General features: G+C 47.2%; 2 protein-coding genes across 2 annotated transcripts; one reads left to right on the top strand and one right to left on the bottom strand.

Moving 5' to 3' along the window:
- Window positions 1-30858: 30858 nt before the first annotated feature.
- ADNP2 (ADNP homeobox 2) lies at window positions 30859-56908 on the top strand (the record flags this gene model as incomplete). The annotated part of the gene is made up of 4 exons (XM_079717705.1): window positions 30859-31106; window positions 39633-39753; window positions 49892-49981; window positions 53633-56908. The coding sequence occupies 4 exons, from the start codon at window positions 30859-30861 to the stop codon at window positions 56906-56908; spliced, it is 3735 nt and encodes a 1244-aa protein (XP_079573831.1).
- A 30699-nt stretch (window positions 56909-87607) lies between these two features.
- PARD6G (par-6 family cell polarity regulator gamma) lies at window positions 87608-194722 on the bottom strand. Its single transcript, XM_079717706.1, has 3 exons — window positions 194564-194722; window positions 158261-158483; window positions 87608-88509 (listed from the first exon to the last, which is right to left on the bottom strand). Exons 1-3 carry the CDS (start codon window positions 194633-194635, stop codon window positions 87689-87691), a joined length of 1116 nt encoding a protein of 371 aa, XP_079573832.1. The 5' UTR covers window positions 194636-194722; the 3' UTR covers window positions 87608-87688.
- Window positions 194723-271431: the final 76709 nt, after the last annotated feature.

Below are 271431 nucleotides of genomic sequence, written 5' to 3' on the forward strand. Positions count from 1 at the left end.
CTTCCATGCATTTTTTAATTGGGTTGTTTGTTTATTTGTTTTTTGATATTGAGCTGCATGAGCTGTTTGTGTACTTTGGAGATTAATCCCTTGTTGGTCACTTCATTTGCAAATATTTTCTCCCATACTGAGGGTTGTCTTTTCATTTTATTTATGGCTTCCTTTTTCTTTTTTTTTAAGAGCAGGTTTTTTTTGTTTTTTTTGTTTTTTTGTGATTTATTTATTTTTTTAATTAGTTTCTGCTTTATAACAAAGTGAATCAGTCATACATATACATCTGTTCCCCCATCCCTTCCCTCTTGCGTCTCCCTCCCTCCCTCCCTATCCCACCCCTCCAGGCGGTCACAAAGCACCTAGCTGATCTCCCTGTGCTATGCGGCTGCTTCCCACTAGCTATCTACCTCACGTTTGGTACTGTATATATGTCCATGCCTCTCTTTCACTTTGTCACAGCTTACCCTTCGCCCTCCCCATATCCTCAAGTCCATTCTCAAGTAGGTCTGTGTCTTTATTCCTGTTTTACCCCTAGGTTCTTCATGACATTTTTTTCCTTAAATTCCATATATATGTGTTAGCATACGGTATTTGTCTTTCTCTTTATGACTTACTTCACTCTGTATGACAGACTCTAGGTCTATCCACCTCATTACAAATAGCTCAGTTTCGTTTCTTTTTATGGCTGAGTAATATTCCATTGTATATATGTGCCACGTCTTCTTTATCCATTCATCCGATGATGGACACTTAGGTTGTTTCCATCTCCGGGCTATTGTGAATAGAGCTGCAATGAACATTTTGGTGCATGTCTCTTTTTGAATTATGGTTTTCTCAGGGTATATGCCCAGTAGTGGGATTGCTGGGTCATATGGTAGTTCTATTTGTAGTTTTTTAAGGAACCTCCATACTGTTCTCCATAGTGGCTGTGCCAATTCACATTCCCACCAGCAGTGCAAGAGGGTTCCCTTTTCTCCACATCCTCTGCAGCATTTACTATTTCTAGATTTTTTGATGATGGCCATTCTGACTGGTGTGAGGTGATATCTCATTGTAGTTTTGATTTGCATTTCTCTAATCATTAATGATGTTGAGCATTGTTTCATGTGTTTGTTGGCAATCTGTATATCTTCTTTGGAGAAATGTCTATTTAGGTCTTCTGCCCATTTTTGGATTGGGTTGTTTGTTTTTTTGTTATTGAGCTGCATGAGCTGTTTGTATATTTTGGAGATTAATCCTTTGTCTGTTGTTTCATTTGCAAATATTTTCTCCCATTCTGAGGGTTGTCTTTTGGTCTTGTTTATGGTTTCCTTTGCTGTGCAAAAGCTTTGAAGTTTCATTAGGTCCCATTTGTTTATTTTTGTTTTTATTTTCATTACTCTAGGAGATGGATCAAAAAAGATATTGCTGCAATTTATGTCAGAGAGTGTTCTGCCTATGTTTTCCTCTAAGAGTTTTATAGTATACGGCCTTACATTTAGGTCTTTAATCCATTTTGAATTTATTTTTGTGTATGGTGTTAGAGAGTGTTCTAATTTCATTCTTTTACATGTAGCTGTCCAGTTTTCCCAGCACCACTTATTGAAGAGATTGTCTTTTATCCATTGTATATTCTTGCCTCCTTTGTCATAGATTAGGTGACCACAGGTGCATGCATTTATCTCTGGACTTTCTATCCTGTTCCATTGATCTATATTTCTGTTTTTGTGCCAGTACCATACTGTCTTGATTACTGTAGCTTTGTGGTATAGTCTGAAGTCAGGGAGCCTGATTCCTCCAGCTCTGTTTTTCTTTCTCAAGATTGCTTTGGCTATTCGGGGTCTTTTGTGTTTCCATACAAATTGTAAACATGTTTCTTTCTAATTCTGTGAAAATGCCATTGGTAATTTGATAGGTATTGCATTGAATCTGTAGATTGCTTTGGGTAGTATGGTCATTTTGACAATATTGATTCTTCCAATCCAAGAACATGATATATCTCTCTGAATCTGTTTGTGTCCTCTTTGATTTCTTTCATCAGCATCTTATCGTTTTCTGAGTACAGGTCTTTTGCCTCCTTAGGTAGATTTATTCCTAGGTATTTTATTCTTTTTGATGCAATGGTGAATGGGATTGTTTCTTTAATTTCTCTTCTGATCTTTTGTTGTTAGTGTATAGAAACGCAACAGATTTCTGTGTATTAATTTTGTATACTGCAACTTTCCCAAGTTCATTGAAGAGCTCTAGTAGTTTTCTGGTGGCATCTTTAGAACTTTCTATGTATAGTATCATGTCATCTGTAAACAGTGACAGTTTTACTTCTCCTTTTCCAATTTGCATTCCTTTTATTTGTTTTTCTTCTCTGATTGCCATGGCTAGGACTTCCAAAACTATGTTGAATAAGAGTGGCGAGAGTGGAATCCTTGTCTTGTTCCTGATTTTAGAGGAAATGCTTTCAGTTTTTCACCATTGAGGTAGATGTTAGTTGAGGGTTTGTTGTATATGGTCTTTATTATTTGAGGTAGGTTCCTTCTATGCCCACTTTCTGGAGAGTTTTTATCATAAGTGGGTGTTGAATTTTGTCAAAAGCTTTTCTGCATTTATTGAGATGACCATATGGTTTTTATTCTTCAGTTTGTTAATGTGGTGTATTACATTGATTGATTTGCATATGTTGAAGAATCCTTGCATCCCTGGGATGAATCCCACTTGATCATGGTGTATGACCCTTTTAATGTGTTGTTGGATTCTGTTTGCTAGTATTTTGTTGAGGATTTTTGTGTCTATGTTCATCATAGATATTGGCCTGTAATTTTCTTTCTTTCTTTTTTTTTGTGGTATCTTTGCCTGGTTTTGGTATCAGGGTGATGGTGGCCTCATAGAATGAGCTTGGGAGTGTTCCTTCCTCTGCAATTTTTTGGAATGGTTTCAGAAGGATAGGTGTTAACTCTTCTCTAAATGTTTGATAGAATTCACCTGTGAAGCCATCTGCTTCTGGACTTCTGTTTGTTGGAAGTTTTAAAATTACAGTTTCAATTTCAGTACTTGTGATTGGTCTGTTCATATTTTCTATTTCTTCCTGGTTCAGTCTTGGAAGGTTGTACCTTTCTAAGAATTTCTCTATTTTTCTACTTCCTCTTAAAAGGAGTTTGTTCACACAGGGCCACTTCATTTTATTACCTTGCCTCCTAAAATGGTCAGACCTTTATTCTGGCTTTTGAAAGCACTAAATCAAACAAAACATGAATTGACAGCATTAAAAAGGTGTGTGTGTGTGTGTGTGTTTTAATTATGGAGCTTCTCTGAGCTTCTAAGAGAAACTCATTACAAATCTCTAAGAGAAGCCCGTGAGGGGACTTCAGGGTTGTCTCAGGTAACTCTCAGGTAGGGTGGAGACAGAAAACAGTAATGAGGACATAAACGAGATGAAGGATCCAGAGAGGAGAGCTCAGAGCAAGAAACTTTCTCAGAGTAATAAAAGCAGGGCTTGTGGAAAGGGGCTAAAAGGAAATCAGGGAATACTGTGTGGGAACTGAGGTCTTGGATGTACTGATGGGAAAGGGGCTTGATGGGCTGGGCAGGGACTTCCTGCACACAGAGTCCCAAGGACACCAGGTTGGTTATATTTTCATAAGCTGTTCTCATTTAGAGTCAAAAGCAGGTGAGCTGGGCCCCAAGCTGTAAAAGAGCCCACTTCTCTCTGTTTGACCCAAATTTTACCCTTCAGGTTTCTGAAGAACAACACAAGATGATGTCACACCTCTCCAGGCATTTTACCAAAACTTAGGGCATTGATTGGGGAAGAGTGGAGCCCCCAGCAATGGAATAGGGAACTTTGGGTGGATTCTGATGAGTATGAGAAGCTTGAACCCCCAAGTTCCTCTGTACCTCCCTCACTGATAGAGTCCAGTGTCCTTCTCCCATCCGAGGAGACCAACCTCCCCTTGTGAAGACTTTGTAATGCTCTCAGCGAGGCAGTTAGCTTTCAAGAGAATGCCGTTCTCAAGACCCACCCACCGCAGTCAGAGCCCTGTGCATGGGGGATGCATACCAATTCTGGCCTGGGAAGAGAGGTGTGCAAAAGGCTTGTGCTAGTTGTTATCAATGGATATCTGAGCATAACATTTGAAAATGGATTTTATTGATATTATACGAGGAGGAAAACAATGTTGGGTTGAACAGAATCTATTGATATGGGGTACTTAGCAGATATTCTGGACTCAGCGTTAGCCTCAGCAGCTGGGAGTTACTCTCACACTTTTCTTAGTTGGTTGACTGACAGCCAGAGTAATTGGTGGCCACATTAAATGAATTTGAGATCCATAACTTTCTTGATTTAATGTATACAAAGGAATCTCCAGGCTTAAAGAGTTAAAAAATAATGGAATGGGTATGTGAAGTAAGGCCCACTTATATATTTTCTACCTAGGTTCTGGTAAGAAGGCACTGAGACACTCTTACCAAAGCAGGGAGAAATATATTAATTAAGAGAACACTAATATAATCCACTTCTACTTGATAATGGGATGCTGCTGCACATGCACAATTTGATGCCTCTCTTGCCTCAGCCTGAGGATGGTCCTGGGGTGGGTGTCCCTTATCCAGCATCAGAGCCGAGCCTCGTTATTGCTTTCTCCTTGGGTAGCAGGAACTCTGGAGAAGGTGCTCATTTTAGGTGTGGTCATAAGGTGGTAACAGAAAAATTAGACTGTTCTGTGATACAGGAAGACTTCCCGCGCAGCAACTAAGATCCAACACATCCAAAAATAAATAAATAAAAATAAATAAATTTTTAAAAAAAGAACAGACACTCACTGTTGATTCAAAATTTAATGACCGACATGCACTTAAGAATGTGTATTCTGCTGCTGTTGAGTGGCGTTTTCTGTATATGTCTGTTAGGGTTAATTGGTTTTTAACGTTGTTCAAGTCCTCTGTTTCCTTACTGATCTCCTCTTTAGATGTTCTATCCATTATTGAAAGTAGAGAATTGAAGTCTCCAACTGTTCTGGTAGAACTGTCTCTTTTCCCCTCCAATTCTGTCAATATTTGCTTCATATGTTTTGAGACTCCACCTTTTTAGTGCATATATAACTATAACTGTTATATCTTCTTTTTTTAAAATTACTGAAGTATAGTTGATTTACAGTGTGTTAGTTTCTGCGGTACAGAAAACTGACTCAGTTATATATATATATATATATATATATATATATATATATATATATATGCACTCATATATTTGTGTATATATATATATTTTTTCATATCTTTTCCATTATGGTTTATCACAGGATATTAAATATAGTTCCCTGCTATATAGTAGGACCTTGCTGTTTATCCATCCTGTATATAATAGTTTGTATTTGCTAATCCCAAACTCCCAATCCTTCCATCCCCCCTACCCTTGGAAACCACCAGTCTGTTCTCTATGTCTGTGAGTCTGTTTCTGTTTTGTAGATATGTTCATTTGCGTCGTATTTTAGATTCCACCTGTAAGTGATATCATATGGTATTTTTCTTTCTTTCTGACTTACATCACTAAGTATGATAATCTCTAGGTCCATCCATGTTGCTGCAAATGGCATTATTTCATTCTTTTTTTAAAAACATCTTTATTGGAGTATAATTGCTTTATAATAGTGTGTTAGTTTCTGCTGTATAACAAAGTGAATCAGCTATACGTATACATATATCCCCATATCCCCTCCCTGCCCCCCCATCCTACCCCTCTAGGTGGTCACAAAGCACCGAGCTGATCTCCCTGTGCTATGCAGCTGCTTCCCATTAGCTCTCTATTTTACATTTGGTAGTGTATATATGTCCATGCCACTCTCTCACTTCGTCCCAGCTACCCTTCCCCCTCCCCGTGTCCTCAAGTCTGTTCTCTACATCTTCATCTTTATTCCTGTCCTGATACTAGGTTCTTCTGAACCATTTATTTATTTATTTTTTTAGATTCCATATATATGTGTTAGTGTACGGTATTTCTTTTTCTCTTCCTGACTTACTTCACTCTGTATGACAGACTCTAGGTCCACCCACCTCACTACAAATAACTCACTTTCATTTCTTTTTATGGTTGAGTAATATTCCATTGTATATATGTGCCACATCTTCTTTATCCATTCATCTGTCAATGGACATTTAGGTTGATTCCATGTCCTGGCTATTGTAAATAGAGCTGCAATGAACATTGTGGTACATGACCCTTTTTGGTTTTTTAATAATTTTTAAAAATTTATTTATTTGTTTCTTTCTTTATTTATTTGGCTGCATTGGGTCTTCATTGCTGTGCGTGGGCTTTCTCTAATTGCAGCGAGCGTGGGCTACTCTTCGTTGCGGTGCGCAGGCTTCTCATTTCAGTGGCTTCTCTTGTTGCAGAGCATGGGCTCTAGGTGCGTGGGCTTCAGTAGTTGTGGCACACAGGCTCAGGAGTTGTGGCTTGTGGGCTCTAGAGCACAGGCTCATTAGTTGTGGCACACGGGCTTAGTTGCTCCACGGCATGTGGGATCTTCCCAGACAAGGACTCAAACCTGTGTCTCCTGCATTGGCAGGTGGATTCTTAACCACTGTGCCACCAGGGAAGTCCCCATGACTCTTTTTGAATTATGGTTTTCTCCAGGTATATGCCCAGTAGTGGGATTGCTGGGTTGGATGGTAGTTCTATTTTTAGTTTTCTAAGGAACCTCCATACTGTTCTCTATAGTGGCTGTATCAATTTACATTCCCACTAACAGTGCATGAGGGTTCCCATTTCTCCACACCCTCTCCAGCATTTGTTGTTTGTAGATTTTTTGATGATGGCCATTCTGACCAGTGTGAGGTGATACCTCATTGTAATTTTGATTTGCATTTCTCTAATGATTAGTGACGTTGAACATCCTTTCATGTGTTTGTTGGCAATCTGTATATCTTCTTTGGAGAAATGTCTGTTTAGGTCTTCTGCCCATTTTTGGATTGGGTTGTGTGTTTTTTTGATATTGATGTGCATGAGCTGCTTGTATATTTTGGAGATTAATCCTTTGTCAGTGGTTTTGTTTGCAAATATTTTCTCCCATTCTGAGCATTGTCTTTTCGTCTTAAGGTTTCTTTTGCTGTGCAAGAGCTTTTAAGTTTCATTAGGTCCCATTTGTTTATTTTTGTTTTTATTTCCCTTTCTCTAGGAAGTGGGTCGAAAAGGATCTTGCTGTGATTTATGTCATAGAGTGTTCTGCTTATGGTTTCCTCTAAGAGTTTTATAGTGTCTGGCCTTACATTTAGGTCTTTAATCCATTTTGAGTTTATTTTTGTGTAACACGTTAGGGAATTTACTAATTTCGTTCTTTTACTTGTAGCTGTCCAGTCTTTCCAGCACCACTTATTGAAGAGGCTGTCTTTTCTCCATTGTATATTCTTACCTCCTTTACCAAAGATAAGGTGACCATATGTGTGTGGATTTATCTCTGTGCTTTCTATCCTATTCCATTGATCTGTATTTCTGTTTTTGTGCCAGTACCATACTGTCTTGATTACTGTAGCTTTGTAATATAGTCTGAAGTCAGGGAGCCTGATTCCTCCAGCCCCATTTTTCTTTCTTAAGATTGCTTTGGGTATTCGGGGTCTTTTGTGTTTCCATACAAATTGTGAAATTTTTTGTTTTAGTTCTGTGAAAAATGCCATTGGTAGTTTGATAGGGATTGCATTGAATCTGTATACTGCTCTGGGTAGTATAGTCATTTTCACAATGTTGATTCTTCCAATCCAAGAACATGGTATATCTCTCCATCTGTTTGTATCATCTTTAGTTTCTTTCATCATTGTCTTATAGTTTTCTGCATACTGGTCTTTTGTCTCCTTAGGTAGGTTTATTCCTAGGTATTTTATCTTTTTGTTGCAATGGCAAATGGGAGTGCTTCCTTAATTTCTCTTTCAGATTTTTCCTCGTTAGTGTATAGGATTGCAAGAGATTGCTGTGCATTAATTTTGAATCCTGCTACTTTACCAAATTCATTGATTAGCTCTAGTAGTTTTCTGATAGCATCTTTAGGATTCTCTGTGTATACTATCATGTCATCTGCAAACAGTGACAGTTTTACTTCTTCTTTTCTGATTTGGATTCCCTTTATTTCTTTTTCTTCTCTGATTGCTGTGGCTAAAACTTCCATAACTATATTGAATAATAGAGGTGAGAGTGGGCAACCTTGTCTTCTTCCTGATCTTAGTGGAAATGGTTTCAGTTTTTCACCATTGAGAACGATGTTGGCTGTGGGTTTGTCATATATGGCCTTAATTATGTTGAGGTAAGTTCCCTGTATGCCTACTTTATGGAGGGGTTTTGTCATAAATGGGTGTCGAATTCTGTCAAAAGCTTTTCCTGCATCTATTGAGATGATCATATGGTTTTTCTCCTTCAGTTTGTTAATATGGTTTATCACATTGATTGATTTGCATATATTGAAGATTCCTTGCATTCCTGGGATAAACTCCACCGATCATGGTGTATGATCCTTTTAATGTTCTGTTGGATTCTGTTTGCTAGTATTTTGTTGAGGATTTTTGCATCTGTGTTCATCAGTGATATTGGCCTGTAGTTTTCTTTTTTTGTGACATCTTTGTCTGGTTTTGGTATCCGGATGATGGTGGCCTTGAAGAATGAGTTTGGGAGTGTTGTTCCCCCTGCTATATTTTGGAAGAGTTTGAGAAGGATAGGTGTTAGCTCTTCTCTAAATGTTTGATAGAATTCGCCTGTGAAGCCATCTGGTCCTGGGCTTTTGTTTGTTGGAAGATTTTTAATCACCGTTTCAATTTCAGTGCTTGTGATTGGTTTGTTTATATTTTCTATTTCTTCCTGGTTAGGTTTGGGAAGGCTGTGCTTTTCTAAGAATTTGTCCGTTTCTTCCAGGTTGTCTATTTTATTGGCATATTGTTGCTTGTAGTAATCTCTCGTTATCCTTTGTATTTCTGTAGTGTCAGTTGTTACTTCTCCTTTTTTCATTTCTAATTCTATTGATTTGAGTCTTTTCCCTTTTTTCTTGATGAGTTTGGCTAATGGTTTATCAATATTGTTTATCTTCTCAAAGAACCAGCTTTTAGTTTTATTGATCTTTGCTGTTGTTTCCTTCATTTCTTTTTCATTTATTTCTGATCTGATCTTTATGATTTCTTTCCTTCTGCTAACTTTGGTGTTTTTTTGTTCTTCTTTCTCTAATTGCTTTCTTTCTCTAATTGGTTAGGTTGTTTATTTGAGATTTTTCTTGTTTCCTGAGGTAGGATTGTATTGCTATAAAGTTTCCTCTTAGAACTGCTTTTGCTGCATCCCATAGGTTTTGGGTCATTGTGTTTTTATTGTCATTTCTTTCTACGTATTTTTTGATTTGCTCTTTGATTTCTTCAGTGATCTCTTGGTTATTTAGTAGTGTATTGTTTAGCCTCCATGTGTTTGTATTTTTTTATAGTTTTTTTTCCTGTAATTGATATCTAGTGTTATAGCGTTGTGGTCGGAAAAGATACTTGATAAAATTTCAATTTTCTTAAATTTACCAAGGCTTGATTTGTGACCCAAGATATGATCTATCCTGGAGAATGTTCCATGAGCACTTGAGAAGAAAGTATACTCTGTTGTTTTTGGATGGAATGTCCTATGAATATCAATGAAGTCCATCTTGTTTAATGTGTCACTTAAAGCTTGTGTTTCCTTATTTATTTCATTTTGGATGATCTGTCCATTGGTGAAAGTGGGGTGTTAAAGTCCCCTACTATTATTGTGTTACTGTCGATTTCCCCTTTTATGGCTGTTAGCATTTGCCTTATGTATTGAGGTGCTCCTCTGTTGGGTGCATAAATATTTACAATTGTTATATCTTCTTTTTTTTTTTTGCGGTACGTGGGCCTCTCACTGTTGTGGCCTCTCCCGCTGCGGAGCACAGGCTCCGGACACGCAGGCTCAGTGGCCATGGCTCACGGGCCCATCTGCTTCGCGGCATGTGGGATCTTCCTGGACCGGGGCATGAACCCGTGTCCCCTGCATCGGCAGGCGGACTCTCAACCACTGCACCACCAGGGAAGCCCCGCTATCTTCTTCTTGGATTGATCCCTTGATCATTATGTAGTGTCCTCTTTGTCTCTTGTAATAGTCTTTATTTTAAAGTCCATTTTGTCTGACATGAGAATTGCTACTCCAGCTTTCTTTTGATTTCCATTTGCACGGAATATCTTTTTCCATCCCCTCACTTTCAGTCTGTATGTGTCCCTAGGTCTGAAATGGGTGTCTTGTAGACAGCATATATATGGGTCTTGTTTTTGTGTCCATTCAGCCAGTCTGTCTTTTGGTTGGAGCATTTAATCCATTTACATTTAAGGTAATTATCAATATGTATGTTCCTATTACCATTTTAAAAATTATTTTGGGTTTGTTATTGTAGGTCTTTTCCTTCTCTTGTCTTTCCTGCCTAGAGAAGTTCCTTTAGCATTTGTTGTAAAGCTGGTTTGGTGGTGCTGAATTCTCTTAGCTTTTGCTTGTCTGTAAAGGTTTTTAATTTCTCTGTCAAATCTGAATGAGATCCTTGCTGGGTAGAGTAATCTTTTTTTTTTTTTTTTTTTTTTTTTTTGCGGTACGCGGGCCTCACCGCCGCGGCCTCTCCCGTTGCGGAGCACAGGCTCCGGATGCGCAGGTCCAGCGGCCATGGCTCATGGGCTCAGCCGCTCCACGGCACGTGGGATCCTCCTGGACCAGGGCACGAACCCGTGTCCCCTGCATCGGCAGGCTGGCTCCCAACCACTGCGCCACCAGGGAAGCCCGGGTAGAGTAATCTTCTTTGTAGGTTTTTCCCTTTCATCACTTTAAATATGTCCTGCCACACCCTTCTTGCTTGCAGAGTTTCGCTGAAAGATCAGCTGGTAACCTTATGGGGATTCCTTTTATGTTATTTGTTGCTTTTCTCTTGTTGCTTTTAATATCTTTTCTTTGTGTTTCATTTTTGATAGTTTGATTAGTACGTATCTTGGCATGTTTCTCCTTGGATTTTTCCTGTATGGGACTCTCTGCGCTTCCTGGACTTGATTGACTATTTCCTTTCCTGTAGTAGGGAAGTTTTCAACTATAATCTCTTCAAATATTTTCTCAGCCCCTTTCTTTTTCTCTTCTTCTTCTGGGACCCCTATAATTCGAATGTTGGTGTGTTTAATGTTGTCCCAGAGGTCTCTGAGACTGTCCTCAATTCTTTTCATTCTTTTTTCTTTATTTTGCTTTGTGGTAGTTATTTCCACTATTTTGTCTTCCAGGTCACCTATCTGTTCTTCTGCCTCAGTTATTCTGGTATTGATTCCTTCTAAAGAATTTGTAATTTCATTTATTGTGTTGTTCATCATGGTTTGTTTGCTCTTTAATTCTTCTAGGTCCCTGTTAAGTGTTTCTTGTAGTTTCCCCATTCTATTTCCAAGATTTTGGATCATCTTTACTGTCATTACTCTGAATTCTTTTTCAGGCAGACTGCCTATTTTGTCTTCATTTGTTTGGTCTGGTGGGTTTTTACCTGCTCTTTCATCTGCTGTGTGTTTCTCTGTCTTCTCATTTTGCTTAACTTACTGTGTTTAGGGTCTCCTTTTTGCAGGCTGCAGGTTCGTAGTTCCCATTGTTTTTGGTGTCTGCCCCCAGTGGGCAAGGTTGGTTCAGTGGGTTATATAGGCTTCCTGGTGGAGGGGACTGGTGCCTGTGTTCTGGTGGATGAGTCTGGATCTTGTCTTTCTGGTGGGCAGGAGTGTGTCCGTTGATGTGTTTTGGGGTGTTTGTGAACTTACTATGATTTTCGGCACCCTCTGTGCTAATGAGTTGGGTTGTGTTCTTGTCTTGCTAGTTGTTTGGCATGGGGGTGTCCAGCACTGTAGCTTGCTGGTCGTTGAGTGGAGCTGGGTCTTAGTGTTGAGATGGAGATCTCTGGGAGAGCTCTTGCTGATTGATATTATGAGGAAACGGGAGGTCTCTGGTGGATCAATGTCCTGAACTCGGTTCTCCCACTTCAGAGTCTCAGGCCTGACAACTGGCCGGAGCACCAAGACCCTGTAAGCCACGGGGCTCTCGGCCCTGGTTCTTGCACGTCCCATCACTCTTCCAGCTCCTGCCTCTGTGCTTCCCTCCCTTTCGGTTTGATCTTTACTTCCCACGCCAGGTGGGGGGCGGAGGGCAGTGCAGAGAATGCCAGCAGGCAGCTGCCCCACTGCGTCCTCATCCGCACCACACGCCAGGCTTGCCAGGTCCCTCCCAGTCATGGGGCAGTGTCTGCAAAGACAGCCTGACTGCCGACAGATCCACAGACCCGGCGAGGAGGGAGGGGGTGGAGCAGGCACAGCCTACATGTCACCCACCCGCAGCAGCACCAACCTATTTCATTCTTTTTAATTGCTGAATAGTACTCCATTTTATATCTATATATATACCATATCTTCTATATCCATTCATCTGTTGATGGACATTTAGGTTGCTTCCATGTCTTGGCTATTGTAAATATTACTCTTATATCTTCTTGATGAATTGACTGTTTTATCAACGTGTAATGCCCTTCTTTCTCTCTTGTAATAATTTTTGACTTAAATCTACTGTCTCATATTAGTATAACCCACCACCCTGGCTCTTTTGGTAACTATTTGCATGGAATATCTTTTCCCATCATTTCACTTTCAGCCTATTTTTGTCTTTGCATCTAAAGTTAGTCTCCTGTAAGCAACACATAGTTCAATCATGTTTTAAAATCCATTCTGCCAATATCTGCCTTTTAATTGATGAGTTTAATCTATTTACATTTAAAGTGATTCCTTACAATGATGGATTTACTTCTGCAAATTTGCTATTTGTTTTCTATATTTATTATTATTTTTGTTCTTTAATTCCTCTGATACTGCCGCCTTTTTTTTGGACTGCTTTTGGTTCCCTTTTTTTTTCTGTATAATTTTTAGTTCTTTTCTTCATGGTTACTATGGGGTTAGAGTGAAATTCTAAATTTACATGACTCTAGACTAAATAAACACAGACTCAGCTTCAACAGCATATGTTGACTCTGCGCCGATCCAGCATCATCTCCCCTTTGTGTTGCTGTCATAACTAATTGCACCTATATATGTTGTGTACCCGCTAACATAGATGTAGAATAATTGTTTTATGCATGTGTCTCCTAAATCATATAGGAAACAAGAAGAGGAGTTATAACCCAACAACACAATAATACTAACTTTTATATTTATGTATATATTTACCTTTCCCAGAGATCTTTATTTCTTTGTGTGACTTTGTGTTACCATCTAGGTTCCTTTCATTTCACCCTGAATTTCCTTTAGAATTTCTTGTAGGGCAGGTCTACTCGTGATGAATTCTCTTAGCTTTTGTTTCTCTGAGAATTTCTTAATTTCTCCTTCTTGAAGGATAATTTTGCTGGACATAAAATTCTTAGTTGACAGGGTTTTTTTTCCTAGTAATTTAAATATATTTTCCCATTACCTACTGGCTTCAATGCTTTCTGAAGAGAAATTGACTGTTAGCCTTATTGAAGAGCACTTGTACAAGTTGCTTCTCTCTTGCTGCTTTCAGGATTTTCTCTTTGTCTTTGTCTTTTGATAGTTTGATTGTAACATGTTTCAGTGATATCTCTTAGAGCTTATCCTGCTTGGAGTTCATTGAACTTGAGTGTGTAGATTCACATTTGGGAAATTTCTGGCCATTATTTCGTCAAATATTTTCTGCTTCCTTTCTATCCTACTTCTTCTTCTGGGACTCCATAATGTGGATATTGATACACTTGATGTCTTGTTTTCTTTCTGCTCCTCAGACTGGGTTATTTCAGTTGCCCTATATTCAAGTTTGCTAATCCTTTCTTCTGCCTGCTCAAATCTGCTGCCAGATCTCTCTAGTGGATTTTTTTTTTTTTTTTTTTTTTTGCGGTACGTGGGCCTCTCACTGTTGTGGCTTCTCCCATTGTGGAGCACAGCCTCCAGACGTGCAGGCTCAGTGGCCATGGCTCACAGGCCCAGCCGCTCTGCGGCATGTGGGATCTTCCCAGACTGGGGCATGAACCCGTGTCCCCTGCATCAGCAGGTGGACTCTCAACCACTGTGCCACCAGGGAAGCCTGGATTTTTTTTTTTGATGTGGGCCATTTTTAAAGTCTTTATTGAATTTGTTACAATATTGTTTCTATTTTATATTTTTTCTTTGGCCACGAGGCATGTGGGATCTTAGCTCTCTGACCAGGGATCAAACCCACACCCCTGTGCACTGGAAGGCAAAGTCTTAACCACTGGACCACCAGGGAAGTCCCTCTAGTGAATTTTTAATTTCAGCTATTGTACTTTTCAGCTCCAGAATTTCCATTTGGTTCCTTTTTTATAATGTCTATCTCTTTATTGATATTTCCTACTGTTTATGCATTGTTTCCCTGATTGCCCTTAGTTCCTTGTGCATGGTTTCTTTCTGCTTCCTGAGCACATTTAAGACAGCTAAAGTCTTCATCTAGTAAATCCAGTGTCTTGGTTTCTTCAGAGAAGTTTACGGCCAGTTGCTTTTTTCCCCCCCTGTGAATACACCATACTTTTCTGTTGCTTTGTATGCCATGTAAATTTTTTGTTGAGAACTGGATATTTTGAACATTGCTATGTGGTAATTCTGAAAATCAGCTTCTTCCCCTTCCACAGGGATTGGTGATGTTGCTTGTCGAGGGGTTCAGTCATCTGTACAGTGACTTTTCCAAGGATAGATCATATATAAGGCATATAACTATTCTCAATAAATTTTAAAAGATTGAAATCATACAAAGTATCTCTTCTGACTACAGTAGAATGAAGCTAGATATCAGTAACACAGGAACACTGGAAAATTCACAAATATGTGGAAATTAAACAATATACTCCTAAACAACCAATGGACCAAAGAAGAAATAGCTAAGCAAATTAGAAAATAATGTGAGATGAGTGAAAACAAAACCACAACATACCAAAACTCATGGCCTGCAGTGAAAATAGTTCTCACAGAGAAGTTTATAGCTACAAATGCCTACATTATTAAAAAAAGAAAGATATCAACAGTCTAACTTATACACCTTAGGAACGAGGAAAAAGAGAGCAAGCCAAACCCAAAGCCAGCAGAAGGAAGAAAATAATGAAGATTAGAGCAGAGATAAACAGAATATAAACATGATAAAGTCAATGAAACCAAAAGTTGGTTCTTTGAAAAAATCAACAAAACTGACAAACGTTTGCTAGATCAACAAAGGAAAAAACAGAGAAGTTGCATATAACTAAAATTACAAATGAAGGGAGGTCATTATTACCTAACTTATAGAAATAAAAAGGATTAGAAGAGAATACTATAAACAACTGTATGCCAACACATTAGATAATCTGGGGGAATTTGACAAATTCTTGGAAACAGACAAATTACCAATACTGACTCAAGAAGAAACTGTTTCAACAGACCTATAACAAGTAAAGATTGAATCAATAATCAAAAATCTCCCCCCAAAAGAAAAGCTCAGGGCTTCCCTGGTGGCACAGTGGTTATGAATTCGCCTGCCAATGCAGGGGACATGGGTTCGAGCCCTGGTCTGGGATGATCCCACATGCCACAGAGCAACCAAGCCCGTGCACTACAACTACTGATCCTGTGCTATAGAGCCCATGAGCCACAACTACTGAGCCCACATGCAACAACTACTGAAGCCCGCATGCCTAGAGCCCATGCTCCGCAACAAGAGAAGCCACCGCAATAAGAAGCCCGTGCACCGCAACGAAGAGTAACCCCCACTTACCACAACTAGAGAATGCCCACGTGCAGCAATGAAGACCCAACACAGCCAAAACTAACTAACTAAATTAATTAATTAGTTAGTTAGTTAGTTAAAAAAAAAAAAGCCCAGAACCAGATGGCTTCACTGATGAATTGTACCAAAGATTTAAATAAGACTTAAACACCAATCATACTTAAACTTTTCCAAAAAACAGAAGAGGGAACACTTCTTAACACATTTTCTGAGGCTACTATTACCTTGATTCCAAAGCCAGATGAATATACTACAAGAAATGAAAATTACAGACCAATATCTCTTATGAATAGAGTGTATTAGTTTCCTAGGGCTTCCATAACAAAGTACCACAAACTAAGTAGCTTAATACAACACAAATCATTGTCTCAAAGTTTGGGAAACTAGAAATCCAAAGTCAGTGTCAGCAGGGCCATGCTCCCTCCAAAACCTGTAGAGGAATCCTTCCTTGCTCTTCCTAGCCTCTTGTGGTTTGTCAGAAATCTTTGGTGTTCTTTGGTTTGCACTGCATAACTTCAGTCTCTGTCTTCATCTTTACCTAGCATTCTCCCTCTGTGTCTCTATCTTCACATGGCTGTCTTATAAGGACATCAGGAACATTGAATTAGAGGTTCATTCAACTCTAGTATGACCTCATTTTAACTAATTTCATCTTCAGTGAGCTCATTTCCAAATAAGGTCACATTCATAGGTACCTGGGGTTAGGACTTCAACATACCTTTTTTTGAGGGCAACAGAATTCAATTCATAAAAAAATTGAGCAAATTGAGTCCAAAAGCACATTAAAGAATTATACCCCAAGACCAAGTGGGATTTATTCTAGGCATGAGAGGGTGGCTCAACATAAGAAAATCAATCAATGTAACCCACCATATTAATAGAATGAAGGAACCCCCCCCCCATATGATCACCTCAATAGATGCAGAGAAAACACAACACTCTTTCACGATAAAAATGCTCAGCAAACTAGAAATAGAAACTTCCTTAACATGATAGAGGACATTTATGAAAAATCCACAGCTACTAAAAACCAACATCCTACTCAATGGTAAAAGACTTTCCCCCAAAGATAAGAAACAAAACAAGGATACTCCCTTTCACTACCGCTATTCAACATTGTACTGTATGTCCTAACCAGAGCAGTTATGCAAGAAAAATAAATAAAAGGCATCCAAATTGGAAAGAAAAAAGTAAAACTATCTCGAATTGCAGATGATTCTACATATAGAAAATCCCAAAGAATAATAAAAAAAAGTAGAGCTAATAAATAAATTTAGCAAAGTTGCTTGTAGATTAACATACAAAGAGCAGTTGTGTTTCTCTGCATCAATAATGAACAGTCTAAAAGAAAATTAAGAAACAATCCTATTTACAATAGCATCCCTCCAAAATACCTAGGATCTGGTTTACCCAAGGAGGTAAAAGAGTTGTTTATTGAAAGCTACAAAACATTAATGAAAGAAAGTAAAGAAGACCTAAATAAGTGAGAAAATATGCCATATTCTTGAATTGGAAGACAATATTGTTAAGATGACAATACTCCAGAAGCAAACTACATATTCAATGCAACCCCTATAAAAATTCCAATGGCCTTTTTTTTTTTTTTTTTTTGCAGAAATGGAAAAACCACTACTCAAATTCATTAGAATTCAAAAGAATTGCAAGGGTTTCCAAATAACCAACAACAAATAGAAAAAGAAAAACAAATTTGGGAGACTCATACTTCTGGTTTTAAACCTGATCACAAAGCTTCAGTAATCAAAACAGTATTGGTACTAGCATAAGGATAGACACAGCTACTAATGTAATAGAAGAGTCCAGTAATAAGCCTATATATTTATGACCAATTAACAAGGGTGCTGAGACCCTTCAGTATGAGAAAGAAGAGTCTCTTCAACAAATAGTGCTGCAACAACTGGATGTACACACAGGAAATAATAGAGTTGGATTCCTACCTCACTTCATATACAAAAATTAACTCAAAATCAACAGTTAAAGTATGAAAGCTAGAACTATACAACCCTTTGTAAAAAATATATGGGTAAATCTCTTTGTCCTTGGATTTGGCAAGGCATTCTTAGGTTTGACACCAAAACATGAGCAACATAAGAAATAATAACTGGACTTCATCAAAATTAAAAACTTTTGTATATCAAAGGACATCATCAAACAAATAAAAATAAAAGTACAGAGTAGAGAAGATATTTGCAAATCATGTGTTGATAAGTTTAGTATTCATAACATGTAAAGAATTGTAACAACTCAGCAACAAAAGGCAAACAACCCAGCTTAAAAATGGGTAAAGACAGGCTTCCCTGGTGGTGCAGTGGTTAAGTATCCGCCTGCCAATGCAGGGGACACGGGTTTGAGCCCTGGTCCGTGAAGATCCCACATGCCGTGGAGCAACTAAGCCTGTGCGCCACAACTACTGAACCTGCGATCTAGAGCCTGTGAGCCACAACTACTGAGCCTGAGTGGTACAACTACTGAAGCCCGTGCGCCTAGAGCCCATGCTTCACAATAAGAGAAGCCACTGCAAGGGAAAGCCTGCGCACCATGACGAAGAGTAGCCACCACTTGCCACAACTCGAGAAAGCCTGTGCACAGCACTGGAGACCCAACACAGCCAAAAATAAATAAATAAAATAAATAAAAATTTTAAAAATGGGTCAAGAATCTTAGTAGATGTTTCTCCAAAGAAGTATATAAATGGCCAACATGTACATGAAAAGATGTTCAACATCACTGGTCATTAATGAAATGCAAATCAAAATCATAATGAGATACAACTTCACATCCATGAGGATGGTAACAACAACAAAAACAGCAGCAGCAACAATAACAGCAATGAAAAATAGCAGGCATTGGCAGCATGTGAATAAACTGGAGCTTTCCTAAATTGTTGTAAAATGGTGAAACCACTATAGAAAAAGGGTTTGGCAGTTCCTCAAAAAGTTAAACACAGAATTACCACATGATCCAGCAATTTCACTCCTGTATATATAACCAAAAGATATAAAAACATATATCCTCATAGAAACTTGCACATGAATGTTTATTACAGCATTATTCCTAATAGCCAAACATGGAAATACCTCTAACGTTCATCAGTGGATGAATGGATTAAAAAGTGTGCATATGTACAGTGGAATATTATTCAGCCATTAAAGGGAATGAATTATGATAGATGCTATACTCCAGATGAACCTCAAGAACATTATTCTAAATGTAAGTAGCCAGTTACAAAAGATCACATATTGTATGATTCCTTTTATATGAAGTGTCAAGAATAGCCAAATCCATAGACAGAAAAGTCTAGTGGTTGTCAGGGGCTGGGGGTGGGGGAGGAGGAGTGATTACTTAATGGATACGAATGTGATCCTGGGGGGGTTAAAATGTTTTTAAACAAGAAAGAGGTAGTGGCTGCATGGCACTCTGAATGCACTAAATGCCCCTGAATTGTTCACTTTAAAGTGATTCAGCGTACATTATATAAATTTCACCACAGTCAAAGAAAACATTAGTGATCCACGGATCATCCTCTGCCTTCATCGAATCATTTTCAGTCAACACTTACAAGTTCTCTTAGGGTTTTGACCCTACGTAAACACTGCCACGACATATTGCCCTGTGTTGAAGCCCGCCCCCCCAGTCTTCCTTCTCCATCTACATAATCTTGTAAAATCAGGTAATCAGGTAAATTATTGGGACTCTTTTGCCATCTTTCAATCAGTAATGGACAATTACAACGTATCTTTGATGCTACCATTCTCTAGAAATGAGGCTGATAGCACTCAGCTGACACAGATACACGTCTGCAAGCCGAGAGACAGGTCACCCGAGTGCTGGCTGGTTTCAGGCACTGTGCCCAGATACTTAAACACGACATCTCATTCCACCTTCACACAAAATCCTGGGATAAATCTGATCCCCAACTCATAAATGTGGCGGTGGCAGTGGAGTCCCGCCGCGGTCACTGCCCAGAGGGGCGTCCAAGGCCGGAGGACTGGACGCCCAGGGTGAGGCTGCCCGTCCCCGTGCGCGGCCGTAAAGGGGCCTGGACGGCCCTAGGGGTCGGGAGGAACGGACCCTTTCTCAGGCGAGCAGGTCCCGAGAGCCACCAGTCCACCATCATGACTTCACTCCCTGCGTCTTAAGGACGTTCTGGGGTTGAAGCACAGATGCCTCAGGGGAGGCCAGGTTCCCCTGACTTACGCCCCTTTGTCTGCTCACAGGTCAGGTGAGCACAAAGACCCCGAGCTTCAGCCCCGGCTCCAGGGCCTGAGAGAGGAGGTGGGACGTGGCCAGTGATGCAGCCACCTGGTCTCTCACCCTTCTTCCAGCTCAGAGAAGGCCAAGCCTGAGACACGGGGCGCCCTGCTTCAAGGAGCCGCCTGCAGCACCCCGGTCCCGGAGCCTCCTTGCAACGCATGGAGGCCTCCCTTTGACCCACTCCGAGGCTCTCCCACACCCCGCCAGCCTGTGACGGGGGCGGCTGACCCCTGGCCGCAGCAGCTCTGATACCCAGCCTCTGCTTGCTCTCATTTCCAGTCTGTCCTGCCTGTCACCGTGGACCCCTGCCTCTGACCAGCTGTGGTCCCCACAGAAACCCTTGCGGGAGGTCAGCAAGGGGGACTGGGCTCCACTCTTTTTTTTTTTTTTTTTTTTTTTGCGGTACGCGGGCCTCTCACTGTTGTGGCCTCTCCCGTTGCGGAGCACGGGCTCCGGACGCGCAGGCTCAGCGGCCATGGCTCACGGGCCCAGCCGCTCCGCTGCATGTGGGATCTTCCCGGACCGGGGCACGAACCCGTGTCCCCTGCATCGGCAGGCGGACTCCCAACCACTGCGCCACCAGGGAAGCCCCGCTAGTTTTAATTTAAGAATGCCATTGGTTCTTTCAACCTTTCCAGAATATTTGGGGGGCAAAAGTAGTGTAGTTGCTGAGTGAGGAGTAACACCTTACAGAGTTCTCTCATAATGGTTCCTGTGGACAAAGAATGCTGCCCAGCATCAAGCCATCAGCCGCTGCAGCTGCCTCCATCGGAGGGCCCTCAGGGGAGTTCAGGAGGGAGGGAAACAGGATGCTGGCCCTAGATAGTTAAGATGCATATCAGTTGAATAATTTCAATGAGCCCAGACGTTTGCATCTTCCCAGACATAGGAAAACACTAAAGTCATTCACTTGAGATATGTTTTTTTTGTGATTAGCCGTAATCTTTTGATGTTCCATTACGTGTTTTTGTTTGTTTGTTTGTTTCAGCAAAACCTGACCATGTATCCAGGTTCCTCCGTTTCCTCTTTGGAGCAGCTCCTCAGAGCTACTGAGAGGCTGTCTCCTGGGCTGTAGTCCTCAGTAAGGTCCCTGAATAAAACACAATTCACAACTTTAAGGTTGTGCTTTTTTTTTTTTTCAGTCAACATTCCTATAAAATGTATGCCTTGATTACGTGATATGAAAGTTGGGATACCCCACGTTGGAAACACAAAATCAAACAATTTTTAGCAACTGTAAGGACTAAAGCTTTTTGGGAAGGAAATGCTTCAACCCATTCTGAAAATATGCATTCAATAATTAAAACATTCGAAACCCATGGAAGCCATATAAAATCCATCTGAAGGTATTCAGAGCGCCCTTGAGGCTTTGGTTCTTGGCTGTGTCCCATTGGGATGGTTAACTTTATGTGTGAACCTGACTGGCTACAGGGTGTCCAGATGAAAGATTATTTCTGGGTGTGTCTGTGAGCGTATTAGCATTTGAAAGGTAGACTCAGGAAAGTTGATTTCCCTCTCCAGTGTGGCTGGGCACCATCCAATCCATGCGGGCCTAAATAGAACAAGAGGAGAAGGAAGGAGGAACTTGTCCCTTTTTCTGCCTGTTGAACGGGGACACCCCTGTTCTCTTGCTCCTGGGATTTACACCAACGGGCCTCAGACAGAATGACACCACTGGCTTCCCTGGGTCTGTAGCTTGCAGACAGCAGATTGTGGAACTTCTCAGCCTCCATAATTTGGTGAGCCAATTCCTCATAATAAATCTTCTTGTGACTTTTCTTATGTCCCCTTCTCTCAGATAAATAACTAATTATGACAATCTTTTTTTTTTTTTTTTTTTTTTGCGGTATGCGGGCCTCTCACCGTTGTGGCCTCTCCCGTTGCGGAGCACAGGCTCCGGACATGCAGGCTCAGCGGCCATGGCTCACGGGCCCAGCCACTCCGCGGCACGTGGGATCTTCCCGGACCGGGGCACGAACCCGTGTCCCCTGCATCGGCAGGCAGACTCCCATCCACTGCGCCACCAGGGAAGCCCTATGACAATCTATTGATCAGATTCTAGGTAATTATAAATTTGAATTTAACAACCTTCATAGAGCAATGGGCCGAACACTTGCCACGTGAAAGAGACCAAAGCATATAACCAGCTGAGGTAAGGCCTTGCGTCCCAGGCAAATTCTCTTTTACTGGGTCTCCATGTGCCCCTACTGGGTACTAGTTTTGGGGGACCAGGACCTTTGGTGCTGCTTGCCTCAGACCCACTCCTCATGAACTGTAGGAAGAGTATTCTCAGACTTCTCTATACACAGAGGCCCTAAATCTAGAAGTCACCAAGGCTGGAAATTCTAACAGACATGAGTTCTGAAATGAGGACACCTTGATTACTCAGGCACTTTTCCTGGAGGAATCAGACTCATTCTGATGCCAGCAACCAGAGCAGTGTTCCCAAATGTGGGACCATACAAAGAGAAAGGCTCTAAGAGAGTTACCATTAACTCTGGGGAAGCTATGACCACCACCCTGCCGCCTCCCCACCCCCGGAAACTGCAGACTGGCAGGGCAGAGAGAGGTGACCACAGTGCTCTGGATCTTGGGTTGGCCAGTCATGTACCACTGCTAAGACTTGCTGTGCTTGGATCAATGAACCAGGCCAAGCAGAACACACGATACGTCACCTTAAAGAAAAAGCTATTTGTCTCTTTAGGGTTAATCCTCATGGCCTACGGGACTTTTTTCTCTTGGCCTAGGTTGGGCAGTTTGTGTTCCTAGTTCAAAGCAACCTACAGGGACTACTGATGGCTCTTGTTTTTGTTGTGGGCATGACATTCTATCCAGCCTCACAGGCTTCTGTGCAGCTGCTCCCTCATCAGCTCAGATGATTGCCATGACGGTACAACAACTAAAAGAAAAAATAAATCTCATGATATGATTGATGATGGAGACAGCCAGAGAATCCTCAAGCTGTGAAGATCTGGATCCCTAACGTTCCCTGAACTGATCAGCTTCTCACAGGTGAGAGGGAGACCCAAGTGGCAAAGGGACCAAGAGACTAAATACACAAATGGACAAGGGTCAGACCATTTATGACAGTCTCTGACTCACAACCTCTGCAGCAATCAGCCCGGAATGATCAGGACTTGGTCAGTGACTGCCAGCTTCCTTATTATTATTTTTTGTTTCCACTTCCAACTTAGGACCAGCCAGAGAAAGCCAAATGTGCTCCCTAGCCCAGTCTGCTCCACAAACATAAGGGGTCCCAATTCTAATTAGCCACCTTCAGCTCCCCAGGGCACCTACCTGAAGCCTTCCCTTTTCACTCCAGAAGTTTCTCACTCATCTGCGCGTCTCTGAGTCTCTACCAAACAGAGGTGATGGTGGCTGACACGCTTGCTACAGCAAGACCCAGATAAATAGCCTCTGTTTGTTCTCATTTGGGGGATCTTCATTTATTTCCACGTGACAAACTGGACTTAGTAGACTGTGAAACTGTCTGACAAAGAAGGATGCTGACAACTGACACTGGAGTGACCTTTCCAAAGCCTGTTCTTATTTAGATCGCTGCCCCCGCCCTGCTCTAGAGCCTTTATTGGCTCCCTGACCCTGCTCTTTTTAGCGATCTTGATTGGCTTCCAGCCTCTCTCCCTTACACTGGTAACCAAATGGACCTTTTATTTTCTGGAATGTGCCTTGCTTTCTTTTCCTTCCTGGCTTTGGGGCAGGCAGTTTCTTCTACCTGGATTTCTCCCCTATTTCTCTCTTCAACTGGATACATCCTCACTACCCCTCAGGTCTGCGCACGGACATCACTTTCTCTGGCCAGCTCTCCTCCGTGCCTGCCTGTGTGAATTGCTCCTCCTATTGTTAGCATAATACACCCTTTTCCCACTGATTATTTGTTTGTGTTCACCATTAAACCGTAAGCTAAATTATAGTGGTCATATACCACACCAAGCCTAATCCCATCAACCCTCACAGTAGTTTTGCAATTCCTTATCTAGGTAACCTGAATGAACATATCTGAAACTTTTCCTCTGAAGAAATTATTTCTAGAATGATTTTCTATCAGTATGGGATCTAATGCTTTGCTGATTACATAGTACCACCAACTGACTGTACAGTTTAACTTTTCCATTATCTTGTTTGTCATAACTAACCTAGGAAGACAGTTGTCTACAAAGTGTTTTGTATTTTAACTTTATTATTATATTAAAATCATAGAATCTCAGGGTAGACGTGACTTCAAAAACAATTTCCATCTAGTACCTCCCTTTGTGTTGGTTCACTCTTTACTCTCTCTCACCCATGTTCATGGCTTTGTAACTGAGCAGGACCCTATGGGGTCTTCTCGGGACAGACCCCTCCCCCACATCCTCTGCTGTAGGTCCTCTCTGAAGTATCTGGATAATAGTATCTGATGCACGCTTCCTGAGTTGTTTTACAGATGCTAAAACCACCACCAACTGGAAGAAATTAACTACCTGATGACCTGATGACCTCCTGGAGCCTAAGGATTGAGCCTAAGGTGAACCCCTGTGACACCACCTTGGTACCCCATCATCAACCAGTCAGAGAATTGTGCACCAGCTGATCACATACCCTGCGACCCCCACTCCCTCCCTCACCCGGCCTTTAAAAATGCTTTGCTGAAACCCTTCAGGGAGTTTGGGTTTTTTGAGCACCAGCTGCCCTGGACTCCTTGTATGGTGCCTGCAATAAATGCTTTACTTTCCTTCACCGCAACCCAGTGTCAGTAGATTGGCTTTGCTGTGCGTAGGCCAGCTGACCCAAGTTTGGTTCAGTAACAGCTTCAATTATTATCTGTATTATGGTGACTTTATATTTCTAACCCAGACCTGCATTCTTAGATCCAGACCTGTATTTCCAACTATTTGATTTTAGCATCTAGAGGTCTCAACGGCCATCTTCAACACGGTCAAGACCAACTTGTGACCCCTTCATTCTCCTTCCAGTGCTTCCACTACCTGTCCTCACTGCCCTCATTCTCGACACTTCACTCACAGCCCTGCCCAAACTGTCAGGTCTGGTGCACGTCACTTCCTAAGTGCCTCTTGGAGCTATCTGCTCTTCTTCATCTCCAGGGCTACCCGCCAAATCTCGGTTCCAAATGGCCATCGTCTTCCCCCTGCACATCCCGGGCACTCTCCTCTGATTCCCACCCCTCCTTGCTTCCACACTAGAGCCAGCTGTGCTCTCCAAGAGCACATCTGATCCTGTCATCCCACGCACTGAAAACACTTCACTGGCTTCTCATTGGTCTTAAAAAAGACCAAAATGGTTTACGTATCTGGCTTCTAGCTTCCCCGCATAATGTTTTTTCTTCCTGTGACCTGACCTGTAATTCAGTCATTCTGGTTTCCTTGGTCAGCCTGTGCCACACCCGCTCCAGGCACCGGGCTCTGCAGGGCTGTTCCCACTGCCTGGAGTCATCTCCTCTCACCATCTCTCTCTGCCTTGATCCACTCATGCCTTCTTGCCCTTCTGACCTCAGGTTGCCACTGCATCAAGACTGCTCAGCCGGATCAGGTCTCTGGGCTGTAGATACCTGGAGAGCCTACCTTCTTCAGGAGCGTTTACTCAGTTGGTAATTAAACTTTCACTGTGTACTTATTTCACTAATGACAATCTCCCTCACTGTTCTCTAAGCTCTGTGAAAGCAGGGATTGAGCTTCTTTTGTTTTCTGCTCATCACTGTCTCCTTGGCGTCTAGTAGACACACAAATAAACGTAGAACCAAGGTGAGAAAGGCAAGATCACATGCCAGGGGTTCACAAAGAATATCATCTCCCCTTTCTATAGAAATTTCAGTGGTTTTGGATTAATCGTAACAATTTTATTGTAGGTGAGCACGTGGACAGTTGTCTCTGTGTGTTGCCAGATGCAGTTGCAGAGGGTGCCTACGCGGCCTGGAAATCCAGCCCACTCTGCTAGCCCAGCTCTGCCCAGAGGAAGGGACACTCCTTTCGCTTTCTTTCTTTCTTTGTCTGGAAGCTGGGTGGAGCCCTCAGGGCAGCACACACCCAAGCGCTCCCTCTGTGGGCCAGCGTGTCAGGCTCTGGGGCCAGTTTAAGATTTTTCTCTGTTCTGTGGTCACCCAGATTGCTCTTTTTATGGTGGACAATTATTTTTGCAAAAGCGGATGCTGATTATAGAAGGAACCAGATGAGAGAGTCGGAAAAGTCCAGCACATCTTTAGACCCAACTGAAGCTGAAATCAAAGCATCTGTACTCGTACTGACACCAAGTAGGTTGAGGAGAAGCAGAACAAACTTGTTTGTGCTATGACGTGCCCAGCATGTAAGTCCTCAGGTCTAACTTCTGATTTTGAATGATTTGATGACTGAGTCCCTCTGGGTCATATTGCTCATTCCTCTGTCATGGGGAGGGACAGTCCTTTCAACATCAAAGCCGTTGACTGTAGTTTTAAACATCATTTGTTACATATCCATGCATGCTGAAGTGTTTAGCGACATTAGTGACATAGTAGACCAATGTCTGCAATTTCCTTTGAATGCATCCAAAAAACAACAAAAAAAGATGGAACGAGAGATGAATAGTTGATTCACATTAGCCAAAACATGGAAACAACCTAAATGTCCATCAACAGATGAATGGATAAAGAAGATGTGGTATATATATATATATATATATATATATATATATATATATATATACATACAGTGGAATATTACTCAGCTATTAAAAAGGGTGAAATAATGCCATTTGCAGCAACATGGATGGACCTAGAGATTATCATACTAAGTGATGTCAGAAAGAGAAAAACAAATACCATATGATATCACTTATATGTGGAACCTGAAATATACCACAAATGAACCTATCTACGAAACAGAAACAGACTCACAGACATAGAGAACAAACTTGGGGTTGCCAAGGGGGAGGGGGTGGGGGAGGGAGGGACTGGGAGTTTGGGATTAACAGATGCGAACTGTTGTATATAGGATGGATAAACAACAAGGACCTCCTGTAGAGCACAGGAAACTATATTCAATACCCTGTGATAAACCATCATGGAAGAGTATATTAAAAAATAACGTCTGTATGTGTAGAACTGAGTCACTTTGCTGTACAGCAGAGATTGGCACAGCATTGTAAATCAACTATACTTCAATAAAAATATAAAAGAATTGAAAGAGATGAGTAGTTAGATAGCTGGGTGATAAAGCAAATAGAGTAAAATTGTTCATTATAAGATCCAGGTGATGATAGGCTTCCCTGGTGGCACAGTGGTTAAGAATCCGCCTGCCAATGCAGGGGACACGGGTTTGAGCCCTGGTCCAGGAAGATCCCACATGCCGTGGAGCAACTAAGCCCGTGCACCACAGCTGCTGAGCCCAAGCTCTGGAGCCCATTGAGCCACAACTAATGAGCCTGTGTGCCACAACTACTGAAGCCCGCGCGCCTAGAGCCCCTGCTCCGCAACAAGAGAAGCCACCACAATGAGAAGCCCGTGCACCGCAATGAAGAGTAACCCCTGCTCACCGGAACTAGAGAAAGCCCACGCGCAGCAACGAAGACCCAACTCAGGCAAAAAATTAATTAATTAATTAATTAAAAAAAGAAAAGAATACTGGATACTCTTAAAAATAATTGAAAAAAAAAGATCTAGGTGATGGTGTTCACTGTGCATTTATTTCAACTTTTCAGTATGTTCAAAATTTTGCATAAGATGTTGGGAGAAAATTCATTCATTTATTAAAACCTGATGATATTTATTAAAATATTTATTAATATAAATTTTATTAAAGTAACCTAGGCATCAGGGATACAGTGAAGATCAGAAGACATGGCCCCTGTTGGTACAGCACTCCCTGAGAGAGACAGACACGTTAGCAGATGATGATCAAACAGCATGGTGAGTGAAGTGATAGATACACACAGACAGCTCTGGGCACGTCAAGAAGAACCCACCACATTTTGCCATGTGTATGTGTGTGGTGGTGGTGGTCAGGGAGATCTTCCTGGAAGAGAAGCCACCAGAACTCAGCCTCGAATGGCAATGGGATAGAGATCAGGTCAGGTAGTAGGGAAGGAAGGAATTCCATGAACAAACCCTGTATAGTGTTTGTGGCAGTGGGAGATGGGCTGGACTGGTCAGCTCTGGGGAGCCTGTGTTCCAAGCTGGCCAGCTGGGCTTGCTCCTTGGTGGTGGGGGGAGGTGGAATGGCTGAAGGTAAGAAGGGAAACGGCAGGGTCAGATTCGCTTTTTGCTGCGTCTCTACCTAGCTGACTGCAGAGCATCCCTGAGACGCCAAAGCTGGAGGTCAGGTCGGTGCCTGACTGTTCAGGTGTTCCTGTCAGGAGATGCACACGTGGTAAGAGGGCTATAGGTGGGGGAACAGATTTGAGGAGCATTAGGATGTAAAATTAGAAAACTGGAGATGGGAAAGATGAAGGGTGGTAAGTATGCTGCTTACGGTTAGAGGGGCTGTTGAGGAGGGATGATGGGCTCAGCCTTGAACACCTGGGGCACCCAAGTGGAGCTGCCAAGTGGGCAGCCAGGAAACAAAGCTGAAACTTAGGGAAGAGGTGGATACACTTCATCACTGGGATCGAAATAATGAAGTTTGAATCTGCAGTTGAGACTAACAAGGGAGAGTCTGGAGAGTGATAAATGAAAGGGATGGAGTTTCCAATACCTGGAACAGTGCCTGGCACATAGGACGTGGTGATGAATATGAACAAAAGTGGGAAGAATTCTGGGACAAACATTCAAGGATGGGCTGAGAAAGGGAAGCTGGTAAAGGTGTAAGGACCGATCAGAGAGGGTGGAGAAGATTAAAGGTCATGTTTCGGAAGGAAGTGTTTCAGGACAGGGAGGAGGTTACAAATAAAAGATGAGACTAAAATCTGTTCTTGGGTGTACCAGTTGGGAGGTCACTGGTAGCCAAGGGATATCTGCAGAGTGCAGAGGGTGGGGACAAGAGAGCACAGGGTGAGGAGTGGAAGCATCTGAGGCATCGGGAGAAATGTGACACAATTGCTCCATACCGGAGCGCCGTGGTCTAGATCAAGGGTGACTGGAAGGCTTTAACTTTTCATCACACCCATAATTACTTGAAGAAAGATATCTAGGGACGTCATACCCATTTACTGCTGTGATTTATTGTCAAATTAAATCATGATTCATAAATAACTATAAACAGCAAATTCTCCTTCAATTATGGCTTGTATTCCTGTAGGAAAAAAGCAAATTGTGGCTAAGTAACATCAGCCCAGCATTCAACACAATTTTTTTAAAATAAATTTTATGTATTTTTTAATTTTTGGCTGCGTTGGGTCTTCGTTGCTGCGCGCGGGCTTTTCTCTAGTTGTGGCGAGCGGGGGCTACTCTTCTTTGCAGTGCGCGGGCTTCTCATTGCGGTGGCTTCTCTTGTTGTGGAGCACGGGTTCTAGGCGCGTGGGCTTCAGCAGTTGTGGCTCGCGGGCTCTAGAGCGCAGGCTCAGTAGTTGAGGCGCACGGGCTCAGTTGCATGTGGGATGTGGGATGTGGGATCCCGCGGCATGTGGGATCTTCCCGGACCAGGGCTCAAACCCGTGTCCCCTGCATTGGCAGGCAGATTCTCAACCACTGCGCCACCAGGGAAGCCCTCAACACAATTTTTAAATTAACTCACTAAATTTATTTAGTGCCTGTTATGTTTTTAGTCACTGGGCTAAACTGAACAGAAGTTACCAGTAGAAAGAGAGAAGCTGAAATTATGGGAGAGGGATGGCTGGACAATGAGGTGCTGGGTAGGGCAAACAAGGCCCAAGGATGAAGGCGCTGGCCATAAGCGTGAGCAGACACATCCTCTGATCAGGGTGGCTGCTGAGGAAAAAGGCGTGTACGTGGGGCCAGGAGGGGGTTCCAGGGAGACCAGGTCTGATGGTCTTGGTGTTCTGGAAGAAGGAGGAGACATGGTCTTCTGCTGAAAAGGAAGCTGAGGATTATCCCGGCAGCTTCAGTGAAGTGAGAAAGGTCTGGAATAGTTATTGACGAGCGATAAATTAAAGTAGCTGTTTGCACACACACCAGGCCTCTCGTTAAACTGCAAGTTCTCTGAGGGCGATGTGGCCCTTTTCTTCCCCCTTGGGCTCTTGACTCCACGGAGGAAGACCCAAAGGCATTTTGAAAGCCTCCTACTCCATGATTTCATTCATTTTGAAAAATAATTATTGCTTCACAATTTTTTAAAGAGTTGGGCAGAAGTGAACTTCTAGACCGTTTAAGAGATTTAACAAATGTATGCAATTAACTTTTTTCCTACACAACATGTAGAAGCTCTAACTTAAAAATCAGAATTCTCAAGAAAAGGTGTGACATTAATTTTCTTAGAAAATAATTACTAAGTCAGGAGACCCTATCCAGTCACTTCACCAAGATGTGTCAATCAAGGGCATACTTGTCAAAGTTCTGATAGTCCAAGTTCTATCCTCCAATGGCAGGGCAGGCTTCTCCTCACAGCTGGTCTCCCATTGGCTCTGAGATGTGGGCGGGGCCACCCATTCCTGCTGCTGCCACTAGCTCCACCCCACCCCATGCAAATGAAATCAAAGCTCTGGTGAACCCACGTGATTGGTCACGTGATACGACACACTCGCCCCACCCCCTCAAATGACATCATCACCCTCTCAAACTCTCACGAGAGTTTGCACAGATGCTGGTGAGAGGCTGGCAGGCCAGTCCACTGTGGCAGGAGGGGGGTGAGGGGAGGGAGCTTCAATACAGACCCCCATTCCCACTGCTGAGTCTCCAGTCCAGCTTAAGACAGGGGCCCCTAGGGGCCTGTGGGGCAGTGCCCAGGGGTCCCATGCACACTCTTCCCCCATTGGCTGGCTGCACCGGCATGCAAATGAGGGCGCGCGTCACTTCCGGAGGCCAATCGAGCGCCATTTTCTCTTTCTGGCCGAGCTGGGAGGAGGGGACGGGGTCGCGCGGGGTGGGCGCGCGCCGAGCTGGAGTCTCGCCGCGCGGGGCTGAGGCGGGCGGGCGCGGGGCCCCAGCGGGTGCGGCGAGAGCAGCGGGGGACGCAGCGCCGCTGCGGTCGCCCAGCGGTAGGTAACCCCGGCCCGCGCCGACGCCCCTGGCCCGGCCCGGCCCGGCCCGGCCAGCGAAGTCCCGGCGGCGGCCCCGCCCCATCCCGCCCACACCTCGCGGCCCGGGGCCGCCTCACGAATCCCGCGACGTTCTCCCGGCGCGGGGCTCGCCGCCAGAAGGGCGCCCGTCGTTCGTCCGAGTCACGTGGGGGCCGGGGGTGGGGAGGGGGCGGGGATGGGGGTTCGGGGGGCGGGGCGGGGGGACGGGACCGGGGTGAGGGGGACTCGGGGACTGGGCGGCGGCAGGGGAGGGCCGGGCGTGCGGAGGGCGGCGGGACGGGGACCCGGGGAGCCGCCCGGAGCGAGTGCGGACGCGGGCCGAGCGGATGCGAGCTCACCCGGCCTGCCCTGTGGCGGCTGTCTCTCAGGAGGAGAGAACAGCCGGTAGCAAAGCCCAGTTCCTTCACCCCTGCATATTGACCACATGCAGTTGTTGACATGAACGTTTTAACTTTTCATATGTCGCTTACTGCGTTGACGTACAGTCTGTGTGCAGAATTTCTCCTCTCACTTGGCTTTGGAGCGTCCAAACCTGTAGCCACCAGTTCACCCTGTACACAGTTGCAAAATGATAAGTAGTTAAATATTTAAAGTATTTTCTTTGAATTTGAATGGGAGGCTTACCTGAATGCTCTTAAAACTCGTTCTAATTGAATGGAATGGGTAATGGCAGCCTCTTGAGACCTGAAGGACTCTTCTGTGTGGTGATTTACAATGCAGATGGGCAAGTGCCGGCAGACACCGGCGGGTACCCAGGTCTCGCCAGATAGGTGGGGCGGAGAGTCAAGGTTGTGGGGAGCGTCTTGGGGAGAGGACCGCGTGAAAAGTGCGTCTTGTGGGAAGTGCGTGTTCATCTTTGGAAGTCAAGTAATGCATGCGTGACTTACTTAGAGCTGAACGAACTTTGATATTCTGGTTGGAGATGCAGCTGTGTTGAGCCAGTGGTCTTTAGGCGTGCAAGTGACAAACCTGTGTGCAGGAAGGGAACTGGTGCTGGCCTGGAGGATGGACCGGAGTGGGGCGGAGATGCTCACTTGTCCGTCTGAGCAGTGGTGAGGACGTGGGAGCTGGATTTAGGGTTAGGAATTGAAGGTCGGTGACGGGAGGTGAAGGTGGAGTTGTTACAGGATTTTTAGCTGGAGAGATCTGGGACACCTTTTTAAGTTGAACCCAGGTTTGCGATATGCTTTTGGTGAATTTGTGGTTGAAGTCCCTTTGAGGGGTCACGCCCCAGCTTTCTGCCGTGGCCGCCACTCTGGATGTCACACACCTGTTAGGGCAGTGTGTTACAAGTGGGGAGACTGACTGGAAGATGATGACTTGCTGAAGGCCACAAGTCTGAGAAGGGGTCTTCCTGTGTTTGAACCCAGACCTTTGAATCTTGCTTTCATGTATTGTATAAATACTATGTTTTTTTTTTTAATTAATTAATTAATTAATTAATGGCTGCGTTGGGTCTTCGTTGCTGCGCGCGGGCTTTCTCTAGTTGCGGCGAGCCGGGGCTTCTCTTCCTTGCGGTGCGTGGGCTTCTTTTTGCAGTGGCTTCTTTTGTTGCGGGTCACGGGCTTTAGGCGTGCGGGCTTCAGTAGTTGTGGCTCCCGGGCTTCAGTAGTTGTGGCGCACAGACGTAGTTGCTCCGCGACATGTGGGATCTTCCCGGACCAGGGCTCGAACCCGTGTCCCCTGCATTGGCAGGCGGATTCTTATCCACTGCGCCCCCTGGGAAATCCCTGAATATTTATGTGTTTTTTTTTTTGTTTTTTTGTGTTTTTTTGCGGTACGCGGGCCTCTCACTGTTGTGGCCTCTCCCATTGCGGAGCACAGGCTCTGGACGCGCAGGCTCAGCAGCCATGGCTCACGGGCCCAGCCGCTCCACAGCATGCGGGATCTTCCCGGACCGGGGCACGAACCCATGTCCCCTGCATCGGCAGGCAGACTCTCAACCACTGCGCCACCAGGGAAGCCCTATTTATGTGTTTTTAAAGTTACTTAAAAACAAAAAACAACAAACCTGTCTTCCAATAGTTGGGATATTTCATTTAGATTTTTTTGGAGTTAGATAATGGCAAACTCACAGTCTTATGTTCTAAGTGCTTTTCTTGTATTAGACTGTTCTTTCTCAAAAGCACTTCTCAGAGTAGCTGTGCAGTCCCTGTTTCACAGAAGGAACTGAGGCCCCAGGATTAAGTGACTTGTCAAAGATCACACAGCTAGTCAACTGTGGAGCTGATTTGAACTCAGGCAGCGCAGCTCCAGAATCTTTTGCTCGTGAGATGATTGTGTAGGGTTGCTTCTGAAGTGAAGTCTTTTTAGAACTTAGATTTCACAGGAACTCAAAAGAAAGTTCTGTGGCTTTAAAAAGTATTATTTATTACCTGAATGATTTTCTTTTTTGTAGTGTATTTTTTTCAATAATGGAATATTCTTAAATCATGATACTAAAAAGCAACGAAAGAAACCCTTTAAGTGCCTCTTTGGGAAGTAATATTTTCTTGTGCACATCAGCGCAATTTTTGGTAGTTCAGTGTCTACCACACACTGAAATTAAAGGTAATTTACTGTGAACAGAGGTTGATAGATTAGTGCAGCTGTATTAGCCTGCTGTTTCCTAATGGTGAAGATACAGATTTAATTGAGTACTAAGAATATATAGAGAACAGCATCAATAAAGGATCTATAGATATGGAAGCATTGAACAACTTCTCTCCTAGTTAATTAATCCACTAGGTCCTCTATGGAATCTTTCATCTCTTAGAATGGAGAAATAATGGTAAAAGTCACCTTCTGTTCCCCAGAGTGATTGGCAACAGTAGACCAAGGATTTTTTTTTTTTCGCGGTATGTGGGCCTCTCACTGTTGTGGCCTCTCCCGTTGCGGAGCACAGGCTCCGGACGCGCAGGCTCAGCGGCCATGGCTCACGGACCCAGCCGCTCCGCTGCATGTGGGATCTTCCCGGACCGGGGCACGAACCCGTGTCCCCTGCATCGGCAGGCGGACTCTCAACCACTGCGCCACCAGGGAAGCCCGACCAAGGATTTTGAAAGAATTGTTTTAAGGTTATGAAACTTCTGTGATTTACCGATGTTTTATTTTTTATCTTTACTTGGTTTCCCTAAAACAGCAAACTGCTGAAAAGGGGAAACTTTTTTTTTTTTTTTTTAAATTAAGAATGGATCTGTGTATTTGTTTTGGGAGGGGGCGGGCAACCACAATAGCAATGATGAGGGAATGGGGGCACTTACAGTTGAGAAGAAAAAGCTCCTATTCTCCAAATTCAAGAAGACAGACTTCCTTGGTCCTCCTCCCAAGCCTTGAACAAGTAACTGCAGAGCCCTCTAAAACTTGCCTAGTCACTGGAAGCCTCTCTTCAGTGCCTTCCTCCTGAGGGCCGGCCTGTCAGTAGCAGCCTTGGGAACCATGCTGTGAAAATCGGCCAATCCCTAAACTGCGTGACAGTGTACCGATCCCCGTGTTCCTTGCTTCTCAAAACTGTGAGAAGATCAGCACTTGCTACGGAAGGCCAGATTTCTTTGCAAGCAAAAAATTTAGCTTTTTTGTTTTGGATATATGTGGATGGTGGTCTTAACCTTGGACAATCCTATTTACCAGCTTTGGGGAAAGAAGGACCCCAAAGGATAGGACAGTGGGGCTTCAAGGGGGAGATAACGGCAGGTCTGGTAGAGTGAGTGGGAAGCGTGAAGAAGGCTTTTTGTTGAGGCTTTGCTCTGGCCAAGGAGGCCAGTCTGGGCTTGAAAGTGACCTTGTGCTTAATATTTAGGAATGCCACCACGAGGTTCTTGACAGCTCCTCTGTTAAATTATGCTTTTGAAGCCTAGAACTCAATTCAGTGAATTTTATTGTTAATAATTTTATTATTAGTTTTTTTTTTGGCGGTACGCGGGCCTCTCACTGTTGTGGCCTCTCCCGTTGCGGAGCACAGGCTCCGGACACGCAGGCTCAGCGGCCATGGCTCACGGGCCCAGCCGCTCCGCGGCATGCGGGATCTTCCCGGACCGGGGCACGAACCCGTGTCCCCTGCATCGGCAGGCGGACTCTCAACCACTGTGCCACCAGGGAAGCCCTAATTTTATTATTTTTAACTTTACTTCCTATGATTTTTATATCTCCCAGTTCTAAAATAATAAATGATCCTTCAAGCTCACTTTCTACTGAGCCTGAGATATACTTTTCACATAGATAACTTGTCTGAAAAGCGTGTCCATTCCAAATCAGCTTCTCAAATACTTCATGTTTCTTTATTACCCACGAAAAGGTCCTCCCGCTGTTAACCCTCCCTGCCCTACTCATCTCGTTTTATTCCAGTCCACCTTTTTGGTTTTACTTACCTTTTGCCCAGTATATTCAGACTTTTACTACCTTACCTCAGTCATTTTCTGATGCTGATCTATTCGCTTGGAATGTCTTGGACTCCAACTCACCAACCCTCCATATCCTTTGCATTTTGAACCTCAGTGATAGGCCCAGATGTGCAAAGAAAACGATTCCTGCCCTGAAGAAGTTCAGTCCAATAGGGAAAATAGGTATAGAAGTAAATAATTACAACGTAGTGAGGTGAGTGCGATGAAATAAGTATAAACTGGCCACTCTGGGAATTCCTCGGAGGGACACCAAGCTTATCCTTGAGGGAGAAGGGGTTATAAGAGGGTATAGAAGTGGAGTTGCAGACTTACAGAAATGGTTATTTAAAATCCTGGAAGATACTGCCGGTTGTCCTCTAAACATGTAGAAATTACGGTTTTTCTACTTATCCTCACTACCAGTGGATATTATCAATCTTTAAGTTACTGTTTTGATAATAGAAAATTGGCATTCATTTTTTTACCTGGCATTTCTTTAACTCGAGTTTAACTGATTTTGTTTTATAGCTTGCACATTAAAACCTTTTTTGAAATAGTTTCAGATTTATAGAAAGTTGCAAGTACAGTACAAAGAACTTCTTCCCCTGAATCATTTGAAACTAAGTTGACAAAAATGATGCCACGTTACCCCCAATATTGTCTGTTTCCTACAATAAGAACATTCTCATATATATCCAGAACACAACCATCAAAATTAGGATATCAGTTTATTACCATCTAATCCTCAGACTCCATTGAAGTTTTGTCAGTTGTTCCAATAACATCATTTATAGTAAAGAATCTAGTTAGAATTGCGCATTGTATTTAGTTATCTTTAGTCTCTCTCAATCTGGAACAGTTCTTAGTTTTTCCTTCCATGATCTTTTTCTAAGTGTATAATTAGTTGATTTTTAGTAAATTTACAGAGTTGTGCAACCAACAACACAATCTAATATTAGAACATTTTCAGCACTCTCCCCAAAAACCTATCCATGTGCAGTTACTACCTGTTCCCACCCGCAGCTGACTGCTAATCTACCTTCTATCTCTGTAGATTTGTCTTTTCTGAACATTTCATGTAAATGGAATCAGACAGTATGAGGACTTTTGCGTCTGGCTTCTTTCACTTAGCATCATGTTTTCGAGATTCATTCATGTAGCGTGCATCAGTACCTAGTTACTTCTGTTGCCAGATAGTATTCTGTGGTATGGGTATGCCATATTTTGTTCATCCATTCACCATTTGGTGGACACTTGGGTTATTTCCACATTTGGCTATTATGAATAGTGCTCCCTTGTATCATCTGGACACTTTTGAAGATTGCAGGTTAGGTATTTTGTAGTGTCTCTTAACTGAATGTCTGCCAGACTTCTGTGAATTACACTTTCCCCTTTGGTTATTAACAAGTATTTTGTGGGGAGATGCTTGGAAACCATGTAACATATCCCATTCCTCACTAAACTTTCAATTTATTAAATTGTTTATGTTACCATGGACTTAAGTTTATATTCTAGTGGGTTATATTTTGGTTACTATTTCTTAATACCAAACCACCCCAAAACTTTGTAGACTGAAATATTTTATTTAAAAATCTCAGTAATTCTTTGGGTCAGGAGTTCAGGTGGGAGCAGGGAGGATGGCTTGTTTATATTCCACAATGTCTGGGGCCTCATCTGGAAAGACTCAAAGGCTCAGGGTGACTGGACAGCTGCAGGCTGTAGAGCATCTTCACTCTTGTGTCTGCTGGTTGATGTGGAACCTCTCCATGTGGGCTAGTTGAACTTCTTACAATAAGGAGTCTAGATTCCAAGAGTAATGGTACACAGAGGGCAGGCAAAAGCATGTGGCATTTTTATGGTCTACCTTTGGAATTCACATGGCATTACTTCTGCCATACTTCAGTGGCTGAGGTTGCCACAAAGTTCTGCCCAGGTTCAAAGGGTGGGAGCATAGATGCCCCTACTTTTTGGGAGGAGTGTCAAGGACATATTTTAAGGAAAGCATGTGGGATGGGAGATACTGTTACACTATCTTTGGAAAATTCAGTGCCACAGGTTAATCTGTTATTGTCATTACTTATTTGGTACCCACATTGTCCCATATTTGGCTTGTGGGAACGTCTTCAAGCTGACTTCTTTTGAGTCCTTTTGACATGTCTCACCATTCTTTGAGCAACTTCGTTATTTTCTGGCATAAGACATTCTAGGCTCATCTTGTCTTTTATGTGCTCCAGCCCTAGAATCAGCCGTTTTTTCCAAGGAGCCCTGTTTCCTTTTAATGGAAAGTGGTATTTAGAAAGTAAGATTTGAGGGACTTCCCAGGTGGCACAGTGGTTAAGAATCTACCTGCCAATGCAGGGGACACGGGTTCGAGCCCTGGTCTGGGAAGATCCCACATGCTGTGGAGCAACTAAGCTCATGAGCCACAACTACTGAGCCTGCACTCTAGAGCCTGTGAGCCACAACAACTGAGCCCGTCTGCCACAACTACTGAGCCCATGCCCTGCAACAAGAGAAGCCACCGCAATGAGAAGCCCGCGTACCGCAATGAAGACTAGCCTCCTCTGTCCGCAACTAGAGAAAGCCTGCACGCAGCAGCAAAGACCCCATGCAGCCAAAAATAAGTAAATAAATAAATAAAATTAAAAAAAAAAAAGATTTGGGGCCAAGGAGTGCTCACTGCTACTGGGCTGTGTAACTGCTTCCAGGCTCTCTCAGTGGACAGAGCTATACAATATACACAGACACATTAACAAATGTATTTATTTTTAATCTATGTATGTGTTAAAAATTATGAGGTCACAGCTATACCTCTTATCATGGTCAAGTACCACAGGATTTATTTTAATTTTATGCTTTTTCAGGTATTTTAAAAACAGCTTTATGGAGAAGTAATTTACATACCATACACTTAACCTTTTTTAAAAAAATTATTTATTTATTTATTTGTTTGTTTGTTTGGCTCTGCCGGGTCTTAGTTGCGGCACATGGGCTCTTCATTGAGGCACGCGGGATCTTTAGTCGCGGCCTGCAGGATCTAGTTCCCTGACCAGGGATCGAACCCAGGCTCCCGGCATTGGGAGCGTGGAGTCTTAACCGCTGGACCACCAGGGAAGTCCCCAGGTCACCTATTTAAAGTGTACTTACTAAGTGGCTTTTAGTAGGTTCACAGAGCTGTGCATACATCACCACAGTCGATTTTAGAATATTGTCATTATTCCAAAAGGAAACCCTGTTCTCCTTAGCCATCACCTTCCAGTCCACCTCAGCCTTAAGCAACCAGTATTCTCCTTTCTGTCTCTATAGATTTGTCTGTTCTGGATACTTCATATACATTGAATCATATAATATGTGGTCCTTGGTGTCTGGCTCCTTTCACATAGCATAATGTTCCCTCACACAGGATCTTCGTTGAGGCACGTGGGATCTTTAGTTGAGGCACGAGGGCTTCTCTTTAGTTGTGGCTTATGGGCTCAGTAGTTGTGGCCCACGGGCTTAGTTGCTCCGCGGTTTGTGGGATCTTCCCAGACCAGGGATTGAACCTGTGTCCCCTGCATTGGCAGGTGGCTTGTTAACCACTGCGCCACCAGGGAAGTCCCCTTTGCCCATTTTTAAGTTGGGTTATTTATTTGCCTTTTAATTATTGTTACAAGAGTTCTTTATGTATTCTGGATATGTTTCTTATCAGAAATAAGATTTACAAATATTTTCTCCCATTTTGTGGATTCTCTTTTCGCTTTTTTGATGGTTTCCTTCAAAGCCAGTAGGTCTTTAATTTTGATGAAGTCCAACTTATCTATTTTTTCTTTTGTTGCTAGTGCTTTTTGGTGTCATATCTAAGAATCCATTGCCAAATCCAAGGTCATGAAGATTTATGCCTATGTTTTCTTCTGAGAGTTTTAAAATTTCACCTTGTGCATGTGCATGTATGATCCATTTTGAGTTAATTTTTGTGTATGGTATAAGAGAAGAGTCCAACTTCATTCTTTGGTATGTGGAAATCTAATTGTCCCAGAATAAAAATTACTCTGCTTTACCAGCCCTGTTTTAAAAATTTTTACGTGTGTGTGTGTGTGTGTGCGTGTATGTGTATATGCACTTATTACAGTTTTGTTTTCTTCCCTTTTAAGGAAAATTTCAAAAATGTTTCAAATTCCCGTGGAGAATCTTGACAACATCAGGAAGGTACGGAAAAAGGTGAAAAGTATTCTTGTGGATATTGGGCTTGACACCTGCAAGGAGTTGCTGAAGGTAAGAAGACATAAGTAACAGATTAAGAGAAGACAGTAATATTGGAGATACTGGGGGTGGTGAGATTTGAACTGGGAGGTTTTGGAGAATGGGTAAGATGCCTCAAGATGGAGATTGCCGACTCTTGAAATGAGGCATGGGAATAGCATTCGTTTTTATTCATGTCTTTGACTTAAAGTGGGCTACTTGAGGCTCTTCCAGTTTTTAACCTTACTTTTAGGAGGGACCGTTTATAGTCATTAGTTGCAACATATCTTTGTTCTTGATCTTTGAGGGGAACGTCTTGAATTATATAAATTATTTTAGCAGAAGAAAACTAACTCAATTTTCCAGTATTGTTAGAGTGATCGTCAAATGGGGATGCATACTTGTATGATAGGGTTGTTTGTTTTCTTCTGTTTTTTTCTGATTTGTGAATTTAATACATTCAGTCTTACAAAAGTTTAAAAATTAAGGTCACAGTCACACACTTTATTGATAAATTATGTTCTCATATAATTTTATCTTTTCTTATAACTTGAGAATGTATGGCTGGCATAAAGAAATAAAAATTGTTAAATAAAGCTTGCTTTGTAGCTTTATAGCCACTTATAATTCTATGCATGTTTAATTCATAGCTATTGAAATAGGGACCGTGTCTGCTTTGAATTTTTCAGACTTGTGAAGAATTCAATTCAAGGTGTTATTGGCCTGGGAAGAGTTCAGTTTCTAAATTTTCAAATCTCAGACTTTGAACCAGATTGACTTTTATTTATAAAAAGGTGTTCAGGTGTTCTGATGCTGAAAGACCAATACTTAACCAGGATTCTCATTAATGGTCAGAATTGATTTTTGCTCTAAAGTAAAATTTCTGAAAGAAAGACCTCAAATAGTTATCTTCAAACATTACCACCCCAGAGAGATCTTCCCCCTAAAATGCTGCCCTTTTCACTTTGTTATCTTACCTGTTCTGTTTTTCTTCAGAACTCCTGCAATACCTGATGTTATTTGTTTATCTGTATCCCTCACTTGAATGTTAGAAGGCATGGACCACATTGTTTTGTTATCCACTCTATTACCTGTACATGCTTAACATATATATATTTTTTAACAAATATTTTTCAAATGAATGAATGAAAGTAAAACCCAAGTAGAGAAGTACTTTTAATCGCAGACTGTGCCTGAAAGTTTATTTGGAAATAAAAGGTTGGGAGAGATACTGAATTGGAAGCTCTTAGACACATTGTTCAAGAACAGCCTTAAAGTGAGAGTACTGTCATTGTTTGTGCAGCTCTGTCTGTAAGTCATATTTTATGCATGAGGAAGAAAGCAGGATAATTTTTTGGAGACAGGTTTGAGAAGGTAGATAGTGGACACATTGTCCATTAATAATAGATAAGTATGCGAGTTTAATATTTGCAGAGAACATAAAAATAACAAGCTAAGAGCACAATATGTATAGACTGAGGAAATTTCAAATGATAACGTATGAGAAAGTTTTTGGAATGGTGCCTGGCACGTGGTAGATGCTCAAAAAATATACCCTGAAGGTATAGCAGTGCCTTCAGTAACAGACTGAAACTCTTTTTGGAATATTTGGGGGATAAAGGCATGGCTTTCATTTTAGTCCTGGCTAGTAGCTAATGGTGTGACCTTGGGCAAATCGGTTACTCTTTGGGCCTCAGTGTCCTCATTCTAAGGAATGTAGAGAATTAGTCAGGATACTTACCGTTGAAGGGGGTTGACAGTCTAGCAGGAGCTGAGACAAACTTGAAACAATCATAGTGAGAAACAGACAGATCACTTCTAGCTGAGGAGGCTAGAACAGCCTTTATGGAGGAGATGGGATTTGAACTGTTTTTTGTTTGTTTTTATTTGTGTATTTATTTATTTATTTTTGGTCGTGCCGTATGGCATGAGGGATATTAGTTCCCCAGCCAGGGATAGAACCCGTGCCCCCTGCAATAGAAACACAGAGTCTTAACCACTGGACCGCCAGGGAAGTCCCCGTGTTTTTAAAGATAAGATTCTCCAGTGGAATTAGAAAGAGTATTTCAGGAACATGGAATTTAGAATCACAACCCAGTTGATTAACCCCCATCAAACTAGGCCAAGTGAATTCAGTTTTTTAAAAAAGTGTTCTATTTGGAAATAATAATTCAAACTTACAGAATAGTTACAAGAATAAAAATAGTACAGGGAACACTCATTACCCTTTACCCAGACTTACCAGTTGTTAACATTTTCTCCCATTTGCTTTAATATTTGCACACTCTTGCTTGTGCTGTGTGTGTAGTATTTTTCCCTGAGCCACTTAAGTAGGTTGCTTATCTCATGACCCTTATTACCTAAATACTTAAAGTGTGTGTTTTCTAAGAATAAGATTAGTTTCTTATATTGCCACAGGATGGTTATCAACTTAGGTAAATTTAACATTGATATGACATTTTTGTCTCATCATTTATAGCATTTTTCCCCCTGTCATTGGTGGACCCAATCTAGGGTCAGGTGTTGCCTTTGCTTGTCATCTGTCTTTAGTCTCCTTTAATGTGAATTTACTTTTTAAATGGAATTTTGTTACAGAATTAGTTTTATTTTTAGGTAAAATGCCAGTAACAACTAAAATTTTTCATCCTGGAGTCCTTTGTTTTTGACATGGCGTAAAAACTGGACATTCCTCACTAACTTGCTTCCTCAGTCAGCCTAAGAATTGTTTACTCATCTGAATTTGTTCAGGACTGTTTACTTTTTCTTTCCAAGACTATAGTGACACAGAAACGTACATACTTCACAAGAGAAAAGTAAGAGATTTGAATGGCATATCAGAATTGTTAGTTAATTAACTATTGGGTTAAATTTTACTAATTCTTTTGGGGGAAAATTTTTGTTTTATTAATTTGTAGTTGGTCCTATATTTTGAAAAATTTTTGAAAATTCAAGCAATGTAGAAGTTCATTATAGAAAAATAAGAAAATATACACAAACTTAGAGGAAAAAAATAATGACTCACTTGTAAACCGTTACCCCAGAATCTCCATGGTAAACACTGTTATATCTTTCCAGATTTTTAGAAACAGGACTTGATCTAACTATATAAAATACTGTCCTAGTAGCTTTGTTCTTACTTTTCACTGAATCTCATATGAAGAACTTCTTTCCATGTCAAATGCATTTATTCTTAATCCATTGTATTATTTAGAGTCTCTTGGTCTCAAGCAACGAAAACCAGTACTGACCAAGTTAAGCAAGAGGGAATTTATCTGAAGTCTGTGGGCGCTTACAGAGAGTCAGCCCTGGGAATACCTGCCCACGTGGTTCTTTCCATTTCCTTAGCCAGCATTTCAGGTTTCATAGTGAGAAATCACTCTGCCTTCTCTGATTTCCAAGGTGTATACAACTCCACTTATCCTAAGATTTAGGCCCTCAAATTGTAGGCTGTACAGTTCTTGTCAAAAGCCTGGCTGAGAAAAGTGAATCTTAGGGGAAATAGGCTCTTCCAAGAACCTTATCTCCTTTTCTAAAAATAGATCTAAACCCTGCTACTCCTTGGAGTATCTTGAAGGGTTTTTTAAAAAGTTAACATTTGGGGGCTTCCCTGGTGGCCCAGTGGTTAAGAATCCGCCTGCCAAGGCAGGGGACATGGGTTCAAGCTCTGGTTCAGGAAGATCCCACATCCGCGGAGCAACTAAGCCTGTGCGCCACAACTCCTGAGCCTGCGCTCGAGAGCCCGTGAGCCACAACTACCAGTTCTTGTGCCACAACTACTGAAGCCCGCGTGCATAGACCCCATGCTCCACAACAAGAGAAGCCACCGCAACGAGAAGCCTGCCCACCACAACGAAGAGTAGCCCCTGCTCACTGCAACTGGAGAAAGCCCACGTGCAGCAATGAAGACCCAATGCAGCCAAAAATAAATAAATAAAATAAAAATTTAAAAAATAAATTAGATCAAGATATTTAAAAAAAAGTTAACATTTGATCAGTTAAATTAAAGGCTAGCTACATAATTTGGAGGGCACTGTGCAAAATGAAAATGCGGGGCCATGGACAGGCCCCACAGGTGCACTGTCCCAACCCACAGCAGATGGGTGACTCCCAAGAGATTGCAACTTCTGTGTCAGGATGCTTCTGTTACCTGGATCCAGGGTGGGCTCATGGCCCCAAGTTATCTGCCAAACACCTTGGTGCTGCCAGTCCAGGGCTGGGCTGGTTACCACCTTCCTCCTCCTCTCCCCGAGTCCGTGCCTGGCTCCCACCAGGGCGACTGGGGAATATGGACCTCTTGACAACTTGGTTATTGCCCCAGGTGGTGGACAAGAGTCTAGGAGTGGTTGCAGGCTGAGGGGAGTTTGGAGGGTTGTGGAGACCGAGAGCAGGGACAGAATCTGTCCTAGGACAGTGGAGGTAGGACCACACGTGAGCTGATGCTTCAGGCCCCTGACACATGCTCCATGGTCCTATTAGACTTCACTTTATAAAACAAATTCAAAGATGAAATTATTAACACTTTCAAAATGCTGACAACAGGGATTACACCCCAGCACTGGCCTGTGAGCACAGGGCTCTGTGCAACTGCATCGGTCGTTTTGAAAACTTTCCCAGTTCTTTATTTTTTTAATTTAGTTAAAAAAAATTTAGTTATTTAACCTCATGTTGAAAATATTATTTCAGTATGTAATCAGTATAAAATAAGTAATGAAACATTTTAACCTCTTTTTTCTCTTAAATCCTCCAAGTGTATTTATAGAATTTTTTTATTATGGTAAGATATATATAACATAAAATTTGCCATTTTAGCCTTTTTTTGGGGCCGCGCTGCACGGCTTGTGGGATGTTATTTCCCTGACCAGGGATCGAACCTGGGCCCTGGCAGTGAAAGCTCTTAGTCCTAACCACTGGACCACCAAGGAATTCCGCATTTTAGCTATTTTTAAGTGTACAGTTCAGTAGCATTAATTATTTTCACACTATTTTGCAACTAGATTTTCATCATCTCAAACAAACTCAGTAACCTTTAAGTAGTAACTCCCCATGCCCCACCCCAGCCTCTGATAACCTGTAATCTACTTTATGTCTCTATAGATTTGCCTATTAAAAATAATTCATGTGAGTGGAATCATGCAGTATTGGTCCTTTTGTGACTGGCTTATTTCACTAGCTTAATGTTTTCAAAGTTCATCTATGTGTGGCATGTGTCAAAATCTTAACTCCTTTTTATGGCCAAGTAATATTCCATTATGTAAGCACATACCACATTTTATCAGTTCATCTGTTGATAGACACTTGGGTTGATTCCATCTTTTGGCGGTTGTGAATAATACTGTGGTGAACTTTGGCTCACAGGTATCTGTTTGAGTCCCTGTTTTCAGTTTTAGGGTATATACCTCAGAGAATTGCTGGGTCATGTAATAATTGTTTAGCTTTTTGAGGAACCACCTAACTGTTTCCACAGTGGCTGCACCTTTTTCAGTTCCCACCAGCCATGAATGAGGGGTCCAGTTTACCCACAGCCTTGCTAACATTTGTTCTCTCAGTCTCTCCCTCTTTCTCTCCCGTCCTCGCCATTGTGGCCACTAATGATGTTGAGCATCTTTTCATGTGCTTATTGCACCTTTGTGTATCTTTGGAGATTTGTATTCAACTCTTGCCCATTTTTAAATTGGATTGTTTGTCCTTTTGTTGTTGAGTTGTAGTTTTTTATGTGTTCTGGATATTAAACCGTTATTAGATATGTTTTGTAGATATCTTCTCCCATTCTTTTTACTTTCTTGATAATATCTTGATGCACAAAAGTTTTAAATTTTGATGAGGTCCAATTTATTTTTGTGTTTGCAATGCTTTCTATGTAGTATCTAAGAATCCATTGCCAAATTCAAGTCAAGAAGATTTTCTCCTTTTTTTTCCCTAAGAGTTTTATGGTTGTAGTTCTTTTTGTTTAGGTTTTGATCCATTTTGAATTAATTTTGTATATGGTGTGATATAGGGGTCTAACTTTATTCTTTTGCATGTGGAAATCCAGTTGTCTCAGTGCCATTTATTTGACTAATTTTTCCCACATTGAATGGACTTGGCAGCCTTGTCGAAAATGATTTGGCCATAGATGAATGGATTTATTTCTGAACTCTCAATTCTAGTCCATTAATCTATGTGTCTATCCTTATGTTAGTATTACACTGTTTTGATTACCGTAGTTTTGTGATAAGTTTTGAAATTGGGAAGTGTGAGCTCTCCAACTTTTTTCTTTTTTTCTTTTTAACATCTTTATTGGAGTATAATTGCTTTACAATGGTGTGTTAGTTTCTTCTGCACTTGCCCTTAGTGTGTTTTCGATTACCTTCATTATTTTACTCAGGTTTCCCCATGTAAAACCCTAAAGGAAGTTTTTTTTCAGAACTCGTGCTAGGAGAGTATGTGGCATGTCTTGAGTGTGCTGGACCCACATCAGGGATCAGTCCTGACCATCCTTTTCATTGCTTGGTCAGCCTCATTAGGCAGGCCCATCCCTTGAATCTCATTAAAATGTACAGGAAACTAGTACTGGGTTGCTTGATTAAAAAAAAACAGAAAAACAAAAAACCACAAATGTAATCAGTGGGAAAGTGGAAGAGACATTGGATGTTCTTTCTGTGTATGATGTGTATGTTGCTTAGAGGAGAGATTTCTAATGTATGATGTGGACCCTTGAGGAATCATGAAGTTATTAGGGAGTTACTCCAATTTCTCTGGTGGCTGCAAATTCAAATGAAGCATTGTCTGAGAATTGAAAGTAATCTGTCCCATTAAATTACTGTTATATATCAAATGTTCATAGATACTGAGGTGATTAATATTATCCAAATTTATTTAAAAGTATTACTCTTCCTATCAGCTTTTGTCATCCTCTGTTTTCTCAGTTAACAGCTATCAGAGATACAAATACTGTCACATGGAGGCCAGAAACCTTTGAAGGAAGCGGTAGGGAAAAAGGGGATTAAAAAAAGAAGGTCCCTAGGTTAGAGTTTCAAAGTATCTATCAGATTTATTGAGGGAGGATGAGATAGAAGGAATTAATGTTGACTGTCTAGTAGAAATTTGGATCCATGATCATTTTCGCCTTTTTGTCGCCTTGTGGGTTATTACCTTGTAAGCCTTTTTTTCCTACCAGTCTTCTGTTGCATCCTGTCTACTCTGAGGCTCTTCCTGGAGGTACTGTTCTCCCCTCGTAGAAGCCCCAAGGGTCTGCCTTCGGTGCAAAAGCTTGACCACTCTTGCACTTGCTTCTCACTGCACTGCACCACGTTCCTTTCTGTGCTGTTCTGCTCAGAGCTGCCATTTCTCAGGCAACTCGTGCACTTAACTTCTTTGCATCAAGTTACAGATTAGATGAGAACATTTCAACCAATGTTTACAAATTTGGGGTTGCTGCATCTAAATTAGGGAAGCTTAAACAAAAAGAGTGCACTGAACCCACCCCATGTCAGTCTTCTGAGACCTATATATGTATAAACAGATTTTAAAAAATGTGTTCATCTATGTTTCTACATTTTATGTACAAACATATATTGAAATATTCTTAATCCATTTATTTCCTAATAATTGTGTTTTTTTCTTACTGCTCTTCCTGCATCTGACAATGGAAAGTGCTCTTTCCTTTAAACCCTTCTCATCGCCTGTGATAGAACATTACTGCTTCCCTCTTCCTTTTGCAGTATTTTCTTATGAAAAATTTAAGCCTACAGAAATACTGAAAGGGTTGTACTGTGAAAACCCATGTACCTACCACGTAAAGTCTACAAAATTAACATGAATATATATCTACACTCATCATTTTATCTTATTTTTTGATGCATTTCAGAGAAAGTTGCAGGCATTGATAAATTTGCTGTTTTTGTATTTGAAGTGAGACTTTCGTAGACAGCACATGATTGGATCGTGGTTTTTAACCCAATCTGACATTCTCTACCTCTTGTTTGAGTGTTTAGACCAGAGGTAGGCAAACTATGACCCATGGGCCAAATCTGGCTTGCTGCCCATTTTGTAAATAAACTTTCTTGGAATATAGCCATACTTATTAGTGTTTACATATTGTCTATGGCTGCTTTTGTGCACGATGGTGGGATTGAGTAGTTGTATCAAACAGAGACTGCATGGCTGTCAAAGCCTTAAATATTTATCGTCTGACTCTTTAAGAAACAGTTTACCAACCCCTGTTATTTAATGTGATTGTTGACATGATTGGGTTTAAATCTCCCACCTCGCTGTTTGTTTTTACCTATCTCATCTGTTCTTTGTTCTTTTTATTCTTTTTCTGCTTTCGTTTGGATGAATATTTTTATGATTCCATATTATCTCCATTTCTGGCTTATCAGCTATACTTTGTGGGTACCTTCCTCATATAATACTGCTTTATGTATAGTATAGAACCTTACAGCAGCATGCTTTCATTTCCCCTTCCAGCTTTGTGCTATTGTTGTCATATATTTTACCTCTATATATGTTACAAACCTCACAATAAAAGCAGTGTTTTATCCAATTTAAATCCTTGTAATAATTTGCACTTTTCTCTACTTCTGAATTGACTTGGTGGCAGTGTATTAGCCTAGGTATAGTCCAAGGCAGATGTGATATTAATTGTCATTCTTTGGCTTAACTAATTATTTTATATTAAAATAATCTTATTATTAAAAAAACCCCAGTAATATATACTGTGAAAGTTAGAAAGTACAGGTTATCATTTCTTTTTTTTTGTTTTTGCGGTACGCGGGCTTCTCACCGTTGTGGCCTCTCCCGCTGCAGAGCACAGGCTCCGGAGGGCAGGCCCAGCCGCCATGGCCCACGGGCCCAGCCGCTCCGCGGCACGCGGGATCCTCCCGGACCGGGGCACGAATCCGTGTCCCCTGCATCGGCAGGCGGACTCTCAACCACTGCGCCACCAGGGAAGCCCTATCATTTCTTTAGAAAATAAAAATATTAAATGCCACGTACCTACCATTCAGAGGTTTAGCTTTCTCTTTCTGTATGTGTGTAAACATATAAATATAAATGTGTGTAGTATTTAGCACAGTGAGCTCACTCACACTCTTTTATTGCATGCTTTTTTCAGTTACCTTCATCTTTCTGTGTCATTAAATGTTCATCCTGTCTAATACCCAGTCCATATTCAGATTTCTCCAGTTCCCCCCAAATATTTTTCACACTCTGTCTCTTTGAAATGGAATTCAGTCTGGACCCTGCTGCATCTGGCTTTAGGGTCTTAGAGTCACGTCCCTTTCCCTCTTGCCGTCCCTGTGGTGGTGTTAGCCACACACTTGAGCCCCTACGTCATTCCCCACCCTGACACTTCTCTGTGGTGCTCGCGCTGATGGAAGACAGTGTCTGCTCATGCAGTTTCTGTCTTTCAGAACTTACTTGTGGAAATCTCATCTGTTTATTTCTTACAAAACTGTTACTCTTTAAAAAATATATATATTGGGGCTTCCCTGGTGGCGCAGTGGTTGAGAGTCCGCCTGCCGATGCAGGGGACGCGGGTTCGTGCCCCGGTCCGGGAAGATCCCACATGCCGCGGAGCGGCTGAGCCCGTGAGCCATGGCCGCTGAGCGTGCGTGTCCGGAGCCTGTGCTCCGCAACGGGAGAGGACACAACAGTGAGAGGCCCGTGTACTGCAAAAAAAAAAAAAAAAAAAAAAAAAAAAAAAAAATATATATATATATTTATATATATTTTTGAATTTACGGAAGACTAAAGACATGGAAAAAAATCCAGCACCCTAACAAGTACGGCCAGGAAGGAAATCAACTCTGTAATAGGACGGCTTAATGAACTACAAACAAGAAAGGATGGGAAAGGAAGAAAAAAATGTGCATTGAATTTAAGACACTGTAAAAACTCGGAAGACATATTCATTTACTATTCAAGTGTAAACTCAGTAAGTACTTGTCATAAATTAAAAGGCCGCTGCTGAGGTACAAAGACTGTAATATTAACTTGGATTATTTCAGCATTTTCTCCAGGTCTCCAACTTGATGGGAACTCTGTCACAACTTGCCATGGGCTGCATTTTCATCTCACTCTTCCCAAGTAGATTTCTTAGGTGCCACGTAATCCCATCAGGTTCTAATTAAAATATTTCTTTATCTTCTGAAATTATGTAATAATCTCTCTTTTTCTCCCTTTTTAAAAGGACCTTAAAGGCTTTGATCCAGGAGAGAAGTACTTTTATAACACATCATGGGGAGATATTTCTCTCTGGGAACCTTCTGGAAAGAAAGTGGTATGTATTTTTATTTTTGATTTTCATGTTTCCTAAGAACCTGGGGGTAAGTGTCATCTTAGTTCTGAGGAACATCATATGTTTTGGGGTTGCAGATGAATGAATGGGAGGAGGAGGAGGTGTAGTGTAAATATTCAGGGAAGTAGAAAGAAAAACAAAGTTAAACGTTTTGTAATATAGGATTATTGATGCTTTGAGAGTTTTCCGCCTATCAAGTTGGTAAAGTGATGTAGTGAAACTATTATTTGTCCTTGATTATTATATGTCCCTGATGTAAGAAGGGCTTCTGATTTATATAACTATTCTCAGTAAAAAGAAATGTCATGACTTTATATGTAATGAAGGTACATCCTGGTTTCAAAAATTAAAATAAGAATATGGAGTTTGAATCGAGGAACACAGTTTATAATAATTTGAAGCCTCATCCTTAAGCAGATTCGAGCTAAAATATGTGACATACTGCTGAATTCTCCTCCTTAAAGTGTTTTCTTCTGGAAAACCCTTCCTACCCCCCAGCCGCTGGACTAGCACCTTCATCAGCGTCAAACCAGCGTGTCCCTGATACGACTTCACTGTCTCCCCTCACCGCTTCCCCCACCCCATTTGGCCAGATCGTGTTGACCTTAAGAATTCTGGCTTTAAAAACAAATTCCTGTAGCCAGTGAGTCATTTTTCTGTCAGAATTTTACTTAAAAAAATTTCCGTTGTCACCTTGTCCTCCTGAGTCCTGCTTTCTGCCTCTATTTTGTGTCTCTTTTCCTCCTTAACCCGGAACTCCCCTTTCTACCCACAGATACAGGATTCCTTGAAACTGCTTTGATTTGGTTATTCTGCTCAGAACAGCTCATGGCTATTCAAATATGCCTTGCTTTGAAGACCCTGGCTTTGTGAATATTTTCTTGGGCCTCCCTGATTTTTCTCATCCAAATTCTTAAAAGATTCTGTAACGTAACATGCAGTATAATGTATAATGATATGCTTTTCATCAAGAAACATATTTTGAATTCCTGTTACAAAGTAGGTAAAACTTTGAGTGCTTGATACAAAGAGGTGAAAGTTAGGGTTCTTTTCCTCAGGGAGTTTATCTTTTTGTTCGGGTGAATAGGGCCTGGCATAAAAAGTTAAATAACAGTATGAAAGAGTGGAGATTGAATTTGTTAAGTAGATACCATATTGAGAAAAAAACCCATAAACCACCGTTGCCTGGCCTGGTGGAGGCTGTGTTGTCTGCTCGGTTTAGTCCCTTACCCCTCTCTGTGCCGTAGGTAGCTTCTTGCTTTAATTTGTCTCTGGGTAATAGGATGTGTGAACAGAGACAGTTTCGGGCACCGTAGCAGAAAAGTGTGACCCTGCTGGATTATGTGGCTCATGCTGCACAGAAATGAGATGTGCTGGACTTTTGGGTTTGGGACGAAGATGCTCAGGTTATATCAGGTGATGGAGCCCAGCTGTTGTGGGACCTGAGGCTGAGGCCTTAGGCTGACGGGGAGACAGGGACTATCACGGGGACAGGATTTCCACCAGCACCCAGAACACCTGGCTCCACTTCTTTTCTGCTGCTCTCCTTGGTTATTTTTTCTAACTCTGTTACAGTGAACCAAGGTCTCACGCTCAAATTGTTTCTGACTGGTCACTGTCCTAGAACTTTCACATACAAGCTTTTCTCTGAACATTTTGTCAGGGATTTTGTGCTTATGGACTTACTGTTTATTTTCCATTTTAATAGGTTTGTAGTGGTATTTGCTCTGGTGTTAGTTTGCATTTCCCTAGTGACTAATGATGTTGAGCATCTTTTCGTGTGTTTGGCATCTGGATCCCTCTTTACTTTAAAGTATTTGATGCTTAAAATGTTTTGCCAGTTTTCTAAAAATTGGGTTATATGTTTTCTTATTGAGACTTGAACATGTCCACAAAAGTGATTCTGGACACAAGTCCTTTATTAGATATGTGGTTTGCAAATATTGTCTCCTAGCTTGTGGCTTGTCTTTTTATCTTTTAAACAGTGTCTTTCAAAGAGCAGATTTCTTACTTTGATGAAGTCCTGTTTATCATTGTTTTCTATTATGGATCATACTTATGGTGTCATATTTAAGAAATCTTTTCTTAACCCAAAGATCTGTTCAATACTAACAGATAGTAACAAGTTGTTAGTAAGTGCTATTGACTCTTTAACTGGGTGTAATTTTCATTAGGTATCTGGTTTTTCAGTATAGCATTTTGTGGAGTATAAGATGCACCGTTTTAAAATGAACCACTAATGAAACTAAAGAAATACTTCACACTGAAGCTGTGTTGCAGCATTGAACTGTCAGTTGTAAGGTGTTTTCAGATTTCAGAGATATTAAAATATGGGGGGAAGAGTGTGTCAGAATCAGTGAAAAATGTTTTTCTTACTTGGGGATCTGTGGTTGGCTGTTGCCCAGGTTTATTATAGATCCTCCTGGAAGTGCCAGAACCTGGGATTTCTAATTGCTGGGAAGGCAGTAGTAACATGTTGTTGAATGAGTTTGGGTGATTTCTCTGAGCAGTGACCCAAGAGGAAAATGGCATGACTAGGAGAGAAGGCGACAAAACCCACAGGAGGGGAGTATGTGTGTGTGTGTATGAGAGTGGTCACGAGAGCACAGATCTGGGAGGGAGCGGGGTGGCCTGTGGCCACTGCAATAGCTGGAAAAAGGGTTGCAGAACGGGAAGGCCTCTGCCCCAGCGTTTAACCTGTCCTCACCTTAACCTTCCTCCTTTGTGAAACTAGGGCCCGTGTTTCCTGGGGCACCAGCTCTGGGGTCCGGAGGCTGTCATACTGCTCCAGGTTGTCAGACCAGCAAGGTTTTCTGGATGCTCGAACAGACTGTGCTCCTCAGTTGGCCAGCTGCTGTACAGATGTCTGTTCTTGTGCCCCAAGCTTGTTGAATTTCCCGTATTTGCCTTACAGAGAATTACCATACTGACAGAGTTACAGTGTGGCCTGAACTTACCTCAGGATTATTCACAGTGAGTTAGGCACAGTCCCTCTTTCTTCAGAGCTTGTCGCATGGTTTATTGGCTACTTGCTTGTGCCATGCGCCGTCTGTGTGTCTCCTGCCTTCTCCAGGAATCTGGGAAATGGAAGACAGTGGTGATGGGGTTAACAGTTTGCAGGTTTGGTTATATTAGATAAATTCCAGGAGTTTTAGAATTTGGACTAAAAACGACTTTGGAAGTAAGAGAAGTGGGATGAGAAGGGGAGAAAATAACTTTTTCATGCAGAAAATTGAGTTTATTTTAATTATTGCAGTTAGGACTGCATCAGTTCAAAGTATAGGACTAAGTGATGAGATTTGTGGTTTAATGGCTGGCTTGGAAACAGGGTTCAGCTAGCTGTGATTTTGGGACCAAACTGTGTTTGTATGGCCTACATGCTGAGAATAGTTGTTACGTTTTTAGATGTTTGAGAAGGAAAGAAAATGAAAAGAATACTGTTTTGTGACATGTGAAAATTTGAATTAGGGTTCTCTAGTGTTATTTACACGTTATCCGTGGGTACTTTTCCCTTATAACACAGCACTAGATCTAGACAGTTAGAAGAAAAAGAATCATATACTTGTCAACTGTAGAAGGTGTAGCATCTGATAGTTTTATTAAACTATGCTTGACTTTCTTTTCTTTTAACAGAGATATCGAACAAAACCATACTGTTGTAGCCTCTGTAAATACTCCACAAAAGTGCTTACTTCATTCAAAAATCATTTACATCGTTACCATGAAGATGAAATTGACCAAGAGCTGGTGATCCCTTGTCCAAACTGTGTGTTTTCCTCTCAACCCAGAGTTGTGGGAAGGCACTTCAGAATGTTTCATGCACCTGCTCGGAAAGTCCAGAACTACACTGTGAATATTTTAGGTGAAACTAAACCATCTAGGAGCGATGTGATAAGTTTTACATGTTTAAAATGTAACTTTTCAAACACTCTGTACTACAGCATGAAGAAGCATGTGCTGGTAGCCCATTTTCACCACTTAATTAATTCCTACTTTGGCCTGAAAACTGAGGAGATGGGTGAGCAACCAAGAGCTGACGACCCCCGTTCTACAGAGAAGATGCCCCTATCCGACAGATATTACTGTAAAAAGTGCAATGCCAATGCCAGCAGCCAGGATGCTTTAATGTACCACATCTTGACGTCGGATATACACAGGGATTTGGAGAATAAGCTTAGGTCTGTGATCTCAGAACATATTAAGAAGACTGGACTTTTGAAGCAAATGCATATTGCTCCAAAACCAGCTGCACGTGTGGCTGTACCACCCAACAGCAGTGCTCCGGGCATCCCAGCCGCATCTCCTTGCTTCCACCTTGCCTTGCCGCAGAACAGTCAGAGCCAGACTGTGGTACAGCCAGTTCAGGGTGCACCCCCTCCGGTGACTGTGGCCTCGGGCGCTTCTGGAAGCCTCACCCACTCCCCGCCTGCTGTTGCCCAGTCTCACGTGACTCTGGTCTCCAGTCCTCTGCAGGTGGGCCAGAGCAGCCTCCCTCTGCCGCCCGCAGCGCCTCAGCCTGTCTTTCTCTCTCGTGGAGTTCCGCTGAATCAGGCAGCAAAGCCTCCCGTGCTTCCCTTGACTCAGCCAGTGCGACCTGTAAATACGTCTGTCGGAGCTGGTGTCCTCCCCATAAACCAGACCATCCGCCCGGGGCTTTTGCCCCTCAACCAGCCTGTTGGACCCATAAGCAGACCAGTTGGGCCTGGAGTTCTTTCGGTAAATAGACCTGTTGCGTCTGGTGTCCTTCCTGTCAACCCCTCTGTCACCCCTGGAGTTCTTCAGGCGGTCTCGCCAGGGGTGATTTCTGTGAGTCGGACAGTCCCGTCAGGGGTCCTTCCTGCGGGACAGATGACCCCTGCTGGGGTTATCCCTTCAGGACAGACAGCAACTTCCGGGGTTCTCCCTGCTGGCCAGGTGGTTCAGTCAGGGGTGCTCCCCGTTGGCCAGACGGCCCCGTCGGGGGTGCTCCCCACGGGGCTGACGGTCCCGCCGCGGGTGCTCCCTCCCGGCCAGACGGTCCCACTGAGGGTTCTCCCTGCAGGCCAGGTGGTCCCACCTGGGCTCCTTCCTCCCAACCAGACGGTCTCGTCAGGGGTTCTCCCTGTGAACCAGGGCATGAACTCTGGTGTTCTTCAGCTCAGCCAGCCTGTCGTGTCAGGGGTCCTCCCTGTGGGCCAGCCGGTGAGGCCGGGGGTCCTGCAGCTTAATCAGTCCGTGAGTACCAACATCCTGCCTGCACATCAGCCCATTAGACCCGGGGCTTCGCCAAACACCGCTTTCCTAACGTCAGGCTCTATTCTCAGACAGCTGATACCCACAGGGAAACAAGTGAATGGGATCCCCACATACACACTTGCCCCAGTATCTGTCACTTTGCCTGTGCCCCCTGGAAGTGTCGCCACTGTTGCCCCCCCACAGATGCCCATCCAGCTCCTGCAGTCGGGCACGGCTGCACAGATGGCCAGCTCCATGGCCAGCCTGCCCTCCCCACCAGTGGTGGTAAATGCCACTCAGAATATGTTCATTCAGCCTTCTTCGTCTGTGGCAGAGGCAAATCAGGTGCTCAGACAGGCAAAGCAGTGGAAAACCTGTCCAGTTTGCAACGAGCTCTTCCCTTCCAATGTCTACCAGGTCCACATGGAAGTGGCACATAAGCACAGCGAATCCAAATCCGCCGAAACCCTGGAGCCGGAAAAGTTGGCGGCATGTGCACCGTTTCTAAAGTGGATGAGAGAGAAAACAGTTCGGTGTTTGTCCTGTAAGTGCTTAGTCTCTGAGGAGGAGCTTATCCGCCACTTACTGGTGCACGGCCTGGGGTGCGTGTTCTGCCCGTGCACTTTCCACGATATTAAAGGCCTCTCAGAGCATAGTAGGGCTATGCACCTCGGGAAGAGGAGACTGCCCGGGGACTACAGTGACAAAGGATTTCAGCTGGATGTTGATGCCAATGGCAGCCTGCTGTTTCCCCACCTTGACTTCATCACCATCTTGCCCAGGGAGGAGCTGGGTGAACGAGAGGTCTACTTGGCCGTCCTGGCTGGGATACACTCCAAGTCGCTGGTGCCCGTGTACATCAAAGTGAGGCCGCAGACCGAGGGTGCGCCCGGGAGGCCTGGCAACCAGGCGCTGACCTGCCCCTTTTGCTTCGGCACCTTTGTGACGGCTGAGGCGTACGAGCTGCATCTGAAGGAGCGGCACCACATCATGCCAACAGTCCACACGATTTTGAAATCTCCGGCTTTCAAGTGCATCCACTGCTGTGGGGTTTACACGGGCAACATGACTCTGGCAGCCATTGCCATACATCTGCTGCGCTGCCGCAGTGCTCCAAAGGACAGCAGCTCAGGCCTGCAGGTCCAGCCTAATTTTATTGAGAACAGTGAACTGCTTTTAGTCAACGGTGAGGTGATACACGACTCCAGTTTTTCTGTAAAGAGGAAGATGCCTGATGGCCAGTTTGGGGCTGAAGAGCAGAGGGACGGCGCGGAGCGGCCTCTCGTCACGAACGCTGACACAGAGCCGTCCCCGGAGAAGGTGATGAGCGCCGTGCCTTCTAAGAGACAGAGGAACGAAGGCAGGACGGAGGCGCCCCTTGTGCATGACGACGCTCTCCAGGTTTTAGCATTAAATCCCAAAAGATACGAAGACCGTTCTTATGAAGAAAAAAAGCAGTTTCTTAGAGATTATTTCCACAAGAGACCATATCCCAGTAAAAAGGAAATAGAACTGTTATCCTCACTCTTATGGGTGTGGAAAATTGACGTGGCTTCATTTTTTGGAAAAAGAAGGTATATTTGCATGAAAGCAATAAAAAATCATAAGCCTTCTGTACTTTTAGGCTTTGATATGTCTGAACTTAAAAATGTTAAACACAGATTGAAATTTGACTATGAACCACAAAACTTGTAAAAAAATTAGGAAATCTAAAGTACTAGATAATTAGTAGTCTTTTTCAATTGAGATTTTTTAAAATGTTATTTTCTTCACTGTATGTTGAACTAATCAATTTCAGTGGTCTTTATGCTGCTCTTTAGATTTATTTCAGGTGCTCAGAAAGACTTCTATATAAAGAACTGAATAGTTCTTTCAAATTTATTGTTTCCTGCAGCTTGATTTTGTAACAGTTGTTTTTCATTTTTTCCTGTCATGTAAACGAAATCTTTTGATATTTCATGCATGCCTTGTTTTCCCAGTAGTGTCAGTATCGTATGATAAAAACTGAAATCTATATATGTTTGTTTTTCATTTAAGGAAATTTCAGCTTGTTTCAGAATACTTGATTAACTGCGAATTAAAACTGCTCTCCCTCAGCTTCACAAGTAGCAGCAGATGATACAGTAAATGTTTAGAGAAGTGAGTAGAAGCCCCTGTGACATGTCTGGTTCCTTAAGGATGCACTGCATTAACTTATGCTGATTTCTTCTTGTAAGGTATTTGCTTATTAGATTATACTTTTGATTTACGTTTTTTCAGGTTTGTCCTAATAGCTGTTTTTGACTGTAACTCAGAAAACCAAATGTTTTCATTTGTTAAAAATATACTGAACCTGAAGTCTGGTATTAAAGCTCATAAGTCAAGAGTTATTTTACAAATAAAGTAATTCTGTAGGTACAAAAATACTTCTCAGTGTAGACTTTTCCCCTCTTTTTCATACGCTGATAAGTCTTTTCTCCATTCAAAGATATGACAATAAATCTTTAGTGCCTTTAGAACAAACACTGAAAACACACACACAAGCTCTCCTCCTAACCTAACTGTTCATAAACCAGTGAAAGGGAAGGACTGTGTTGTTACTCAGGAATAAAATGTTGGCCCCTGGGTGTGGCTACTAATTGAAATTTAAACACAGGTTTTCAGGGGTCAAGGTGAAATGAGTAGACCGGAGCGAGGCTCCTGGTTGGTGTATTAAATCTCTGACGGTTTCCTAGAGGTAAATGTATTCATTTTGGGGAAATGGGCTTTCCCATAGCCTAGTTGTCCAGGTTAGTGGGTTGGGGTATTGCCAAGGAGCTCAAGTGTATTACTCTCCTTTGGACAGCTAAGCCTCCGTTTTTTCACACAATATAAAATAACTTAAAGCACCAGAAGCAGTAATGGAGACCATCCAGTTTAGACCTTAAGTCGTAGTGCTGGTGATACACAGCAGAGGCACCTGTGCAACATACTCAGAAGATAAGACAGTCTCTGGGAAATAAGATAATGTTACCGTACGGATTTTTAAAATATAATAGCTGCATGTCATTGCTATAATGTGCATTTTTGAGGCAGTCGTGAAACTGGTGTGTGATTGTTGGTGTGCTCTGTTGTAAATTCAAAGAGCTTGTTCAAGTTTTTTTTTTTTTTTTACCTATTGTTTTCAGAGTGTCTATTTTGAATTAAAACTTGTTACACCACTGCAAGTAGAATTGTTTAATTCTTTTAACTGTTAAAACATCACGGTGACTCAGGAACAATCTAAACGTGGAAGTAGATACCATATTTATTTTCTAAAAAACATTACTTGTCATTGTGAAAATAAGCACAACCCAGAAGGGCTAACTAATTACAGGGTCACAAAATAGATGTGGCTAGAGATCCTTGCCGTGTCTGGCAGTGGCTGGGAGTCGGCCTTTCTCCAGGTTGTGCTCTGTGCCGAACGGCGCAGCTTGCCGTCTGCATGGTTTGACCCTCCTTCAGTTGTGCACGTTAGGGGTTCTGTTGGCATTGGGGCCTGATCATTCTTTGCTCGGGTGACTGTCCTGCCCACTGCAGGATCGGGGCAGCATCCCTGGCCTCTACCCTCCAAGTCAGTAGCACCTCCACCCACCCCCCCGGGCTGGCAGATGTGTCCCTGCCAGGTGTCCCTGTGGGGCAGCATCAGCCCCTGAGGAGAACCACTGTGATGAAGGAATTCTGATTTCTAATTGTATTTCAGCTTTTGATGTGGAGTCTTTTTATAGTATGCTAGTTACTGGTTATTAAATAATGTTTTAGGCTTATGGATCAAAATCTGATATAAGCTGAGCTTCAAAAAGCACATGGGAGTTCTTGCAAATGTGAAAAATGAGTAAATTTATTACTGTTTTTGGCTCTGCCGTGCGGCATGCGGGATCTTAGTTCCCTGACCAGGGATTGAACCCGTGCCCCCTGCAATGGAAGCGTGGAGTCCTAACCACTGGACTGCCAGGGAAGTCCCTAAATGTATAATTTGCAAATGAAAAACTAAACTATAGATAAAGAGTGGTGGAGGCTTTTAAAACTATTCCATTAAAAGATTAGAAATTGAGAAGGAAAGGAGACAATCCTTTTTATGACCACAGTTACGAATAATTGTATACTTAAAAAATTTTTTTAATCTACATAGCATGAACTCTAAAAATATTTCATATTTGGAGACACTGCTTGGGAAAGATCCTCCGTGTTCTCCTTGCTGCAAGTAATAAATCCTCCCTTCTCCTACCCTCTTCCCCCCAGATTACATATTTGAAGTCTATTCAGTGAAAGACAAATTAGAATGTAGGATACTATTTTAGCTTCTGAATTCTGTTAACACATCTTTGTTTTGGATGTTATTTTTTAATAACTAGGAACCACATCACTTCATTTGTTACAGTGACTAATAAATGAGAGACAGTAATTCAGGAGTGCTCCAGAAAGCTTTTCATCCACCAAATAGGATAAGCACCTTCACCACCCACACCTTGGGTTAATTCTTTTGGTCACTGCTCTCCCACGCGTCCCTCAGCATGCTGCTTCCAGAATGAAACTGCCAGCAAATCTCAGTCTGTCGGATTGCCTTAGCAACTCAGCTGAGGAACAAGTCGGCTTTGATTTCACCTTGTCCTAAGGCCCATGAATGTTTTCTTTAGAAAGCTGCAGGCGAGTGAGGTAGGAAGGGCTGAGTGTGGACCCTACGGCTCTCGAGGACAGTAGGCCTCGGAGTCTGACCGTGCAAGAAGCTGCGGGACTCCGACACAGCTGCAGGAGTGCCTGCCTTCAGTTTCTGTGATGTGGGCCACAGGGCTGGCATGAGGGCAGGCAGACAGCAGAGATGGCTGTGTCGAGGACAGTGCTGGGTGCGAGGGCAGTGTTGGTACCACAGTGGCTTGAAGACTACATGGTATAGGTGGTGTCCGCCCACTCTAGCCCCTTCACCCTCATCAGTGAGATCAAACAAAACATAGCCAATCAGTGAAGAAGCCAGGCCGGTCCTGAAAAACCAACGGGGGCCAGAAGACCCTCATCCACATACCACCAGATAACCACAAAAAACTAGCCTTCTGTGTCACTACACTGGACTGGTACTCCCGGGCCAAGGGGCTCTTCCAGGAATCCCTGGTCCGGGTGGTTCTCAGGAAAGGGCTGTTGATCATATGAGACTTGTCAGTTGGCCTCCCTGGTGCTGTGGACACATCATCCTCTCCCTCAAGCTCAGGCCAGTTCAGTCTCCCTTGCAGAAGCCATGTGGTTCTGGTTCTTCATTCAGTTTTGAAATAAGACCTCTGGAAATCCTACGCTGTGCTGTAGTTGGGCAGCAGCTGGGCCAGGCCTGCAGTAGACGGTTGCTCTTCTGCCCCCGAGTTCCCAGGGGTGTGTGGCCAGGGAGGGCAGTCGCCCACCTCCTGTTACCCTTTTCCAACAGCTCTTCACATATGGTTATGTGCAGCTGTCTAAGAGTTCCCTAAAGAAAGCAACAACCCTGACCAATTAAGAAAAGAAAAAACGGCGCCCAAACACTAACCTAGTTTTTACATTGTTTTTAAACAGACCTTCCTAGTAGATAATAAACATTTATCAACAGTTTACTATTGCTAGGAAATGGGCCGAGTATTTTAAGGACAATGATAATGATCTACTTAGTGCTTACTCAGGCTGTGCACAGCTGACATGCATTTTAACTCTCAACAATCCTACAAGGTAAATGGTAGTACCTCGTTTTGCCTAAAAGGAAACTGAGGCATGGAGAGGTTAAGTAAGTTGCCCAAGGCAGGGAGCTAGTTAGGTGAAAGGAGCTATAGGGCGATACCTGAGGGCCGAGCGTCACGCTCTTAGCTGGGATGATACATTCCTCTGTCCACGTATTTCCCCACTTAAGCCTCATAATACTCTTAGGATGTAGGTTTTATTTTATCTGCATTTTAAAGATGAAGAAAGGGATCCAAGGTAGAGTGACCAGCTGTACCAGTTTACTCAGGACTGAGGGATTTCTCTGAACTTTCAGTACCAAAACTGGGAGCATCCAGGCAGGTGGGGATAAGTTGGTCACCCTACTCAGAGGTCAGTTCACCCCCCACGGTGACATGTCCCTTAACTGATGCAGTACTGGCTGTAATAAATCTCTGTCTGCTCTCTCTAGACGCACACGTAGCCCTTTAGGTGTCGAGATATACAGGGTCTCCTGATCCTAAATGGTTACAGCACCAACAGTAACAGTGCCCTCCGGGTGCCAGGTGGTGTTCTGAATGCTTTGCGTAATGAACTCAATGACATGGTATGTTGTGAATGAAAAGTGAAAGGAGGGAAGTCCTGGTTAGAGCAACAATAAAAGAAGTACACACAGATTTGCTATTTAGATATCTTAGAATGTCTCCCCATGTTACTAAATAGAGTCCCTGCTGAACTATCAACTAAGGAATAAAAATTCCAACTATGAGGTACTGCCAGAAAACTTTTCTTTAGTTTTTTTTTTTTTTTTTAATATTTATTTATTTATTTATGTATTTGGCTGGGCCGGATCTTAGTTGTGGCATGCGGGATCTTCGTAGAGGCATTCGGGATCTTCAGTTGCGGCATGCGAACTCAGGTGCAGCATGTGGGGTCTAGTTCCCTGACCAGGGATTGAACTCGGCCCCCCTGCATTGGGAGCTCAGAGTCTTAGCCACTGGACCACTAGGGAAGTCCCACTTTTCTTTAGTCTTAAAAACTTAATTTCATTCTCTTACTGATAGTTATAATTTTAATGTTCTCAAACCAGTTCCTTTTTCATAGGTGCTGAGAGTAAATATCTAAACATGCATTCCTTAACATAAAGCTTCACCTTGTAGCACACCTGCTGATTTATACTTATGGAATCTATTTTTTCTGTTATGCAGTTATTAAATCTCAGCTTTAGAATTTTTCTAGTTTTTGATAACCTGTCCTAATTACTACTTAGTTTTTAAAATTTAAAAGTTTAAAAATCATTTTAGCAATAAAGATGTTCTAGAGGGAAACTCTTCATAGTAAGTGAATGTGCCCTAAGAACATACTACTTGTAACAGTGCCGAGTAGTTACTTTCTTTCAGATTCGAAACCTAGGATTTTCTTAATTTGTGGTCCATGAACCATCTGAGTAAAAAGTGTAAACACTGATGAAAGTTAAAGTCTAGATTATATTATCAGATTTTTCATAATATACAGATAAGATTACAATTTACTGGCACTATCAGCCTCAAAGGCCTATGTTAATGACACAGGAAAACAGCCTAAATTTTATGCTTATTTGGGATCAGATATCTAGGAGGGTTACCTTGTAAAGTAGATTAAAATCCAAATCAAAATCTGTTGTATCTGACAGGGATCTCTTAAGGCCACCATATTGGCAGGTGGAAAACAAATACTAACACCATTCACTCAGATGACCTAGCTCACTTTTTTGTTTTTTTTTAAGTCTTTATTGAATTTGTTACAACATTGCTTCTGTATTATGTTTTGGTTTTTTGGTCAGGAGGCATGTGGGATGTTAGCTCCCTGACCAGGGTTCAAACCCACACCCCTTGCACTGGAAGGCAGTCTTAACTACTGGACTGCCAGGGAAGTCCCCTAGCTCACATTTTGAGAGGGAAAACGTATATAACGCTGCTAAATAGTAGTTAACATTTGTTTTTCACAGCCTGTTAAAGAAGGTGCTTCCCAAACCACTTTTCTTTATCCCACTCATAAAATCATGAGCAGTGTTCGTTTGCTTTTAAACAAACAAAAAATTACATAAATTCCTTTTCAGAAGGAAAACTTTAACAATTAAAATTTAGAATTTTATAATATTTAAATTATAAATCAAACTTCAGCCATATAGGTATGTTTGCTATGAACAAACTAAGATCCTGTGGTCATACTATCAAATGCAAATTCAGAATTAGTTGTCATAAATGAATATATTTTTTCAGAAATTAGTTGCTTACAGTTTACAATCCACGATATGGAAAGTTTAATATATTAATTTACCATTTGCCTAAACATAATCTAGAGAAAATTGAATAATAGCAACGAATAATGGTTCGGTAGTTTTTCTTAAAACAACGTTTCTATATAGATCTATCTTGAGCGTTAGCTGAGTTGTAAAATCCGTAAAAACAACAGTTTTGTTAGAGTTTATAGATAAGTTGACTCATTTTGCCTCCCCCATCCTCTGTGGAGCAGCTTTCAGAATTGTTAGACTGAAGACCCAGAAAATCCTACATTGTCTATGAAATAGTGATACTGACACACATACACACACACAAATGCACACACAAGTTAATATGATATCAAACTTAGACTACATCTCACAGATTCTAGAAGGAGTTTCTATGCAGACTTAGATTTAAGGTCTTCTCATTACAAGGAAAGCACCTTTGGTCCTAAAAAGGACAGGAGATTTACCCTCAGTTTGCTGTTGTCTTGTGGAAGATGACTTAAGAAAACACTGGGAAAGTCATGAGATCATTTTAAAGAAATTATGCATTTTGCAGGGAAGGTAATTTTTGGTTATTTTTAAAATTTAATTTTGTCTAGATTTTATATGTGCTTTCAAATAACTAACTGGAGTGGCTATGTACACCAATAAGACAACTTACACAGGAGAAGGAGGGCAGCTGATGCAGGAATTTCTGAAGCTCACTGGGGAAGCCTAAGTTTAGCCCTGCCAGTGGCTTGCTCCCCACTCCAGTCACATGACTCCACGCATGTTAGCAGAGGCCTTCTCACTACGTTCAGCTCTAAGGTGAGTGCCCTTCTAATAACTTATCAGAAGATCAGTAGCCTCGCACCAGAACTCACATTGTTATCACAGTAGTTCTTGGTGCCCTGTTTCCTTGTTGCCATATATTTCACTGCTGACCTTGTTTTTATTTTATTTATACCTGTTTTTATACAGGTGGTGGTAGTGACCATCTTGGTCCAATAAGTCACTAATTTAGAAGTAAGCAGGATACACATATATCAACACGCAGTACGTAGAGTTTTCTAACCATATCCTAGCTATTGGCATTGCCAATTTTTTGGCCTCTACATAACATTCTGTGTTACATGATTTGATGACTAAAGGTGAAGCTGGGATACTAAAAATAAATGTATTGTTATTGACAACATGGAATCAACTCAGAATTTTAAAAACGAAAATGGAAAATCTTGGTAAATTCATTATGAGATCTATTCAGTAATCAAAGTAGATTGACATTACTGTGATTACAGGTTCTTATCTATCTGAGTCCCACTTAGAAATGAATCTTTAAATATATGTTTAGAACTGCACACTTTTTTTTTTTTTTGGGCTGTGCCACACGGCTTGCGGGATCTTAGTTCCCCAACCAGGGATTGAACCTGCGCCCTCCGCAGTGAAAGCATGGAGTCCTAACCACTGTACCACTGGGGAATTCCCAGAATTGTACACTGTTGTCCAAATGAAACATATCTTATTTCCAGGATCAAAATACCCATAATGTCTGAGGGTTGCAGTGTAATTAAATGATATCCTCAATCTAATTTCTCAACACTTAAGAAGTTCAGGGTGTGAACTACTTAACCTTACTCTGCCATCTGAGAAGCTACGCCGGTTCTGGCTGTACTGTGCCTGTTTTTCCATTCACAAAATGGCAGGTGGGGAGAGGTGATTCCTTCTGTGTGTCATAAGAAATGGCCTCAGTATAATCATATGTTTTATTTTCAATGCACTAGAAATAGAGAATGGGTCTTTGCCAATTCCTGGACAGTTAGTAATTAACTGCTTCCTTGCGATGACTTGTGTAAGGATAGATTATCAGTTGGCATCAGTGCATTCCTGTCCTGCAGGGTTGCCAGAGTGTCTACAAAAAACACTAGACACCCAATGTCTTGTAATAACCTATAATGGAATATAATCTGCAAAAAAGCCTAGTCACTGTGCTGTATGCCTAAAACTAACACAATGTTGTACATCAACTATACTTCAATTAAAAAAAAGACCAGACAAAGAGTTCAGAACACAGTATATTCTTGAGGGTAACCATAAGAGTCTTTTGCCTTCTAATATAAAGTCCACCTCAATCTAGATCATTTGGTTGTAACTCAAACTATGTAGACTAGCATAAAAGTCTAAGGGATTGTCTTTCATTACATTTCTCCATGCACCCCGCATGGTCAGGACCTTTTGCCCATGAGGATAAGCAATGTGAAGGAAGACAGTGGCAGAATGATTAATTTTCTTTGATTTAAAATTTAATATTCATTTATTTAAAAAATTAAGCTGCTGTCTACATTTGGTAATGTTATATTCTTCCAGTAGTGGTTTCTCACTGCTAAGATGCTATTTGTGTGCATAGTCAAAGATTATCAGCAACATTATTTTGTAAGTATTTCACTATCGGGATAGTATTGTAGACTTTTCTTCCTAAAGCAGTAAAGTACCTTTGGACCAGGTTTTCCTGGGTATGTGCTATATATATCTGTCTGCCTATCATAGTTTATATTGATTGAGATGATATGTCCAGTAGTAGAAAGATGCTAATAAAAATGCAAAGGGCAACTTGAGTCCCAGTAAAACAAGGTGAAGTGCTTTGACTGTTGAGTTCATCTGAAGCTGTCAGAATATGTTACACACATCAAGTGTGTCTGCCTCACTTCAGGGGCTTTAGGGAAGTGGGAGGTGCACTTCCACGTACAAGACGTGCAGAGTCCCTACAAACCTAAAATCTAAAAGAAAAGGGTGAGGCTAGAACAAGTTACTCTGATGACATAATTTTGGATAAATGTGGTCTTCATTACTGCATAACGTATTATAGGTTTCTAAAATTTGTCAAAATCAGCCTTTCATGTTGGACCTTTTGCGTTCAGTGGTTCCGTCCCTCGTCACTGGAGGCTCCGGGGGTTTGTTCATGCATGTGTGACTTGGGTCTGTGTTTACATGGCTTCAGCCCCTTCCCCCTGGTTCGTTCTCATATTTTCACCTGAGCCCACCTGTGAGTTGGCATTAAATTGCCACAGACTGAAGCGTGAACTGCCCTAGAGATTTAAATCCTAACGTTGATTCCTTGCCAGGTGCTAGTTACAAAATCATAACCTGAAATGAAAAGATGGTAAATAGATCAAATAGCTTTTTTTTTCTGTTGCAAATTCGGTTGGCATCTGAATATTTGGATAGATTAATTAAAAATCCAAATATCTTGGTAATTTAAATATATGACTGTGTCTTAGTGTTTAAATCACAGCAATGTTTGAGATATAATCCAACATACCCGCAAACTCATCAGCTGTCCTTAGAAGTCTTCAAGACTCCTGTCTGAATCTTTGTTCTGTAATAAAGAAACATTAGTTTAGGATTAACTGAATTTGTGCATTTGATTTATGAATAAAAATTCTTTTTTAAGTTTTTAACGACTGTGCAAAGAATAATGTTGGTTATTAACTTGGTAATTTGAATTGCAAAACTTTTTACATGGAATGCTTATGTTTTTAAGTTGATAGCGTTGCTTAATAGAAGTAACTATTAATTCAGTTTGATTAACTTGTTTCCATTATCGCCATTTGTAAAACCTGACAGGAATTTTACAAATGAGCAGGGGCTGAGGTGCTTTCTGACTTGTATTAATTTTAAAGGCTACATTTTCAAAACCTCTTGATCACGTGCAATGGTGCCATGCTAAGTATGCGATGCAGCCACTGAAGATGGCGACCAGTGTGGTTGTAGATGGGCACATGTAGCCACGAGGTACCTCACTCATCCATTCGTCGTTCCCAGCTACTTCAGTGGTGATGCCAGAGGGAGCAGACTTGCCTCAGGTGTGCCCTGAGCCCGAATCCAGCACCTGTGCCCTGTCGACTAAGAACCGTGCCTTCCTGAGCTGCTTCCTTAACGAAGGTTCATACTCCTTGGGCCCTATGCGTTGTTTGATGGTAAATGAGGCTTTCTTTAAAGGCAAGTTTTGAGAGTTCCAATAAGAAATAGGTGTGATTTTTTTTTTATGTTTCAATAGAAAATGGTTCTGAGAGTATGTATTTTGCATTTGCTTAGTACCTGCAGTCTGCCCACCTGAGTCTCTTGACAATCCTGTGGAAGAGATAAGTTAGGCTTTGCTTCTTGCTGATGAGCAAACTGGCCCAGAGAGGTAAACGACTTTTCTTAGGCCGTATGATACAGTGGTTGGCAGAGCCAGATCTAAATTGGAGTTACTGACTTATTTTCTAGCATGCGCTACCTCCCCATGAAGATAAGTCTTTAAAAAATAATGTTTTAACGTGTGATAACAGATGACCTCAGTGAGAGAGAAATGGGGAAGCTGCTCAATCAACCCAGGTGCAGCCGAGGCTGCTCACTGGTGGAGGGGAGGGAGAAGAGGCCAGCAACACCTGGGAGCACTTGAAGCAGCACCTGAAAGTGGGGTCCTTGGAACAGGAATCCAACAGGCCTGCTGCTTTAAACTGATGTGATTCCCACAAATTGAAGGAAACGGCAAACTGACGCAACTTGTATTTGACTTTCAGATTCTCCAACAGTGTTTTTCAACCTGGGAAGGGCTGAACACCCTACAAAGATTAAGGAGGGTGAGAAAGAAACACTTTCAAAGCTGGACAGCCCTAAAGCCCAAGCGAATCGCAAGCTGCTAACAGCAGTGCACGTGACTGCGGGATCTCCACCCCCGACCCTGACGTCAGCAAACCTTCCCGTGGTCTTCAGCAAGGACGGATTCTGCTCTGGACGGCCCAGAACTTACTTGAAGAAAGCGTTCTGCTGTTTGAAGAGGTCAGGATAAGTGTTGTCTGAGAGGATGTGAGTGATTCCGTGGCCCCGGAGCCTGCCTGCTCTGACACCTCGGCCTTGCCTCATTTCAGGTTCAGAGAAAATTCAAGTCTCCGGCTCCACCAAAACCCTACGACACTAGCTCCACCCCTTCAGCAGAGGCACAGCCCAGTGGCGAGGAGGAACCCCTCCAGGGTGGCTGGAGCACCTTCTCCTGACACAGGCTGCCCTTCCAAGGTGGGTGATGGTGTCTCACTAATCGCTGTGCCAGCTGGGCTTGTGCAAGGATAGTGTAAAAGGCTTTGTTCTTTAAAACATGTAGAGTAGGGCTTCCCTGGTGGCGCAGTGGTTGGGAGTCCGCCTGCTGATGCAGGGGACGCGGGTTCGTGCCCCGGTCTGGGAAGATCCCACGTTGGGCCCGTGAGTCATGGCCGCTGGGCCTGCGCGTCCGGAGCCTGTGCTCCGCAATGGGAGAGGCCACAGCAGTGAGAGGCCTGCGTACCGCAGGGGAAAAAAAAACAAAAAAAAAACCTGTAGAGTATAAGTGGCACATGAGTCCTGTCTTTGCTGCAAGGGTCTGGGGTTCATCCCGTGCTTCTCCTTTGGGTACTGAATTCTGCATTCAGTTAGGAAGCATCACATTCAAGTTACTCCTTGTCCCCAGACCTCACTGCCCTCACCTTTCTGCCTGGAACGCTCCAAGCCACGCTTAAAGCAGCTACTCCTTTTGTTCCTCAAACTAAGACCAGCGTGATCCTTAGATTCATTGTCGAGAAATTAATGTAATCTGGGAACGTGTCATGTGACCTTTAAGGCCCATTCATGCACGGACCCCAAAATTATTCATTGCTCCACATATTCCTATCAGACCACAGGTCAGCAGGGCAGTGTGTGTGTGCAAAAGAATGTTTGTACACAGGCACCTGAAAAGAGAGGGAAGGAGCCTGGATGAACAAATCAGCTAAGAATCCAAAGCATTATTTCTAGACTGCTTATGACCAGAAATTTGTACTCATTCCTTTTTTCCCCCAATTTAAAAAATTTTAGAATACATGTAATATAAAATCTACCATCTTAACCATTCTTAAGTGTACAGTTTGGTGGCATTTAAATACATTCATATTGTTGTGGAACCGTCACCACCATCCATCCAGGGAATTTTTTTTTTTTTCCGGTACGCGGGCCTCTCACTGTTGTGGCCTCTCCCGTTGCGGAGCACAGGCTCCGGACGCGCAGGCCCAGCAGCCATGGCTCACGGGCCCAGCCGCTCTGCGGCATGCGGGATCTTCCCGGACCGGGGCACGAACCCGTGTCCCCTGCATCGGCAGGCGGACTCTCAACTACTGTGCCACCAGGGAAGCCCCAGGGAACATTATTATCTTCCCAAATTGAAACGCTGTCTCTATTCAACACTAACTCCCATATTTCCCCTCCCCCAGCCCCTGGAACCCAGCATTCTACTTTCTGTCTCTATGTATGATTTTGCCAACTCTAGTGATCTCCTTTAAATGGAATCATTCAGGATTTGTCCTTTTGTGACTGGCTCATTTCACTCAGCATAATTCCTCCAGTTTCATCCATGTTGTGGTGTGTGTCACAGTGTCCTTCCTCTTAAAGGCTGAATATTTGGTCACATGTATTTCCGTTTTTTGTTTATCTGTTCATCCTTTGATGGACACTGGGGTTACTTCCACGGTTTACCTACTGTGAACAAAGCTGCTGTGAACATGGGTGCCAAGATGCCATGCTCATTTGCTTTCAGTTAACGCTCAGCATGTCTGGGCTCCCGTGAGGCTCAGCTATGACCTCTATGTGTCCGGGGAGATGGGCTGCAGAAGCCCTTGCTGCACCTGGTGAGAGATGAGATGTGACTCCCTTCTTTGTGTTTTTCTGTATTTTACAAATTTTCTAAAATTAAAGTGCGTTTATTTAGTTCTTTAAAAATACAAGGAGTGTATCATCTAACAGTGCTACCAGTTGGGAAAGGTGATTAAATCCAATTGACCCACACATAAGTGAGATCACTGTATTTGTCTTTCTCTGACTTACTTCACTTAGTGTGATGCCTTCAAGGTCCATCCATGTTGTCACAAATGGCAAGAGTTTATTTTTTATGGCTGAGTAGTATTCCATTGTATGTATGTGTGTGTATTTATGTAAATATATATTAATGAGAATTATATGTATATAATTACACTAGGCCTGTCTATATTTTCTTTATATATTTAGGAGCTCCTATGTTGGGTGCATAAATATTTACAATGTTATATCCTCTTGTGGATTGACCCCTTTATCACTATGTAATGCCCTTTTTGTCTCTTATTACAGACTTTGTTTTAAAGTCTCTTTTGTCTGATATAAGTATAGCAGCCACAGCTTTCTTTTGGTTTCCATTTGCATGGAACATCTTTTTCCATCCCTTCACTTTCAGTCTGTGTGTAATGGAGACAGCATATAGATGAGTCTGTTTTTTTTTAATCCATCAGCCACTCTGTCTTTTGGTTGGAAAATTTAATCCATTTAAATTTAAATTTATTATTGATAGGTATGTACTTATTCCCATTTTGTTAACTGGTTTCTGGCTGTTCTGTAGTTCCTCTATTTCTTCTTCTCTTGCTCTCTTCCTTGTGGTTTGATTACTTTCCTTAGTGCTGTTCTTAGAGTCCTTTCTCATTACCTTTTGTGTGTCTGCTATAGGTTTTTGTTTTGTGATCACCATGAGGCTCACATCTAACAATCTATATTTTTGACAGTCTACTTTAAGTTGATAACAACCTAACTTTGAACACATTCTAAAGCTCTACATCTCTAAAGCCCCCCCAACATTTTATGTTGTTGAAGTCACATTTTACATCTTTCATCTTGTATATCCCTTAATATTATTGTAGTTATCGTTACTTTTACTACTTTTGTCTTTTAACATTTATATTAGCTTTGTAAGTGATTACTGCACTACCTTTACCTTTATCAGTGAGAATTATACTTTCATATGTTTTCTTCTTAATAATTAGAGCTTAAAGTCATCCTTTTAACATTTCTTTTAAGGCCAGTTTAATGCTGATGAACTGCATTAGCTTCTGCTTCTCTGGAAAACTCTTTATCTCTCTTTCAATTCTGATTGATAACTTTGCCAGGTAGAATATTCTTGGTTAGAAATTTTTTTCTTTCAGCACTTTGAATATATTGTGCTACCCCTTCCTGGCCTGCAAAGTTTCTGCTGAAAATACTGCTGATAGTATTATGGGGGGGTCTCTTGTATGTAATAAGTTGTTTTTCTCTTGCCGCTTTTTTTGGAAGTATAGTAGATTTACAATATTACATTAGTTTCAGGTGTACAGCATAGTGAATACATATTTTTATAGATTATACTCCATTAAAAATTATTATAGAATCATGATTATAATTCCCTGTACAATATATCCTTGTTGCTTATCTATTTTACACATAGTATTCAATAGTTTCTATAACTTAATCCCATCCCCCTAACATGCTCCTCCCCACTTCCCTCTCCCCAGTGGTAACCACTAGTTTGTTTTCTATATCTGTGAGCCTGTTTCTGTTTTGATATATACATTCATTAGTTTTATTGTTTAGATTCCACAAATAAATGACATCATACGGTATTTGTCTTTCTCCGTCTGATTTATTTCACTAAACATAATATTCTCTAGGTCCATCCACATTGCTGCAAATGGCAGTGTTTCATTTTTTGCTTATGGCTGAGTAATATTCCGTGTGTGTGTGTGTATGTGTTGTATCATTTATCCATTTGTCTCTTGATGGACACTTACGTTGCTCCCATATCTCGGCAATTGTAAATAATGCTGCTCTGAACGTTGGGGTGCATGTATCTTTTCAAATTAGTGCTTTGATTTTTTTCTGGATAATACCCAGGAGTGGAATTGCCAGGTCATATGATAGTTCTGTTTTTAGTTTTTTGAGAAAGCTCTGTACTGTTTTCCACAGTGGCTTCACCAATTTAAATTCTCACCAGTACGAGTTCCCCTTTCTCCACATCCTTGCCAACATTTGTTATTTGTAGACTTTTTGATGATAGCCATTCTGACAGGTGTGAGGTGATATTTCACCTGTTGTTGTTTTGGTTTACATTTCTCTAATAATTAGTGATAGCATTTTTTCATGTGCCTGTTAGCCATCTGTATGTCTTCTTTGGAAAAATACCTATTCAGGTCTTCTGCCCATTTTTTGATTGAGACGTTTGTTTTTATTGATATTGAGGTGTATGATGTGTTTATATATTTTGGATATTAACCTCTTGTCAGTCATATCATTTACAAATATTTTCTTCCATTCACTAGGTTGTCTTTTCGTTTTGTCAGTGGTTTCATCTGCTGTACAAAAGCTTTTAAGTTTAATACTTTTCTTTTGCCTTAGGAGACAGGTCCAAAAAATACTGTTATGATTTATGTCAAAGGATGTTCTGCATATATTCTCTTCTAGGAGTTGTATGGTTTCAGGACTTATATTTAGGTCTTTAATTCATGTGAGTTTATTTTTGTATATGATATGAGGAAATATTCTAATCTCATTCTTTTACATGTAGCTGTTCAGTTTTCCCAGCACCACTTATTGAAGAGACTGTCTTTTTTCCATTGTATATTATTGCCTCCTTTGTCATAGATTAATTGACCATAGTAAGTGGTTTTATTTCTGGGCTGTCTATTCTGTTCTATTGGTCAATGTGTCTGTTTTTGTGCCAGTACCATACTATTTTGATTACTGTAGCTTTGTAGTATAGCCTGAAGCCAGGGAGCATCATACCGCCAGCTCTGTTCTTCTTTCTCAAGATTTTTTTTGTTATTTGGGGTCTTTTGTGTTTCTATGTAAATTTTAGGATTATTTGTTGTAGTTATGTGAAAAATGTCATGGCTATTTTGATAGGGATTGCATTAAATCTGTAGATTGCTTTGGGTAGTATGGCCATTTATTTATTTATTTTTATAGCTGTTTCAGCTCTTTTTTAAAAAAATTTTTAAATTTTATTTTATTTATTTTTGGCTCTATTGTGTCTTAGTCACAGCACGCGGGATCTTCATTGAGGCATGTGAGATCTTTTGTTGCAGCACGTGAGCTCTTCGTTCCAGCACGCGGGCTTCTCTCTAGTTGTGGCGTGCGGGTTTTCTCTTCTCTAGTTGTGGCGTGCAGGCTCCAGAGTGCATGGGCTCTGTAGTTTGCGGCACACAGGCTTTCTAGTAGAGGTGCACGAGCTCAGTAGTTGTGGTGCACGGGCTTAGTTGCCCTGCAGCATGTGGCATCTTAGTTCCCTGACCAGGGATCGAACCCGTGTCCCCTGCATTGTAAGGTGGATTCTTTACCTCTGGACCACCAGGGAAGTCCTAGTAGGATGGCCATTTTAACAATATTAATTCTTCCAATCCAAGAGCACGGGGTATCTTTCCATTTCTTTGTATCATCTTCAGTTTTCTTCATCAGTGTTTTATAGTTTTCAGAGTATAGGTCTTTCACCTCCTTGGTTAAGTTTATTCCTAGGTATTTTATTCTTTTTGATGCAATTTTAAGTGGGATTTTTTTTGGCTTTCTCTTTCTGATAGTTCATCATTAATGTATAGAAAAGCAACAGACTTCTGTAGTTAATCTTGTAACCTGTAACTTCACTCAAATCATTTAGTGGTGGAGACTTTAGGGTTTCCTATGGATAGTATCATATCTTCTGAAAATACTGACAGTTTTACTTCTTCCCTTCCAATTTGGTTACCTTTTATTTCTTTTTTTGGGTCAGATCGCTGTGGCTAGGACTTCCAGTACTATGTTAAATATAAGGGGTGAGAGTGGGCATTCTTGTCTTCTTCCTGGTTTTAGAGGAAAAGCTCTTAGCTTTTCACCATTGAGTATGATGTTAGCTGTGGGTTTGTCATAATGGCCTTTATTATGTTGAGATATATTCTGTCTACAACTTTGAGGAGAGATCATGAATGGATGTTGCACTTTGTCAGATGCTTTTTCTGTGTTTATTGAGATGATCATGTGATTTTGATCCTTCCTTTTGTTAATGTGGTACATCTCATTGATTGATTTGTGGATATTGAACCATTCTTATGTCCCTGGAATAAATCCCACTTGATCATGGTATATGATCCTTTTATATATTGTTGTATTCAGTTTGCTAATACTTTGTTGGGAATTTTTGCATCTATATTCATCAAAGATATTGGCCTGTAATTTTCTTTTTTTGTATTGTCTTTGGTTCTAGTGTCAGGTGATGGTGGCCTCACAGAATGAATTTGGGAGTGTTCTGCCTTCAGTTTTTTGGAATAGTTTGAGAAGGATATGTATAAGCTCTTCTTTATATGTTTAGTAGAATTCCTCTGTGACACTGTCTGGTCCTGACTTTTGTTTGTTGGCAGTTTTTTTGTTTTTTTTTTTGTTTGTTTTTTACTACAAATTCAATTTCACTATTAATGTTTCACAGATTGTCTATTTCTTCCCGATTCAGTCTTGGAAGATTGTATATTTCTAGAAATGTATCCATTTCTTCTAGGTTGTCTTATTTGTTGGCATATAAGTATACTTAGTGCTCTCTTATGAATTTTTGTATCTCTGTGTTATTGGTTGTTATTTCTCTTCTTTCATTTCTTTCTTTCTTTCTTTTTTTTGCCTCTATTTTTATTTGTTTCCTCTCTGATCTTTTTTATTTCCTTCCTTCTGCTGACTTTGGTCTTTGTTTGTTCTTCTTTTTCTAATTCCTTTCACTGGTAGGTTAGGTTGTTTATTTGAGATTTTTGTTTGTTTGTTTCTGTATCACTTTAAACTTCCCTTTTAGAACTGCTTTGGCTGCATCCCATAGATTTTGGAAAGTTGTGTTTTTATTTCCATTTGTCTTGAGGTATTTTCTGAATTCCTCTTTGATTTCTTCATTGATCCAATGTTTTTTTAGTAGCATGTTGTTTAATCTCCACATGTTTGTGCTTTTCCTATTTTTTGTCCTGTGATTGATTTCTAGTTTTATACTGTTGTGGTCCAAAAAAAATGTTGATATAATTTCTTTTAAATTTGTGAGGCTTTTTTGTGGCCTAGCATGTGATCTGTCCTCAAAAACGTTCCATATGCACTTGAAAAGAATGTGAATTTTTCTGTTTTTGGATGGAATGTCCTGGAGATATCTATTAAGTTCAACTGGTCTATTGTGTCATTTATAACCACTGTTTCCTTATTGATTTTCTGTAAGTGGGGTGTTAATTATTATTTTATTATTGTCAGTTTCTCCTTTTATGTATTTCAGTATTTGCTTTATATATCTAGAAGTATTTGCTTTATATATCTAGAAGAAGTATTTGCTTTATGTATCTAGAAGCTCCTATATTAGGTGCATTTATGTTAACAAATGTTATATCCTCTTCGTTTTTTTTTTTTTTTTTTGCGGTACGCGGGCCTCTCATTGCTGTGGCCTCTCCCGTTGCGGAGCACAGGCTCCGGACGCGCAGGCTCAGAGGCCATGGCCCACGGGCCCAGCCGCTCTGCAGAATGTGGGATCTTCCCGGACCGGGGCACGAACCTGTGTCCCCTGCATCGGCAGGCGGACTCTCAACCACTGCGCCACCAGGGAAGCCCTCCTCTTTGTTTTTTAAAAAATAAATTTATTTTATTTTTGGCTGCATTGGGTCTTTGTTGCTGCACACAGGCTTTCTCTAGTTGCGGCGAGCGGGGGCTACTCTTCGTTGTGATGCGCGGGCTTCTCATTGCAGTGGTTTCTCTTGTTGTGGAGCACAGGCTCTAGGCACGCGGGCTTCAGTAGTTGTGGCATTCGGGCTCAGTAGTTGTGGCTCGCAGGCTCTAGAGCGCAGGCTCAGTAGTTGTGGTGCATAGGCTTAGTTGCTCTGCGGCATGTGGGATCTTCCCGGACCAGGGCTCGAACCTATGTCCCCTGCATTGGCAGGCAGATTCTTAACCACTGTGCCACCAGGGAAGTCCCTATATCCTCTTCTGGTGTTGATTCCTTTATCATTATAAAATGCCCTTCTTTGTCTTTTGTATAGACTTTGTTTTAAAGTCTGTTTTGCCTGATATGAGTATTGTTACCCCAGCTTTCTTGACATTTCCATTTGCATGCAATATCTTTTTCTATCCCTTACTTTCAGTCTGTGTGTGTCTTTAGCTCTGAAATGAGTCTTTTGTAAGCAGCATACATATGGGTCTTTGTTTTTTTGGCTGTGCTGTGTGGCATGTGGTATCTTAGTTCCCAGACCAGGGATCAAACCTATGCCCCCTGCAATGGAAGCGTGGAGTCTTAACCACTGGACTGCCAGGAAGTCCCTAGCCAACCTGTGACTTTTGATTGGTGCATTTAGTCCATTGACATTTAAAGTGATTACTGATAGGAATGTACTTATTGCCATTTTGTTACTTGTTTGCTGATTGTTTTTGTAGTTCTTCTCTGTCTTCCTTTAGTTTCTTCCCTTGTGGTTTGATAATTTGCTTTAGTGTTCCTTTCTCTCTAGTTTTTCTGTATCTATTGTAGGTTTCTGATTTGTGGTTACCATGGGGTTCATATATTTCGACCTATAACTATATCTACCTGTTTTAAACTTGTAGTCATTTAAGTTCAAAAAGATCTAAAAGATTCTTCTGAAAGAGCTACATTTTTTTAACTTTCACATCTTATGAGTTTTTGATGTCATACTTTACATCTTCATGTTTATCCCTAACTGTTTATTATAGTTCATTTTACAATTTTTTGCTTTTTAATCTTTGTACTAGCTTATTGAAGTGGTCAATCCACAGCCTTTAATATACATTTGACTTTACTAGTGGGATTTTTCCTTTCCTATGGATTCTTTGTTCTTGTAGCCTTTTGTTTTCTGCTTAGAAAAGACCCTTTAGCATTTCTTTTAGGGTCAGTTTAGTATTGATGAACTCTTTTTGTTTTTGCTTATCTGAGAAATTCTTGATCTCTCCCTCAATTCTGACTGGTTATTTTGCTGGGTAGAGTATCCTAGTTTGTAGATTTTTCCCTTTCAGCACTTTAAATATATCATGCCCTTCCATTATGGCCTGCAAAGTTTCTGCAGAAAAATCAGCTGATAGCCTTTTGGGAGTTCTCTTGTATGTGACTCTTGTTTTTTCTCTTGCTGCCATTAGAATTCTCTCTTTATCTTTAACTTCTGCTGTTTTCATTATGACATGTCTTTGTGTGGGTGTCTTTGGGTTCATCTTGTCTGGGACTGTTCTTCCTGTACCTGAATATCTGTTTCCTTCTGCAGGTTTGGGAAGTTTTCAGCCATAATTTCATCAAACACATTTTGACCCCTTTTTCTCTCTCTTCTCCTTCTGGGACCCCTATAATTCAAATGTTGGTATGCTTGATGTTGCCCCAAAGGTTCCTTCAACTGTTTTCTTTTTTATGTTTCTCTTTTAGCTGTTCTGAATGAGTGATTTCATTATTCTATCCTCCAGATCACTTAGTATTCTTCTGTATCACCTAGTCTGCTGTTAATCCCTCTTGTGTATTTTTCATTTCAGTTACTGTATTCTTCAGTTCTGAGGAGTTCTTTTAATATTTTCTAGTTCCTTGTTAAATTTGTCATGTGTTCATCTCTTTTTTTCCGTCAGTATTCTTATTCCCAATGCTGTGAACTCTTCATCTGGTAAATTGTTTATCTGTGTTACATTAGTTGTTCTCACAAAGGTTTTTGTGTTTTTTCATTTGAAACAAATTCCTGTCTTCTCATTTTGCTCATCTTTCTCTGTCTCTATGAAACTAGATGAAGCAGTTACCGATCCCAGTCTTGGAGGGGTGGCCTTGTGTGGGGATGTCCCGACACAGTCTGCGTGTGCCAGCTGCTTTGCTGGGAGAGCTGGATCTGATGTGAGCATGAGTCACATCTTCCCCCAGGGTGTGCTGGCAGCTACCACCTTGGTAGGAGGTGTGGGGTTGGAAGTGGAGGTGGCAGAGTCAGGTGTGAGCTGGGGCCACTCCTCTGCTCAGTGGCCAGCGCCACCTTTCAGGGGTGAGGCAGGATCCCAGACCCTGAGGGTCAGTCTGAGCTGGTTCATTCCATGTAGGTGTGTGCCCTCCCCTCCAGGCATCAGCACCTCTGCTCCAGAGGGGAGCGTATTGGAGCGGGCACCCAGGGCTTGCTGGGGGGTGCCTGAGCAGCATGGGCACCAGTCACAGTTGCAGCCAATCCTGACCTGCTGTGAATGCCAGTAATAGCCATCCTCGCCCTGTTCAGGTGCTGTGCTGGTTGAGTCAGCTCTGGCTCCTCAACCAAGCACTCTCCTCGGCTGCGGCGGCCTTCACCCTCCTGAGGGGCTGCACCGCAGAGCAAGAGGGGCTGCAGGGGGTGGGGTGCTCAGTGTGGGCCTGGGCGTGGCCCGGGTTGGTTGTGGAAACTGACCAGAGCCCGGGCAGTTTCTGTCTGCATCCTCCACCTTTCCCTGGGAGTGAGCAAGCATGTGCCCACTCTTCACGAGTAGAGTCTAGGTTTGTCACATCCCCACTGCTGGTTCCACTGGTTTTCAAACCAGCTAAGGGGACTTGTCCTCCTCGTGTTGCAACCCAGGGCTGGGGTGCCCAGATGTGGTTCCAACTGCTCGCTCCCAGGGAGGATCTCCGAGTCAGTGTAATCCCCCTCCTTTGTGTCCCCTCCCAGGGGCACAGGTCCCGACCCCGTCGCTTCTCCCCCCTTCCTACTCAGCCCTGTAGGGCTCTGTCTTACAGCCTTGGTTATAGAAGAATCCTTCTGCTGGTTTCCAGTGAGAATTGCTCCATATATAGATACATTTTGATATGTTTGTGGGGGGAGGTGAGCCCCGTGTCCTCTTCCTCTTCCATCTTGATCTCCTCTGGAAAAAGCTTTTTAAAAAAATTGTATTGAGGTATAGTTAATTTACAATGTTGTGTTTAATTTCTGCTGTACAGCAAAGTGACTCAGTTATACATATATATATTGTTTTTCAGTTCTTTTCCATTATGGTTTGACACGGGATTTTGAATATAGTTCCCTGTGCTCTACAGTAGGACCTTGTTGTTTATCTGTGGCAGTAGCTTTTAAAGTATAGAAATATGTAGTCTTGTGGGACTGCTGCGGAGGCCTTGCTGGCCACCAGACAGGTGATCTGAGGTGTCCCCTGGGCAATAGTTGCAAAAACGGGCTCAAGACGAGTTTATAAGCTCCTTTCTGGAAGATGCTGGTGAGCGGGAGTGAGGCAGAGGGGCCGCGTAGGATGGTGTCCCAGCCCGCGGTCCCTGAGAGCACCTCTGTTCCAGGGCCACAGGCTGAGCCACACCTGGAGCCTGACCCTCCGGCCGAAGCTCCGGGACAGGAAGTAGGCCTCTTTCACAGAGAGAGTTGGGGTGTGTTCCGGTGTGGTGTCTGTGCGGTGTCCTGGGGTGGGACCCTGCCAAGAGCTGTCATTGACCGTCACAGTCCTCTGGGCCCAGGAGCACAAGCCCACTGGCCGCCAGAGCCAGGGGTTCACGGGCATCCCGGGGCAGCCACAGTGGGACACCAGCGGCATGTAGGAGCTCCCCCCGAGCCGTGGGCTCTGGACGTGCTGGAGTGAGGATGCAAACACCCGGCTCTCGAGGCCTCTGGAAAGGTTTGCGCTCAGCCCTTAGATGTTGTGTGTCATTAGACGCCTGCTCCTCAGGCTTCAGCCTCGCTGCTGAGCCAGTGGGGCCTCTTTCACAGGAAGACTGAGCTCCTGGGCCTGCCGCCTCGCGTTGTGCCCTGAGGGTGGCAGCTGTCCGAGCCTCTGCCTTCACTGGTTATAGTGCTGTGGGACCTGCCCATGTAAGGCCCACTGGCAGCTGGAGCTGGGTGATGTGGAGGTGTTGCCTGGCAGCAGCTGCAAAAATCAGGGTGCCAGAGGGTATAAACTCCTCTCTGGGAGATACCAGTGAGGTGCCCAAGGCAGGGGGCGGGCACGAAGACTGCATCCACCGGCCTCCATTCCCTGGAGCACCTCCTGGGCCCCTGCAAGCCTGCCATTTCAGAGGCCTGCCCCTCAGGCCAGCGCCCCTGGACAGCAAATAGGCCTCTAGCTCACAAAGATGGGCGAATGTTTTGGTCTGTTATCTGTGCAGTGCCCTGGGTTGTAGCCTGCCAAGAACTCTCTCCAACGTTACAGTCCCAGGGGACCCAGAAACGCAAGCCCTCGGTGTTCAGAGCCAGGGGATCAAGGGGCATCCCCTGGGCCGAAGCCTCAAGAACCAGGCACCCGACGTAAGAACCAGGGCACTGGCGTGTGCAAGAGCTCCCCTCCCAGAGGTGCTGGTGCTGTGGGCGCGGCAGAGAGAGCAGTGAAGACGTGCACCCTCCCAGGAAACAGGAAAAATGGTGGAGCTTGCGGGCTCTCGCGAGGCAGAGAGAGAGAGCGCCAAGATGGCTCCCACAGAGAGAAAAAGGAAAAAGGTCTCAGTTAACCAACAGGTCACCCCCAGCTTTAGCAAGAGGAAGCACAGTGGCAGTGCTAGTCCCCTGTCCCGGGAGAGTGTCCCGCCAGGCCTGGCTCCTCGGGCCGAGGCTCTGAGATCAGCCAGTGAGCCTCTGCCGTCAAGTCTGGGCCCTGGGCTGAGTGAGCCTGCGTGTCAGGGTGCCTCTGGGCTTCCTGAAGCCCACTGGGTCTCGCGGATGCGGGGCTGGGTGGGCTGCAAGCCAGATGTTTTGGGGGCTTGTCTCTCGCCGGGGTGCCCTTTGTGGGGCGCAACTTCTGGCTCCTCAGGGAGAAGCTCCGGGTTTGTGATTCCCTCCCGGTGGTGGGCAGCTGTGCCAGGGGTAGGTTTATGGGGAGACTGCGCCAGCCTCTCCCACCCACTTCCACGTGGCTCTTGTCTCGTTTGTCAACGTGAGGTAGCCGCTTGGCGAGTTGAAGGTCTTTTTCAGAGGAGATGGTCGCACCTGCAGCTGTAGACGCGTGTCTGGAGGAGGTGAGGTCAGGGTCTTCCTGAGTCACCCCACTCTGGGTCCCTATGGCTGCAGTTTGGCAGCGTTTCAGCTTTTTTTTTTTTCCTGCTGTACTTGCAACTTTTCCATGAGATTGTTTCCAAAGAGAAAGAGAACTTCAGAAATGTTCATACCCTTTGATTCAGTGATTTCATCTAGGAATCTATCCTAGAGAAATAATCAGAAATCTAAGCCACAATTGATGTGTAAAGCTTCCATACTTTTTGTGATATAAACACTGTAAATAACCCCGTATCTCAGGGCCTTTGTGCTTTTCGTGTGTCTACACTTTGTTACTTCAGTGCTGAACTGTCCAGATGCCTACGGGGCCATCTTTCTTCAGGGGTTATATTTTTGAGAGTCACACTTTGTGAAGCACTTTGTGGATAGTTTGGGTTGGTACACTTGAAGACAAGGGGGAAGGAAATGGCTCTGTGGGTAGAAATCTAGGGTCAGCATTTGAAGGTGTCTGATGTGCACTTCTGAATGGGCTCAGATACTTGTGGCGTTTCAGGGCTCCCGCCTGAACACCCAGAGAGCCCGAGTGGACGAAGGTGCAGGGGAGGCTTCCGATAGCACCAGGTCTGTGCAGGGGCGGGAATACGGACGTTGAGCCGGAATCCTCGACTTCGTCTCGGTTGGCCTCGCTCAGCCGGGCAGTGAGGAAGGCGTTGTGAGGGCCGTGAGGGGTCCCGTTGTCGGCTGTGTCGGCTGGTGAAGCTGCTACGGTGAGTGGGGATGGGGATGAAGCGTCTGCACGGAGGGAACAGCTGCAGTCGGCAAGCGGAGGCTTGTCCTGGGGTCACAGTGTTTCCCACCGGAGCAGCGCTGGCAGTGCAGTCCCAGCAGCGCCATTTCCGCGCTCCCAGCAGGGGGTCGTCCACGGGGGTCTAATCCGTTGCCAGCAGCCCCGGGAGGCGCTGTTTCCGTCACCCCCACCCCACCGCCAGCCTTTGGGTCCACAGGGACCTCCAGGTTCCCTGCCAAAGTGTCTTCACTCTGCCAGGCATTTCAAACAGAGGAGATTTCACGTGGGGAACTGATTACAGCTGCCCCCCAACCCACCACCAGCTGGGGCAGGTGGAATAGAACAGGGGTGATGACCAGTTGGGCTATAGAGGCAGGAAGCCAGGTGACGAGGACGGGAATGCCAGAGACCGCATGGAGGCCGGTGTCTCGGGGTCCAGCGCCGTGGCTGGCACACTTCTCCCGCGGCACCACAGAGCATGGGAGGGCGGGCCTGCATCCAAAGAGCGGAAGGTGAGCCACTAGCAACTTAAGGTGTTGTCAACTCACCTCAGATTGCGGCACTGCTGCCAGGCAGCTGGTGTGGTACGTCCCTCTTCGCTGCCAAAGCCCCAGTTTTGTTTGGGTGGCCAGTCCTCCCATCGTGGTGAAGATGGACTCCACATCCAGGGTCCACCCCCCCTGCCCTGGCTAGTGCTGGATTTGGAGCGGCACGTGGCCTGGAGCTCCACCATCTGCCCGTGTGGACAAAGCTGGCCTTTTCTCCTGTCTCGTGCGGTGTCACCAGTCCTGGCGGGTGAGTGTCCTAAGTTAGGAGCAGTACGGCGCCGCCGACCCCCCGTGTGCGTTCTCATTTGCTGTGTTTAGTGAATGCATATGTGTTCTTTGATCTTCATTTGTACCCGAACCTGGATTTATAGTCTGAGAACTTTCACATTGCACAAGTGCAGGGCTGGGAAAATCGGGCTCTGCGTGGCTCACCCGCAAGGTCAGACTGATCCCAGCCCTGAGCTGCGGCCGCAGTGGGATGATGTTTCGTCAGCACTAAACATCCTGACCACGAACGTAGCCTCTTCTGCGTTTTGAACCCGAGTTCAACCTGGGATATTGACAAGGGGCCGGTATGGTGGGAGTGGAAACCACGCAGCCCCCGAGGGAGCAGAATGAGCAAACGAGGAACAACATACAGGAGTAAGAAAGTTCTCACTAATAAACACACCTGTCCCACGCGGGGGAGCCTGACCCCTGACCCTGGGGCATGAGGAGGAGCCGGGGTGAGTGAGCCAGAGGAAGATGGGCCGTGGTTAGGGTAAGCTGGCTGCTGCGGAGGACGGCTGGGCCTCCCAAATAGGCTACCGTCCTAGCAGCATTCAGTTCTCGAAGGTGCTTTTAAACACAGAAATCATGATTCTGAAGAAGGGAAGAGGAAGGATGTTTATGGTCAGTGGCCCAGAACAGGGAAATTTCCTTTTGATATTTTCTACCTGAGTGATCCTGGTATGAGCAGCCCTTCAGTTTATATTCTTGATGTCACTTACGCTGGATGACAGATCCTGGAACTACTATTGTTAGATGGACTGGAGGTTTATGGCTCAGTCCAGAATAATTCAAGGAGGAGAGTGGTGTTTTTCCTTAGTGTGGATGAATGTTGCATTTCTTTTTTTATAAATTTATTTAGTTTTTGGCTGCGTTGGGTCTTCATTGCTGTGCTCGGGCTTTTTCTAGTTGCGTCGAGCAGGGGCGTGGTGCGTGGGCTTCTCATTGCAGTGGCTTCTCTTGTTGCAGAGCACAGGCTCTAGGCACGCAGGCTTCAGTAGTTGTGGCTCGCGGGCTCTAGAGCGCAGGCTCAGTAGTTGTGGCGCGTGGGCTTAGTTGCTCCACGGCATGTGGGATCTTCCTGGACCAGGGCTCGAACCCATGTCCCCTGCATTGGCAGGTGGATTCTCAACCACTGCGCCACCAGGGAAGCCCCGAATGTTGCATTTCTGAAAGCAGATAGATGGGGCAGGAAAAGTACTGGATGTCAAAAAATATGGGTGTGAATTATGGCTCTGAAATTACCATGTGATCCTGGAAATATCAGTCTACCTTTACTTCCTCGTTTTAAAAAGTAATGGTAAAAATTTACAGTATCCTCCTTCTGGTTTTGTTTTTATTCATAGCAGTTACTGGCAAACAAAATATTACATCTTATACTCATTTGTTATTATCTGTTTCTAAAGTATAAGGTCCATGGAAACATTTGTATGCTCACACTCACTAAATAAGAAAATTAAGAGAATATAACAACCTCTGAACAAAGAGCTTATGCTGGTTTAGGAGTCAGAGCACATAAAACCAAAACAGCAACCTGAGGACATTGAGTAGGGTTTGCAGTGCTTCCCTGGAGTCCCTGGTTGCTGGTCTGTGGAAGTTGCTTCTCACCTGTGGTCTGGGCTTCGGGTGGGGTTCATATGAAGAATGTAACTTGGTCCTGGAGCAATAAGGCAGACAACTCAGTTTGCCGTGAAACACCTGTAGTCTTGCTCAACAGATCACTGGGGTCTACTAGAAGTAAAACTTGTGTGAAAAGAGCTCTTCCCCCTGCACATTAGCCTGGGGTCAAGAGGGTTCAGGTTAAGAAATGTGCTTACTTTCAGAGCTCCCTGGGGAAGGGAATGTGGAGAATGGCACTTGTTTCCTGGGCTGGGGACGCCAATGGGGCATCATTTTGTTTGCTTTTTATTAACATAATAACAGTTTATGCTATTCCTTGGAAACGTTGTTCAGTAATGCAAAGTTCTCAATCCCTGAAAGTTATCTTTTTGTGAAGATAAAGAAGAAAACAAAGTAAGTGAGGAAACATAAGAGGGAAAAAGAATTTGTATATTGACTTGGGATGAGTTTGGGATAAGAAATACTTAGGAGACTGATGTCAGAGGCAGACAGGAGGAACAGGTGTAGCTGGAATAAAAAGTAAACCACAGAACAGTATTTCTGCCCATCAGGAAATACTTTTTGCAGGCTACCTGATATTAGGGTCTCAGTACCAGCATTATGCAGGTATCTTTGTGACCTGCAACAAGACCCCGCTCCCTGTCTCTGGCTACTTTGTGTAAAACTGTGAGATACTATATAACCTCACTGATTCGTGGACAGGGTCTCCTTATCACCTGAAAGGCTGGCCCTCCTGAGATGTCACAGGCTCTGGGGCTGGCAATGTGCATTACTACGAGGTCAAGTGACCTGCGCTCCCTGGCTGGTCAGCCAGGTATCTGCCCCTGCATCTCCGACTCCATTGCAGGAGCTAACTCAGAGCATATATCCAGCTTCAGTACCTCCCTGCCTCAGCTCCACCTCACAGGCTGCGGGGGTGACTGTCCCAATGCTCGAGTCCCCCCAACTCTAAATGGAAAAGGGCTGCCTGCAGATCAGCATCAGTGAGGGGATTCAGCGAGGTGGTGCAGCTGGTAAAGCTGAGATAGCTGCGCCTCTTTCTTCCAAGAGTTATTGGAAGTTATTTGCTGCTGTCACTTTGACATTTGTAATTTACTGAATGAGTAGATCTTGATGTATTATACATTTAGTAATGTCAGTGATGATAAAATGTTAACGGAGATTTTGCAAACCAGGGTATATTTTGAAAAAGCTGTATAGTAAGTAAGTATTCAGAAAAGCTTTTTCAAAAGGACTTCAAAAGAAGGTTCTGGACCAACGACACATCTATCTCCTATCAAATACGAGTATAATTTGGTTATCTGAAATGCCCTACTACCTGCTTGAGTTTGAGCCCATTTTCCCATCTGTAAAATGGGGCTACTACTACTTGCCTGTGGAGGAAGTGTGAGGATTATGTGAAAAAAAAAAATATAAGGCACACAAGAGGCACTTGGTAAATATTAGGTGTTTCATCCTGAGGCTGAGTTTATCTCTGCTGATCGTTAACAGACATTCTCTCCAGTATTTAGAACACAGCTGAAAGCAGCAAAGAAAAAGTTTTATTCTTTGATATAAAAGAAAACTTTAATGTGTATACAACATAGTTTTTTTTGTCCTTTTTTTTAAAAAAAAAGAAAATTGCAGAAATATAGACCTGGGTAGAAAAATACACTCAAGCAGCTGCTCAAGACAATTCATAACTCCTAAAATTATGAACAAATAGCACACAAATCTCAGCATAAGCCTTTTTTTCCTTTAAAAAAGTATTCAGGGCTTCCCTGGTGGCGCAGTGGTTGAGAGTCCGCCTGCCGATGCAGGGGACACGAGTTCGTGCCCCGGTCCGGGAAGATCCCACATGTTGCGGAGCGGCTGGGTCCGTGAGCCATGGCTGCTGAGCCTGTGCGTCCAGAGCCTGTGCCCCGCAACGGGAGAGGCCACAGCAGTGGGAGGCCCACGTATCGCAAAAAAAAAAAAAAAAAAAAAAAAAAAAAAAAAAAAAAAAGGATTCACATTTACTTAAAAAACACACCTAGTTATTTGACAAGATATTCAATAACCAGCAATAACTTAATAAAAGAACATTTCCTTTGTGATAGTAAGTTAGCATAAGAGTTTTGCTTCTACAATATGTGTCATAGTAAAAAAAAAAAAAAAAAAAAACACTTCTGACTCCTGGGCCCCAAAAATGCTCGTACAGTTCATTGGAGCCCATAAATTTGGGAGTCCTAGACCTCAAAGGGGAGCATCTTTGGTCTTCCCTATACTTAGGACCAAAACAGACAGTGATCCTGGCATACAAATAACAAAAACAAAGGTGCAGGAGACCACAACTACTCAATAAAAGCTATTTATGCCCAATAAATAGTTTCCGAAAGAAAAATAATTTGCTTTTCACTTAATGAATTCAGGAGAAATGAATTCAAGAGAAATGAACACATTGAGATACACTGTTTTCCACCTGTTATCAACCTGCCATCCATAAAGTCAGTTCTGCCACTACCAGCAGGGGGTGCCTGACCACAGGAGAAGCAGCCACATAGTTTCCCAAAAGGCAACCTACAAAAATACGTTTACCTGTATTTACATGAAAACTTTTTTGGGTGAAAGTTTAGTTTCCAAAGTACAAGTGTAACATTTTCTCCTCGACACTGGATTCAAGTAGAAAATATAGGTCATATAAAGTTTGATTGGCTGAAACATGAATAAACCTTTAAAATTACTAAATATGTGAATATTGCTAGAATACCAAACGAAGTGACAATGAATTTAACCTGTGTTAAAAATCTTTACATTCCATGTGACTTGTTATTTAAAATCAAAGATAACAGAACCCATACATCCAAATGACTGACCTTTCGAAGGCCTGTGTGAAGTGTTGGAAACACTTCAAAAACTGCCCTCAGAGTCACAATCCACAGGAAAAGGCTGGTTTTTACCTCAGAGTAAATGCTGGCTTTTGATCACAGATGGTACTGGTGCGCTGTGCCTTCCACTCTCTTCCCAAAATTAAATTCACCTCAGAGGCTAAACAGGCCACCTCTGACGGCCTCACAAAGCTGCCTGTCAGGGAGGGTCCACCGCTGCGGCCACCACGACCACTTCATGCTATGTGAGACAGGACTGCAAACAGTGCAACGTTCTGAAATTCATCCTCTACCGCCATGCTTATTACTCCAGGTGTGGGTGCATTTGCTCTTGAAAACCTGCCTCCACCTTCCTGCCACGTCCCATCTTCATAGCCTCTGGCCCGTCAGCAGAATCAGTGCAAGTCGGCAGAAAGCACAGTGAAAACATGAATTCGAGTATTTTAAAAAAGTAATTTTAAAGCTTCATTTAAAAAAGTATATTTTTAAAATTTAAAAATGAAGTATTTTCTGCACTTGGTCAGATCCTTTCTACCACTTGACAAAGGTGCTAGACCCTCACCCAGCCTCGTACAGACGGTGCATGTGTATGTATTTTACGTTCTGTGGAGAAATTCTACAAAAATACAATATTCTTTTCTCTCCATAAGTTGGAATAAAGAGTAGGGTTGTAGGAGAAAAGGGAGGGATAAGTAAAAACAACAAAAAGGAGGCGTGCAGTATACAATTTTTTCTTATCTTAAGACTGGAATAAAACTTTAAGAAGTATTTCCCCTCAGGAAACTGACCTGTCTGACGCTTGGCCCTACAGGGTGACTGCCGGCCCGTGCTCCTCCACCCCTCCGGGGGGCAGGGCCAGGCTGTGGCGGGGGTCGGACCGGAGGGAGCTGAGCAGCCTCTGGACACTGCCCTCCCGCCCAGGGCTGTGCAGGCCAGGTGCCAGGCCAGCGCCGTTGACCCGAGTGAGGCTGCCTGGTGGCAGCCTGGGTACCAGCCGGGGCTCCAGGACGCCCTCGAGGACCACGTCGGCCTCCTCGTCGCTCTCCATCTCGTCAGGGGGCAAGTTCTGCAGGACGTGGGCTGCAGGCAGGCTGTGGCGGCTGGCCGTGCTGTCCGAGGAGCGGCCGGAGCTGCCCAACGCACGGCTGCCACGCACCACGTTGTTCCTCTGGTTGGCCGGCTTGACCGTGACGATGAGGTTGTGGCTGTTGGCGATCATCATGTCCGTGACCTGGTCCAGTGTCTTCCCGGCCACCTCAATCCCGTTCACCTCCAAGACCTCATCGTCCACGGCCAGCAGCCCAGTGCTCTCGGCCAGGCCGCCAGGCACCATACGGGAGATGAAGATGCCGGGCACCTTCTCCAGCCCCTGCGGGGCCACGCGCACGCTCGTGCCGTCGCGGATGTAGAAGCCCAGCGGCTTCTGGCAGCCGTGCCGGTACAGCCTCACACGGCGGTGTGTCTCGGGGAGGATGTCCACGTCGATGATGGAGGACACGGGGCGGAAGTCGTGGGGCAGGCCAATGTGCAGGTGTGCGCGCCGGCGAGGGCCGTCCTCCCGCAGGGCCAGGGGGCGCCGCCGCCTGGACAGCGAGCCCACCCCGAAGCTGCAGTGCTCGGCCTCTTCTGGAAGAGCACAGAGGAGTCAGTCAGAGGAGAGACCCCGCGGGCAACGGGGAAGCACAAGTCAAACAGCATCGAACACCCGGAGCCTGAGGCTGGCTGTCCAGGTAAGGCCTGGCCTTCTGCAGCTCACCTTCCCACCGCTTCTCTGACTTGTGATGTGACCCCAGGGAAGTCTGAGGCAATGGGCAAATCAAACCGTATAAAGAACTGACTGAAAGACAAGTCTCCCACATATGCCCAGGAGCTGAATGATCGGTTCATTTTGTCACACTTCAGTTTTGGGGAAAGTCTCAACCTCCTGGATGATATGCAAACACAATGCAGTAACTTTATGGGTTGTTTTGCTGAGCCCACAGCAATCCTGGCCTCAGGTGAGCTGGCCCAACAATATTCAAATATTCAATATTCAAACAGTATTCAAATATTCAGGTAAATGTTTAATGCCAAGTTCAAGCACAATCATCTCCTTAACATTAGCTCTCCAGGCAACCAACAGAATGGCTGAAAGGTTAAGAGAATTAACAATAGATGAAAGGTTTAAAAGTGCCTGACGGGATTCTGCAATGACAGTGGCGCGGGAAGCACCAGGAATGTCTCCCAACCTGGACAACAGCTGCAGGGGCAGAATCTGTCTGATGTAACTCATTTGGAACTTGAGAGTCTGTTGAAGGCTCAACTTCCAGGGGAAGAATTGGATGGTAACTGCAGTCAATTTTGCTCAGTTTCAACTCTTAGCACAGTAGCAGCTACCTAGCTGACCCCCCAGCACCCTGGGAGGCAGCTGTGCACTGTTCCTGGAGAGTGTGTGGGCAAAGAGGACCCTGCTCTCCAAGCATCAGGCATCCGTGCTCTGATTATGGACTGCTCCTTCGGATCACAAAGGTGTAGACAGAGGTAGGTGGCTATTGCACCTCCCTGCATTGTTGCAAGCCCCTCCCCTTCTACCTGAAGGAACGTCCAGGAGAGTTAAAGGACTGGCACCCTTTCTCTCCTTTCATTTTTCACCTTTTTTCATTTTGGGAGCCAGACCTTAAAGTCTAGGACATTAAAAACAACTGCATATATGGGGAAAGTTAGAAGTGACTGTGCATGCTCAAGGAAAGACTCAGGACCTTAGAAGACCTTAAGTTCACACCTTAATGTTGATACTCAGTAAAGAACCTCCAACAATTAAAAAAAAAAAACACACCCCCAAAACAGTAACAAAAACCCAGCAAACCCTGGGGAAGGGGTTGAATCTGATTTCCAGAGCTACCATGTTATTAGATTAATCTCCAGTGTTCAACAACAACAGAAGTCACAAGACAAAGAAACGAGAGTGAGCCCCAAAGGAAAACAGTAATAGAAACTGTCCCTGAAACAACCTGATGGCAGATTTACTAGACAATGACTTTAAAACAATGGCCTAAGACATGATAAAAAAAAAGAGATGTGGGTAAAGTCAAGAAAACAATGTGTGAACAAAATGGAAATATCAACAGAGAGACAGAAAACCTAAAAGGAAACTAAATAGAAATTTTGGAGATGAAAAGTACAATGGAAATTATTGAACAGGGGACTCAAAGGCAGATTTGATCAGGCAGAAGAAAGAATCAGTGAATTTGAAGATAGGACGATAGAAATGATCATATCTGAGGAACAACAACAAAAAATGGTTAAAGAAAAGAGAACAGAGAGTAAACAATCACTGGGAAACCATTAATCAAACTGATATATGCCTTGTGAGAGTCTGAGAAGGAGAAGAGAAAGGGGTGGAGGGAATATTGGAAGAAATAATGGTTGAAAACTCCCAGACTTGATTAAGTGTGCAAATGTAAACATCCAAGCTCAACAATCTCTAAGTAAGATGAAGTCAAAGAGACACAAGATTACAAAATAATCAAACTTAATAAAGACACAGTATAGGGGGCAGAGTCAAGATGGTGGCATGAGAAGACACCAAGTTAGCGTCTCCCCACAACTAGGGCTCCTGCCTGCCACTGATGGGGGACCCTGATGCCCAGGGAGACGGGAGGAACCCTCAAGTGAACCGGTAGGATGTGGGGGGGCTGAGAGGGGAGGAGAAGTGGAGGCCAGACAGGATGGGGCCCCTGAGGCCGGGGAGATCAGGAGAGGCAGGGGGAGGGTCCCTGTGGGAGAAGCAGGAGATCGCCCGCCCATTCGGGCCAGGGAGACTGCTGAGCTCCCAGGCTGGCCCCTGCCCTCCAGGGCAACCCCCCACCAGCTGCATTGGTCCTGGAGGCACAGGAAGGAGGCCGAGAGGAGAACAGGAGAGGCAGGTGGGAGGGGCCCTGTGGGAGGAGAGGAGAGGAGGGCGTTTGCCCCGCCCACTCGAGCCCGGGAAGCCTGCTGGGCTCCAAGGTGAAGTCCCCCGCCTTCTGAGACCAGGAGTGGGGGGCACTCCTGAGCCCCTTCTGTTCCGTTGAGCCTAAGCCCCACCCCGCACAGCCCCCAGGGCCTTTTCCAGCCCTGGGGGTCCTAAGCATAGGCCCCGCCCACCACCCAAACCTCGCTCTTGCTTAGGCCCCGCCCTCCACAGCCGAGGCCTTTCTCCCCCTTTTTTCCTCCTCTTTTTTACTACTGTGGTACTGTTGTACCTTCTGGTTGCTGATCCATCTATATTTTTACTCATATTATTTCTAACATATCTGTTAGTTTCCTAGTCTAATTTTATTTTGGGCTTTGTTATTGTACTTTTTTTTTTTTTTTGCCACCCCACACGGCTTGCAGGCTCTTGGTTCTTGAGCTGGGGGTCAGGCCGAAGCTCCTGCAGTGGGAGCCCCGAGTCTGAACCACTGGACTAACAGAGAACCTCAGACCCCAGGGAATATTCATCGGAGTGAGGTCTCACAGAGTTCCTCATCTCAGCACCAAGAACCAGCTCTACTCAATAGACTACAAACTCCATTGTTGGAAGCCTCAGGCCAAACAACCAGTAAGAAAGGAACACAATCTCACTCATAAAACAACAACAACAACAAAAAACATGAGACAGCAAAAAAATATTTCCAGATGAAGGAGCAAGGTAAAAACCTACAAGACCAAATAAATGAAGAGGAAATAGGCAATCTACCTGAAAAAGAATTCAGAGTAATGATAATAAAGATGATCCAGAATCTCGGAAATAGAATGGAGGCACAGACTGAGAAAATACAAGAAATGTTTAACAAAGATCTAGAAGAACTAAAGAGCAAACAAACAGAGATGAACAACACAATAACTGAAATGTAAAATATATAGAAGGAATCAATAACAGAATAACTGAGGCAGAAGAACGAATAAGTGAGCTGAAGACAAAATGGTGGAAACAACTGCCAAGTAGCAGAATAAAGTAAAAAGAATGAAAAGAATTGAAGACAGTCTCAGAGTCCTCTGGGACAACACTAAACGCACCAACATTCGAATTATAGGGGTCCCAGAAGAAGAAGAGAAAAAGAAAGGGTCTGAGAAAATATTTGAAGAGATTATAGTCAAAAACTTCCCTAACATGGGAAAGGAAATAGTCACCCAAGTCCAGAAAGCACAGAGTCCCATACAGGATAAACCCTAGGAAAAACACACCAAGATGCATACTAATCAAACTAACAAAAATTAAATTCAAAGAAAAAATATTAAAAGCAGCAAGGGAAAAACAAAAAATAACGTACAAAAGAAACCCCATAAGGTTATCAGCTGATTTTTCAGCAGAAACTCTGCAGGCCAGAAGGGAGTGGCAGGATATACTTAAAGTGATGAAGGAGTAAAACCTACAACCAAGATTACTCTACCCAGCGAGGATCTCATTCAGATTCGATGGAGAAGTCAAAAGCTTTTCAAACAAGCAAAAGCGGGGCTTCCCTGGTGGCACAGTGGTTGAGAGTCCGCCTGCCGATGCAGAGGACGGGTTCGTGACCCGGTCCGGGAAGATCCCACATGCCACGGAGCGGCTGGGCCCGTGAGCCATGGCTGCTGAGCCTGCGCGTCCGGAGCCTGTGCTCCGCAACGGGAGAGGCCACAACAGTGAGAGGCCCGCGTAATGCAAAAAAACCAAAACCAAACAAACCCCCAAAAAAACAAACAAGCAAAAGCGAAGAGGATTCAGCACCACCAAACCAGCTTTACAACAAATGCTAAAGAAACTTCTCTAGGTGGGAAACACAAGAAAAGAAAAATACCCACAAAAACAAACCCAAAACAATTAAAAGAATGGTAATAGGAACATACATATCGATAATAACCTTGAATCTAAATGGATTAAATGCCCCAACCAAAAGACACAGACTGGCTGAATGGATACAAAAACAAGACCCATATATATGCTGTATACAAGACACCCATTTCAGACCTAGGGACATATACAGACTGAAAGTGAAGGGATGGAAAAAAGATATTCCATACAAATGGAAATCAAAAGAAAGCTGAGTAGTGATACTCGTATCAGATAAAATAGACTTTAAAATAAAACTGTTATAAGAGATAAGGAGGGCTGCTACATAATGATCAAAGGATCAATCCAAGAAGATATAACAATTATAAATGTTTATGTATCCAACATAGGAACACCTCAATACATAAGGCAAATGCTAACAACCATGAAAGGAGAAATCGACAGTAACACAATAATAGTAGGGGACTTTAACACCCCACTTACACCAATGGACAGTTCATCCAAAATGAAATAAATAAGGAAACACAAGCTTTAAATGACACAATAGATGAGATGGACTTAACTGATTATTTATAGAACATTCCACCCAAAAGTGGCAGAATACACTTTCTTCTCAAGTGCACACGGAACATTCTCCAGGATAGATCCCATCTTGGGTCACAAATCAAGCCTCGGAAAATTTAAGAAAATTGAAATCATACCAAACATCTTTTCTGACCACAACGCTATGAGATTGAAAATCACTTACAGGAAAAAAAACTGTAAAAAACCCACAAATACATGGAGGCTAATCAGTGAGCTACTAAATAACGAAGAGATGATTGAAGAAATCAAAGAAGAAATTAAAAAATACATAGAAACAAATGACAATGAAAACATGACCCAAAACCTATGGGACGCATCAAAAGCAGTTCTAAGAGGGAAGTTAACAGCAATTCAGTGTCACCTCAACAAACAAGAAAAATCTCAAACAATCTAACCCTACACTTAGAACAACTAGAGAAAGAAGAACAAAGAAAACCCAAAATCAATAGAAGCAAAGTAATCATAAAGATCAGAGCAGAAATAAATGAAATAGAAATGAAGAAAACAATAACAAAGATCAATAAAACTAAAAGCTGGTTCTTTGAGAAGATGAACAAAATTGATAAACCCTTAGCCAGACTCATCAAGGAAAAAGTGAGAGGATGCAAATCAATAAAATTAGAAATGAAAAAGGAGAAATCACAACTGACACTTCAGAAATACAAAGGGTAATAAGAGACTACTACAAACAACTATATGCCAATAAAAAGGACAACCTGGAAGAAATGGACAAATTCTTGGAAAGGTACAATATTCCAAGACTGAACAAGGAAGAATTAGAAAATATAAACAGACCTATCACAAGTAATGAAATTGAAACTGTAATTAAAAATCTTCCAACAAACAAAAGTCCAGGACCAGACAGCTTCACGGGTGAATTCTCTTAAATATTTAGAGAAGAGCTAACACCAGTCCTTCTCAAACTCTTCCAAAAAATTGCAGAGGGAGAAACACTCCCAAATTCGTTCTACGAAACCACCATCACCCTGATACCAAAACCAGAAAAGATGTCACAAAAAAATTATAGACCAATATCACTGATGAACGTAGATGCAAAAATCCTCAACCAAATACTAGCAAATAGAATCCAACAGCATATTAAAAGGATCATACACCACGATCAAGTGGGATTTATCCCAGGGATGCAAGGATTCTTCAGTATACGCAAATCCATCAATGTGATACACCATATGATCATCGCAATAGATGCAGAAAAAGCTTTCAACAAAATTCAACACTGATTTATGATTAAAAACTCCCCAGAAAACGGGCATAGAGGGAACCTACCTCAACATAATAAAGGCCATATATGACAAACCCACTGCAAGCATCACACTCAATGGCGAAAAACTGAAAGCATTTCCACTAAGATCAGGAATACACTCTCGCCACTCTTATTCCACGGCAATCAGAGAAGAAAAAGAAATAAAAGGAATACAAATTGGAAAAGAAGGGGTAAAACTGTCATTGTTTGCAGATGCCATGATACTATACATAGAAAATCCTAAAGATGCCACCAGAAAACTACTAGAACTAATCAATCAATGAATTTGGTAAGGTTGCAGGATACAAAATTAACGCACAGAAATCTCTGGCATACCTATACACCAACAACAAAAATCAGAGAAATTAAGGAAACAATCCCATCTACTATTGCAACAAAAAGAATAAAATACTTAGGAATAAACCTGCCTAAGGAGGTAGAAGACTTGTACTCAGAAGACTATAAAACACTGATGAAAGAAATCAAAGATGACATAAACAGATGGAGAGATATACCATGTTCTTGGATTGGAAGAATCAATATTGTGAAAATGACTACTACTCATAGCAATCTACAGATTCAATGCAATCCCTATCAAATTACCAATGGCATTCTTCACAGAATACAAAAAATTTTGCAATTCGTATGGAAACACAAAAGACCCTGAATAGCCAACGCAATCTTGAGAAGGAAAAATGGAGCTGGAGCAATCAGGCTCCCCGACTTCAAACTATACCACAAAGCTACAGTAATGAAGACAGTATGGTACTGGCACAAAAACAAGAATATAGATCAATGGTACAGGATAGAAAGCCCAGAGATAAACCCACGCATATATGGTCACCTTATTTTTGATAAAGGAGGCAAGAATATACAGTGGAGAAAAACAGCCTCTTCAATAAGTGGTGCTGGAAAAACTGGACAGCTACATGTAAAAGAATGAAATTAGAACACTCCCTAACACCATACACAAAAATAAACTCAAAATGGATTAAAGACCTAAATGTAAGACCAGACACTTAAAACTCTTAGAGGAGAACATAGGAAAAACACTCTTTGACATAAACCACAGCAAGATCCTTTTTGACCCACCTCCTAGAGTAACGGAAATAAAAACAAAAATAAACAAATGGGACTTAATGAAACTTAAAAGCTTTTGCACAGCAAGGGAAACCTTAAACAAGATGAAAAGACAACCCTCAGAATGGGAGAAAATATTTGCAAACGAAGCAACTGACAAAGGATTAATCTCTAAAATATACAAGCAGCTCCTGCAGCTCAATATCAAAAAAACAACCCAATCCAAAAACAGGCAGAAGACCTAAATAAACATTTCTCCACGGAAGATATACAGATTGCCAACAAACACATGAAAGGGTGCTCAACATCACTAATCATTAGAGAAATGCAAATCAAAACTACAATGAAGTATCACCTCACACCGGTCAGAATGGCCATCATCAAAAAGTCTTCAAACAACAAATGCTGGAGAGGGTGTGGAGAAAAGGGAACCCTCCTGCACTGTTGGTGGGAATTGTAAACTGATACAACCACTATGGAGAACAGCATGGAGGTTCCTTAGAAAACTAAGAATAGAACTACCATATGACCCAGCAATCCCACTACTGAGCATATACCCTGAGAAAACCATAATTCAAAAGGGTCATGTACCACAATGTTCATTGCAGCTCTATTTACAATAGCCAGGACATGAAACCAACCTAAGTGTCCATCAACAGATGAATGGATGAAGAAGATGTGGCACATATATACAATGGAATATTACTCAGCCATAAAAGAAATGAAATTGAGTTATTTGTAGTGAGGTGGATGGACCTAGAGTCTGTCATACAGAGTGAAGTAAGTCAGAAAGAGAAAAACAAATAACGTATGGTAACGCATATATATGGAATCTAAAAAAAAAGAAAAGAAAAAAATGGTACTGATGAACCTAGCTGCAGGGCAGGAATAAGGATGTAGAGGTAGAGAATGGACTTGAGGACACGGGGAGGGGGAAGGGTAAGCTGGGACGAAGTTAGAGAGTGGCATGGACATAAAAACATACCAAATGTAAAACAGCTAGCTAGTAGGAAACAGCTGCATAGCACAGGGAGATCAGCTTGGTGCTTTGTGACCACCTAGAGGGGTGGGATAGGGAGGGTGGGAGGGAGGCTCCAGAGGGAGGGGATATGGGGACATGTGTATGCATATGGCTGATTTGCTTTGGTGTACAACAGAAAGTAACACAGCATTGTGACGCAATTATACTCCAATAAAGATGTATCAAAAAAAAAAAAAACTAGACTCAATATAATCTTACATGCTCCAGGACACAGGGCAGGAGCAGTAATTTGAAAGGAGGCTGGGTCACACCCACCTGCTGATCTCAGAGCGCCCCCTGGAATGGCAGCAGGCACCTGCAGCTCACCCTGGGGACACAGACGCTGGTGGCAGCCACCTTGGGGAACTCATCCTACCACATGGACACCCGTGCTGGAAACTGCTGTTTTTGAATTCTCCGTATAGCTTATCAGCTTTAGGACCCAGCCCTGCCCTGCCCAGCATCCTGTAGGCACCAGTACTGGGAGGCCTGAGGATAAGCGACTAGCCAGGCAGGGACACAGCCCCACCCTCACCAGCAGGCAGGCTGCCTTAAGACCTCCCGAGCCCCCAGCCACTCCTGCAGACAGCCCCGTCCACCAGAGGGCCTAGGCCCTGGCACCACACCCTGGAAGTAGATCCAAGACCCCCACAGCCCTGCCAGAGGGGGTCTTGGATCTAGCCAGAGACTAGAGACTAGATCCACAGCCAGAGACTGCAGGACCCAGCTCTGCCTACCAGTGGGTAAGTACCAGCCCCAGAACTCCCTGGGCCCCGGCTCCGACCAGCAGCAGGCAGACACCAGCCCCAGTACCACTGCAGCCAGAGACTCCAGGACCAAGCTTCACCCACCAGTGGGAGGTCGCTGGCCCTAGGATCACTGCAGCTTGCCTTTTCAGGTGTCAGGCGACGTGTCAGCAGGCTGGCAACAGTATCAGGATACCCCAGGATTCAGCCCCACCCACCAGTGGGATGACACCAGCTGTAGGACCCCAAGGACCCTTCAGCCAGAGGTTTCGGGACCTGGCTCCACCAAGCAGTGAGCTGGAACTAGCCCATGGACCCCCCAGTCCCCAGAATCACCCACCAGAAAGCCAACACCAGTTCTGAGATACCTTAGAATCCTCAGCTAGCTGCCCAGGGATACAGTGGGCCAGTACCAGCCTTGGGATACTGTAGAAACCACAGCCAGCCATGTCAGGAACAGGACCCACCCACCAACAGGCCAACACTAGATCCAGGAACCCTGGTCCTGCAGCCATCTGTGCGAGAACGAGGCTCTGCCCAACGGTGAGCACTAGATCTGGGACCACCCTGGGTTCTGCAGCCAGCCACCTTGTGACCTGGTCCTTCCAACCAGAGGCCAGCAGCCTCCACACAAGGCAGGGCCTGGCAAACAACCAGACGGGGCCAGCTGCACCTACCAGACTGCCCACAATAGTCATCCTGCCACAACAGAAGGACCAATGCAGCCCTCATATAGCCCTAGAGCAAACAGCTCTGGTGACTAGAGGGCAGTGTGCCACAGGGAACATAGGACATCTCCTAAAAGAGACTACTTCTCTAAGATCAGGAAATGCAACCAACATATGAGATACACAGAAATAAAAACAGCAAATTAGGTAAAATGAGGCAACAGAGGAACATGTTCCAAATGAAAAAAGAAGAACTAAGAGAAGTGGAGATAAGCAATCTACCCAATAAATAGTTCAAGGTAATGATCATAAAGATAATCAGAGAACTTGGGATAAGAATGGATGAGCAGAGTAAAAAGAAGTTTTTAACAGAGAGTAAAAGAACACAAAGAAGGACCAGAGACAAAGAATACGATATCTAAAATGAAAAATACACTAGAAGGAATCAATAGCAGATTAAATGATGCAGAAGAATGGATCAGCTAGCTGGAAGACACAGGAGTGGAAACCACTGAAGCTGAACAGAAAAAAAGAATGAAAAGAAATGAGGACAGTTTAAGAGACCTCTGGGACAACATCAAGTATACTAGCTTTCTCATTATAGGGGTCCCAGAAAGAGAAGAGAGAAAGGGGCAGAGAACATATTTGAAGACATACTAGCTGAAAACTTCCCTAACCTAGGAAAGGAAACAGACATCCAGGTCCAGAAGGTAGAGAGTCCTAAGCAGGATCAATGCAAAGAGGACCACACCAAGATACATTGTAATTAAAATGGCAGATATTAAGATAAAGAGAGAATATTAACTGCAGCAAGGGAAAAGCAACAGGTTACATACAAGGGAACTCCAGTAAGGCTATCAGCTGACGTTTCAGCAGAAACTCTGCAAACCAGAAGGGAGTGGCACCATATATTTAAGGTGATGAAAGGGAAAAACCTACAACCAAGAATACTCTATTTGGCAAGGCTCTCGTTCAGATCTGATGGAGAGGTCAAAAGTTTTACAGCTAAGCAAAAGCTAAAAGAGTTCAGCACCATGAAACCAGCCTTACAAGAAATGTTAAAGGGGGGGCTTCCCTGGTGGTGCAGTGGTTGAGAGTCCGCCTGCCGATGCGGGGGGCGCGGGTATGTGCCCTGGTCTGGGAGGATCCCACGTGCCGCAAAGCGGCTGGGCCTGTGAGCCATGGCCACTAGGCCTGTGCGTCTGGAGCCTGTGCTCCGCGATGGGAGAGGCCACAGCAGTGAGAGGCCCGCGTACCGCAAAAAAAAAAAAGAAATGTTAAAGGGACTTCTTTAAGCAAAGAAGAAAAGGCCACAACTGGAAACATGAAAACTATGAAAGGAAAAAGCTCATCAGTAAAAGCAAATATACAGTAAAGGTAGCAAACCTACCATGTACAAAGGTAGTAAGAAGGTTAAAAGACAAAAGTAATAAATCACCTATATCTGCAATAATTAGCTATGGGATACAAAAATAAAACAAAATGTAAACTATAATGTCAAAACAATTGTGAGGGGAGGGGAGTAAAAATGCAGGGTTGTTTAAATGTGTTTGAAACTACAAGATCAGCAACTTACCATCCCTCATGGTAACAACAAACCAAAAATCTATAATAGATACACACAAAAGAGAGAAGTTTCTAAACATAACACTAAAGATACTCATCAAATCACAAGACAAGAGAACAAAAGAAGAAAGTATCAAAAAAGAACTACAAAACAACTCAAACAACTAAAATGGCAATAAGTATGTACCTATCAATAATTACTCTCAATGTAAATGGACTAAATGCTCCAATCAAAGGATACAGAATGGCTGTATATGGATACAAAAACAAGAGCCATGTATATGCTGCCTACAAGAGACTCACTTCAGATCTAAAGAGACACACAGATTGAAAGTCAGGGGATGGACAAAAGTTATTCCATGCAAATGGAAATGAAAATAAAGCCAGGATAACAATACTTACATCAGACAAAATAGACTTTAAAACAAAGACTGTAACAAAGGACATTACATATTGATCAAGGGATCACCCAAGAGAAAGATATAACAACTGTAGATATATATGTACCCAACAGAGCAGCACCTAAATACATAAAGCAAATATTAACAGACATAAAGGGAGAAATTGACAGTAGCATAATAATAGTGAGGGACTTGAACATCCCACTACCATCAACAAACAGATCATCCAGACAGAAAATCAATAAGGAAACTGGTCTTAAATGACACATAGACCAGATGGACTTTCGTATATATATATAGATTCCATCCAAGAGCATCAGAATATACATTCTATTCAAGTGCATGTGGAACATTCTTCAGGATAGATCACATGCTGGGCCACAAAGTAAGTCTCGGTAAATTTAAGAAATCATATCAAGCATCTTTTCCAACCACAATGCTATGAGACTAGAAAATCAACTACAAGAAGAAAATTGCAAAAAACAAAAACATGTGGAGGCTAAACAATATTCTACTAAACAACAAATGGATCACTGAAAAAAATCAAAGAAGAAATTAATATCTGGAGATAAATGGAAATGAAAAAACAATGATCCAAAATCTATGGGACGTGGCAAACACAGGTCTAAGAGGGAAGTTTACAGTGATACAAGCCTACCTCAGGAAACAAGAATAATCTCAAACAGCCTAACCTTACATCTAAAGGAAGTAGAAAAAGAACAAACAAAACCCAAAGTTAGTAGAAGGAAAGAAATAATAAAGATCAGAAGAAATAAGCGAAATAGAAACCTAAAAAAATAGAAAAGATCAATCAAACTAGGAGCTGCTTCTTTGAAAAGATAAACAAAATTGGTAAACCTTTAGCAAGCCTCATCAGGAAAAAGAGAGGACCCAAATCAATAATATCAGAAATGAAAAAGAAGTTACAACTGCCACCAGAGAAAAACAAAGGGTCATAAAGAGATTACTATGAACAGCTGCATGCAAATAAAATGGACAACCAAGAATAAATGGATAAATTCCTAGAAGTGTACAATCTGCAAAGACTGAACCAGGAAGAAACAGAAAATATGAACAGACCAATTACCAGTAATGAAATTGTTGGAGATTTTTTGATTACTAATTCAAACAAAAGTCCAGGACCAGATGGCTTCACAGATGAATTCTACCAAACATTTAGAGAAGAGTTAACACCTATCGTTCTCAAACTATTCCAAAAAATTGCAGAGGAAGGAACACTTTTAAATTTGTCCTAAAAGGGCAGCATCACCCTGATACCAATATCAAAACCAGACAAAGCTATCAAACAAAAAAGAAAGTTATAGGCCAATATCACTGATGAACATAGACACAAAAATTCTCAACAAATTATTAGCAAACCAAATCCAACAATATATTAAAAAGATCATACACCATGATTAAATGGGATACATAAGATGGTTCAACACCCACAAATCAATCAAGGTGATATACCACTTTCACAAATTGAAGAATAAAAATCATATGAGCGTCTCAATAGATGCATAAAAAGCTTTTGACAAAATTCAATAGCCATTTATGATAAAAACTCTCTACAGTGGGTATAAAGGGAACCTACCCCAACATAAGCAAGGTCATATAGGATAAGCCCACAGCTAACATCATACTCAACGATGAAAAGCTCAAAGCATTTTCACTAAGATTAGGAGCAAGACAACATTGCCAATTCTCACCGCTTATATTCAGCACAGTACTGGATGTCCTGACCACATCAATCAGACCAGAAAAAGGGAAAAAAGGAATCCAAATTGGAGAAGAAATAAAACTGTCACTATTTACAGATGACATGATACTATACGTAGAAAATCCTAAAGATGCCACCAAAAGACTACTAGAGCTCATCAATTAATTCAGTAAAGGTGTAGGATACAAAATTAATATACAGAAATCCGTTGCATTTCTATACATTAACAATGAACTATCAGAGAAGTTAAGCAAACAATCCCATTTATAATCATATGAAAAAAGAATAAATTACATAGGAATATATCTAGCCAGGGAGGTAAAAGACCTGTGCTTGGAAAATTAGAAGACACTAATGAAAGAAATTGAAGATGACACAAACAGAAGGAAAGATATACTGTGCTATGGATTGGAATAATTAATATTATTAAAATGACCATACTGCTCAAGGCAATCTGCAGATTTAATGCAGTCCCTATCAAAATATCCATGAGACCTTTCACAGAACTAGAACAAATAATTTAAAATTATATATGGAGGGGCTTCCCTGGTGGTCCAGTGGGTAAGACTCCGCACTCCCAATGCAAGGGCCTGGGTTTGATCCCTGGTCAGGGAACTAGATCCCACATGCATGCCACAACTAAGATCCTGCCTGCCACGACTAAAGATCCCACGTGCTGCAACTAAAGATCCCATGTGCTGCAACTAAGATCTGGTGCAGCCAAATACGTGTGTGTGTGTGTGTGTGTGTGTGTGTGTGTGTGTGTATAAAAACACGAAAGACCCTGAACAGCCAAAACAATCTTTAGAAAGAACAGAGCTGGAGGTATCATGCTCCCTGACTTCAGACTATTGTAAGCTACAGTAATCAAAACAGTATGGTAGTGGCACAAAAACAGACACATAGAGCAGTAAAACAGAATAAAAAGCTCAGAAATAAACCCATATGCTTATGGTCAATTAATCTATAACAAAGGAGGCAAGAATACACAATGGGGAAAAGACAGTCTCTTCAGTAAGCGGTGCAGGGAAACCTGGACAGCTACACGTGTAAAAGAGCGAAAGTAGAAGATTTTCTCACACTATATAAAAAAATAAACTCAAAATGGATTAAAGACCCAGATGTAAGACCAGAAACCATAAAACTCTTGGAAGAAAACACAGGTCGAACACTCCGTGACATAAACTGTAGCAATGATTGTTTGGATCTGTCCCCTAAGGCAAAGGAAAGAAAAGCAGAAACAAAGAAAGGAGACATTAGTGAACTACAAGGGTTTTGCACAGCAAAGAAAACCATTGACAAAATAAAAAGACAGCCTACTGAACAGGAGAAAATATTTGCAAATGATATGATTGATAAGGGGTTAATATCCAAAATATATAAACAGCTCATACAACTCAATAAAAAACAAACCACCTTTTAAAAAATGGGCATTAGACCTGAATAGGCATTTTTCCAAAGAAGACATACCGATGACCAACAGGCACATGAATAGATGCTCAACATCACTAATCATCAGAGAAATGCAAATCAAAACCACAATAAGATAGCACCTCACACTTGTCAGAATGGCTATCGTCAAAAAAATCACAAATAACATATGTTGGTGAGGATGTGGAGAAAAGGGAACCAGTGTTCACTGTTAGTGGGAATGTATATTGGTGCAGCCACTGAGCAAAACACTATGGGTTTTCCTCAATAAACTAAAAATAGAACTACCATGTGATCCAGTAATTCAAATCCTGGGCATATATCCAAAGAAAACAAAAATATTAACTTGAAAAGATAAGTGCATCCCAATGTTCATTGCAGCATTATTAACAAGAGTCACGATATGGAAGCAACCTAAGTGTCCATCAACAGATGAATGGATAAAGAAGATGTGGTATATATATTCAATGGAATACTACTCAACCATAAAAAGAATGAAAATTTGCCATTTGCAACCACATGAATGGATGTAGAGAATATTATGCTCCGTGAAATAAGTCAGACAGAGAAAGACAAAATACTGTATGTTCTCACTTTATGTGGAATCTAAAGAATAAAAGAAACTAATGTATATAACACAACAGAAACAGACTTACAGAGTAGAGAACAAACTAGTAGTTACCAGTGAGGAGGAGGAGGTGCAAGATGGGAGAGGGAATTAAGAGGCACAAATGACTCTGTATGGAATGAATAAACCACAAGGATATATTGTACAACACAGGGAAAATATCCGGTGTTTTATAATAACTTTAAACGGAGTATAACCTATGAAAACTGTGCATCACTACATTGTATCCCTGAAACTAATATAATTTTGTAAATCAACCATGTAAAAAATATATTTACATATATACACAGCAAAAGCTGACAGAATTCAAGGGAGAAAGAGACAGTTCTTAGGAGTAGTTGGACTTCAGTGCCCCATTCCTAAAAGTGGATACAATGCCTGGGCAGAAGTAAGGAAATAGAGGACGTAACACAATAAACCAATGAGATCTAACAGACACACACAGAGCACCCCACCCAACAGCATAGGGAGTCTTTTCAAGTGCACACAGGACTTTTTCCAGGATAGATCATATACTAGGCCACAAATTATTTCTCAGTAGATTGAATAAGATAGATATCACAGAAATTATCTTCTCTGATAACAAGAGGATGAAGTTAGAAATCAGTAATGTAAAGAAAACTGAAAAATTCACAAAAATGTGTACCTAAACAGCACAGTTTTAAACAAGAAATGGATCAAAGAAGAAATCACATGGGAAATTAGAAAATACTTAGAGATGAATAAAAATGAAAACACAACATACCAAAACTTAAGGGTCACAGCAAAGGCAGTGCTAAGGGGAAAATTTATAGTTACATGCTTGCATTAAAAACCAAGAGATCTCAAATCTACAACCTAATTTTACAACTTGAGGAACTAGAAGAATAAGGACAAAATAAACCCAAAGCTAGCACAAGGAAGGAAATAATAAAGACTAGAGCAGAGATGAATGAAATAGAGAACAGAAAAACAATAGAGAAAAATCAATAAAACAAAAAAATTGTTCTTCAAAAAGATTAATGAAATTGACAAACCCTTAGCTAGATGAACTAGGAAAAAAGAGAGAAGATTCAAATGATTAAAATCAGAAACGACTGTGGGGCATTACAACCATTTCTACAGGAAAAAAAAAGGATTTTAAGAGAGTTACTATGAATAACTGCACACCAACAAATTGGAAAACCTAGATGAAATGGACAAATTCCTAGAAACACAAAACCTACCCAGACTAAATTATGAAGAGATGGAAAATCTGAATAGTTCTGTAACTAGTAAGGAGATTATACCAGTAGTCCAAATTCTTCCCACAAGGAAAAGCTCTGGACTTGATGTTTTCACTGGTGAATTCTACCAAACATTTAAAGAAGAACTAATACCCAATCCTTCTCAAACTTCTCCCAAAATTCAAGAGGAGGGAACCTTTCCACCTCATTCTATGAGGACTGCATAACCCTGACAAAGCCAGACAAACACACTAAGAGGAAAGGAAGCTACAGACCAGTATCCCTCAGGAACATCCTGGGCAATTCCACGTGTGAAGGACTGGGGGCGGGGGCAGAGCCTGGGGAGGACCGGATGCTGCTGCTCAGAGCATCCTCGCCCCGGACTCAGGGCCTGCGCGGTGATTCCATCAGAGCCGCTGGCCTTCCAGCACCCCCATTCCCCCAGGCTCCCTTCCCCGCGTCCCCGGGCTGGGTGGCCCCAGGGCAGTGGGCACTCCAGGCGCGGTCACCGGACGGAGGCCCGAGGGCTGCGTCCCTGTGCATCCACCCAGGACTCGGGGGACAGAGGACAGCAGGGCTCCCCACGTACACAGATGGACGAGGCCCCCACACGAGACGGAGTGGGCTTCTGCCTCCCAAGGTGGGGGGGGGGGGAAATGCCCACCTGCCCACCCTACTCCGGGTTCACCGTTGTCACACAAACCGCAGGACGACCCCGAGGGTGGTGAGGCGAAGGCGTCCCCAGGACCGTGGCCCCAGGGACCACTCGCTGTCCAGTGCCTGGGTTTTCTGTTTCCAAGGCCGCAGCCGGAAACGCCAGTGTGCACAGACCTCGAAGCCCAGCAAAACCGCTCTTCCCATCCGAAGCACCAGGAAGGGGGCAGCCTGAAGGGACGGCACTTGCAGGAATCTCTTCCCAGTCCAAATCCAAGCGAAAAATGCCGTTATACCCCCATCCGACAGCAAAGGCGGAGGGAGGAGGGCCCCTCCCAGGCCGGAGAAGCCCCCGCAGGTCGGTGAAGGCCAGGCCCGGAGGCTGGATGTCCAACCTGGGCGGGGGCGTCAGAACAGGACCCGCCCAGGGTCAGCTGCAAGTCCAATCCAATGTCCTAATGTAGGCGGGTTAAAAGGACGGAGGAGCCGCTCAGACTTAAATCAGAGGAAAGCAGAAGCTGCTTTGATAGGTAACGTATACCTCGGGCAGAGGGACAGACGGGCCACACGCGAGACAGTCCACCCGGGAAGCCCCAAGTGCCCCAGCGGGGCCGCAGCGAGGCGGAGCAAACCAACAGAACGTTCTGAAAACCGAGCAAAACGCCTTAGAAGAGCTGCAGGAGAAACCGACAAGTCCCGTCACAGCTGGAGACTGGCCCTCAACCCTCCTGACCCAGCACAGGACCCAGCAGGACAGCCTCTGGGGACAGCCCACGGGGGGGACACCCACTCTTCCAAGCGCCCAAGGGCTCCGTGCCGGGACGGCTGCGCCCCGACCTCAACAAATCTTCACAGCTGGAGTCACACCGAGTGTGCGATCAAAGCAGAGATCAGCACCGGGGAGGCCACGGGAGGGTCTCCAAACGGTGGGGAAATAATCCACAGGTAAACCGGACGTCTCTAAGGAGAAAACCCGGCATTGGCTGGAGTGGAAACGAAGCGCAGCCGTCCAAGCACATGAGACGGGGCGGCCGGGATGGCCTGGGGGGAGAGGAGTGCGGGGTGCAGGGACGGGAGAGGCACCCAGAACACGTCAGACAAGGGGCGCAGCCTCTGGTCAGCAGTCAGGGCCCACACCTAGAGGAAGAGCAAAACAAGCCCAAGGGACGGAAGGAAGGAAGGAATAAAGATAAGAAGTGACTCAACAAGCCTGAAAACAACAGAGGAAATCCATGACACTAGGAGCTGAGTCCGTCACAGTCTGATGGGGGTGCTCTCATTCTGTGGTCCCGGCCCCCTCCCCTGCGGCCCGTGCCCTGGGCCGCGTCCCCATCTGCGCTCCAGGCCTGCTGGGGCTCACGCACCATCGCGCCCCCCACCGCGCTCACGCACCATCGCCCCCCCACCGCGCTCACGCACCATCGCGCCCCCCCACCGCGCTCACGCACCATCGCGCCCCCCACCGCGCTCACGCACCATCGCCCCCCCCACCGCGCTCACGCACCATCGCGCCCCCCCACCGCGCTCACGCACCATCGCGCCCCGCCCCCCACCGCGCTCACGCACCATCGCGCCCCCCCACCCCGCGCTCACGCACCATCGCGCCCCCCCCCACCCCGCGCTCACGCACCATCGCGCCCCCCCACCGCGCTCACGCACCACCGCGCCCCCCACCGCGCTCACGCACCATCGCCCCCCCCACCGCGCTCACGCACCATCGCCCCCCCCCACCGCGCTCACGCACCATCGCCCCCCCCACCGCGCTCACGCACCATCGCGCCCCCCACCGCGCTCACGCACCATCGCCCCCCCCACCGCGCTCACGCACCATCGCGCCCCCCCCACCCCGCGCTCACGCACCATCGCGCCCCCCCACCGCGCTCACGCACCACCGCGCCCCCCACCGCGCTCACGCACCATCGCCCCCCCCACCGCGCTCACGCACCATCGCGCCCCCCCCACCCCGCGCTCACGCACCATCGCGCCCCCCCACCGCGCTCACGCACCACCGCGCCCCCCACCGCGCTCACGCACCATCGCCCCCCCCCACCGCGCTCACGCACCATCGCCCCCCCCACCGCGCTCACGCACCATCGCGCCCCCCCCACCCCGCGCTCACGCACCATCGCGCCCCCCCCACCCCGCGCTCACGCACCATCGCGCCCCCCCACCGCGCTCACGCACCACCGCGCCCCCCACCGCGCTCACGCACCATCGCCCCGCCCCCCGCGCTCACGCACCATCGCCCCCCCCACCGCGCTCACGCACCATCGCCCCCCCCACCGCGCTCACGCACCATCGCGCCCCGCCCCCACGCTCAGCTGCCTGAGCGCGTCCTCCACAGCTCTCCTCCCTACCTGCTTACATGCTCTTGACACGCTCACCCCACCGTCATGCCAAGGCCGAACTACAGCAGATGCACGTCCCCCCTCCTCTGGAACCCAAACCCTTCAAAGTCCAAGGGCATTCCCTCCATGACACCTTCTCTTCTCGTCCAGAGGGCTACAGCTTTTCACTTTCCTGTCGGAGTGTTCTTTGAAGGGTCCGTGCTGTTCCCCACCAGTGTCGTGTGTGAGTGCTGCTCAGCCTCAGAGCACAGAACCATTGGTCCTGGGCCTCCCGGACCCTAACAGAGAGGACAGGTATGAGGGGGCCTCGCTGGCCCACAGACAACAATATAAAAATCCCAGCCAACTTCACGCTGATAAATGTTTTTAATGGTGTTGAATGACTAACCTCTAGGAAGTTGCCAGAAACCATCATTTATCATTGCTACTTATTTCCTGAGTGAAAAAGCTACCCCTGTCACCATCTGGACGTGGAAACAAATGCTGTGACTCTTCCGCTTGTATTTTTCCTTCTGAAATGAAGGCAGGCCCGCCTGCAATGCTGCCCACACAACACAGCCTCGCTACCTGAGGCTGTGCGGCCAGGCGGGCACTAGGCCACATGCCGCCCAAGCATCACCGCTGTGTCCCTCCAGCCAGTGGCGCCCACCCCAAACAGAACAAGCCCAGGAGCGCGACTGCGAGGTCTTTCCGCAGCAGTCCTGGCCCCATGCCCTGGATAACCCAAGGAGGCAACACAGCCTGGGGCACCTGTGTGCGGACGCCCCTGCTGATCTGACCTGCCTCCCCAGCCTGCAGGCATGAGGAGGAGGACTCAGCTTGGTGGAATGTCCTGGAATTAGATATTTTTGAGAAGGGCGGAGAGCTGGCAGGAAGGCCTCAGAGCTGCACCCTCTTGGCGTGGGTGAATTATTAGTGTTTTCAGGGCTGGAAGCCGTAGCTGGCACGCTCAGTCACTGATGAAAACGTAGTTCAGGAAATGGGAGATTTTACCGTTTGTTGTTAAGTATTTCTCATATTTGTCTAACCGTAAGTCAGAAAGTTCCTGTAAGAAAAAGCAGCCCTTACTTTCAAATAATATGCCACAGGTTTTTTGTTCAAATCGCTGTTAATTCCATCCAGGAAGCATATCATCAGCAGGGTATGGTTACTTCCTTAATGACCCTGACATTTTTGACACAGTTTTTGTTTTGACACTTTTTCCCGTGAACATGTTATTGTTACACACTAGTTTTTCAACACTAAGATTGTTAATCTGTTTGAAATGATAAAATTCTCAAGCTGAACCAGATGAATGTTTGAAACTGAATCTCGGTGTTATCAAACTAAAGGCACATTCCTACACATACCACCCCGCTCCTTTAGAATCTAAAGAGTTCAATAAGTTTATCGTAAGCAATTAATTACAATCTCCCTGTTCAGGGTAGGGCCTGGAACCACGCTTCCATCCTGAGGTTTAATTAGCTGCCAGATGAGAAAACACAGCTGCTCAGTGGTGGCTTATTATTTACAAACAAAACAGTATTTTCCATTTTCTGCTGAATGTCCTCAGTAGAGATCATCAGACAAGTGGGGGGAAACTTGCTTATTTCAGCCCACGCCTGCTTCTTGCAGCCACAGGTGATGATTTACAAGCCTGTTCCCATCGTCTGGGTGACCTCAGAGAAGCAGACCAGGAGTGAGTATGAGGTCAGGGCTGCGGGCCCAGGGCCGGAGTGGGTGGCCGCCTCGTGGGCCCTGATCACACTGTTAGCCAGACCGGGTCCCAGCTGCAGCACCTTCTAGCCTTTCTCCGTCTGCTGGCGAGGAGGCCTGCTCACCTCCGAGGATGGCGGGGGAAGTGGGAAGGGGCTTAGCTGGCGGGGCTGGAGCCTGGAGGCTGACCTGGCCCCCTCTCTACCACTCGGCCTCCTTCCTTTGAGGAGGCTCTGAACACAAACACTGGAAGGCCCAGCATCTGACCTGGATCGTGCTGGCTGAAAACTAACACTCATGCTGACCCTACCCTGTGTGCCCAACCGCCCTGGTTTATTCAGCGGTGCCTCCAAAGGAGCGTCAGCAAATCTAAAGGGAACCAAGGTACCATACCGGGTGCTCGTTCCTTCCAGCAAAGACCCTGTCCAAAGTGAGCAGGTCCATCTGGGGACCTCATGGGCCTGTGGGTGTCAGGAGCAGAGGACGTGCTGGTGTGTGGGTCCCATCCTGGGAGCGCCCCATCTACGGGAAACACGTATGAACACGCACGGAAGCATGAAGACTCGGGGGTCTGGGGACAGGGCAGTAAGCCTGGGCCCAGGGGCCCCGAGAAGTGCACCCTGGAGGGTGGGACGGGGTCCAGAACGGCCTGGGGGAGGCGGGCCCTGAGGAGAGCCTTCACCACATTCCCGGGGGCTGGGAGAGGATGCTGGCGAGAATCGGGTAGGAGTGACCCTGTCCTTGTGTGCTTTGTCCAGTGCAGATCCTCTCTCTGGAAGGGAGGCGTCGCAGATCCCTGAAACGTTGGTCAGGGTTCCCCAAGGAAACAGAACCAATAGGTGTGTGTGTGTGTGTGTGTGTGTGTGTGTGTGTGTGTGTGTGTCTGGAGGTAGGTACAGAGAACAATTTATTATATAGTGGCTCAGGCAATTATGGAGACCGAGAAGTCGCACCACCTGCTGTCTGCAAGCTGGAGACCCAGGTGAGCCAGCGGTGACCCGGGAGCACTGATGTCAAAGGGCAGAGGAGGATGCCCCAGCCAAGCAGAAAGAGGGAGAATTCTCCCTTCCTCCACCGTTTCGTTCCATCCAGGCCTCAGAGGACTGAATGAAGCCCACCCTACTTCACTCAGTCTATTGACTCGAATGCTCACCTTTTCCGGAAACGCTCCAAAACGCCCACCCTCTGGGCCCCGTGGCCTGGCCAGGCTGGCACACGCAGTCGGCCCTCGACGTGTCCTCCAGGCTCAGGGACTCCTGTCCTCCTTTCACAGGTGTGGCTGGCGGGGACTCGCAGCGAGGTGAGGCGGTCCAGACACGACCCCGGGTGGGCGCGTTCGGGGTCCTGGGGACCTGCTTTTCAGGCAGGTTGATGCTGGGACTTGTGCCGGGCAGGTTCCGTCCCTGGTCTGGGACGCAGCCCGAGAGCCTCAGGTGATGCACGTGGTTCACGGCTGCTTCTGAACGACGAGGTGGCTGGCGTGAGGCCGGCAAGCGGTTTGAACGGAAGGCAAACGAGTCTCGGCGGCGGCGGCATCAGAGCAGGCGGCCTCACGAGGAGGCGGGGCGCGCAGGCTTCACCCCGAGTCCCGCGCCCAGCGCCCCGCGCCCAGGTCCCAGGCGGCTTCCCTCCGTCCTTCCACGTCCTAAGCAGCACGGCAAAGCTCCGGCCAGACGCCCGGTGCCGACAGCGGCGGGGCAGCCCTGCGGCTCAGGTGGTTTCGCACAGAAGCCGGCGCACGGGGACCAGCATCTCAAACACGAAACTTGTTGTCTAGAATGTCCCGCTCCTAAGACCCCGGCTTTGGTTCCCGGAACACCTTTCCGCCAGAGCAACACGGTCGCGGCTTCTTTATCCCGCAGCGTGTTCGATCGTATGTTTTCCACGCGGTCAGCCATGAAGGGAGGCCCCCGTTTTCTGGGCGCGCGGCCCCGCCCTCCCCCTTTCCTGTTTCACCTTTACACTCACGTGAAACGACGTCCCCTCCGCTCCTCTGTTTCCAGACGCCCTCGGAGGAGAGGAGACAGAAGCCTGGCCGCTTCCCGAGCGCGTCTCCCTCCTCGGCCCAGGTCCAGCCGGGCAGCTCGTGTCCGGGAGGAGGGCCGGCTGAGCGGCTCTGCGGTCCTTCCTCACGGGCGACAAGGCCACTCAGCGCGCCGCGCGTGACACACGTTCGTGGTGCGAGGGGGCTCCTTGGGGCCGTCCTGGGCCTGAGGGCCGGCTGACCGGCCGCAAACCCGCTGCCACAAAACAGCCGCCGGAGAGCCGCCACCTGCACGTGCTCCACTTCTGCCCGCGCGGAGCGCGCTCCGGCCCTGAGGGCCTGGCGGATGCGAGGACACGGGTAGGTGGGCGCAGGCCCCGTCGGGAGCACTCCTCAGGCGACGGGGAGGAGACGGGCGGGGTGAGGGCGAAGGAGGTCCCTTCCCGCTCGGTTGAGCCGTGACCTGCAGTGCCTCTGGGCGCTGGTTAGGGACCGGCCCTCCCCCGCGAGGAGGGAGCCGTGTCCAGGAAACGCGGGGACGCAGGCCAGCTGAGGGGAGGCTGGGGAGGGGCTGACGGGGGCCCAGGCGGAGGGCTGCGCGGGCCCCCGGGCGGGGTCAGTAGGAGGAAGCGGGGCCGGGCAGAGGGAGGGAAGCGGCAAGGCGCCCGCGCGGCCGGGGAAGGCGCCGTGCCGTGGGCAGCTCCGCTGGCTACCGTGTTTCATGCACATTTGGGACAGGTCTACTCTGGAAAATCGACCAAGTTACATGAAAGGAACTTTAAAATTTTTAAACTTGAAACTTTTAAATTTGGAAAACGCAGAATCACGTAGGGTATCCATGGTATTTTCCATGTTATAAATACGGGAACTTGTGGACGGATAGTACTCCCTTTTAAGCAAATTGTTGTTTGGCAATTCACTAGAAACTGGACATTAAATTGAAATTTTATTTTAAAAATTCACTGAGAATTTTTTAAAATCCAGATGACCAGTAAAAATGCTTAAAAAACAATCACGGAGTTCATAAAGATTAGCAACTCCCCCCTGCCAAAGCCCCAAACCCTCTGATTATGAAGAACAGGAAACAATGTCTTAAAGTATAAAAGGCTAAAAATCATCAGATGGTACATATATCAAACCAAGTTATTCCCTTAGTATAAGTAAACATTTTACTGTGTGGATGTCAACAAACCGATTTTAAAGTTTACACAGAAAAGCAAAAGGACCAGAATTGAAGGAGGAGAACACGGCCGGAGGACCGACGCCCCGACTTTAAGACTCACCATAAGGTTGTGGTGAAGGGATAGAGAAACAGCAACCGAACAGAACAGAGCGCTCAGAACAGACCCGCATAAAGACACTCAACCGATCTTTCTGACAAAGGGGCAAAGGTGATTCAATGGTGAAAGGACAGTCTGTTCAACAGACGGTGCTGGAACAGCTGGATGTCCACATGCAGAAGGTGAATTCAGACCCAGACCTCACAACCCTCAAAAAACTAACTCAAAAGGGGCCACAGACCTAAATGTAAATGTGAAACTGTAAAACCCCTAGAAGCTGACAGCACAGAAAATCTAGGTGACCCTGGGTTGGCAGCAAGTTTTTAAATACAACACCAAAACATGATCCAGGAGAGGAAGAATGCATAAATGGGACTTTATTGAAATAAAAACTTCTGTTCTGTGAAAGACACAGAGTATGGAAAAAAAAAAAAGAGGAGCCGCAAACTGGGAGAAAATATTTTCAAAACACACATCTGATAAAGGACTTGTTTCTAAAAAACACAAAGAACTCTCAAAACTCAACAATAAGAAAACAAACAACCCAATTAAAAAATGGGCAAAAAGTGTGAACAGATACCTCGCCCAATACACAAATGACAAATAAGCACCTGAAAAATGCTCCACATCACATCGTCAGGGAAATAGAAGGTAAAACAACAATGAGATACCACCACATCCCTATCAGTTTGGCCATTCTAATAGAAGAGCCAAACTCCAGGACACTGACAACACCAAATGCCCACGAGGACGCGGAGCAACAGGAACTCTCATTCGCTGTTGGGGGGAAGGCAAAATGGTGCAGCCATTGCAGGATGACAGTTTGGTGGTTTCTAACAAAGTTAAACATAATCTAACTATATGATCCAGCACTCCTTGGTATTTGCCCAGATGAACCGAAAACTTATGTCCTCACGAAAACTGACACGTGGACGTTTACAGCAGGTTTATTCATAATTGCCGAAACTTGGAAGCAACCAAACTGTGAGTAGATCAACCGTGGTAAAGCCAGACAATGGAGAATTATCCAGCAATAAAACGAAATGACCTATCAAGCCATGAAAAAAGAAGGAACTTTAAAAAGTTCTATAACTATAACTAAGCGAAAGAAACCAATCCGAAAAGGCTGCGCACTGTGTGATTCCCACTAGGTGACACTCGGGAAAAGACAAAACTGTGGAGACACTGAAGAGACAGACCCGTGGCTGCCCAGGATGGAGTGGGCGGGGGAGAAAGAGCGCACAGGTCTTCAGCACAGTGAAAATCCTCTGCATGAACCGTCGTGGTGGACACGGGTCACCGTGCACGTGGCAAACTCACTGAACACCACAGCACCGAGAGGGGGCCCTAATGTAAACTGCGGACTTTAATCAACAGTAACGTAGCAATACTGGCTCACCAGCTGTAACAGTGTAACACGTTAATAAGTGATGCCATCAGTAGGGAGAGAGGGCAGTGGGAACTCTCTGTACTTTTGCTGCATTTCTCTATAAATCTAAAGCTGCTCTAAAAAATAAAGTCTGTTCATTTAAAAAAATGCCTTAAAGCATAAAAGGCTAGAAATCCGTCTATGGTTCTTACACAAAACAAACTACTCCCTCAGTAGCACCGACCATTTTCTTTGAAAGTAAACGAGGTATTAGTGGTCAAAAAGCCGTCGAAGCAGCTAGAACTGCTTGGAACCATCTCCCCGTGGCCCTCGCAGCCCCGACTTGAGGGCCAGCCCTGGCCAGCTGGCCGGGCGAGCACCCCAGACACAGAGCTCAGATGGGGGCTCAGCCTGGCAGGTTGAGGAGACCTCGGTTTGCCCCAGAGGCCGGGGGATGGTCCCTCACTCCCCGCCACCTGCCCGCACCTGTGACCACAGGACAGACAGACAGAACCTCCATGTCACAGAGCCCCAGTCCAGCGTCAGAGTCAGGAGAACAAGCAGCCGACAGCAACGTCCAGCAACTGTGCCAGGAAGAAAACAGGCCCGGGAGACGGTCCGGAGCAGCTCTCTGTGACGGGCAGAACAGGCCGGCAGCCTAGGCAGTGCCAGGAGGCTGCAAGTCACTGTGCTGTAAGCAGCGGCACAGTTAAAGGCCTGCTTTCCCTTTAAAGTAATGCACGGCAGGTGGGCAGGGGACCCCCAAGAGACACACAGAAGCCGGGTGGGAGTCCAGGAGTCGCCACACACACCCTTCTCCGTCCCCTCTCCGACAAAGAGCTCCCACCCGACCTCCCCCCTCCCTGGGTCTGGCTTTGCAGGCCGCTTGCTAACACGCTTGACCTGGAGAAGGGGCCTGTGCGCGGGGGGGCCGGCACTCGGCGCCTGGAACCCCGTCCCCTCTGGGAAGCACAGGGCGCCCCCGGGTCGCTCCACCTCCCTGGGTCTGTGTGTTCTCCTGCTGCCTCGTGTGGGCCCTCGAGGTCAGTCCACGGTGGCCCCGAGAAGCTCCAGCCCAACCTCAGTCCACACTGCCCAGCACCCTGGACACAGCTTGAGGCCGAACCACAACCTGCCGGATCACGGTGCCGAGTGGTCATGCCTTGTCCACGCCCAGGGGCCCCACTGACCCAGACTGGACGGGGGGCGGCGGTGAACTACCACCACTGCCACGGCTGCCCCTTGCATGGAAGAAACCCGGTCCGAGCTGGCCAGCAGAGGTCAGGCCTGCGGTTCCACCCCAGGCCGAGTCTGGGGGAATCCCTGTCTGAAAGGACACCCGTTTTCCCTACCAGTGCTCTTTTGGGTGTTGGTTGTGCTTTAAATAACACTTTTTCTTCTGATTTCAGAAGCAATACATGCTCACTGCCACACTTCCCACGCTGTGCACACACACAGCATCAAAATCATCTGGCCCCCGGTGTTGGGATGCTCTTTCTGACCTTTTGGTGTTGCTTCCCTGTGTGTGTGTGGCTCGTGCAGCATCCCTGTTGTGACGCTTTCCCTATTAATGCTGCACGTCAGGAACATCTGTTCAGTAAATATTCTGCTTTTAAAGACTACATAAGACACCAGTATATGGATTTGCCTGCAACTGTCTAATCTATCCCTCACAATTGGATATTTGGTTTGATATTACTTTGTAGTCCTACAAATAACAACGAGGTGGCTGTACATTCCTCTGACTGTTTCCTTAGGGCAGATGCCCGGACGTGAGTCGCCAGGTCAGCTGGCCAGCGCATCACCAGGACTCCCAGTCTGAAGGCACTCAATCAGGGCATCACAATGGAAGCACAAACGTGAGAAAACACCACCCATGCCGCTTTAATTTGCAGTTCCAGGAATGGTCTTGTGTGTCTGCAGGCGGTACAAGGAAACGGCTCAGGGTGCACTTTCCGCAGAGCCGGGCTGCGTCCAGAGAAGGCAAGCTGGGCAGGCCGAGGGCAGGGGGCTGGGGGCGCGGCCTCGGCCAGGCAGTGGCAGACCTCAGCGCCTGGACGCCTCGAGCCTGCAGGCCACGCTCCAGCCACAGCTCCCTTATGTTCCCGTAACTGCTCGAGGGGGGACACGCCAGACAGATGCAGAAACCATTCAGCCTGGCAGAAACCGTCCGCCCCATCGGGCGCTCAGTGGCGCCCTTCCTCCAGGATCAGACAGACCAGGGCTGCGGGGAGGGGAGGCCTCTCCAGGCGCCCTGCCTGCTGTCCAGTAAGCTGGCCCCTACTGCCCCCATCCTGCTGCTGCTGACTCAGCTTCTCCAGACGCAGGCTGAGGAGGCCTCCTTCCTTCCCAGGACAGTTACCCGACTTTAAAGCACCACGAGGAGAAGAAGGAACCGCTCCCTAACGAGCCCGATTTGCCACCAGGATCACAAGAGCTGCTGCGAGTCTGCTGTGTGGCCACCCAGAGGAGCATCCCGGGCCACGCGGTGCAGGAAGTGGTGCCAGCAAACGGCTGCTGGCGTCTACGTAAAAGGATTCTAGAAACAAAAAGTGAGAGGAGGGAGGGGGATGTAGGGAAGGGGGTGGAGGCCGGAGAACAGGCCGCAGAGAGCTGGGGGCCTTTCAGTGACGTACCACACCGGGGACGGGAGGCTCACACGGGTGACTTTAATCAGCCATCAGCCTGGCTGCACGCAAACACCTCCTCCAGTCTTGGCTTGTCCACGGGTAGTTACGGCCAAACAGGTCCCCTTCCCACAATTAAGCAAACGCTGCCGACACATACAGAAGACATCCCGGAAGAACGGCACCACTAGATCAAAACACAAGTCAGAGCAAGATTTCATTCTTAGAGACACTGGAAATGTCAACATTTTAAAAGTCTGCCACATAAGCTGAAAAACAAAACATGCCACATATTAAAAGGAATCCGGAAGTCCTGCAGTTCTCTCCCTCCCCACAAACCTTGTCGAGCAGACTTGGGACCTGTCTCCTTGCTCTGTTTTCCCCAGGCGCCCCCAGATGAACTCGCGGAGCCCAACTCCCTGGAGGCCCCCCGCCGCGCACCCAGCCCTCTCGCCACTCCCGGCTCATCCGATTTGCTGGGCTGACGGACTCAGCTGGGCCACTCCCAAGTGCTGTCCCCCCACCCCCCTGAGTTTTCCTCAAAGGACGCCGTCCCGGTTAGTCCCCCACCTTTCCCAGGAGTGCAGTCCTCTGGGTTTGGGACGGCTCCACAGGGCACCCGGGGGCCCACAGCTCAGGAACTGGCTGAATGTGCTCTGAGCGTCGGTCCTGGCATCACGGTTGCTTCTATCGGGGCTGGCTCCAGCTTCAAAGGAAGTTTAAAGAGCATTTCTAAGAAATGACTCAAAACGAATGCAGCATCAGGCCTAGGGCGGTAAACAGCTCCAGGGATCGAGGATCAAGGAACGCGCGGCTCGGGAGCCGACAGCTCCAGCCCAGCACCTGTCGGTGTGTGTCAGGCTGTCTCTTCCTGCCCCGAGATGATTCAGCCCGTTCTGGAAACAAGGACTTGAGCGGGGCTGGGTCGGGCTCAGGCCATCAGGGCCCCCCTGGAGCTGTGGTCCTAGGACCCCTCCCAAAGGTAAACACGCGTTTCAGTCCTTCTCGGGACGAGGCTGTGAGGCGCTGCTTCAGGGCGAGATGCCTCCTGACAGCTTCGGGGCCCCTCTCAGAGTCGTGGTCCTAGGAGCCCTGCCGACAGCAGACACAGACCTGTCCTCCAGGGCTGCACGCAGGCTCTGGGGGGCTCGGCACGGCCACTTGGACGTGTCTTGAGCGTCTGCTACTCATCCCAGCAGAGAAACTCGGGTAGTTCTGGGTCACCGAGGCCCATCTAGGGGACGGGGAGCGGCAGATCCATGCTACGACGCCACAGACAGCCCTGGCCGCAGTGACCCCCAGACCAGTGTCAGGAGGCTTGGAAGGAGGGCACCCAGAGGCGGGGCCTGGGCATCACTCACAGGGCTCCTGGGGTGGGGCCTTCTCGTGGCTGTGAGCTCCCTGACACCCCAGGGCAGGGTGTGTCCGTGAACTAGAGACGGCTTCTGGGGCTTGTGCTTCTCAGGTGAGGAGATCTGTTCTAACGGGCATAGAGGGGTCTCCTGTGCTTGTTTTCTGTTCCCAGGCGCTTGTTTCTTCTTGGGTCTTTGCCTCTGTCCACGGCACAGCCGCCAGCCGCCAGCTGCCCTCCCGCCCTCCTGTCCCAGCTTCACCGGGACGAGCTCTACTGTGCATCTCACGCAGAGGCTGGTTGTGGCTTGGCCGAGCTGCAGACGGTGGTCGGCAGGGCACCCCAGCCTGGGAGCCGCTGGCACTGGGAGACAGGCTGGTGACCCCGAGCAGCTCCCAGCACCTCTGTCCCCAGCTGGGTCAGGTCTGGGAGGGCTATAACCCTCCCCCAAGAGCCGACTGACCGACACAGTTTCCTTAGAATCATATCTGTGGGTCCACCCTTTTCGGTAAACTCTAAACATCTTCAGTGCTTTGTTCTTAGCAGTACTAACTTATCTGTAACCTATCTCAACGTGGACTAGGACCCCGGGGCCTGTATCTGCCAAGCAGGCGACTGGTCCGGCAGGATGCCATGCGGTGCTCAGGTAAGGCTGAGCTCCCAGCAGGTGGTCCGAGACACACCTGTCTGCTAGGTGTGCACAGAGAGTCTAAGAACGCTGAAAACAGGCAGGGACTCAGGTGCCAGTGAGGGCTGGAAGGTGGGGGAACAGGGGCACCTCGGACTCGCCACAGATGGAGGAAGGGAAAGAGGCATGAGCGCGCGATCAGGGGCCTCGGGGAGAAACCTCGCTAGTCACGTGGCCAGTCCTCCGGCCCTCCTTCCCTCTCACGTTAAAGCACGTTCTTTCAAAATGAACTCTCCTCACATGAGCTTCAGAGAGCCTGGGTGCTTGACAACAAGCTTTCTTCTGACAAAAAACCAAAAAACAAAACACAGTACAGTCATTCCTCAGTATCCAAGGGGCACTGCTTCCAGGGCCCCCCGTGGACACCAAAATCTGCGATGTTCAAGCCCCTTACATAAAATGGCCCAGTGCAGTCGGCCCTCCGTATCCATGGGTTCTGTATCCGTATCCCCTTCGATCCTCGGCTGGTTCAATCCATGGATGTGAAACCCGTGGATACACAGGGTCGACTGTACTAGTTTTCCCCTGGGTAGTGTCTTCTGTAACGAGGGCATAGAATTCTTAACTTACTTAGGATGCTGTTTCTGGAATGCCCCCCACCCCAAGTCCAGGGCAAGGAAAGGAAGAGAGTTTACATTTTCTTTTGCTTCTGGGCGTCTAGTATCTCATTCTATTAAAAAGCTAACCCAAACCATCCATATTCATTATAGAAAAAATGGAAGCAAAGAATAATTAGAAAACCCCCAAAGCTGGAGCCCCACTCCTAGGTTACCAGTGTCAGCATTCCCCACTAGAACTGTCTCAGCAAAGACTCAGGCCACGCCTACCTGCTCCTCCGTGAGCCTCGAGCAGGTAACCATGGACACAGCTAGAGGGCATCATCATCCCAGGTGGGTGTTTCCACACACACCCCCCACAGCCCCCCGACCCCACCCAAGAAAACCTCTAAGACAGAGGAGCTTCCAAGCCCCCAACTCTGCCCCAGCCCATGGGGGCGGTGTCAGCAGCGAGCACCAAGTGGTCCACGAAACAGGCACCGCCCGGCTGTTTACTTCACCAGCCCATGTTTGCTCCCTGTGCATCTGGCTTAAAAAAAGGTGTTTTTTTTTTTAAAAAAAATTGAGATAAAATTCATGTAACCTAAAATCCACCATTTAGACCATTTAAAAATGTACAGTCCAGAAGTTTTTAGTAAATTCACAGTGTTGTGGAAACATCACCACTAATTCTGGAGCATTTTCATCACCCCAAAAAGAAACACCGCCCTGCAAAACGGCTTCCTCCCTCCAACCCCGAGCAAATACTAATCTGCCTTCTATCTCTATAGATTTGCCAATTCTGGACACTTCATATAAGTGGAATCATACCGTATGTGGCTTTTTGTGTCTGACTTCTTTCACGGAGCATAATATTTTCAAGTTCTTCTACACTGTAGCATTTATCAGTGCTTCATTTTTTTCTATGGCTGAGAAATATACCACTGTATGGATGGACCACATTTTAAAAATCCATGCCTCCTTGATGGACATTTGGGTTGTTTCCACTTTTCGGCTATTGTGAATAATGCTGCTATGTATGTTTTTGTGTGGACATATATGTTCATTTCTCTTGGGTAGACAGCTAGGAGTGAAATCGCTGGGTCGTATGGTAACTATACTTTCACCTTTTTGAGGACTCACCAAATGGTTTTCCACAGTGGCTGCACTATTTTTTATTTCCATCAGCAGTGCCCAAAAGTTCTAGTTTCTCCACATTTGTTTTTATCTGTCTTTCATCGTTTCATGTGCTTATTGGCCATCTGAATATCTTCTTTGGAGAAACATCTATTCAGATCCTTTGCCAAATCTGACAAATTCAGATTTCAATTTGTCTTTTTATCATTGATGAGAATGTTCTTCATATTCTAGACACAAATCTCTTAATAAGATATATGACTTTAAAATATTCTGTTCTGTGGGTTATCTTTTCATTTTCTTGATAGTGTCCCTTGACACACAAAAGTTTTAAATTTTGATGAAGTCCAATTTATCTATTTTTTCTTTTGTTGCTTGTGCTTTTGGTATTATATTTAGGAAACCATTCCCTAACCCAAGGTCATGTCCCTCTGTATTTCTAAGTAAAGCAGCAAACAAAAGTAGCTGTGGCCCTGGTTTGAAAAAACAGAAACATAAATAACACCCTGTGTGTGGGGTCTGGTCTTAGGAGCTCTTTTCTGGCTTCTCTGGAGAAGAGGCCCAACACAAAATACCAGGCGTTAATAGAAGCTGTCTGGAACCAGCATGATGTAAACATGAACAAACCAACCACACAATGTAGAAAGTCCTAATTTGAGACGCTAAGTATGGCGCTCAGCTTCCAGTTTCCCAGCCTCGTGTGAGGGTGGTTTACACCGGGAGCCTGAACAAGTTTACCAGGAAAACAAGACTCAGACCAACACTTGGTATTTTCTGTTAAAAGCTGCCTCAAACAATGGATCGGGTCTTGAAAGCCACCTCAAAGTAAAAATAAAGTCAACTCTGAAATAGCTTTCTCTGCCAAAGGAAGCCATGCCCGAGTTTGGGGAGATGTTTGGGCCACTCCCCGAAGGGTTTGCTGAGATGCTTTCAAAGCCCACAGTGAAGAGTGCCGGGTCCTGTGTGGCCAGTTCTGGGCAGCACGCGAAAGTCTCCACCGAGATGCAGGGTCCAGGCTGCTGGCAGAACCACCGAGGTCAATGACAAGTGAAGCTTTATGTCTTCAGGACACGGGAGAAGCCCGGGCTGAAGCTCAGCCCGGTCAGCCCGGTCAGCCCGGAGAGCTGTTTGCTGTTTCTGAGCCACGCTCGACCTCCCCCAGGGCTCCAGAGGAAGAACGCAAAGACGCCTGCAGCCAGGAAGTGGAAGCCGTCCTCTCCAACCCTCTGTGGGTGCTCAGAGCCCACCCTTCAGGCCCACAGACACGGGCAAGTCAGGCAGGCCAGGAGCCCCTCGGGCGGCTTTCCTGAGGCCTGGAGAGGCCGGGTCAGCCGGGAACAAACCTTCCTGGAGGCCAAGCCGACTAAGCGCTTCCCACCCCGTCCTCCTCAGGCCTCACAGCTCCCGAGGCCCAGGGTCCCTTCTTTTGACAGACGGGGAAACTGAGGCTAGAGGCAGACGCCGCTAGGCACGGGACCCAGGTGCTCGCCTGTGGCACTGCGCCGGTGGCTGGGAGCAGCGTGAGCCCCTCAGCAGGGGTAAAGGCAGCATCGTGAAAAGTCACTATCCTCTGCTGGCTCATTCATTTAAACAACGTACACGGAAAGCGCTCAGCACGCGCTGGCAGCAGAACAGCACACAGGTTGGATCAAGCGGATTAAACACACAAAACAGAAAGAAAAGGCCCGACGGCCCTCCTTCCTAGTCACCGTCTCGTGCACACCTTCCCAGGCTGTTGAGTGCGACTAAAACGTATCCGTACTCGTGGGGTTCTTGGTGGCACGGAGCCGACGGGACACATACAGACACAGACGTAAGAGGAGACTTCTCACGGGAACTGGCTCCGGCGGTTATGGGCGCCAAGGCGGCCCCCGGCCATAGGCGAGCTGGGGACCCAGCAGCTCCATATCTGAGGGCAAAGACAGGTCGATGCCCCACAGCTCCCGGAGAGAGAATTTGCCCTTCCTTCACCTTTGGTCCCATTTGGGCCCCTAACCGACTGCGGGGGGCCGGGGGTGACCTGCTTTACTCAGTCCACGGATTCAAACGCTCATCTCTCCTGCAAACACCCTGATAGACACACGGGTAAATAATGTGTTATCTGCTCTCCGGGCATCCCTTACGCCAATCAGGTTGACACATAAAATTAACCATCATGATACCACATACAGAAAATACATAAAACAGCACTTCAGTAACTGGGAACTTCGTACGCTAGCTCGAGCCAGGTGGTTTAAACAGAAGACGTTTACTTCGCACAGTCCTGGGGCCTGGAGTCCGCCCTCGGGGCGCCGCGTGGTGGGTTCTAATGAGGCCTCTTCCTGGCGGAGGGGGAGCTCTGGTGTCCTCTCCTCTTCTTAGAAGGACACAGGCCCCCTCCCAGGACCTCATTTAACCTTAATCGCCTCCTGAAGACCCTCGCGTTGGGGTGAGGGCTTCGGCATGTGGCTTCGGGACATAGCTCGGTCCGTGTTGCTGGTGCCCGGTTCCCAGCTGGCTCCTTCATTTACCGTACCCTGGGCGCTCTCCAGGTAGGGCAGGTCTCTCTCTGTCATAGTTATCAGGTGCACACCACAGGGAGAGGCCTCCGCATGCCCACCTGGACGCTCGAACCGCTCTGCGATGACCCTAAGACCGTCACTGTGCCTCTGAGTGGGCTCTTCCTGGAAGCGGGGCTGCGAGCTTTGGGTCAACGTTTACAACGGGCCACGCCGGGCCTGCTTCTGTGACGCCGCCGCAGGCAGCGCCGCCAAATCCGATGACCCCAGCGGTCCACCGGCGCCAGCGACACTGTGACGTCTTTCCGGTCAGAGGACAGTAAATCCTGAGAGGCTTCCTGGAGGAGGAGCTTTGCAAGGAGAGGAGAGGTTTGTGGTTTATGAGGACCAGCCTTGAAGGCGGACGAGGAGAGAAGAGCTACGGTCGTGATGAAGAGAGGAAGCGGCGCGGGGGTGGAGCTCACATCTTACCTGGAAAGGACTGGTGACCGAAGCAGGTGTCTACAAGAGGGGGGAATATCGGCCTAAAGGGACAGGTGAGGAACAGAAGTCAGAGCAGACACCCGACCACGCTTAAGGTAGCTGGATGCCTGCTGTTTATTTATTTCTTCATTTTGAATTTTATTTATTGTTTTATACAGCAGGTTCTCATTAGTTATCTGTTTTATACATATTAGTGTCTACATGTCAATCCCAATCTCCCAATTCATCCCACCACCACCACCACCACCCCCAACCTGCTTTCCCCACTTGGTGTCCGTACGTTTGTTCTCTACATCTGTGTGTCTATTTCTGCCCTGCAAACCGGTTCGCTCGTACCATTTTTTAGGTTCCACATATATGCGTTAATATACGGTATTTGTTTTTCTCCTTCTGACTTACTTCACTCAGTATGACAGTCTCTAGGTCCATCCACGTCTCTACAAATGACCCAATTGCGTTCCTTTTTATGGCTGAGTAATATTCCATTGTATATAGGTACCACATCTTCTTTATCCATTTGTCTGTCGATGGGCATTTAGGTTGCTTCCATTGTCCTGGCTATTGTAAATAGTGCTACAATGAACATTGGGGTGCATGTGTCTTTTTGAATTATGGTTTTCTCTGGGTATATGCCCAGTAGTGGGATTGCTGGGTCCTATGGTAATTCTATTTTTAGTTTTTTAAGGAACCTCCATACTGTTCTCCATAGTGACTGTATCAATTTACATTCCCACCAACAGTGCGAGAGGGTTCCCTTTTCTCCACACCCTCTCCAGCATTTGTAGTTTGCAGATTTTCTGACGATGCCCATTCTATCTGGTGTGTGTTGATACCGCATTGTAGTTTTGATTTGCATTTCTCTAATAATGAGTGATGTTGAGCAGCTTTTCATGTGCTTCTTGGCCATCTGTATGTCTTCTTTGCAGAAATGTCTATTTAGGTCTTCTGCCCATTTTTGGATTGGGTGGTTTGTTTTTTTAATATTGAGTTGCATGAGCATACCTGCTTTTTAATAAAGTTTTTCCTAGTGTCTCTACCTGGAAAACTTCACACCCTGAGAAAAGACTGACGGATATATACCTGTAAGTTACATTTAAACTTCGAACACATTAAGTGTTTTTCAGAACCAGTTATCCTACTTATAATGTGTATTTCCCACTTCCTTCAAAGCTGAAAAACTGCCCCCAAACCCCAGAGAAAAAACCTAGCACCTGCTCTGGGATCTCAGCGCCCACGTGGGCCTCGCCTGAGAGAGGGCACAGTAGGTAACACGGGCTGGGGAGCAGGGTACGGGGCTGTGGTTGTGTGACGGGGGTGAGGGGTCGGCAGGGAGAATGGGAAGGAGTAAAGCACAGTCAGCCTTACAGCTGCTGCCTGCCTGCTTTCGGAGGGCTGCTTCTGCAGCCTGCTGTGGGATGCAGGCCCCAGGACAGCTCCACGCGGGTGGAAAGCACTCTTGGGAGGCCACGGCCGCGAGGGCTGACAGGTATCGGGCATGGCCCACAGACACACACTGTTGATGTGAGTAGCCCGTGACCGCGCCCTAAGATGTAGGAAGCACGCGTAAAAACGCCGTCTGACGGGGCAGAACATCCTGCCACAGGTGGGAAAGTGGCTTGTCTTTGTGTCCAATTTTACCAGATATTGCTGTGATTTGCTCTTAAAAATCATGCCAGCACCCACAACTGGGTGCCAAGTGAAGCTAGGCAAACCTGAACAAGGTGCGGGGTGTGTCATGTGTGAGACCTGTGACAGTTTTGTAAAATACCACGACTGGGGGGAAATGGGCGAAGTACATGGGGATCTCTGTATTATTTCTGAAAACTGCAACCATCTCAATAAAAACCTCAATAAAACCCCATGCCAGCAGGGGGAGGGTCCCGCATGCCCAGCCTCCCACTCCGGCTGAGGCTCTGCAAACTCAGTGTCTTCGGGAGAGTCGGGTGCTGCCATGAGGGCCCCTGGGCCCCCGCTGCAAGGCCCCAGCACCGCACTCCCAGCTGCATTCACAGCAGGAAAACTTCTCCCAAACCTTCTGTTCTCTGCAATGCAAAGATGAGCAGAGACGCCCAGAGCCCACAGAGATCTTCCTGGAGAATTCCTAACATGTCCTGCTGGCCAGCTCCCAGCTCCCCGCCGCCCCCCACCCCCGGCCAACATACACACACACACAGGCTCCTGCCAGACTCTCGGGTCATCTTTGCTCTAGGGCTGCCCCGCTCACCGGAGCAGGGTGGAGGCCCTCAGAGCGTGAAGGAGCATCGCCTTCAGCACAACCCGCTTATCCAGCCCCTGTGGGAAACCAGCCTTTACGTACATAACACAGGGTGGGAAGCAAAAGTCAACAAATACGGGTGAGTGGAGAAACAGCCTTGGGGAGGGGTCCATGGGAGGGGCTGAGGGCTGACTGCTCTGCACTGCTTCGAGAGGACGCGGATCTAAGACAGAAGGGGTGAGAAGCACCGTTTGGGGGCATCCAGCATGGTTTCCTTGAATGTCTCTCCCCGAGCCAAGCCTGCCAATGCTGAGAATCAGGCGTCCTCTCTCTCCCTTTCCGTGGCCCCAATCCCGTCCTGCCACCTATGGGACCGTGTCTCCTCGGGAGGGAGAGGAGGAGGAGGGCGAACCCAGCCTGGGCAGACAGCTGGTAAAGAACATGCCGAGTCAAGGGAGAGACACAGCCAACCCCCCGAATTCTTACATTTTTGCAGAAGCCACGAAGGGGGGCTGATCACAAAGCACCAATCGGAGCTCCGCGTTCCCGCCTCAAGCCCACGCGGGAGGACTTCTGGCCAAACCTCCCGGCCTCGTGCCGTGGCCTGTCCCCCGCGGGAGGGGCCTCTAGGAGGACTGCAGTCGGAGTTTTAACTAGAGGGGAACATTTTCACTCGGAAATCCAGGGAACTGAAGTCACTCAGGTGTGTCTCGGTGAAGCGGCCTCAGACGCACGTTGAGGCCAGGGCGGGATGAAGTCACCCCTCTGCAACCAGGCTCGCGTGCCCCAAACTGCAGCAACACGCCTCCCGTCTCCTTGGCCGTCGCAGGGAGACTATCCCTTTCCTCGCCAGGACGATGTCCTGCCCTCCGCAGGCCACGGGCTTCAACGTCACTGCGAAAGGGCTGACGGGGGTGGGAGCCGCCAGTGAATGCCCCGCTCCCCGCTCCCCAGGTCCCCAGGCAGGTCTCGTCTGAGGTCTCCTGCCTCTGGGCCTGAGGCACCGCACCAACCAGAGCACCCTGGGAGCCACTTCGGCCCCAAGGCCGCGTTTTCTCACTGGGTACGTGAGCACGGCGACAAACCCCAATGCCGTGGGCTACCTGAGTGTCTGGTGGCTGCCCCTGAAGCCTGGTGCTCACCGCCACCACGTGGAACACGCAGCGCCCCGACACTGTCTCGTTAGAGCAAACGGCCTGGGTAACGCAAATTTCAGAACGAGCCTCCACCGCTTGCGTGCTGGTTCGGAACACAGCTAACACAGATGCTCCTGTGGTCTGAGGGCCAAGGAAGCTGCCCCGAGGCCCCAAGAGACAAGGAGAAAGCAGGCTGCGGGGGCCTTTGCGAAGGTGCGACAAGGCGGCAGCGGTAGGGGTGTGCCTGGCTGTCAGAGCCGCACTCAGCTGGTCCTCTCTCCCCGCAGAGACAGGCAGACGTAACCAAGTCCAGCGCCCTCCCGAGAGGTGCAGAAAGGAGACCGAGGTGCCCCGTGCGGAAGTGACCGGAAGGCCTGGCCTGGCAGCCCGGATTCAGGGCTTGGAGCTAGCTCACTTTGCCTGAAGGTACGGTCCTGGCAGCCCTACCGGCCTGAGCCCTTGCTGGGGGAGTTCGCAGCAGGGCCCGTGGTGCAGCGCTCAGCTCTCACCCTGGGGAGTGGGACGCTCGGTCCACACGGGCTCCCCGGCAGCCCTGCGAGGGGTGGGACCCCTGCCCACGTCTGTGCCCACGTCTTTGGAAACATGGGCTCCAGGCGCTCCTCAGACCAGTCCCTGGGTGGGGACCGGGACTCACTTCCCTCCAAGCTCCCTGGTCAAGTCCACCTGCGGCTCAGCTAGGAGCTGCCCGTGGCCGGGCAGGCAGCTGCCCCCAGAAGTTTCCAGCAGGACCGTCTCACGTTAAGCTTGCTTGTCTCTGTCACACCACAGTGACAGGGTGCCCAGTGTGATGGGGCCGCTCCATCTCTGTAAGAAGTAGGCCTGGCCCAGCTCCTACCTACCACGTCAGTACACACTCCTCACGCCCCAGACCCCAAGGGCCAGCCTTTCCTGGGGAGGCCAGACCCTCAGCCTGAGAGCACAGCCCCTTCCTCATCACCGCAGCACAGAAAATGACACCCAACGCAGGGAACGGCCACGAGGGTCCCGACCCCCAGGGGACGTGTGGCGACGGTGGAGACGCTTGCGGTTGTCATCAGCAGGGGTGCTACTGGCGCCGTGCAGGTGAGGGCCAGGAGCGCCGATAAGTGCCCGCAAAGCACAGACACCCTGCAGCAAAGGGTTATCTGGCCCAAGTGTCAGCAGTGCTGCAGGGGACAACACCTGCCACGCACACGTCTCCGGCGGCTGGGAGGGGCCCCCGGAGAGTCAGGCCGTCTAAGGCGCGTGGTAACACACGAGTGGTCGCGACGTGAAAACGTGGGTCACAGGAGACAGCCGGCCTGGGTGCGCGGGGGGAAGGTGCAGCCTAGAGGGTCCGTCTGTGGTCAGGTCGCTGTGAGGACCAGCCCTGGTGCTGACACCAGGGCCTGCAGGGCAGGCCGAGCATCCCAGGCCAGGCACAGGGAGGCATCCCCACCGGGCTCTGTACTGGCCCCTGGTTTCCCGGTGCTGTGGCCTCAGTGACCCCGACGGGCATGTCCTGCACACGCCCGAGGTGGACATCAGGCCTGGGGCGCACGTGTGCGTTACACGCACTTGGGCACCAGGAACTGGCCGAAGTGGGGCCGTAAGCACCCAGGAAGTCCGCAGGCCTTTGCTCCTGCACCCCCCAGATTTAGCAGTCCCCCCAAAACTGCGTCCAGAGACCCCTTCTCCTCTGCACGCTCCCTGAAGGGTAGACCTTGCCGTGTCCACTCACAGCTCCCTGCCGCCAGGACCCCAAACAGCGAGAGGGCCGGGGGGCCCCCGGGCTGCCGTTAGCGCTGGGAACCGGGGGCACCATATCCATGTGATGGAGAAGGCTGTGGGCCAGCGGGCGACCCTGCAGGCGGGACCTGAGGCCAAGGGGGCTGGGGGGCAAACCTGGAAGCCGTCTGCGGCGGACGAGCTGGCACAGACGGGCGACCAGCACGTGGCCGTCCTCCGCCCAGTCCGCTCCCCACCTGGCGGCACACGTGGGACACACGGGGGCAGCGCTCGGGTGCCTGTGAGCCCGGGCCACCCTCTGAGGACCCGCCCCCCCGCTGTGCTGGGTCGTGACTGGGGACACAGGGGTGCCCTCCCGGCCCGGTGCCCCACCCAGTGTCAGAGCCGCTCGCCACAGCCTGGGGCCGTGGCAGGCCGAGACAGGGGCGCCTGGCCTTTCGCCTGCCGGGAGTCGCCCCCCTCCCGGCGGGGGCCTGGTCCGGCACCCTCCTCGTGCGGAATGAACGCGGGAAGCAGGCCCTGGGTCTGCTGAGCGGGCTGGCCCGTGGAGCTGCCCCAGAGATCAGACCAGGCCCCGCCCGGCGGAACCCGCATTGAACCAGACCCGGGAGCACCCATGCGTGGCCGCGGGAAGCCTGGCCCCTGGCTCCGCCCCCTTTGCCCCTCGTCAGGGGGAACCTGAGGCTGGAAGCGGGCACCCAGAGCACTCAAAGCCCTCCTTTGTCTGCAACTTGACAGCTGCCCTGGACCTCGAGCCACTGCGTCCCTCTCCTGAAACACCCAGGCCGCCTCTGCTGAGGGCCTCGGAGAAACAGCAGCCCCGCCTTCCCTTCCGCGCCCCGACGTCCCCACGAGCAGACGTACGCCAGGCAAGGGAAGTTGGCCAAAGGACAGGTTCTGTGTCTAATTCTATGTGTTTCTTTTACCGTAACCAGCAGAAGCTGGTGAGTGTGTGTGTTGAGGTCAAGGGCAGGCGGTGTGGGTAGAGGCTAGGGTGGCTGTGAGGCTGACCTGGGCTCCCTCCCGCTGAGCTGAGCTAGCCATGGCTCCAGCTCGCCCACGGGTGGCACCCGGGGAGTCAGCGGCGGGGGCCTGCGGTTGGCTGGGTGGCCACCGGTCCTCACAGCTCGGCGGACTCCCTGGTCGTGCCCTTGTCCCTGAAGGTGGTGGTGGCTTTGTGGTGGGTCTGCAGTGGCTCGTCCACTCCTCTCCCCTCCTTCTACTTGCAAAGTAGTGGCTGTGCAGACTCTGGAACTGCACTTAGAAAGCGATTAGCTTTTCTACCGATAACAAACACATGTGTTTGTCCATGGCTGAGGAATCTTCCACGTTTAGACACCTCAACTCTGAATTTATTTCCAACGATATCTGAAAATACACACTAAAAATTAATTCACACTTTAAGGTGATGATTTTGGCCAATGTGTTCTGAGAACAAACGGAAACTGCATAAAGATAGCTTTCACAGGGAAAAAAAGGTGCTAATCTAACACTTTTTCCAATTCTCTGAAAATCACCTGGGAGGTACAGCCTTAAGCCGGTTCCACATCAGCAGTGCCTCAGACAAAGCACATTCTCAGCGCTTACAAAGCTTGGGTTAACTCTTTAAAAATGCACACTTATTGTTTGGGCAGGACAAACATCCAAGAAGACAGCTGTATGCTTTAGCTCTGGGCGCAGGGCTAGACACCCGGCTGAAGGTGGCACTCGCCCAGGAGCCGAAGGCCCTCCTGCCGTGTCCCCCTGCCGCGTGCGGCTGGGCCTCCCGGACGGGCTGGCCGGGAGGCAGTTGGCAGGGTTCTGGGGGGGGTCACAGGCGTCCTCCCCTGGAGGTGGCAGGATGCGCTCAAGGGGTGCACCCAGCCCACCCTCGTGAGCTCCGACTGAAGGAGCACCTGCGGGGAAACTGAGGAAGGAGTGGAAGCCGAGGACAACAGAGAGACGCAGGCTGGGGGACGATGCTGTGAAACAGCACGAAAGAGCTCGGGGAAAGCCACTCGCGGGCAGAGTGGAGAAGCACGCCGCTCTTCCCACGGGTTCTTCTAAAAACGAAAACAAAGACACCCAGAAGACAAAATCGCCAGCACCATTCTCCTTCCTTTGCAGTCAGACAAGTCTCACTGGCCCTGAGGGCACACGCTGGTCAGAGAGTCAGTGCAGGCTCCCGAGGTGAGGGCGGCCCCAGCTAAGCCCACTTGCAGCTGAGCAGGCTGCACACGCCAGGGCAGGGCCGTCTCTCCCCTCCATCTCTGTGCTGGGAGAAACCCCACATTTGTTTCTGCAGACATTCCTAGGCTTGAGCACAGCACGTTCCCAAGACCACAAAGATATGCATTTAGCCAAACCAGGCATAATGACCTTTCCATATCAAACCCAGCCTGAACGACCTTTCACACAACTTTTAAATAAAAGAGAATGGAAAATACAACAAAATGAATCCTCTAAATGGAGCTGTGGTATAAAGTTTCAATTCCCTAACTCAGGAAATCAACTCAGTTTTCCTAGGCTTAGCTGAGAGCCCACGGCACACAACGAAACCGCAAGTACAGACACACACTGAACTGTAACTCCAACGACGTGTGTGCCGTGAATGTTGACGCTGATAAAAGTGCTTTAACTCTTGTTTTTATGGATTTTCTTCTTATAAATATGTTAGTAGTCAAGTAGCTCTATTCTCTTTGGTCGTTTTTATGAAGAAGATGAAATTAAGAACCCACTCCCAGATGCATGTGCCCCTGATGTAAAAAGAAACACTAGGTCTTCAGCCTGATAAAGAGCATTCATGAAAAAGCCACCACAAACCTCATACTCAGGTGACAGGCTGGGTGCTTCCCTCTAAGATCAGGAAGAGGACAAGAGTATCTACTCTTTTACTCAACACTGCACCTGGAGGTTCCAGCCAGGGGAATTAGGCAAGAAAAAGAAATAAAAGGCATTCATTCAGGTGGGAAAATTTGAAGTACAACCATCATTAGAAGTAGGACTGCTGGGTCACGTGGTAATGCCACGTTGAACCTTTTGAGGAAGCACAAAACTGAACTGAATACATGTCTACACAGACACTTGTACAGGAATGTTTACAGCAGCCAAACGGGGGAAATGACCCCAGTGTCCATCCACTGAGGAATGGATGAAAAACGTGTGGCACATCCATACATGGAATATTATTCAGCCATAAAGAAGGACTGAAATACTGACACAGGACACAACATGGATGCATCTCAAGAACACGATGTCAAGTGAAGGAAGCCAGTCACAAAAGACCACACGTGATGGGACCCATTTATGCGAAATGCTCAGGATAGGCAAATCTGGAGGGACGGAAAGCAGATCAGTGGTTGTCAGGGGCTGGGAAGAAGCCGCTTTCTGGGTTCAGGGTTTCTTTTTGGGGCGATGAAAATGTTCTACAATTGTTGTGATGGCTGCACAATTCTGTGAACACCCTAAAAACCAGTGAACTGCACACTTTAAATGGGTGAATTATGGGCTTCCCTGGTGGCGTAGTGGTTGAGAGTCCGCCTGCCGATGCAGGGGACATGGGTTCGTGCCCCGGTCTGGGAAGATCCCACATGCCGTGGAGTGACTGGGCCCGTGAGCCATGGCCGCGGAGCCTGTGTGTCCGGAGCCTGTGCTCCGCAACGGGAGAGGCCACAACAGTGAGAGGCCCGCGTACCGCAAAAAACAAACAAACAAACAAACAAAAACAAACAAATGGGTGAATTATATGATACAGGAATTACTTCTCAATAAAGTTTTTATTAAAACAAAAAATAAAATGGTTCCTTCCAGCTTTGGGGGAAGAAAAAGAAATACTAGATACAGCCCAGCGCTTTCCTAGTTGTTGCACCCTCAGAGCGCCTTTTAAGAAGAAGACATTTGTGAGACATCCTCACCTTCTCCCTACTTTTAATCCACTCTCCTCCCTCCAGTTAGACTACAATCAACACTAACGAATGAAAACCTGAACGTTTTTGCCTTTACCTGGTTTTGCGTTTTCTCGGGTCCGCAGCCTCTGCTTCCAGACAGGCTGACCTGCACCCCTCCCCCAGGATGAGGCCTCGCAAGAGCAGGGCCAGGAGACCCCTGGTGAGGCTCCACACACCACGACTGGACGGCTCCGTAATGCTCGCGAACACGGTGGCCATTCACTTTCGCTGAAGGCTCGTTTTCCTCCTGACTATTCTGGATTGCTTCCATTTTCGCTACAAACCTGGAGCTTTTGGTCATTCTGGCTTCTGTGCGGGTCTCTGAGGAGGCAACGGTAAGGACCGCGGGCTTTGCAGAAGGAAGGAGCAGCAGTTTGAGGGGTGACCCCAAACATCTGCCTTTGTTTTCAGTCCCCGGGAGGAGAGGCGGGTGTGAGGGAGCTGCTCACTACTGCAGCTGCAGTGACACTTCACGCGGACACAGAACCTCGCCGCTCGGGAGCTCGCCGTAATTTGCCAACATTATTTCATTAACTCTAACAACACCTTTATCAGATAAGCAACTGACAAGTAAAATAATCCTTATTTTGTTGAAGACAAAAATTAAGACTTGACACAGGCCAGAACGATGATCAGCAAACAAGGGACCAGTGCTTCCTTCACTCTGAATTCCCCTTGGGCAGCCCCGAGAGCCCGAGCCCACTCCTCGTGCCTTGGAAAGCAGCCTGCACTTGGCCTTGACCCCCCACAGGGGCAGGTCTGAGCTGGCACCCCTGCTGCCCACCTCGGCACAGCCCTCTGGGAAGCTGAGCGAGAATGAGCACGGCCGATCAGACAGCGACTGACCTGCTGGCGCGGTGGGAAAACAGCCAAAGCCAGGGAGATACCCCCAGGGGACCGGGGCCAGGCCTGTTCTCGGGCTACTTCCTCACGTTGCCTGTGCTGGGCGGCCTGAAAGTGCACGGTGGGTCCAGGTCGAGCTCAGGATCTGACGTGAGACAGTGCGTGTGTTTAAACCAGGGCGTCTCGTCCTCCCAGGTCCTGCTTGGGACCCAAGGAGACTGTTCTTTCTGGTGCATTATCAGAAAATCAGGTAGTCACTATGAATTAGAAGGTCCTGCCCTCTTCAGGGTATTTTCCAGTAACTGATCTTGATTAATAAAAGTCTAGTAAATGCTGCTTCGCTTTGCTGACATCAGTAATCAGTTCCCTTGAGCACACAGGTGGCAATGTCTCTACTTACAAATCCATTTTGAATGGCCAATTATATCTGCAGAAGGTGATTTAAGGTTCAGTGTGTTAGGAATAAGTGATTTTAAAACTGATTTTAATGAAGGTAAATTAACTTTCACTGTCTTTCCTATCTAGCTACACTTGGGCCCAAAGGTACCTAAGTGTCACACCACCGGGGGGCAAAATCATTCCAGGCACACAACCAAAGACCTCGGGACACAACAGGACACACACACAGGGGCACGTGCACACGCAGGCACATGCCAACCGTTGGCTGTGATCAAGCGCTAATAAGCATTTCATCTGCAGCTGCTCGTCTTCCAACTGTTTCAGAAGTTAACGCATAAAATGTTATCCTCCATCCCTAAAGCCTGTTTCATGCCCAGTGGCTTTTCATCTTTTCTGGTCTTCAGAACCAGCTTAAGGAATGGGGGAAGAATCCAACAGGAGTCACTCTAATGTCCCTGAAGCCCAATTAGAATGCGTCCCATGGTGGGGTTGCCTGGCTGACAGCTCAGGACGCAGGACTGCCCCAGGCTCCAGCCTGGCTTCTGGGAGGAACCGGCAACACACGGGTGGGTTCTGCTCAATGGGCCCCTTCCTAGAGAGCCCTGGGTGTGCAACACCAGCCTTGACCGCTCTTAACTTGTGCCCCAGGGTGGAGGGAACTGTGTCCTGTGGGCAGGACACGGAAGATGGGTGGTGTGAGAGCCACGTAACCCTCGGGCCAAACAACCAGCTTCTCGAGGGGGAGGCTCACTGCTGCTCTGCTGCTGGTCTGAAGGACACCCAGCCCCGCCCCCGATGCTCAAGGACCAGGACCCCTGGGCCCACGCCCCGTCACACACACCCCGTCGTCACTCACACCTCAGCCAGGTGCCATGGACACGGGGAGGGTGGTAACAGCGAACGCTCACAAAATGCCCCAGGGGGTCAGGCACAGTTCTGAAGATTTAATCCTCCCAAACCGAGGTTCAACAGATGAGGAAACCGAGGCACAAGAGGGATGACGTGATCTGCCCGAGGCCACGTGGCTGGTGGGGTGAGGAACGGGGACTCACTTTCATCACCGTCACGTCCGAGGGCCACGACTGACTAACCCAGAAGGACGAGGACGCTGGTGGTCCTAAGGGAGCCGGACTGAAAACACTCCAAGTTCTGGGGGCTGATCTCAGACGAGAAGCTTAACTGAAAAAGCTCAGCACCAGAAGCGAGACGGCTTGGACTCGGTCAGTCCCACTCACTTTGCGGGACTCCTGCCCCTCCCGAGTCTGCGGTCCGGTGTAATTAAGATCCAGACTCGGTAACTACCGAGAAGTGGGCCGTGAGCAGGCCCTCCTGTAGACCCACCACGTCTCTGGACATCCGGGGACAGAGCTGGTGTCTCTCCCAAGTAGAACACTTTCAGAAACCTAGACTCGAGGGGCACTGATGCCAGCCGTTCTGAGGGTCCAAGCGGCAGCTCCCTCTACCCTCAAGTCCACCCTCACCTCCAAGCGGGGCTGCTGTGCTGACCCGCGGCCCAGACACGATCCCCCCCCCGTGATTAACAGTAACGGCCTGGCCTCACCAGCCCCAGGGCGGTGCGCTGGCGGCTAAGCCCGGCTCGGGCCCCCCGGCGGGCAGCCCTTCCCAGTCCCTCTGCCTCGGGGAGGTCGGCCCGAGGAAGAGCTCTCCCCGTTCCCCGCCCTCTCATACTTAACCTTTGTTATGACGTAGGAGAAAGGAGATCAGATAAAAAGCAAGGAAATATGAACCCCCAAGTTCCAAGGAAAACACAGGGCCTCTCAGGAGCCTGTCTCAGGAGCAGGGTTGGATCGCCGGGGGCAGAACAGGGTCAGGCATTTCCGAAAAGCCAGCTTCCCGACGCCCATCAGAGTCGGTGGCTCCGCCCCCAGCTCACAGCGGGCTCCTGAACACAAGGTGATTCCAGGTGCTGAGCAGAGGATGTGGGAAGAACAGCGTGATCGAATCAGAGAGAAGGGGGCGTCGTGCACTGGCTCTCCTTCCTCCACTCAAAAGCCCCACGGGGTCGCCGTCCCCTCCAGGAGGAGCGGGGCCATCCACGTGTCCACCCTCCCCGCGCTGGCTCCACAGCTGGGGGCTGTGATTCAGCCTGTATTTACGGGACGCTACAGCGATTACCAGAGGGGACAACTGTAATTGAAACAGCCGAAAATAACTGCTGGCAGGAAAGCCTGTACTTAAGGCAGACCTCCTTCAGCAGTTCCCATGGCCAGCCCTCCACGCTGCAGGCCCGGCCAGCACAGCAGAGGGGGTCACGGAAGCTCCACGGGAGCCTGGCGGAGGGTCACAGGTCCTCACCCCTGCCCTCAGCGGCCAGGTCTCTGCGCCACCCGGCACTACAAGCCTCACAGCACCCGGTCAGCTGAGTCCCACCCACGGCAGCTGCGCCTCTGCAGCAGCGGCCGCCGGGCAGTGACGACGACGGGGAGAGGTCTCTGTTGCGCGAGCCCACAGCCAAGGCCCCGGCTCCAGCTGTCTCTCTCACCAACAGCTCCTGAGCGTGAATCCCAGGGAGCAGTTCCCGAGACCCTACCACAGAGCACCCAGGGGCCAGCCCTGCCCTGGGCCCTCCGCTTGATTCACCCCCCGAAGACCCTGCGAGAGACACAGCTTCACGGGCCCTCAGTCCACGAATCGAGACGGGGCGAAGACCAGTGCAGCTCCGCTAGCGTTAAACACTTGGCTCAGAGAGGCTCAAAGCCAAGCGAGATGCCTGCTTCAGGAAGATGCTTTAACCACAGGACTGAGATACACGCCACGTGATTGGCCTCCACAGTGCCCCTCGTTAAGGGGTACAGTTCAACGGTTTTGGCGCACTCGGCTGTGCAACCATCGCCACTGCCTAATTCCAGAACCCTTGCATCACCCCGAAAGGAAACCCCAGACACGTCAGCAGTCACTCCCCACCCCGTACTCGAGGTTGTGACTTTTGCTAGTTTATCCGTCATTCCAGGTCTAGTTATGCAACTACAAGCAAATATGAACAAAGATTCGTACTCCCTCATTTTGTTTCAGGGCGTAACAAATTATACACACAATTTTGCACCTAGGTTTTCCATTTAATACATCTTGAAGACCCTGGATTTTAAGAGCTGAACGAGTCATCTTCCTGCTGTTTCTATGGAGCTGCCCAGTTCACCAGCGACAGTCTGGGTCAGGAGAGGGTCCTGACCGGCAGGATTGTCCAAGATGGGCAAACCACGGGGACCAGGAACCACAGTGCGCATCTTTCTCCCGTCCAGAGGAATCTGTGGTCTGTCCGGGGGCACTTCCTGACGCCTCCCCTCGGGCCAGTGGACACCGCAGCCTGCGGGCTGGGTTTGTGCAAGTGCCTAGGTCCTCTGCTGACCGCTCCGGAGAGCTGCAGCCTCCTTCTTCACTCCCAACTTCAGCCGTGGGAGGAAACCAGAGAAACCTGGACAGTCGTGTGGACCTCTCTGGGACTCAGGTTTGTCCTCTGTAAAAGGGACAGTTCACCCCACTCAGGGAGACCACGGACTTGAGGATGCCTGCCTCGACCGTGAGGGCTCCGCAGCCCTTGGAGTCTTCAGTGGTCCCGGCGGCCCACACGCCAAACCACCATCTTGACACAGGAAGCAGGGCTCATTAAGTTCCCGCTGTAACAACAGACCCTGAACCCATACTCCCAAGCCCGTGAAACAGACGCCACTTCTGCAGCTCCCTTCACCCACTGTCCTGGAACGCCTGCCCGTTACTAGGGGGCTGGCAGAGCAACGCAGGCAGCACACAGCACAAGAGGATCAACTGGGTCGGGAGCGCCAGGTGGACGAGGATTTAAAGAGGAACGAAGGGTCAGGAGGGCGCATTTTCATTTCAGAAGCGCCTTCGCCATGGTCTGCGGTCGGCAGGAATCCCCCAGGAACTCGAGCAGGATCCACAGCGAAAGGACCTGTAAACCTCCCTGTGTGAAGCCCCGGAACCTGCAGCACGAAGTTCAGGGTCTTCCTTGCCGGTCAGTGAGTGCCTGGGCCAGAGAGCTTGTCAAGCTTTGGCAATTCCTCTGATGGACTCTGACAGCGCAGGAGACCCATCAGGGTTCACTAGCTAAGCGTGCCCCCACGCTCGGCAGTGAGGGCCGCCAGAAGGAGCTGCTGGAGGGAGGGTTTAGGAAGGTCACGTCCTCAGGCGGACACACCCCAAATCTAAACGTGGGCCAGCCTCAGGCTCTGCCTTCTGATGATCCTGAGCATCAGAACCGTGTTTCCAGTGTCAACCGCACCAAGAACTTCCATCCACTAAATGAGGCTCAAAAAGACTGGGATGGTTCCAAGGTCAAAGGTGACATCAGGAGACAACGCAGCCTCTGCTTGGCACCTGCTCCCAAAGGCAAGCACACTTGGTGGTGGTCTCTGAAGCTGGCAGGAGGTGGGCAGGGGCCACGTGGGGCAGATCTGTGTTGGAGCCCCCCTCCCACCAAGGGGCCTCAACCAAACGTCCACCCCACCCAGAGTCCACCCGAGAGCCAGCCAAGGCCAGGGGTGGGCGCACGCCCAAGGCTGCGGAGAGTGGCTGTTGGGGCTGGGAGTGAGGACATGCTCGCACACCCTCCGGCGTCCACCACCGCCAGGACAGGCTGGGCTGCAGGGAGGACCGGGAAGACGCGACCAGCACACTGGCCTGGGCAAGGATGGCCGCCAGCCCCAGCCTCCCCGTTCTCCTGCTCTTCTGTCTGCCAGCAGGGAGTCTCAGGCCTATTAGCCACAGGAGGAGCCACGGGGGCCCGGCCATCTCCAGGCTCCCCTCACTGGAGTCTGGGAGGCACAGGGAGAAACGTCTGCAGGAAAGCAGATTTGCCACACTGCTGCCGCCCTGGCAGAGGGCATCCCGCCCCCAACACACAGACACCCGTCACGCTGCATGCTGCACTTCCCAGCTCAGAGGGGTCCCAAGCAGGAGGAGGACAAGTGAGGCTGGCTGACCCTTCTGAGTCACTGCTGATGCCCTGACGTGTCCAGAGGAGCTGGATTAATTTAACCTGAGGTTCTCCACATGCGATCTGAAGTCCAAGAAGCCCGGCCCTCACTGCCAGCCTCCGGTCCAGGCGTGGTCAGTGCACGGGAACCAGAGGGATGAGGGTGGGCCGCAGACACAGCCCCCAGGCAAGGCCTGGGGTCTCTGCAGGGACACGATGACGCCACTAGCAAGTGACAATTATTTCCTAAGCGATTTGCTTTTTGCAAAAGTATAATCCCTCACCCTTTGATCTGAAATTCTAAGAAGACCATAGACACTCAGTTATAAATGTGCCCCATGGGCATTTTATAGGAATTCATACTTTCACAGATGGAGGTACTTCTTGGCGTTTGACTTTAACTCACCCAAACACATAATGTTTTTGTGGGTACAGTTTCAGCTGGGAGATGAAGAAGTTCAGGAGGTGGTCGGTGGCTGAACAACCACGCGAATGTACTGAACACCCCTGAACTGCATACTCATAAATGGTTAAAATGGTAAATGTTACGTTACATATGTTTTACTTTTTACCACAATAAAAACAGCCTTTCTTAGTTGGCATGTACTGTATCAACACTCTCCCTTACAGTTTAACAAGGTACAGAACTCCCAGCCGCAGCCTCTCCCTGTCCGTGGTTCTAGAGGGCTGCTGGAATACGGGGTTGGGGGGGGGCGGGGGGCAGGGCCTAGGGGGCGTATCCTGCATTCACGTCCCCAGAGAAAACAACACAGGAGTAAACAGCTCCAAATCCAACTGTCAGTCTCATCCTAATTCTCTGCCTGCATTTGTTAAATGCCACAAAGTGGCTCGGGGCTTTACGAGAGCCCGGGTGCAGGTGGAGTCTGCTAGAGATGGTGGCCTCTGTGCTGAATCACTTTCCCACAGGAGAGGATGGAAACTACAGAGATACAGGGCAAAAACAGGAAGACAAATCACTATGCAAGAGGAAATCCAAATCTTGCTTACGCTTCTGGAAAAGAAAAAAGTTCATGATGGAAATTTTAACCTCTGGACTCCAAACTAGTACAGGTAAATCATTTGTACAGTAAACTACTTGGCACTAAGGCACCACTGAAGTTTACTGTGTTCTAAATAAGGATTCTCCTGGCTCTGGGAACACAGTACGGTCTTTAATGTGGTCTTAATCAATTCCAGTTCCCAAGGCTGACTGCTTGTTCTGAGCTGTGGACAGTCACATGGCACACCCATTACAGTGAAATGGCTGGATGTCACCGGCTCTACATCCTTTGTTGAAAGGTGCCAGATAAGCCCTCACCAGGGGGTATTTTAAATAAATTCCAAACAACTTCAATTGAGAACTATATTTGGAATGTTTAACCTTTCTTGAAGCTTCAGTTTCAAAACGAGAACAATTACACAACTTGGTTTGTTGTGACAGGCACATGATAGCTTCAGAGTCCTTGGTCGTAGACCGTTAAATGAGCATTTGTCTTGAGAGCAGAAGGGATATATGTGTTCTGAGGCTGTGTGCGTGAGTCACTGGAGAAGCCGGCTCTGACCTTCACCCCAGAGGTTCTGGTTCCTGGGTTGGGATGAGCTCCAGAATCTGCATCTCACAAGCTTCCTCCCCTCCCTGGGGTTCTGAGGCCGGTGGCCCCCAGGCCACATGGGAATTACTTTCAAGGACTCCTCAAGTAAGACGGTAACAGCGGTGGACCTTAGGAAGGAATGGACGGTAAAGGGAAACAAGCGGGCTATGACTGAGCCAGGGAATGACATAAACAAACACAGAAGCCAACATGCGAGATGCTGGCGTAAGGAGCCATGATGCGCTGTAACGAAAAACGTGATGAGGATGCTCGCAGCTGCTGTGGGGCATGAGCTGTACGTCAGGGGTCAGTCCAGCCTCTAAGCTGCTGAACCAGGTGTCTGGGCAGAAGGAGGGAGTGACAGGCAGGAGGCCAGCTCAGCCCACCGGGGGTGCCACAGGCTGCCCAGTGGAGCCACAGAGACCAAGAGGAGGGGTCAGGCAGGCAGAACGTGGAGAAGTAGTCAACAGAGCTGGAAGACAGGCCAGAGTTTGGGAAGAAAGGAGAAAGAAAGTTGAAAAGGAACAAACCAGCAAGGAAACATCTCCAGAGCTGTGAGTTTAAGGGCCTTGGACAAAGGTGGCACCAAAGCAATTTCATTCAGGGCTTTGGAACCATTTGTCTACAACAGAGCATCCTTCTTCACTTCCAGCTGCCTGTTTAGAATGGTTCCCTCCTCTTCACTGGTGAATTCCACTGAGGACAGATCACAGCGGACAGGGGGGCTTCAGACGAGCCCACCCGGATCACCACCAGCTTCCAGTCTCCACAGCTGTCCTCTGCAATGCGAAGCCCTTTTAAACAGAAATGGCCACATAGACCTAGCGGAACCTGTCACAAGAGTGTCCTTGAGCATCTCCGTGTGGTGTGCTTTCATGGGAGCTGCACCCGGGGTCCAGTCTCCTTCCTGGGGCTCCCATGGGGCCCACACCAACTGCAGGCTCTCCTCCAGCCGTCTTCATTCTCTCCCCAAAAGAATTTCTTCCAAATGGAGTGGCATTTAATTGGATTCAAAATGACTATTAACAGGAACATAAACAGCTTCCCCAGCCCAGTGACCCTAAGGATACAGGTAGGTGTAGATTAGATGGGCTAGCCTTCAGCTAAGAGGGAAGACTTCACTGTTTTGAGTAACCTGGAGCTTTTTTCTAGCAAAAACACGTCAAATGCAAAATGCTTAAAAGAACACAATTTAAGATTAATACCGGGCTTCCCTGGTGGCGCAGTGGTTGAGAATCTGCCTGCCAAGGCAGGGAACATGGGTTTGAGCCCTGGTCCGGGAAGATCCCACATGCCGCGGAGCAACTAAGCCCGTGCGCCACAGCTACTGAGGCCCGTGCGCCTGGAGCCCGTGAGCCACAACAAGAGCAGCCGCTGCCATGAGGGGCCCGCACACTGCAACAAACAGTGGCTCCCGTTCGCCGCAACTAGAGAAAGCCTGCATGCAGCAACGAAGACCCACTGCAGCCAAAAAAAAAAAAAAAAGATTAATACCGATCAACTACTTCTCACCTACAGAAAAGATGTTTTAGCCAGCCACTTTGTAAACACGCTAAAAAAAAATGGTCTCGACAGAAGGCAACTGGAATATAGATCTCCCAAGGGATGTGTGATTGGTCCCCAGATCTTATCAAGACCTTGAAGGGCTTCTCCTACGTGCACCCTTCTCTCATCTGCAGGTTCTGAGGGGGATCTGTCATCTGACCGCATCCTTGGCCAGAAGCTCATAATGTAGCCACCAGCTCACGAGTGAGCCCCTCCTGTTTGCAAGTGGCGATACGCAATCCCCAGGCTCTCCTGGAGCTCAGAGACCCCTGGTCACCTCCCACCATTTCCTCCCGTCACAGACTTCAGCCTGGCACTGCAAAACGGAGCCCACCAACTTCCTGCTTCTCCCGTGACCCTGCGCACGCTTTTTAGTCGACACTCAGCTCTGGCACCGCCTCTTCACAAAGCCCTCCTGGACTCTCCACCTAACGCACTTCTTCCCAGTTCCCGGAGCACAACCCCCTGGGTGGTCGCTGTTTTCACGGCAGACTGTGGGGCTGCGGGTCCCCTGTTAGTGCAGGAGCCACGACCTGACCTTGTGCCCCAGGACTTGGCAGTGCTGAGCACAGAGCAGGTGCCCATCAGCGAGGTGAGCCCGTCCGTGGGTCACGTCAGCCGAATGAGTGAGTCAACAAAGAGCTGGTAGCTCTGTGACTGTTAGGAATGACGGCCTGGAAGCCGCGTCTTTAGCCGGGGCTCTGCGTTTCCCAGTGCAGAGCCAGGGCTGGCTGACCTGGGAACCACTATCCGGATCAAAGGGGAATGAAGCAAGGACCTGACTTTTGGAAGCGGCCAGAGGCCAGGTCACCTCTCCAAAATCTCTGTGCTGACACCTGTGGACACCCGTCCCCAACAAGGGCCAGGAAAGCTCAACCTTAACCCCTTGCTTACAAACACCCACGGGGGCTGGCGCTTCTCGACCTGCTGGCCTTCAGAAACACTCGGTAAAACCCGGTTTTAACTCCAGGCACAGGGCCCCCCCAAAGCTGCACACCTGCTGCGGGGACGCTGCCAGCCTGCTCAGCACAGCAGGCCTTCCGGATGGAAAGGAGCGGGGCCCCACCTCACGGAGAGTGTGGCCCAGGACACGCAGCGGGCACGGGTTCCCTCGGGCCGCAGGGGAAGCAGGTGCGGTGGGCAAGGCACCACCCACAGGGCACCGTGGCCCCACAGGGCGTCTGCTTCAACCTCCCCACGGCTCTCCATCAGCCTTGGAGCAACCCGCACGGCCCTGCAGCAGCCGGCCCATCCCTGGGGCTACAATGCCTCCCTGCAACATGCCTCCTAGTAGAACCTGCACCCAGAGAGCAGGAACATGACCCAACCTGCGTGCCGCAGCACTGGCGGGGCGTGAGAGTCAGCGAGTCCAAGAAGGAATGACCACTTGCCGGCCTGAACGCAGGCGGGCCCCACGGGAGGTGCCTGAGTGCCAGGCTCTGAGCACCTCCAAGGCCTCAGGCACACATGTAGGGCTGGGGTGCGGATGCAGAGTGTACAGGCTGGGCTGCTCCAGAAGGCCAAAGAACCCCTCCCTTCTAAAAGCGGGTGACACCACATAACCCTCACCCACCCTGGAAACAGAAACACAGCCTGTTACATTACCCGAGGAGTATGTTGCTTTACGTTTAAAAAGAGTTTTCAAAGAGAAATACTATGGAGAACAGTATGGAAGTTCCTTAAAAAACAAAAAATAGAACTACCATATGACCCAGCAATCCCACTACTGGGCATATACCCTGAGAAAACCATAATTCAAAAGGGTCATGTACCAAAATGTTCATTGCAGCTCTATTTACAATAGCCAGGACAAGGAAGCAACCTAAGTGTCCATCAACAGATGAATGGATAAAGAAGATGTGGCACATATATACAATGGAATATTACTCAGCCATAAAAGGAAACAAAATTGGGCTATTTGTAGTGAGGTGGATGGACTTAGAGTCTGTCATACAGAGTGAAGTAAGTCAGAAAGAGAAAAACAAATACCATATGCTAACACATATATATGGAATCTAAGGGAAAAAAATGGCCATGAAGAACCTAGGGGCGGGACAGGAATAAAGACGCAGATGTAGAGAATGGACTTGGGGACATGGGGAGGGGGAAGGGTAAGCTGGGACGAAGTGAGAGAGTGGCATGGACATATATACACTACCAAACGTAAAATAGATAGCTAGTGGGAAGCAGCCACATAGCACAGGGAGATCAGCTCGGTGCTTTGTGACCACCTGGAGGGGTGAGATACGGAGGGTGGGAGGGAGACGCAAGAGGGAGGGGATATGGGGACATATGCATATGTATAGCTGATTCACTCTGTTGTAAAGCAGAAACTAACACACCACTGTAAAGCAATTATACTCCAATAAAGATGTTAAAAAAAAAAAAAAAAAGAAATCCTACTAACACAGGCAGCCTGACAACCAGGATTATCAGCTGAAACAGGAAAAGAAAGCCCCAAACCGTGCCTCCGTTCCTGGCCTTATTTCCCATCAAAGCAGAACTCCTTGAGCTCGTCCTCACTGAGCTGGCTTAAATACATGTGTGGATCGTCACAAACGAGCCACACTGATAAGACAGGAAAGAAACGATACGATGCCCACGTGCAGCCACACGGTCCTTTGGCCTCCGTGGAAGCAAACGGCTTCAGCTGGTACCGTCTGCCCCACCCCCAGCCCCCCGGGCGGCTTCCCCCCAGGAGCTCACGTCCTGCCGGTCTTCAGCTCCCACCCAGGGAGGCCAGGTTGGGAGGGGCTCCCTGAGCTCAGGAGTCTGGAGCAGGATAATCAGCTCGTGGGGGCAGGCTGGGACCTGCAAGGTACCAGACTCACGAGTCCACGGCGGCTGCTGTCCTAGCAGGAGGGCAGCCCTCCCCCCACACCGTTTGCCAGCCCCTCACTGGCCTTTGCTGCAGCGTTCAAGACAGTAAATTCAAAGCTCACGAGCTTCCATGCCACACAAGAACGGCCTTCAAAGATGTGTTTTAAAAAGACCCAATTCAAATGTCATTCTAATGCCCTGCTAAAGAGAGGTCCACTGGCAAAAATATACTTTAGTTAAAGATATGCATGCCTTTTAATCCGGCAAGAACATTTCTACCAATTAATCCTGAATCTGACATGTACATGAAAAGGTACAACACAGTTTATTATAATGAAAAATTGGAACAGTTTAAATATAAATTATTATGGGATTGGTTACATTTTGTTAAATTCATACAACTGCTATGTCTGTTAAAAAGATGGTGTATATCTATGTATCTACAAGGAGTCAAAAATATGATGCTAGGGGCTTCCCTGGTGGCGCAGTGGTTGAGAGTCCGCCTGCCGATGCAGGGGACACGGGTTCGTGCCCCGGTCCGGGAAGATCCCACATGCCGCGGAGTGGCTGGGCCCGTGAGCCATGGCCACTGAGCCTGCGCGTCCGGAGCCTGTGCTCCGCAACGGGAGAGGCCACAACAGTGAGCGGCCCGCATACTGCAAAAAAAAAAAAAAGATGCTAGGCTAAAATAATCTCTATAGTATGTGTATTATGACCCTGTTTATGTGAAACTATATCCAACTAGTTGTATCTACACCAAGGGGTCTGGAGGGGGCTCACCAAACTGCTAACAATGGTCACCTCACGGCAGTGAAGTTATTTCCATGTTATTTGAATTTTCTTTTACAAACACGTTATAAACAGAAAAAAACATCTTTTAAAACAAAAGTTTCACAAAGGGTTTAATGACATAGGATATGTTTATGATATGTAAGGATTTAAAAAAGAATCCAAATTATTAGTATACTATGGGCTTGAATACATAAAAAAGTATATATGACTTGCAAATAAATAAGGAAAGAGGAGAATCCAAAATTCCATCTGTGTAAACTCTCACTGTTTATACACAAGGTGTTCTGTGGGACAAAGAATAAAATCAGCCTCTGATGTTCTCCCCTCCCTCCCAAAGGCTCAACTGGAGGGGAAGTTGCAGACCCAGTGACATGGGTGGCGTGAGCCACGTCCAGGACACGGCGAGGCCCAGGCTGCCCGACAGCGCCCGCACAGAGTGGCCAGCTTTTCCAGGACAAGCTCTTTCTGGATGGTGGGCGGCTCTGGCTTTGTTTGCTTTTTAATGAGCTAACATCAGCACATTCTCTCCCCCCATCCACTCCCACTCCAGGGGTGAACACCGGCTTCAGGCATTTTGTTTTCTGCATGTTCCCACGGTAAAGCAGTGGGAGAGTTTTTGCCCTTTTTCACAGTTGGAAAAAAAAAAAAGGAAATTCTCCAAACACACGAACTTCCAGGAATCAGTGACAATTAAAAAAGCAAATGTGTCTCATGAAAAAGCTCCCAGAGCAGAGGGGTGTTTAACTGCAGGTTCTGACACACCTGTTCCTATACGCGTGGGCGCATAGATGCAGCTAATTCAGCCAAACTACATCTTTACCCTGCCCTCAACACACAGCCTCAAAACCTTAGGCAGCATCTGAGGAAAGAGAGTAAAACGGGGAGAGAAATAGAGAGATTCGGCTGTGGCAGCTAAACTGTTAGACCCGCTGAGTGATTCCTGCTGAGCAGTAAAAGCCACCAACGTAAAAGTCAAACACGCCTCCTGCCAATTAAGGACGAATCCAAGGAAAGCGTTTATAAGCAGAATTTGCAGGCCTGATACTTTAAGAGTCTGCCAGTGTCTATAACCAAATTGTCAATGACTCTATACGTTTTACTTTGAAGAACTTCCCTTAATTACTTTTTCCGGCAACACGCTTAAGTGACATCACAAGCAAATACCCCTACCTCCCCACCCTGCCCTGAGTCATGCCACTTCTGATAAGTCAAAAGTTTTAAAATGTGTCTTCCTCATTCTAGAAACCCCAAAGAATGCTAGAATGCCAAGAGCAGTTAACAGACACATGTAAGTGAGCAACATTTATGTTTATTTTAAAAGTAAATAGTTGAGAGCCCTCTAATTGTGCTGGAAATCTTTTGGTATAATGGTCTTCAACAAGCCTCCTCTGACACCCTGGGAGGCCCCTTACCCCAGGGACAGAAAGCAACTGAAATTCCATCAGGGTTCCTCCCCTGGTCCTGGGCTGGGACCTGGGGGTAAAAGGGCCATCTCTTAAATGATGAGAACACAGGGGTCGCTAGTATTGGGAGGGTTTATTTGATGGGTAAGTGGTGACAAGTGAGTGTCAGCACTTCCTGTTTATTCTGCTAAAAATAGACTCCCAGCTCCTTTGCTGGTCTCATCCTGCATTCCCTCTGAGTTGGGCCCGGTTCCCCAGAGTTCCTGCATGCTCGGGGAGGACAGGGGTATGCAGGGGATGGAGAGGATCTGGGATCCGGGTTCCCCACTGCGACTACTTCATCCTGGTAACTGCTCTTCTTCGTCACTTAAATGGGCAGAGCATTAAAGTGAAAGGCGTAATGACATCCTTTATTTACCCAAGGGAAAAACCCCACAGCTGGTAACAGCAGCCAGCCCAGGACAGAGGACTGACAAAGTCTACTAAATGCGGAAGGAAAGAAGTCTGCAGATGTGAAGGCCAAAGGCGCGGTTCTCTGCCCCCTGTGGACACAGATGCCCCTGACTGGGTCCCAGGAGGGCAAAATCCCAGTCATCGCTGGCCTGTTGTCTGAGCGCCCGAATGCAGACTATCCACAGCTGGGTTCTTAACTCTGAGTCCCAAGAACCCTCCGCAATCCGACGAGGCCTGGGAATGCCTTCTCAGAATAATGTTCTTAAACGCATAAAGTAAGAGACATGGGATGATAAAAGAAAGAAATTACTTTGAAGGCAATGATCGAAACACTAAAGCAAGTGGGGGATACAACACTACATATGCTTTCTTACTAATGCATTCACAATAACAATCTGCACTATTTAAAAATAATTACTGTAAATGATATTCAAGGTCTCTGGCTGATATGATCACATCATATGAGAATGCTATCTGTGATTTCTACTGGTAACAAAGTTGCAGGTCCTGCTAATTTTACTGTGCCTGACACTGACATTCCTAATGAGTTCAAGGATGGCAGCCAGGGAAGCCCCTTGGGAGCCAACTTGGGTGTCCTGAGCGCTATCTTGAGTCCCAAAGCCAGTGCATCAGGACAGCAGTTGCTGCTCACAGCTGAGGCCACAAGTGAAGAACAAAAGTCCCTATTACAAGGGGAAAAGACGATTTAAAAAAAAAATCTGTACAAATAAATGAGTTAAAAAGTCAAAGTATTCACACGGATTGAGGATGGCTGAAGTTTGGAAATAAAGGCTGGAGACGAGCCCAGATGACTTCACTCAGGGCCGAGACTCAGATCCAGGAGAGTCTGGTTTGCATCTCATACTTTTAATTCTTAACAACTTTACTGGGATATAATTTACATCCCATAAAGTTCACCCATTTAAAGAGTATAATTCAATGGTTATTGGTATATCTACAGAGCTGTGCAACCAGCATCACTATCGAATTTCAGAAGATTTCCATGATCCAGCAAAGAAACCCTGTACCTCCCACCCTCATGAATGTGCCTTCTGTCTCTACAGACTGCCCATTCTAGACTTTTCAAATACAGTTGATTCTCGTTATCCACAGTAGTTACGTTTCACAGCATCTCCATGAACACCGCATTACTGAATACTGAACCACGGCTGCCAGGAAATACAGGGTCCTGTGAGCCTCTGATCACAACATTTTCATCCACTGAGCAGTAAACTTGCGTTAGTGTGTTTCTGGCTGAGATGCCTGATTTCATATATACTATTGATTCATTAACATCGAACTCATGGCCAAGAGCATTTTCTAAGTAAAGCACATCCCATCCACCTTGGGCTCAGAGAAGCCCTACAGCACTCTGGCACTATGCTTGGGGCAATTTTAAACAGTGAAATCACACGCACACACACGCACACACACGCACACACACACACACGCACACACACGCACACACAGGAGAGTTCTGGGATGACGGTAGAGAAGGGAGCACCAGGGACACTCCCCACCTGGACAACAACGGCAGGACCTGCTGGGGTAACTAATCTGGAAATCTGAGGCCTGTCGAAGGCTCACGACTCCAAGGGGAAGAACTAGAAGGTTACTGCCCTCAACTCTGGTTCATTTCAGGTCTTAGCACCCACCCATCGCACCCCCAGCCACACAGCAGGCAGCTCTGCATGTATGTCTGGAGCAGCTTGCAGGAGCCAGGGTGGGCAAAGAGGACTCTGCCCTGCAAATACCAGGAATCTGTGCTCTGATGCTGACTGTTGCGTCTGATTGCAAAGGTGCAGCCAGAGGCAGGTGGCCATTGTTGTTACACTTTCCCCCACTGTTGCAAACCCCTCCCCAAGAAGCTGAAGTGACCTGAAGGGGATTTCAAAAGTGAGTGCCCTTTTATCCCCCCTTTTTCTCTTTTCCCCTTTCATGAACCAGACATTAAAGACTAGGGCATTGAAAAACAACTGCGAAAATCAGAAAGTGACTGTGCGTGCCCAAGGAAAGTCTCAGAAAAGACCTCCGAAGTTATTAATTTTACACCTCATGCAGATGGCTTGGCAGAGAAAGCCTACAACAATAATTTTAAAAAACCAAAAAAACAAAAACAAAAACCACAAAAACCCCCCAGCAAACCCTGGGGGAGGGGTAGAATCTGATTTCCAGAGTTGCCATGTTATTAGATTAAAATGTCCAGTGTTCAACAAAAAATCACAATGCATACAAAGAAATAAGAGGGTATGGCCCATTCACAGGAGAAAATAATTCAACCGAATCTGTCCCTGAAAAGATTTAATGGCAGATATATTAGACAAAGACTTTAAAACAACAGTCCTAAAAATGCTCAAAGAACTTTAGGAATATGTGGAGAAAGTAAAGAAAACAAAGTATGAACAAAATGGAAATATCAACAAATATATAGAAAACCTAAGAATAAACCAAAAAGAAATCCTGGAGCTGAAAAGTACAATAACTGAACTGAAAGATTCCCTCGAGGGATTCAAAGGCAGATCTGAGCAGGCAGAAGAAAGAACCAGTGAACAGAAGACAAGGAAATGTAAATCATCAAGGCTGAGGACTAGAAAGCAAAAGATTGGGGGGAAAAAAAGAAAATACCCTAAGGGGCCTGTGGTACACCATCAAGAGGACCAACATATGTATTATGGGAGTCCCAGAAGAGGAAGAGAGATAGAAAAGAGCAGAGAGACTATCTGAAGAAGAATGGCTGAAAACTTCCCAAATTTGAATAAAGACATGAATATAAAATTCAAGAAGCACAGCAAATTCCAAATAAGATGAACTCAAAGACACCCACATTGAGACAAATTTTAATCAAACTTTCAAAAGCCAAGGACAAATAGAGAATCTTGAAAGCAGCAAGAGAGAAGCAAAATCATCACATGCAGGCCATCCTCAATAAGATTACCTGCAGATTTCTCATCAGAAACTTTGGAGGCAAGTAGACAAAGGGCAATGTATTGAAAATGTGGAAAGAAAGAAACCTGTCAATGAATAATCTTATACCTGGTAAAACTGTGCTTCAAAAGTGAGGGAGAAATCAAGACATTTCAACATATACAAAAGCTAAGGGAGTTCATTACCACTAGACCTGCCCTGCAAAAAATGCTCAAGGGAGTCCTGTTGATGAAATGAGAGGACAGTAGACAGAATTTCAAAGACAACTGGAGAAATAAAGATCTCTATAAAATTAAATATATGGGTAATTATAAATGCTATAGTATTGTGACAACGTTTTAGACTGGACTTTTTGTTTTCTACATGGTTCAAAACATTAACACATTTTTAAAAAAAGAAAATAATTGTAAGTGTAAAGCTAGTAGTAAGGTAACTTTGATTTGTAACTCCAAATCTTTTTTTCTACATAATTTAGGAGTCTAATGCATTTAAAAGAATTATTAATTTATGTCTGGGGGCACACAATGTAAAAAGATGTAATTTTGTGACATCAACAACAAAAGTAGTAGGGATAGAGCTGTAAAAGGACAGAGTTTCTGTATGTTACTGAAGGTAAGATGGTATGAATTCAAATTACAGTGTTATAACTTTAGGATGTTAAATGTAATTGTCACGGTAGCCAAAAAGAAAATAGCTGTATAATATACACAAAAGGAAATGAGAAGTGAAGTTAAACATTCATAACCAAAAAAACGCACAAAAGAAGATAGGATTACAGAAAATGAGTAACATATAAGACATACATATGTCTTATATATTACTATAAGACATATACTAAACAAATAGCACAATGGCAGAAGTAAGCCCCTCTTATCAGTAATCACCTTATATGAAAACAGATTAAACTCTTCAATCAAAAGACAGAGATTGGCAGAATGGATAAAAACATATGTTCCACCTATAGGCTGTCTGCAAGAGACTCACCTTAGATCCAAGGACACAAACAGGTTGAAAGTGAAAAGATGAAAAATGGTATTCTATGCAAAGAGTAACCAAAATAGAGCAGGGGTAGTTATACTTATAGCAAATAAAATGGATGTTAAATCAGAAAAGATTACAAGAGACAAAGTATAACACTATATGCTAATAAAAGGTTCATACAGCAAGAAGATATAACAATTATAAACATTTATAAACCAAATGACAGATCATCAAAATATATGAAGCAAAGCCTGACAGAACTGAAGAAACAGACAGTTCTACAAGAATAGTTGGAGACTGAAATACCCGTCTCACAATAATGGATACAAAAGCCAGACAGAAGATAACTAAGGAAATAGAGGACTTAATACAATAAACCAAATAGATCTGATACACACGGAACACTCCACCAAACAACAACCACATACACAGTCTTCTCAAGTGCACATGGGACATTTTCCAGGATAGACCATATGTTAGGCCACAGTGTAAGTCGCAGAAGATTTTAAAAAGACATCATACAAAGAATCTTCTCTATTTACAACGGGATGAAGTTACAAACCAAACAGAAAACTGGAAAATTCACAAAACTGTGGAAGGTAAACAACACACCTTTAAACAACCAATGGGTCAAAGAGGAACTCACAAGGGAAGAAAGAAAATACTTAAAGACAAATGAAAATGAAAATAAACATACCAAAACTTATGGGATGCAGCAAAAGTAGTGCTAAGGGTAAATTTATAGCTATAATGTTTGCATTAAAAACCAAGAAAAGTCTCAAATCAACAACCTAACTTACAACTTAAGGAACTAGAAAAATAAGAACAAACTAAACTGAAAGCTAGCAGAAGGAAGGAAAGAGTAGCGCAAAAATAAAAGAAATGGAGTATAGAAAAACAGTGGAGCACATCATTGAAACTAAATGTTGGTCCTTCCAAAAGATCGAGAAAATCAACAAATCTTTAGCTAGATAAACTAAGAAAAAAGAGTGAAGACTCAAATTACTAAAGTAAGAAATGACAGTGGAGACTACCATTTCTACATAAATAAAGGAAATTATAAGAGAGTACTATAAACAATTTTACACCAACAAATTGGATAACCCTGATGACATGGACAAATTCCTAGAAATACAAAACCTACCAAGACTAAGTCAAGAAGAAACAGAAAATCTAAATAGACCTATAACTAGTAATGAGATTGAATAAGTAACCAAAAATCTCCCCCCCAAAAAAGCTCTGGACCTGATGGCTTCAGTGGTGAATTCTACCAAACATTTAAAGAAGAACTAATACCAATCCTTCTCAAACTTTCCCCAAAACTGAAGAGCAGTGAACACTTCCCACCTCATTCTAGGAGGCCAGCATAACTCTGATACCAAAGCCAGACAAAGATACCACAAGAGAAGAAAATTACAGACCAACATTCCTTATGAACATTCCTTATGAACACTGATGCAAAAATACTCAACAAAATACTAGGATACAGAATTCAGCAGCAAAGTAAAAGGACTGTACACCATGACCTAGTGGGATTTTTTTCTGGAATTCAAGGATGGTTAAACACAAAAATCAATCAATCAACAACATGAAGGGAGAACAAAAACACATGATCACCTCAAATGATGCGGAAAAAGCATCTGACAAAATTCAACATCCTTTCATCATAAAAACACTTCACAAAATGAGAAATAGAAGGAAACTACCTCCACATAATAAACTGTATGTGAAAAACCCACAGCAAACATATACTCAATGGTGAAAGACTGAAAGCTTTTCCTCTAAAATCAGGAAGAAGGCATAGATGCCTGCTTTCACCACTTCTATTCAACAAAGCACAGGAAGTCTAGCCATAGCAATTAGGCAACAGAAAGAAATAAAAGGCATCCAAACTGAGCAGGAAGAAGTAAAATAATCTCTGTTTACAGCTGATATGACCTTATATGCAGAAAATCCTAAAGATTCCACAGAGAAGCTGTTAGATCTAATAAATGAATTCATCAAAGTAGCAGGATTCAAAGTCAACACATAAAATCAGTGGCATTTCTATATATAAGCAAGGAACAATCTGAAAAGGATATTACAAAAACAATTCCAGTTACAAGAGCATCAAAATTTATCAAGTATTTAGAAATTAACAACCAAGGAGATGAAAGTCTTATACAATGAAACTTTAAAACACTACTGAAAAAAATTAAAGACATAAATAAATGGAAATATATCCTATGTTCATGGATTGGACGACTTAATATTGTTATAATGCCAAGATTACCCAAAACAATCTTACAGATTCAAAGTGATCCCTATCAAAATCCCAATGCTATTTTTTTTTGCAGGAATAGAAAAACCATCCTAAAATTCATATGAAATCTCAAAGGACTCTGAGTAGTCAAAACAATCTTGAAAAGGAGACTAAAACTGGAGGACTCACAGTTCCTGATTCTAAAACTTATTACAAAGCTACAGTAATCAAAACAGTGTGATACTGAGATAAAGACAGACATAGAGACTGATGGGATAGAATAGAGAGCCTGGAAATAGACTCTCACATATAGTCAAATGATTTTTTACAAGGGTGACAGGACCACTAAATGTTTAAAGGACAGTCTTTTCAACAAATGGTGTTGGAAAATAGGATATCCACATGCAAAAGAATAAAGTTGAATGCTTACCTAACATCATACACAAAAATTAACTCAAAATGGATCAAGAACCTACATTGAAGACCTAAAACTGTAAAACTCTTAGAAGAATACGTAGGACAAATGTCTTATGACATTGGATTTGGCAACGATTCCTTGGATATGATACCACAGGCACAGGTAACAAAAGAAAAATTAGACAAATTGGACCTCGGGAAACTTTTAAAATTTTGTACACCAAAAGACACAATCCACAGAGTAAAAGGCAACCCACAGCATGGGAGAAAATGTTTGCAAATAATATATCTGATAAGGGATCAATATCCAGATAAACAGAGAACTCCTAAAACTCAACAACCAAAAACAAACAACCTCGTACAAAAGGGGCAAAAGACTTGAATAGACATTTCTCCAAAGAATACATATGAATGGCCATTAAGCAAGTGAAAAGATGCTGAACACCACTAGTAATCAGGGAAACACTAATCAAAACTACAATGAGCTACCACCTCACACCCACCAGGATGGCTATGATCCAAAACCCAGAAAGCAATGAGTGCTGGTGTGGATGTCGGGAAACTGGAACCATTACACACTGTTGGTGGGGATGAAAATGGAACAGCCACTGTGGGAAACAGTATGAGGGTTCCTCAAAAAAAATAAAAAATAGAATTACCACGTGACCCAGAAATTCCACTTCTGGGTTTATACTCAAAGAGGGTCTCAAAGAGATATTTGTCACTCATGTTCACAGCAGCATTATTCACAATAGCTTAAATGTGGAAGAAACTCATGTGTTCATCAACAGATGAGTGGACAAGCACAATGTGGTATTGTCACAGAATGGAAGGAGGACTAAATTGTGACACAGGCTACAACATGGATGAACCTGAAGGACATGATGCTCAGTGAGATGAGCTGGCACAAAAGGACAAATCCTGTATGACTTCACTTATAGGAGGTACTCAGAGTTGTCAAAATCCTAGAGACAGAAAGTGGAATGGTGGTTGCCAGGTTTTGGGGAGGGGAAGTGGGGAATTACTGTTTAAAAGGCAGAGTGATTCAGTTTTACAAGATGAAAAGGGGACGGATGGTGGCGGCTGCACAGCGCTGTGAATGTATTTAATGCCACTGAGCTGAACACTTAAGAATGGTTATGATGTTAAATTTTATGTGGTATGTATTTTAATACAATTTCACAAAACAAAAATGTGGAAAATGTGGCACTAAATAGACCATGAAAAGCACGCTTGTTCACAGCGTGAGCTGAAACAAGCAGGCAGAGCAGTGCCTACTTAGCCTCGTCTGGAACATGCGTTGGCAACCTGTGCACGTCTGCAAACGATTGTGAAAGGGCCCTGCGTACTGAAACTGGCCTGAGTTCACAAACACAGAATCTGCACAGGATGAGGACAGATCATAAATGGAATCCTATAACACGGCTGTTTCATCCACCTGGCGTTCTTTCCCATCTGTACTGCAGTCTGGACCCTTCAGTACTTTGTTCCTGCTTATGGCTGAATAATATCTCATTGGATGGATATACCACATTTTGTTTATCTATTCATCCACCACGGAAACATGTTTTCCATATCCTAGTATTCTGCTGAGGGGTTTTTACATCTATATTCATAAGGGGTGTTGGTCTGTAGTTTTACTGTGGTGTCTTTGTGTGGTTTGGGGAGGGGATTAGTAAGTGGCAAACAAATTCATTTTCCTAAACATCACTGTGGGTGTATTTCAACACCTATTAGAAGAATGACTCTTCATTTGTGATGGTCAAACAATTTCCTCTTACAATACACATCAATGTACAGAAAGTTATTAAGTAAACTGCAGACCGGGTGTGGTTACAGTAAGATCATGAGAATGGCATTACTGTGACCCAAATCTCAGGACCCACGCTGTAGGAAAAGGACGTGGGACTTGAGTGCCACCTCCAGAGGAACCTCAGCTCGGCCCCACCCGTGACGGACAGCCCCTTTCACACGGTTAGCGAGTCTTTCCTGAACACGCAGGGCACCAGGATGGCTCCTGCTTGCCACCGTCCACAGAAACACGGCTGCCCTTGCCTCTCCCACCGCGATGCAGTCTTTACAGCTGGACTCCATTGAGGAGAGTGAGAGCAGAGCCCCAGTCTCCCCAGTGACGGAGCGAGGGGCCAGGCTTTGGGAACATCAGGAACATTTTCCTCTCAAAGCCTGACAATAACCTGAGGTAGGTTCTCCCACTGTACAGATGTGAGAACAGTAGGGTCGGGGGTCGTCGAGCCGCGAGAAAGTGCTGGGGGCAGGGTATGAATGCGGCTCCCTGCCGTCACCTAACAGAGAAAGAAAGGCAGGGGCTGGAGGCGAAGCCTGCACCCTTACAACACAGGACGGTTAGAAACCCTAAGGCAGCTAGTTAAACTCTGGGCTGTTCCTCTGAGGCCAAGGGAAAGAGGAAAAGAAAATAATAAAGACAGGGGGCAGGGCCTGAGCCAGCAAGCTGAGCAGCAAAGCCATCCGAGCGACCCGTGGAAGCTGGCACGTCCCCGCCTGCGGCTTCCTGCCTCACCTGAGCTTCGGTGACTCGACGGCACAGGCTGCCAAGTGTCCCTAGGGCTGCCCTCACAAAGGGCAGGAGTGCCTGCGGCGGTGCTCCCAGTGCAGCCGTACAGAGCGGCCTGTTTCCTACACAGGTGGCAAAGCCCGTGTGCACGTCCGTCACTCACAGGGCTTCACACCCACGACTCATCCTTCCGCACCCTGTGAGACAAAGCCGCGACCTGGGATGGCCGGGGCACAGCTGTAGACGTGGGATCTGGACCACGCGCCAGCCCTGGGAGCAACTGATGATACGACACAGAGAGAGCAGAATAAAGAGACAAGGGGCTGGGAGCGGGGAGGCCACAGGCCGATCGAGACCAGGCCTTGCTGAGAGGGCGGACGAGAAGAGGCACCCAAACGGCGTGAGCGGCGGCGGGCTCCCTGCGGCCCCAGCAACTCCACAGGAGGGCGAAAGCCAGTTCCCCCCGCCACCACCGTGAGGAAGTGACAGCTGTGTTGACTTTCGGTACCATCAGCAGGACACCCAGGCTAAACCAGGGCTGCAGATGCAGAGCTTTCTGATCTAGTGCCAGGGAACCAGCCCGAAGTGAGGTCAGCAGACCCCCTGCCGTTCCCTTGCTACACACTCCCTTCCAACGCCGCAGACGAGAGGACAGCAGCAGCCGGTGTCCAGAGCACGGGCTGCCGGCCAGCACGCTCTGAGCGCTCGGCATGTGCGGCCTCCCAACCTCGGGACGGCTCGGCGGGCGAGCACTCTTCGAACACCGTCACGCAAAGCGGGGGGGGGGGCGGGGACTCGGGCGGAGGAGAGAGAGCCAGGCACCCGGCCCGCACTTCGGCCTCCTGCAGTCTCCCGCTTACCAAGCCTGGCTCGGGCTCCCGCAGCCTGGAGGGCGCCCCGCCCAGCACGCTGTGCTGCGGCTTCTAGTGTCCGTGAAGCTGCCCCACTGCCCCAGAGGCTAAGACCGTTCTCTCTCCTCCCCTACGCCGGAAGTCCACAACGGCGAGTACGGTGTCCCCACCGCCATGCTGCTCCCCCGGGGTGGTCAGCACTTGCTGGGGGCACAGAGGTCTGCTCAGGGAAGGAGGGACGGTTGTGACCAGGGCAATCATAAGGTGCCTCTTTCTTTAACCTCAGGCCTCGCCTGCAGGTGGCTCTTTTCTCCAGTACGTTACGTAGAATCCTTAGGGTTCTCCCAAGTTCAGAGACGATAAAACAAATCTAACACGCAGCTCTGAGAAGTGACTCCACAGCAGAGTGCCCCACCTGTCAGCCGTTAACCTGTGTTAGTGACTTATTCTCACATAAAATGATATTGTTCTTACTTACAGCAAAGCTAGGCCTTCAGAGCTAAAAGTTAACCAAAGTTATACTCTAAAGCTAACATTTTTTCCAACCCTAAAAAGGCAGTGGAAAACATATACTAATAACCTGAAGTTTCATTCTTGGGTTACTGGCTAATGCATCCAGTTAAAATACTGAAAATATCGATATTATTTTTCCTCGGTATTTAAAAATCATAAGTCAACACGATTTCAGGTGGAAAATGCAGCTCAAATATTGTTAAGCCTTTCTAAGAAATTAACGTTGACCAAACAGATGTTAATTTCTTTAGTCTCCCACCAAAGGCTAGAAAACAGAATAACATGGTTCTGAAATGACAGACAAAATAGAAAACTGTATTTATTTTTTAAATGAGCGCCGAGCAAGAGCAACAGCTCAGCCTCCTCGGTACCTCGTTTCTGGATGAAGACCCTGAGCAGGGGGTTTGCGCTGGAGACCGCCTTGCAGAAGTTGTCATCGTTGTTGATGGGCAGCAGGTCGCCATGCACGTCTGCGTAGCCGATGGTCACCTCAGTGTTGGAGATGTGGTGAGTGTGCACAACCAGCTTGTAGAAGTCTTCGAACTTTCCAGGCTTTTGACGGTCCAAGGAGAACCTTCGGAACTCGGCTCCAAACTACAACGAAATAGACAGCGGGTACGCGAACAGCAGGGAAAGGGCAGCAGAACTGTGGCTTGTTCACCTGACAAAGGAGCATTTACAGAGCCACCAGGAGGCCTGGGACACAGCTGCGAACGGCACCCCAGTCCTCAGGGCTACGCGGGCCCAGAGGGGAGGGACCAGCTCACTCAGCATGGACCACGTCCTGAGTGCAGGACAGGCGCTGGAGCTCCGTTTGTGGGGGACCCTCACCTCATCTGAGGACGCTGGGGCGCATCTCCAGGCCCAGGCAACAGCACAACCCCGGGGCAGCCTTAGACACTCAAAGGTGGGAGGGAAGCAAAGGCCAGCTGCAGCTTCTGAACTCCTTCCTAAGGGCAATGGGAAGTCCTGGAACAATTGTAACATTAAGGAAACGACTTGATACGATTTGCATTTTTAAAAAGACCAAACGGCTGCCCTTCAAAAGGATCAGATGCTTCACAAATCTCTGGGGCAGGAGGATGGGTTCTGGACTGGCCAAAAGGACAGAGCAGGTCTTTTCAAAAAAAGATGCTATTCACTCTCCTGTTGTAGGAAACACGCAGGGCCCACCTCCTTCCTGTCAGCCCCTGGCTCTGGCTCAGATGCCCACAGAGTTGCCTGCAGACCTCCAGGCCACCTGCCAGGGGAGGACCCTGGGTCAGCTCCCATGGGCCGACTGTCCAGCGATCTCAGGAGAGGACCCTGGGTCAGCTCCCACGGCCGGACTGTCCAGCGATCTCAGGACACCGCCTGTTTGTTTGGCCTGAGGCTGCTGGCTTAGGACATGCTGTTGTTCCTCACTTGCCAAAGGGGCCTTTATTCAACAGGCAGGACAGATTCTGTGCCCTTGTATATAACTGACAACTAATTATATTGGCTCCAAAATACATAAAAATGAAATGTCTAACGTTTACACAAACCGATAGTTACATCATCTAGACATTATGTCAACTACTCAAGGGCAATGCGACTCAAACCATACAGGTGTGAGTGGTTCTAAACTTTGGGGAGGCATCAGAATCACCTGGAGGATGCCAGAGTTCTGGAATTGCCTGATTTGGAATGCAGCCCAGGAATGTGCATTTTTAACAAGTTCCCAGGAGAAGCGGATGGTACTGGTGTGCAAAGCACACAGACAAAACCACAGATTTAAAGGGAATCAGTCTTCAGACCTCAACCTCCACAGATCTCTTAGAAACAGAGCCTCAGATCCCATTTCCCTTTTAAAAAGCAAAGGACAACACCCATCCTGCACTGCCCCAGGAACGAAAAACTTCAAGTTTGGGAAAACCACCTTCAATGGCTAATTGAACCGAAAGCCTGGCTCCGCAAGCCAGGGCCCAGGGGAGCACTCTCCTTCGTCCCCTGCTGTTGCCAGAGATGCCTCCCCTTGAGACGGAGTCCCTCTCCCTTTTACTTAAAAGACAAGCACCGTTCTCCTTCTCAGTATTTTCTCCAAGCACTCACAAGAACAGGCTCACAGTAAGCAAGGCACACCCCACCCCTTACACACAGGGGAGACATCCCGGCCGGCAAAACTTTTCCAGACACAAGAGACAAGCAGACGACACAAGGTTAATGGGATTTTTCATAATCAGTTATCCAGTCACATCACGAATGTTTATTTCAATAGCAGTCAACCACCATCTTTCCAGTCTCATATATCTCACACATGCTGACTTCCAGAGCAATTAGTTTTTATCAGTATATGCCTTATTTTCACTAAATACACGAGAAGAGCTTCATCATGTCTAATGAAACCAGGTATTTTTGACTTATATATAATTCCCAGCTGAATATTCCCCCAAACTGGACACAACACACTCACTTTCATCCAAGGGACACCAGGGGACCCTCATTCCTCTCCCTCATGCTAGACTTACGCCGCATCCTGCAATTTAAGTAATGAGAAACAGCATGCATTAAATAAGTTAGTTCTGCGATGTTTTAGTCCTAACTGTACTTGGTAATTAATTTCAGATGAAATTTAATTTGTTTCTCAGTTCTTTTAATAATTTTCCTCAAAATACATGTTAATTTTAAGTGCAAATGAGCTCTGACTTCCTCCTGACAAAAGTCTGATTTCTGTTGGATAAAGAGGCTGGTTCTGTCAATCCAGTTATATGTTGAATATGCTTCATATGCTGAATGAGTTCCACAGTTGGGCAAAGAGGTGTGAAATGTGATATGATAAAAGCATTTTTTCAAGCTTTTTTTTTATTGTGGCAAAATATACATAAAATTCACCATCTTAACCATTCTTAAGTGTACAATTCAGTGGCATTAAGTACATTCATACCGTTTTACAACCATCACCACCATCCATCTGCCTTAACTCTTTATCTTGTAAAACTGAAAGCCTATACCCGTTAAGCAATAACAACACATTTCCCTGCCCCCCAGACCCTGGCAACCACCACTGTGCTTCCTCCCTCCCTCTCTCCCTCCCTCCCTCTCTCTCTCTCTCTCTCTCTCTCTCTCTCTCTCTATATATATATATATATATACACACACACACACACACACACACACACACACACACACACATATATATATGCATATAATTCTTTATCAGATACATGCTTTGTAAACATTTTCTCCCATTCTGTCTTTTACTCTGTGGATCTGGGTCCTTTAAGTAACCAGGGTGCTGGGAGGGAAAGCTGGACTTTTTATTTATTATTTTTTTTTAAAGCTAGACTTTTGACACAGTTCTGTAACTTGCTTCCTAACCTAGGTCAGGCACAGTTAAGGCAAGTTTTTCTTAAAACTTTCCTCAGTAAGTATTGAACTTCATTTGAAATTGGTAATGGAGTGAGCCTTTTTACGGGTCTGGTTATCGGATAATAAGTGAAGGAGTGAAGCTCAGCGGTCACCCTTTCGTGAGTCCTGCCGTGGGAACACAGTCCAGTGAGACGCTGAACACCTTAAAGGGGTGGTGAGTCTCCAGTGAACTTCAATGTTGGTTCAGGCATTTCATAGGGATCCCTCTACCCTAATGCAGTGGTCTCCAAATGTCACATATCCCCTCAAGAATTTTGGAAAACCTACCACTATGAAGAGGATAATATACTTTTAAGTTGGCATCTAAATTCTTCATAAGAAAAATAAATAGTTGCAAAGGATATAATTTCCAGCATGCTGTAAATATTTCATTTAAAAATATTTTATCATATGATCTTTTAAATATAGTCAGTGAAATCTAAATGCCATAGTGATTTGATACTACTATCATGCATTTTAAAATAGAATGAACAAGCTCTTTTATAAAAATCAGAAATTCAACAAGGATGAGAAACCCCTGCTCGCCACAACTAGAGAAAAGAAAGCCCATGCACCGCAACGAAGACCCAACGCAGCCAAAAAAAAAAAAAGAAATTCAACAAGGTTCCTTTTTCTCTTTGATCTCTTGTTTCCATTACAATGCTCCAAGAGAATTTAACCCTGATATTTTATCCTAATAATTTATGCTTGATTACCCTATCACTCTTCTCTACAACGAAATTAGATAAATTGAAATTAAACATTTTCCCCAAGGCCATAAGGCTCTCTTTGTGAAAAATATTTCAAAGTTGTTTCTAATGGGTATAGAGTTTTAGTTTTGAAAAACGGAAAGTGTTCTGGAGTGCATGCACAACAACGTGAATGTAATTAACACTACTAAAGTGTACACTAAAAAATGGCTGAGACGGTAAATTTTATGTATGTGTATTTTATCACGTTTATAAATCAAGTAATATAAAATAAACAAAAATAGATTTTTACAGTAAAAAAGTTTCTAGATTGAGTCATGACAATTATTAAATCAAGTTGGAACATAGTTATAAAACTTGACAAATAATTATTAGCCTTCCAAAGTAAACATTTAAAAAATCTTTTGCTTAATAGAAAGTATTTATTGCTAAATGAGGCAAGGGTAGCATCGATTCTTCTGCTGTTTCTTATTGTTGTGGTGTTGGCACTGAGAAGCCTTTTCACGTGAAGCAGGACATAGATAGACACAAAGATGCTCAGCCCTGTGAGTCTCACCAAGTCTTGGGCCAGAAGTAACCACAGAGCAGCCTATCATTAGAATTATTTCAAACAATCTATTAGCTGACAATTCAATTAGGACCACTTTCAAGTTTGTTGAAAACAAAGAATTGGAAAATACTTGACTTGGAAGATTTATTGCCCCGTCATTAGAGCCATTCACTTTTTCAATTTCTGGTAACTATACCAAGAATTATACGACAATGAATTGTGCCAGCTAATTCCTTCATTTAAAGGCAAACTGTCTGATCTGATAGAACAGGGAAGTAAAAATATAAAATTAGTACCACATGCCAATATTTTTAAAAAATAAAATAGTTTTGTCATAATAGAGTTGGACCCCTACCTAACACCATTACAAAGATTAACTCGAAATGCATCCATGACCTAAATGTAAGGCCTAAAACTATAAAATTCTTAGACAAAAACATAGGGCAAAAGTTTCAGTCCATGAGGTTTGATAATGAGTTCTCGATATGACACCAAAGGCACAGGTAACAGAATTAAAAAAATAGACGTTGGACTTCTTAAAAACTAAACTTTGTGCATCAAAGGACACTATCCACAGAGTAAAAAGGCTTTAAACAGTGATAAATACAGTCGTATCTCTGTATCAGCAGAATCCTAAGAAGCTCAAGTCCCTTATAAAATGTCACATTATATGCATATAACCTACGCACATGCCCCACCCCCCATACTTTAAATCAACTCTAGATGACATATAATACCTAATACAATGTAAACACTATGTAAATAGTTGTTAATACAATGTAAATAGTGGCCAGTGCACACCAAATTCAAGTTTTACTTTTTGAAAATTTCTGTAGTTGTTATTCTGAATATTTTCTATCCACAGTTCGTTGAATCCATGGATGCAGAACCTGTGGATACTGAGGGTCCACTGTATTCAGAATATATAAAGAATTCCTAAGCAAAATGTTATTCAGCCTTAAAGAGGAAAATTCTGGCATTTGCTACAGCATGGGAACTTGAGGACACAATGCTCAATGAAATAAGTCAGTCATAAAAGGACAATACTGTATGATTCCACTTATATGAGGTACTCAGAGTCGTTAAAATCATAGGAAGTCCCATGGTGGTAGCCAGGGGCTTAGGAGGAAGGGAAAATGGTTAGTTATTGTTTAATGGGTATAGAGTTTCAATTTTATAAGATAAAAAGAGTTATGGGGATGAATGGTGATGGCTGCACAATAATGTGCATGTATTCAATATCACTAAATTAAAAAATGGTTAAGATGGCAAATTTTATGTTCTGTGTATTTTTCAAATTTATTTATTTATTTGTTTGTTTATTTATTTATTTATTTTTGGCTGCGTTGGGTCTTCGTTGCTGCACGCTGGTTTCCTCTAGCTGCGGCGAGTGCGGGGGAGATGCTTTGTCGTGGTGCGAGGACTTCTCATTGCGGTTGCTTCTCTTGCTGCAGAGCACGGGCTCTAGGCGTGCGGGCTTCAGTAGTTGTGGCACCTGGGCTCATGGGCTTAGTTGCTCCATGGCATGTGGGATCTTCCCAGACCAGGGCTCAAACCCGTGTCCCCTGCATTGGCAGGCACACACTCAACCACTGCGCCACCAGGGAAGTCCCTGTTCTGTGCATTTTAACACAAATTAAAAAAAAAAGATCTAGGGTTCCTTGTCAAAATGGCTAATTCTAGATATGAGTCAAGAACTTTATATGAGCCCATGAATCTCATCTTTCTAAGAAGCAAGGAATTATCAAAGACTGTTAGGGTCATATCAAAAGGACTCAGGAACTAGTTTGAATGATCTCCCAACAGCTGAAGATGGGACATTTGTGCATTTATCATCTATAAGGATAATAACTGCTATGGATTGGAACACATCCCATATGCATAAATAATGCATACTTGTTTATAATGAGAACCAAAATTTTATTTTTTACTTTTTGGAGGGTGCCAGGGAACCAACCTACTACTTTGAAAATAAGTAGATAAAAGGAAAGAATCAAGCATTTTCCCCAAAGAAACATCATTAATTATTGGGAAATTAACAGATGTAACAACTCCTTATTTCCCAAAGCTTGCAGATAAATAAACTGTTATTCCATTATGATCTTGATAATATTTACTGAATTTTACAGCTGACCCCACCTGTTATTCCTACAACAGGATAGTAAAAATGGGGGCGGGGGTTCACCTCTTTAAATTTTTTAGTTATCTCAAATACGAAATAAGGAAGTCAGTAAGCAAAACTGAATTGGCCTCTAAATGAAATTTACTTTTATTTCCTTTAAAAATATTACATAAGTAATACAATGATCATTATAATTAGAAAACCAAGATTTACCTACACATCTCTTTTGACGCTCCTTCCCTTCAGGAAGAAGGGAGACTTCTGACAGATGCTTGTTGAATGAATAATACCCAGAACTTGGTTGCTACACAAGTAATATGCTATTGAGTGCACTATGTTACTGATAAAGTTCTTTGTCAACAAGAAGCTTTTCCTTGGTCAAGAAGCAAGGAGACAAAAAAGAGTGGTAGAAACCCAAGATAGCTAAGAGCTGGGGAAGTACAAGTTATTGGTTGTTCTAAATGAATCTTGAAGTACTTCTAGAGCAGTGGAGTCATGATCTGCAAAAATCTGCTCCTCCATAAAAGCCATGAGAACTCTGGCAAAGATAGTAAAAAAGCAACTTTTTGAGAATTCTGGAAATTAACCAAAGGTTTGCAAGCAATAATCCAAGGTGCATTTATTCCAGAAAAGCAGCTGAATCTCAGAACAGCAAATTTTACAGTGTTTGAACTTCCCCCGTTCCTCAGCTTTGAAAACCAGCAGCCTAATAGCTTTACAGGGGGCAGAACTGGTTTGGAGCTCACCCAAAAGCCCCATCCTTATATAACTGTCATCTTTAAACCTGTCTCACAAGTCCCTGGAAAAGCCCGGTTCACAGGGTTTGTCTCTATGTGACCTGAGTCAGAGATCACTCATTGGGAAAAGCCCTTTCCTCAGGACATTTGTTAAGAACAATCAGCAGCAATTGTTTAATGATTAAAGATTATACAATAAAAGTTCCATTTTTAAATGTAATTTTTACAACATGAAGCAAATTATATCCTTTGTAACTATATTTATTACAAGAAAACTTAGATGTAAACTTCAACATATGTTATCTGTTCTATAGAGGTAATTCTCAAAATTATTTTAGGGGGGTTGTAACATATGAAGATTACTGCATTAGGGTATAGGAATCTCTACAAAAGTACCCGAGTCAAGTACCAGCTGGGACAAACACAATAAAAAGAAATGCTGGGGATTCCCACCTGTTAGGATGACTACTGTCAAGAAACAGAAAACAAGTATCAGTGAGGATATGGGGAAAGTGGAACCCTTGTGCACTGTTGTTAGCAATGTAAAATGATACATCCACTGCAGAAAATAGTATGGAGGTTCCTCAAAAAATTAGGAATTACCATATGGCCCAGCAATTCAGATTCTGAGTATACATCCAAAATAACTGAAAGCAGGGTCTCAAAGAGATATATGTACACTCATGTTCATAGCAGCATTATTCACAACAGTTTAAATGTAGAACCAACCCAAGTTTCTATCAACAGATGGATGAATGAGCAAAATGTGCTTTATCCATGCAATGGAATATTATTCAGCCTTAAAAAAGGAAGGCAATTCTGTCATATGCTACAACATGGATGAACCTGGGAGACAGTATGCTCAGTGAAATGAGCCAGTCACAGGAAGACAAATACTGTACGACTCCACTTACATGATGTACTTAGAGTTATCACAATCATAGAGACAGAAAGTAGAATGGTAATGCCAGGGGTTGGGGGAGGGGGAAATTGGAAGTTATTGGTTTTTTCTTTTTTTGAAGGGAGGTCACTTAGTACACCTTCTTTTTTGTTTGTTTGTTTTCTGGCTGCGCCATGCATCATGCAGGATCTTAGCTCCCCAAGCAGGGATTGAGCCTGTGTCCCCTGCCCTAACCACTGGACCGCCAGGGAATTCCCAGAAGTTATTGCTTAACAGGTATAGAGTTTCAGTTTAACAAGATGAAAAGAGTTACGAGGATAAATACTGGCATGATTGCACAACAATGTGATTGCATTTAATTCCATTAAACTGCACACCTAAAAATGGCTAAGATGGTAAATTTTATGTTATGTATATTTTACTACAATAGAAAAATGGAGGAAAAATTTTCAAATGCTGGGGAATGAGGTATCCATAGAAGGCTCTGATAAGCTCTGATATATTCCTGGAAATATAAGGGCACATTCATGTGCAGGACTGTGTGCATGGTCAGGAAAGACATGAGAAGGTTGTAATCTCTCATATCTGGCTGACTTTGAGATTCTGTGCAATCAGGAAGTGAGGGCTAAAGCAAAGTTGTAAACTACTGAAGTGTTGAATATGTGCCCCAATATGTGCCCATTTTGGTACATATAACCAAAAGGAATGGAGACTTATTGGTTAAAATCACTTGAGGAAATCTCTGTCCAATCATCAGATGACCATTAAGCTAACTAAGCAGAGCTTCAGTGGTCACATATGAGAAAGAATACACTTTTTTACAGCATTAGTCCAGGAAAGTCACTCAACAAACAAGCAGCAGCAACAACCACAAACCCCTGAGGGAAGAGTCTGGCTTTCAGAGTTATCATGTCATATTATTTTAAATGTTTAGTTTCCAACAAAATTATGAGATATACAAAGAAATGGGAAAAAATGGCCAGTTAAATTAAACAGTCAATGCAAACTGTCCCTGAGGGTGCCCAGAAGTTGCACTTACTAGACAAAGATTTTTAGATAAGCTACTATAAATATGTTCAAATTAAAGGAAACCATGTATAAAGACTAAAGGAAACCATAAAACAATGTCTCACCACTAGAAAATAATAGAGACGAAATCATTTTTTAAAAAAGAACCAAACAGAAATTCTAGAGTTGAAAATTATAATAACTGAAATAAAAAATTCCCTAGAGGGACTCAGTAGATTAGAGGTGGCAGAGAAAGAATCAGCAAACTTGAAGATAGGTCAATTTAGAGTATCCAGTTTGAGAAGCAAAAGAAAAAGGAATGAAGGAAAATGAACAGAGTCTCAATGACATACTATCTGTGCCATACTCTCAAGCATACCAAGAAACACATCTTGGAGAAATCCTAGAGGAGAAGAGAGAGAAAGAAAAAGGCTAAAGGATATCTGAAGAGATAGTGGCCCAAAACTTCCCAAATCTGATGAAAAAGTTTAATGTACATATCTGAAAGTTCAACAAATTACAAGGAGAATAAACTCAGTGAGACCCACATCTAGATGCATCATAGTCAAACTACCAAACCCAAAACCAAAGAGAGAATCTTGAAAGCAGCAAGAGAATAACAATTTGTCATGTCCAAAGGATCCTCAATAAATTAACAACTGACTTCTCATCAGAAACCACGGAGGCTAAAATGCTGCGGAATGACATGTTCCAACTTGTGGGTGGAAAAAAGAATGTCAACCAAGAATTCTATATCCAGGAAAACTATCCTTCAAAATGAAGGAGAAATGAGACATTCTCAAATAAACAAAAACTGGGAGAATTTGTCACTAGCAGAACTGCCTTACAAAATACTAAAGCCATCCTTTAGCCTGACATGAAAGGACACTCTACATTAACTTAAATTCGCATGATGAAATAAAGAGCACTGTTAAAAGTAACTACATAGAAAAAAAATAACTACATAGGTAGGTACAAATGTGTTGTTGTTTGCTTGTAACTTTTTCTTCTCTCTGATTAAAAGACAAGTGCAAGGACTTCCCTGGTGGTGCAGTGGTTAAGATTCTATCTGCCAATGCAGAGGACACGGGTTCGAGCCCTAGTCCGGGAAAATCCCACATGCTGTGGAGCAACTAAGCCTGTGCGCCACAACTACTGAGCCTGCACTCTAGAGCCCATGAGCCACAACTACTGAGCCTGAGTGCCACGACTACTGAAGCCCAAGCACCTAGAGCCTGTGCTCTGCAACAAGAGAAGCCACCGCAATGAGAAGCTCGTGCACTGCAACGAATAATAGCCCCCGCTCACTGCAACTAGAGAAAGTCCACGTGCAACAATGAAGACCCAACACAGCCAAAAATAAATAAATAAATAAATTTAAAAATAAATAAATAAAAGACAACTGCAGAAAGCAATAGTTATACAAGTGTTTGATAAAGTTAAATAAAAATGTACTTTGGGGCTTCCCTGGTGGCGCAGTGGTTGAGAGTCCGCCTGCCGATGCAGGGGACGCGGGTTCGTGCCCCGGTCTGGGAGGATCCCGCATGCCGCGGAGCGGCTGGGCCCGTGAGCCGTGGCCGCTGAGCCTGTGCTCCGGAGCCTGTGCTCCGCAAGGGGAGAGGCCACAACAGTGAGAGGCCCGCCTACCGCAAAAAAAAAAAAAAAAAAAAAAAATGTACTTTGTATGAGAATAATAACACCAAGGAGAGGGGTGGAAACAGATATATTGGAGCAAAGTACTTGTTTTTTATTGAAATTAAGTTGCTATTAATCTAAACTAGATTGTTTTAAATTAAGATGTTAATTGTAATCCTCAGGGCCATCACTAAGTAAACAAATCAGAAAAAATTCAGTAACAGAAACAAAACGGGAATTAAAATGGTACACTAAAAAATATCTAGTTAATACAAAAGACAGCAGTAATAGAGGAAGAAAGGAAGAAAAAAACATAAGACGTATAGAAAACACAAAACAAAGTGACAGGAGTATATCCTCCTAGCTTATCAATAATTACATTAAATGTAAATGTTAAATGCTCCAGTTAAAAGACAGAGATTGGCAAAATGAATTTTTAAAAGAATCATGATCCAAACAGATGGTGCCTACAGGAAACATGCTTTAAATTCAAGGAAACAAATAGGTTGAAAGAGGATGGGAAAAAATATACCATGCAAACAGTATAAAAAGAGTGCTAAGTGGCTATACTAACAGCAGGCAAAATAAACTTTAAGACGAAAATTGTTACTAGAGACAAAGAAAAATATTTTACAATCATAAAAAGGTCATTTCATGAGGGAAACATAAAAATTTAAACATTTATGCACCGAACAACAGAGATCCAAAGTACATGAAGCAAAAAGAGACAAACTTGAAGGAAGAAATAGACAATTCAACAATGAATGTTGGAGGGACTTCCCTGGTGGTCCGGGGGCTAAGACTCCGAGCTCCCAATGCAGGGGGCCCAGGTTCGATCCCTGGTCAGGGAACTAGATCCCACATGTCGCAACTAAGAGTTCACATGCTGCAACCAAAGATCCCGAATGCTGCAACTAAAAGATCCTTCATGCCACAACGAAGACCTGGTGCAGCCAAATAAATAAATAAATAAACATTTTAAAAAACTATTAAAAAAACAATGAATGTTGGAAACTTCAATATCCCACTTTCATTACAGAATAGAACTAGACAGAAGATCAAAAAGGAAATAGAAGACAACACTAGACCTAACAGTCTATACAACATGCCACCAAACAACTGTGGAATGCACATTCTTCTCAAGTGAACATGGAACATTCTCCAGGATAGATCACATTTTAGACCCTAAAACAGGTCTTAATAAATTTAAAAGGATTGAAATTATACAAAATATGTCTTCCAACCAAAATGGAATGAAATTAGAAATCAATAATAGAAGGAAATTGGGGAAATTCACAAATATGTGGAAATTAAATAACATACTCCTAAATAACCTATGGTTTAAAGAAGAAATCACAAGGGAAATTAGCAAATACAGAGAGATTAAAGAAAATGAAAACATTCCATACCAAAATTTATGGAAATCAGCTAAAGCAGTGCTTAGAGGATATTCACAGCTATAAACACCCATAGTAATAGAAGAAGAAAGATATCAAAAACAATAACCTAAACTACCACCATTAGAAACTAAAAAAGCACAAAAATAACCCAATGCAAGCAGAAAGTAAGAAATTATAGAGATTAGAACAGAATGAATGTGATAGAGAATAGAAAAAAATATAGAAAATAACAAAACCAAAAATCAGTTCTTTGAAAAGATCAAAGATCAACAAAACTGACAAATCTTTAAGTAGGTGGACTAAGAAAAAAAGAAGATTCAAACTACTAAAACCAGGAATGAAAGAGGAGGAAACATTACTATTGAGCTTAAGGAATTAAGAAGGATCATAAGCATCCCAGTAGTAACAATCACACCTAACACCCAAGAAACTCCCTGAAGAATTGACTGATTCTAGAACTGGTACACAAAACACATAAGATGAGCCTAGGAAATTTTATAATACCAGAAAGTAAGAAAGTGCTGAAAACAGAAACAAAACACATAATCATGGGGGTATGTCAAAGGAAACAGGAACCAATTGCAAAAGCTCCCAATTGCTGAAGCTGGAACCATATGAGCAACAAAATCAATAAAGTATACTGGATTATAACTCAGCATACAAAATAAATGTTCATGTGTCCAGAATGACATAATAAATGGTGAATAAATAAATGGGGGAGAAGAGACAGATCTCCCATGCAGAAGAACACCAAATAATTTATGTAGATACACCAACTTCAAGGAAATAGAACATAACTCCTTAAGAGTAGGCTGCACACACAGTTCATTCCAAAGAATACAGTGTGGTAAGGGAGAGAAAGAATAACTTTAAGTGGAGAAATCTGGCAAACATTCTCAGCCAGGTCATCAAGGTCAATATCAATAGTGATAAGCCATGTTGACAGCATGTACTCTTGATATGATGTGATGAAGATGGCACTTTACCTCTGTGGTCTTCCTCCCCAAAACCTATAATCTCAGTATAATAATGAGAAACACAACAGGCAAATCCCAACTGAAGGATAATCCACAAAGTATCTGACCATTACTCCTTCAAACTGCTGAGGTCGTTGCTTGAGCTGCTAAAACAAAATACCATAGACTGGGTAGTTTAAACGACAAATATTTTTTCCTCACAGTTCTGGAGGCTGGGAAGTCCAGAATCAAGGTGCTGGCAGATTCAGTATCTGGTGAGAGCTCTCTTCCTGATTTGCTGATGGCCGCCTTCTTGCTGTGTGTCCTCACATGATGGAGAGCTCATGCATCTTTTCCTCTTTTTGTAAGGACATTAATTCCATCATGAGGCTTCTACCCTGATAACATAATCTAAAGCTAATTACCTCCCAAAGGCCTAATACCTCGAAATACCTACAGTCAAATTGGGGATTAGGGCTTCAACATATGAACTGAATTCAACATTCAATTCATAGAGGTAATAAAAAACAATTAAAGTCAGAGAAATTGTCATGGTCAAGAGGAGCCTAAGGAGACATCACACAAATATGATGTGGTATCCTGTACAGGATTTTGAAACATTAGGCTAAAAAGAATACTGGGTGAGAACTAAGGAAAAATAAAGTATGTATTTCATTTAAATGTATCAATATTTACAGATTATAACAAATGTACCATTAGATTTTATTTTATTAACATTAGACATTAATAACAGAGGAAACTAGATGTGGCACATATATGGAAACTCTCTGTACTATCTTTGCAACTTTTCTGTAAATCTAAAGCTGTCCTAAAATTAAAAGTTTATTTTTTAGAAGTATGACAAGGGAATACTACTAATAACTATTGTCTCAACAAATTTGATAACCAAGATGAAAAGGACAAATTGCTAGAAATACACAGATTACCAAAACTGACTCAAGAATAAATAGACAATCTGATTAAACTTATTGCAAGGTATTTATTTAATTTTCAAAGTGCCCACAAAGAAAATCCGATGCCCATAGGGCTTCACTGGAGAATTCTAGTAAACATTTACAAAAATAATACCAATCCTTTACAAATCTTCTAAAAAGTAAAAGAGGAAGGAACATTTTCCAACTTATTCTATGAAGTCAGTATTACCCTGGCAAAGCCAGAAAAAGACATTACAGGAAAAGAAAACAACAAATCAATATCCACTGTGAATAGAAACAGAGAAATTCTCAACAAAATACTAGCAAGCTATATCCAGCAAAGGACTGTATAAAAAGGACAATACATCATGACCAGTGAGATTTATCACAGGAACACAAGGTCAGTTTAACACCAAAAAATCAATGTAGTACATAATAGTAATAAAGAGCAAAGCCACGTGATCATCTCAATAGATGCAGAAAGAGCATTTGACAAAATCTAACACCTTTTAATGATCTAAAATACTCAAGGAATTAGGAATATAAGGGGACTTCTCCACCCTGATAGAGGGCATCCAAGAAAACTCATAGGTAACCTCTGGAAATTAATAAAGGAGACCTCAACTAAAATTAGAGTCAGGAATGACCTGTAGAGGGAGCGCTCACACATTCTCACTCACCATCATTCGCATGCCCTGAACTTCATGTGTTTGCCCCACAGGAAGAAGCATACCTTGCACTCCCAGACAGGAAGTGACTACATCACTATCTGAAAGGAAGAATTTCTCCTTGCTCAGCAACAGTTCAGCCAATGAGAAACATCACAGCTCGACCAAGGAGAAGCCATCACCATCCTGAACTCCTTCCTTCCTCCAATGAACTTTCATTTAGAACAACCCCTGCAGCTTCCCCATTTTCCCCATAAAAGCAGACTCCCTTTGTTCTCTGGACATGCCTGTGGTTTGCCATAGACTGCATGTCTCAAATTGCAATTTTTTTTGCTGTTCCCAAGCAAACCCTATTTGTTGGTAAAATAACTGATTGTTTTAGGTTAACACCTCATACTTAACGGTTAAAGACAGAATGATTTCACCCTGAGATGAGGAACAAGAAAAGAATTTCCACTTTCACATCTACTAGTTAACACTGTTCTACAGGTTCTACCAAGGGCGCTTAGGGAAGACAATAAAAGACATCCAGATTGGAAAGGAGGAATTAAAAATACATCTGTCCCCGTCTGATTTGTTCTTACATGTAGAAAGTCCTAAGGAATCTGGAAGAATTAATTATTAGACTTAATAGATGAGTTCAGCATGGTTGCAGGATACAGTATCAACACACAAATATAAATTTATTTCTGTACACTAGCAAGGAACAATCTGAAAATGAAATTAAGAAAATTTCACTTACAATAGCATCAAAAAGGATTAAAGTATTTAGGAATAAATCTAACAAAAGAAGTGAAAGACTTGTATGCTGAAAACTACAGAATAGTGTACAGAATATTGCTGAAAAATTAAAGAAGACCTAAATAGTGTGAGCACATATATGGACATGTAAAAAGGACAAAACAAAACAGCTTTTAATTCATAAAGTAAGACGACTGGGAATATTAGTCATCTTGCTCTTCATTTCCAACACATTAACAACAATTCCCTGATGAGTTCCCATTGTGTCAAATATTTTTCTCAAAGTTATCGGCAGATGTCTCCAGGGAGCAGATGGCTACCTATGGCATGAAAGGAAGCGGGGAGGGAAGGAAAAAAGATATTCACTGCTTATGAAGTGCAAGACTTAATACTGTTAAGATGGCAATAGTCCCCAACTTGACTGCAAATTCATTTCAAGCCCTATCAAAATCCTAGCTGCCCTTTTGCAGTAATTGGCAAGCTGTTCCTAAAATTTATATGGAAATGCAAGGGACCCAGAAAATCCAAAAGATGCCTGAAAAAGAAGAACAGGGAGGACTCAACACTTCTTAATTTCAAAAGTTACAGACTAATGCTGGCAAAGAAGTAGACATATAATCAATATTATAGAATTGGGAGTCAAGGAAAATAACCCTTATATTTGTGATCAATTGATTTTTGACAAGAATGCTAAGGCAATTCAGTAGTGGAAGAGAACAGTCTTTTCAACATATGGTGCTGAGGCAATCTGATACTCACAGGCAAAGCAATGAAGTTGGACTCCTACCTCATATCAGATACACCTAAACTAAAACTGGATCACAGACGTAAATGTGAGAGCTAAAATTATAAAACTCATAGAAGAATACATAGGATTAAATTTATTACTTCACTTAGGCAATGATTTCTTTGATATGATACTAAAAGCATAAGCAACAAAAGAATAAATTAGATAAATTGGCCTTCATCAAAACTGAAAATGTTGTGCATCAACAAAGTGAAAAGATAATCTACAGACTGGGAGGAAAATGCTGCAAATCATATATAATGTACTTGTACCAAAAATATATAAAGACCCCTTAAAACTCAACAATGAAAAGACAAACAACCCTATTAAAATGGGCAAAGGACTTGAACAGACATTTCTCCAAAGAAGATATACACATAGCCAATAAACACGTGAAAAGATGCTCAACATCATTAGTCATTAGGAAAATGCAAATCAAAACTGTAATAAGCCACCATTTCATCCACTATGATGACTACAATCAAAGAGACAGACGACAGGGACTTCCCTGGCAGTCCAGTGGTTAAGACTCCACGTTTCCACTGCAGGGGGCATGTGTTAGATCCCTGGTCAGGGAACTAAGATCCCACATGCCATGAGGTGCAGCCAGAAAAAAAAAAAAAAGAGCTAGATGATGATGTGTTGGTAGAATATGAAGGAGTCTGAACTCTCTCATACATTTCTGGTAGGAATATAAAATATGTGCCTGTTTTGGTAATCAGCTTGGCTCCTAAAAATGTTGAACAAAGAGTTGCCATGTGGCCCAAGAAATTTCACCCCCAGGTATGTACCCAAGATTAACGAACACATAAAAACTTGCACATGAATGTTCACAGCAGCATTGTTCACAATAGCCAGAGTGAAAACTATCCAAATGTCCATCAACTGATGAATGGATAAACAAAAAGTGGTATATACCCTTATTAGTGAATATTACTCAGCCATAATAAGGAATGAAGTATGATAAATGCTGCAACAAATTTGAACCTTGAAAACATTATGGTTAATGAAAGTCGTCAGACACATAGACCATATACTGTATGATTCTATTTATATGAAATGTACAGAATAGGCAAATTCATAAAGAAGGTAGACTAGTGGTTTCTAGGGACTAGAAGTAGAAAGGAATTGAGAACGGCTGCTAATCGGTAGGGGGTTTCTTTTTGGGGTGAAGAAAATGTTCTAAAATTAAATAATGGTAATGATTGCACAACTCTGTGAAAATACTAAAAACTACTGAATTTATACTTTAAAGGTATGAATTTTATTTCATACAAATTACAGCTTATAGAGCTGTTTTTGTAACTTTCACTTCAAAGAATAATTTTTTTAAACCGCCAACTGAAGGCTTATTGGCAGTTACGTTAAGAAATATGGAAACCCCGGAAGACGGCGGTGGACTGGCTGGTGCACACGGAGGCTCTGCTTGTGCCCCAGGAAATCCCAAGAGACCAAGGGTCCAAGCATCAGCTGCCAGCACACCTCAGTTTAGAAGATGAAGACTTACAAAGAACTCAGGGAAGCCCGCCCCCTGCCCCGCTGCTGGCCCTTGCAGAGGAGAACAGGATGTGAGACTTCGTCCAAGCTGGTAGGGCAAGCTTTTCCAGTTCGAATTGGTCCAACAGCGTAGAACTGGTAGGGAAGACAGAGGGCTGGCACTCTGAACAGGGCAGAACTTGCCTCCTTCACACGCCCATCTCCACCCTGACCCCAAACTGCAAAAGGCCCTCAATCCCTCTCATCCAAGTTAGAAGCTAAAACTTCATATGAATGATGTTTTTGGAGCCACAAGGCTCTGGCAATACAAATGTATTTTCATCATTCAATGTCACGTGACTCCAAGGTTAGTTTATTACCATTACCATAATTCTCTCTTACTTTCCAGGTTAAAAATATTAAAAATGTAAAATTTTCTTTTTCTTGATACCTAAGGAGTTCTCTCTACAGTTATCCACATGTTTAAACAAATCCCTTTGGTATGGAAACATATTTAATTCAGAGCGTGAAAGGCTCATTTGGTGTGCACTGCAAGTCTTGTTAGCTGTCTTCACGCCCACAATTAAATCATAAGCTTCCCCAGTGGAAGTGCACTTCCAAGCTCCTATGCTGAGGGTCTCAGAGAGAGAGATTTGCCCAAAGCCATAGAGCTACTTGATTCCAGGCTGGAAATAAACCCCATTTCCTGACTCTGGTCCTGTGTTCCATCTGCAGCACTAAGCTGCTGCCACTTCAAGCCAACCAAAAAGTTCATTCTTTTTACAACTGAAATCATGGTCCCGGGTTTCATCTTAAACTCACTTAGCTACTATTTACTTAAAAACTCTAAAATGGCACATTTTTGATAATTAAGATGCAGCTCTGGCTTAATACCATTCCCAAAGAAACTGAGTCTGAGTAAAAGCAGCTGCCATCCTCCTGTGGTCTAACGTCAAAGGCAAGGGTAGGAGAATTATAAATGGTACTGTCTTCTCACCTAGGTCCTTTCCCACCGTTGTCTTTCTAACTAGGGACAGCTCCTAGGGCCTGAACCCCACGTGATGTCCCTCGACGGCCCCAGGGGGGGCCAACCAATCACCGTTTCCATCACTTGGGGAAAGGCCGTGGGAGGTAAAGGTACACCCGTGGCTGTGTCTCTAACAACTATCTGGGGGCAGGAAATGCACCACACTACTGTTACTTTCAAGCTGCCCCCTCCTAGATGTAGGCAGCTAAAACCCAGAGGCGAAGGTGCTCTCGGTCACTCTTTGCCACAGTGTCTGAGTCAGCCACCCCCAAGCCCCAGCTCACCTCCCCTTTCAGGTTGGCTTTCACAAAAAGGGGGAATTGAACTTTCAGGACAAAGGTCTATAACTCTGAAGTTCTATCCTTCTTCATCATTTCCTTAAGATACTCTGCTGTTCTTCAGAAAGCATCCTTTCCTCTCCTTCACGCAACTCACGGTAATCTTCGCCTCAGAGGCAGTCAGCAAAGCCGACCGCATGTGCCTGTGAACACCGTCACTCTGGAGAAACCAGCAAGATTCATGCTGGACCGAAAAAGAGGCGGACACGCCAAGGGCTGGTGTCTGGTATGACACTTGAGGTGCCGCTGGAGCCCAGGGCTCACTGTCCTGCGGCCGTTCCAGGGCCGGGAGGGACAGCTGACTGAGAGAGCTCTGCGCTGGGGGAGAGGACGCTCCTCCAGGCTTCTCCAACATGTGTGCTTTTAAACAATTAGGATTACACAGTTTGGTACATTTATCTTTATGGTTTGAATGGGATAGAACCATACAGCTCAAAATTCAAAAGGAATCCCAGCCACCCAGTGTCCCCTCCACAGGAACCGATGACTTCACTTGTATGTGCCTTCAAAAGGCATCTCCTGCACGTAAAAGCAGTATCTGTGACTTGTGTCCATATTCCCTCTTTTCTAAACAGAACTGTACTGTATGCACTGCTGTGCTCTACGCATTTTCCACTTATCTGCTGTACTTGAAAAACATTCTTTTACTGAATGCTGTGGTCCTATGAGGTAGGTATCTCAAACTTGCACGTCATCTGGCTGCTGGCTTGCAAGGTGCCCACAAGGTGCCCACAGGGACGTGATGAGGTATTGTCAGACTCACCAGGCAAGGCCAGAGGAGCCAGGCATTAAGGAGGAGTCTTTACCTGTTGAAATCTGCTTAGTAACTGAGTCACTTATAAGCTACCCCCAAACCCCAAGCAGCCACAAACTTTCAATTACCATGTGAGCGGGAGCAGGAAACTGCCACCAGACCACAAACCCATGAGCGCAGGGTCTGGTTGCTGCAGCCTACCACGGTCCCTGGTATACAGTAGGCGCTCAAATCTTTATTGAATTAATGAAATAAACCTGTGTTAACCAGTTTCAAAATAAAACTCTGTAAGCTGACATTACGGGACAAAACAGGAATGCAGCAGATGTGAGCACGGAGTCACGAAGCAGGCCCCGCGCCTCACGCCAGCCCTGCCGCATCCCAGCAACCTGAAGCTGAATGCCAGCCCGCCCCCGCCCACCACGTGTCAGCACAAAAGTGAAGACATCTTCACCAGCAAAGGCACTGTTTCAATGCATATTTGCAAAGGGGTGTGACCTGGCAGGTGTAACACACTCTGGCTGTGCCTTTGCTTCAGAGGGCACAGCTCAACATCAAGTGCCAGTTTTAGGCCACAGAGGCTCAGTGGGTCTCAGACCCAGTGGCTGCCTGAAGCTGTACCCTCTGCTAGAGACCACGCGGTGGGCACCCTGCGCCTGCGGCAGGAAGGTAGACCCCGAGCCTCCAGGCCGCTCCTACCACTGCCCGCCCCACACCCTCCCTGCAGCAGAACTGACCCTAGAAAGAGGAGAACGTCCGAGAAGCATCGTGTGCTTTTGCTGCTCCCGTTCACAAGAGAGGCCCCAGGGACCACCAGGACACTTTTACAAAAGTGTCGTCTCATGTGACATGTGTCTCTTCATTCACGTGAACTCACTCCTCCCAACTACCAAGGAGGAACTTTTTTTTTTTTGATGTGGACCATTTTTAACGTCTTTATTGAATTTGTTACAATATTGCTTCTGTCTTATGTTTTGGGTTTTTTGGCCTCGAGGTGTGTGGGATCTTAGCTCCCCGACCAGAGATAGAACCCGCACCCCCTGCACTGGAAGGCGAAGTCTTAACCACTGGACCGCCAGGGAAGTACCCCAAGGAGGAACTTATTCATTGAAAAAATATTTTCAGGAGCTGGACTTTCTAGCTGCAAAAAGAAAAATATGGTCTCCATTTTATTTTATTTTTTTTTTTTTTTTTTTTTTTTTTTTTTTTTTGTGGTATGCGGGCCTCCCACTGTCGTGGCCTCTCCCGTTGCGGAGCACAGGCTCCGGACGCGCAGGCTCAGCAGCCATGGCTCACGGGCCCAGCCGCTCCGCGGCATATGGGATCCTCCCAGACCGGGGCACGAACCCGTATCCCCTGCATCGGCAGGCGGACTCTCAACCACTGCGCCACCAGGGAGGCCCTGGTCTCCATTTTATCCCCACTGAGCCTGGCATAGAGCAGGCACCCAAAGTACATCCGCCGAGTGGACAGCTAGTAATAAGGCATGGCCCCTGCTCTCAGTCACACAGAGAATATCCACGGAGAGGTTCCCAGAAGCAGGTACGACCCCTCACACTGGGGCACGTGAGTGAACAAAACAGAAAAAATGTCTGCCTTCCTGAGACTTACATACCAGTGGGGAGGACAGACAGCAAACAGTACAAATAGTGAATAAGCAGATCCTAGAGTGTGTGAGGAAGTGGTGAGCACCACGGGGAGGAGGAGAGAATGGAAAGGAGATGGGCTGATGGAAGCCACGTGTTTTCCATAACCTGCCGGAAGCTACATGGGAGCACAGACCATGGCAGCTCAAAGGCCTGCTGGATTCCTTCCACAGGGCCTGGACAGGTCGCCCCGGCGCTACAGCTCTCTGGGCTTCAGTTACCCCATCTGTAGGATGGGGCTACCGTAAGGTTTTATGCACACAGAGCAGGTTAGCTGCTCTGACCACTGTAACAATTTAACCATTACTGTGAAAGCAGTACTTTCCTTGAAAAATCTTCAGGGCTAGACTCTTCCCAGTGATCCCGAGACTCTGCCCTAATCTTGAGGGACCAAGGAGGATGCTAGATGCTAAATCTTCTCATTCCAATACCCACTGACTGCTCCCTGGCAGGGGCCTGGGGCTGAAGCATCCAGGATTCCTCGGCTCATTTTCCTATTGTAAAATGTTGTGTTTCTCTTAAGATACTCCTGAGGGTTATCCAGGGGGCTACTATGTTCTTCCACACACGAACGACCCCTTATAAGTAAAGTCTGTCTTACAGCGCAGACTTAAAACGACGCACACACGTTACCCAGCCTTCTGAGCAGCTCAATGCAGGAAGCGACCCAGCCCAGCACTCTGGACCCTGCAGTAGAGGCTCCACCCCCAGGCGACCCCACCCCGAGGCACCACCCCATACCGAGGCCACCACCCCCGGCCTCTCAGGTGAGAGCAATCACAGGAAGTCATCAGAAGCACAGGTAGATTGTGATGGAAAATCTTCATCAAAATATGGTGAAAAACGGAAACTGTAAAAGCTCGTCAGACAGATGAAGCACGCGTGCAGGATGAAATACGATGAAGCCAACAGAAGTGCTGTTTTAGCGCTCAAGGAAGCCTTTACAATATGGAAAGTGAAAGAAAACACAACCCATCGGAAAATCCACAATGTAATCCCAATCAGGTTGAAAATGACTTGGGTGCAACACAGAACAAAGCAGCAAGGCCCCACCCCGGGCCTGGGACTCCTGCCTAAGCCAAGAGCCCAGGGAGCTGTGTACACCCGGCCCACCTTTGGCCAGTGAAGCCAGGCTCTCTGGGCTGGGCCCAGGCACAGGGAATCAGAATCTGCATTCTAACAAGATTCCCAGTAACCCAGGTGCACACTAAAGTCTCAAAAGCAGTGTCATAAACATCCCAGTAAGCATCTTGCCAGTAACCACTATGGGCTACTTTTTAGTACTCATTCATTCATTCAAGAAGATTTCACTGAATGCCCAGTACGGGCCAGGCCCTGCGCCAGTGATGAGCGTCTTCGTGAGGCTGATGGTTTAGCTTGAGAGCCCAGCACTGAGACGTTGAACAGTAATCACATGTGCAAATGTGTAACGACAAACTGAGAAACGTAAACAAGGAAGCGGCATGACACAGGCCCTGGTTTAAATTGTGTGCATGAGGAAAGCAACAAACAGATGGACGGAGAAGGGCTGCAGCACATCACCCACACGTGGCCCGAAGGAGCTCCCAACAGCCCAGGCACCGGGGGGCCAGGCCCTCACTGTGTGCACCAGGAGGCTGCCAGGGCGGCCCTGTGGGCTGTGACCTCCTATGTCCTGCTTTTCGTCGGGGTGGGTCCTGGAGTCACAATCAACATGACATTCCAACCATAAAAGATCTCAGGAGCGTACATTCATAGGGTAAATGCCAGCACCTCGGGACCATTTCAGGGCGGGGCCAAGGAACATGTGTACACAAGCATGCCATGTGGAAAACTGTGGAGAGACCTCCCTTTATGGGATGATCAGGCAGCACAGGTTGTCGTCCTAACGACAGGTATCTGTCAGAGCGTGGGACCTGCCAAGGGACGGCCTCCTGGGCTGACACGCTGGGACAGTTTAAGATCGGGCCACAGACCTGTGAGTCAGATGGGCTGGAGCCGACAGCGGAGCCTGGCCCCTTGCTGTGCCCCGTCCACCCACCTCAATCCACAGCAATGATGGCGCAGCTGTCAGCACCTGCAGAACTGCTCAGACAAGCACCGATTCCTGCATGAGGCTGCCAGACAGCTGCTGGGGACTGAGAACCCACTGCGCTTGTGGTCACCTCTATGAGCCCCACGTGTGCTCCAGACAGGGGGGCACACACTCCTCTGCTCACGAATGCGTGACCGGCACCCGTGGATGCAGGGCTGAGAATAGAGGCCAGAGAGATTTAGGAATATGGCCTGTGGTGCCTGCCTGGCAGGGGTTTCCACTGTGGTAGAGAAGGTGTGGTGGGCGCCAAGCTTTGCGTGCACGCTCTACGTGACCCTAACAGCGAGCCCGAGGTGTCACTGTTCCCATTTTACAGACCAGGAGACTGAGGCCTGGAAGGATTCTATAACAGTGCACGGGTACAAGGCTAGTAAATGAAGGAACTGAGGCTAATACAGGGGAGAATTTAGACAAGACCTAAAGAGCACCCATGGTGCGGGCGAGAATTCCAAGGGACAGGGACGCCCTACGTGGGAAGGGACAGCACCCAGACCAGCTGAGAGCGTGGACAAAGGGGGGCCATGGTGGGGCTAGCAGCATGAACCAGAGCCGGGCTGCTCTAGAAGCTGGGGGTAAACGTGCAGGGAGACCCTGTGGTTGAGGTGGGACTGGGCCAGAGTGTGGAGGCAAATGCCAGCTTCTCATGTGTCTTTGCCTTCACAGAACTTTCCTGGAACAGAAATCCACTCAGGCAGAGGACTGGAACCCCAGCCTGAGTAGGGAAGCAAGGTCACATTCGGACACGAGCTCAGGATGCACGGAAAAGAGTCAGTGTCCAGGGAGGGCACGGGCTGAGGCGGGATGCTGCCTGGGTCAGGGGGGTAGCCTATCACACAAAAGGCAGAGTCACCGAGAGGCAGGCGCTGGACCAGTGTACTAGGTCCAAATTCCTGACTCACCTTGACTGGCTGGGGGACTCGATAATTTCAACTTCTCCAAGCCTATTTCCTCCTTTGTAAAAGAGGGACAAAGTATATTCCTCACAGGGTTGTTGTGAGAACCGAATCCACAACCACGTGCTGTTCTGAGCGAGATGCCAGCAGACAGCAGCTATTCACCAGCTTGCACCCGATCCGCTTGCTCCCAGAGCTCTTGCTCCTCTTGGCCAAGCACGCGTGGAGAAGGTGCACAAGTTTTGCACTGAGCTAGACCTTCCACACGCATCCCCAGGGCTGTATTGAGCCCTTCTCAAAGAGCCAGACCTGCCAGCATCATAAAGTGAGACCTTTTGCCGGCGTGGGTTTATAAAAGACAGAGCAGGAAGCTCGTGGGCCCCCAATGGCAGCGTTCCCTCCTTCAGCTGAGCCACCTTCCTAACTTCTGAATACGAGTCACGGCTGCCATAGGCCCTGTCCCTTCCGTCACTGGCAGGCAGTTATTTTTCAGGGCATTTTTCACAATGAAACCACCTTTTTATAACTCTGTGAGAGAAAAGCTGTGCTCAGGAGTGTGACCCTAATCCCGATCTCTGGATGGGGACGCAGAGCTAAGCTGAGCAGGCGCTGCCCACCCCCAGCCTTGCAATCCAAGGGGCCTCCACTGAGTCACATGTCCAGTGTGCTAGGTACCTGGGAGGTCACCGCTAACACTGACCACAGTTGCAAGAGCCTCTGCAGTGCTACAGAGGAAAAGGCCCTCCCCATACCCTCCCCATCTCCCTCCAATCAGACTGTACACGGGCCAGAGCTCATGGGGCTGCCTAGGAGAGGAAGTTTCACAGGCTGCAGGAGGGATATTTAAGAAGCAGTGCAGCCCTGAGCTGGTGTCCGGGAGGTGCTGGGGAGGAAGGTGGAGTGACACATGCTGTGACTTCAGAGCACGTCTCGACCAGGTAGGTGCTGTCTATTTTCCATGAGGTGGATAATGAGAACTAGATGGGAAGCAGGATGGCATAACAACTGAGGGTTTAAGATCTGATGTTGCCACTTGGCTGGGGCCTTGGCCGGGCGAGTTAACAGCCTGGTCAAGACCCCAGGTCCTCCCCTCTACAGCCCATGCATAAGGTGTCGTGAGCATCAAGGAAAACATCTGTGACGAGTACCCCGCAGAAGGGCTGGCAGGAAGCTGGTACACAGCTGATGCTCCAAGAAAGGAAGCTGCAACCATGAGACGCCACTGAAACTGATGAGAGAAGGTCACGCCTGCCCGGACTCTCCTCCAGGTGAGGTGACCTGGGTGGCAACTGCTCCCACCAGTCTGGACCTAGCTCCTAGGGCAGGGAGGGAGCCCAGAGACTGTGTGCTCCCCAGAAACTCGCTCCAGGAAGGACTGCAGGGCAACCCCGATAGCACACGCTTGCTCACTCTCAAGGGCTGGTCCCTGCTGATCCTTGGCCTGGCGGTGACCAGAGTCTGTGACCCTCCACCGGGTGGGCTGAGAGGAGGCACCACTGATCAGCAGTGCGGTCGCATTCCTGGGAAACTGCTCCCAGTTCGGGGAGGCGGCGCACAGGACCGGTGACTCCGAGCTCCAGACGAGCAGGGACAAAGCTGCTCCAGGGCATCTCCTCTCCGGAGAACCCTCGACATGCTGCTTCCCACAAGAGCGTCCAGACATACGGGCTTCTGCATCCCCTTCCAGGCCAAAGGAGCACATTCTTGTGAAATCTGGGCGCCCTGCTCATCCTGCACCTGTAGCTGCTGCCAGGAGCCAGGGGCCACCTCCTCCTCTGTGTGAAGGACCTTCCTGCAGGCAGAGTAGTTTGCTTTGCCCCATAGCAGCAGCCCGTTATTATTCCAGGCCAGCGAGGGAAGTAAGGGCAGGGCTTGTGGGTGGGGAAGCAGTCGCTCAGGCCCCCAAGCGTGGAAAACAGGACACAAACATTACTTTAGTCTCCCAATTCCTCTAGCATAGCTGACCACATAAAGACAGCCGCTTAATGGACCTCACAGTTCTCTTCCACAGCCCTTAACCAGGGACCCCAGGTGGACCACAGCAACACACCCCCAAAGGAGGCCGTCGGGGGGACTTTCTGCCCCTGTGCATCAGTGCCCCACATCCTGTTTCGGAAGCAAAGGCACAGAGAGATCTGCTCTATAGACTGATGGACATACAATCCAGCTTTCGACAGGCACACTCACGCCATGAAACGGAAAATAAACAAGCCGGATCACTAGGCAGGACTTTTAGGGAGAGAGAAGAAATTCCCGAAGGCAAAGGGTGCGGTTCACCAACATCCTCAGGTGTGCGAGTGGTGAGCTGCAGGGCGACACAGGGACACCCCTAGGTGAAGGCCATGTGAAGCTCCTGGCTCCACAGCCCGCCACGGTCAAGGCCGCCGTGGGGGTCTTCGTTCCGCGTGGGAAACTCAGACAGTTTTCAAAAGGACAACTGTGCACCGTCACGAAAGAGACCGTGGCAGAGGTAGAGAACAAGAGTACGGACACCAAGGGGGGAAGTGGCGGGGGCGGTGGTGGGATGAACTGGCAGATTGGGATTGACATGTACACACTGATGTGTATGAAACAGATGACTAACAAGAACCTGCTGTATAAAAAATAAATAAAATAAAATTCAAGAAAAAAAAGAGACTGTGGCATGAGCTATCCTGGACCCGTTGAGCAGCACCAGGCCCATCCTTGCTCATGTCGTGTCTCAGTTTCTCCCCGAGCACCTGGCCCACCAGAAGGGCCCACACAAGGTAATACGGGGTAGAGCGGGGCAGGGGAAGGCAGGACAGCAGCAGCTCAAACTGCAGAATTAAATGAAGGACCGGGCCGGGGGGGCTTCCCTGGCAGGCCCGTGGGCAGGACTCCACGCTCCCGATGCAGGGCGCCCGGGTTCCATCCCTGGTCGGGGAACTAGATCCCGCGTGCGTGCCGCATCTCAGAGTCTGCATGCCGCATCTCAGAGTCTGCATGCTGTAACTAAAGATCCCGCGCGCTGCAACTAAGACCTGGCGCAACCCAAATAAATAAATACATAAATAGTTTTTAAAATAAATAAATACAGGAAGGACTAGGAAGGCCCTTCAATTCTGTAAGACTAATTCCTGATTTGTTTGGATTCAGTAATCAACAACTAATTAATAAGCTGTGGCTCAAGGCCTTCGGGAACTCCTTAACCCTCAGAACCCTACAACAGCTGCCCCACCCAAATCCACCCAAGTCCAGGGCTGGAGCCCGCACAGCTGACACTCCAGAAGAGCCACAGTGGGCTGTGCGCTAGCCTGACCAGGGCCTCCACCAGCCGGCCCCCAGCAGCATCGAGAATGGCTAGTGAAATTCACAAGCACGCTGAAGGAGCTCACAGGAGGCTTTGGCCACCTGGACTTCCAGCACACAGACGGATGCAAAAGAAAACTTTTTTTTAAACATCTTTATTGGAGTATAATTGCTTTACAATGGTATGTTAGTTTCTGCTTTATAACAAAGTGAATCAGCTATACGTATACATATATCCCCATATCTCCTCCCTCTTGCGTCTCCCTCCCACCCTCCCTATCCCACCCCTCTAGGTGGTCACAAAGCACCGAGCTGATCTCCCTGTGCTATGCGGCTGCTTCCCACTAGCTATCTAGTTTACATTTGGTAGTGTATATATGTCCATGCCACTCTCTCGCTTCGTCCCAGCTTACCCTTCCGCCTCCCCATGTCCCCAAGTCCATTCTCTACATCTGCGTCTTTATTCCTGTCCTGCCCCTAGGTTCTTCATGGCCATTTTTTTTTTTGGATTCCATATATATGTGTTAGCATACGGTATTTGTTTTTCTCTTTCTGACTTACTTCACTCTGTATGACAGTCTCTAGGTCCATCCACCTCACTACAAATAACTTAATTTCGTTTCTTTTTATGGCTGAGTAAAATTCCATTGTATATATGTGCCACACCTTCTGCACAAAGGAATACTTTGAATCCATAAAAAACAGATCTCTGGATGCACACAACACGGATGGACCCCGCGGACACAGACCGCATTGTGACATAGCGCCTGAGAACCGGCACGCTTATCTCTGGTGACAGAGACCCTGATGGTGGTTACAATGGGGATGGGTGCTGACTGTATAGGGCACGAAGGAACTTCCTGAATGCCGAAATGCTCCACACTGTGATGTGCACAGTGCTCACCGGGTGTGCAAACATGTAAAATTTCATCAAGCCACACGCCTGAGATTACTGTACTGTCACACACACCGCACTCCACACAGGAGAGATTCCCTGGTGTGAGGTGGGGCTGGAACGGTTTCCTGAACAGGCAGCTGTTTCAGCCTTGAGGCATGGCAGAGCTTCCTGCCTAAGTGTAGGAGAGGATCAGGTTGCAGAAGGTCAGACCGTGGACCCGGGGAGGGCGACACACTAAGAATTTAACAGGGATGGGCCACGCAGGAGGCTCTGGGTGCTTTTCACACTCTTTAAGCGGCAAAAGCTTTTTTCACTTTCCTCAAGTAAAATGCTACACATGTACCCCAAAATACAGAGCACATGCTCTGGCTGGGGATGCTGAGAGGAGCCCGCCCCCGTGGTCTCCTCTGCCAGCAAGCATCTTTGCAGAGCCCCAGAGGAACAGTCTTGGGGAGTCGGAGAGATGGATGGCGGGGTGCGGGACACATATCCCTGGACCCCAGGAACCTGAGAAGCACTGAATTTAGGGGACAGAGAAAGGAGGCATCAAAGGTAACTGCTGTCCCAGCTGTAACAGTGAGTGCCCTGTCCTGCTACCCCTATCCTATGGGTAACACAGGGCTGCCCAGGCGGCTCTGGCGGAGGAAGCAGGTAGGGCCAATGGGGTTTACAAGAAAGAGGGGTGAGCACCGCTCGTGGAGATGCACAGGAGCTGGCTCTGACGACGTGCCCCGAGCTGGGCCCCTGCAGCTCTCAGCCTACAATTTAGCATTAAGGAAATAAGGAGACACTAACCACAGCAGCAATGTCCACGTGGACTTTTACATCAGCTTCCTTTGCACTTCCAAACTTTCTCGTCTTTGTTCAGCTCATCTTCTACCCCATTCTCTCCCTTCCCCTCCGTGGCACTAGCAGGCAGGGGACAAGGCCCCTGACCCCTCTCAGAGATGCCCTGGGAATAAGTCAATTGGTGAATCCAGCTTTGGTCACCTTCCTCAAAAAGCAGTTCTTTTTTTTTTTTTTTTTTTTTTTTTTTGCGGTTAGGCGGGCCTCCCACTGTTGCGGCCTCTCCCCCTGCGGAGCACAGGCTCCGGAGCACAGGCTCAGTGGCCATGGCTCACGGGCCCAGCCGCTCCGCGGCACGTGGGATCTTCCCAGACCGGGGCACGAACCCGTGTCCCCTGCATCGGCAGGCGGACTCCCAACCACTGCGCCACCAGGGAAGCCCAAAAAGCAGTTCTTTTTGAAAGTACCCTGACAGACCACTTCTGCACTAGCAGCTATCAGGAAAATCATCTGATTTCAACTCAACTAATATTTATTGGGTACCTACTGCATGCAAAGCACTGCTTGTCACATTTTAGCCACTGAATTTTTTCCTTGGAGCGTGCTACTGAGAAAGGCAGCACAGGGGGAGAGCTAGAGCCCCCAGATGCGTAAAAGTGGGGACCAGAGCCCAGCTGCTTCTGGAAGCAAGGAGGGCGGAAGATGCTCTGACTCGTCTCAAAGCGACCCGCGCAGGCGCCGCTGCTGCTGACGCCAGAGAAGACAAGAGCAGGTCCTGGGTGCCCGAGCACCATGACTGGTCTTGCTGTGTGGGCAAGATGGCCAGGATGCACCGGAAACCTCTGGTCTCAAGATGTGAAACTGGGGATTTGGTGACACTTTCGATATCAGAATGAAGGACCCCCGCATCCACCCACTCCGATATGCCCATCAGCGACTGATCCTTCATTGGATCCTACGTTTTTAAGGTGGGGATACTGGCTGTCTTGGTTACCTTTGTACCCCAGCACGAACCCCACACCTGTCACACTGTAGTTGCTCAATAAATGAATACATCAATGGATGACAGGCTTTTAAGAATGGCTACTGAACACTGGACTTCCCTCAAGGCCACACGGCTAGAAACTGCTCCCGGGATGGAAGAAAAGTAGAACTTCCTCCCCCAAAGCACTAGGCCTAACCCTTCCAAACTCCAGATCCAGAAAGCCCGAGAGGGACTGGCTCATTCTACACGGGCTGAGCTGTGAGCACCTGCGTCAGTATCCGAACCTGGACTTGAGGGCTTGTCAGAGCGGCAGGGGCAGCAGCCCTCCTCCAACGGGGCCACAGACCGTTCACGGTAAAGATCACGGGGTCTGGAGCCGAACTGCCTGGGCTCTCTGACCTGGGCCAGCTTAGTGGAACCACCTTGATTTTTCAGCGTTCTCTTGTGTAACGGAGGTTATAACAGAACCTATCTGGCAAGGTTGTGATGGGGATTAATGAATTGTTATTTGTAATGTATTTAGAATATATATGTATGTGGTTAACCAAATATTAAGAAATACTTCTGAATGCAACCTCTACACAGAGGGCAGTGTCCAGCCTGGACCATCTCTATACCCCCAGTGTGTTCAGGGCAGCCTCAGAGGAGGGCTACAGGGTGTGTGTTTCGGCTAGAAAGGGGCACAGCACCTTGCATTGCTCCCCAGGTTCACAGCTGAGGAGAAATCTGCCGAGAGGAAGTGGGGAGCCTATAAACATGGAAACAGCCAGTTGACCAAATGCAACTCCCAGACCCCTGAGGCCCCTTTCACAGATGCCTCTGCCGTAGTCATTCCAAGCTCCTTCCTTGCTTGCCTCTAAAAGTCCAGGAGGCCCCTTCATGGGAAAGGCGCGGGATGCCTCTCTATTTTCGCCGATTCAGGATATGATTCACAAACATTTGAGCTTCTGACACCTAGAAGCAACCTTGAGTGGCTGCATCTCCCAGGCCCTGACACTCCTCTCCTTCCCTAAAGTTGGAAGAGCCCTCTATCTATCTGAAATGTCATGGGTCCTAGGAAAGGGCTTGAACCCCTGCTAACTGGGGTGCCCCTAGGAAGGCCCATAGGGCTTTCTGCTGCTCACGGGTCACAGACCCACAGGAGGTGGGCAGCAACACCATCCATGCCCACCAGACTGACACTCCCCACCTGGGTCCCTGATGAGAGCCTCCTCTAGATGCAACTTCCCAAATCAAGTTACCGAACCTGTTTAAACGCAGACATGCACAGATACAACAAAACCGGAATCTTAAAAGGGTGTAGCCAAACACACAGGTGAGTCAAACTGTGTCAGGCGGTTCTCAACTGGCCCACAGGAGGCAAGTGCCCAGCCACCCCATGGGGAGGGCCTGGCCCAGGCTCCAGCCCCCAGATGGAAGGGCATGGCCAGGCAGCCAACAACCTCAGCAGAGACAAGATCTGGGACCACAGGGAACACTGTCACCTAGCACCATCTGCACTGATTGGAAAATCTCCTGTGGACAAGCAGCTCCATAACTCAGTAGAAAAATAAGAACACGAACCAAAAAAAAGAGAAGGGTGGAAAGAAACAGGCAGCTAAAAATAGACATACAAATAGCTAACAAATATAAGAATTTTCTATTCACTAATAACCCAAGAATACAAATTAAATGGGGTAGTGTTTCACTTATCTAAATGGGAAAGAATAAGAAAATACCCAGTACTGGAGGGAGAGAGAGGGCTAGACATGAAACAAGGTATACACATTTACAGAAGAGACTTTCTGGAAGGAAATTCAGCAATATGTACTCAAAGCCTTAAAAATGTGCATACTTTTCACTTAGTAATTTCACTTCTAGGAATCTGTCCTAAAGAAATAATAAAAGTTCTGCATTGAATTAAGGGAATCAGTATTCTCTGTATACTTTTTATGATATACATTCTATATGTACTCTTTATATAAAGATTTAAATGCAAAGTTGTTATTCACAGCATTGTTTATTCTAGGAAAAAACTGGAAATAACCCAATAGGATATTAGTTAGATTAATTATGGTTTACACATAAGATGGAATACTACGTAGTCATTTCAAAAATATGTTTTCTAAAATTATTAATGACATGAGAAAACACTTAACACGTCACTGTTAAGTTCAAGGTGGAAACTTGAAGGCTACAGAATAATATACCTATAAAATATGACTCTGATTCTGTAAAACAAAGACATCTGCATGTATACGTGCATATAAAGGGTCAGAAGGACATGCGACCACACTCTGGATGTGAGAATTATCCCCTTGCGTCTGTTATGGTTTCTACATTTTCTACAGTGATAATGTATTTGTCTAGAATGCAGAAAAGTCTCCAACATTATCTAAACCAAGCAGCCAAAACTGGATTAAAACCTTTAGAGGTGTTATTCTCCCCTCACACAATGAACACAACAAGCCATGGGGGTGTAACCACAGTCCTGGGTTCCTGTCACCAGCACCGTGACAAAGGCCATAAGATGAGAGAAACACGGGGAAGGGGTCAGAGGATGCAGAAAGCTTGGCCTGGTGAAGACATCAGATGGGCCTTGCAGGAAAGGGTCGTCAGGATAGGGCAGATTCTTCGAGAAAACATTTCAGGTGGGGGGAAAGCCACACAAACGGGGCCCAGAGGCTGAAGAGAACACGGATGAGGCCTGAGGGGTAAGGAAACCGGGACAACACGGGCCTCATTTAACACAGGGGCCTCCAGCCAGAGGGTGAGGGCTCCGTGAACGGCAACTTGCGGACACGGGTAGCTGTGTTCCTCTAGGCTTTTCAGGCATGTGGCTCACAATGGCCCCGGGCAGCCTTTTGCCTTCTCCTCAAACAAGTCATCCCGATTACTCTGCCCCTGCAGACCCCTCCCCCAGCACTGGCCTTCCTGCTGCCCCTCTGATGGGCCAAGACTTGCTGCCCTCGGCCTGAAACGTGCTCCCTCAGACAGCCGCACAGCCCCTCCCCACTGCAGGTCTTACAGGGAGAGAGGAAAAAGTCAGAGTGAGTGTGACATGGCGGCCCCATTAACCAAAACTGGGGAATCAGAAGTGCGTGCACCTAGAGGGGTGGGATAGGGAAGGTGGGAGGGAGACACAGAGGGAGGGGATGTGGGGCTATATGGATACATACAGCTGATTCACTTTGTTATAAGGCAGAAACTAACACACCATTGTAAAGCAATTATACTCCAATAAAGATGCTAAAAAAAAAAAAAAAGAAGTGCTGAGAAATGCAGCTGGTGGGGAGAGAAATATATGCATCACAGGTATTAAAACAGAAATGCTGGGGAAGAGCTGGGGCTATACGATGGGGAAGACCCACCAGGTCAAGACAATGTCTCTGTCTCCGAGGCTTTGGGAATTGACCAGCTGTGGCAGGTGGCTAAGGCCAAAAATTCTGAGAGGATCAGATTTTCAGAGCTGATATCCTGAAATGCCACAGAATCCTGATCTGCAGTGCTTAACTCTTACAATTGTGGGTGCTCTGTGTTTAAAAGTACTTCACATTCATTACCTCATTTGATCCTGGGAGGCTAGCGGAATAGGTTCAACGACCATTTTACAGATGAAATAACTAAGGCTCAGAAAAGTTAAATAACTTGCCTGAAAACTCCAAAGGGTAGGTGGCAGAACCAGCCGGACTCAGCTCCCGGGCACCACTTTCTCCACATACAAACCCAGGTGTTACGGTGCTACCTTTAGATGGTAGAAAGACATCACTGTCGTAACGTTTGGCCTCCCATATTTTGACATCAGCAGCTGGACTAAGGCTCCCTGTAGAGATGGACTCCATGCACGTATTCACTACCAAGTGGGTGGGTGGGAGGGCGTGTACAGACAGATGAGCCACGTGGACCCTCTGGACAAACAGTAAGGCAAGTCCCCTCTTCCAAAAGGGCGGGGGTCGGTCGTGGTGGTGTGTGTGTAACCAGCCAGCCCAGCAGGGCCCAGGCTGGTGTGGCCTGCCAGGGGTGCTCCCAAATCCAACCAAAACTCTCCCTCTGCCACTCACCCCCGGTGGAGCATTCAATGCATCTGAACTTGAACCCAGGCTTGGGCCATGCGGCAAGCATTCACTGGGGAGTCAAGAAGGTGGGGCAGCCTGAGGCAACCCGCTGGGCCACCCGAACGCCCACAGCCCACAGTTCCCCAGGAGAGGCAAAGGCAGACGCCTATTCTCCAGTCCCCAGGGGTCCTCACAGTGTCCACAGTGCAGAACTGCAAGATAAGGCCTGGTGAGGGCATTTCCTCCAGGGCTGTCCCTCTGCACGGACCCTCCGGAGTTGAATCTGGTCAGGCAGCTGCAAGCCGCCTGTGGCTACTGAGCACAGGGAATGTGGCCAGTGAGACTCAGGAACAGCATGTGATGTTCATCACTTAGAACCAAACTGCCACCGTGAAAGGGCAGCAGGAGGTACCCTTGCGATCGAAGTGGTCTGTGTTGTGACCGTGCTAGGTGAGCACACGACAAAAGTGTGTGACCCAAAAACACCCAGTGAACAAGTCTGATGAGGTCCTGGACATGACATTGTGATACAAGATGTTACCTTTGGGGAAGCCTCTGTATTCTTTTTCACAACTGCCTGTTAATCTATGATGATCTCAAAATAAACAATTAAAACGAAACACCACACGGGCTCAGTGGCTATTGCAGGGGACAATGAGCTCCACAAAGCCACCTTCCCACTGAGTTGAAGAAACGTCAATTATTTGGGGCTCCCACTCACGCCTGTCGGTTCTTCTCCCCCACGCAACTCACAGCGGGCACTTCTGATTCCGGGGTGTGGGCACTCTGGGGCTAAAAGCGGGGAGGAGTGCGAGGCGAGGGTCCCAGAATTAGCACACGGGGTAGTTAGAGATGAGGGGTTCCTAAAAAGACTGTCCAACAGGATGGTGATGAAATGCCGCAACTCACTGCGGTGGGGTTCCCGCAGAGAATCCCCCATCCTCGGAGGAAGCCCTGGACTCCTACGCCAAAGCACCCCCCTTGGCCGGCAGGGGCAGCCCAGACAGGGGGCCGCCGGGTTCGTCTTCCCAGAGACCGGACCGGGGCACACACGCCCCGCGACCCAAGCGTGCGCAGAGTTGGAGGTCAGAGCCCACCCTCGGGTCCGGCCCCCTCCCACCAACCACTCAGTTGCCTCCGCCTTGCTTGACCGAGGCGGGGGGCGCGCAGAGAACGGGCGAGAGCCGGATCCCAGGCAGCGGTAAGCTGGGCCCCCTCCCTCCAGGACCCTGAACAACTGCAACTCCTCCTCTGCCGCGGGGTCCACCACTGAGACCCTCGCAGACAAAAGCGTCTGCCGCGAAGTAGCCGCCCCCGCAAAGGGCAGAAGCGCCAGATCCTATCAGCCAATTACCCAAACGCGCACAGCAACCCGCAAGTTCGGGCACGCTGGGGCCGGGGCGCGGGCAGCGGGAGGGGCCGCCGGCCCGGCGCGCCCGGGCAGTATGGGCCTGGGGCGAGCCGGGAGGCTGAGGGACTGGTACAGAGGGCCGGGCCGGGGGCTGGGGGTCCGGTCCGGGGATCGGGGACCGGGGACCGGCTGCCCGTCTCCCCTCACCGGTTCCGAGACTCCTCCGCAATGAAGGAGGCGGCGCGGCCAGGGCCCTCCCCTGGCCCGGGCCCCCGAGGCCCCTCCACGGCCCCGAGTCCGAGCAGCCCCCGGGTCGCCCCGGAAATGTCGCCCCTCCACCGTGCGGCGCCCCGGGTCGCCGCCAGCTTGTGAAACAAAAGAGCCGCTCTCGCGAAGGGTCAGGCGGCCGCGCGGCCCTCCGAGCGCCGGGGCTCCAGCTGAACCCTATCGGGCTGCCGGGCTTTGTGCGCGCGCAGGGGCGGGAAGGATCGCGGGACCCCTGCACATCCCACGGACGGCGCCGCGTTCCAAAGTTGGCGCCGGCCCGTCTCGCACCTCCCAGTCCCCTTCGGGGTGCCCATTCATTCGCGGGGGTGGGGGGCGCAGACCGCCGGCCCCCGGCTCACCTTGCTCTTGACTTCCACCGCGCTGCAGTCGTAGAAGCGCAGGGTCTGAGACTTGTGGAAACTCCGGTTCATGGTTCCGGCCCCGCTTAGCCTCGTCTTCGCCCTCGCTCCTCGCTACGGGGGCTGCAGAAGGACCCTGGGTGCAATACCCGCCGCCGCGGCCCCGACCCCGGCCCGCGCTCGCTCGGCCGCGGGGCAGCTCGAGTGCAGCGGCCCGAGCTGGGCTGGCCGCGCGCCTTAGGCACTCCAGGGGCCGCGCGCGGGAGGAGCAGGGGAAGCCGGCGCGCGCCGCCCCGAGGACCCGCCCCCCGAGTCCCTAGAACCTACGTCCCGCCCCGAGCCCAGAGTATCCGCCACCAATCCCCGCCCCGCGCCCAGAGCATCCGCCGCCAATCCCCGCCCCGTACCCAGAGGACCCGGCCCCACGCCCCGCCCCGCGCGCCGACGACCTGCCCCGCGTCGCCAGCACTCGTACCCGGAGGACACGCCCGGAGCTCGGGGGACACGCCCCTACGAGCCCCAAGGGCCCACGTCCTGCTCCGCGCCCCGTGGATCAGTCGCCAATCCCCGCCCCCCGACCCGAGGATCTGTTCCCCGAGGACACGCCCCACGCCGAGAAAACCGGCTCACGTTCCCGAGGACCCGCCCCACGAGCCTCAAGGCCCAGGCTCGCGCCCTGAGGATCCACCTCCCGAGCCTGGAGGACACGCCCCCTGCCCCGAGGACTCACCCAACGCCCCGCCCAGGGCTCGCCGACCCGCCCCCCCGAACCCGCCGTCAATCCCCGCCCTGTGCCCCGAAGACCCTCCCCCAGCCCCGCCCCGCGGGCCCGCCCCCAAAGACGCCGCGCCGGGGTAGGTGCGTGCTCCAGTCCGCAAAATCAAGAGCGGGTAGGAGACGCCGCGCTGGCCCACGCGGGGCGCCTCATTCCCACCTCGGCGCCCACGCTTTTTCTCCCTTGCTCGCTCCCGCCAAGATTTCGTTTGCCTCCACCCGTCGGCCAGGGAAGGGGGCTGACTTGGGGTGATCTTTAACGTTGTCTTTGATAATAGGGGAATCATCGGAGGCGTGACGCCCTTGGGTCCAAGTGTCCGTAGGAGCTGCCAGGTGGTAGATGGTCTGGGCGAAGGTTCTGCCGGAGGCAAACTCCTAAGGCATAGTCTAGCATAGGCCGAAGTAAAGGGATAAGGAAGGGTCAGAAGCATCTCATAGGCCTGTCTGATGAGAAGGAAGACTTCTGCCACGGCTGGTAGAAAAAAGAACATGTTAGGAGAAAGAGGTCATCAGTTGTTAGCAATGACATGAGTACTTATTATCTAGAGAGCTCTGGAAGCGGGGCTGCCAAAACCAACATCCTCGCTCTTGAGGAATTTGTAATGAAGTTAAGAACACAGGACAAATAGGTGTTTCAAAATTATTATAAAGTATACTATACGAGTTTGCAATCCGATTTTAGTTTATTATATTATTTTTCTTAGTGTAAATTCATAGGAGGAAAAGGAAGAGGAAGTACAAACATGCTAATTTAATTATTATACATACAGAAGGGTTAGTTAAATGTATGGTTTTATATGTAATCAAGGACTTCCCTGGTAGCGCAGTGGTTAAGAATTCGCCTGCCAATGCAGGGGACACCGGTTCCATCCCTGGTCCGGGAAGATCCCACATGCCGCGGAGCAACTAAGCCCATGCCTCACAACTACTGAGCCTGCACTCCAGAGCCCGTGAGCCACAACTACTGAGCCCGCGTGCCACGACTACTGAAGCCTGTGCGCCTAGAGCCAGTGCTCCGGGACAAGAGAAGCCACCGCAATGAGAAGCCTACGCACCGCAACGAAGAGTAGCCCCGGCTCGCCGCAACTAGAGAAAGCCCACGTGCAGCAACAAAGACCCAACGCAGCCAAAAATAAATAAATAAATAATAAATTTCTAAAAAAAAAAATTAAACTACGTTAAAAAATAAATCTAATCAAGAACAAATATAGAAAACAATATAACCCCTCAAATTTTCAGAACATTTCATGTATATATATATATATATATATACACACAGAGAGAGAGAGAGAGAGAGAGAGAGAGAGAGAGAGAAACGAATGCAAACACGTTGTGAAATACTTATTAAATTCTATAGACAGAAAAAATAACAAAGTAGATAGGAACTGAGAGTATATATATATACATCTGTCATGCCTATAAATGTGAGTGAGATAAAATTCACCTATTTTAAAACTTTCAGATTTGTTCACTAAGTAATACCCAGTCAAAAACAGTAAACAAGAGGGGCCCTCCCTGATGGTCCAGTGGCTCAGACTCCACGCTCCCAATGCAGGGGGCCCACGTTTGATCCCTGGTCAGGGCACTGTATCCCGCACGCTGCAACGAAGATCCCCAAGGGGCAACAAAGATCCCCGCGTGCAGCAGCTAAGACCTGACGCAGCCAAATAAATAAATAAATATTTTTTAAAAAAACGGTAAACAAGAGACGTAACTACAACAAAGTGACATAGAAAGGATGAAATTTAAAATATCAGTAAAAGGGAGAAAATGAGGGTTCTTAATTTAAGATTATGTCGCTTTAGGGACAAAGGCATTACCTCATTTAATGAAAATGAGCCTTCAGATACCACAGATGAGAGGAGTTTTTTTTTTTGAGGAAAACAAGTCATATGGGCAAAATTTTTCTTTAGGAATAATGTTATTCCTTACTCCTGTTATATTAAGCTTACTCGGTCATTGTACAGACTTTAGACATCTCTTACATGATATTTAAATAAAAGGCTTATATTTTGGACACACACGCAAAAGGAAATGAGCCTTCATAATGAAAATGGTCCTTCATAATGAAAAATGGTATGCCAACATGAAGATCTAATATATATGAACACTACATGGATCAGCATTCATAAAATAACATGGCAGGAAATAGAATGAGAAATTAACTAATGTGCCTTTGTTAAAATGCACAGTAATAGGTAAAGAATAGTAAACTTAGTCATTTGAACTTATATAACTATTGAATTCTGTGCCTAAATACAGACAATGGTCCTTTTGCAGTTTTCATAGAACATCCACAAAATAACTGTGTATCAGGACATATGTTAGGACAGGGCCACACGCTATGGCCCATGTGCCAAATCTGCTCTGCTGCTTGATTTTGTAAATAAGGTTTTATTGGAACACAGGGATGCTCATTCTTTCATGTCTGTGGCTGGCTTTGTGCTCCAGGTGCAAAGCTGAATAGCTGAGAGGGAGATTGCATGGATCACAAACTCAAAAACTTTTGCAGTCTTGCCCATTATACAAAAAGTTTGCTGATCCCTAAATTAGTTTGTAAACACTAATAATTCCAAAGTATAAAAAGAGTATTAATATATACGTATCAATAGACAGATAGATATTGATATGTATATGTGGTCACAATGTTTTAAAAACGGGAATGAAAGAAAAAGTTAGAAAATAAACACCACAACAAAAATCCTTACTGTCTGGAAGCTAATTTTATGAACTCAAACTGTTATGAAAATACACACACCTTGAATAAATGAGTAAATAAAAATCAGATTAAAATATCTAAAGTAATAATGAAAAACCATAGATTGGACTGTATATAATATAGTTCAAGTAGTGCTCAGAGGAAAATGTTATAGTAAGTAATTATGCTAATAAATAAGTGAGAATGAAAATAAATGAATAAAAGATCAAATTAAAAAATTTAAAACAATAACAATAAAATAAAATTGTAGGATGGGAAGTAGAAAGATTGAATTAGGAAAAGAATAATAGAATCAATAAATAAATGCAGGAGGTGGCTTTTTGAAAAAAACAAATAAATATTAGGTAACCTAACCGATTAAAAAATTATTATCAAATATACTATAAATGACTATAATTTATAAGTTATGTAATTATAAATGTACCATAAGTTCATTGTAAAAGAAATCAGGAGAATCCAAACACATAATGGAAAAGAGTTAAAATCACCCATAATCATACTACTCAGCAATCAACTGTACTTATTACCTTTTTGGTATATTTTACCTCTATTTCATTTTTCTGCATATATATTTATATATTTCACAAAATTTTGATCATGCTGTTTAACCAGCTTCGCAACCTGCTTTTTTTTTAACCTCATGTTATATAAAAAACATTTTCATTAAATGTTCTTAGAAAATATAATTTTTAATAACTGCATATGTGAATACAGATATAATTTTTAATCATTCCATTATTGAATATTTAGAATGTTTCCAATGTTTAGGTTTTATATAATGCTGTGTTTGTTGAATTCTCTTATTTCTGATTTCATTAGAATCAACTCCTAAAAGTGGAATTACTAGGCCATAAAGCACACCTATCCCTAAACCCTTCAATATAGATTGCCAAGCTCCAGTACGCAAAATTTAATTTTCATTTCCTTTCACTAAATATGCTGTTACATGCCAGGGACTACGATCAGAGAGGCAACAATTCACGGTCCCTGCCCTTAAGGGAAGGGTGGCCAGTGGTCCAGACATGTAGACAGAGTTCCACAACAAGGCACAAGTGAAGTAAGCATGCAAACAAAATGCTGAGAAATTTCCACAGGAAGTCAGGAGAAAACTGTTCCAGACAGCAGGTTGAGGATGTCTGAAAGCTAGAAAGGACCTGGTATATTAGTTTGCCATCTATGCAAAACTTAATAAATTCCAGGTAGAACAAAAAAATGTCAAAGAGATACACAGTGGGCAAGTGGGAGAGTAAACTGTGTACAGAGGTGCTGACTTTCTCTCAAAGGGAAATTTCCTAAACTGAATGCAGGTCTTTGGCTCCGAGGAGAGTCACAGGTTATGGCTGACAGTGGGCATCTTCATCTGGTGTGGGTAGGAGAGGCTCCGGGCATGCTCACGGCGAACTCCCACCCAGACATTTTAAGAAGGAGGGATAGAGGCAGAGGGGGGATGAGCAGCACCCTTGGGGCAGAAGAGAGGAAAGGCTGGAAGCCACAGGATTCCAGGCTTGGTGGAGGAGAGATCATCTCTGCCACGTTTGTGGCCCGTGTGGTCCGAGGCCCCATAACACGTGATCCCGTGGCACTTGTTAGTGATCCCCCAGGCCCGCTGCAGCACAATCTGCACCTGAACATCTGCACCCTTTCTCACCCATCTCTCATCTCATCTGTTGCCGGTCACTTGTTGGTTGGCGTGGTCAGCAGGAGGAAAGGCTGGGAAAGCTGCCTGGCTGCATGTGGAACCTGAGTGTCCAGCTGAGACTTGAACAGGGTCCTTTAGGGCTTCAAGTCTGTGAGTGGGTTGGGTGTAGACAAACCAACTTGCCTAGTGGAGCCTTCAGGTGGAAAAATCTCTTCAAAGTTCAGAAGCATAATTGAAAAGCTCTCCACAGGTCCTGGCCTGACACACACCATGGGGTCACAGAGCCCTGGGAGTCCTCGATGGGAGGCTGTCTATGGCTGCAAGGTGCATGCTTGCCCCACAGGCCAGATACAAGATGTTGATTGCTGTTCCGTTAGCTGTCTCTGAGCTAGCTGCCTCAGTCAGGTATCCAGAGATTTAAATGAAGTTAAATTTGGAGTCTCTCAGCAGAAGTGTTGGGAGGGTGTGGAGGCCTTATATTTCCATCGTGTGTCCTGCAGGCATCTTATGAAGGACATGGATCTAGGTCAACTTGGACAAGTCACTTAACTGAGCTTCAGCTTTCTTTCTTCGTAAGGTAGGCACCGCAGTGCTTCCCTCGCCTACTTCAAGGTGATATCCTGGCGACAAGAGGACACCATGTGGGCCCACTTTGAAATCTTTAAAGCGGTCTGCCAATAAAAGTGGCTGCAGGTTGCACCTTCCCAGCAATGCCTCACCTGGTCTGGGGTGGAGCGGGTGTCAGGAATGAGCACATTGTCCTTGAGATGAACGAACACAGCCCAGCCAGAGGTGTTCCTTCACTGAGGCCCGGGCTGCAGAGGTCCACACTTGCCATGTACACAGGCTAGTTTCACATGGAGACTGGAAAATAAGCAGGTGTAAGGGTGCAGTCCTCCTCAAATCTTTGGCTTCAAATAATCCATCCCAAACTGGTAGCCGAGCCCCCCAGTACCAAAAAGGAAACATGCTATAGACCCCGAAAATGTGTTTCCCAAAAGGCCTAGGTTTGCCCTCACAGTCATCAGTATCTAAAATGGAAGTAGCAGTAGGCTTAAAATCTTAAACTTCTAGGTACTCGGGCACCAAAGGCATTTTCATCAGAAAGAAAAAGGATTTAATAATGAAAACACAGAGAGATAATTTGTTTCCAAGACCCTGAAAAGAGAGAAGAGAAATGTCAACCTCATGGGAGTTGCAGAATCAGCAGTTAGGATTTTGGGATGTCAACTCTGGTGGAGAAGAGACTCCAGCCTGTACCCTCCCTGCCCACCCTCCCCAGTATGCCTGGTTAGGAGGTGAGTCCTGCATACATGGTGGCCCCTGGGCTGGCCAGAGCAGCAGGATAAGTGCAGGGGTTCCTGAACAGAACAGTTTTACCCTCCCTCCTCAGGGACACCTAGCAATGTCTGGAGGGTGGGCTAGTGGCAGGTGGCCAGGGACGCTGCTAAACACACTACAACGCCCAGGACAAACCCCACCACACAGAATGATTCAGCCCAGAATGTCAGCAGTGCTGAGGATGAGAAACCTATGTAAGTGGTAATGCTGGCCTCCAGGAGAAGCTCAGGAGACAGCCCACCCCTCTTCCTGCCCACGAGGGGGGGATGGTCCTCTCCTGTAGCTTGGTCAAATTTAAGGACCTTTTGCTGTCCACTCTTGGTGAGTGACCCGGTACCCTGGCCTTAGGAGCTGGGAACTGAGGGCCTTGTTAGCTCCCCGAATTCCATGGACTCAGACTGCACCTTACCCCACCCTGCCCTCTGTTGTAGAGCAGGGTCGGAAAAAACAGAGGGAGTGGCTGCTGGATTTGGCACTAGCAGGCTTGGCCTTGGTCTCACTGGTAATGTACAATGTATATTTGGGGTAGAAAGAGACAAATTAGGCCAATTAGTAGTGAGGTGGTGCCTGCTCTGTGGAGCACCCTTGAGTCGCGAGATTCCAGGGTCAACTGAGAAGTAGCAGAGGTGTGACGAAGACACAGCCTCACACCCTACTCCACAGCCTGGGCCTTTCAGAGTTGACCTCTTCAGAAGGCTCTCCCAGGCACAGACAACCCCATCCGCAAGCCCCAGCATGCTGCCAACTCTACACTGGACATCTAGGGGTAGCGCGGGGTGTGGTGTCCACGCCAGACTAAAGTCCAGGTCAGAGGGGCTCAGCCTGAGGCTGAAAGGCGGTGGATGGATCACTAGGTTAGTGGCGGGTATCTCTTGGGAGGGAATCACAGGGAATTTTTACTTCTTCTCAGTTATCTTCTGCATTTTAAAAACTTCTGCCATAAGTATGCATTTCTGTAAACAAAACCTTATTAGAGTGGAAGCTTAGTGGGACAGCTTTGCAAAAGGATCCTGCCTGACTCTTGACCCACCTGTGTGCCTAAATGCACGTGAAGTTGGGGGCTTTGTCAGCAGTGGTGACCTCCTGAAACTATTTACAACCTGTAAACGGTGCGTGCTCCTCCACAGGAGACTTCAGTTCTGTGATTCTCAGGTTCTTCATCTGTGGAGAAAAAGGGCAGATATGTTCTACAGATGTCCACAATTCCCCGTGGAGAATGTACCTCTGGGCACGAACATGTGCTGGAGTGCGATGATGCTGGTGTCTGCCCCTCACGGCTCAATCTCAAACACTCCAAGCAGAGCTACCTATTTTATATTTTTCTTCCCTTCTGAAGACATTGGCTGGCACTTGGCCTTGGTCCAGGGTGTACGCCTTCTTCAGGACGGGGCTTTGAGAGGGTCCACACGCCCCTCCTTCCCAGCCACACACCGTTTCCTTGAAGGAAGCGTGTAGAAGCTCCCCGTCTCCTGCTTTGCCAGCGAAGCAGCTGCTTCGTCCTCTTCTGTAACCTGGGCTCTCCCATCTGTCTTCAGTTTTTCATGTGCTCACAGCTGGCTAGAAACCTGCCAGGGGCGTTTTTGAGTAGCTTGCCCCGGTAGATTAGTTAAGAGCCTGTAGGTCTCGAAGGGATTTTTGGAAAAGACCCAGCAGAGTCTCCTAGAATCCGAGGTGGCTGTGGCTGGAGCCAGGTGAGCCACAGGTTAGGGGCGTCTGGGCCTCATCCTGTGTGAGGTGGATGTGCTACTGCTCTTCTCTGCCTCGGGCCCTCATCTGTGAAATGGGGGTACAGTGAGGACTCCCCTCCCAAGGTTGTCATGAGGCTCACAGCAGGGAGCACTGTGTGTGTGTGTGTGTGTGTGTGTGTGTGTGTGAGTGTGTGTGATTGTAGCCGCCGGGCTTCGCTTTTCTCCACTAACTCCTTCTTTAGGGGAAGCAAGGAAAGGCATGGGAGGCTGGGAGGGAGAAGACTAAGAAAACTTGGCAGACAGAGGTCCTTGGGAAGGGTTTCTGCCACTCATGCATGGGTGGCCTGGGATCCAAACTTGGGGGTTTATACTAGGGCGTGTGAGCAAGGGGCTGCAGCCAGGACAGAGCATTTACCGACCATGCACAGGTCTGGACAGAGCAGGAAGACACCAAGGCTCTGCTTCCTCCCAGCTGTCAAGGTCCGAGGCAATAGGTTACCCCTTCTGAGTCCCTGAGAAATTGGGAGCTGCTAGTCCAAGGGCGCAAAGTTTCAGTTACGCCAGATGAGCAAGTTCTGGAGCTCTGCTGAGTAATATGGTGCCTGTAGTTAACAATACTGCATCGTGTGCTTAAAATTTACTAAGAGGATGGTTCCTTTCTTAAGAGTTTTTACCATACACACAAATGATGATGATAATAGGAATAATAATAAATAAAGGAATGAATGGGTCGGGAGGAAACCTTTGGAGTGACAGATATGTTTACGGTGTAGATTGTGGTGATGGTTTCATGGGTGTAATCTGTCTCCATACTCACGAAGTTGCATATATATTAATTATGTACAGCTTTCCATATGTCAATGATACCTTCATAAAGTGGTTTAAAAAAATAAAATAGGGGAGAATATAGTCACTCCAAGTACTGAGCACATTGCCTGTCACAGTAAGTAAGCAAATAAATGTAATTATGGTTTAACCTTAGCTCAGGACTGAGAGTGGGTGCTTGGCAGGTGGTGTTTGTGGCCAGCTGCTCCACCGTGGCTCAGCACTGCTTCTGTGAAGCACAAGGGCTGCCCAAACACAGAGACCAGCTCCAGGTGCAGCTCCTGATGGGGGAGGCGGGCTGGTCACAGACACCTTGCTTTGGTTACTTGCTATTCCCTGCCCCGCACACCCTTTCACTGTCCCAGTCCTTAACCTTTAGCTCCTGTAAGAAGCGGGGTTTGCAGATTCCTGAAGACATTTTGCAGTGTGCAGACCTGTTTTGCCTTTGTTCCCCATCCTTGGGTCTGGAGATAAAGGCGGGAAAAAGTACTCTATGAAAGCAACAATCATAAACACCAGGCACGCTCACCGTCAGATGCCTCAGACTTCAAAGAAATGGCAAAACTAAGCATATCACTTTATACACGGCCCTCTTTAAGTACACATATATGTACATAAAATGAAACTGTACTGAAAATAAATCTTATTACTGAAGGTTTGCTTTCCAGAAGACACTTTGCTGTAAAAGTCCCTAAGAAAATGTATTTTTTAAAGGACCCAGAATGGGGTGAATGTGTAAATGCAAAGTATGTTCCACGGGTAAAGACCTTTTTCTTAACGACGGAAGGTGAAGTGAGCAGGCTGTGCAATTTGGATTCCAGCTGCATCTCCATCACTACCCTCGGGAGTGTGCTGGAAGGAGTGGGCTGGCTTGCTGGGATGAGCTTATAGACTTTGGCCCCCACTGGGAGGATGGTAGGCATCCCTGCTGCTCTGGGTTCATCAGGACCCAAAGTGGGTGAGGAGGGGATTGGGTGGGAGGTGAGCGAGGGCACAGTTTTGCCCAGAGCTGTCTTGGTGGCCTGTGTTAGAGGGGGAACAGAAGGCCAGAGCAGGCCTGGGTGAACCCGAGGTGCCGGCTGAATGTCTTGAGCTGGGGCAGCAGTTGCCTTTTCCTGGTGCCTGGTCTTCCCCTCAGCGCCCCCTGCTGGTCATTTTCTGGTCCGGTGACCTCCCGCCAAACCAACACCTGTAGCAGCTGTTCAAGGAAACAACTGCGTCCTTCCTCGCGGAGGCTCTCCACCCCACACCCCGGTCTGGCCGGCCCAGCACAGCCCCTTGGTCCTCCTGCTGGCTTCGTTGTTCCCCTGAATGGTCCCTGTCATAGCACTCGTCACACCACACTGTCATTTTCTGTCTCTCTGTCTGTCCTTGTCTGGATACAGTTTATTCATTCTAGATTGTTATGGGTTAACCCAGCACTCTTAGAACTGGGTGGAAATCTTCCTGGGAGGTGGTGCTCCAGTACGCGATTATAAAACTCACAGTAGCACATGCAGAAAGTGAACAAGGAACTTCCTTAGCCTAAGGAAGACAAGGGTTGGATTCAGGCAACACCCACTTTGATGCCCAGTCCTTTAGCCAGAGGCCCTTCTGTCCTCAATATGCACCCGATCTAGCTGTTCTCGCGTGTCCTACTAAAAACCCCAAGGACAAACTGGAAGCCCACTGGGTTCCCTCGGACCATCCTCTTCTGATCTCTGGTCCTGTTCATTTCCCCATATCCACATGTCTGCATCCCCTTCTGGTGTCTTCTTCTCCTTGATTAGTCCTGGATCTCCCCATTTTACTGGGAGAATAACTGCCCAGACTTTCACTCACCGCGGGATCTTCATATTCCTCATACCCTCAAAGTGGTAAGCAAGTAGCAGAACTTGGGATCCTCTCTCCTCCTTCCTTCCTACTCATATTTCGCAAGATCTAAATCATGCACTCAGGCCTCAGGCAGACCGTCTGGATACTTGTCACTGTGGCTTGACCTATACAGCCCATCTCATCGTTTCTGCCGTCCCTCCTCTCTCCCCAAATTGCTGCTCCTAGGCTCTCCCCGCAATGCGCCCCCTGTCGGCCATCCCACCCCACCTGCCCAGCAGTCACCCAGTCTCCTCTACCGCCTGTACGTGGTCCCCTGGCGCGATCTTGTCCTGGCGTCTGCTTGGATCCGTGCAGCCTTTCCGAGCTGGTCTCTGCAGGGCCTCGCTCCCCTGCATCCTCCTCACAGGGGCCCAGGGCTCTCTCTAAACTCTGGGGCCTCCCAACCCTCTATCAGGGCTGCCCCCCTGTTCCCACCAGCAGCTCAGCCCCAGTCCTCAGGGGACCTGTGGTCCTGTCCACACAGTGGTCTCCCGGGCCTGCCTTGTGAGGCAGCCTCGCTGGCTGGACCCCTGGGTCGCTTCCCTTCCTCATCAAACTTCCTCCCCCTGCAGCTGCCCGCTCCTACCCCGGCATCCCATACAGGTATGCTCGTCTGTGGCTGGCTCCGACACTTCCACTCTGGGGAGGCGAACATGAATTATTCTCTGTCTCCCCCATCAGCCAGCACCTTGAGAACAGAGATTCTGCATTTGTGTGTTTATTTATTTAGGCCGGGCCGTGCGGCATGCGGGATCTTAGTTCCCCCACCAAGGACTGAACCTGCCCCCCTGCAGTGGAAGCGCTGAGGCTTAACCACTGGACCACCAGGGAAGTCCCAGAGATTCTGCCTTTAAACTCTATATCCACCCAGTTTCTGTGTCCTGTGTTCCTGAGCGGCACGTACTTGTAGAAGGGAGGAAAGATGTGTGGACTCTCTTTTCTAGTTGTTGGCTGAGTATGTAATGTCCCCCCTGGGTCATCTAAGGGCCGAGACCAAGTACTCTGTTCCTGCTGTGACCCGTGCTTCTTCTACAACATACTGCACAAGGTAAGTACCTCAAAGTCCTGGCTGAACAGCTAATAGGGAGATAGGTCTCACCCTTGCTTCTCCACCTGCATCTTACAGAGGTGGAAAGTAGGAGCTGCAGCCCAGCAAGCCAGGGCCCCAGGCATTCCTGAAACTGCAAAGTCACCTGTGTTGATTCCAGCCAGCTTTTAGTAAGTAAATCCATGACTCTTGTCAGAAGAGATGTCTGAAGATATGTACCTTCTACAGAATTCACATTTAGTGAGGGGCATGTGAAAAGGTGTACACAATTTTAATCTTTTTATTTTACTGATAGTACATCTTAATGATTGAAAAATAGAAATTCCTGTAAATAAAAAGAAAACCAGAAAGTACTCGTGCTTTACACACCTAGTGTTCACGATCTGATGGGCCTGCTTCGCTCTGCCCTCTCTTGTCTATCTGAGCCTCCACGATGGACAGGACTCACCTGGCGCAAGTGATGCGGGGTCGAGCTGGACTGTTGGTTTTCTGCTCCGCCTCTGCTTCCTCTCCGCATCCGGGACTCTAAAGAAGATGAATGAAATGTCTGCTCTGGTTGCTGACTGTTTCATCTCCAACTTAACCTCAGCCTGTGGTTGTGGAGGGCCTCAGAAGTCAGGAAGGTCTGCCGCCGCCAACATGAGGAGGGTGGGGCTGGACCCAGGTTCCAGCACAGCCCTGACATGCAGTGCGCTCAGTGGGACGTGTTGGCATGTATGCAAGGCTGTGGCGCTGCCAGCCCCCATATGCTGCCTTATTGAGGGCTGGTGGTGCCCTTCAGGACTGACTGCATCCTTCATCCTATTTGAGTGGGCAGTAGTAGATAATAAAATCTCAGAATATCCCTTGACCCCTGACCATCCAAGCAGGCATCTGTGGTCCTTCAGCTCAGGCCTGCCTGGGCCCTGTCAAGCCCCTGTGGCCAATCATTGAGCTGACCTTGCTGCTGGGCAATTGAACAGCTACCTGGTCAGGGTAGACAGCCCCTTGGGATGTTTCAGTTCCCTACATCCATGTGATTGAGAAAAGGGCCTCCTCCCTCATAGCTTCCTAGCCTTCCGAGAGGAAATAACCCTCCAGACATTGAGTGTGGCCCTGGCCACAACCAGCATACAGCAGACCGCGGCCCTGCAATCCTCTGGCCTTCGGGTTGTTGCAAACCTTTGACATTCATACTCATTAAAAATCAAAGGTATGGGAGCAAGTGGCTACCCAACCGGTGTTCTCACACTGAGGCCACGTGGTTTCCAGGAGCCATGTGCATCTCGGGCCCAGTCCCTGTGGCCTCTGGAAAGCCAGCCAACTGTGGGTTCCATGGTATAGAATAATCCTTGAGACAATGCTCCATTGAGTAACAGTTCCCTTACCACCTACCATTTGGTTTTTGGTCTCTGTAAAGTAGAGAACAGAAACTGGAAAATGAACAAATGTGTTCTGTGGAGCTGGGTGATTCATACAGACAGAGGGCAGGTGTGACTTCTGGGCTTCCAGCTCCCAGGGACACGAATGAAGTCTGTGTGCCTTTTGAGGTACACAGGCAATCAGGGCCAGCCCCTGATGTGAGGTGCCGATGCCCAAAGCAAGAACCTTGAGTTTACCACCAACAGCAAAGTTGCTATTTTAGCAAGTGGAAGAGCTTCCTGCCATTAAGGGAAGACAGCAAGAGCCCTGGATGGGTGACCACAGCCCATGACCTTAACTGAACCTCTTCCTTTCTGGTAAAATGGACATTGAGTAGGTGTCAGCCTGGAGTTGCTCCAGGAAGCCCTGGATGGAGTGAGAGAGACTGTTCCTGTGAATGGGGCCACCCAAAGGCATTTAGCAGGACAAAGGATTGGAGAGAGACCAGATCACACTGCAAAAGAATGAGCTCCCGAAACTGCCAGGTCCAAATCCACTCTTAAACCTGTCTCTTACCATTATTAATTTATTTCTATCATTTAAAAATATTGGGGACTTCCCTGGTGGTCCAGTGGTAAAGAATCTGCCTTACAATGCAGGGGATGTGGGTTTGATCCCTGGTCAGGGAACTAAGATCCCACATGCCGCGGGGCAACTAAGCCTGCGTGCCACAACTACTGAACTCACCTGCCTCAACTAGAGCCTGCTTGCCACGAACTACAGAGCCCACGCACTCTGGAGCCTGCACGTCACAACTAGAGAAGAGAAAACCCACTGCCACAACTAGAGAGAAGCCCGCAACAAAGACCCAACACAGCCAAAAGTAAATAAATAATAAATAAATTGTTAAAAAAATATATTGATTTATTTTACTTTAGTAAGTGTGTCCAGTCCCTTGGAATCAAAAGTTCATAGCTGACACATCAGAACCAATAACCCCTGAGACTCCCTTGGGTGTCCTACTGGGTGGGGCATGGCTGGGGGAGATGAAGACACTGAATGTGGTCAGATCTTAGGGGAGCTGCCAATTGCTCTGTCTGTGTTCCTCCCCTGTCTCAGGAGAGTGAAGTCTCAGAACAATGAGAGGAGAAGCAGCGTGGGGAAGAGGTCCTTTGATGGCAAATTGTTCTCTTTGTATTTTCCATAGTTACGTTCCATTTTGTTAATGTGTTTTTACTAGGAAGTTGCCCATTTGCTCTAGATTTCTAGTGCGATGCAATAGGTTTCTATTTCACTTTTATTTTTTCCTCTCGTTCTAGTTTTCTACAGAATTGTCACAATTAATGAACAAATATTGATATCTTATTATTAACTGAAATCCATAATTTCATTTGGGTTTCCTTCATTCTAACTTTTTCTCTTCCAGGATGCCATCCAGGGTATCATGTGACATTTAGGCATCATGTCTGTTTAGGCTCTTCGGCTTTAGCAGTTTCTCAGACTCTGCTTTTTTCTATGACCTTGACATTGGTGAGGGGGACTGGTCAGTATTTTGTAGACTGTCCCGCATTGGGATTTACTTGGTGTTTTTCTCATGATTAGGTATGAGTTATGGGTTTTGAGTAAGTAGATCACAGAGGTAAAGTGCTTTCTTTTTTTTAAAATTTTATTTATTTTTGGCTGTGTTGGGTCTTCATTGCTGCACGCGGGCTTCTCATTGTGGTGGCTTCTCTTGTAGTGGAGCACGGGCTCTAGTCATGTGGGCTCAGTAGTTGTGGCATGCGGGCTCAGTAGTTGTGGCTCGCAGGCTCTAGAGCACAGGCTCAGTAGTTGTGGCGCATGGGCTTAGTTGCTCCGCTGCATGTGGGATCTTCCCAGACCTGGGCTCGAACCCATGTCCCAGGCACTGGCAGGCAGATTCTTAACCACTGCGCCACCAGGAAAACCTGGTAAAGTGCTTTCTCATCACTTTATATCAAGGCGACAGGTTCTCAAGGCAACTTATCATTGTTAATATTAACTTTGGTCACCTGGCTAGGTAGTATTTGTCACATTTCCCCATAATGAAATTAATTTTTTTCCCATTTCCATACTGTGTGCATTCTTTAGGAGGAAGTCACTTTGGGAACCAGCAACTATGGAGACAGGAGTTAGCTCCACCTCCACACTCCATGGCTGGCTGAGTGTCTACATCAATTATTTGGCATTCTTCTACATAGGAGACTTGTATTCAGCCCCATTCACAAAACAAACAAACAAACAAACATACAAATAAAAAAACACAAAAACTCTATGCAGTTACTTATTTTTACCAGCATGGACACCTGTGGATAGTTTTTTTGTTTGTTTGTTTAGAATTTGTGTTATAATCCAGCAGTACAGATTTGGTTGCTAAGTTCATTCCCACTTTGGCTACTGAGAGCTCTTTCCATTGGCTCCTCTTTTCCTTTGACATAATTCCATCCTGTGGATTTTTTTTTCTTGGTACTTCCTTACTTTCTGATATAAGATTCAAGATTCTCCTGGCTCATATATTTACTGTGTCAGTCTTAGTGTCAGCCATTTTTTCAAAGAACTCTGGTTCCTTTTACTAGAGAATGGTATTAAAAAGTTACAGGGGGCTTCCCTGGTGGCGCAGTGGTTAGGAACCCGCCTGCCGGTGCAGGGGACACGGGTTCGAGCCCTGATCCGGGAGGATCCCACATGCCATGGAGCAACTAAGCCCGTGAGCCACAACTACTGAGCCCGTGAGCCACAACTACTGAGCTTGTGCGCCTGGAGCCTGTGCCCCGCAACAAGAGAGGCCACCGCAATGAGAAGCCCGAGCACTGCAACGAAGAGTAGCCCCCGCCGCAACTAGAGAGAAAAGCACGTACGAAGACCCAATGTAGCCAAAAATAAATAGATAAATAAATAAATTTATAAAAAAAAAAGTTAATATAGGGGCTTCCCTGGTGGCACAGTGGTTGAGGGTCCACCTGCCGATGCGTGGGATGTGGGTTCATGCCCCGGTCCGGGAGGATCCCGCGTGCCACGGAGCGGCTGGGCCCGTGGGCTGTGGCCGCTTGGCCTGCGCGTCCGGAGCCTGTGCTCTGCAGCGGGGAGCGGGGGGTGGGGGTGCACGGCAGTGGGAGGCCCGTGTACCGCAAAAAAAAAAAAAAGTTACATATAGGAGGTAAAAGTGCTCAGCTGATAATGCAAGGAAAATATATGCGTGTATTCCCACCTCTGTGTATTGTTGGGTCTCAGAGAGGGCTGCTTCACAATGGTGTACTGATTATTTTGAATTAAAGTTACTTAATAAACTGCTGATGCAAGAGGAACACACTCTCTCTCTCCCTGAAAGAAGGAAATAAGTCTCTCATGTGAAAGGTGCAGAAGCCTATATAAACAACCCCTGGTACTTCTTTAAGTTACTGCCCCAAGCCCAAACTTTGTTCAGATTCTTCACGAACTGAATATCCAAAACCTAAGTTTCTTTGACTTGTAAATTCTTCATAAGTTTCTTGGGTGATGAAAAGAAGCCTTACTTTCTGTTAAAGCTGGGGAGGGGTTTGTAAAGCACCTTGGCTTTTAAGGCAAAGGTTTGTTACTAGAACAAAGTATCCCCCATAGAAATGGGCTGAAGCTCAAGATGTCTCTGTCTGCTTCATGTAAGCATCCAGGGCAGGTGGGTGTCAGGGCCCAGGCTCTGTCCCCCCTTGTCCCCCCCAGCAGGGTGGGGTGTCCACGTGGGCATCATGTCCTCCGTCCTAGGATGCAGGCTTGTCAAGGTCCTCACCACCTCCACCATTTCCCCTTGGTAACACGAGACACTGGGTCCCGGTTGCCAGGGGTGGGAAAGCTGGGAGGGGCATGGTAGCTGTGAGCAGGAAAAGGGGAAATGGGATCTGGTGGGCAGCTGCGCGGCTCTGCTGTGAGGGTTGCCCGGAAGCTAGCGCACAGACTCTGGATCCTGTGAAACATGATTACACATCAGCATGAGCTCTTCGATGCTTTGTGGTTCTGGAAATCCTATAGGAGGTGGTTCATAGCAGGTGAAGCTAATGCTCTCGGTGGAGCTGGTGAAGCCAAAGATCCGCAGTTCAGACTGAAGGTGCCGATGTACATACAGGACAAGACCATCTCGTGTGAATGTAGTTCAGGCACGTTTAACATGAATGCACTCATGTTAATGCCTGGCATCTTCTATCTCGTGCCTCCCATCAGGGACCCCCTCCTCAGTTCCTGGGGCTCCTGTAACTCATGTACAGGGGGATGGAGAGTGGGCTCTGTCCAGTCTGAGCCCTGAGTTACCCTGCGTGTGAGTCTGCTCGGGACCGCCGTAACAAATAGCACAGACAGGGCAGCTTAAACAACAGACATCTCCCAGTCCTAGATGCTGTCTGAGATCAAGGTGTCTGCAGGCTGGTTTCTCCTGAGGCCTCTCTACTTGGTGCTTAGACAGCTGTCTTCTCCCCAGGTCCTCACATGGTCTCCCCCTGTGCCTATCTGTGTCCTAGTCTCTTCTTGTAGGACATCAATCCTATTGGATTATGAGCCACCATAGTGACTACATTTTACCTTGATCACCTCTTTAAAAACTCCAACTCCAAATACAGCCACGTCCTGGGGTCCTGGGGGTTAGGGATTCAGCATGTGAATTTGGGGGGACGTGGCTGAGCCTGTACCATCCTCCTTAGGAACCGAGGGTGCCTCGGTCCTTCCTTCCCTCAAGTCACACGAGGTGATGTAATGTCTCAAGGAGAGGCCACTCGTGCAGAGTTTGTGTCCCAGCAGGGGAGCCCTTCTCTGCTCTCTTTGATCAGGCAGTGGCAGTGCCAGTCCCCTCCTGAGGTGAGCAGTTCTGGGGTTTCCTGCTGTGTCTCCTGGCCTGCTGAGGTGCTCACTGTCAGGGAACTCAGGAGCCAGCAGCCTAGTGGGGATGCCGGGGACTCTCAGGGCCTTGGCAGATGTCTCTCCCGGCAGATACCCTAGCGAAAGTGGGGAAACATTTGGGGGATTACAGGTGGGAGAGAGTCACAGTCTCGTTTATGCTTCAGGAAGACCACGTTGGGGTGGGATGTGAGACGCACCGTGGGGGCAGGGAGCTTTGTCAGGCCTGATGGAGGAACCAGGCACAAGATCGGGCTTGGGCCAGGGCTGTGGGTGTAGAGAGGAATCAGTGTGGGGTCTGGCCACAGACTCTGGAGGAGGAGCTGACAGTCACTGGGGTACAAGGAGAGTGGGAGCCTGGGAGACCCCAGTGTTACTGAACCAAACTTGGATCGGCTCTCCCGAGTGCAGTAAAGCCAATCTACTGACACCGGGTGTGGTGAAGGAAAGTGCAGCTTTAGTTGTAAAAGCGCCAATACAAGGAGGCCACGTGGCTTGTGCTCTAAAACCCCGAATTCCCTGAAAGTTTTCAGCACAGCAATTTTAAAGGCCAGGTGAAGGAGGGGGGTCGCAGGGTATGTGATCAGCTGGTGCACAATTCTCTGGCTGATGGTGAGGTAACAGGCGGTTAACATTATAAATTCTTAGGCACCAGAAGCTCCAGGGCTACCTGTTCATGATCATCAAGTAGTTAATTCCTTCCACTTGGTGGTGGTTTTAGCCCCTGTAAAACAACTCAGGAAGCGTGCATCAGACACTGTTATCAGATACTTCAGAGAGGACCTACAGCAGAGGATGTGGGGGAGGGCTCTGTCCTGGGAAGGCCCCATAGGGTCCTGCTCGGTTACACCCGGTGCCTGGGCTCAGCAACCTGGGAAGGTGGGGCTGCTCCTGGCTGTGGGGAGCTGCGGGATCCCAGTCCTCTGAGGGCCCTGTTAGCCCCCAAGGTGAGATGGGGGTGCAGTGGCTGGACAGAGGCGTCTGGCCTGGGAGAGGGGTCCAGGCTGGAAATGTCACGGGAATCATCACAGGGAGGGAGAGGAAAGGCCAATGGAGGCAGGTAGGTCACAGCAGACTATGTGCAGGTGACTGCGGTCCTGTTGGAAGCAACTTAGAGCCAGAAAGGAGTGGCCGTCAGGGGCTCAGCTCCATTCTCTTGTTCCTTTGTAAAACCGCTGTGTCAGAGTTTGAGACACCGCCAGGAGACGTCTGGGCCCAGTGCTGCCATGGCTTCATCAAAGGCTCCAGGGGGAACAGAGAACCACTGCAGGCCCTGCCCATGTCCTCACTGGGAATGAATCCCATCAGGGCACCAGGGCTCACAGACTTCAGGGAACCTCTGTCCTCAGGACTGGTCTTCCTCCTTCCTCACACCTGCTGGTCAGAGGCCCAGGAACCCCCAACCTGGCTCCACCCCCAGGGCCTGGATTCAGAGGCCCAGGAACCCCCAACCTGGCTCCACCCCCAGGACCTGGATTCTGGGACAGCTGAGGGGTAAGAAAGACCCTCATGCTCCTTTATCCGCCTGGGGGTGAGAATGTCTAAAAAGCTGCAATTGACTGATTATGGAGGGATGAGTGTTTCCAGCAGTTATGGTGGAAATATGGGGTGTGAGGTTCCTATGTCTGCAGGGTCTTTCCAGTGTGAACATGTGTATGTTTCCCTCAGCCAGTCAGCATCCTCCCAGGAAGCCCAGATCCAGGATTACGAGGGCAGAGGCTCTCCCCTTGCTTATCTGTAACTTCCCGCTCCCACAGCAAGGAGCCTGGCTCCCACCATCTGCCATTTACGTGTGCATTGCTCCTTTCCAGGTTACATGTGCAGAGGTTTCAGAATTGTTAGCTACTACACCCTGGAAAGAACTTCGTAAAATAAAGCCCACTGTTTATATATGGTCTATTTTGCCTTTAGTTTACAGATTCTGTTCATTTCCAAAGTTAACTTAGGTCAGCACCTTTTACCCCATCCTCTACAGTGAGTTTTTTCCATGCATTTCTAATACAGTTAGATTCTGTCACATTGAATATTCCATCCTGCAATATTCCTACACCCTAAATAACTAAATTTGAATAAATTTTGATTGACCCCTTGGGCTATACAAATCTATGGGCTTAGACGAATGCATAGTGACAGGTATCCATCCTAGAGTATCACGTGGGCTACTTCAAACTCCCCACCCCATGATCTGCTCTCATCTATGTAGCTGTGCCTTTCCCAAAATGGGATCATACTGTGTGCAGCCTCCTCAGACTGGATTCTTTCACTTAACAATATATACTGAAGATTTATCCATGTCTTTCCATGGGTCGATGGTTCATTCCTTTTTATTGCTGAGTAGTATTCCACTGCATGTGTATGGGAGGAAAAGCAATGTTCACTCTGTTTTTCTAGGTTCTTGGTTGAGGCCCCCCCGCCCTGTAATAAAAGACAGATTACCAGGAGAAAAGCAGAAGTTTAAAAACATGTATACCTTTTGAATACAGGGGGCATACCAAGAAAAACTGAGTCACTCCCTGAGATGGCCAAAGCCATCCCCTTAAATACCATCACCTTCAGCTAAAAACAGAAGAAAGATGCTGAGGAAGGGGAGAAGCCAGTTATGGCAGGTTATCATGCAAAGCACAGTAAACAAAGGTATGGTTGTTTGCAGATTTAAGTCAGGACTTCTCCATTGATAAGAGTTACTTGAGATTTCATTATCCTTCTATTTCTGGTACAAAGAGGGACATACCCTTATAAATGGAGACTGCTCTATTGTAAATGGCCTTCACAAAAGGACAATCTCTACTCAGTTTTTTTCTTTCTTTTTTTCAATCAGACTGAAATAATCCTTATGACAGAGAGGCACAGTTTGGGGTGGCATATTCCACTCACCTTGACATGGATGTACTCCACTTTGCTTATGCATTCATCTATTGAAGGATATCTTGATTTCTTCAGGTTTTTAGCCATTATGAATAGTGCTGCTGTGCATAATTGCATCCTTGTTTGAATTTGGACATAGATTTTCAAAGCAGTTGCCTAAATACTGGAAGCATGATTGTTGGATCCCAAGGTGAGACTTGTTTAGCTTTGGAAAATAAAACTGCCAAACTGTCTTACAAAGTGGCTGTACATGCATCCCCCCAGCTATGAGGGATAGTTTCTGTTGTTCTTCACCCTCCAGCAATTGATATGGTCATATTTTTGGAGTTTAGCAATCCTAATAGGTGTGCTGTGATATCTCATGATTTTAATTTGTAATTCCCTAATAGTATATGATATTTTTGTATGATTTTTACTATCTGTATATCTTTTTTGGCCAGGTGTCTTGTTCAAATCCTAACCCATTTTTTAAAAATGGGATTGTTTTAGAACTCTTTGCCTGTTTTTAGTCCAAATTCTTTATCGGATATGTGGTTTACAAATATTTTTCTCCCAGTTTGTGGCTTGTCTTTTGACTTTCTGAATAAGGTCTTTCAGAGTAGAAATCTTTAGTTTTTATAAAGTCCACGACAGTTTTTTCTTTTGTGGATTGGCTGTTTGTGTGTTAAAACTCAAAGCTCATGATCTACAGACCAAACCCAAGGTCATGTAGATTTTCTTCTGTGTTTCTATGTAATTTTGATAGCTTTGCATTTTAAATGTCTGATAATAAATTTGCATGAATTTGGTGTAAGTTTTAAAGTTTGTGTCTACAGTCATTTCATTTCATACAGTTTCCAGTTAATTGTTCCTTAACTATTTTGGAGAAGTCATGGGATACTTGACTGTATTTCAGTTTGAATTTCCACATTTTAGTGAATGCTGCAGAAGTGCCCTCAGGGGGCGGGGCCTCCACTGAACTGGGAGGTGGCTTGGTCTGCACGTTCCCATTGGCTGGCAGGGAACGCGAGCCCGCCCCGCTGACCCTCCGCGGGAAGGCGCATTCTGCCTGCGGACTTGGCGCCGCGCGCAGCTGACGGGAGCCTCGCCTCCTCAGGACCCGCTGGGGCTTTGGCTTCTGGGACACGCGGGGCCGAGTCCACGCTGACGGCCAGGCTTCGGGACAAGCCGGGGTCGAGTCCACAGTAACAGAAGCCGGGTCTCCTCAGGACCCGCTGGGGCTTTGGCTTTGGGACACTGTGGGGTGCAGTTCATGCTGACAGGAGCCTGGTCGCCTCAGGACCTGCCGGGAGGTGATGCCGCTGAAGGAGAAGGTGAGGAAAAGTGGGGAGAAGGTTCCTGTGCGTGGCTGACCGCTGAGGGTGTCTGTCTTCAGAGGACCCAGGAGGGGAAGGGCTTGATGTGGAAAACTGGGTTTTTGGCCACTTCTGTGTGTGGTGTAGACAGAGTTCGGTGTTCTTTGGCAAGTGGCGTCTGGTTTTCCCAGCACCGTTCACTGAGGGGACTGTCCTTTCCCTAGTGTATGTTCTTGGCTCCTTTCTTGTGAATTAACTGACCACATACCTGTGGGTTGATTCCTGGGCTCTCTGCTCTGTTCCTCTGGTCCACGTGCCTGTTTTTGTGCCAATTCCCCACTTTTTGGTGATTGTAGCTTTGTAATGAAGTGTGAAGTCAGGGAGCAAGATGCCTCCAGCCTGTTCTGCTTTCTCAAAATCCCTTTGGCTATTCAGGGTCATTTGTGTTTCCACACAAATGTTAAGAATGTTTGTTCCGTTTCTGTGAAAAATGCCATTGGAGTTTTGAGCAGGCTTGCTTTGAATTTGAACATTGTTTTGGGTAGAATGGACATTTTAACGGTATTCTTTGCATCCAATAAATGATAGCTTTCCATTTATTTGTGTCTGTTCGTTCCTTTCGTCAGTGTTTTACATTTTTCAGTGTGCTTTCACATCCTTGGTTAATTTTTCTTTAATACATCTTTATTGGAGTATAATTGCTTCACTGTACTGTGTTAGTTTCTGTCATACACCAAAGTGAACCAGCCATATGCATACACATGTCCCCATATACCCTCCCTCTGGAGCCTCCCTCCCACCCTCCCTATCCCACCTTCCACTTCCCACCCCTCTAGGTCATCCAAAATCACCGAGCTGATCTCCCTGTGCTATGTGGCTGCTTCCCCCAGCTATCTATTTTACATTCGGTAGTGTATATAGGTCGATGCTACTCTCACATCACCCCAGCTTCTCCCTCCCACCCCATGTCCTCAAGTCCATTCTCTATGTCTGCGTCTTTATTCCTGTCCTGCCCCTAGGTTCTTCAGAACCATTTTTTTTCTTTTCTTTTCTTTTTCTTTTTTTGAGGTACGCGGGCCTCCCACTGTTGTGGCCTCTCCCGTTGCGGAGCACAGGCTCCGGACGCGCAGGCTCAGCGGCCATGGCTCCCGGGCCCAGCCGCTCCGTGGCATGAGGGATCTTTCTGGACCGGGGCACGAACCCGTGTCCCCTGCATTGGCAGGCGGACTCTCAACCACTGCGCCACCAGGGAAGCCCTTTTCTGTTTTTATTTTAGATTCCATATATATGCGTTAGCGTACGGTATTTGTTTTTCTCTTTCTGACTCACTTCACTCTGTAGGACGGATTCTAGGTCCATCCACCTTACTACAAATAAGTCATTTTTGTTTCTTTTTATGGCTGAGTAATATTCCATTGTATATATGTGCCACATCTTCTTTATCCATTTGTCTGTCGATGGACACTTAGGTTGCCTCCATGTCCTGGCTATTGTAAATAGAGCTGTAGTGAATATTGTAATACATGACTCTTTTTGAATTATGGTTTTCTCAGGGTATATGCCCAGTAGTGGGATTGCTGGGTCATATGGTAGTTCTATTTGTAGTTTTTTAAGGAACCTCCATACTGTTCGCCATAGTGGCTGTGCAAATTCACATTCCCACCAGCAGTGCAAGAGTGTTCCCTTTTCTCCACATCCTCTGCAGCATTTACTGTTTCTAGATTTTTTGATGATGGCCATTCTGACTGGTGTGAGGTGATATCTCATTGTAGTTTTGATTTGCATTTCTCTAATCATTAATGATGTTGAGCATTGTTTCATGTGTTTGTTGGCAATCTGTATATCTTCTTTGGAGAAATGTCTATTTAGGTCTTCTGCCCATTTTTGGATTGGGTTGTTTGTTTTTTTGTTATTGAGCTGCATGAGCTGTTTGTATATTTTGGAGATTAATCCTTTGTCTGTTGTTTCATTTGCAAATATTTTCTCCCATTCTGAGGGTTGTCTTTTTGTCTTGTTCATGGTTTCCTTTGAGGTGCAAAAGCTTTGAAGTTTCATTAGGTCCCATTTGTTTGTTTTTGTTTTTATTTCCATTTCTCTAGGCGGTGGGTCAGAAAGGATCTTGATGTGATTTATGTCATAGAGTGTTCTGCCTATGTTTTTCCCCTAAGAGTTTGATAGTGTCTGGCCTTAACATTTAGGTCTTTAGTCCATTTTGAGCTTATTTTTGTGTATGGTGTTAGGGAGTGATCTAATCTCCTACTTTTACATGTACCTGTCCAGTTTTCCCAGCACCACTTATTGAAGAGGCTGTCCTTTCTCCACTGTACATTCCTGCCACTTTATCAAAGATAAGGTGACCATATGTGCGTGGGTTTGTTATTATAGGTCTTTTCCTTCTCTTGTGTTTCTTGCCTAGAGAAGATCCTTTAGCATTTGTTGTAAAGCTGGTTTGGTGGTGCTGAACTCTCTCAACTTTTGCTTGTCTGTGAAGGTTTTAATTTCTCCATCCAATCTGAATGAGATCCTTGCTGGGTAGAGTAATCTTGGTTGTAGGTTGTTCTCCTTCATCACTTTAAATATGTCCTGCCAGTCCCTTCTGGCTTGCAGAGTTTCTGCTGAAAGATCAGCTGTTAACCTTATGGGGATTCCCTTGTGTGTTATTTGTTGTTTTTCCCTTGCTGCTTTTAATATGTTTTCTTCGCATTTAATTTTTGACAGTTTGATTAATATGTATCTTGGCATGTTTCTCCTTGGATTTATCCTGTATGGTACTCTATGTGCTTCCTGGACTTGATTAACTATTTCCTTCCCTATATTAGGGAAGTTTTCAACTATAATCTCTTCAAATATTTTCTCAGTCCCTTTCTTTTTCTCTTCTTCTTCTGGAACCCCTATAATTCAAATGTTGGTGCGTTTAATGTTGTCTCGGAGGTCTCTGAGACTGTCCTCAGTTCTTTTCATTCTGTTTTCTCTATACTGCTCTGAAGTAGTTATTTCCACTATTTTATCTTCCAGGTCACTTATCCGTTCTTCTGCCTCAGTTATTCTGCTATTGATCCCTTCTAGAGTATTTTTATTTTATTTTATTTTTTTTCTTTTGCGGTATGCAGGTTTCTCACTGCTGTGGCCTCTCCCGCCGCGGAGCACAGGCTCTGGACGCACAGGCTCAGCGGCCATGGCTCACGGGCCCAGCTGTGCCACGGCATGTGGGATCTTCCTGGACCGGGGCACGAACCCGTGTCCCCTGCATCAGCAGGCAGACTCTCAACCACTGTGCCACCAGGGAAGCCCTAGAGTATTTTTAATTTCATTTATTGTGTTGTTCATCGTTGCTTGTTTCATCTTTAGTTCTTCTAGGTCCTTGTTAAATGTTTCTTGCATTTTCTCTATTCTATTTCCAAGATTTTGGATCATCTTTACTATCATTATTCTGAATTCTTTTTCAGGGACACTGCCTATTTCCTCTTCATTTGTTAGGTCTGGTGGGTTTTCATCTTACTCCTTCATCTGCTGTCTGTTTTTCTGTCTTCTCATTTTGCTTATCTTACTGTGTTTGGGGGTCTCCTTTTTGCAGGCTGCAGGTTCGTAGTTCCCGTCGTTTTTGGTGTCTGTCCCCAGTGGCTAAAGTTGGTTCAGTGGGTTGTGTAGGCTTCCTGGTGGAGGGTGCCTGTGTTCTGGTGGATGAGGCTGGATCTTGTCTTTCTGGTGGGCAGGTCCACGTCTGGTGGTGTGTTTTGGGGTGTCTGTGGACTTATTATGATTTTAGGCAGCCTCTCTGCTAATGGGTGGGGTTGTGTTCCTGTCTTGCTAGTTGTTTGGCATAGGGAGTCCAGCACTGTAGCTTGCTGGTCATTGAGATAAGCTGGGTGTTGGTGTTGAGACGGAGATCTCTGGGAGATTTTCGCCGTTGGATATTACGTGGAGCTCGGAGGTCTCTTTTGGACCAGTGTCCTGAAGTTGGCTCTCCCACCTCAGAGGCACAGCACTGACTCCTGGCTGCAGCACCAAGAGCCTTTCATCCACACGGCTCAGAATAAAAGGGAGAAAAAGTAGAAAGAAAGAAAGAAAGAAAGAAAGAAAGAAAGAAAGAAAGAAAGACAGGATAAAAGAAAATAAAGTAAGGTCAAATAAAAAAGTTATTAAAATAAAGAAATATTAAGAAAAAAAATTTTAAGTAAAAAAAAACAAAAACCAAAAAAAAAGGAAGGATAGAACCCTAGGACAAATGGTGAAAGCAAAGGTATACAGACAAAATCTCACAGAGAAGCATACACGTACACACTCACAAAAAGAGGAAAAGGGGAAAAAAATCATAAATCTTGCTCTCAAAGTCCACCTCCTCAATTTGGGATGATTCATTGTCTCTTCAGGTATTCCACAGATGCAGGTACATCAAGTTGATTGCGGAGCTTTAATCCGCTGCTCCTGAGGCTGCTGGGAGAGATTCCCCTTTCTCTTCTTTGTTCGCACAGCTCCCGGGGCTCAGCTTTGGACTCGGCCCCGCCTCTGCGTGTAGGTCGCCGGAGGACGTCTGTTCTTCGCTGAGACAGGACGGGGTTAAAGGAGCCGCTGATTCGGGGGCTCTGGCTCCCTCAGGCCGCGGGGGAGGGAGGGGCACGGAGGCGGGGCGAGTGTGCGTCGGCGGAGGCCGGCGTGACGTTGCGTCAGCACGAGGCGTGCCCGTGCGTTCTCCCGGGGATGTTGTCTGTGGAGCCCGGGACCGTGGCAGTGGCGGGCAGCGCAGGCTCCCGGGAGGGGAGGTGTGGAGAGTGACCTGCGCTCGCACACAGGCTTCTTGGTGGCGGCGGCAGCAGCCCCAGCGTCCCACGCCCGTCTCTGGGGTCCGCGCTTTCAGCCGCGCCTCGCGCCCGTCTCTGGAGCCTCCTTGAAGCAGCGCCCTGAATCCCCTCTCCTCACGCACCAGGAAACAAAGAGGGAAGGAAAAGTCTCTTGCCTCTTTGGCAGCTCCAGACTTTTCCCCGGACTCCCTCCCGGCCGGCCGTGGCGCACTAACTCCCTTCAGGCTGTGTTCACGCCGCCAGCGCTCTGACTGAAGCCCGAGCCTCAGCTCCCAGCCCCGCCCGCCACGGCGGGTGAGGAGACGAGCCTCTCGGGCTGGTGAGTGGCGGTCGGCACCGGTCCTCTGTGCGGGAATCTCTCTGCTTTGCCCTCCGTACCCCTGTGGCTGCGGTCTCCTCCGCGGCTCCGAAGCTTTCCCCCTCCGCCACCCGCAGTCTCCGCCCGCGAAGGGGCTCCTAGTGTGTGGAAACCGTTTCTCCTTCACGGCTCCCTCCCACTGGTGCAGGTCCCGGCCCTATCCTTTTGTCTCTGTTTATTCTGTTTTCTTTTGCCCTACCCAGGGACGTGGGGAGTTTCTTTCTTTTCTTTTTTCTTTTTTCCGGTACACGGGCCTCTCACTGTTGTGGCCTCTCCCGTTGCGGAGCACAGGCTCCGGACGCGCAGGCTCAGCGGCCATGGCTCACGGGCCCAGCCGCTCAGCGCCATGTGGGATCTTCCCGGACCGGGGCACGAACCCGTGTCCCCTGCATCGGCAGGCGGACTCTCAGCCGCTGCGCCACCAGGGAAGCCCCGTGGGGAGTTTCTCGCCTTTTGGGAGGTCTGAGGTCTTGTGCCAGCGTTCAGTAGGTGTTCTGTAGGGGTGGTTCCCTGTGTAGCTGTATTTGTGATGTATCTGTGGAGAGGAAGGTGATCTGCGTGTCGTACTCTTCCGCCACCTTCCCGCTCTCCCAAACGTTTTAATAATAGTAATTTTTCTGACGCATGAGCGTGGAATATTGTTTTCTATTGTGTCTTCAGTTTCTTTACAAGTGCTTTATAGTTTTCTGAGTATAGGTCTTTCGTGTCCTTGGTTAAATTTATTGCTAAATAGTTCGTTCTTTTGGATGGAATTGTAAATGGGATTGTTTTCTTAATGTTTCTTGCTGGTGGTTCATTATTAGTGTATAGAAACGAAACTGATTTGTGTATATTGAGTGCATATTTTGCAACTTTACTGAATTTATTTTTTAACATATTTTTTGAAGTAATGTGAAAAAGTGCAATACTAAAGTCTCACCGTTTCTACTGCCCCCCAGGTGATCCACAGGACCCACGACATGGTAGCTACTACTATACTCTTCCCACGGTGCCTCTTAATACCATGCGGACTCCTACAAGGGAAATAAGTATCACAACTTTGGTTGAACATGGTCTGGGTAAGACTTGGCCTCTATAAGAAAAATTTGATGTCCGTCTTCTCTGATTTTCTGGCATGATCCTGACATGGTTGTCTAGAAAAGTAATTTACTTTCCAGTAATTTAAAATGTCCAGAAAAGTTGCAATAATGTCAAAAAGTACTCACATTTGCCACTTGACACAAAATGCTCAGTGTGTTTTGCCCAAGGCACCAGCACATAACCCCTAAATGAAGAAATCCTGATGTCCACATTATAATTTAATACCCAGCCCCACTTCAACCTTCACCTACTGTCCGAACGGTATGAAAATGTCTTTTTCCATCCTGATCCAGTTTTCTTTTTCTGGAACCATGACTGAGTTTCTCCCTCATTTGGACAACATTGATGGATTTGAAGCAGACGAGATGAGTATGGGATCTAGGGGGCCTTTTCTGTATGGCTTTTTTCACTAAGAATGTTTTTAACGTTCATTTTTGTAACAAGTATCAGCGCTACACTTTTTTTTTCATTGTCATTAAAAATACAAAACACGACTTTAGCATTTAATTCACTTTATGTATACAGTTTTGTGGTATTAACTACCTTCATTTAGTTGCACAAACAAGTTAACTAACGTGTACCTCCTGTGTGCATGGCAGATACCCAGGAAGTTGAGTAACACCCTGAAACGGCCCAAGACATCACCTTAAATACCGTATTCATCTAAAAGGGGAAAAAAGGAAGGCTATAGTTGTTTCTGTCTACATTCATTTGATTGTATATAGTTTGCAATTGATGTTGTATAACTAGTTGTGGCGAAGTCATGGGATAGGTGGCTTCATTTCAGTTTGAATTTCCAAATTTAGTGGGTTCTGCAGGCTTGTTACAAGGTTTACAAACTTCATATTGGATCAGGACATCCCATGGTGTAGCTGGTATTCATGGTTTGTTCAACAATTAAAGTTCTGTGTGATATGAGTTCATCCGGGAGTGATCCAGGTTAGTTTCTGTTATACATTTGTCCCAGGATGAAAGGACAAGAGAACTAAGACCTAATTTATAAAAGTGCCTTCAAACTAATTGATACTGAAGTATAGTTAACCTACAATGTTGTGTTAATTTCTGCTGCACAGCAAAGTGATTCATACATATGTACATACATATATACATATTTTTCATATTCTTTTCCATTATGGTTCATTACAGGGTATTGAATACAGTTCCCTGTGCTGTACAGGAAGACCTTATGTATCCATCCTATATCTAATAATTTGCATCTACTATACCAAACTCCCAATCCATCCCTCTCCCCTGTCTTCCCCTTGACAACCACAAGTCTGTTTTCTCTATTTGTGAGTCTGTTTTTGTTCTGTAGATAGGTTCATTTGGGTCTCATTTTATAATCCACATATAAGTGATATCATAGGGTATTTGTTGTTCTCTGTCTGACTGACTTCACTTTGTATGATAATCTCTAGGTCCATCCATGTAGCTGCAAATGGCATTATTTCATTCTGTTTTATGGCTGAGTAATATTCCGTTGTATATATGTACCACATCTTCTATATCCGTTCATCTGCTGAGGGACATTCAGGTTGCTTCCATGTCTTGGCTATTGTGAATAGTGCTGCTGTGAATGCTGGGGTGCATGTATCTTTTTGAATTATAGTTCTGTCTGGATATGTGCCCAGGAGTGGGATTGCTGGGTCATACGGTAATTCTAGTTTTAGTTTTTGAGGAACCTCCATACTGTTTTCCATAGTGGCTGCATCAATTTACATTCCCACCAGTAGTGTAGTAGGGTTCCCTTTTCTCCACACCCCTTCCAGCATTTCTTTCTAGACATTTTAACGATGGCCATTCTGACCACTATGAGGTGATAACTCACTGTAGTTTTGATTTGCGTTCTCTAATAATTAGCGATGTGGAGCATCTTTTCATGTGCCTATTGGCTATCTGTATGTCTTTGGAGAAATGTCTGTTTAGACCTTCTTCTTATTTTTTGATTTTTTTTTTCTTTTTTGAGCTGTATGAGCCGTTTGTATATTTTAGAATTAAGACCTTGTTGGTCGCATCATTTGCAGGTATTTTCTCCCAAACAGTTAGCACAGGTAGTGGAACAACTGGATACCCACAGGCAGAAGAGTAAAGTTGGACCCTTACCTCCCCCCACCCCACATACAAAATCAACACAGAATGGACCAAAGGCCTAGGTGCAAGAGCCAAAATTATAAAACTCATAGAAGAAAACATGCGAGTAAATCTTCATGACCTTGGATTTGGTCATGATATCTTAGATCTACCAAAAGCACAAGCAGCAAAAGACAAAATAGATGAATTAGACTTCCTCAAAATGAAAAAGAGTTGTGTATAAAAGGAGCAAGGAATAAGATAATCCACCATCCAAAATGGCACAGGATGTTTGCAAACCATGTATCTGATAAAGGACTGTATGTAGCCCACCGGCCAAGCCCCCGGTGGTCCAGTGGAGTGTCTGTGCGGCCCCTCCCGTCCTCGGTGATCAGGGAATTTCAGGCCCCGCGGCACCCGAGGGGTGGTCACTGGTCATCCTCGGCACCCTCAAGGAGTGAGTGAGGGCTGGATGGTTTTGAGCCCCGATGCACTCCCATTACTGCCCTCAAAGGCTGAAGCCTTCAGCATGCCTCCGGAAGGACACAGAGTATTTGCAAGTCTTTGAGAGCCAAGAGAACAGTCTTCACTTTTCTGAAAAGGGCATCTTACTATCTCACAGCATGACCATTTTCAATCTGGCTCTCGGGGTGCCCTCCCACCTTCTTTATTTCTCTGAGAGTGGCCATGGTGGTTTGGCTGTCCCCAGTCCCCACACCAGGTGACAAGGCCAGTGGGGCCAGATCCTGGTGGTCCTTAGCTTCGTTGGAGATGAACCCAGACTCTCGGCCTGCGATTGAACGGGGATGCCCCTGCTTCTCCCCATCACCGATTCTCATCTCCTCCTCTATTTCTTTTCCTCTTGCTTTTCAGTCTCAGATTTACCTGATGGTCACCACTCACAGCTCCCGCAGAGCCCAGAGATTTCTCCTTGAAGGAAAGGTTCTGGAAAATCAGAGGGAAAAATAAAGGATGCAGCTGATTGCCGCCTTGTGCTGACGCCCAAGAGGGTGAGGAGAGTGAGTGTTTTCTCATTAGACTTTTAAATCCTGCAAGTAATAGATCATTGGGGGTGGGGGGCATCCAGTGTTTTCCTGCTCATTCTAATAATGTCATTCCTGAATTTTTATGTGGTAAGTAATTTATATTATTTATCAGTAATTTGATTATTGATATAATCAAATTATTATCAAATTATCCTGAGGGGGATATCCATTTAAAAAATGTTAGAGGTAACTCCAAGGGATTTACAACAAACAAGGACACAGAACCCGTTCTCCAGACACTGGCTGAGAGATTCCTACCCTGAGCCGCAGTCCCCTGGAGGGCGGAGTGGCCATGACTCTCCTCCCACAGGTGAGCCTACACAGGCACATCCCACATGGGACCACTGCATCGCAGAATCTTCGAGTGGCCAATGGCAGGCAGCTGGCCAGAGATGCGGACAAGAGAAAACTGCCCAGCAGCCTGGGACAACCCCGGGGTGAGGCCTTAGGAAGGGCCAGTGTCAGAGCCTCAGAGATAACCTGAAGAGAGTTCAGGCTGTTAAGGACATCGTCAGAGATGCACTTAGGGCCTTAGTTATGGACAGGATCAGGGCATTATTTAGTGACAGCTTAGACTATAAGGGACAGCATCAGGGCCTGATCCTGTCCCTAACAAAGTCCGTAACCCTATGCCTGACTCAGGCCCTGACAGTGTACCTAACAGAAGGCCCGGACGCCAGTCCTAACCAAGACCCTGACACTGTGCCTAACAAAGGCTCTGATGGTAGTGCTAACCAAGGCCCTGACACTGTCCCTAATTAGTGCCTGAGACTACGGCTAACTCAGACCATGACATGATACCTAACCAAGGCTCTGATGCTAGTCCTAACTCAGGCCCTGACAGTGTCCCTAACTAAGGCCCTGACACTACTCCAAGCTCAGGCCCTGACACGATACTTAATGAAGGCTCTGATGCTCATCCTAACTAACTCTGTGACACTAATCCTAACTAAGGCCTTGACAGTACTCCTAACTAAGCCCCTGACACTGACCCTAACTAAGGCCTTGACACTACTCCTAAATCACGCCCTGACATGTTACCGAACAAAGGCTCTGATGCTAGCTGAAAGTAAGGCTTTGACACTGTTCTTAACTAAGGCCTTGACAATACTACTAACTCAGGCTGTGATACTGTCCCTAACTAAGGCCCTGACAGTGTCCCTAACTAAGGGCCTGACTCTCCTCCTAACTCTGGCCGTGCCATTATACATAAAAAAGGCACTGATGCCCGTCCTAACCTAGGCTCTGACACTGTCCCTCGCTAAGGCCCTGACACTACTTCTAACTCAGGCCCTGTCATTATACCTAACGAAAGCCCTGATGCTAACCCTAAGGCCCTGACAGTGACACTAAGACCTTGACACTATTCCTAACTAAGGGCCTAGCCCTAGCCCTAGCCCCAGCCACAGTCCTAGCCCCAGCCCCAGGCCCAACCCCAGCCCCTGATGCTGATCCTACAGAGGCCCTTATGCTCCTCCTAGGCCTTGCTCTGACACTGTCCTTAACTCAGGCCTTGACACTACTACTAACTCAGGCCCTGTCATTATACCTAACGAAAGCTCTGATGCTAAACCTAACTAAGGCCCTGACAGTGACACTAACTAAGGCCTTGACACTATTCCTAACTAAGGCCCCAGCCCTAGCCTGACTCCTAGGCCCAGCTCCAGCCCTAGCCCAAGCCCCAGCCCCAGCCCTACCCCCAGCCTCAGCCGCAGTCCCAGCCCTAGCCCCAACCCCAGCCCCAACCCCAGCCCCAGCCCCTGATCTGATCCTATAGAGGCCCTTACGATCCTCCTAGGCCTTCCCGTGACAATGTGGTAACTAAGGCCTTGACACTATTTCTAACTAAGGCCCCAGGTCCAGCCCCAGCCGCAGCCCCAGCCCCTGATGCTGACCCTATAGAGGCCTTTATGCTCCTCCTAGGCCTTGCCCCTATTCCTAACTAAGGGCCTAGCCCCAGCCCTAGCCCCAGCCCCAGACCCAGCCCTAGCCCCAGCCCCAGCCCCAGCCCCAGACCCAGCCCCAGCCCCAGCTCCAGCCCCTGATGCTGTTCCTACAGAGGCCCTTATGATCCTCCTAGGCCTTGCTCTGACACTGTCCTTAACTAAGTCCTTGACACTACTAATAACTCAGGACGTAATATTGTACTTAACTAAGGCCCTGACAGTGTCCCTAACTAAGGTCCTGACTCTCCTCCTAACTGTGACTCTGCCATTTTACATAAAAAAGGCTCTGACGCTCGTCCTAACAAGGCCCTCTCGCTGTCCCTCACTAAGGCCCCGTCAGTACTTCTAACTGAGGCTCTGACATTATACCTAACGAAGGCTCTGATGCTAACCCTAATTATGGGCCTGACAGTGATCCTCACAAAGCCCTTGACACTATACGTAACTAAGGGCCTAGACCTAGCCCTTGTCCTAGCCCCAGCCCCAGCCCCAGCCCCAGCCCCAGTCCCAGCCCCAGCCCCAGCCTCAGCCTCAGCCCCAGCCCCAGCCCCAGGCCCAGCCCCAACCCTAGCACTAGACGCAGCCTCAGCCCTAGGCCCAGCCCCATCCCCAGCCCCAGCCCCAGCCTCTGATGCTGAACCTACAGAGGCCCTTATGCTCCTCCTAAGCCTTGCCCTGACAGTGTCTTTAACTAAGGCCTTGACAGTACTACTAACTTAGGCCGTGATACTGTCCCTAAATAAGGCCCTGACAGTGTCCCTATCTAAGGGCCTGACTCTCCTCCTAACTCTGGCCCTGCCGTTATACATAAAAAAGGCTCTGACGCTCGTCCTAACCAAGGCCCTCACACTGTCCCTCACTAAGGCCCTGACACTACTTCTAACTCAGGCCCTGACATTATACCTAACGAAGTCTCTGATGCTAACCCAAATTAAGGCCCAGACACTGACACTAAGGCCTTGACACTATTCCTAACTTAGGGCCTAGTCGTAGTCCTAGCCTTAGCCCCAGCCCCAGCCCCAGCCCTAGCCCCAGCCCCAGCCCTAGCCCCATCACTACCTCCAGCCCCAGCCCTAGCCCCATCACTACCTCCAGCCCCAGCCCTAGCCCCAGCCCCAGCCGCAGCCCCAGAGCCAGCTCCTGCCCCTGCCCCTGAGGCTGATCCTATAGAGGCCCTTATGCTCTTCCTAGGTCTTGCCGTGACACTGTCCCTCACTAATGCCCTGACACTACTTCTAACTCAGGCCCTGACAGTATACCTAAAGAAGGCTCTGATGCTAACCCTAATTAAGACCCTGACACTGACACTAACTAAGGCCTTGACACTGTTCCTAACTAAGGCCCTAGCCCCAGCCCCAGGCCTAGCCCTAGCCCGAACTCGAGCCCCAGCCCCTGACCCACACTGAGCCCCAGCCCCAGCCCCAGCTCCAGCCCCAGCCCTAGCCTTAGCCCCAGCCCCTGATGCTGATCCTACAGAGACCCTTATGCTCCCCCTAGATCTTGCCCTGACCCTGTCCTTAACTAAGGCCTTGACACTACTACTAACTCTGGCTGTGACAATGTCCCTAACTAAGGACCTGACAGTGTCCCTAACTAAGGGCCTGACTCTCCTCCTAACTCTTGCCCTGCCATTATACATAATAAAGGCTCTGACGCTCGTCCTAACCAAGCCCCTGACACTGTCCCTCACTAAGGCCCTGACATTATACCTAACGTAGGCTCTGATGCTAACCCTAACCAAGGCCCTGACAGTGACCCTAACTAAAGGCTTGATACTATTCCTAGCTAAGGGCCTAGCCTTAGCCCCAGCCCCATCCGCAGCCCTATCCTGTGATGCTGATCCTACAGAGGCCCTTTTGCTCCTCGTAGGCCTTGCCCTGACAGTGTCTTCAGCTAAGGCCTTGACAATACTACTAACTTAGGCCGTGATACTGTCCCTAACTAAGGCCCTGACAGTGTACCTAACTAAGGGCCTGACTATCCTCCCAGCTCTGGCCCTGCCATTATACATAAAACAGGCTCTGACTCTCGTCCTAACCAAGGCTCTGAGACTGTCCCTCACTAAGGCCCTGACACGATACCTAATGAAGGCTCTGATGCTAAGACTAACTAAGTCTCTGACACTAATCCTAAGTAAGGCCTTGACACTACTCCTAAATCACGCCCAGACATGTTACCGAACAAAGGCTCTGATGCTAGTTGAAAGTAAGGCTTTGACACTGTTCTTAACTAAGTCCTTGACACTAGTACTAACTCAGGCCGTGATACAGTCCCTAACTAAGGCCCTGACAGTGTTTCTAACTAAGGGCCTGACTCTCCTCTTAACTCTGGCCCTGTGATTATACATAAAAAAGGCTCTGACGCTCGTCCTAACCAAGGCCCTGACACTGTCCCTCGCTAAGGCCCTGACACTACTTCTAACTCAGGCCCTGACATTATACCTAACGAAGACTTTCATGCTAACTCTAAGTAAGGCCCTGATAGTGACCCTATGTAAGGCTTTGACACTATTCCTAACTAAGGTCCTAGGCCTAGCCCTAGCCCTAGACCTAGCCCAAGACCCAGCCCTAGCCCTAGCACCAGCCCAGCCCCAGCCCCAGCCCCAAACGCTGCCCCTAATGCTGATCCTACAGAGGCCCTTATGCTACTCCTAGGCCTTGCCCTGAAACTGTCCATAACTACGGCCTTGACACTACTACTAACTCAGACAGTGATACTGTCCCTAACTAAGGCCCTGACAGTGTATCTAACTAAGGGACTGACTCTCCTCCTAACTCTGGCCCTGCCATTATACATAAAAAAGGCACTAACGCCCGTTCTAACCAAGGCGCTGGCACTGTCCCTCGCTAAGGCCCTGACACTACTTCTAACTCAGGCCCTGACATCATACCTAACGAAGGCCCTGATGCTAACCCTAACTAAGGCCTTGACACTATTCCTAACTAAGGCCCTATCCCCAGCCCCATCCCCAACCCGAAACCCAGCCCCGGCCCCAGCCTCGGCCTCAGCCCCGGCCCCAGCCTCGGCCCCAGCCCCTGATGCTGGTCCTACAGAGGCCCTTATGCTCCTCCTAGGCCGTGCCCTGACACTGTCCTTAACTAAAGACTTGACGCTATTCCTAACTAAGTCCGTAGCCCCAGCCCCAGCTCCAGCCCCAGCCCCAGCCCTAGCCTCAGCCCTAGCCTCAGCCCCAGCCCCAGCCCCAGCCCCTGATCTTACAGAAGCCTTTATGCTCCTCTTAGGCCTTGCCCTGACACTGTCCTTAACTAAGGCCTTGACATTACTACTAACTTAGGCCGTGATACTGTCCCTAATTAAGGCCCTGACAGTGTCCCTAACTAAGGGCCTGACTGTCCTCCTAACTCTGGCATTGCCATTATACAAAAAAAAGGCTCTGACGCTCGTCCTATCCAAGGCCCTGACACTACTTCTAACTCATGCCCTGACATTATACCTAACGAAGGCTCTGATGCCAACCCTAACTAAGGCCCTGACAGTGACACTAACTAAGGCCTTGACACTATTCCTAACTACAGGCCTAGTCCTAGCCCTAGTCTTAGCCCTAGCCCAGGCTCCAGCCCCAGCCCCATCCCTAGCCCCAGCCCCAGCCGGAGCCCCAGCCCCAGCCCCAGGCCCAGCTCCACCACAAGCCCTAGCCCCAGCCCAAGCCCTCCCCCAGCCGCAGCCGCAGTCCCAGCCCTATCCCCAACCCCAGCCCCAGCCCCAGCCCCAACCCCATCCCGAGCCCCAGTCCCAGCCCTAGCCCCTGATGCTGATCCTATAGAGGCCCTTACGATCCTCCTAGGCCTTCCCCTGACAATGTGGTAACTAAGGCCTTGACACTATTTCTAACTAAGGCCCCAGGGCAGCCGCAGCCGCAGCCCCAGCCCCTGATGCTGATCCTATAGAGGGCTTTATGCTGCTCCTAGGCCTTGCCATGACACTGTCCTTAAGTAAGGCCTTGACCCTATACCTAACTAAGGACCTAGCCCTAGCCCCAGTCCCAGCCCCAGCCCCAGCCCCAGCCCCAGCCCTAGCCCTAGCCCCAGCCCTAGCCCCAGCCCCAGCCCTAGCCCCAGCCCTAGCCCCAGGCCCAGCCCTAGCCCTAGCCCCAGCCCCAGCCCCAGTCCTAGCCCCAGCCCCAGGCCCAGCCCTAGCCCTAGCCCCAGCCACAGCCCCAGTCCTAGCCCCAGCCCCAGGCCCAACCCCAGCCCCTGATGCTGATCCTACAGAGGCCCTTATGCTCCTCCTAGGCCTTGCCCTGACACTGTCCTTAACTCAGGCCTTGACACTAATACTAACTCAGGCCGTGATACTGTCCCTAACTAAGGCCCTGACAGTGTCCCTATCTAAGGGCCTGAATGTCCTCCTAACTCTGGCCCTGCCATTATACATAAAAAAAGCTCTGACGCTCGTCCTGACCAAGGCCCCGACACTGTCCGTCACTAAGGCCCTGACACTACTTCTAACTCATTCCCTGACATTATACCTAACGTAGCCTCTGATGCTTACCGTAATAAGGCCCTGACAGTGACCCTAACTAAGTCCTTGACACTATTCCTAACTAAGGGCGTAGCCCTAGCCCAAGCCATAGCCGCAGCCCCAGCCCCCACCCCTGATCCTACAGAGGCCCTTATGCTCCTCCTAGGTCTTTCCCTGACACTGTCCTTAACTAAGGCCTTGACACTATTTCTAACTAAGGCCCCAGCCCCAGAGCCAGCCCCAGCGCAGCCCCAGCCCCAGGCCCAGCCCCAGCCCTAGCCCCAGCCCCAGTCCTAGCCCCAGCCCCAGCCTCTGATGCTTATCCTCCAAAGGCCCTTACGCTACTCCTAGGCCTTGCCCTGACACTGTCCTTAACTAAGGCCTGACACTACTTCTAACTCAGGGCCACATTATACCTAGAGGAAGGCTCTGATGCTAACCCTAACTATGGCCCTGACAGTGACCCTAACTAAGGCCTTGACACTAATCCTAACTAAGGGCCGAGCCCCAGCCCCAGCCCCAGCCCTAGCCCCAGGCTCAGCCCTAGCCCTAGCCCCAGCCACAGCCCCAGTCCTAGCCCCAGCCCCAGGCCCAACCCCAGCCCGTGATGCTGATCCTACAGAGGCCCTTATGCTCCTCCTAGGCCTTGCCCTGACACTGTCCTTAACTCAGGCCTTGACACTACTACTAACTCAGGCCCTGTCATTATACCTAATGAAAGCTCTGATGCTAAACGTAACTAAGGCCCTGACAGTGACACTAAATAAGGCCTTGACAGTATTCCTAAGTAAGGCCCCAGCCCTAGCCTGACCCCTAGCCCCAGCTCCAGCCCTAGCCCAAGCCCCAACCCCAGCCGTAGTCACGGCCGCAGCCGCAGCCGCAGTCCAGCCCTAGCCCCTACCCCAGCCCCAGCCCCAGCCCCAGCCCTAGCCCCTGATGCTGATCCTATAGAGGCCCTTTTGATCCTCCTAGGCCTTCCCCTGACAATGTGGTAACTAAGGCCCCAGGTCCAGCCCCAGCCGCAGCCCCAGCCCCTGATGCTGACCCTATAGAGGCCTTTATGCTCCTCCTAGGCCTTGCCCCTATTCCTAACTAAGGGCCTAGCCCCAGCCCTAGCCCCAGCCCCAGACCCAGCCCTAGCCCCAGCCCCAGCCCCAGCCCCAGACCCAGCCCCAGCCCCAGCTCCAGCCCCTGATGCTGTTCCTACAGAGGCCCTTATGATCCTCCTAGGCCTTGCTCTGACACTGTCCTTAACTAAGTCCTTGACACTACTAATAACTCAGGACGTAATATTGTACTTAACTAAGGCCCTGACAGTGTCCCTAACTAAGGTCCTGACTCTCCTCCTAACTGTGACTCTGCCATTTTACATAAAAAAGGCTCTGACGCTCGTCCTAACAAGGCCCTCTCGCTGTCCCTCACTAAGGCCCCGTCAGTACTTCTAACTGAGGCTCTGACATTATACCTAACGAAGGCTCTGATGCTAACCCTAATTATGGGCCTGACAGTGATCCTCACAAAGCCCTTGACACTATACGTAACTAAGGGCCTAGACCTAGCCCTTGTCCTAGCCCCAGCCCCAGCCCCAGCCCCAGCCCCAGTCCCAGCCCCAGCCCCAGCCTCAGCCTCAGCCCCAGCCCCAGCCCCAGGCCCAGCCCCAACCCTAGCACTAGACGCAGCCTCAGCCCTAGGCCCAGCCCCATCCCCAGACCCAGCCCCAGCCTCTGATGCTGAACCTACAGAGGCCCTTATGCTCCTCCTAAGCCTTGCCCTGACAGTGTCTTTAACTAAGGCCTTGACAGTACTACTAACTTAGGCCGTGATACTGTCCCTAAATAAGGCCCTGACAGTGTCCCTATCTAAGGGCCTGACTCTCCTCCTAACTCTGGCCCTGCCGTTACACATAAAAAAGGCTCTGACGCTCGTCCTAACCAAGGCCCTCACACTGTCCCTCACTAAGGCCCTGACACTACTTCTAACTCAGGCCCTGACATTATACCTAACGAAGTCTCTGATGCTAACCCAAATTAAGGCCCAGACACTGACACTAAGGCCTTGACACTATTCCTAACTTAGGGCCTAGTCGTAGTCCTAGCCTTAGCCCCAGCCCCAGCCCCAGCCCTAGCCCCAGCCCCAGCCCTAGCCCCATCACTACCTCCAGCCCCAGCCCTAGCCCCATCACTACCTCCAGCCCCAGCCCTAGCCCCAGCCCCAGCCGCAGCCCCAGAGCCAGCTCCTGCCCCTGCCCCTGAGGCTGATCCTATAGAGGCCCTTATGCTCTTCCTAGGTCTTGCCGTGACACTGTCCCTCACTAATGCCCTGACACTACTCCTAACTCAGGCCCTGACAGTATACCTAAAGAAGGCTCTGATGCTAACCCTAATTAAGACCCTGACACTGACACTAACTAAGGCCTTGACACTGTTCCTAACTAAGGCCCTAGCCCCAGCCCCAGGCCTAGCCCTAGCCCGAACTCGAGCCCCAGCCCCTGACCCACACTGAGCCCCAGCCCCAGCCCCAGCCCCAGCCCCAGCCCTAGCCTTAGCCCCAGCCCCTGATGCTGATCCTACAGAGACCCTTATGCTCCCCCTAGATCTTGCCCTGACCCTGTCCTTAACTAAGGCCTTGACACTACTACTAACTCTGGCTGTGACAATGTCCCTAACTAAGGACCTGACAGTGTCCCTAACTAAGGGCCTGACTCTCCTCCTAACTCTTGCCCTGCCATTATACATAATAAAGGCTCTGACGCTCGTCCTAACCAAGCCCCTGACACTGTCCCTCACTAAGGCCCTGACATTATACCTAACGTAGGCTCTGATGCTAACCCTAACCAAGGCCCTGACAGTGACCCTAACTAAAGGCTTGATACTATTCCTAGCTAAGGGCCTAGCCTTAGCCCCAGCCCCATCCGCAGCCCTATCCTGTGATGCTGATCCTACAGAGGCCCTTTTGCTCCTCGTAGGCCTTGCCCTGACAGTGTCTTCAGCTAAGGCCTTGACAATACTACTAACTTAGGCCGTGATACTGTCCCTAACTAAGGCCCTGACAGTGTACCTAACTAAGGGCCTGACTATCCTCCCAGCTCTGGCCCTGCCATTATACATAAAACAGGCTCTGACTCTCGTCCTAACCAAGGCTCTGAGACTGTCCCTCACTAAGGCCCTGACACGATACCTAATGAAGGCTCTGATGCTAAGACTAACTAAGTCTCTGACACTAATCCTAAGTAAGGCCTTGACACTACTCCTAAATCACGCCCAGACATGTTACCGAACAAAGGCTCTGATGCTAGTTGAAAGTAAGGCTTTGACACTGTTCTTAACTAAGTCCTTGACACTAGTACTAACTCAGGCCGTGATACAGTCCCTAACTAAGGCCCTGACAGTGTTTCTAACTAAGGGCCTGACTCTCCTCTTAACTCTGGCCCTGTGATTATACATAAAAAAGGCTCTGACGCTCGTCCTAACCAAGGCCCTGACACTGTCCCTCGCTAAGGCCCTGACACTACTTCTAACTCAGGCCCTGACATTATACCTAACGAAGACTTTCATGCTAACTCTAAGTAAGGCCCTGATAGTGACCCTATGTAAGGCTTTGACACTATTCCTAACTAAGGTCCTAGGCCTAGCCCTAGCCCTAGACCTAGCCCAAGACCCAGCCCTAGCCCTAGCACCAGCCCAGCCCCAGCCCCAGCCCCAAACGCTGCCCCTAATGCTGATCCTACAGAGGCCCTTATGCTACTCCTAGGCCTTGCCCTGAAACTGTCCATAACTACGGCCTTGACACTACTACTAACTCAGACAGTGATACTGTCCCTAACTAAGGCCCTGACAGTGTATCTAACTAAGGGACTGACTCTCCTCCTAACTCTGGCCCTGCCATTATACATAAAAAAGGCACTAACGCCCGTTCTAACCAAGGCGCTGGCACTGTCCCTCGCTAAGGCCCTGACACTACTTCTAACTCAGGCCCTGACATCATACCTAACGAAGGCCCTGATGCTAACCCTAACTAAGGCCTTGACACTATTCCTAACTAAGGCCCTATCCCCAGCCCCATCCCCAACCCGAAACCCAGCCCCGGCCCCAGCCTCGGCCTCAGCCCCGGCCCCAGCCTCGGCCCCAGCCCCTGATGCTGGTCCTACAGAGGCCCTTATGCTCCTCCTAGGCCGTGCCCTGACACTGTCCTTAACTAAAGACTTGACGCTATTCCTAACTAAGTCCGTAGCCCCAGCCCCAGCTCCAGCCCCAGCCCCAGCCCTAGCCCCAGCCCTAGCCCCAGCCCTAGCCTCAGCCCTAGCCTCAGCCCCAGCCCCAGCCCCAGCCCCTGATCTTACAGAAGCCTTTATGCTCCTCTTAGGCCTTGCCCTGACACTGTCCTTAACTAAGGCCTTGACATTACTACTAACTTAGGCCGTGATACTGTCCCTAATTAAGGCCCTGACAGTGTCCCTAACTAAGGGCCTGACTGTCCTCCTAACTCTGGCATTGCCATTATACAAAAAAAAGGCTCTGACGCTCGTCCTATCCAAGGCCCTGACACTACTTCTAACTCATGCCCTGACATTATACCTAACGAAGGCTCTGATGCCAACCCTAACTAAGGCCCTGACAGTGACACTAACTAAGGCCTTGACACTATTCCTAACTACAGGCCTAGTCCTAGCCCTAGTCTTAGCCCTAGCCCAGGCTCCAGCCCCAGCCCCATCCCTAGCCCCAGCCCCAGCCGGAGCCCCAGCCCCAGCCCCAGGCCCAGCTCCACCACAAGCCCTAGCCCCAGCCCAAGCCCTCCCCCAGCCGCAGCCGCAGTCCCAGCCCTATCCCCAACCCCAGCCCCAGCCCCAGCCCCAACCCCATCCCGAGCCCCAGTCCCAGCCCTAGCCCCTGATGCTGATCCTATAGAGGCCCTTACGATCCTCCTAGGCCTTCCCCTGACAATGTGGTAACTAAGGCCTTGACACTATTTCTAACTAAGGCCCCAGGGCAGCCGCAGCCGCAGCCCCAGCCCCTGATGCTGATCCTATAGAGGGCTTTATGCTGCTCCTAGGCCTTGCCATGACACTGTCCTTAAGTAAGGCCTTGACCCTATACCTAACTAAGGACCTAGCCCTAGCCCCAGTCCCAGCCCCAGCCCCAGCCCCAGCCCCAGCCCTAGCCCTAGCCCCAGCCCTAGCCCCAGCCCCAGCCCTAGCCCCAGCCCTAGCCCCAGGCCCAGCCCTAGCCCTAGCCCCAGCCCCAGCCCCAGTCCTAGCCCCAGCCCCAGGCCCAGCCCTAGCCCTAGCCCCAGCCACAGCCCCAGTCCTAGCCCCAGCCCCAGGCCCAACCCCAGCCCCTGATGCTGATCCTACAGAGGCCCTTATGCTCCTCCTAGGCCTTGCCCTGACACTGTCCTTAACTCAGGCCTTGACACTAATACTAACTCAGGCCGTGATACTGTCCCTAACTAAGGCCCTGACAGTGTCCCTATCTAAGGGCCTGAATGTCCTCCTAACTCTGGCCCTGCCATTATACATAAAAAAAGCTCTGACGCTCGTCCTGACCAAGGCCCCGACACTGTCCGTCACTAAGGCCCTGACACTACTTCTAACTCATTCCCTGACATTATACCTAACGTAGCCTCTGATGCTTACCGTAATAAGGCCCTGACAGTGACCCTAACTAAGTCCTTGACACTATTCCTAACTAAGGGCGTAGCCCTAGCCCAAGCCATAGCCGCAGCCCCAGCCCCCACCCCTGATCCTACAGAGGCCCTTATGCTCCTCCTAGGTCTTTCCCTGACACTGTCCTTAACTAAGGCCTTGACACTATTTCTAACTAAGGCCCCAGCCCCAGAGCCAGCCCCAGCGCAGCCCCAGCCCCAGGCCCAGCCCCAGCCCTAGCCCCAGCCCCAGTCCTAGCCCCAGCCCCAGCCTCTGATGCTTATCCTCCAAAGGCCCTTACGCTACTCCTAGGCCTTGCCCTGACACTGTCCTTAACTAAGGCCTGACACTACTTCTAACTCAGGGCCACATTATACCTAGAGGAAGGCTCTGATGCTAACCCTAACTATGGCCCTGACAGTGACCCTAACTAAGGCCTTGACACTAATCCTAACTAAGGGCCGAGCCCCAGCCCCAGCCCCAGCCCTAGCCCCAGGCTCAGCCCTAGCCCTAGCCCCAGCCACAGCCCCAGTCCTAGCCCCAGCCCCAGGCCCAACCCCAGCCCGTGATGCTGATCCTACAGAGGCCCTTATGCTCCTCCTAGGCCTTGCCCTGACACTGTCCTTAACTCAGGCCTTGACACTACTACTAACTCAGGCCCTGTCATTATACCTAATGAAAGCTCTGATGCTAAACGTAACTAAGGCCCTGACAGTGACACTAAATAAGGCCTTGACAGTATTCCTAAGTAAGGCCCCAGCCCTAGCCTGACCCCTAGCCCCAGCTCCAGCCCTAGCCCAAGCCCCAACCCCAGCCGTAGTCACGGCCGCAGCCGCAGCCGCAGTCCAGCCCTAGCCCCTACCCCAGCCCCAGCCCCAGCCCCAGCCCTAGCCCCTGATGCTGATCCTATAGAGGCCCTTTTGATCCTCCTAGGCCTTCCCCTGACAATGTGGTAACTAAGGCCCCAGGTCCAGCCCCAGCCGCAGCCCTAGCCCCTGATGCTGATCCTATAGAGGCCTTTATGCTCCTCCTAGGCCTTGCCCTGACACTGTCCTTAAGTAAGGCCTTGACCCTATTCCTAACTAAGGGCCTAGCCCTAAACCTAGCCTCAGCCCTAGCCCCCACCCCAGCCCCAGCCCTAGCCCTAGCCCCAGGCCCAGCCCTATCCCTAGCCCCAGCCAAAGCCCCAGTCCTAGCCCCAACCCCAGGCCTAACCCCAGCCCCTGATGCTGATCCTACAGAGGCTTTTATGCTCCTCCTAGGCCTTGCCCTGACACTGTCCTTAACTCAGGCCTTGACACTACTACTAACTCAGGCCGTGATACTGTCCCTAACTAAGGCCCTGACAGTGTCCTTGTCTAAGGGACTGAATGTCCTCCTAACTCTGGCCCTGCCATTATACATAAAAAAAGCTCTGACGCTCGTCCTAACTGAGGCCCTGAGACTGTCCCTCACTAAGGCCCTGACACTACTTCTAACTCAGGCCCTGTCATTATACCTAACGAAAGCTCTGATGCTAACCCTAACTAAGGCCCTGACAGTGACACTAACTAAGGCCTTGACACTATTACTAACTAAGGCCTTGACACTATTACTAACTAAGGGCCTAGCCCTAGCCCCAGCCCTAGCCCCAGTCCCAGCCCCAACCCCAGCCCGAGCCCCAGCCCCTGATGCTTATCCTACAAAGGCCCTTATGCTACTCCTAGGCCTTGTCCTGACACTGTCCTTAACTCAGGCCTTGACACTACTACTAACTCAGGCTGTGATACTGTCCCTAACTAAGGCCCTGACAGTGTCCCTAACTAAGGGCCTGACTCTCTTCCTAACTCTGGCCCTGCCGTTATACATAAAAAAGGCTGTGATGCTCGTCCTCATCGAGGGCCTGACATTGTCCCTCACTAAGGCCCTGACACTACTTCTAACTCAGGGCCAAATTATACCTAATGAAGGCTCTGATGCTAACCCTAACTAATGCCCTGACAGTGACCCTAACTATGGCCTTCACACTATTCCTAACTACGGGCGTAGCCCTAGCCCTAGCCCTAGCCGCAGCCCCAGCCTCAGCCCCCACCCCTGATCCTACAAAGGCCCTTATGCTCCTCCTAGGCCTTTCCCTGACACTGTCCTTAACTCAGGCCTTGACACTACTACTAATTCAGGCCCTGTCATTATACCTAACGAAAGCTCTGATGCTAAACCTAACTAAGGCCCTGACGGTGACACTAACTAAGGCCTTGACACTATTCCTAACTAAGGCCCCAGCCCTAGCCTGACCCCTAGGCCCAGCTCCAGCCCTAGCCCAAGCCCCAGCCCCAGCCCTACCCCCAGCCTCAGCCGCAGTCCCAGCCCTAGCCCCAACCCCAGCCCTAGCCCCTGATGCTGATCCTATAGAGGCCCTTATGATCCTCCTAGGCCTTCCCCTGACAATGTGGTAACTAAGGCCTTGACACTATTTCTAACTAAGGCCCCAGGTCCAGCCCCAGCCCCAGCCCCTGATGCTGATCCTATAGAGGCCTTTATGCTTCTCCTAGGCCTTGCCCTGACACTGTCCTTAAGTAAGGCCTTGACCCTATTCCTAACTAAGGGCCTAGCCCTAAACCTAGCCCCAGCCCTAGCCCCAGCCCCAGCCCCAGCCCCAGCCGTAGCCCCAAACCCAGCCCTAGCCTTAGCCTCAGCCCCAGCTCCATGCCTAGCCCCAGCCCTAGGCCCAGCCACAGCCATGGCCCTATCCCTAGCCCCAGCCCCAGCCCCAGCCCTAGCCCCAGGCCCAGCCCTAGCCCTAGCTCCAGCCACAGCCCCAGTCCTAGCCCCAGCCCCAGGCCCAACCCCAGCCCCCATGCAGATCCTACAGAGGCCCTTATGCTCCTTTTAGGCCTTACCCTGACACTGTCCTTAACTCAGGCCTTGACACTAATACTAACTCAGGCCGTGATACTGTCCCTAACTAAGGCCCTGACAGTGACCCTAACTAGGGCCTTCACACTAATCCTAACTACGGGCGTAGCCCTAGCCCTAGCCCTAGCCGCAGCCCCAGCCCCCACCCCTGATCCTACAAAGGCCCTTATGCTCCTCCTAGGCCTTTCCCTGACACTGTCCTTAACTAAGGCCTTGACACTATTTCTAACTAAGGCCCCAGCCCCAGCGCCAGCCCCAGCGCAGCCCCAGCCCCAGGCCCAGCCCCCAGCCCTAGCGACAGCCCTAGGTCCAGTCCCAGCCCCAAACCTAGCCCCAGCCCCAGCCCCAGCCCCAGCGCCAGCCTCTGATGCTTATCCTCCAAAGGCCCTTATGCTCCTCCTAGGCCTTGCCCTGACACTGTCCTTAACTCAGGCCTTGACACTACTACTAACTCAGGCCGTGATACAGTCCCTAACTAAGGCCCTGACAGTGTTTCTAACTAAGGGCCTGACTCTCCTCTTAACTCTGGCCCTGTGATTATACATAAAAAAGGCTCTGATGCTCGTCCTAACCAAGGCCCTGACACTGTCCCTCGCTAAGGCCCTGACACTACTTCTAACTCAGGCCCTGACATTATACCTAACGAAGACTTTCATGCTAACTCTAAGTAAGGCCCTGATAGTGACCCTATGTAAGGCTTTGACACTATTCCTAACTAAGGTCCTAGGCCTAGCCCTAGCCCTAGACCTAGCCCAAGACCCAGCCCTAGCCCTAGCACCAGCCCAGCCCCAGCCCCAGCCCCAAACGCTGCCCCTAATGCTGATCCTACAGAGGCCCTTATGCTACTCCTAGGCCTTGCCCTGAAACTGTCCATAACTACGGCCTTGACACTACTACTAACTCAGACAGTGATACTGTCCCTAACTAAGGCCCTGACAGTGTATCTAACTAAGGGACTGACTCTCCTCCTAACTCTGGCCCTGCCATTATACATAAAAAAGGCACTAACGCCCGTTCTAACCAAGGCGCTGGCACTGTCCCTCGCTAAGGCCCTGACACTACTTCTAACTCAGGCCCTGACATCATACCTAACGAAGGCCCTGATGCTAACCCTAACTAAGGCCTTGACACTATTCCTAACTAAGGCCCTATCCCCAGCCCCATCCCCAACCCGAAACCCAGCCCCGGCCCCAGCCTCGGCCTCAGCCCCGGCCCCAGCCTCGGCCCCAGCCCCTGATGCTGGTCCTACAGAGGCCCTTATGCTCCTCCTAGGCCGTGCCCTGACACTGTCCTTAACTAAAGACTTGACGCTATTCCTAACTAAGTCCGTAGCCCCAGCCCCAGCTCCAGCCCCAGCCCCAGCCCTAGCCCCAGCCCTAGCCCCAGCCCTAGCCTCAGCCCTAGCCTCAGCCCCAGCCCCAGCCCCAGCCCCTGATCTTACAGAAGCCTTTATGCTCCTCTTAGGCCTTGCCCTGACACTGTCCTTAACTAAGGCCTTGACATTACTACTAACTTAGGCCGTGATACTGTCCCTAATTAAGGCCCTGACAGTGTCCCTAACTAAGGGCCTGACTGTCCTCCTAACTCTGGCATTGCCATTATACAAAAAAAAGGCTCTGACGCTCGTCCTATCCAAGGCCCTGACACTACTTCTAACTCATGCCCTGACATTATACCTAACGAAGGCTCTGATGCCAACCCTAACTAAGGCCCTGACAGTGACACTAACTAAGGCCTTGACACTATTCCTAACTACAGGCCTAGTCCTAGCCCTAGTCTTAGCCCTAGCCCAGGCTCCAGCCCCAGCCCCATCCCTAGCCCCAGCCCCAGCCGGAGCCCCAGCCCCAGCCCCAGGCCCAGCTCCACCACAAGCCCTAGCCCCAGCCCAAGCCCTCCCCCAGCCGCAGCCGCAGTCCCAGCCCTATCCCCAACCCCAGCCCCAGCCCCAGCCCCAACCCCATCCCGAGCCCCAGTCCCAGCCCTAGCCCCTGATGCTGATCCTATAGAGGCCCTTACGATCCTCCTAGGCCTTCCCCTGACAATGTGGTAACTAAGGCCTTGACACTATTTCTAACTAAGGCCCCAGGGCAGCCGCAGCCGCAGCCCCAGCCCCTGATGCTGATCCTATAGAGGCCTTTATGCTCCTCCTAGGCCTTGCTCTGACACTGTCCTTAAGTAAGGCGTTGACCCTATTCCTAACTAAGGGCCTAGCCCTAAACCTAGCCCCAGCCCCAGCCCCAGCCCCAGCCCCAGCCTCAGCCCCAGCCCTAGCCCCAGACCCAGCCCTAGCCTTAGCCTCAGCCCCAGCCCCAGCCCCAGCCCCAGCCCTAGCCCCAGCCACAGCCACAGCCCTAGTCCTAGCCCCAGCCACAGCCCTAGCCCTAGCCCCAGCCCCAGGCCCAACCCCAGCCCCTGATGCTGATCCTACAGAGGTCCTTATGCTCCTCCTAGGCCTTGCCCTGACACTGTCCTTAACTCAGGCCTTGACACTAATACTAACTCAGGCCGTGATACTGTCCCTAACTAAGGCCCTGACAGTGTCCCTGTCTAAGGGACTGAATGTCCTCCTAACTCTGGCCGTGCCATTATACATAAAAAAAGCTGTGACGCTCGTCCTAACCGAGGCCCTGAGAGTGCCCCTCACTAAGGCCCTGACACTACTTCTAACTCAGGCCCTGTCATTATACCTAACGAAAGCTCTGATGCTAACCCTAACTAAGGCCCTGACAGTGACACTAACTAAGGCCTTGACACTATTCCTAACTAAGGGCCTAGCCCTAGCCCTAGCCCCAGCCCCAGCCGCAGCCCCAGCCCCAGCCCCAGCCCGAGCCCCAGCCTCTGATGCTTATCCTACAAAGGCCCTTATGCTACTCCTAGGCCTTGCCCTGACACTGTCCTTAACTCAGGCCTTGACACTACTACTAACTCAGGCCGTGATACTGTCCCTAACTAGGGCCCTGACAGTGTCCCTATCTAAGGGCCTGAATCTCCTCCTAACTCTGGCCCTGGCATTATACATAAAAAAGCTCTGACGCTCGTCGTAACCGAGGCCCCGACACTGTCCCTCACTAAGGCCCTGACACTACTTCTAACTCATGCCCTGACATTATACCTAATGTAGGCTCTGATGCTAACCCTAACTAATGCCCTGACAGTGACCCTAACTAAGGGCGTAGCCCTAGCCCTAGCCGCAGCCCCAGCCCCAGCCCCAGCCCCCACCCCTGATCCTACAAAGGCCCTTATGCTCCTCCTAGGCCTTTCCCTGACACTGTCCTTAACTAAGGCCTTGACACTATTTCTAACTAAGGCCCCAGCCCCAGTGCCAGCCCCAGTGCAGCCCCAGCCCCAGGCCCAGCCCCAGCCCTAGCCCCAGCCCAAGCCCCAGCCCCAGCCTCTGATGCTTATCCTCCAAAGGCCCTTACGCTACTCCTTGCCCTGACACTGTCCTTAACTCAGGCCTTGACACTACTACTAAGTCAGGCTGTTATACTGTCCCTAACTACGGCCCTGACAGTGTCCCTAACTAAGGGCCTGACTCTCCTCCTAACTCTGGCCCTGCCATTATACATAAAAAAGGCTCTGACGCTCGTCCTAATCGAGGGCCTGACACTGTCCCTCGCTAAGGCTCTGACCCTACTTCTAACTCAGGCCCTGACATTTTACCTAAGGAAGGCTCTGATGCTCATCCTAACTAAGGCCCTGACAGTGACCCTAACTAAGGCCTTGACACTATTCCTAACTAAGGCCCTAGCCCTAGCCCCAGCCCCAACCCCATCCCCTGATCCTACAGAGGCCCTTATGCTCCTCCTAGGCCTTGCCCTGACACTGTCCCTACTAACGGCCGTGATACTAGTCCTAAAGAAGGCCCAGGTGCTCTCGATAACTAAGGCCTTCAAAGTGTCCCTCGCTCCGTTCTGGACTTTATCCCTAGTCCATAGTTAATGTCCTGCCTCTTACCCTACCTGAAGCCCTATTGCTGTCCCTAACTGAGGCCCTGACTAGTCATCACTAAGGCCCTGACACTGTTTGTAAGTAAGGCCTGGAAGGTGTCCCTAATGCAGGCCCTGCTGCCGGAAATAAGTAAAGGCCTGACAGTATTCTGAGCCAACATACTGACCCATCTCTAACCAAGGTCCTGACACTATCTCTAAGTCAGCCCTGATGCTGTCCCTAAATAAAGCACTGAGGCTGTCCCTAACATAGGACCTGAAGCTATCCCTACCTGAGGCCTTGTCGCTCCACCTATCTCAGGCCCTGACCCCGTCTTTAAGACCGTAATGCTGATCCTACAGAGGCCCTGATTCTGATCCTGAGTCATGCCCTGACAGTGTCCCCATCTAAGGGCCTAATGCTAGTCCTCACTCAGGCCCTGTCGCTCTCCCTACATCAGACTGTGACGCTGTCCCTACCTGAAGCCCTGACACTGGTTCTAAACAAGGCCGCGATACTCTCAGTAACTAAGGTGTTGACACTATACCTGGGTCATTTTCTGACACTATACCTACACCATAATTTAACCCTGTCTTTAGCTAAATGCGAGCCTCTTACGGCTACTAAAGCCCTGATGCTGTGCCTAACTGAGGCCCTGAATTTAGCTCCAAGGCCGTGACACTGTTCCTAACTAAGGCCTAGTTTCTGGTCCAATGTCAGGGCCTGATACTGTCCCTAACAAAGTCTCTAACACTATGCCTGACAGTGTACCTAACAGAAGTCCCTGATGCCAGTCCTAACCAAGACCCTGACACTGTCCCTAACAAAGGCTCTGATGGTAGTCCTAACCAAAGCTCTGACACTGTCCCTAAGTAGGGCCTGAGACTCCGGCTAAGTCAGGCCATGTCCCGATACCTAACCAAGGCTCTGATGCTCGCCCTAACTAAGGCCCTGACACTGTCCTAACTTATACCCTGATAGTACACCTAACACAGACCCTGACACTGTTCCTAAGAGAGGCACTAATTCCACTCCTAACTCAGGCCCTGACACTGTCCCTAACTAAGACCCTGACACTACTCCTAGATCAGGCCCTTAAACGATACCTAATGAAGGCTCTGACACTAATCCTAAGTAAGGCCTTTACAGTACTCATAACTAAGCCCCTGACCCTGACCCTAACTAAGCCCTTGACACTACTCCTAAATCAGGCCCTGACACGATACCGAACAAAAGCTCTGATGCTAGTTGTAAGTGAGGCCCTGACACTGTCCTTAACTAAGGCCTTGACACTACTACTAACTCAGGCCATGATACTGTCCCTAACTAAGGCCCTGACAGTGTCCCGAACTAACGGCCTGACTCTCCTCCTAACTCTGGCCCTGCCATTATACATAACAAAGGCTCTGACGCTCGTCCTAACCAAGGCCCTGACACTGTCCCTCACTAAGGCCCTGACACGACTTCTACCTCAGGCCCTGACATTACACCTAAGTAAGGCTCTGATGCTAACCCCAACTAAGGCCCTGACAGTGACCCTAACTAAGGCCTTGACACTATTCCTAACTAAGGCCCTAACCCTAGCCCTAGCCCTAGCACCATCCCCAGCCCTAGCTCTAGCTCTTTTCCCAGCCCCAGCCCCAACCCTAGCCCCAGCCCCAGCCAAGACCCTGATGCTGATCCTAAAGAGGCCCTATGCTCCTCCCAGGCCTTGCCCTGACACTGTCCCTACCGAAGGCCGTGATACTGGTCCTAAAGAAGGCCCAGGTGCTCTCGATAACTAAGACCTTCAAAGTGTCCCTCGCTCCGTTCCTCACTTTATCCCTAGTCCGTAGTTATTGTCCTGCCTCTTACCCTACTTGAAACCCTAATGCTGTCCGTAACTAAGGCCCTGACTAGTCATCACTAAGGCCTTGACACTGTTGGTAAGTAAGGCCCGGAAGCTGTCCCTAATTCAGGCCCTGCTGCTGGCAATAACTAAAGGCCTGACACTATCCTGAGCTAATATACTGACCCATCTCGAACCAAGGTCCTGACACTATCCCTAAGTCAGCCCTGATGCTGGCCCTAAATAAAGCCCTGAGGCTGTCCCCAACACAGGCCCTGAAGCTGTCCCTACCTGAGACCTTGACGCTCCTCCTAACTCAGGCCCTGATCATGTCTTTGACTAAGACCGTAATGCTCATCCTACGGAGGCCCTGTTGCTGCTTCTGAGTCATGACCTGACAGTGTCCACAGCTAAGGGCCTGATACTAGTCGTCACTCGGGCCCTGTCGCTCTCCCTACGTCAGGCTCTGATGCCGTCCCTACCTGAAGCCCTGACACTGGTTTTAAACAAGGCCCCGATACTCTCAGTAACTAAGGTGTTGACACTATACCTGGGTCATTTCCTGACAGTATACCTAGATCATAATTTAACCCTTTCTTTAGCTAAAGTCGAGCCTCTTATGGCAACTAAAGCCCTGATGCTGTGCTTACCTCGTGCCCTGAATTTAGCCGCAAGTCCGTGACACTGTACCTAACTAAGGCCTAGATGCTGGTCCAACATAAGGACGTGGTACTGTCCCTAACAAAGTCCCTAACACTATGCCTGACTCAGGCCCTGACGCCAGTCCTAACGAAGACCCTGACACTGTCCCTAACAAAGGCTCTGATGGTAGTCTTAACCAAGGCCCTGGCACTGTCCCTAAGTAGGGCCTGAGACTACGGCTAACTCAGGTCGTGACATGATAGCTAACCAAGGCTCTGATGCTAGTCCTAACTAAGGCCCTGACACTACTCCTACCTCAGGCCCTGACATTATAGCTAACGAAGGCTCTGATGCTAACCCTATCTAAGGACCTGACAGTGACCCTAACTAAGGCCTTGACACTATTCCTAACTAAGGCCCTAGACCTAGCCATAGCCCTAGCCCCAGCCGTAGCCCCAGACTGAGCCCCAACCCCAGGCTCAGCCCCTGATCCTATAGAGGCCCTTATTCTCCTCCTAGGCCTTGACTTGACACTGTCCTTAACTAAGGCCTTGACACTACTACTAACTCAGGCCATGATACTGTCCCTAACTAAGCCCCTGAGAGTGTCCTTAACTAAGAGCCTGACTCTCCTCCTAACTCTGGCTCTGCCATTATTCAGAACAAAGGCTGTGACGCTCATCCTAACCAAGGCCCTGACACTGTCCCTCACTAAGGCCCTGACAGGACTTCTACCTCAGGCCCTGACATTATACCTAACGAAGGCTCTGATGCTAACCCTAACTAAGGCCCTGACAGTGACCCTAACTAAGGCCTTGACACTATTCGTAAGTGAGGCCCTAGCCCTAGCTCTAGCCCTAGCCCCGGCCCCTGCCCCTGCCTCTTCCCCTGATGCTGATCCTAGAGAGGCCCTTATGCTCCTCCTAGGCCTTGCGCTGACACTGTCCTTAACTAAGGCCTTGACACTACTACTAACTCAGGCCCTGGTACTGTCCCTAACTAAGGCCCTGACAGTGTCCCTAAATAAGGGTCTTTCTCTCCTCCTAGCTCTGGCCCTGCAATTATACATAATAAAGGCTCTGACGCTCGTCCTATCCAAGGCCCTGACACTGTCCCTTACTAAGGCCTTGATACAACTTCTAACTCAGGCCCTGAGATTTTACCTAACGAAGGATCTGATGCTAACCCTAACTAAGGCCTTGACACTATTCCTAAGTCAGGCTCTAGCCCTAGCCCCAGCCCCTGCCCCAGCCCCAGCCCCAGCTCCGGCCCCAGCTCCTACAGAGGCCCTTATGCTCCTCCTAGGCCTACCCTGACACTGTCCTTAGCTAAGGCCTTTACACCACTACTAACTCAGGCTGTGATACTGTCCCTAACTAAGTCCTTGACAGTGTCCCTAACTAAGGGCCTGACTCTCCTCCTAACTCTGTCCCTGACATTATATGTAACAAACGCTCTGATGCTAGTCCTATCCAAGGCTCTGAGATTGTCCCTAACTAAGGCCCTGACACTGCTCATAACTCAGGCCCTGACATTACACCCAACGAAGGCTCTGATGCTAACCCTAACTAAGGCCGTGACAGTGACCCTGACTAAGGCCTTGACACTATTCCTAACTAGGCCCTGAAGCTACACTTAACTCAGGCCCTGACACTGTCCCTAAATAAGGCCCTGATACTACACCTACTACAGGCCTTGACACTGTTCTTAACAGAGGCACTGATGCTAGTCCTAACTCAGGCCCTGAGAGTGTCCGTAACAAACGCCCTGCTGCTGTCAATATCTAAAGTTTTTGACAGTATCCTTAGCATATATCCTGTCCCATCTCTTATTAAGGTCCTGAAACTGTCTCTAAGTGAGCCTTGACGCTGTCCCTAAGTGAGACCCTGAGCCTGTCCTTAAGTGAGGCCCTGAGAACGTCTTTAACCAAGACCCTGATGCTGATCCTACAGAGGCCCTCATACTCCTCCTAGGCCCGCCCTGACACTGTCCCTACCGAAGGCTGTGACGCTGGTCCTAAAGAAGGCCCAGGTGCTCTCAGTAACTAAGGCCTTCAAACTGTCCCTCGCTACGTTGCTGACTTTATCCCTAGCCCGTAACCTGACTCAGTCCGTAGTTAATGTCCTGCCTCTTACCCTACCTGAAGCCCTAATGGTGTCCGTAACTAAGTTCCTGACTAGTCATCAGTAAGGCCCTGACACTGTTTGTAAGTAAGGCCCGGATGCTGTCCCTAATGCAGGCCCTGCTGCCGGCAATAACTAAAGGCCTGACACTATCCTGAGCTAATATACTGACCCATCTCTAACCAAGGCGCTGACACTATCCCTAAGTCAGCCCTGATGCTGGCCCTAAATCCCTGAGGCTGTCTCTAAGACAGGCCCTGAAGCTATCCCTAACTGAGGCCTTGACGCTCTGCCTAATTCAGGCCCTGACCATGTCTTTTTTTTTTTTTTTTTTTTTTTTTTTTCGCGGTACACCGGCCTCTCACTGTTGTGGCCTCTCCTGTTGTGGAGCACAGGCTCCGGACGCGCAGGCTCAGCGGCCATGGCTCACGGGCCCAGCTGTTCCACGGCATGTGGGATCTTCCTAGACCGGGGCACGAACCCATGTCCCCTGCATCGGCAGGCGGACTCTCAACCACTGCACCACCAGGGAAGCCCCCATGTCTTTAACTAAGACTGTAATGCTGATCCTACAGAGGCCCTGATGCTTCTCCTGAGTCATGCCCTGACAGTGTCCCCATCTAAGGGACTGATGCTAGGCCTCACTCAGGCCCTGTCGCTCTCCCTACATCAGGCTCTGACACTTTCCCTACCTGAAGCCCTGACACTGTTTCTAAACGAGGCCCTGATACTCTCAGTAACTAAGGTGTTGACACTATACCTGGGTCATTTCCTGACACTATACCTAGATCATAATTTAACCCTGTCTTTAGGTAAAGTCAGGCCTCTTATGGCAACTAAAGCACTGATGCTGTCCGTAACTCAGGCCCTGAATTCAGCCCCAAGGCTGTCACACTGTCCCTAACTAAGGCCTTGATGCTCTAAGTCAGCTCCTGATACTGTCCTTAACTAAGGCCGTAATACTATTCCTAACTCAAGCCCTGACAGTGTACCTAACAGAAGGCTCTGACACTAGTCCCAACCAAGGTCCTGACAGTGTCCGTAACAAAGGCTCTGTTGCTCCTAACTAATGCCCGGACACTGTCCCTAAGTAGAGCCTGAGACTACGGCTAACTCAGGCCGTGACACGATACCGAACAGAGGTTCTGATGCTGGTCCTAACTCAGGCCTTCACACTATTCCTAAGAAAGGCTCTGGTGCTACTCCTAACTAAGGCCCTGAGACTACTCCTAACTCACGCCCTGACACTCTCCCTAAATAACACCCTGACATTACTCCTAGCTCAACCCGTGAATGTGTCCCCAACTAAGGCCCTTGTTGTACTCATAATATAGGCCCTGCCACGATACCTAACAAAGGCTCTAATGCTAGTCCTAACTAAGGTCCTGACACTGTCCGAACTAAGGCCCTGACACTACACCTTCCTCAGGCCCTGACACTGTCCATAAATAAGGCCCTGACACTACTCCTAACTCAGGCCCAGACACGATACCTAACGAAGGCTCCGATGCTAATCCTAACTAAGGCCCTGACACTGACCCTAGCTCAGTCCCTGACACTGTCCCTAACTCAGGCCCTGACACTGTCCCTAACAAAGGCCCTGCTGCCGTCAATTTCTAAAGTTTTGACACTATCCTGAGCATATATCCTGTCACATCTCTTACTAAGGTCCTGAAACTGTCCCTACGTGAGCCTTGACGCTGTCCCTAAGTGAGGCCCTGAGCTTGTCCCTAAGTGAGGCCCTGAGAATGTCTTTAACCAAGACCCTGATGCTGATCCTACAGAGGCCCTTATGCTCCTCCTAGGCCTTGCCCTGGCACTGTCCCTACCGAAGGCCATGACATTGGTCGTAAAGAAGGCCCAGGTTCTCTCAGTAACTAAGGCCTTCAAACTGTCCCTCGGTCCTTTCCTGACCTTATCCCTAGCCCGTAACCTGACTCAGTTCGTAGTTAATATCCTGCCTCTCATCCTACGTAAAGCCCTAATGCTGTCCCTAACTAAGGCCCTGAATAGTCCTCTTAAGGCCCTGACACTGTCTGTAAGTAAGGCCCAGAAGCTGTCCCTAATGTAGGCCCTGCTGATAGTAATAACAAAAGGCCTGACGGTATACTGAGCTAATATACTGAGCCACGTCTAACCAAGGTCCTGACACTATTCCTAAGTCAGCCCTGACGCTGTCCCCAAATAAAGCCGTGAGGTTGTCGCTAACATAGGCCCTGAAGCTACCCGTAACTGAGGCCCTGACGCTCTCCCTAACTCAGTCTCTGATCATGTCTTAAGACCGTAATGCTGATTCTACAGAGGCCCTGATGCTGCTCCTGAGTCATGCCCTGACAGTGTCCCTAGCTAAGGGCCTGACGCTAGGCCTCAGTCATGCTCTGACCGTCTCTCTGTCAGGCTCTGACACTGTCCCTACCTGAATCCCTGACACTCGTTCTGAACAAGGCCCTGATCCTCTCAGTAACTAAAGTTTGACACTATCCTTAGGTTATTTCCTGATACTATACCTAGACTTTAACCTAACCGTTTCTTTAGCTAAAGTTGAGCTTCTTATGCCAACTAAAGCCCTGATGCTGTGCCTAACTGAGGCCCTGAATTTAATCCCAAGGCCGTGACACTGTCCCTAACTAAGGCCTAGATACTCATCCTAAGTCAGGGCCTCATACTGTCCCTACCTAGGGCCCTGACACTATTCCTAACTGAGGCCCTGACACAATCCCTGACAAAGTCCTTGACACTACTGCTAACTCAGGCCCTGACAGTGTCCCTAAATAACGCCCTGATACTACTCCTAACTCAGGCCATGACATTATTCCTAACTAAGGCTCTGATACTACTCTTAACTCAGGCCCTGATATGATACCTAACAAAGACTCTGATGCTAGTCCTAACCAAGGCCCTGACACACACTGTCCCTATCTAAGGCCTCGACATTGCTCCTAACTCAGGCCCTCACACGATTACTAACAAAGGCTCTGTTGCTAGTCCTAAGTAAGGACCTGACATTGTCCCCAACTAAGACCCTGACACTACTCCTAACTCAGGCCTTGACATGATACCTAACAAAGGCTGTGATGCTAGTCCGAACTAAGGCCCAACACTGTCCCTAACTAAAGCCTTGACACTACTCCTAAGTCAAGGGCCTTAGTTAGGTCCTGTTTCAGCACCTTAGTTAGGAATAGCATCAGAACCTTTGTTAGGTATCGTGTCAGGCCCTAAGTTAGGAGTACTGTCAGGGCCTTAGGTACAGTGTCAGGGGCTGAGTTAGGAGTACGGTGAAGGCCTTGGTGAGGACAGTGTCAGGGCCTTAGTTAGGACTATTCAGGTCCTTAGGGACAGAGTTAGGGCTTCAGGTAGGCTAATTATTACTTACTTAATAAGTAAGCCTTGTTAGGTATCGGGTCAGGGCCTAAGTTAGGAGTACTGTCAGGGTCTTAGTTAGGGACAGTGTGAGGGCCTTGGTTAGTACTAGCATCTGAGCCTTTGTTAGGGACAGTGTCAGGGTCTTAGTTAGGACTAATGTCAGGACCTTCTGTTAGGTACACTGTCAGGGCCTGAGTTAGGATTAGTGTTAGGGCCTTTGTTAGGGACAGTATCAGGCCCTGACGTTTGACCAGCATCTAGGCCTTAGTTAGGGACAGTGTCAAGGCCTGGGGACTAAGTCAGGGCCTGAGTTACGCACAGCATCAGGCCTTTAGTTGGCATAAGAGGCTCGACTTTAGCTAAAGCAGGGTTACGTTAAGGTATAGGTATAGTGTCAGGAAATGACCTGGGGATAGTGTGAATACCACAGTTACTGGGAGTATCAGGTCCTTGTTTAGAACCAGTGTCAGGGGTTCAGGTAGGGATCGCCTGGAAGCCTGTCTTAGGGAGAGCGACAGGGCCTGAGTGAGGCCTAGCATCAGGCCCTTAGCTAGGGACACTCTCAGGGCATGACTTAGGAGCAACATCGGGGCCTTTGTAGGATGAGCAGTAGGGTCTTAGTTAAAGACATGATCAGGGCCTGAGTTAGGAGTACATTCAGGGCCTTAGGTAGGGAGAGTGTCAGGGCCTTAGTTAAGACTAGCATCAGAGCCTTTGTTAGGTATTGTGTCAGGGCCTGAGTTATGAGTAGTGTCAGGGCCTTAGTTAGGGACAGTGTCAGGACCTGAGATAGGAGTAGTGTGAAGGCTTTAGTTAGTGCCAGTGTCAGGGCCTGATTTAGCAGTAGTCAGGGCCTTAGTTAGGGACAGCATTCGGGCTTCAGGTAGGATAAGAGGCAGGACATTAGCTACGGACTGAGTCAGGTTACAGGCTAGGCATAATGTCAGGAAATGAGCGAGGGATAGTTTGAAGGCCTTAGTTATTCAGATCATCAGGGCCTTATTTAGGACCTGCGTCAGGGCCTTATCTAGGGGCAGTGTCCACACAAGGCTTAGGAGTAGCACCAGTACTTCTGTAAGATCAGCATCAGGGTCTTTGTTAAAGACATTATCAAGACCTCTGTTAGGGACAGCCTCAGGGCCTCTCTTAGGGACAGCATCAAGGCCTCACTTAGGGACAGTTTCAGGAACTTAGTAAGAGATTGGTCAGGCTATAAGCTTAGGATAGTGTCAGGACTTTCGATATTGACAGCAGCAGGGCCTTTATTAGGGACAGTGTCAGGGCCTGATTTAGGACTAGCATCAGTGCCTCTGTTAGGAACAGTGTCAGGGCCTGTTTTAGGTGTAGTATCAGGGCCTTACTTAGGGACAGTGTCAGGGCCTGAGTTAAGTCTAGCATCAGGGCCTTAGTTAGGAGTAGTGTCAAGGGCTTAGTTAGGGTCAGTGTCAGGACCTTAGTTAGGATTAGTGTCAGTGCCTTTGTTTCGGACAGTGTCAGGGCCTTGGTTAGAACTAGCGTCAGAGCCTTTGTTAGTTATAATGTCAGGGCAGAGTTAGGAGTAGTGTCAGGGCCTTAGTTAGGGACACTGTCATGGCCTGAGGTAGGTGTAGTGTCAGGGCCTTAGGTAGAGACAGTATCAGGGCCTGAGTTAGTGGTAGTGTCCAGGCCTTAGTTAAGGACAGTGTCAGAGCCTTAGGTATGATTAGCATCAGAGCCTTTGTTAGGTATCGTGTTAAGGCCTGAATTAGGAGTTGCACAAGGCCCTTCATTGGGGACAGTGTTAGGGCCTGAGTTAGGAGTGGCATCAGTGCCTTTGTTAGGAACAGTGTCAGGGCCTTAGTTAGGACTAGCATCAGAGCCTTTGTTAGGAATCGTTTGAGGGCCTGAGTTAGGAGTAGTGTCAGGGCCTTAGTTAGGGACAGTGTCAGTGCCTTAGTTAGGAACAGCATCAGAGCCTTTTTTAGGTATCGTGTCATGGCCTGAGTTATTAGTAATCTCAGGCCTTACTTAGGGACAGTGTCATTGCCTTGGTTAGGACTAGCATCAGAACCTTTGTTAGGGACAGTGTCAGGGTCTTGGTTAGGACTGGGGTCAGGGCCTTCTGTTAGGTACTGTCAGGGACTGAGTTAGCCATAGTGCTAGGTCCTTAGATGGGGACAGTATCAGGTCCTGACTTTGGAGCAGCATCTAGGCCTTAGTTTGGGACAGTGTCAGGGCCTTGGTTAGGAGTAGCATCAGAGCCTTCTGTTAGGTACAGTGTCAGGGCCTGAGTTAGGAATAGTGTTAGGGCCTTTGTTAGGGACAGTATCAGGCCCTGACGTTGGACCAGCATCTAGGCCTTAGTTAGGGACAGTGTCATGGCCTTGGGGCTAAATTCACGGCCTGATTTAGGCACAGCATCAGGGCTTTAGTCGACATAAGAGGCTCGACTGCAGCTAAAGATAGAGTTAGGTTAATATCTAGGTATAGTGTCAGGAAATGACCTGGGGATAGTGTCAATACCATAGTTATTGAGAGTACCAGGGGCCTTGTTTAGAACCAGTGTCAGGGCTTCAGGTAGGGACAGCGTCAGAGCCTGAAATAAGGAGAGCGACGGCCTGAGTGAGGCCTAGCATCAGGCCCTTAGCTAGGGACACTCTCAGGGCATGACTTAGGAGCAGCACAATTGCCTCTGTAGGATGAGCATCAGGGTCTTTGTTAAAGACATTCTCAGGGCCTGTGTTAGGGACAGCCTCAGGGCCTCACTTAGGGACAGCATCAAGGCTTACATCAGGAGAGTTCTAGGACGTTATTAAGACATTTGTTAGAATATATTCTCAGGATAGTGTCAGGACTTTAGATATTGACGGCAGCAGGGCCTTAGTTAGGGTCAGTGTCAGGGCCTTAGGACTAGCATCAGAGCCTTCAAAGGAATCGTGTGAGGGCCTGTGTTAGGAGTAGTGTCAGTGCTTTAGTTAGGGCCAGTGTCAGGGCCTGAGTTAGGTGTAGTGTCAGGGCCTTAGTTAGGGACAGTGTCAGGGCCTTAGGACTAGCATCAGAGCCTTCAAAGGAATCGTGTGAGGGCCTGTGTTAGGAGTAGTGTCAGTGCTTTAGTTAGGGCCAGTGTCAGGGCCTGAGTTAGGTGTAGTGTCAGGGCCTTAGTTAGGGACAGTGTCAGGGCCTTAGTTAGGACTAGCGTCAGAGCCTGAGTTAGGAGTAGTGTCAGGGCCTTAGGACTAGCGTCAGGGCCTTCTGTTACGTACAGTGTCAGAACCTGAGTTAGGAATAGTGTTAGGGCCTTAGTTAGGAACAGTATCAAGCCCTGACCTAGGAGAAGCATCTAGGCCTTAATTAAGGACAGTGTCACGGACTTGGGACTAAATTCAGGGCCTGAGTTAGGCGCAGCATCAGGGCTTTAGTTATCATCAGAGGGAGGACATTAGCTAGTGACAGGGTCAGGTTAACATCTAGGGATCGTGTCACGACGTTAGTTACTGAGAGTACCAGGGCCATTTTTAGAACCAGTGTCAGGGCTTCAGGTAGGGACAGCGTGAGAGCCTGACTTAGGGAGAGTGACAGGGCCTGAGTGAGGCCTAGCGTCAGGCCCTTAGCTGGGGACACTGTCAGGTCATGACTTCAGAGCAGCATCAGGGCCTTTGTAGGATCAGTATTAGGGTCTTAGTTAAAGACATGTTCAGGTCCTGAGTTAGGAGTAGGTTCAGGGCCTTAGTTATGGAGAGTGTCAGGGCCTTAGTTAGGCGTAGCATCAGAGCCTTTGTTAGGTATCGTGTCAGGGCCTGAGTTAGGACTAGTCAGGGCCTTAGTTAGGGACAGCATTAGGGCTTCAGGTAGGATCAGAAGCAGGACATTAGCTATGGATCGAGTCAGGTTAAGGGCTAGGGATAATGTCAGTAAATGAGCAAGGGATAGTTTGAGGGCTTTAGTTACTCAGAGCATCAGGGCCTTATTTAGAAGCAGCGTCAGGGCCTTATCTAGGGACAGTGTCCGGGAAAGGCTTAGTAGCACCACAAGTGCCTCTGTAGGATCAGCATCAGGGTGTTGGTTAAAGATATTATCGGGGTGTCTGTTACGGACAGCCTCGGGGCCTCAGCTAGGGACAGCGTCAAGGTTCACTTAGGGAGAGTTTCAGGACTTCAGTAAGAGATGGGTCAGGATATAAGCTTAGGATTGTGTCAGGATATAGATATTGACAGCAGCAAGTCTTTATGTAGGGACAGTGTCAGGGCCTGAGATAGGAGTAGCATCGGTGCTTTTGTTAGGGTTAGGGTTAGGGTTATGGATAGAGGTTTTGGGTTAGAGGTTTAGGGTTAGGGTTAGGTGTTAGGGTTAGGGTTAGCGTTAGTGTTAGTTATGGGTAGGGTTAGTTAGGGTTAGGGTTGGGGTAGGGTTAGGTTTAGGGTTAGGGATTTAGGTTTAGTGTTTAGGGTCAGGGTCAGGGTCAAGACTAGGGTTTTGGGGTTAGGGTTTAAGGGTTACGGTGAGGGTTAGGGTAAGAGGGTAGGCTTAGGGTTAGCATACGGGTTACGGTACAGGTTAGGGTATGGCTACGGCTTAGGCTTAGGGTATGTGTTAGGGTACAGGTTAGGGTTAGGGTATGGATTAGGGTTAGGATACAGGTTAGGGTACAGTTTAAGGTTAGGGCACGGTTTAGGGTTGGGGTATGGGTTAGGGTCAGGGTCGGGTTAGGGTTTAGGGTTTAGGGTTAGGGTTAGGGTTAGCGAACGGGTAAGGTTTATGGTAAAGGTGAGTGTTAGGGTAGTGTTAAGGTTAGGTTTAGGGTTAGGGTAAGGTTTAGGGTTAGGGTTACGGGTTAGGGTTAAGGTTAGGGTTAGGGTTAGTGTTGGGTTAGGGTTAGGTTTAGGGTTAGGGGTTAGGGTCAGGTTCAAGTTTAGGGTTAGGTTAGGGTTAGGGTATGGTTTTGGGTATGGGTTAGGTTATGGTTTAGTGTTAGCGTACGGGTTATGGTTAGCGTATGGGGTAGGGTATGGTATGCCTTAGTTTTTGGATTCGGGTATGGGTTAGGGTACGGCTACGTGTTAGGGTTAGGGTCTGGGTTAGGGTACAGGTTAGGGTATGGGTTAGGGTACGGGCTAGGGCTAGGGTACAGTTTAGAGTGTGGAGCAAGGGTGTCCTGAACGGAGTGGCTTGGGGTCAGGGGGCGGTGGAGACTATGTTTCGTGGGAGAGTCTTGCCCACCTGTGACATTTGTTCTCGGGGTCAGCACGGCAGTGCCGATCCACCATCTGCCCATTTCTCTGTTCCTTCATCGCTCACTCATTCCCTTTCTCACTCATTCATTCACCCTCTCGATCCGTGACTTGAGCAGTTACTAAGGGTGTACTGTCTGTAGCAAAACACAGGACGCAGAGGGCCCGAGAGATCTGGCTGTCGGTAAGACTAAGGCCTGCTCAGCGCGTCACTCACGGTGAGCCCGGGAGTGAACTGTGCACCAGGGCAGGGGCTCCAGGGGGACGAGAAGACCATGCAACTGGGGTGCCGCCGCTTCCCGCCTCGTCTCCCTCAGGCTCCCTGGCCTGCCCGCATCCCTGTGGCACAGCTCTGTGTTTGGTCACCCTTTGTGTGGTAGAGGCCTGGAGGAGATGGTCAGTGTCCTCATGGGAGGATCCTGCTGCCCACAGAGTACCTGGGACTCTGAATCCAAGTTCAGCAAGGGGAATACTCTGGAACTTTCTGACCCTCCAGGCCCCAAAAGCCTGGGAGCTTGGCTGGGCTCCCGTACCCACTTCTTATGCAGTCTCCCTGGATCCCCCATCCCACCACAGTGAGGATCCAGAAGGTGCTATGTGAGGCCCTTTCCAGTCTGGGCAGCACCAGGGCCCTGGGGCTCTTCCACGCCCAGAGCATCTCTGAGTGTGTTCCAGTGTAGTGAAAAATTGACAGTTTTCACACAGTGTAGAACAAGCCTGGCTGTTATTTATGGTTCGTGTTGTGTGTGATTTTTCATGGTCTTGGAGAGTCCTATCATTTTTTTTAATGCATCAGCACATTTTCCCACAGCACGTGCTTGAGTCCACAGGCTCAGGGGGTATTCCTGGGTTCTCTGGTCAGGAAGGCCCAGTCAGACTGGAGGGGAGACTGACCACACCCAAGGCCTGGTCCTTGTCAGGCAGAGGGCAGGAGATAGTCCAGTTGAGGTAGGATTGAGGCTCATTCCAGGAGGGTCATCCTGACTGTGGTCTAAAGAGATGCTGCTGCTTCTGGGAATATTTTTTTCTAGAGGAGAAAAACAGAGATGTTGTATAGAGCATGACTTGGACTAACAGGCAAAGGCAAGTCCATGCAGGCCTGCAAGAGGGGGATCATGTGTCCCAGATCTTCATGGACTGTAGACCCAGCACCTCCGCAATCAGCCCCAGGTGGAGCAGCATTAAGACATAGAAGAAGTGGACTTGGGTCAGACTGCAGCTTTGTGATTGTGCACAGAGACGGCTGACTGTTTCCCAACTCCAGGGTTCTAGAACTGGGGCCTCTGGAGGGCATAGGCATTCAGGAATATGGTGAAGTGCTTATGGAAGAGTAGTTAGCAAAATGTAAGCCTCAGCCCACAGCAAGATACCATGCAAGATAACACAAGACCCCCAGTCCAGAAGTAGCACAGACATGACCTGCAACTGACACTCAGACTTGCTTCTCCCACGAGGGGCTGGGGCAGCGGAAGGCTCGGCTGAGGCAGCTGAGCAGGCTGGGTCTGTACCCCACGACTGGGCAGGGCAGAGCGTGCTTGAGCCTTCAACTAGCCTCTGTGACAGATGCAGGGCTGTGACCATCCTTATTTCCCAGGGACGATCTGCTGTCTCCTTGTTCTTGGGGAGGCTGAAACAAAAACAAACTTTGTGAAATTTCCTGAGCTTTTGTGTGTATGTGTGTGTATTACGTGAGTGTGCACAAGCATGTGCATGTGTGTGCTGTCTGTGCACAGGTCTGTGTACACCTGAGTGCATGTGAGTGTGTTTATGTGCAGGCAGGCACATGTGTGTATGCACGTGTTTTTGCATGCGCAGCACGTGTGATTGTGTGTGACTGCAGTCCATATTTTCATGTGTGTGTGTACATGTGTGTGAATGCCGGTATGCTTGGGCATGTACATGCACATATGTGTGTACACATGTGTGCTGTGGGGGGATGAGGAAGGCATGGAGTTGTTGCTTTCTGGTGCCGCCTTCCCCCACCCTCCCTTTTGCTGTTGCCTCAGCACTTTGTGGTGAAGTGTAGAGACTCAAAAGGAGGACCACTCCCCGCTACCGTCAGTGATCTGCCTGCTCATCCTCATGGTCATCCATCTGTCCAGTAAACATCCCTGAGCCTGTGCCATGTGCTGGGGCCTGGGGTCCACAGTGAAGCAGGCGCATGCTCTCAGCTCTGCTCAGCCCAGCCGGGCGCGGGGCAGAGGAGCTGCAGGCCAGGTGTGTCTGTGGAGGGAGAGGTTACCTCTGGCTGGTGGGTCAGCGGAGGTGGCAGCTGAGCTGAACTGAAGGAGCGGGATGGACGGAGCTCACTCTAGAGGAGGGTGGGGACAGGGGGCAGGGGAAGGGGCCGGGTGCCTGGCTCGCGGGGAGGACGCATCGCAGAGGGGCTGCAAGGGTGGCCAGACAGCTAGCTTTGACTTCGTTTTATAGACAGAACAGTTTTGGAACCAGAGTGACAGGATTAGGCCCACATTTTTCCTCTGGTGGCGGCTGAGGGGTTTGATGGTAGAAGAGAGAAGCTGGGCCGAGGAACAGGGCTGACGGTAGGGGCTGTGCCTCTGCCAGGCTTCCAGCCTCTTTGTGGTGGTCCCTTGGGTCCACAAGGTTAGCACGCACCTTGCGTGAGGCCGGAATGGGGCTTCCTCTTCATTCCCTCTTTCCCAGAAGTAAACGCAACAGTTTGGAGTTGGTGAGACTGAGGGGGCCATCTTTCAGGAAAGGCAATCATCAGCGTTGGCTGGGGTGCCCACCCGGAGACAAGGGGGACCCTTAGCCAGACCCGCAGACCCCGGGGAAGGACACGGTGTGCTCAGAGAGGCAGGGATAGTCAGGAGAGCCAGGTGTGCAGAGAAGGCTCGGCCAAGGGGGCCCTGGGGGCTCAGACACTCAGGAAGTGAGGGGAGGGGTGGCCAGACAGCCGTGAATGAGGCCCAGGGGTCGACGGGGTCGTGCTGTGTGCAGGGTGGACACACAGGGCCCCAGGCTGTTCTGTAGGGAACGTCTCCCGGCTGCAGTGGGCTCTGGAAATTGTCTGCGGGTTGCCACGCCTTCTGGGGCTCTCCGGCCCAGGCCTTAGCCGGGAGCTGCCTGTCCAGCCTACCCTGGCTCCACCTCCAGACTGCGCAAGCCTGGGCGGGCGGGACAGGCTCCTCGTGCCTTGGTTGCCATGACCTGTAACGTTTCCTTTCCAGTTGCCAGATTCATTATAAGGACATATGTACAGTTTGTTGCGTTGTCTTGCGCCACCCGTTGACTTAGGGAAGAACTGCCCTAGTAGGTTGGCCTGCAAGGTGTGCTACTTCAGAGCCTCCATCTGACATACTCTTCCCTGCCCGAAATGCAAACACAGCACACACTCCCTGCCTGGTTTGGGAATGATGACACCTCACCTCTCACCCCTCCTGACGTCTCCTGCCCGCACTCCAACCTCAAGGACACTTCGGTTCCGCATCTGACTCCCGACCCCTCCAGCTAGTTGGGGACAGGCAGCCTCATGAGACAGTGCACACAAAGTTTTCTGGCCGGGCTGTGAGGATGGGGACCAGGTCCCACCTGTGCCAATGAAGCAGGCGTCTCACCTGGATTTGTCTCCGGGCTCTTGAAGGTGGACTGAAGGTCAGACAGTCCAGAGGCCAAGGGCCCCAGAGGAGGGGGGTGTGGGCGCAGGTAGACCAGGAGCAGCTGCCCCTCTGGTCAGGAGAGTCCAACAACCCAGACTTTCTGGTTCCTGGGGGAAGGAGAGGGCAGAGGCAGTGGAGGCCCAAAGACAGGTCCTGCTTCACCTCTGGATGGAGCCACTCAGGTGAGCCCAGGTTTTGAGGGATTAGAGTTAAAGGATGCAGGCTAGAGGGTCAGGGTTAGAGGGTCAGGTTAGATGGTCTGAGTCAGGGTCAGGGTAAGGGTTAGGAGTTTACAGGTCAAGGTCGAGTATCTAGGGGCTAGGGGTTAGGAGCCTTAGGGTTTAGGATTAGAGATTAGGAGGTTAGGGTTAGGGAGTGAACAGTAGAGATTTGGGCGTTAGGGTTAGTGGGTTAGTGTTAAGCACAGCTGACCCACGGCCCCCCTAACCCCACACCTCTGAGTCCTGTAGGGTGCACAGGACTTGCCCAGGGTCACTCACGATTGGGGGTTCACCTGGACCGCTGGTTATCTACCCCCGTCCTGGAACCTGATGGCAGAAGAATGAAATGTCTGCTCTGGTCACTGACTGTTTCAAATCCAACTCAACCTCAGTCAACGGCTGTTAGGGCCTCAGAAGCCCACAGGGTTTCCTCCTACCATCTGAACTGGAGAGAGTAGTGCTGGCCCCACTTGGCCTGGGCAGCCCGGGTCCAGCACAGGCCTGACTGAGCTCACTCCATGGTCATGTTATGAATTTATACAGAACTTGGTGCAGCGACCTACCAGCCCCCAGGTGCTGCCTCCTGAGGGCTGGTGGGGCCCTCCTGGGACTGCAGGCATCCTTTGTCCCATCTGAGTGGGCATCAATAGACATCAAGTCTCAGGACAGCCCTTGACCTCTGACCATCCAGGCAGTCATCTGTGGTCCTCCAGCTCAGGCCAGTCTGGTCCCTGTCAAGCCCCTGTGGCCAATTGCTGAGCTGACCTTGCTGCTGGCAATTGAACAGCTACCTGGGCAGCACAGACAGCCCTTTGGGATGTTTCAGTTACTAACATCCTTGTGGTTGAGAAAAGGGCCTCCCCTCACAGGCTCATAGCCTGCCAAGCGAGGTAAGAACCGTCTAAACATTTGAGTGTGTCCCTGACACAACAACCATACAGCAGACCATGGCCTTGCAATCCTTTGGGCTTCCAGCTGTAACAAACTTTTGATATTCATACTCATTAAGAGTCAAAGATACGGGAGCAACTGGGCCACCCAATGGACAGTTTCACACTGAGGCCGCATGGTCTTGGAGATCCACATGCACCCATGTGGTCTCTGAAAGCTGCCAATGATGGATTCCATGATACGGCATAATCCTTGAGCCTCCCACTGCTTCATTGAGCAAGAATTTGCTAACCACCATAGCATTTAATCTCTGCTCTTTGTAAAGGAGGGAGGAGACTGGATAAATGAGCAGTATTGTTCTTGGGGGATGGGTGAGTCATGTGGCCAGGGGGCAGGTGTGACTCCTGGGCTCCCGCCACCAGAGACATCAAGGAGGGCTGCGCCTTTTGCAAGAGGAAGAGGTACTTGCTGTTGTGGGAGGACAGGAAGAGCACTGGATGGGTGGCTGCAGCCCCTGACCCTAAATCAGCCCCTTCCTTCCTTGGCCTTCAGATCCCACAGCTGTGCAGTGGGCCGTCAGTGATGTGGAATCTGCCGCTTTCCCCTATCCAGCATCTGTTCTCATGCCAAAGTCCAGAACCTCAGTTTTCCTTTGGGAACTTCTTACTTGTTTCCAGTCCAAACAGTTCCAGAGGGCTGATTCTACGTTCCACCCACCTTGAAGATGGACATATCCACATTTAGCCAATCCCATGTTCCATCCTATGGGTGCTCTGATGGGTTCAAGGACGATGCTATGATCCAAACCAGGCCAATGACGTTTATTTTATTTTATTTTTTGGCCATACTGTGCACGCGGGATTTTAGTTCCCTGACCAAGGATTGAACCTGTGCCCCCTACATTGGGAGCTCAAAGTGTTAACCACTGGACCACCAGGGAAGTCCTATCCCCTCATTTTCAACACTGCTATGGATTTAAAGCACACAAGATGGTTGTGATATGAGTGGCCTTTTCAGTATGTCTTCTTTTTTTTTCTATTTAATTATTTTTTTATTAGTTTCTGCTTTATAACAAATTTAATCAGTTATACATATACATATGTTCCCATATCCCCTCCCTTTTGTGTCTCCCTCCCACCCTCCCTATCCCACCCCTCCAGGTGGTCACAAAGCACCGAGCTGATCTCCCTGTGCTCTGCGGCTGCTTCCCACTATCTATCTACCTTACGTTTGGTAGTGTATATATGTCCATGCCTCTCTTTTGCTTTGTCACAGCTTACCCTTCCCCCTCCCCATATCCTCAAGTCCATTCTCAAGTAGGTCTGTGTCTTTATTCCCGTTTTACCCCTAGGTTCTTCATGACATTTTTTTGTAATTCCATATATATGTGTTAGCATACGGTATTTGTCTTTCTCTTTCTGACTTACTTCACTCTGTATGACAGACTCTAGGTCTATCCACCTCATTACAAATAGCTCAGTTTCGTTCCTTTTTATGGCTGAGTAATATTCCATTGTATATATGTGCCACGTCTTCTTTATCCATTCATCCGATGATGGACACTTAGGTTGTTTCCAGCTCCGGGCTATTGTGAATAGAGCTGCAATGAACATTTTGGTACATGTCTCTTTTTGAATTATGGTTTTCTCAGGGTATATGCCTAGTAGTGGGATTGCTGGGTCATATGGTAGTTCTATTTTTAGTTTTTTAAGGAACCTCCATACTGTTCTCCATAGTGGCTGTACCAATTCACATTCCCACCAGCAGTGCAAGAGTGTTCCCTTTTCTCCACACCCTCTCCAGCATTTATTGTTTCTAGATTTCTTGATGATGGCCATTCTGACTGGTGTGAGATGATATCTCATTGTAGTTTTGATTTGCATTTCTCTAATGATTAATGATGTTGAGCATTCTTTCATGTGTTTGTTGGCAGTCTGTATATCTTCCTTGGAGAAATGCCTATTTAAGTCTTCTGCCCATTTTTGGATTGGGTTGTTTGTTTTTTTGCTATTGAGCTGCATGAGCTGTTTATAAATTTTGGAGATTAATCCTTTGTCAGTTGCTTCATTTGCAAATATTTTCTCCCATTCTGAGGGTTGTCTTTTGGTCTTGTTTATGGTTTCCTTTGCTGTGCAAAAGCTTTGAAGTTTCATTAGGTCCCATTTGTTTATCTTTGTTTTTATTTCCATTTCTCTAGGAGGTGGGTCCAAAAGGATCTTGCTGTGATTTATGTCATAGAGTGTTCTACCTATGTTTTCCTCTAAGAGTTTGATAGTTTCTGGCCTTACATTTAGGTCTTTAATCCATTTTGAGCTTATTTTTGTGTATGGTGTTAGGGAATGATCTAATCTCAAACTTTTACATGTCCCTGTCCAGTTTTCCCAGCACCACTTATTGAAGAGGCTGTCCTTTCTCCACTGTACATTCCTGCCTCCTTTATCAAAGATAAGTTGGCCATATGTGCGTGGGTTTATCTCTGGGCTTTCTATCCTGATCCACTGATCTATCTTTCTGTTTTTATGCCAGTACCACACTGTCTTAATTACTGTAGCTTTGTAGTATAGTCTGAAGTCAGGGAGCCTGATTCCTCCAGCTCCGTTTTTCGTTCTCAAGATTGCTTTGGCTATTCGGGGTCTTTTGTTTTTCCAAACAAATTTTGAAATTTTTTGTTCTACTTCTGTGAAAAATGCCAGTGGTAGTTTGATAGGGATTGCATTGAATCTGTAGATTGCTTTGGGTAGTAGAGTCATTTTCACAACATTGATTCTTCCAATCCAGGAGCATGGTATATCTCTCCATCTATTTGTACCATCTTTAATTTCTTTCATCAGTGTCTTATAATTTTCTGCATACAGGTCTTTTGTCTCCTTAGGTAGGTTTATTCCTAGATATTTTATTCTTTTTGTTGCAATGGTAAATGGGAGTGTTTTCTTGATTTCATTTTCAGATTTTTCATCATTAGTGTACAGGAATGCCAGAGATTTCTGTACATTAATTTTGTATCCTGCTACTTTACCAAATTCATTGATTAGCTCTAGTAGTTTTTCGGTAGCATCTTTAGGATTCTCTATGTATAGTATCATGTCATCTGCAAACAGTGACAGCTTTACTTCTTCTTTTCCAATTTGGATTCCTTTTATTTCCTTTTCTTCTCTGATTGCTGTGGCTAAAACTTCCAAAACTATGTTGAATAAGAGTGGTGAGAGTGGGCAGCCTTGTCTTGTTCCTGATCTTAGTGCAAATGGTTTCAGTTTTTCACCATTGAGGACAATGTTGGCTGTGGGTTTGTCATATATGGCCTTCATTATGTTGAGAAAAGTTCCCTCTATGCCTACTTTCTGCAGGGTTTTTATCATAAATGGGTGTTGAATTTTGTCGAAAGCTTTCTCTGCATCTATTGAGATGATCATATGGTTTTTCTCCTTCAACTTGTTAATATGGTGTATCACATTGATTGATTTGTGTATATTGAAGAATCCTTGCATTCCTGGAATAAACCCCACTTGATCATGGTGTATGATCCTTTTAATGTGCTGTTGGATTCTGTTTGCTAGTATTTTGTTGAGGATTTTTGCATCTATGTTCATCAGTGATATTGGCCTGTAGTTTTCTTTCTTTGTGACATCTTTGTCTGGTTTTGGTATCAAGGTGATGGTGGCCTCGTAGAATGAGTTTGGGAGTGTTCCTCCCTCTGCTATATTTTGGAAGAGTTTGAGAAGGATAGGTGTTAGGTCTTCTCTAAATGTTTGATAGAATTCGCCTGTGAAGCCATCTGGTCCTGGGCTTTTGTTTGATGGAAGATTTTTTATCACAGTTTCAATTTCAGTGCTTGTGATTGGTCTGTTCATATTTTCTATTTCTTCCTGATTCAGTCTTGGCAGGTTGTGCATTTCTAAGAATTTGTCCATTTCTTCCAGGTTGTCCATTTTATTGGCATAGAGTTGCTTATAGTAATCTCTCATGATCTTTTGTATTTCTGCAGTGTCAGTTGTTACTTCTCCTTTTTCATTTCTAATTCTATTGATTTGAGTCTTCTCCCTTCTTTTCTTGATGAGTCTGGCTAATGGTTTGTCAATTTTGTTTATGTTCTCAAAGAACCAGCTTTTAGTTTGGTTGATCTTTGCTATCGTTTCCTTCATTTCTTTTTCATTTATTTCTGATCTGATCTTTATGATTTCTTTCCCTCTGCTAACTTTGGGGGTTTTTTGTTCTTCTTTCTCTAATTGCTTTAAGTGCAGGGTCAGGTTGTTTACTCGAAATGTTTCCTGTTTCTTAAGGTGGGATTGTATTGCTATAAACTTCCCCCTTAGAACTGCTTTTGCTGCGTCCCATAGGTTTTGGGTCGTCGTGTCTCCATTGTCATTTGTTTCTAGGTATTTTTAAATTTCCTCTTTGATTTCTTCAGTGATCACTTCGTTATTGAGTAGTGTATTGTTTAGCCTCCATGTGTTTGTATTTTTTACAGATCTTTTCCTGTAATTGATGTCTAGTCTCATAGCATTGTGGTTGGAAAAGATACTTGATACAATTTCAATTTTCTTAAATTTACCAAGGCTTGATTTGTGACCCAAGATATGATCTATCCTGGAGAATGTTCCATGAGCACTTGAGAAAAATGTGTATTCTGTTGTTTTTGGATGGAATGTCCTATAAATATCAACTAAGTCCATCTTGTTTAATGTATCATTTAAAGCTTGTGTTTCCTTATTTATTTTCATTTTGGATGATCTGTCCATTGGTGAAAGTGGGGTGTTAAAGTCCCCTACTATGATTGTGTTACTGTCGATTTCCCCTTTTATGGCTGTTAGTATTTGCCTTATGTATTGAGGTGCTCCTATGTTGGGTGCATAAATATTTACAATTGTTATATCTTCTTCTTGGATCGATCTCTTTATCGTTATGTAGTGTCCTTCTTTGTCTCTTCTAATAGTCTTTATTTTAAAGTCTATTTTGTCTGATATAAGAATTGCTACTCCAGCTTTCTTTTGATTTCCATTTGCATGGAATATCTTTTTCCATCCCCTTACTTTCAATCTGTATGTGTCTCTAGGTCTGAAGTGGGTCTCTTGTAGACAGCATATATATGGGTCTTGTTTTTGTATCCATTCAGCCACTCTGTGTCTTTTGGTGGGAGCATTTAGTCCATTTACATTTAAGGTAATTATCGATATGTATGTTCCTATTCCCATTTTCTTAAGTGTTTTGGGTTCGTTATTGTAGGTCTTTTCCTTCTGTTGTGTTTCTTGCCTAGAGAAGTTCCTTTAGCATTTGTTGTAAAGCTGGTTTGGTGGTGCTGAACTCTCTCAGCTTTTGCTTGTCTGTAAACGTTTTAATTTCTCCATCAAATCTGAGTGAGGGGCTTCCCTGGTGGCGCAGTGGTTGGGAGTCCGCCTTGCCGATGCAGGGAACGTGGGTTCGTGCCCTGGTCCGGGAGGATCCCATGTGCTGCGGAGCGGCTGGGCCCGTGGGCCGTGGCCACTGGGCCTGCGCGTCCGGAGCCTGTGCTCCGCGGCGGGAGAGGCCACAGCAGTGAGAGGCCCGTGTACCACAAAAAAAAAAAAAAAATCTGAGTGAGATCCTTGCTGGGTAGAGTAATCTTGGTTGCAGGTTTCTCTCCTCCACCACTTTAATTATGTCCTGCCACTCCCTTCTGGCTTGCAGAGTTTTTGCTGAGAGATCAGCTGTTAACCTGATGGAGATTCCCTTGTGTGTTATTTGTTGTTTTTCCCTTGCTGCTTTTAATATGATTTCTTTGTGTTTAATTTTTGACAGTTTGATTAATATGTGTCTTGGCGTATTTCTCCTTGGATTTATTCTGTATGGGACTCTCTGTGCCTCCTGGACTTGATTAACTATTTCCTTTCCCATATTAAGGAAGTTTTCAACTATAATCTCTTCAAATATTTTCTCAGTCCCTTTCTTTTTCTCTTCTTCTTCTGGAACCCCTATAAGTCGAACGTTGGTGCGTTTAATGTTGTCCCAGAGGTCTCTGAGACTGTCCTCTGTTCTTTTCATTCTTTTTTCTTTATTTTGCTCTGCATCAATTATTTCCACTATTTTATCTTCCACCTCACTTATCCGTTCTTCTGCCTCAGTTGTTCTGCTATTGATCCCATCTAGAGTATTTTTCATGTCATTTATTGTGTTTTTAATCGATGCTTGATTGATCTTTATTTCTTCTAGGTCCTTGTTAACTGTTTCTTGCATTTTGTCTATTCTATTTCCAAGATTATGGATCTTGGAAATAGAATCTTGGATCAGCTTTACTATCATTATTCTGAATTCTTTTTCAGGTAGACTGCCTGTTACCTCTTCATTTGTTAGGTCTGGTACGTTTTTATCTTGCTCCTTCACCTGCTGTGTGTTTTTCTGTCTTCTCATTTTGCTTATGTTACTGTGTTTGGGGTCTCCTTTTTGCAGGCTGCAGATTCGTAGTTACCGTTGTTTTTGGTGTCTGTCCCCAGTGGCTAAGGTTGTTTCAGTAGGTTGTGTAGGCTTCCTGGTGGGGGGGACTAATGCCTGTGTTCTGGTGATTGAGGCTCGATCTTCTTTCTGGTGGACAGGTCCACGTCTGGTGGTGTGTTTTGGGGTGCCTATGGCCTTATTATGTTTTTAGGTAGCCTCTCTGCTAATGGGTGGGGTTGTGTTCCTGCCTTGCTAGTTGCTTGGCACAGGGTGACCAGCACTGTAGCTTGCTGGTCGTTGACTGAAGCTGGGTGCTGGTGTTGAGATGGAGATCTCTGGGAGATTTTCACTGCTTGATATTATGTGGAGCTCGGAGGTCTCTTGTGGACCCGTGTCCTGAAGTTGGCTCTCCCACTTCAGAGGCACAGCACTGACTCCTGGCTGCAGCACCAAGAGCCTTTCATCCACCCGGCTCAGAATAAAAGGGAGAAAAAGTAGAAAGAAAGAATTAGTAGAAGAAAGAAAGAGAGAGGGAAAGAAAGGAAGAAGGGAAGAAAGGAAGGAAGGAAGAAAGAAAGAAAGGAGGGAGGGAGGGAGGAAGGATGGAAAGAAAGAAGGAAAGAAAGGAGGGAGGGAGGGAGGAATGAAAGCAAAAGGAAGAGTGAATGGAAAAAGGGAGGGAGGGAGGGAGGAAGGAAAGAAAGAAAGGAAGGAGGGAGGAAGGAAAGAAAAAGAAAGTGGAAAGAAGAAGGGTGGGAGGGAGGGAGGGAGGAAAGAAAAAGAAGGAAAGGAGGAGCAGAGGGAGGGAGGGAGGAAGGGAAGGTAGGAAAAAAAGAAAGAGCAGGTAAAGTAAAATAGAATAAAGTATGAAATATAGTAGCGTTATTAAAATTAAAAAGTAATTATTGAAAAAAAACACGGACGGATAGAACTCTGGGACATATGGTGGAAGCAAAGCTATACAGAGAGAATATTACACAGAAGATTACACATACACATTCACAAAAAGAGAGCAGGGGGAAAAATCAAAAATCTTGCTCTCCAAGTCCACCTCCTCAATTTGGGATAATTCGTTGTACATTCATGCACTCCACAGACGCAGGGCACCTCAAATGAACCGTGGAGCTTTAATCCGCTGCCTCCGAGGCTGCACAGAGAGATTTCCCTGTCTCTGCTCTCACAACTCCCGGGTCTCAGCCTTGGACCTGGCCCCGCCCCTGCGCGTAGGTCGCCGGAGGGCGTCCGTTCTTCGCTCAGACAGGACGGGTTTAAAGGAGCCGCTGATTCGGGGGCTCTGGCTCACTCAGGCAGAGGCGAGGGAGGGGCACGCAGTGTGGGGCGGGCCTGCGGCGGCAGAGGCCGGCGTGACGTTGCAGCAGCCCATGGCGCTCCGTGCGCTTTCCCGGGAAAGCCGTCCCCGGGTCCCGGGACCCCGGCAGTGGCGGGGTGCACAGGCGCCCCGGAAGGCGGGGCGGACAGTGACCCGCGCTCGCACACAGGCCCCGCGGCGGCGGCGGCGGCGGCAGCAGCAGCAGCCCCAGCGTCCCACACCCGTCTCCGAGGTCCGCGCTTTACCCGCAGCTCGCGCCTGTCTCCGGCGCTTCCCCAAGCAGCCCTCTTAATGCCCTCTCCTCGCGCACCAGGAAACAAAAGGGAAAAAAGTCTCTTGCCTCTTCGGTAGCTCCAGACCCTTTCCCCGGACTCCCTCCGGGCTAGCCGTGGTGCACTAACCCCTTCAGGCTCTCTTCCTGCCGCCAGCCCCAGTCCTCTCCCCGCGCTCCGACTGAAAGCCGATACCCGAGCCTCAGCTCCCAGCCCCGCCCGCCCTGGCGGCCGAGCAGACAAGCCTCTCGGGCTGGTGTGTGCCTGAGGGCACCGATCCTCTGTGCCGGAATCTCTCCGCTTTGCCCTCTGTACCCCTGTTGGCTGTGTTCTCCTCCGCTACTCCGAAGCTTTCCCCCTCTGCCACCTGCAGTTTCCGCCCGCGAAGGGGCTTGTAGTGTGTAGAAACCTTCCCTCCTTCACGGCTCCCTCCCACTGGTGCAGGACCTGTCCCT

Source organism: Hyperoodon ampullatus (genome assembly GCF_949752795.1).
Source record: "Hyperoodon ampullatus genome assembly, chromosome: 13".
Lineage (NCBI taxonomy): Eukaryota > Metazoa > Chordata > Mammalia > Artiodactyla > Ziphiidae > Hyperoodon > Hyperoodon ampullatus.

Coding starts and splice junctions, on each gene's coding strand:
- PARD6G (XM_079717706.1), bottom strand. CDS start 194,635: ATGAACCGGAGTTTCCACAAGTCTCAGACCCTGCGCTTCTACGACTGC. Junction 158,484..194,563: donor CGGTGGAAGTCAAGAGCAAG/GTGAGCCGGGGG, acceptor ATTTCGTTGTAG/TTTGGAGCCGAGTTCCGAAG. Junction 88,510..158,260: donor GGTCTTCATCCAGAAACGAG/GTACCGAGGAGG, acceptor GTGCTCTTCCAG/AAGAGGCCGAGCACTGCAGC.